The sequence below is a fragment of the Patagioenas fasciata genome, chromosome 3 (genome assembly GCF_037038585.1).
Source record: "Patagioenas fasciata isolate bPatFas1 chromosome 3, bPatFas1.hap1, whole genome shotgun sequence".
Classification (NCBI taxonomy): Eukaryota; Metazoa; Chordata; class Aves; order Columbiformes; family Columbidae; genus Patagioenas; species Patagioenas fasciata.
Genome location: NC_092522.1, coordinates 91,888,888 through 92,177,245, shown reverse-complemented (window position 1 = coordinate 92,177,245; position 288,358 = coordinate 91,888,888). Strand labels below are relative to the sequence as shown.

The 288,358-nt window shown below is 38.3% G+C and overlaps 2 protein-coding genes across 3 annotated transcripts; one reads left to right on the top strand and one right to left on the bottom strand.

The window, feature by feature from the left end:
• Window positions 1–112,618: 112,618 nt before the first annotated feature.
• HTR1B (5-hydroxytryptamine receptor 1B) lies at window positions 112,619–116,832 on the bottom strand. Its single transcript, XM_065835565.2, has 2 exons — window positions 114,864–116,832; window positions 112,619–113,756 (listed from the first exon to the last, which is right to left on the bottom strand). The coding sequence occupies exon 1, from the start codon at window positions 116,064–116,066 to the stop codon at window positions 114,927–114,929; it is 1,140 nt and encodes a 379-aa protein (XP_065691637.1). The 5' UTR covers window positions 116,067–116,832; the 3' UTR covers window positions 112,619–113,756; window positions 114,864–114,926.
• Window positions 116,833–136,456: 19,624 nt separating this feature from the next.
• Window positions 136,457–268,292, top strand: MEI4 (meiotic double-stranded break formation protein 4). 2 transcript variants are annotated; one of them, XM_071806845.1, is made up of 6 exons: window positions 136,457–136,834; window positions 159,049–159,158; window positions 203,944–204,192; window positions 215,786–216,345; window positions 229,921–230,052; window positions 264,602–268,292. In XM_071806845.1, exons 2-6 carry the CDS (start codon window positions 159,149–159,151, stop codon window positions 264,851–264,853), a joined length of 1,203 nt encoding a protein of 400 aa, XP_071662946.1. In that variant the 5' UTR covers window positions 136,457–136,834; window positions 159,049–159,148; the 3' UTR covers window positions 264,854–268,292. The 2 variants fall into 2 exon arrangements, with proteins under 2 accessions (XP_071662946.1, XP_065689234.2); XM_065833162.2 differs by lacking the exons at window positions 136,457–136,834; window positions 159,049–159,158 and adding an exon at window positions 194,081–194,165.
• The last annotated feature ends 20,066 nt before the right edge of the window (window positions 268,293–288,358 follow it).

Sequence of the window (288,358 nt, the reverse complement as noted above, 5' to 3'; positions counted from 1 at the left end):
AAAATTATCAGGAGTGTTCTGAGCCCTAGCAAGTATTTCTATGATGTTTGTTAGGATTTGGGGTTAAGCACGAAAGATAACAAATATTATGGTGATTTTTAATACAGCTTTATGAGTTTTAACTTTCTAGCCTGTGTGAAAACTAATTAAAAAAAAAAAAAGACCACCCATTATCCTTTGCAGATCCAAAATGTACATGACCTTCATTTTAAGGGAAGAAAAAACTTCCTACTGCTTGCTTTGTATATGTATTTATTTTTCTGTCTGTGCATGTATAGCTCTCAGAAAAATGTGCAGTCTAGACTGCAATTTCTCAGTCTAAGCATTAGGTACAATTTTAATTAAATCATCTCTTCTTTGATATTTATGGGATGGAAAGGTCAGAGATAGAAAACATAGAGTAGGAAAAAATATACTACATTACTAGAACATCTTTTGTTTGGTGTCTTCATCTTCCTTTTTACTTTATGTACCATGTCTTTCAGTTCTGCTGCAATGTTTTTCTTCTTGCCATGTGTTTTCATGTTCAATTGCTTTCACCAATGACCTAAAAGCTGTTAGGAATTTCAAGTGTTAGATGTTTTGTGGGTATAGCACACAGATCACCATAATAAAAATCTATGAAGAAAACAAACAAGGCTGACATGATCACACTGGTCGTATCTTAAGAGCATTTGAATCTACCTGTTAATGTGGGGTGGTTTTTGTCAAGAATTCATTTATGTGTGAAAATAGAAGAAAAATACTTGTTGCTATTGAATAGAAATAAAGATGTTTTTGAAGTAGATTTATGAGGACCAATTTTAGAATTGACTTTGATAACAGAAAGGATATGTCTGTACCAGCACAATGTCAAAGGTTCAAGGCAGCTGTGACTGAGCTGGTGAATCTAGGTTTGATCACTTCTGGCGAATTTAGGTAGAGTAGCTAAATGTGAAATTTGGGGTCCGTCCTCATCTCCCTTGATATTCTTTATTTAATCTAAAAAAAAAGGCTGTCTGTTTTCCATTAAAATACCTGGAGAATGCAGCTGCCCATGTAAGAAGGTCAGTGGTAGGACCATGGCATAGTACACCATTGCCTCAGCAGAGCTATGGAAGAAAGGCAGCTCAAGAAAACCACTTGCCACCATGATGCTGAAAAAACATTTTTTTAGTAGGTATATCTGCCCTCTCTTTTATAAGTAATATGAATATATTTAATATAAATAACTAGCATGTTATAGATAAATTATGAGAAGATCACAAACACTTGTTAAACATCTTATGAGTATTATTTTGATGAATTTCAGTTGTATAAATGTTGGTTACCTACTTTTCCAAGTGTTGCATTGCATTGATTTGTATAAATACGTTAATTTCTGTAAACTGTTACCCTTGTCTGAAACAAGTATCAGTTGCTTGATCCCTCACTTCTGTCTTTTTTAATTTCATATGCATGGAAAATCAGTGTGAAACATTATCAAGTTTTTATTTAAAACCAACTTCAGTTTTAATCTATGTTAGGCACCTTTTCTTAGTGATCATGTTACACACTTTTGTATTTTTCCCTAAAGTAATCTCTAATTGACAACTCACCCTTTCTTTCTCAATCAGCAGGTGCCATGGGAATGTTTATTCATACACCTTTGGGTTTTTTTATCAATATACTTTGCATTTCTTGCTTGACTAAGTATATCTGGTTTTGCTGAAAAAATTGTATATTCAGAAGAAAAAAAAAAGAAATCAGATATTAACTAAAAATTTCTAGCCAATTCATCACAATATTTGTTGTGGGATTTTTTTTCAATAAAAAATATTTAATTTCAATGCTTTGAAGGAAAATATTATTTTTTTTCCATAATTGTCCACAATGGAAAAAAAATCTTACAACAAAATATTTCAAATTAAGTGTCTTCAATTAAACTAATTTTTCCTGCCCATTCACCTTTAGCACTGCCCAAGTTTTGCATAAAACTTGTTCCAGTTCAGCACAAGCCACTCCTCTCTCTTCTGTTCAACCACCAAGCTGAAGCATCCTTTATTCTCTCAACTCTGACTGTTTGCAAATTCTAACTTTTTGTGTCAGCTTCTCTTCATTAGTTCATACATTTGAATTCCAACAGGGATCACTAGATCACTTTGTCTGAGCTAAATATACTACTAGCATACAATTTCACCTGGTTAAACTCTGTAGTAAGCCAAATAACTTGTAATGGGCTCAAGCTTATGTCCCAGAACAGGCACCAGTTTTGATGTCAGGATTTCAGCAACTGAAGAAATATTATCACTTTACTTGATAAGTCTGATAGTTAATCGCCACTGCAATTGAAAAAATTGCCTCATTACAAGTTTGAATATGTCTAGCTGTGAGCTCCAGCCATGGATTCTTGTTACGCCTTTCTCCACTAGATGAAAGATCCCATTGGTGTCCAACATTTCCATCAGTTCTGCAGTAAATGTGCGCTTTCAGGGCAATCTATGCCAGAATAATACAGTAATCCTCAAAGGACGTCACACTTGAGAACTGTTAGGCATTAAAGTTTAGATGCTCTCTTCACTATCCAGATTCTGCAAAGTCTGCTTAAAACGGACAACTTGGATGTACTGCTTGACATCTAGTTAGAAGCATTGTTTCTGAAAACATAAGTATTGATTTTTTAACCTTGTTTTGTAAGGAAGTCAGACTTTTTAATTCATACCGTTTGTCTCTCCTTTTCATCTTCTCCCTTCACTTCCCAGACAACTTAGTACCATACTGAATAATTCCAAACATGTGTGATAGTTCGGGAGAGATCACAAAGTTTTTGTGCTCCTTTAATTTCTCACAGAAGAGAGAAATTTGGTTCCTCTCTCTCTTTTCCTCAACCACTGGAGAAATAGCTGATTAAGATCTAAGTGGTTGAGAACTATCCATATGAGAGGCCTCTTCACCATCCAGCAACCCGGAGCTGTGGAAGCAGTTCAAACAATGATGATGAGAAAGGGTGGTTAGGGCATGGTGGGTGGAGGTGCTGCAGGAGGCAGGGGTCACAAGGGTAGATGCTGGAATTTCTGAATTGGGGCAGGTTGGAAGGGATTAGAGCGTCATAAAGGTTTCCTGGAGGAAACTCTTTTTCTTTAGTTTCTGGTTCAGATTATGACAACAGGATTGTAAAAAGTCAGGATTATAGCTCTGAATATGTCAAAAACCCCCGTGATATATTTGTCATTATCACAAGTAAGAGTATTTTAGTATATTTTGCAGCTTCTTGTTCTAAAAGGAGTATCAGAGAATTTATACATGTAGTTCATAGCCTTAAGATAAAGTTTTGATGTCTGCTTGGTATGCAACATGGTTGGAATGTTGGGGTTTTTTTTAATTTATCAGCTTTAAGCGTAGTTTAGTGGCAGAAAAATATCATCTGCCTTGTGCTGTCATCTTCAGAAACTATAGTTTAGGCCCCAGACATAACTTCACATATCAAAAAATCAGGCTTCTTGCTCTTATTTTTTACCTTTTATTGTAAATATATTTTCTTTTCTGTCAGACTTTTTTACAGGCCATAATATCTTTTCATAACTAAAACATGCAAAAATAAAATAACCTTTGAGAACTAATTAATGAAGATTTTAACTCTGTGGGTTAAAATATGTTTAAAATAATTAAGTGTCCCATTTACTGTCTGGAATTCCCACAGCTTCTTATTAAGGGTTTTCAGTAAAGGGTTAGCCAAAAAATTATACCATGGTATAAATAGGTGTCTGCTGAGTTCCTGACAGAAACTTGTTATGGCCTTGTTTTACTTCCAGTTCAAAACAAAGTTTTCTTTCTAAAAGTCTCTCTAATGCATACAGTTGTAAAATAACTGAACACTTTAGACATAAAGTTTATTTACTGAGGGATTTCACTTCTGTGGGAAAAGCATACTTCACAGCATCATCTGGCATGCATAAGAAAAAAGAAAAAAGACAAGTGTGGGAACTGAGAACTGGACTTCCGGCAGAATTTCTACATGGGTTTCAAGCACAAATCTTTTGCTTCAGAGAAGTATTCTTGAGGAATCTGAAGAGAGATAATTTCTGAAGTAGGTGCTTTTTTCCCTCTCTGCTTCTCTAGGACTCCCATCATTCATATCACATATTTTACAGTCTGACCCCTGAGAAAAAAAAAAAAAAGTAAACATTTTAAAACTATTTTTCAAGAGAATATTAAATAAATGTGAGAGGAAAATTAGGATTTTGGCCACTACTGTTGAAGTAATATATTTCTAAATCGTCAAAACCTGCAGATGATTACTGTAATTTTTAAGGAAACTCTAATAGAAAAAGCAACTCTCTATCCCTGATATTGTGCATAACACCATTCAGATATGCATATGTTTGAGACTACAGAACACTAAGCTGTACAGAAGGTTAGCTGAGATGTATTTTAAACTGGCTTCTGTTCTCCTTAATCAGTATTCATAGCAACATTAACTTCACTGAGAGCTGCATCAAACTCTAGAGTCTGGGTGCTACAGATCAACCTAAATACTTTTGAAAATAAATAGAAACATTTCTCTTGAAGTTATTGGTGATTGACCTAGTTCCTAATTCAAGTACATCCTAATTACAGAACGTCACTGGCACACCAAACACAGAATAATGTGTCCCATGTTAATCTTCATTACCCAGCTTTCCCATCCCTTGCAATAAAGAACAAATGGGCAAAACTTTAATATTCTATTTCTGAAGCAGACTCTTTCTAACCTGAGAACAAACAATTTCACAATTTTTAATAAGAGCTAAAATTGACCTTTTACTTTTCTAGACCACTTTGCCATCTTTTTGCAGTGTATTTAGCTCAGTCAGTACCCGTGTTTCCAAAGTACTTCATTCAAGCTTCTTAGTTGCATGGTAGAGCCAGACAATGTGACGGCTGATCTTGGAGCTTAGTTTAAAAGAGACATACAAAACAAAGAGTCCTTTAAAGATGATGACGAATGAAGTAATATCATTAAGCAGAAAACAAGAGATCAGTAAGGAAGACAGAGCTAATGTTGATAACAATGATATCTGGGCTGCAATGCAATTTTACTGCCTAAGCAGTCAGTTAAACACACCAGTGTATAAAGTATTTGTGAAGTTATGACAAGACTATGGGCAACAGAATGGAAGAAGAGGAGGGGTGTACGAGGTGAAATTGAGTACACGGTGTGCTAACAGAAACAGGACTGCATAGAAATGCTGAAACAAACCTGTGAACTGTGTGTTGCTCATAAGGAATAAAATGGTGAGCTAAGTATCGTATTTTTTTTATGCTTACTTAGCAACACAAAGCTGGAAGCAATTCCATGGTTAAAACAGAAAACCCCTGAACTGGAATAACTGGGGGAAGAATGAATAAAATGTATCTTGCAGCAGCAAGCAGCAGGACCCTGCTGTTGAACCACACCATCAGATCTGGCTATAGTACAGGCCAGTTTTACTGAAGAGAAATGCTATTAGAAATGTTATCCTTATGAGAAACACTAACTTCCAATGCACTTGTTGGACCATACACATAATTGCTAATACAAAGGTCTAACACTTTTGGATGTAACAAGTTTTTTCAGTTTTACATGACTTGAGCCACAAACTAGGAATAGGTGATCCTGTCTTAGACTTGCTTTAGGTAACTGACTCATGTATAATATTCTGACTACAGATAAAAAAGTTTGGATGAACTTATCACAAGTTGATTGTTTCATTTTGATGGAAATACAAACAGGAGGACTAGCTCTGCCCAGGTTTTGTTAAAATAGTAAAGTTTAACAAAACAAGTCCAAGAGAGCTCAGCATTTGAAGACAGAAAATGTCCAGTATTTCCCAAAGTTGAAGGTGCTTATACTAGTAAACATCTTTATGTCAGTCAAGGGAAGAGTTTGTAAGGGAGGGCTCCAGAGGAATAAAGGAAGTTATTAAAAACAGAGTGCACTTACAGAAAAAGAAAGCCTGTGAACTATGACAGAAAACCGCCCAAGGTGTGGAAGAACGTAGAGATAAAATGCGAATCATCAAAAGGCAGTTCACATCTGCTTCTCTGAGTAGTAACTCAAGAATATTCTCAGAAACTAGAGTGCTATTGGGATGAAACGATCACTATGTAGATACGTAACTCATAAAAAAGACAACAAAATAAGGACTAGAATTGGTGGTAAGCCTTCTCAGTGCAACAAAATATACAGACGGATGAAGTTATCTGGGGTATAAAAAATGATAACCTACTGTAGAGTCACAGAGGTGCATTGCGATACTGACTGTATGAGAGAAATAAAATGGCAAGTGGAACTCAGCATAGATATGTGCAAGATATGAAGAGAGATAAAAAAATACTACCTTTTAAACAGGTAATTGTGGCATCTGCTCTGTCACCATTCCAGAAAGATATTTTAGAATTATAATAGAATGTTCTTGTTCAAGATCTTACAGTAGCAGCCAAATCCAATGTATGTGTGTATTATCAACATGTGTATGTCTGGCCAGTAGCAAATTACTGACACATACAGCTATGGGACATGAGACTTATAACTTTCTCTTTCCTTATCTTTGGCCCTTTTCTCTAAACATTCCATAATAAGTTTTAAACAATCCTACAAGCACCTTCTAGAAGATCATCAGAAATTTCCCCTGAAATATTCCCTAATGTTTACGATAATAATGTTCGCCCTCCTTTTCAGTTATAAAGTTTAGGGCAATTCTCAAGGCTGTGCCCTTAATGGTCATCAATCAGTGACCAAAGAGCTCTGGTCTTCATTTTTGTCCCCTGTCCCTATATATTTTTTATCTGCCTAATTTATCACTTGTTATGTTTTATTTCTTTAATACTGAATTGTCCTCAAGCAGCTAATGAACCAGATGCTCCACCAGTCCACACACCCATACAGTTCTATGCAAACATCAACTCAGTAATCAACAGTGGTATAAAAAGGACAGATGGGGAGAGGCAAAGAGAGCAGAATGGAACATACCTATGCTTTGAACAATGTTTATGATTATCAAAATGAATAGGATTCACAGAAAATTCACCAGGATAAGTAAGTCTGTGGAGAAGTATAAGAGAAGGCCAGGTCTCTAGCCTGTAAAACAGCTGATGATAAACACCTAAAAATCATGGAGAAGTCAAAGAGGGAAACTGTTCATACTTAATAGGAGGCGGAATTGAATTACTGGGTGAAAGATTTTAATGAACAGAGGGAGGTACTAATTTACACCAGGCACTCTTAACCTGTAAGACTCATTGCTTCAACATACTGTGAATGCAAAGTTTGCATTCAAAAAGCAATTAGACAAAGACATAGAATAAAAAGTCAAGAGGAATAGCCTTTCATCTTGCTACAATGTACAAGTATCATTATATGCATTATATGCTTGCATTTGTCTTATTCTCTTTACATACATCTGATGCTAATTATTTTGAGACACATGATATTAGGCTAGGGTGATATTTTCTTCAATCTCTTATAGCTATTTTATGTAATTCTGTGGAAAATGAGGGTTCACTTGTCTAGACCGACACTGAAAAACACCTCGTTTGCAGCTTCCAAACCAATGCGTGCATCAAGTTAGTATCTTAGTAATCAAGATCAGTGTGTTACTGTCATAGGTACCTTCCAGAGTGACCCAAATACTTTAATATTCAAGACCACTGTAGTTTTGGTGTGGAATACTTTGTTATTGGTCATTCATCTGGAAAGCATACATAACTTGGGCCTGGAGAAGATAGAAGAAAATGAAAGTATTTTTTTTCAAAATCCAAAATAGTCAATTTAATTAAAATGGAATGCAAAGACCAACTGACTAAGAGAGAAGGGAATCATGCTGATTTTTCTTACTAAGCAAGCAAGATGAAATCCGAATGGATCCATCTTATGAATCCCTCCTGCTGTACGTTCTAGTATGCTGCTGTTTGACATACCATATTGTCAAGGACTGCATCCTTGCACACGCTGTAAACACTCTGACTTCCCTCACAGCAGTGAATATAGAATTTGTGAATTGCAATTCCTTCTTGGAGTTTTTGTGATGTTTAATTAAAATTTAAAAGAGTTGTTAACCCAGTGTAAAGCAAAACTATTTTTTCTTCTAAGCTCAGCATTTTTAACATGCTGAAACTTAAATTTCATTTGAAGCTTATAACTTGCTGCTGAAATATCTTTGGAAAACTACAGTACTATTTAATAGTCTGTAATTTTCATGTAAATTGCTTCAGCATTTCAGTTTTGAACTGAATTTGATTTAATTCAGTTGTTCTCTAAAATTCACTGAAATTATGTGCATTAACAGTAGCTGAGGATGTTGGCCATTGATTTAGAAGGCAAACCAGATGATTTGTGGTATGTAAAGAAGAGTGCCTAATTTGTGATAATATAAAGTGTCTGTTGACTATCATACTGAATTGTTTGCTGACTGTCCCTTATTAAAATCATCCTTTGGACAATCTGTCATTGAAAATGAACAATATCATCCCACCTTTGATGTTGCCCTGAAAGCCGGAGTGCCTTCAATCCTTCACATAAATCAGCAATAGATGAGACCTCTTTCCGAAATAAGCTTGTTTTCCTATCAACTCTGGTCAATATGAACAAAACAGAGACAGTAGTAACATGATCAGTACAATGATGTGAAGCATAATTCACTGAAAGCAGCAAATGCTGATTGCATGCATTAAGAAACTGGTAATTATACAGCTGACAAAAAAAAAGCAATAGGGAGAGCTTAAAAGGATCTCAAATCAAGCTTTCCTATTGCACCACAAGAGGTTTATAGTAATTTGCGGATGTTATTTTTCATCATCAAACATTTTATGTTTAGAGGTTATCTATCTCTTTTATTTTACTGATATTGTGTTTAAAAGGATATATCTCAGAAGTAAAGTGGCATCCAGACAATGAACACAGATTTGGAGGAAGAATACTGTGAATATATTCATGTCTACTTTAGTCACTGCTGCTTAATAGATCCTTTTAGTTTTTCATTCAAAGGTGCCTCCAATATTTGCAGTAAGTCAACACAAGACTTGTACACTGTGCGTACCGCAAAAACCCACGTCTGTGTTTATGGCTGCCCTTTGTGCAGGGAGAAATCACAGCTCTAATTGCACATAAGAAACTTGTAGAAAGACACGTGTAAAACAAATTGAAATATAAGAAGAGTATTAAAAAGAGTTCCTCTCTGGTAGCTGAGAATGGACTTTCTGGACATGTCATTATGAGTCTAGATGGACTCTGTCTAAAGCGAGGTAATATCCTGAAATGCCACATTGCAGCCAGCAAGAGTGCATCCAACACTTTCAAAATATGAAGTGGTTATTATTCATCATCCATTTTTTTTCTGTTTTGGACTGACAGCAACTGGGGGCATTTATGACAGAATGAAATTGTCAAAGATGCAGAATATCTTCTTGTCATGAATTGCTGCCTCAAGAAGTATTTGTGTGGATCAGATTTCCGCCCTGAAAAGCACAATCTAATCTCAAAGTTGAATCTAGCTTTGAAGATAGTACTGAGTTCAGTGGTAGACCAGATGACCTCTAAAAAATCAGGTGTCCAACCGAATTATTCTGTGACTTCATGATTTTTAAGTGAATGCTGTGAATACCCTTTATTGTTATTACTAGATTATGACTTGGGACAAATTAAAAATTTTGGTACAAGGATTTCTGTTATAGAGGTTAACTATCTCACGGTAGGCATAGAAGCATAACATATTTGAGGGTCAGCTTTCTTCTAGTTGTAATGTTAAAACAGTTGAAATCTATCTGTGTACCTAAAAAACAGACTTTGATAACTAAGAGGAGAAGAAATATGACTCCCAAGATATATTACCTAAAGGTTATGCCAAACTTGGTTAGGAACTCTGTCTCTCTATCGCTCTCTCTGATTCTCAGAATTTTCTTCTTGCAAGAAGAAGGCTAGTTAAATCACAGCACAAGCCTAGGATTTTCAGACAAAAGTTGGTATTTGTATTAATTTACTCTCAAATCTCAGCACAATAAGAACGGCTCTGAAAAAATACCTCTACACCTTTGCATTGAAGGCTTTTAGGGATATCTTTGTCTAGTCACTCTGTGACTTGAGACTTGAATTAGGGAGAGGAGACTCCTTTGTGAATTCTAACAGGATTTTCATGGTTCCTGACTAAGGTAGTAACTTATACTGAGCTGATCTGAAAAGAGAGACCACTGCCTATTTCACACAAGCCATTGAACTGCTTCTATACGACTATGACCTGATCTGGGATTGTAATTGGGATTGTAATTCTAAAAAAAACATGTAAAAACTTTGTGAGGTTAAGCAAATTTACAGTACGTTTCATTCTTTTCTGATTGAAATTAGTTGCTACCAGGGAGTAGGAATGATGTTCAAATGACAGAGCTCAGAAGAAGGAAGAGCCCCAAATTACCACTGGAATGGTAGTGGTTAGCGATAGGGATTTCTATTATTATTTTGGAAGGGTTTAGTAGGTATTGATACCAATCATGAAAATAATAATGAAGCCGGGTCACATTGACAAAACTGAGGCTTTGACTTCCACATACTTTGATATTTGAGTTAATTTCACAGCAGTTCATCCTCTTTTCCCATTATTCACTTTATAGTTCTCAACCCCTTGTTGTTGTACCTTCTTCACCTTGAAAAAAAATACAAGTTATTCTTTCTGCTTTCAGAATACCCCTTTGCATAACAAAAGACTATGCATCCCTTCTTGTTTCTTTGCACTATAGTAAACAGCCATTCCTCCTTGTTTTAGTTTCTGCTTTGTCTTTTGATATTTCTTATTATGTTTGGGATAGAGCTCATTATTAGTGATTTCAGACTAAGAGCCTTAATTATACTTATGATGTTTCTTCCAAATGTTCCTGAAAGTTTTATTCCTGTATTTTTGTACTGGGTTTTTTGGTTTTGTTATATTCTGGGGAGAGGGAAGGACAGTTTGGTGCATCTTCAATAAGACTTTGTGTTATCAAAAAGAATAAAAGTCTTTCCAAGAGGGATTATCAAGGGCAACAGGAATAACAATCAACCATTTAATAATAAATGTATTTCATGGTTATTCCATTATGTATCTCCTGATATAAAAGCTTAGCTTTAGTACACATTCAGTTTAATAGTTCGATTAATATTAGTGTCAATGAAATCTGAATTGTATGTTAAGATGTTAAATAGTAATAAAATTATTATATTATTAATAGCTTATATTATATAATAATATAATAATATGATTATATAATATTATATAATATTTAATATTATATAAGCTATATTATGTATTGTATATTACCTGTTATCTGTTATCTATTACATAAATAATCTTATGTTAACGTGTTAAATGTTTTCCTCAAATTTGACCCATATAGCTCAAATGCATCTCAATGAACTGCCTCTCAGTAATCCGCTCCTCAGTAATAAGATTCTATGATTTGCTTTAATGTGATAAGTTTATTTCTTTAGACATCACTCAGATGAAAGACCTTCTGAGGTTAATGCTCACTTCTGTTTTCCCATTCATTTTCTGATTAGCAAAGCCAGGAGGAATGTTAACTGCATAATGGCTGAATACTTGGGCACAGAAGTGTTACATCTCAGAAACACAAATAGTTAATTCAGCAATGACTATGTATTCTCTTCACAAATGTCTTCCTGTCATTCTCTCCTATTAAACACAAAGGACTGAAGAAAGCAAATTATTAGGGCTAGCTCATGATAATCACCTTATACAGTACTTCCCACTGGAGCACCTTAGGAAACCAGTAATTGAAATCAATGGGGCTTTTGAAGGTATAAGGAACTACTCAGGAGGAGCAAGAATTTCACAGGATATACTTTAGCTTCTCTGAAATGTCTCTGTTTCCTAGTAGCCCATCTGAATTATTTATTTGCTGAAAGGTTTCCTGCTTCTGAAACCATGAAGTATGTTTTGTTTTCTCTTGATGTCCTTAGTTACTGCCTTTCTAATTCTTATTGATTTTATAGCTTGAATATCCACCATTTACTCTTCTTAATCTTGGGATTTTTTTTTCACTTTACAAGAGTTGGATTCTGTTTTCTGAAGCTCCCTTTTTGACTTTCTAACCACTTGAAAATCAACCTTTATTCTGATTTTTATTTTCCTTTGAATTTCTACCTTCCTATTTAATTTATTTCTGTCTCTGTCTTTTGTGCTAAGTTTTGTTATCATTCCTCAGGACAGCTGTGTTCAGCGTTCATTAGTATCCTGGTCCTTGAATCTATTCCTGTTTGCTGATTGGAGTAACACTAATAAAGAAACTGCTTCATGAAATACTTTAACTGAACTTTTTCATCTTGCAAAAGAGAGGTATGTTTTTTTTTTATGTACTGACCTATTTTATTCTGTTTTGCATTGTCAGTAGCTGGAGCAGCAGTTGTTGGCCTGTCTTCAGATGCCCTTGTTTCAAATTTACCCTTAGTTCTTCTAACACACACGTTTCTTACGTGATTAATATGCAAGAGAACAGGTTTAGTTGTGTATCCTGATTACTACAAAGAGCATGGCACATGGATATTCATGACACAACATTTAGAGTTAGATCTTCAGTCTGAAAACAGAACTCTAGGAAGGTGAGATCTGAGGTTTTAGTCCTGTCCACTCTCAAACCAGGAACTGCAAACTTGGTGGGATAGGAGGGAAGAAGAATTCTCAATCTTGGAAGGGTCTCAGTTTCTCTGAAGTGAAGTCTGGGGGGAGAGTTACAAACATGACTGCATAACTGAAGAATTCCACTGCCATGGAAACCGTATGGATGGTAAAGCTGTAATCTTGCAAAAGGGGCAAGCAACCACTGAGCTTGTGTAAACAGTGTGTGGATCCCTAAGGCCTTATCTTTCCTTCTGGAGAAGATGCCCTGTGCCCTGAGAGACACTTGTGCCCTGTGCTAAAGAACAGCGTCCCAAGAACCATAATTTGTCTTCAGCTATGAATAGGTACCTGATGAAAGAGATGTTTTAGTATCGCTCTTATTAGCATGCTAATTTTAGAAAAATCATCTGCAGATTTTGTACAGCTGTCACAGATGGCAAAAAAAGTCTCTAGTTTTGCTTTCTTGATAATGAAAATGCTCCCCTAGCTGCAGTCTTCTCATGGCTTCTCTAAACCACCTGAAAAAGGCATCAGGAACAGTTTAACCATTTTATTTTTTTCCATACATAATTTTTCAAAGATGAATTCCGTCCCTCTTTTCAAGATACTTTAAAAACATAAGTTTTGACAAACACTTTCAAACTGAATATGAATGCAGAAAGAGCACTTTCTGACCAGGAAGCAATTGATTCTCAGGTATCTCAAAGTGTTTCACACTCCATACACTACAGTACTGCAGAAGCATCAGCCATCTCATGGTAAAAGATGCTGCTTAATCAAAGACTTATATTTATTTACATTTATTTTTCATCATATTGTTCATTACTTCCGCATTTCTTCCAGTTTTTCCTTGTCCTTGGTGGCTCTTCTTCCAAATTACCTAATTTAACTGCTGTAATTTCTTCTTCAAATTATGTTTCTTTAAAGAAAATGTTTATTCAGATGGTGCTCAGACGTCAGCTGATCTGCCTCTGCCTTCTTTGGACTGTGATCTGTCAGCACCAGCATATTCACTAGAAGTTCACCTGATTATTGGAGAACACTTCGTTTTATTGTGATAATGCCTCTCTAATTGCCCTTACCAGGACAGGGCACAGAGAATTCCCGCTCCACTTGTAACTCAGAGATCTTATTATCCTCTGCCCAGTCAAATGTAATTTTGTTTTCACTGCCTTTCTCAGGTCACATAAATGAGGCAGCAGGTTCTCCTTTTCATTATATTTGATGGTTTAACTTCTGCTGCTTGAAACAGATCATATGTTAAAACTGATTAAACCATCATTAGGCTCATGGGGAAGCTGCAGAAGAGGATAAAGACTCCCTTTGGTGTTTTAATACTTACAGGGGGTTTATAAGAAAGAAGCGGACAGATTTTTTTAGTAAGACCTGTAGCAATAGGACAAGGTGTAATGGTTTTAAATTAAAGGAGAGGAGATCCAGACGAGATATAAGGGAGACATTTTTTATAATGGGGGTGGTAAAACTCTGGAAAAGGTTGCCCAGAGAGGTGGCAGATGCGCCATTCCTGGAAACATTCAAGGTCAAATTGGACAGGGCTTTGAGCAACCTGATCTAGTTGAAGATGTCCCTGTTTAGTGCAGGGGGGTTGAACTAGATGACCTTTAAAGGTCCTTTCTAACCCAAACTATTCTCTGATTCTCTGATTCTGTTTTCTTTAATCTGTGTAAAGGGTGCCTAGCCCCACTACCTTTCTTAGCCACCAGGAGCCCAGGCAGCTGCCATGAACACCTCCACCATAAAATTGCTCATGCCAGTTTATTCTTCTGAAGAGGGAAGCAGCAAGGTCATGATGTTGGTTGCCGTAGAGCAGGAATGGGATGTACCACTGCCAAGGTGGTTGGGGAGAGGCAGGCAGGCAGAATCAGGTTTCATGGGAGAAGGAAGTTCCTGCAGAAAAAAAAAAAAAAATCTTTACTATTCAAATGGTATATACTTCAGCTCGTTTAGTGTATTTGAAGCCAGTAGAAGGTTCTTTAGAGTAAAAGGAAATAGCATGAGATTAATATGGATAAATTAGCTTACATCTTGTATTGTTCTGGTCCTGTTGTGGAGGAGAAAAAAAAAAAACTGATTTATTCTCCTCTCTCTTGAGACTTAGTTGTATCCTGCTGTATCAAACTTCCTCATATGTGAGGTGAAAATTTGATTCAACAGTAGTAACTGAAAACTATTGTGTGAATTTGGGAAGTATCTTCAATGTTACTCTGAAATTTTTAAATACCAGCAATTTAGGAGTCAGGTAGTGTTGTTCCTTTGGCTTCATGCACCCTACATTGTACTTCTAACATTTTAAAAGATAAGAGGATCACCCAGCATGAATGAACTTGGAAATATTTTAAAATTAACATGACATCAGCTTTCTAAATGTCAGCAGAGTGAAGAGAGTAAATTTCTTTCCACTTCTTTGGGAAATCATGAAAGATGGAATAGAACAGCCTAAGGAATGGTGACCCACTGCTCTGCATACTGAACACTTCAGAGGCACACTGTGTTGTATCACAATCCAGAAAGAGGAAGGAAACTTGTACGGTTTTGCAGCAAACGCACTTTGTAAAAATTGTACAGCAGAGGTAAAATATATCTCCAGTCCAGTGTGATACTTTATGCAGCAAAGGAAACTAATGAACTTCTATACTCAGTCCAGCATCAATTCCATCCCAAAATGGAGCAACACAAGTAAAGTGAAGCTTGCTATCTGATGATCTATGAGAAAGATCCCATAATCTTACACTGGGATTTACACTGAGATTCATTAACTATACATAGACTTTTCAAATAGTCATGTATTTGTAACAGTCACTGTCATCTTAAGTATTTGGAATCAATTATTTTAAATGAAGTAGAATTGATCATTTAGGGAGGGATGAAATATTATGTACAATAGCATCAAATTTGGTGGCTTTCCACATTGGTGGATAAGGGAAGAGCACCTAATGTCATCAACCAGGACTTGTGCAGTTTTTGATGCTGTCCTACACATCCTTGTCCCTAAATTGAAAAGACATGGATTTGATGGACGGACCACTCAGTGTATAAGGAATTGGATGGATGGTCACACTCAAAGAGTTGTGGTCAGACCACTGGCAAGTGGTGTTCCTCAGGGGTTGCTATTAGGACCTGAGATGTTTAACATTTTTGTTGACAACATGAACAGTGGGACTGAGTGAACCCTCAGCAAGTTTGACAATGACAGCAAGCTGTGTGGTGAGGTCAACACACTGGAGGAAACGGATGCCATCCAGAGGGACCTTGACAGGCTTGAGAGGTAGGCCCATGCAAATTTCATGAAGTTCAACAAGGACAAGTGCAAAATCTTGCACATGGATCTGGACAGTCCTAAGCATCAATACAAGCTGGGCAGAGAATGGATTGAGAGTAGCCCTGAGGAGAAGGACTTGGGGGTGTTACATGATGAGAAGATCAAGGTGACTTGGCAATGCTCTTGTGAGACTCCCATCTGGAGTACCATGTTCAGCTCTGGAACCCTCAACAGAAGAGAGCCATGGATGGACCTGTTGGAGCGAGTCTAGAGGAGGACCACAAAGATCATCAGAGGGCTGGAGCACCTCTGCTATGAAGACAGTCTGAGAGAGTTTGGTTTGTTCAGCCTGGAGAAGAAAAGGCTCTGGGGGCACCTTAGAGCAGCCTTCTAGTATGTACATAAAGGCAGCCTCCAAGAAAGCTGGAGAGGAACATTTTACAAGAGCACGTGGTGTCAGGACAACAGGCAATGGTTTTAAACTGAAAGAGGGTAGATTTAGATTAGATAGAAGGAAGAAATTCTTGACAATGAGGGTGGTGAGGCAATGGAACAGGCTTCCCAGAGAAGTTGCGGATTCCCCATCCCTGGAAGTCTTCAAGGCCAGGTTGGATGGGGCTTTGGGAAATCTAGTCTAGTGAAAGGTGTCTTCACCTATGGCAGAGGCATTGGAAATAGGTGATCTTTAAGGTTTCTTCCAGCTCAAACTATTCTATGATTCTATGATCAAACTTTTCTATAGAGTGTATTTTTCAAAGTCATGTTTATTACTCAGAAAAATCAAAGACATAAGATAGGATCAAAATAGCTGTACTTCAGAATGGCACAGAAGGAGGGCAGTGGGAAGAGAATTAAATATTCTGACCTACTTGAAGGCCCCTGGGCTCTCTTTATATTCTGATTGAATGCATCAGTACAACAATGTCACGTATCTGAAGACATATCAATGTTCATGCTTGTTGAGACTGATTTTCTGAAAAAATGTAAACATGTAGGGAAGTTAGAGTCACAGAAACACAGACTAATTTAGGATATCAGGCACTCATCTCTCAATCTCCTGCTCAAAGCAAGGCTTTGATGTTTTATCAGGTTACTGTTAGGTTAGATATCTAGAAGGGAAGATCTTAACTCCAAAAGGCAAAATTCTGGCCTGTTCATGCAGAAATCTTATCTATATAGATTTATGTCTGTTGTGAACAAGTATATGTATATGAAATGATCATGGAAATACTTTCTTTTGCACTGATTTCTATGAAAACATTACAGATGATTAATTAATTACTTTCAGTAGCAGCCAATATTCAGAAACCAGTAAATAAATGCAGACTTATGCTGTGATGTCTTGTAAATAACACATTTGCTAACTGTGTTACCATTTGTTAACTGCGGCATTTGTGGGCTTTAACCCTATTACAGTTGTATTACCTGTAAGCATAGTATTATTTTTCATATTTTTAATAATAATAGTAATAATAGTAATAGTAATAATAATAATAACAACAACAACAACTTCCATCAAATAAAGCAGGAATTAATAGCAGTATTTGGAAAAAAAAAGTCTATGGAAATTGCACTAAAACCTGTAGAACTAGGAGAAAAACTTTGCTTTTCTGTAAGTTTGGAACTCTCTAGGCTTTTATGGAAAGGATACAGTATACCATTAATTCCACAGTTGTTCTTTAGAGTTCTAAAGATAACTGTCCTTTCTTTAATTTTCCTGCATGATGAAAGTACAAGTGTGCTCATTTGGGTTGGTATAGAGTTAATTTTCTGCATAGTAGCTAGTAGGGGGCTGGGTTTTGGATTTGTGCTGGAAACAGTGTTGATAATACAGGGATGTTTTAGTTATTGGTTAGCAGTGCTCACACAGACAAGGCTTTTTTGACTTCTCACACCATCCCACCAGTGAGCAGACTGAGAGTACACAAAAGATTGGAAGGATTCACAACTGAGACAACCGACCACAACTCACCAAAGGGATATTCCATACTGTATGATGTCATGCTCGGTGTATAAAACTGGAGGAAGAAGAAGGAAGAGAGGGATGTTCACAGTGATGGCGTGTGACTTTCCAAGTAACCGTTACACATGAGGGAGCCTTGCTTTCTTGGAGATGACTGAACACCTGCCAGTCCATGGGAAGAAGTGAATGAATTCCTTGATTTGCTTTGCTTGTGTGTGGGGGTTTTGCTTTACCTATTAAACTATTCTCTCTCCCATCCCACCACAGGGCAGTGAGCAAGCAGCTGTGTGCTGCTTAGTTGCTGGATGGGGTTAAACCATGACAACAAGTCATTCACTATTCAGTTTTGGCCCTGTTGATCCTACAGAAATTGTTTTCTGCTTTCAGCTTTAGACTTTTTCTGATAGCTCAAGAAGAGATAATGAAATTGTTTAGGGTAAGAAGAAGACCATAAGCACGTAAATATTTTACAATGGTTGCATTTGATAAGATTATGTATTCTCTCTGCTAATGCACATGTAATTCCCTTTCCCAGCTATTCAAAATGCAGCTGTCAATATTGTCTTGATCTGGCCATAATATTTTTACACCCTGAATCCTTACATTGATCCCCCTGTTGTGTTGGTGACTGCTGGATCTTGTTAAGTTCTAGTGAATATCTTACTGACAAGCTGATTTTTTCCCAGCCATCTCAAGTCCCCAGTCTTTGGTGGTTTTCTGCAAATGGAAAACTCTCCTTTATGTGAGATACTGGCCTAAGTGAACCATCTACCCTCCTGTTTCCCTGAAAAATGTACTTGTCATAGGATGTTGCAGCATGAAAACTAGCCATAAGGAAGAGTAGATAAGAAAATCAGTCCTTACTTTTCTTTTACTACTTCTTTTTTTGCAAAGTGGAAGCTCTTTGGGAAGAGATTTGGGTCTATAATTTGTCACATTTTAAGAACTGTTTAGATTTTAATACAATAAATAAAGTAGTTACTTGCTATAGGATGCAAACTGGGCAAAAATTACTTTCGTGTTATTGGATTGGGGAATAAGGGATAAAGAGAATAAGGGAAAAAGGAAAGTTTAGAGTATTGCATCTGGGTAGGAACAACCCTAGGTTCCAGTATAAGTTGGGGAATGACCTATTAGAGAGCAGCGTAGGGGAAAGGGACCTGGGGGTCCTGGTGGACAGCAGGGTGACCATGAGCCAGCACTGTGCCCTTGTGGCCAGGAGGGCCAACGGCATCCTGGGGTGTATTAGAAGGGGGGTGGTTAGTAGGTCGAGAGAGGTTCTCCTTCCCCTCTACTCCGCCCTGGTGAGACCACACCTGGAACATTGTGTCCAGTTCTGGGCCCCTCAGTTCAAGAAGCACAGGGAACTGCTGGAGAGAGTCCAGTGCAGGGCAACCAAAATGATTAAGGGAGTGAAGCATCTCCCTTATGAGGAAAGGCTGAGGGAGGTGGATCTCTCTAGCTTGGAAAAGAGGAGACTGAGGGGTGACATTATTCATGTTTACAGATATATAAAGGGTGAGTGTCACAAGGATTAAGCCAGGCTCTTCTCGGTGACAGCCAATGGTAGGGCAAGGGGTAATGGGTTCAAACTGGAACACAAGAGGTTCCAATTAAATTTGAGAAGAAACTTCTTCTCAGTGAGGGTAACAGAACACTGGAATAGGCTGCCCAGGGGACTTGTGGAGTCTCCTACTCTGGAGGCATTCAAAACCCACCTGGACACCTTCCTATGTAGCCTCATCTAAGTGTTCCTGCTCTGGCAGGGGGATTGGACTAGATGATCTTTTGAAGTCCCTTCCAATCCCTAACACTCTATGATTCTGTGATTTAAAATTTGGTTTTGTGTTAAACAGTTTCCTCCTCAGAATAGAATATGAAGTTTCAAACAACTCCATTCTGCTATTATAAAAGCAGAAGATTTTTTTGTTTTGTTTGTTTGTTTGTTTGTTTGTTTGGTTGGTTGGTTGGTTGGTTGGTTTTTAATCAGGGAAATTCAACCTCTTGTCACCAAGTCAAGCATCTGGCACTTTGGCTTTTACAAGCAAGTTTTTTTCTGATAATAAACGTCTTCATTTGAGTCCTGCCATTCAATGCTACAAACAGTAATCACGTAGTTCAATCCCTGTTTTCTTTCCTTTTTTAGGAAAAAAAGACAAGGTACCAAGGTACAAGACTGTGTAGACAATGTACCAAGAAAACTGCCTGATTTAAGTTTTCCTAGAACAAGCGTCACTGCTTGCTTAACCAGTTAGCAGTGTTTAAGACTAATGAAATTTCCAGGGAGTTGACCCTGCAAGATATTCTTGACTGTATTTCTTTGATCAGGCCATTTACAAAAACAGCATACCAGTATGACATTCAACACTGCAACAAAGAACTGGGGCGTGAACTACGTAAGTCTATTTTCAGCTGTTGAAATACCACTTTTTCTTTTATTGGAAATCTTCCCAGCTAAATAATGATTGGGGAGTTAGTGTGCAGCAAACATTTGTGATACATAAACTTTCTCCAACTGTTGCCAAATCAAAAATGAATGCAATCACCAAGAAGCTTGCCACTCTTTAATTAGTTTCGCCAGAATGGCTAACTTGATTTCTGCATCTGCAATCTTGACTGTCCAATATGAAACAGTGAAAGTCACTGAATACTTGAACAGATGACCATCAAAGTCTCACCCCACAGCTAGAGCTGCCAAATCAGTGCAATGGTTCTGTTGGTGCTACTGCTAACAGCATTTTAGTGCTTCTTGCACCTCATATTTCATAGTTGCTGGGGACTGAAAGGACTGATAAGAACCAGGAGCTCCACCTCACAGCTCTCTTTGTGCCCTTTTCAACTTCCTGTATTCTGGAACCTTCCCACAAATGTCACATAGGCCTCAATAGGCTCCTTTCCTTCTCAGTCAGTAGGTTCTTGCATCCTTCACTCCCTTAGCTATCTCCAATGATCCTTCCACAGCAGACATTTTTTGTGCTACTCCATGCCTGTTTGTACCACTGCAAAAAAATCTGCCTTCAGAGAATTTGCAGGCATAGCCAGTCCTCCTTCTCTTCACCCAACATTACGAACATATGAAAGTCTGGATTTGAGGGCAGAGTTGAAACTATCTTTTACAACAAAGTGTTCATGCAATTTGTGTGCCAGATCCTATTTTCAATTTGCCTGATGTATAAACATTCCTTCTGATTTTGAAATTTATCAGATGGAACATTGGAACAGACCATGAATACTGTTTGGTTCCAGTTTCTTGACCAAGTGGATAATGCTGTGTTTTCTTCTGATGATGTGCAATATAATTCTATGGAGTGAAATACAGAAGACTTGATGGGGAAGTCACTTTATTTCATGGATGGGTCTGGGTGGAGAAAGTGTAACAAGGCATTACTTATCATTCGAATTTTAGCCAGATGCCAAAAAATATAATTGTGGTGCTACAGACTTTTAACTCCATACTATACAACTAAGAGTGAGATCTTGCATCTCTGACTCATTCAGCAGTCTTGTGAGCATGTGGGATGCTTTTGCCAAAAACTAGGTTTGCTTAAATATCCTGTAGGTATCATTTTGCCTGCAAGTCATGGAGAGGAGCAAAAGCTGAGGTATTTCTCCCACAAAAGTTCTGCAGCATTTTGTATCTTTCCTTATGGGAAATTAAAGGTAAAATATTTTGTTGGTATGAATACATCCAGTATTCAGTGAATACAGTAGGAGTTATGTATTTGATGTGCTTCCATATTGCATGTTATGCATTTCTGTATGGTATATAACAAAATGCAATGCAATCTGCATGTTAAAATTATTCTACTAAGCCTTGAGACACATGGAGGGACTTTAAATTAGCTTGGTGTATGTAGGCATTGTATTTCTGGCTATGTGACAGTGAAAAGACCGTGTATTTTGTGCAGTGACTCAGAAGACCTACATAACTTGTTGGTTTGATTTGGGTTTTTTTTGGTTGGTTTGTTGGGTTTGTTTGTTTGTGGGTTTTCTTGTTGTTTTTTCTGTTTTGTTTTGTTTTGGTGTGGTTTTTTTGAGTTTTGTTTTGTTTTGTTTTTTAATATGTACCTACAGTATCTTTTTTTGGAGTCATGTAAGGAATTTTATATAGTGTGAAGAGCTCTGATATAACTGATTGCCAAGTATCCTCTTTTTTTTCACTCTTTTCAGATTTTTTTGTTGTCATTGTTGAGAATTTTCACTAAATTGGAAAAATGCACCTACCAATAATATCAGCAGTGTGCTGTGGATCAAGGACATTTAAGTCAGTACTACAAACCATGATGTTCACAATTTCTTTGTTTCTCAATATTTGATTTTTGAAATCATAGTCATGCGTATTTTCTACTAGGTTCTTTTGATTTATTATCTGGCACCTTTTTCAAGCTTCAAGACACTTATTTTTTATTAAATAAAAGCAGAGTTTCTTAAGAAATCATGTGACTTCAGAGCAGGGACTTCACATAAAATATTTGCTTTTCTCAAGACTCACTGTAAATTTATGAGGGCCAGAAACATTTATTTTCCCTGTAAAAGGCTTCCTGTTATAGAAAAGGACAGAAAGTTGACAAAAATTAATATTTCTTACTTTACATGCGGATTCTTGTGTAAACAGATAATCATAGTAACTGGTAAGATAGGTGATACAAGAGTAACAATGATTGAATGGCCCAATAATGTTCTGTTTCTTTAAAGCAATTCCTATAATATCATCTAGGAGATGTTCATTGTGTCTTTGTTGGGGAAACACCTAAGAAGTGTCATCATCAATTTGCTCTATGACTATACAAAGAAATCAAGGCACTTGCTGAGACACCTAACAATTCATTTAGCATCCTGATTGAATAAGTGAGAACTTGACAGAGAAAAATTGATTTACTGAATGAGGCAGAAGTATAATTTAGTCCAGGACCCAAGGACTGGTTTTGATTTCTAACAGTTTGAAGCCCCAGCAGTTCCTGAACTTCAGACATCATATGGTATCCTTAGCTTTAAGACGTTTTTTCTTTCACAAATTCTTCAAAGACTTTTTGAACTCCTGGTAAATAGCAGCACCTCCAGCACACATAACTATGCACTATGAATAAGTATCAGAAATATGTCCTTTTGTTATTTTTGAACTTGCCAAATACTAATTATATTTCATACACTTTAGTGTCACTCATTACTCTTTTTTTACTCCTTCATTGTCTTTCTTTTCATGTTGAAGAGTCATTGTTGAGTATTTCACTGTTTCTCTCTATATTATCCTTTCAGCCCTTCTTGATATCATTTACAATTATACTGTACAAATTCTGCAATGCCTAGACCAGGACTGCAGAGAGTATTCAGGATGTTTTGGGTTTTATATAGTTTTAAGGTGTTTTTTTTCTCCTTTCCTCCCAACTTGCACTGCTGAGTGCTCATGAGCAGTAAGTTAACATTTTCATCAAACTACTTTAGCCCCAAGAGACTATTCGTGAGCAGTAACAGTTAGTGCAAAGTCTGTTCTTATGTACGGAAAATGAAGATTGTTTCTTCTCCATGCTAATTATTTATCTATACAGACTACAGTACTAGCATAGAAATAGAGTTGAGTTTCTCTTACAGACTTATTTTTAGTAAAGGATAAGTCAATCTTTAAAAAAAAAAAAAACAGTAATTCCCAATTATCCTGTTTTATTCCCCTATATTCTTCTTGCCAACAGGTAGTTTAGGGAGGAAAAGATTGTGCTTTGTGAAGTCTTGCAGGTGACAGGTAGAGTAACATTGTCCTCAGCTACAGTGTTATCTATGACAGAACTACCAAAATTCTAAAGATGGGTCTAACACACATATGCCATAACATAATGCACTCTAGTAAACTACTGAATGCTCTTGTGAGTAGTGTAGAAAAAATTATGTCATTGCCATCCATCAGAATTAACTCTTACAAGGAACTCATAAAGCATAAAAAAAGGGAATTATCAGGTTTCTATGAAATAATCATTCCTCCTGATCTTCAAGAGAGAGCTAGAAAACACCTCCAGAAAAACAAAGGAGAGCTTCAACTGCATGAGATACTGAAAATCCCAGACTGGAGAGGAATAGTATTCTTAAGGCACATCGTAAACTTACTCTGCTCCTGACAGCCCTTCCATTTACCACCGGTGATAAATAACCAAACCCGTCTTACTCTCTGATCTATAGGAGATAATCCCTTTCTCCCCCTTCCCTGCTCTTATTCTGCCCCCAGCCCCACCCCCTGCATTTTACAGCAACCTTCTCCCTTTGGTGGCTGAACCAACATTGTCTAGTTAAATTTAAAGCAGTTCTTCTCAGCTTATATTTGGCCATGAAATTTGTGGTTTCTGGGCATTTGTAATGCAAAGCTCACCTATTATTTTCTGAATAGACCAATAGTTCAGACCTTTTCCCACAGACCTTTGCCACACCAGAGTCTTGAAGGCAATGTGTTAATTATTCTTGTTCCAAATGAGTGATTTCTTCAGAAGGCACAAACCTCCTAAGTGCCCCATCTAGGTGCTTCTGTTTAAATTCAAAGTAAGGAGAACTGATCACTAAAGCCATGAAGATCATTAAGCAGATCAATTAGTCATACTAATTCATCGCACTGTATAATTTCAAGGGGGAAGCAGGGGGCTTATTCCTCATGTGTGTTTATGAAAAGTGATTGTAAAGGAAACATCCACCCATTTTGTTACTTGTGTTTTAATATAACATAGTTCATTCGTCTTCTTTCTGAAGGATTCCTCTTAGCTATGGCTGAGTTTTGCTTGCTTAAAGGGGCATTAACTTCTATATGAAGGGAACCTGCTTGCATGGATGCTTTATGCAGACTGAAAGAGAGAAAGAAAGGTTCATTTTTTTCAAGGATGTTTATTTCTATTTCTTCCTTTGCTTGACATATTTACATCTTAATGAAACACTGTGTTCAAAACAAATTACCCTTATCGCCAGCACACCTCTCCCTGCTACTATTACTATAGACTAATTTTGGCGTACACTATTAGAAGACATGCACAGAGTACTTGTGTTCCTTAGAATCAGTGCCAGAAGGCAGGAAATGTGCCTCTGAGACAAGTTTAGCTTCACAGCATTTTCAGTTTCACCAGCTATGATGACCTTTTGTTTACGTAATTTCACAAAGAAATCCAGCTTGGGGTGACATTTTCTGTCTGGGAATATTGAAATGTTTCCTGCATGGGCAGACATTTTGAAAGCAGAGGAATGGCTCATAACTACCAGAAGAAATCAGACAGAATAGCAGGCTCAAGGAGTGACTTTCCAATGCAAACTGGTGGTAAAACAGATTTAATTTTTAGCCCACATATCAAGCTTCAGGTCACTGTTAGTGATCTATGACAAAGATAGTCTTCTGCTACATTTTCAGTGTTAAGGCTGGCAGTGTAAAACAAAACTGTGCACTGCCAATAACATAGCAGAAGGGGTGGAAAAGAAAATTGCACACTTAAAAAACTGTTCATATTTGAGCAAGAACATTGGGATGATGAAAACATGACAAATAAAAACTGAAGCTGAAGTGGTTATATTGTAAGTTATCAGTTGTTCCTAAGATATTCTTCCAGATTGCTACCAAAAAAAATTAGCAAATGCAGCTCCACAACATACTATTTTAGTTATTTTTTTATTTCCTGGGTGTTAAGCTAAAATAAATCCCCGTGAGTGAAATATCTCAGAGAGGTTAGGGCTGAACTAAGGTACAGATCCACAGTGTGGAAAAGCTTGGTTGAAACAGTCACACTTAGAGTCAGTAATTGGAAACTACTGCAGAGTAGAAATAGTCACATGTCAAGAAAGAAGGTGTTGAGTAATGGAGTCCCTTGAAACATCTGAGCAAGAATGCATATTGTCAAATGTTTGGGCAGTTATGTGAAAGAAGTAGAGGAGCACAGAGTTCGCAATGCTACTGGAAGAAACAACACTGTTACACTAGTTAAGATACCTTGAAACTCTGGAGGCATCACGAGTGTGTAGCAGACAAGTAAATCAGGCCAGGTTAGCACTTCAGAATAAAACTTTGCTAGCTTGACATTCATTAACAGGGTACCTTGCCAAAAATAAATTCCCAGTTGTTAGCAATCATTAGCATTAGTTATTCACAGCAGTCAGCTCTCAAAAATCGTATCCTAAATTAGCTGTGAGTTTACAACACCAGGAACCTCACCTGGAGATTCTCAACTGACATTAGTTTTGACTTCTATCATTTCACAAGAGTCTTTTTTTCTTAAATGTATTTTCAGGGAAAATGGATATTTGTCTTTCTTTGTATTTAGTTGCTCCTTGGAGCTGGTTTTTTGTTTGCTTGGTTGTTTTTTTGTTTTGTTTTTGTTATTTTGTTTGTTTGTTTTTCCTCTCTTTTCTGGAGGCTGAAACATCTTAATGAATTACAAGAACCTTATTTGTGCTTCTGTGACATCTTGGAATAGGTTGTACAGTCTCTATTCTAAGAGATGTAGAAGCATCCAAAAGCATTAAACCTGGTCTGAACACAGAACTGGTTTTGCTGTGAGCAGGAAATTGGAATAGATGATGTCCAAAGGTCCCTTACAACCTGAATTATCCTATGATTATACATCTATGCAAAAAATGCAACATATAGCAAATGCTTTCTGGCAAAGTCATCATGTAAGGGCTGAATTTCTCAGAAGTGAAAAGACAGATATGTCTAATCAACTCAGTTTGCAACTAAATCGGTTCCTTGCCTCAAGATTTCCAGAAGAATGGAAATTATTATTAGTCAGGTGACAGCTATGTCACCTCTTTGTCAGAAACTTCTGTACTAGCTATACCTCAGTGTTTTTCGTAGCAGGTGTCAAAATACACAGATTCCAATTCTGTTGACTCACTATGGAAGTCCTCCATGCAAAGGATATTTATGGTTGGTTGAATGAATGAGGTAGGGAAATTTTATGCTCTGGTTTTGTGATTTTCGCAGTCTGAAAAATACATATTAAAATCTTCACATGGATAAACGCTGTTAAAAGCATAGCTCATCCTTCTGAGAGCTGATGGGATGGGGAGCACTGTAAGTAAACAATAGGCAGGAGATGCTTGTTCTTCAGAAGTTCCTGAATTGCATGGGATGGGATTGGATGAAGCTGAATCCCCAAGGACTAGCATCACCAGACCTTAATGACTCATCATTTCTCAGAGAGGAGGGTTTAGATCATTGAGTATTACATCCCATCCCAGGCCTCGTGCTGCTCATGAGAGGCACAGGAGACCCTCTTGAACTGTTTGAGAGTAACTTTTTTGGCACTACTACATTTGGCAATAGGAATTTCGTTGAGTTACATACTAAGTCAAACTCTGTGAAGGGGGTTTGCATGAGGACATGCCAGGTATGTTCACAGAAGGGCAGGAACTTTTTTTGCTTGTTGGGTTTTTTTCAGGCAGGTTTGTTTTGCATACTGTAGGTTGAAAGTTGCCACAAAAGAATATGCCATTCTCTTTTTACCAACTTCTGAAACTCTTTTTTTTTTTTTTGTCCTGGTATTCATCGCTTGCTTACTGTGTCTTCCTCCCTTTTCTTTCCTCTCAAACAAAAAACAAAATATCCCCAAACCATATCCTAAATGCCGAACAAATAGCAAAATTGTTAAATTTGTACATCCCTCACCCATAATCTGACAGTTTCCTATTTCTATTTACTTTTCCACTAATAGAAACCTCTTGCTGGAGTTTAATTTCCAGGAAGAAAACAGCACTTAACATTTGAAAGTACTCTTAGCTTCACACAATGCCAGAGGAGAGAGGTCTTGCTTTCAAGAGCTTGTGCTGGACAAAGGAGCCAGATGTGTTAAATGCAACATGTTATTACTTCCTCTGTTATCATATTTGTGTTTCCACTCCTCCACTCCTTTTGAGATTTATTGTAGTGAAAATATCAATACTTCAATTTTAAAACACTTCTACATACTTCATACATTTGAAAGTCATAGAAAGTGAGTGTCAGTAAGACAACCTCTAAATTACTGCCTGTGATTACGGACTAAGGGAATTTGCTTCAAAGATACATCTGGCTATCAGAAGGAAGGCCAAGGCTTTTTTTTTTTTTTTTTTGTGGTGGCTTTGTATCATTTGAGTTCCGGGCTTTGGAGAGGTGCCTGGCCATTGCCAGGTGAACTTCTTGGCCATGTTGCGGTTGGGGAAGATGAGGAATGCTGGTGCAAACTCCACTTATAGAGCTGGAAATAGAGAGGAATGGGACTATACACCTAGGGAAAGGAGTGCTCTGCATATCAGAAATGGTAGCAATGCAAGGATCTATCTGGAGGCAGAATATTTGCTTTCTTTGTTAAATGGATATGAAGGTGTGAAAACCCTGTTTCATATTTGTTTGGGAATATAGAAAAGTGCTAAGGAATCACCCTTCAAAATAGTTTGTCTTAAAAAGAGATTTGTGAGGTTTGGTTCTGATAGCAAGTATTTTGACGATTTATAAATTCCCTGTGATCTTAATGGTGCCATAAATATAGAAGCCATAAAATATGCAAATAAATGACTTTAACCAATTGAATAAAGTACCCCACATGTAAAGAGAATTTATGACCCGGTTAAGCTGTAAGTGAATATGTAAATTAAATAGCTTGTGTTACGAAAAGGTGCGCATAAGAAGTGATTACTTCTTGCTTTCTGCAATCTGCCACCTTTAACATCTCTCGGTTGTTGTAATTCCTCAAGCCAATATTAGGGGGATGAAAGCAATAGCAAACTGCTAGCAAGTTTTTGCTTTGTTAGACGTCTTTTTTTGAATCATTTAATAAGTAATGCTAATATTCTTGCTTGACTTCCATTCAAAAAAGGATTTTTCTGTAAAAGATTTAGTGTGACAGGTAAGGAAGGAAACTAGCAGAAATGATGAATGCCAGCTGAACTCAACATGAACTCAATTTAAAACGACAGTCAACAACGTAAGGGCTTCCCACAATGCAGGTGGATCATAAATCTTATGTCATCAAAGTAAATCAGGCCCATCTTACACCATCTCTCCTGACAAAAGAGAATAAATACTACAGACTGTAGTCTAAAAGAGCTTCTCTTAAAAGAAGAACAGTAGCATAGATAATGTCCCTTTGGGGAATTCAGGGATTGGATAGTGTCCCTGCTAAAGTGAAGCACGTTCCCACAGTTCAAAGTGGAAGAGCTATGCTGTGCTACAATATGCAAATTTAGCCAGTGTTTTTTGTGAAAAAGAGCTGTAATGGGAATATGTAGAAGCAGACATAAGCAGATTCATAGCAGCTCTGAACTTTCTTCATGTACTCTGATCAAACCTTTTGTATTTTGAACAACATATATAAAACCAATCTCCTAGCTCTCTTTGCTGTGTTCTCGATAAAACACTCAATCTCTGTGCACAAACTTGTTCCCTCAGCCCCCCCTACCATGTGAGCTTCCCCTGTGCCTCTGACTAACTCAGCTTTTCCTGCAGGCAGGGTTGGCTAAAAAGTCCTGTACACCTACTCTCACGCTCCCATCCATACTTAGGCCTGGCAGAAAATGTGAAGTTCTCCAAGAAGCATAAGGAGATGCTGAAACTTGCCTGGGAATGAGATTGCTGCCTTATGGCTTCAGTCAGAACATTTTTTGAGGGGGAGTGTATTGCAAGGGGGGTTGTGAGCGATGCCAATACTAGACATAGAAACAACATGAAAGGTAAAAGTCATGCTGCACTAATCAGTAATCCATTCAGCTTCATGAAACATCAAGAAGCTAAGTGGAGCTTATTGCCTAAAAGAGTCAGAAAGAGAGAGATAATTGAACAGTGCTGCAAGTGTCTGTGTCTGATTCAGACTGTGAGGCCACAGATTCCTTTTTTAAAACACGTACTGTTTATTTTCCTCAATGGCCTTGGCAATCCCAGAGGTCTCTTAAAACTAAATTGCTGGAAAAGAAACTAGTCTGATCACTGAATAAAGCATGTTTATGCTGGATTGCAGCTTATCTTCCCAGCAAAGAAAGCACCATTCTTCCTGGAGTACTTGGGTCCTTGCTCAGTGGGGACAAGAACAGCAGCACAGAGAGAGGCGGTGAGGGCTAGCTGTAATATTGTTTTGCATAAAGCAAATTTTATATCTGGAACTCTTCCAGTGCAAAATGTATTTTCCTGCAAATCAGAAAGGAATAAATATATTTAAATAGGGAGGAAGAAAAAGTGCAGAGAGAAAATTTAGATTTATTTCACTTACAGTACAGCAGAACTCCACTGTTTAGAATAAGTGTAGGGTGTTGGGAGGTTGTATTGTATCTCTTAGTCAACTGCCTTTAGCAGAAAAAGCCTATGAAGAAGTCTAATCTCATACATATATCTTAATTACTTTAAATCAGGCAGTGACTTTGTGCTTGAAATAAGATGTGTGCAGCTTATTCCTGAGTTATCAATGACAGTAATCTTTTTAACAGATGGAAACATTTAGTGAGTCCTGAAATAAATACATGATAAACCTTTCCCATTTATATATAAGTATTTGCTTAATGATGAGGCTCTGATACCAAAAAAAAAAAAAAAATCAGAACAAATTTGTTCCATTGGGAGTTCCAACCACAAAGAGAAAGACAACAAATTTAATGAAATTTCAAATCCTAAAACCTGTATTTTTGGTCGCTGGGGGAAACATAATCATGTTTGTTATTTAAATACTTCTTTGTTTGTTTACCTTCTGTCCCTGGATAGGGGTATGCCAAGACGTTCACAGCATATCCAAAAATCTGTAAATACCTAAATAGAGGTTTGGCTATTTAACATTAGATGCACACATTTTAGAAATTCAGTGATATTGTGTAGCAAAAATATTTTCAGAAGAGGGATTAGGATGTTTATGTTCTCACCTTCAATCTCCTACTTCACACTTGAGGGTTGCAGTGACTGCAAACTGCCTCCCTTGCTGATATGAGAAGCTAATCCCTAGTCCTTCTGGCTATTCATATATATATTAGATACTTTCTAAAATTGTTATTAAAAACATCTAAGGAAGGCTCAAGTTGATGAAGACATTACACATGCACATGTCTCTTCATTGGGACTCACAGTCTCTTCATAGGCACTCAATTCCCTGAAATACATTACCCAGTAAAACTCAGCAGACTCTTAGTTCAACCTGGGGCCAAAATCTGTCACTGACACTTAGATCACATGTCCACTGATTTCAAGAGGAAATCTGGCTATTGAACCATGACTTCTAAACTTGCCTTTCCTTTTGTCCACACCAATAATTGTAGCATCATCTTGTTTCATTTAATTGCAGACATAAAGACAATTAGCTCTCTGACTGCGTGATTGTACTGCCCAATCAGGATAATGTCTCTCTACTGCTATTAAGATTTATACCTAATAATGTGTGAAAAATTGCAGCTGAATTTATGTGACCACAAAATAATATACTTTTTAAAATTGCCTTTAGTGACTAGTCTGAATCATTTGGATGATATCCTTTATCATTCTGTTTCCCTCCAGCTCTTCACACTATTTATCTTTTCTCTTTGAATTTCATCAGGAACATCACCGTAATCTTTCTCCACTTTTCTAATGATAGTTAACACAGAAAGAATGCAAAATTCAATTTTGAATCTACCCTAATACAGTCCCCCTTTTTTTTTTTTTTTTTGGTACTTCTGCAGATAACTTCAGGCTTATGTTGGTCTTTCTCTTGTTAAAATACAGTTTCCAGGGCAAAAAGTGCACATATTAAATTCTCTACCTGTACTAAGCTATTAGCTTTCAGGAGAAAAATGTGTGTTGAACTACAGTAATAGAAGAATAGCACAATAATTAAGTGAGAATAATACATTAGTACTCCTACATTTATCTTCCAGACCATGCAGAACAATTATGTTTCCTAAATCACAGGGGACCAGGGACATACTATTAAAGGAATAATTCTTCTCTATTTGCTCCACCATCTCTTCGCAGCTATAATAATTTGTACATAGTACCTAGAGGTCTTTATTACACCTACAGGACTATTTTCATTCCAGGCCACTTAAATGGTAGCAATACTAATGCAAAAACACTTACTTTGTGTTGCTTGATAAGCACTTGTAATCTTGAGAGACACTTAGACGATAACATTTCTGCTTTTGGGCTGTCTTTTGACATCTCATCACAATTACTTCAAGATTAAAGCATATGGATATTACTACTTCAGTGTGCATGTTTCCTAAACTGCGTAGTCTAAGAGAAAGTGCGTAGTTCTGGTGAACGTTTAGCAATTACCTGAAATGTTTCTTATATAAAAACTAAAGAAATAGAGGTTATTCATGTGTATAATGGCTTGCAACAGTAACCTACTTTATAACCTCATATTCTATAGGAGAGTTCTTTTCACCACAGAGCCACAAAGGCAGTACTATATTGTTTCATATCTAAAAGAAATGACAAACATCACCCGTTCATTTGTCCTACTGTTAGATGATACTGAACAGTGTGAGGTACTCAGCTGTGTTACTTGTTACCTGTAGAGTAACCAGGATTTGAAATTCCAGTTTCTGCCTCTTTGAAAATAACAGTGTCAAAAGCAGCACTGCCTGCATGAGGGATCTGGATTTCTGCTTGTGTGGCAAAGACTCATCTCCATGTCTGGAGTAAGAGAAGAGCTACACCTTCTCTCTCATGCTGATATATCAGCGCGGTCCCCACAACAACCTAGACAGAAGACACAGCTGCAATGCTATTTTAAGAGTTACAGTTTAAAAGCAGTTGTCTTAGCTTTAATTCTGTTGTCTGCTGGCAAAGGAGTTGAGCCTCACTGATTGGATACTACTTAAATGAGGCTATTTCTAACACCTCAGATCAGAGACAAAAGCAATTTCTGATAGGAAGGATTCCAACTACTTTCAGGATTTAAATTCAAACCATAACCAGTTGCAAATCAAGCAGGTCAACAGGTCAGTATCCTTCCAGAGTACCTGTGTTCTGGTGCACAGCGAACTGCATTCAGGTTTTGATAGCACCTTGTTAAAAAGAAAGACAAGTTGCTGTAATGATTGAGTGTAAGTGGTCTTAAACTGACTTATTAATAAGTAAAATATATTATCTCATGCCACAGTTAACCAGTTTTAGGCTGTCCCATTTTTGCTTGGGGCTGGGGCATGCTAGGTGAACACAGGCATGGACTCGACTGATGGGCACAAATAGCTCAAAAATGTTGCCACTGTAACTCAAGAAGTATAATTCTGCATTTTAACCTTTTCTTCGATCTCTCTAGACCAAAGCATTGTTCAGACTGATTCTTTCAGTTTATCTCCATCTCTAGTTTCTTCTTAGTAGTTCTCAGAAGAGAAAAAAAATTATACAATGAGCAGAAACACTTATTTTCTCAGAGGGGAGCACATGAAATAAGACATCAATCCCTCCCTCTTTCTTTTCTTTACATGAGAGTTATTTCTCCACTTGTACATACCTATAGTGTTGAATGTTGCTGCAGGCAATGAGAGACGTGAGCCCTGATTTGTGATGCTCCACCCACAGACTGTACAGCAACACGCCGAAAGAAAGTCCTTCATCTTGTTCTTCACTATTCTCATGCTACAGCACACTGTCACCTCCTTTATAAGCCATGAAAGAGATCATGGAAAGAGAACAAAGCAGACTCTTGAAAGAATCTCTTCTCACTTTCTTGTGTTTCAAAGGATACACAATTTGTCTTCAAAATAAAGAAATCTAACTGCTGCTGCTCTCTGTAACATTTCTCCCCTGCCTCCCTCAGGAGGAGGAGAAGTAGAAACTAAAGCTCTAAATATTATTTTGATTGCAGTTTAAAACAGTTACAGTGTAATTAGTCCAAACTATCACTGTGAGAAAGCACATACATTAGTCAAATAACATCTGCCATTCAGTGCCTTAGCCTAAATATAAGCTGTGTATCTGAAAGATCTTCTGGCAATTTCAACGTAGTGTAATATCACCAGCACCGAAATATATAAACAAAAACAATTGCATGGCTGATATTTCTGCTGTGGTTACTTAGGATCTATGGATCATCTGAAACATTTTTGAGAATCAGGTATCTCTTAAACCCAACACTGGTAAGGCTCATACTATGGCTTAATGTTACACATCTTGGACATTACTTAAAATAGTTTGATTTCTTGTGTACTAAGGACGTCATATGAAGACTGAAATTTCTGCCATTTTTTCAGCTGATTTTCACATTCACTTTATGCTACTAATTCATAGATTTACTAATCATCAATTAATGAAAGCAAGTATCCCTTAGCTACATGAAACTTCCATTGACTGATTTTTTTTTTTCAAACCAGGAAATAATTAGGATGGAACTAAACCTTTTTATTATAATTATTATTAATTTTAAATCAAGCTGCATTATTGTCTAAATTCTTTTAAAGTATTATAATCCAAGAACCACCAATGAGTATTTCCCTGTTTCTAGCCTTATGGGAGGTATATTGTAGAAAATAGCCTGATGTCAGAATTTTGAAAACCCTCAGTGGAATCCATAATCTAGAAGATGATGGATCTCCATTTTCTGAAACAGAATGCTTAGAAAAACATTTCAGCTTAAGCATCTGAAAAGCGAGACATCACACTTGTTAACTGCATTTTTAATTCCCTTTCATCTACATGCAGGTAGCTGCCTGTATAATGCAAACTATGTCACATCACTGTACTTTAAAGCTGCAGTGCAGTGCCTGAGCCCCTGTGTGCTCCAGCCTCATTGCACAGTGCTAAGGCACATAGAGAAAGGACCATCCTTTTCTTTATTCTTGCACAGCTCCATGGTTGGACCTTGAGGTGCTATAGCAGCACAGGCTGTCAGCTAGACTGTGGTAAGTGTATTGCTTTCTTGCCCAGCAAATATTCCATACTGATATCCTTGAGGTCATCAGAGAATGGAACCAGGCAAAATATCTGGCTCCTCATGCTCCTAGTTTCTTCCTGGGGTGTCCTGGTGCAGCTGTAGGATGTTACGCATTTGGTATTACAATTTTGTAGCATAAAAAAATAGCTCTCCACTTTTTTTTTTTTTTGGGGGGGGGATGGGGGAAGGGGCAGGTGAAGAGGAATATATATTGATCAACTTACTGCCACTGTATCAATCTTTTTTATTCCATGCTGAAACACTGCATCTGAAATGAAATTAAGAAACTATGGAGACTATTCCTAGCACATCACTAATCTAAAGATTACCTTTCTGGTTCCTTTCATCTTTAAAGTGTGGATGGGTACAGCATTCTTCAGATTCTTAAGGTATGCCGGTCTACGATATATCCTAAATATACTGGTTTAGAACCATATTTTATCTCATATTGAATCCTCTATGTTTCTGTCTCAACCACTGATAAGAATGGGACTACTGCACTTGTAGTCAGAACCACTGTTTACTGAAGTATGAATATTTCTGCACAGTTATGACAAGATAGAACTTCCCTTCTGTGTATTATGCTATTTGTCTACTGAGTACACCTTCCTGCTGCCAGAGGGGAGAGCTGCAATATAAAGAAAGCACCTTCCGTAAATATCTGCTCCATGTTTATGTTTTTCACTTTTGGTGTTCTCCAGCTAGGAAGTTATGTAATATTTGGCGTATTATAACATTTTTATTTCCTATGAAACGTGGAAGTGACTTTACTGGCAAAGTTAGCTGACCCCAGTGCAGTAAATTTGATTTCATGACTGCTAATATATTTGAAGCCTAACCCATAATAGTGTCTATTACTTCAGTCTTGGGTTTCTACTGAGCAGAGGTTGTTAATAACACTGAGCCTGCGGAAGATTTGATGCATTTTTGTTGTGCATGACTGGAAAAGAACATATGGCCAACAAACTAATTTTCCTAGATTAACAGACAGAAAAGAGAGGTATTTCCACTGAACTGCTGCTTCCTTACTGATTTTCACCAGGAGTTCTATTCTGATACCTGTTTTAATACTATATTCTTTGTATATATTTCTGTTCATATTTTACCCACTATCTCCAATAAATCCTAAAATCTAATGTAAAATATTTCTCTCAAAATAGGTCTTCTATCTACTTCCCACTACCACTTCTCCAAGGTTCAGCCAATGACCTTTGTAAGCCATCTGCTAGGAATATGACAGCAACAAAGTCTGGGATCAGTCTTTAGGGTTCTTTGGCTTAAAGGTCCCCACAGAAAACTGAGTGATTCCCAATAGTGAAAAAACCATTTCCACTCTCCAGCAATGAGTTAAACAATGGGGTTTAAATACAGAGAGATTTAGCAGAATTACAGAAGTGAGTAACCCATCCTTTTGTGGAGATATCAGAGAGCAGAGAGCTTCCACTTTCCAGACCACCCCAGCAGCAAGAACAGGATGGTCCTCCTTCACATTCTGTGAGTGGCTAACAAAAAGTGTTTATAAAACTAAGTAAAGTAGAAACAGAGGTGGCCTTCAACAAAATGATGTAGACTGACTGTATCCACACTCCACAGCAGTGGTCTCTGAGTCTCTGCATTGACCCTGTATGGTGTTCTTATAGTCCACAAACACCAACACTACTTGCTGTATGTGATAAGACACTGGAACAGGTTACCCAGAGAAGTGGTGGATGCCCCATCCCTGAAAACGTTCCAGGCCAGCCTGGACAGGGCTCTGAGCAACATAAACTAGTTGAACATGTCCCTGCGCATTGGAGAGGGTTGGTCTAGATGACCTTTGAAGGTCCCTTCCAACCCAAACTATTCTATAATTCTATGATTCTACAATATTTGTGGTTTTTTTCAGTTCAAATAATGTTGGAACCATGTGCAGCCTGTCAAACTATTTTGTGGTAGTTTTTTTCATAGTGTAAAACTGGAGATATCGCAATTGCACTGGAGAACTGTGGAGAGATTCAAATCTATCTTTACTATACTATATTTGCAACAGTACTTGGCACACACTGTCCCACAAACTGGGCACAGAGGTTGCCTCAGAGTTTGCTAGTTTCCTAGTCGAAGTTATTCCTGCGAGTGTGCACTCAGTTAAGCAGTAGGGTGAATAAGGATGCTGTGTTCAAGCTTCCTCCACACCCTGTTTAATTTAGCTGTATAAATGTAGCCATGGCAGTCAGACTGCTGAATTGCTACCACCATAGTGTAGTCTCCTTGCATAGCTACACAACCTATTTAGCATTGCTACCATCAGTCTTTCTGCAGAGGTCACCCTGGGGTTCCTATGCTAAGTTGCTTATGCCTGTGGTGCACCATCTTCTGCTGACACTGTACCACTCTGCCACTGGCTTGCTGATAGTCTGCAGCTGCTCTGGGTGGTTCTTGTTTTTCAATCCAGTTGGATAATACAAGCAGTCCACACAGAAGCCATATCACAGAAATAAGATATATTTGACACAATTTCCTTCCAAAATGTCTGTTTCCCCAAATTGAGGTCATCCCATTGAGGCAGATTCCAGCATTTGTTTAATGCATAAACAGACCCTCGTTGTTTGTCTCAATTCAATTGCAGTTCTGTCTTTAAATGTAGTTTTCAATAGAAATGCATCAGAATGCTGCAAAACCTACACACTCACGAGTGTACCCTGATGCAAACACTTAGCTTGAGTCAGCTCCTGTGCTCTCCAGCAGACATCTACAGTCTTATTCACCCTCATTTTTCTCCCTCTGCCTTTCTAAGAAGAGTTGTTCTTTATGCTCTTTTTCCTCTCATCTACATGCCTCCAATTTTGTGTATCTTGCCAAATTTCCTTTAAAAAGTGCATACATCGTGTTTCCTATGAATACAAGTTTGCTCTGACCATAACACATTTTTGAGGAAGACACCAATTCAGCTGAAGACTGCATAAACTCCTATTGCCTTTCAAAACTTCGATCAAGTTAAACAAAAATATTTAAAACTTTTTATGATAACGAAGAGGTGACATATTTCTTATTCACACTTATTCAAAAATTTGTTGTATTGTTACTGGGCATCCTGATTTCTGCCCACAGCACAGATCCATGAGGATTGCTGGAAAGTCTCATCAAGTTCTGCTGATGAGTTTTCTTTTATGGCATCTGACTTCAGTAGGAGTGCTTGTGAAATCTGCATTACTTAAACACAAGCATTTGCAGGATCTGTGCCCTTAGAATGACTGCCTAAGTTAGCATGACACCCAACAAACTAAGAGTTTGCCAGCTTCTGCTACACACATTTTTGTTTTCCAATAGGTATGGAGATTTTTATCCCCAGATCTTAATGTTTAAAATGTCAGAAAAGAGAAAAACCAGAGGGAGTTACCCTCTGAGTACATGTGAATTTCCAGATAATAACAGAGGCTTGACATTTTTCATAATCATTGTACCTTGAACAGGCTTTAAACCTTTGAATGGCTCCATGCAGTGCAAAAATTATACCCCAGTCTTGTTCCTATGTTCCAAATTTTAGTTAAAATCATTTATATGGAGATCAGGGATCCCTATCATCAAAGTTGAATAGGCAAACTCTTCATCACGCACCATGTAAAAGAATATTAGAATCTAATTTTTATTGATTCAGAATTCCTTAGCAAATTGCTGGGTTAGGTTAAAGAGCAGGTTTTTTATTAAATCTGGATTTGTGCTAAATCAAGATCAAAAAGGATGTCATAGAATGCTTTAGAATTCCACATAATTTAGGAATATTTTAGCAGGGTCTCTATTGTACAATGACTCCCTATTATTCTGTATTTTAGGCTAAAAGAACCCTTATATTCATTTATTCACTACTAAAATAATTATTTTTACTAATTTGTTTTTCAAGGTGAGCTTCTAAAAGAAGTCTGTTGTATTACCATTGATATATAGTCACAGCATGATAGAGAAATTAGCAAGAATTGTTCTTGTCTTAAACAATTGAAAATGTTAGTAAATCACACACATTTTCAAGGATGAAGACTGCCTGCTAGGAGGTTCTTTTTCAGGAAAAAAAAAAAATCGAGTTTCTGGTAAATATTTTTTTTTTTTATGTTTTAGTGGGCATCTTTCCTTTCATCACTATATCATTGTCATTGTATAAGCAACATGAAACCAGTAAAGAGAGATCTGAGAATTGGAAAAGTCAGGAAAATATTCTTTGGGGATTTTTGAGTCAGAGGCTTCAGGATAACTAAAAACAGATGCAGACTTCATTAGACAGATTATAATTACGTTTGCACAAGTGCACAAAAAGACATGTCTGTTGGATCCCATGCTTCATCCCTGTGCCTGTATGAAAGATGGTCACTGTCTCTGTCCTAGCACCCCCAGAGCAAAAGTGGGAAAGAGATCATGGCCATCAATGCTGCTTGCTCTAATAGATGAAGGATGAGCTACAACTCTGTCTTAATTAGGACCAGCTGTTGGATTCAAGCTATCATGCACTCCTATCATCCAAGGTATGTGGAAGTTGCCACTTTCACTTCGACTTTCCCAGTGAGTCAGAGTATATCTGCCATCCTACATCGACGGCCAGAGTCAAAGTCACAGTAGACTGTGTGTTAAAGTCCTAGTGAAAACCCATGTAACTCTTTCACCAGCCACAGTGCCATAGCTTATGGGACATACTTTTAATAAAGATTTTTATTTTCAGACTCATATAATGCCCACTGAACAAGGTCAACAGAAATACTTGCACTTCTAGAAAGAGCACTGCTCATCACCATGTATCATGAAAATGAATCATCTTCAAGCTGCCTGCACTTACAGCTGTCTTGCTTAACTCATTGGATGGCGCATTGCCTGCTCATGTGTTGTTTAGACGTAGTATAGGGAATAGGTGTCAAAAAAGATGATTTTACAAGGATAATTTAAATAGAACAACAACTGTTAGCTTGTTAGCAATAATTTCCCTTTTGGTGACTGAACAAGAAAGCATTATTCCCCCATGAAGCTTTCCAACCTGCTGGCACCTGCTCCCTGCTGCAGCATCATGAAGTTGAGTCAGCCAGGCTCCCGGACTGCTGTCTCAGAGCTGGGGCCCATATTTGCAGGGATACCGGAACATCAAGAACATGTTTTCATCTAACTCAAAGTGTAATTCTTGCTTTGATATCAAAGACTAGGAAAGTACAGAAGAGGGAATGTTTCCTCACCAGTGTTTTTTTCTTTTTCCTCCTCTGTCTCTTGCTGGAGCTAATTCTCGCCAAAGTACTTCATCTTTTCAGCTGGACAAACTGTTCTGAACTTTTCTTATTAAATCTCTTGGATCTTTTGTAAGAGCCTTCTGGAAGAGGATTTCTGGATAAAAAGGCTAAGCATATCCATTGCCTTTGTTTTAATGCAGTCTGAATTTTTATGAGGGATACACTGATTGTCTCTTCTCAAAAGGATAAAATAATTGCAGGAATTTGAGTTTAATTAGCCTTCCTTGCCTATTTTTTTTTCCTTCTAAACTAAGTCAGAACTGTAAACACAAAAATAAACAATTCTTGCTCAGTTTCTCATCATAGTGTAACACAGTCCAAACCACTTCTCAACTCCCACTCAACATTCAGAAAACAGAGCATCTCACACAGAGCACCTGCCATCTTGCAGGATAGTGCCATATGTGATTATCTTAAAGATTTATGTAGCGATATAACTGCAAACTTAAGACAGAGAGCGATGTTTCCTCTTACCGGGAGCTCTGGTTAGCCACCAAATAAAAATTGTGTAGGTATCTCCATGTTCCCTTTCTTGTCTTGTCCATTTTTTCTTTTTTTTTTTTTTTTTAATAATAATTGGAAAAGCATAAGTAAGATCTGTCAGAAAAAGTAAGACTACAATAGGTATAGAAATGCTTGAGCAGGGGTATGGAATATTGCAGCTTTCTACTGATGTTGGTTTTTTTCACCTTTAAAAGCCAATTGTATGTCTTGAAAATGTCATTTCTTTAAGCATTTTAAACGTGCTGGTTTCAAAATCAAAATGTGGATTTTTATTGTCAGAAAATATGATTAAAAAATATTTTGCCCAATTAGTTTCCATTACAATTAACTAATAATAAAGTACTCAAGCATCTACATTTCTGATCAAATTTCACCTAACAGAATTATGCAAAGTATTAAAAAAGATCTAGAGAAATGGCAGCATGTAGTTGTTTCATAAACTGCAGGAGTAAATGTTCTAAACTATGTGTATTTTAAGAGCTGACTGTGCCCTACGGCATCTCTAGAATCTGTAGAGAGTGACTCTATGAGACACAGGAAAATTCATGACTTTTTTCCAATGCATCATTTGATTCCTCGTCTTTATGTTGGAGAAAAAAACCCAACCTGCTACATTTTTTGAACAGTCACTGCCACCAAAACTGACTTCTAAGGAGAATTCATTAATTTTTTTCCTCACATTTATTCTAAAGAATGTTCAAGAAATAATGATGCTATACTTAGTGGGGATAATAAGAATGAATAGTACTATTCATAATAATCTTCATATCTATCGTGCATTAGCATATGAACAATAGACATCTAATATTTTTGGCTGCTTTCTTTATTCTCTCTCCTATTTGTGTATGTGGCATGTCACTGTGTTGAGATTTTTACATCTCACCTGACTATGGTGATCAGCTAAATACTGGTATAAGTAATCTGACTTATTTTAGTAGTTCTGGAAATCAGATGTGCCATCCAACTGCCCAGCTGAATAATTCCTTGGAGTGCAGTTGTATAACCTGTAGAAGACTAACTAAATAAAACATTTTTAAAATAAAAGATAGGTACAGACTTTGCTGTAGTCCCAAAACTGCAGTAATTTATCAGCTGGAACTAGTATTAACAGGGACCTGAGTTGATTGATTGAAGAGTCAATATGCATCTTCAAATTTTAGAATAATTCTCCAGTGCTATTGATATTGGTGACAAATAAGAACTTCCCTGATGAGCCTGTGGCTGCTAATAACTACTATTTAATTCAACTAAAGTTATTGTTTGTAGAGTGTTCTGTTTCTAAATTTATACAGCTCAAGTGGATGTCCCAAGCACAAAGGAAGACCTGCTCAAACAACTCATGAGAAGTCACAGACGAGCAGCTGTGTGGATTACATAACTCAGGAAGAAGAAAATAATACAAATGGATGTTTGAGAGGATGGAAAAGCAATGTGGCTCCTGACCTGCAAATAGAACAACATTTTTTATTTTGATTACAATTTTGCCCATATTTGTCTTAACACTGCTTTTACTCTGCCTGAGACTAAGAGCATGGGCACTGTAAGATAAATAGAATTAACAAAATGGAAATCTGTAAACGACATCAGATGGTAGGTGGCAACATGAATCCAGTAATGCATATTACAGGGGAGGTGATAAAGGCAGCACACTTCTTCAATCTCATGCTTTCTCTTCCTGTTCGCAGGACACTCCCAAGTGATGTTCTCACACAAAGACATCTAACTCTTTCCAGCTGGCCTCTATTTTTCCTAGTGAATGAGGCAAGTAGGAGGAAAGAATATATCATTGCCCTGCATGGATTGTAATTTTTTCAGCAACCGCTCCTCCCCCATTTTACCTGATAAAATGTAGCTTCTTCAAGACTAAAACCTTTTATAAAAATATACCAGTTCAGAACAAGAGATTCCCCAGTACCCACAGGAAGGAAGTTGATTTTCAAAGGGGTGAATTTCAGAGGAGGTGAATTATCATTCCAAGAGTCCAGAGGCAGATTCCAAAGGGAGATTTATGTATTGCAGTGCTCACTGCTACAGCTGTTGGTGGCCTGCTGCCAGTCTGGAGTTTGAGCAGCTCTGGAAGTGACACTTGCATCAGTGGCTCAGGCACTTACACTTTCCATGTACTGAACACAGGGAGTTGGGGATGCTGAAGACATGGGAGAGTGCATTGCTTAAGCCGCTAAAGATACTGGAGGAGGCAGGTTTCCGAAGGCATGCAATTCTTCAGGACACAGGGATCTAGCTGAAGGGTCTTACCTTTTTTTCCTTAATGTTAAAATGTTCAAAATGCTATTTTTCAAAATCAATTGCACCTCCATAAGTATTCAGGAAGAGCGGAAGTACTCACCTTGCTTGCATTAGACTTTATGTAACATAAACCAGTTCCAAACAGATGACTAGCCAGATCTGTGGCAACACAAAACTACACTTCTCTGGTGGGTTGATCTTGGCTGGCCACCAGGTACCCACCAGTCTGGGGAGGGCAAGGACCATTCATTTGACCACCTGCTTCTCTGGCTGGTGAAAGACTGGGGGCTGTACGCCAATTTACGTTCTCTTGTGTTCCTTCAATCCACTCCACCAGGCTGCTGCATTCTCCTCTGCCAGCACGGCTGAGGCCTGGAAATGAGAAGGTGAGTCACCAGTGCCATGCATAGAAAAAGTGCAGTGAAGGACGGCTGTACCACAGAGTAAATCACTCCCTGGTGCTCCCCACAGACCTGTGCCCCAGCGCCCACAACACGTCAGCTCACCTTCTCATGTCTGCTCTTGCCTGGGCTTCCTTCCTTAGACAGCTAGGGGAATGGCCTGCATCTCATGTTAGTCTGGAGTTAGGTGACGGCTGAGGGCTTCTACCCAGGGACCAGAAGGGTAGGACACAACTGTTGAAGACATCTGTCCAAATGTCAGCAAGCTGTATCAATCAGACCCTGTGCTCTGAGGTGAAGGGGAAGTGAATGTGTGTTAGAAATTCATGGCCACCTCTGTCTGAAGTTTCTACATCAGCAGCTTGGCATTAAAAATCCAGTGGCTTAATTGGTGAATAGCCTGCCAGTCACATTTACAAAATGAACAGGAGGCACTTTTGAATTCTTGCATTCTTGAAACACTTATGATCCTTTTCTCGTATCTTTTAGCCTATCTCTCTCTTCTTACTTGAATAGAAGTGGGAAGAGGAAAAAGAGAACAGCAAGGGCTGGAGAACCTTTTTATAAATATACAGAGCATCATCTGTAGGTGGTGATATAAAAATTACAAGAAATGTTCCTCTCTGTTACTGTATATAGATATGCCTGGTTGGTCAAAGTCTGCCACTGCAAACACCAGGAATATAACCACATTTCTGAACGTCATTATCCTGCTTGCTCCAATAATCTCATTAGTAACTCTGCCTTTGAATTCCTTCAGTCTTTCTGAGTGTTTCTGGCTTTGTTGAGAATTAACTTATCAATTGCTGGCATTTGCAATCACTTGCTCATTCCAGCTAAAAATTGCATTGGAAAGGTATTGTCTGAGTTACTTTATCTGTACTTTAGTTCTTCCCTCTGCATGTCAGTCAGATGCCAGTCTGAATCGTGAGCTGTTTATTTGAAATGCAGCCACCTGGATTGTTTTGTTCTCACTGTTCTCCCTGGCTTTCCAGACCACTGTGAAATTTCCACTACGTGTTTCTAAATGTCAGGAATTATTGTCCTGCTTCGTTCTCTTTTGCGTCACCAGTTGGAGTGCCTTCAGTGACATTCCATTTTCAGGAATAAGTCAGAGATACAAACTCAGCCGTCCAAACAGCAATTCACTAGTACCTCAGGTACATATCAGAACAACTCTATTAGAGCATATTACCGGTGATGAAATATTTATCTACCAGTTCAAATAAAAGAAACTCTCTATCTTTTTCTGTTACTTTAGGAAAATCCAGGAGAATATAGGACTGTCTGGAAAGATATTTTTGCAATGAGGTATCGATTTTAAGGAAGTTTTTGCAATAGAAAGGTTTATGAGATCCAGGGCATCTTGGGTCACTTCTGACGACAGATAGGAATAGAGATCTGAAATGAAAAAGTTGTACTATTGATCTAAAAAAGATGGGATTGATAGTGTGCCATTTTTGAAACCAAAAAGATACTGGCGTTGTTCCAATGGGACTTACAAACCAATTTCAAAACCTTAAGAGCCTGTAAAATTACTAGATTTCCTGATACTAATGAGTTACATGTCAAGAAGGACTCATGCATTTATGAAGATTAGACTGTTTTTTCTTCATTTTTCGTAACAGAATATGGTCTCTGAAAAGGTGAATCCCCAAATGGCAAGAAGCAGTGGTGTCATCTCTATTACAAGTTTTTATAGGAAGGGGCTAGTGATGCATTATCCTCATTCTCAGGGCAATGGCAACTTGAAGACAGTTGAAGATTACTCCACCTACTGAAAGTATCCTGAAGTTCAAGGCCAGCTCTGAGCCTGGGCAAAACATGCTGCTTCCCAGGAGAACATGCTGCTGGGGTGGCATCATAACAGAGGCACTGCTGCCTATTTCTCCCATTTCTGAACCCTGGAAACCAAGGCTGGCTGTTGCTGCTGCTACCCCTGCAAAGGCATGGGTGAGAGTGTGTGCAAAATATGTTATTTTTGGAGGAGGATGGAGACATAGGATGTGAGCACACCCTTCCAACAACGGTAGTGATTGCTGTACCTACCTCCTTACATGTATCTGGAAAGAACAGGAGGTGCTGGAATTCTTGGGCATCTCCTGTTGCCTCTGGCCCCATCAGGTTTTCCTGCAGCAGGAGTAGGAGTATCACAGCTCTTTGTTTTGACCTTTAAGGTCATTGAGTCCAACCATAAACCTAACACTGCCAAGTCCACCACTAAACCATGTCACTGAGTAACACATCTACATGTCTTTTAAATACCCCCAGGGATGGCAACTCAACCACTTCTCTGGACAGCCTGTTCCAATGCTTGATAACCCTTTCAATACAGGAATTTTCCATAGTATCCAATCTAAATCTTCCCTGGTGCAACTTGAGACCATTTCTTCTTGTCCTATCACTTGTTATTTGGGAAAAGAGACAAACACCCTCTGTGCTAAAACCTCCTTTCAGGTAGTTGTAGAGAGTGGTAAGGTCTCCCCTCAGCCTCCTTTTCTCCAGGGTAAACATGCTCAATTCATTCAGCCGCTCCTCATAAGACTTGTGCTCTAGAGCATTCACCAGCTTCATTGTCCTTCTCTGAACTCTCTCCAGCACCTCAACGTCTTTCTTATGATGAGGGACCCAAAAACTGAACAGAATTTTCAAGGAGGAGCCTCACCAGTGCAGAGTATAGTGGCACAATCACTTCTCTGGTCCTGCTTGCCACACTATTCCTGATACAAGCCACAATGCTGTTGGCCTTTTTGACCACCTGGGCACACTGCTGAGTCATATTCAGCAATCTGTCAACCAATACCCTCAGCTCCTTTTCCACTGGGCAGCTTTCCAGCCACTCTTCCCCAAGCCTGTAGCATTGCACGGGGCAGGACCCTGCACTTGGCCTTGTTGAACCTCATACAGTTGGTCTCAGCCCATTGATCCAAATGTTCCAGATCCCTCTGTAAAGACTTTCTACCCTCCAGTAGATCAACACTCCCGCCCAACTTGGTGTTGTCTGCAAACTTAATGATGATGCACTGTATACCCTCATCTAGATCATTGATAAAGATACTAAACAGAACCAGGACCAATACTGAGCCCCGGGGAACACCACTTGTGACCAGCCGCCAACTGTATTTGACCCCATTCACCACAACTCTTTGGGCCCAGACATCCAGCTAGTTTTTTGACCCAGACAAGAGCATGCCCATCCGGGCTATGAGCTGCCACCTTCTCCAGGAGAATTTTGTGGAAAACAGTATCAAAGACTCTAACGAATTCTAAGTACCTAGCAGTACCTAGACTAAGATCTAATCGGGCTTTGGTTCCCTTAATGTTCTCCCTGCACAACCTCACAACACCTTTCTGGTCAGTTTGGGTCAGCTATCATTGCTGTGTCTCTTCTTCCAGCTTACAATAACTAAAACATTGGTGTGTTATCAACATTGCTTTGATCACAAATCTAAAACACAGTACCATATGGGCTGCTAGGGAGAAAATTAACTCCACCCCAGCCAGAGCCAGCATATATAGGAACAACGCTAGGAATTTTCAGGGAGATTTATTAAGGATAGTAAGCAGAAAAGAGTCGTTTAGGGCAAAAGCTTAAAATGCAGTTAAAATAAATTAAAACTTGATTTCGCATATGGTCTTAGATTCATGTTTCAATGTATTTTTCACTGCATATGGCAGTACTAAATGCATGGTTTTGTTCAGAATATCACAAAATCTTTTCTTAAAGCTTTTTTCTTTGTAAATTTTGAATGAACAGAAATATAATTTTATTGACATCAGGAACTGAGACTAGCAAGAACTACAATTTATGAGCTTAATTTTGTGTTCAAAATGTTAATGTTTTTGCATTCATGAATATTCATTTTGTTTCCCTTACTCATGTGGCAAAATTCATAACTTTTTCTTCTGTTTATTTTAAAAATGAAAAATATTCTCACTAATGAAAATCTATTTGTTTTTATTTTTGCATGTGGCTATATCCGATTTTTCTTTATATATTAGAGATTAATATGATAAAACAATTGGAGTACATATTTGTCCCACTTCTGAGGATTTTTGATCTGTGTTATTCTTGGGACTTATATCTTTCTCCAAAACACAGTAAGAAGTAGTCCAGACATACACTGTATTAAATAAATTAATAAATGTTTTGCATCAGACATTTAACATCACAGCAATCCATTAACTTGTCTTTTGAAATTCACCAATAACATCACTGACGTTCTTATTTAATATTTCCCTTTCCCAATAAATGTTTAAGATGGGTGCTGATAAAAGTTACTACTTTTCTCACATGAAAGAAAATGTGTTTAAAAATTTCCCAAGCCCTGAAGAGCCATTAGACCCCTTTATTTCAAGCCTGTGTAGGTGGCACTGCTCTCAAAGTAAGGCTTTTATTCTTCAAAAAGTGTTTTAACAGGAGCTGTCCTTGGGGACCACTTTAAGGCAATGAAATCAAGTTAAGACGTGACAGCATCTTATCTATGTATGGATGGGCACATCCCAGGGATGAGAACAATTCTTTCCAAGGGAAAGGCTGTTCAGCCTACCTTTTGAGGCACTCTCTTCTTCTAATCTTCTGGCAATACTCTAACTTTCTCCTTTAAGTAAATCTCACAAAGATTATTTCCCATAACAGAAATAAAACCGTATATTCCTTTGAAGTGGAGAAATGGTATGCAGGTAGGCAGCTTGCAGAAGCTGGCAATCTCCCTGATTGTGCTGCGCCTCAATCGAGAGATGCTGCAGGTTCAGGGACTGTCAGTACAACTTTTACTAGTAGCTTTAAATTGCTTAAGATCTCTTAAAATGCAATTGCAGAGGCTATTTATCTTCTGCTTGAGTGCACAATCTGGAAAAAAAAAAAAAAAAAAAAAGAAAAAGCATATAGCCTCTGCTGAAGACAGAGCTAAGCTCACACAGCTTCAAATCCTAACAATTCTGTATAACAGATTTAGTTAAACAAAACCGCCACTCAAGAGAATTTGTAAAAAATAAACCCATTTGAAAAAATTGGATCCTTCCAAAGACTTAAATGCAGAACAAAACTTTGCCTGAGTAACTCTCTGCTTTATCCAGGCCCTGAAATCTCATCCTGTGTAACTTCATATCTTACCATGATATAGCTTTGTAGAAAACCTTTGGGGAAAATCCAACCTTTTATCAGGTCTATAGGGGCTCATAGAAAATTTTCCTACTAATTTCACTTTTCCATCAACTTCAGCAGGGAAGATATTTTGCCTTTCTTCTTATATGCAATAAACAACTATTGTGAGGATGATTGACATACTTTGCAAATGAAGTTTCAGCTGTCTTACTTTGAGTATTAACAACACACATTTGTGTTGGTACTTGAGATCTAAGAAACTTTGTATTATTTGTCATACAGTCCAATGGAGTTACTTTTAGTCATCAGAAAAAAAATGACTTAGCTGTGAAAAGAATGTGTATTTTTAAAAATCTGATGGTATTTTAGAAAAGAAACAGACTGTAATGTTTTGATGCACACTGAGGACATTGTATTGAGAGAGAACTTCTTCATGCTTAAAAGCAAAGCCAAGATACAGAATATGCATCATGGAGCAAAACATGTTCATTTATTATGTAAATTCTTCAAATTTAAGGTGCTTCTTCAAAATGCCTATTAGAGAAAATGTGCCAGATGAGGAAGATAAGCAAAAGAGATCACTTCTTTTTTGTCATAGCACTGGGAGAAGATTTGTAAAAGTCAAAGACTGATGTTTCATTTTTTAGATGGGCCTGAGAAGGAGGAGTGAGGAAGGAAATGACACACAGATTTGTGCAAGTAGCAGTGTCGTTTTTGTCCTAATTACGGCTGTGTGAACGTTGGAAGAGCTGCCATACTGGGTTAAACCAATGGTTCATCCATCTCAGTGTCCAGCCACTAAAGGAAGTTTAATGACGGCCATAGGAGCAAAATAGTGTGAACCATCTCTTTTCTGTTTCTGGCAGTCACTGGTTACAACACACAGCTATGAGACCTAAAAGCGTGTCTCTTCTTTACACATGATGTAAAGGGATTTAAAATTACTAGATTCTGTATAAGCGTTGCTTTTCATATGAAGGCACCCAGTTCATTGGAATCACAAGTCTGGTGCTGATGGATTTGTTAAATTAGTTAAAAACCATCGCCCCAAATAAAACAGTTGAGTCTTTTTCTGGGAATGAGGTATACCAGTGAAATACTAATTATTATTGTTCTCTTCATCATTATATAATGAATTGCTGAACAATTAGATATCTTCTTCCTTTTTTTTTTTTTTAAATTGTTACCCCCCCATTTCCCCCCCACCCCCCCCCCCACCCCTCCTCAGTAAAAGCCTTCCAGGACTTTCCTCACCAGAGAAGCTGAGAATTTCAAATGTCTCTGTGAAAACAAAACTTTCTATATACTCCCTAATACAGGTTTATTTTATTTTCATTTTTATTCCATGCTTGTGCAAGACATAAAATCACTGAAGACTGTATGAATATACGTGAGCTAGTCCGGAATGCAGTTTTGCATATACAATACAATTGCCACATCAGCTTGTCACATTTCATTTATTATTACTAGGATTCACTACCTAAATTGTGGCAGTGCTTAGTCTGCAGAGGCATTCTGCAGACACAGGGCTGAGTAAAACTAAAAAAAAAAAAAAAAAAAAAGTGAGGGAAAAAATAAGCAGTTGTTTTATAAATATAGATTATGCCTAGCAAATATAAGTCTGGAACAACATTCATTTTGTTAGGAAATAAAGCAACACTTGACTTCAGAAACATGAATTTTAGCCCATCTACTCCAGTTTTTCCAGAATTACTTGGTATGACTTGAGGGCAACTTGTTGTCCAAATGAATGCTTTATTGTGTTATTTTCTATATACCTGTAGGACCTGTTTAGCGTATCTCATTTAAAATGTCACTTGCTGTCTCTTCTTTTACAGGTGTCAGTCAAGTTTGCGAGCTTACCTGGCTGCCAGTGCTTGTGGCCCTGTAAAACTGCTGTGGCTCCCACTGCTTCTGCAAAGTGGACTTGTGGTTTGCGATGACCACAAGCTTTTAGGCATATCTAACTAACAACCTTATCAGCCTCCAATCTGCAGGAACCTGGATGCCGTGCTGCTGTTCCTGCTTCTTAAAGTCAAAATCTTCTTTAACATATTCAAGTTAGCATCTTGAACTGTATATTATTTTACTTTAATTTTACAATTTATATACAGGCAAACACATGTTTCAAACACTATATTATCCCTTGGGTTGATTTTTTTTTTCCCCATAACAACTAGATTTTATTTCCCTAGATATTCTTCTCTAAATGTTTGTATTATAATCATGAAAATTACAGCCCTCTAACTATAGTGTGCCCACCAGGCACTTTGCATTAGATATTGACTTACTGAAGGCTCACAAAGTGACTTTCCTGAAACCTTGACAATGCATCAAAGCTTTAGTGATTTACGAAGAATTATCAGATCCTGAACTTTGTTAATTTATTGCAATCACCAATGGACTCAGAGAAAGAAAAGTATCTCAATAACTTGTAAAAAATGGAATGGGTCAATATTTTTCAAGATCTACATATTTACCTAGAGAATTATGTACATTTAACATCTCTCAGAAATCGAAAAATTACGATTTTTCTTAAGATACACCAAGATCTTTTCTGTATGATTTATAGTTTTTCTAGTTATCATAATTTACACTATTAATGGAATAGAATATTTTTCATGGAGTACTATTTTTGGAAATATTATTTATGGAATAGGAACAACTGGTGTGCAATTGTTTTTGCTCATTCATGGAATAGTGCCTTTCTGATTGGATTCCAAACTATGACACATTGTTTCATAATGATGCATTACATGGCCACGATAGTGACTTGCTGAAATTAGCTGCAAGACAGAGTACCTTATTTGCTCTAACATTTGGTTCACTGGCAGATTTATCATTTTGAGGCTAAGCCAGAGAGATACATGCAAATATTCTGTCATTCTTTAGTCGCTTCCCAAACTATCATTTTTGTATCTTGCTCTAAGGCTGATAGAGCAGTGCAGAAAAAACTAGGGAACTTTCTTGATAACAAGGTGACCATGAGCCAGCAATGTGCCTAAGCAGCAGAGAAAGCCACCTGCATCCTGGGCTGCATGAGGAGGGAAGTGTTGCCAGAAGATTGAGGAATTTGATCCTTCCCCTCTGATCAGCACCAGTGAAACATGTCTGGTGTGCTTGGTCAGGTTCTGGACTCTCCAATAGAAGAGAGACATTGATTAGAGCAAATCCAGTGAAGGACCACTAAAAGGATGAAGGGTTTGAAGAAGGAGGAGGTTGAGAGTGCTGGAACTGTTCAACTTCTGTGAAACTATGCCTCAATGGATCTGTTTGGGCACAATAGGAGAATGTACCCTTACACCAGGAGTGTCAAACTCATTTTCACTTGGGGCCACATCAGCCTCATGGTTGCCTTCAAAGGGCCAAATGTAATTTTAGGACTGTATAAATGTAACTACTCCTACATTTATCCAGTCCTAAAATTACATTTGGCCCTTTGAAGGCCCTAAATTTGGCCCTACATTTGGCCCTAAAATAAATGTAGGAGTAGTTACATTTATACAGTCCTAAAATAAATGTAGGAGTAGTTACATTTATACAGGTCAAAAATTACATTTGGCCCTTTAAAGGCAACCACGAGGCTGATGTGGCCCCAAGTGAAAATGAGTTTGACACCCCTGACTTACACTGATCCTTCTTTCTGCACCTCTCTCCTTTCTGTTCACCGTTCTGATCTTTCCAGAAATATTCGCTGAAGCTACAGAGACTAATGAATGTGGCGGAAGAAGTATTTTAGCAGGCACATTCCATGTACTATCTTGAGTATTACATCTAAAGAACAGACAACCTCTGATTCACTTCTCTGGGACAAGAAGCTGTTTTCTTCCAGTGTGAAAATGCTTTTTTACATAGAAATCATCTTCTTTGTGTCCATACCCTCATAAATTCCATGATATTCTTTCCAGCTTTCAGACATTTATCCATATACTTCAGCACATGGAATTCCTTTTGACTTCTGCTTAATGAACATATCATCAATGTTCTCTCAGAGCAAGCCTTCTGGGAAATCAGTAATTTGGAGTCTGAATTCACTCCCTGACCTTTTTTTTTATTGTCAACATAGAAATGGTCTCAACAAATGGAGCTTGTGTTGTAGTATCAGGAGCAGGATTTTTTTTTTAAGTAGTTCTTTCAATGTTCTCCTGTATTCAAAGAGACTACAGAATTTCCTGCTACTTCTTAAAGACCTGCATATTTGGGAATGGCATGTAACTCTTATAACCTTCAAATTAATTTCCTATTCAAGCTGGAAAGTGAAAGAGTCTCAGGTTGTTTCTCAGTTGGACACCAGTGGTCCAAATAAAGCATGGATGTTGACTGCTGTTGCAATTATAATTATTTTTTTTATCATTTATCAACATGAGGTTTATAATGGAGTATACATAGCAATGCAAAGAAATAATTCATGGAAAAGTAGCTACATCTGAATAAATGGAAAAAAAAGAGTAAAATATAGATCTAGTTCTAACAGCTATTCTAATAGCTATTCCTAATTTAAAGAGTATTGACAGTACTCAGTATTTATTTCAGCTGAATTTGATTTTCTTCTTTAAATTGCTCCACTGACTTTATAGATTGACTTTCGACCAAAACCTGAAACTGTGTCCACACATCTTATTTTATAGATTTTCCTTTCAAATTGTTGTCTCTGGACAGATTGAGTTGTTGATTGTTTGATGGACAAGCTATGCTTCTGATTTTTTTTTTTAAGTCATTTTCATTTCCTTTTTAGCATTTTGAAATGTCATCTGATAAAAAAGAAGAAATTAGTTGTCAACCAAGACTGATTTAAATGAAAAGGGAAAGGAAAATAAGCATTTAGCTAGTACACCTAGCTAAACTAAATTGCTTTATCATGTTGATTAGCTTCTTTGGAATTCACAGAGGAAAGAAATTAAGGAATTTTGTGGTTTATATTTGCAATGACAGCTTCATTTTGAAACATAAAGACAAAATTTGCAGCTCTCTTAGTCACATCTTCAAAATGAGTAGACCCTTTTTTTAGCTAAAAGTGGTGGTTATCTTCTTATACTCTCAGGTATGAAGCTCTGCTCTTGCAGTGCTACATCAGACTGCACCTTCCTACCAATAAATCAACCCTTGTACTGGAAATTGGGTAGTTAGAACTGTGATTACCTCATTACTGGATGTAGATGTTTGCTTCTTATCTTGAAAAGAGATATATTTGCTCACTCTGTGGTTTCAGTAGGACTGGAATGGAAAGTTCAGACTGCTTAGTTTCAGTAAGGCTGTCCAAATACTGAACCTTGAAGTTGTTTCTCCTCTGCTTAGAGCTCGGGCAAGCAAAGCACCTACAGTAAAATCACATCCCAGACTTCTGCTGTTGCATAAAGGGGTGAGTTCAGATAAGAGTGAGGAAATAACAGATAAGAAAAAAAGGATAAGAATTCTACAGGTTTTCATTTCCTTTCAACTTTTTTTTTTTTCTTATCCCAACTGTTGCTAAATTTAATATTCATTAAAACCCAACCTAGAGCAAGAGACTGAGAGATTTTCCTACACTGTATTTCTGGAGTCTTCAAAAACTGATCTGGACCAAGCACACTAGAAAAGAACTATAGTTTATATTGTTAGAGGGAGGATCAAGAATGCTTATACTGAAGAGAGTTCAAATCCTTATAAGGTCTTGTGAAAAAAACAAAAAAGTCCTAGTCTTCTGGAATTCTTTCAAAATATTCAGAGGGGTGATATTTACTTTAGAAGTAGAATGGAGGGAAGTAGGGGAGAAATTTCAGGCTCTGTGGATTATTGGGCTCCCACAAACAGTTTCTTTGTGAGTGTGTTTAAGTTGCTGGGTTATAGGCAGACCGGCAGATAATGCCTAAATTCTCAAAATCCTGACTGTGTCTGCCTCGTCAAGATCTCAGCACACCTCATTGCCAGTGTTCAGAAAAGGTGAGTTCAGATCAAGGCATGTAGAGAGATGAACTATCATGATGCTTAGGTCAATGGGGAGTCTAAGGGAGAGTAACAGAAGAGTTTGGATTATTTAACCAAGGAAAAAAAGACTGAAAAAGTATTATTTCTGTCCATAAAAGCACTGAGGAAGGCAGATAGATGGGAAGGGAAGGATAAGAGCTACTTAACTTAAGGATAGTTCTGGCACAAGTACATATATATGTATAAATGAACCATCAATAAACCTAGGCAGGAAGTTCAACTGTCATTCCTAATTATCAGAGTATTGCAATTCAGGAACAACCTGAATTCCAACCAGTTGGAAAATCTGGGCAAAAAACCTAACTGGTTTTAGACTGGAGTTTGATCACTTTATGAAAAGAATTATGCAATGTGGTTGCCTGCAGAGCTGACTTTAGGCTCTGGCCACAGAAGGAACGTACTTAGCAGAATTATTGATAGAAGATAGTGAGAAAAAAAATTGGCTCCAGAGCTTACAGGGTACTAAACCCCTATAGCATCCTGTCTTTTCTTTTGGCTTTTCATGGCCTTGAATACCAAAAGCTTCCTGACAAGCAGAAGCAACAAAGTAGGGCCTTAAATACCTCCTGCCAGCATTAATGCCTACACACATATAATCTCATTGTGGAACAAGATCAGATTAACTTGGCAAATTCGGAGACTCTTGACAAAGACTGAAGATATTCCTGTCCCCATCCCACATCACATGTACTTGCCATTACTCCAAACCAGTCTCATGCTGGGTACTGACTCAGACATCACCATGAGGAGTTTGTCACCATCATGACCTAATAACATGCCTTTCCAGTCTTTGATTTCTAAATACATAGGAAAAATCTTTATTCCCTGTGAATTTTTCTTCTATAGAGTAGAGATCATAAATCAAAGACCTATCTCACAAGTTTTTTGTTGAGAGAAGTGCCCTGATAGTACTAAAGCATTCCAGTATGGTAGTACTAGGAATGTGAGTAAAGTATGAATAGTGAAGGGTGCATTTTGATGGGTATTTCTTTTGGTAGGAGAGCCAGATTTTTCAAAACCTTGGTCCTTGGTTGCTAGCTCTTATTCACACGCTACTTCAGTTTGCACTGGCCTAGCTGCTGGGAGGCTGTACAATGAGACAAGTCAAGGGTTGAGCAGGCTTAGAAAGAACACGGAAAAATGTGGATGTGTTTTTTGAGCTGTTTCAGTCTATGGCTGCACAAGAAGCTAGAGTAGGAATAAGAGAAGGAAGAGAATGGAATATCTGTTTAAATTAGACTGATGCTTAAATAAATACTTGTTAAGCTACAGCTTGAGGTGTAATTGAACAGTTTGGATGGACAAATATCTAGGGGCTGAGGGAGCAGTAGAGCAGGACAGTCTGCAGAAAATTCCTTATTTATGGAGAAAAGTATGTGACAAAGTTTAGTTAAAACCTACTTTGGCAGCAAATGAAGCAAAATGGTGCTCTAAACAGTAAGTAAACAAGATGTTAATGAAATATTAAATCATTGCCAGAAAATAGGATACATTAGTGTACACAATATTTATGGCACAGATAAATTATGTATTCTTCTAGAGAAAAGACTGAAAAAGTAGCAACTGAAAGAGATGCTTTGAGGATTCCAGACACAGATAATGTCAGCAGAAACTGGATAGTATCTTGTGTATAGATAATTAGCATCCATGCATTTCACACAGAAGTGCATTTACTCTTAATCATATAACAAATGCATCTGACATTCAGTTTTAGCTATTTCTTCATCTGCATGAGAACTATTTACAAAGTATAGGTGGGTATTTTATGCAGAGGCTGACAATGACAGGAATTCCAGTATTGGTCTTGATATGAGCAAGACATAAAATGTCTTTAAAACATTTATTCAAGAAGACAGGGAACAGTTATCAGATTCACTGTCCCTTAAAAAGAACAATTCTGTAAATAATACTTCAAATCATCCTTTATAAAACAGTATCTTCTTTTAAGTAAACAGGTCTGTGAGTCTAACTGCATATAATTCTACAGCAGATACATAATTATAGTTATACATCCCATGATGACTTTGTGTGTGGTAAATGTCACATAGGAAATTAACAAAGAAATGGAATTATGTTAAAAATGAAGGGTAACTACAGCGTCTTAAAATCACTTTCCGAAATTGTGACTCCCTGGTCTGTACATCACAGGAGTTTGACAGCCCAGGTTATAACTTTTTGAAAAATTATTTCTAAGTCTCTGTTTTATGTAAGCTACATCCTCTTCTGGGCTCAGTAGCTTTGGCACATTTTGTCATCCTGAGTAATTTAGAGTTTGCCAGTTTTCTTTGCTTAAACTAGAGGCTGGGGGTTTTGATTAGGACTGCAGTAGTATATTAGGCTTTTTTTTTTGCACATTTTAAAATGACTTTTCATAACAAACACAGACGTGAAGTAGGTCTCTCGTAACTGTGGAAGCATTCCTCAGGACTAGTAAATCTTGTCAAATAGCTTCTGACAATCTGATACATTCTCAATAAGAAAGCAGCAACAGGCACTAGTACCCTAAGGGCCTTATGGTTTAGAAAATTTAGTGGCATTAAATAGTTTGGTGCACTCAACTCATACCACTAATTCTGGCTATGAGCAGTGAAAAATACTGAAAATTTATACATCTTAAGGCAATCAGTGCTTCGGAGAGTGAAAACCTTAAGCTAGGTAGCCAGGTCCCAAAGTGTAGTCCCTTCAGAAACAGTGCTATGCACAGTGAGGTACATTTTTGTAAGTGATATGTAGTCCACTGATAATAGGGCTTGCCTTCAAAAGCACAAGTTAGAAGTTAACATAAAGATGTTAACCCTTTCTAAGTGTGGTATCATTAATTTTCAAGTTCTTAACCAACCTTCCCAGACATTGCTGAGCTAAAGACTCTTAATAAAAGTGTAATAGAGTGAGGGATGTGCTGCACTGAGGAGGGAAGATAGTATACATAACCTTCCACTAATTCCTGGAAGGGGTGAACTATGATAGATTTGTGGAAGGATAAGAACTGCCTGAAAACATGGCAACATCTCTAATTGTAAATAAGGGCTACTCTCTGTCCCTGAGGCCACCTGGTACAACATGGGCCTGAATTTTCTTACATCTCAGAACAGTGTCAGTATCCATACTGTCTACAGGACACAGTCACTGAGTCATGCTAAACCTAAAACCATGCCTGGGAGGAACTCTAGCTGTGCTGAGGCAAAACCCTGGAGCATGCTAACAAATTCACAGTGCAAACAATCACATGCCAATGGTCAGGCAGATCCCCTGGTCCTGTTTGTTCATTGATACAGACTTAGACAAGGACTGCAGAGGAGCAGATTCGTAGAAATGACAGAATTACAGATAGTAAAGATGGCAGCTGAGGCAGCAAATGTATTCAGCTTTGGGTTGGGTAAATCACTTGCACACTGAGGTTCAGTTGATTAGCCATAGGTTTAAGGTTTGAAAAATAGGGTTCAAACCTTTGACGGTTGTTCAAGAAACCTTAGAAAAGTAGGTAAACTACAAATATTCAGATGTAGTCTCCTTTTTAGTGGGAATGATGGATTTTGTAAAGTGTTAATGACATTTAAAGTGTCAGATGACTTCTGCATTTTCTTTCTCAGCTTCTGCTGTATATCTGATGGGATGTATGTTGATAATTGGCAAATACCTTCTAAATGTAAGGTGATATACAAATATATCTGAATCACCAACCCACATACAATCTATCAACAGGATAGTGCTGTGTTGGATTGTTTTTCAAAACCTACTGCATTTCACAGATAGCAAATGATCATGACAGCTTAAGTACAAAAAAATGTTTGATCAAGGTTGTGGCCAGTTTCAAATTTGCCTTTGCTCCGAAATGTCTCTTTTCAAGTTAAAGTTTATATCCTTCTTATCATATTATTGTATATTACTGTAAATTACTATGAAGTCTGTGGAAAGACCAGTCTATAAATGGTATTTTGAAATCTTCACTCCAATAAACACAGGGTTCAGTGGAAGTGAGTCAGAGGAGATGCTATGCTAAAATGACCAGGTCATATGATGTTACTCAAGAATATGAACAGTCTTTGTAATAAATAATGGATATTCTACATGCAGTACTTGAGAGTAAATGTAAGAAACCTTAAACAATTTATTTTTACAGTAGTCAATGTTAAGTTGCATTTACAGCTGTACAGATCCTATTGAGCTTTATTACAACATTGTTACAAGGGCAGAATTCAAAGAAGATATTTTGGGAAAGTGTGTACACATACGCAGGCACGTCGCAAGAAGAGCCAGAGGCCGCAAATGCTTTGCAAAGAGCAAGTTTTATTTTAGTTACCTCTCTACTGGGGGATCTCCAAAGCCACACCTGAGCTCCCAGGCAGAGGTGACACCAGCGGGGACACAGGCGCTGGTCAGTTCAGCCCTGCTGGAAGATCACTGAGCCTGTTGAGCTCGCCTGTATCTCAAGGCTTCAGGCAGGCGCAGCCTCCCGCTCTTTCTCACAACAAAGCAGGAATCTCAGACATAATGATAAGGTGCCTAGAGTTTCTCACAGGCCTATGTTATCTAACAGAGGTTCTACTCATCAAGAACACAAGGTCAGTAAAACAATTAGTGTGATATATGTGCTTTTTCTACAGACAGATGCAAGTCACTTGAGCGTATTTACATTTAACTAATCTCCTTGCCAAATCTTCTGCCTTCTGTTGTCACAGTATAAGAAATTAATCTATACTGCTGAAACAGTTATTTTTCTTAAAAAAAAAAAAAAAAAAAAAAAAAAAGGGAGATCAGAGCACTCTAAGAGTTTACATGTTTATCTAAGAGTTTATTTGTTTAAATATTTACTAGTGATTAAAGTTGAATCCCAGAGTGGCATGAGCTTCTGCAATGGACTAAATCTTGAACTCTTGTGATAGTGAAGTGGGTGCTTGTGCCTTATATCAGAAAGAAATACAGACTTACATGTTTGACTAGCCAAAGAAAAGTTACATCTGGAACACGATCATTCAGACTTTTTTCCAGTGTCATGGGAATAAATTCACTTCCTATTCTTTCTTCGAATTACTGCCTTATTAGACAAGTTCAGATGTCTTCTCTCTTAAGGGCTTTAATTTGCAGCTGCTAAGAATGGATCATCAATGAATTGCATATAGCTTTCAAAAAGAACCTCTTCTGTTACCTGCGTCAATTCTAAATATGACTGACTGAGAGAAATAATCTTCCAGTACATTCACCTACTCATAAGCATGTGTTATGAGCTGTTTATTGAACAAAGTTCTTTGTATTGCTATGCTTCAGCTATTGAGAAGGACAACACTACTCAAACTGGCATAGCATCTGTTGGGTTGTGCAAAACCCTACATACTTTTATTTTTGTCATAGAGCTGCCTGTAAAATGTTGATTTTATTTGCATATAAAAACATGACAAGTGTTGTTTCATTAAGTGGTGAAGCTGTTGATTTGGATCGTTCTGCCTGTGTGAATTGTGCACGTGTGAACAGGTCAGTGAAGACATGCTAAATTAAAAAATAGATATTCTAAAATTATATATATAAAAATCACAAAAATGTAACATCTGAGGCCAGGTCTGATCAGATAAAGCACTATTTTCTGTTTTGACTAAGACAGAAGCCGGACTATTTTCATACCTTGCTACAGGAGCATCCAGTAACACTTCATTTAGAACCATCTAAGAAGTGAGGCCACTTCCATAGGTTGGGAGCAAATTCCTGGTAGATGCTGTCAGTAGCACATACCTGTTTGACCTGTTTGCTCTCTAGCTGCCCAGCACAAGAACAAGAGTGTAAGGAAGGTGATCTATTTTAACTTATAAATTGCAGTGAGCAGTCACAGCATGCTCTGAAACTTGGCTTCATAGGAACCCTTTTAAAAACTACTACTTTGAATGTCTTGAGTGTGGAAAGATGCAGTTTTCTTTCAAAACAGATTTCTTTCTGCTTATTATATTTTTAATGTAATTGCTAGTATCCAGTGAATAAAACGTGTATTGAGTCTTCTGAGGCTATTTTAGCAATATTTATATTTCAATTTTATCTGCAAAATAAATATTTCAATTTTGTATGCCAGGTTTTGGGTTGTTTCCAGTAAATAGTTTGGAAAGATACAGTAAGATTCATGAGCACCACTTTCAAGCTGTGAAAAATCATTGGTTTATAGAAGACTATAGTTACATTTTGCCAGGTATAAGTATGGAATTATTATCAACATCACAGAATTACATATTTTTTAAAATGTATTTTAAAATCAGTGCTGCCAAAGAATGTAGAACACTTATTTTTTTCCAAAACACTGAACTATTTGAAAAACTGCCACTGGAAGGCACAGTGCAAGTTTTACTGTGTACATATCTTTATCTCTTTCAAAATGAATTCTCATTTACATTTAAGAGAAAGTCATTAGTAGCAGTTTCTCGTACACAATATTTAAAATAATGTTATTTCTAAGAAAGTATGTGAAACCCAGCAAACGCATAAGCAAACTCAACATTTTGAAACAGATAAAACATGCATTTATTTTGGTACACAGATTGGTGATACTCCAGTACTTCAGAATGGAAGCCGACCGACTCCCATCTCATTTGTCGGAGGCTGAGCTTTTCAGGGGGATTCCTCTCCAAAAATCCTTGAAGAGAAATGAAACCTCTCAGTCTTCCTGAGCTATTGGCTGTTTGTCAAGCCCACAACCTCCCTTTCCCTCAGTGCTAAGCATCGTCATGTGACATTAAATGCTCTGACTGCGATACTGATCTGCAGTCTGATTTGCACAGTCTCGATCTGATCTCATTCTCACTGTGATTTCACAGTATCACAGTATCACAGTATCACAGTATGTTTGGGATTGGAAGGGACCTCAAAAGATCATCTAGTCCAATCCCCCTGCTGGAGCAGGAACGCCTAGGTGAGGTCGCACAGGAATGTGTCCAGGCGGGCTTTGAATGTCTCCAGGGAAGGAGACTCCACAACCTCCCTGGGTAGCCTGTTCCAGTGCTCTGTTACCCTCACTGAGAAGAAGTTCTTTCTCAAATTTAAGTGGAACCTCTTGTGTTCCAGCTTGATCCCATTGCCCCTTGTCCTATCATTGTTTGTCACTGAGAAGAGCCTGACTCCATCCTCATGGCACTCACCCTTTATACATTTATAAACATTAACAAGGTCACCCCTCAGTCTCCTCTTCTCCAAACTAAAGAGCCCCAGCTCCCTCAGCCTTTCTTCATAAGGGAGGTGCTCCACTCCCTTAATCATCTTTGTTGCCCTACGCTGGACCCTCTCCAGCAGTTCCCTGTCCTTCTTGAACTGAGGGGCCCAGAACTGGACACAATATTCCAGATGGGGTCTCACCAGGGCGGAGTAGAGGGGAAGGAGGACCTCTCTCGATCTACTGACCACCCCCCTTGTAATACACCCGAGGATGCCATTAGCCTTCCTGGCCACAAGGGCACAGTGCTGGCTCATGGTCATCCTGTTGTCCACCAGGACCCCCAGGTCCCTTTCCCCTACACTGCTCTCTAATAGGTCATTCCCCAACCTATACTGGAACTTGGGATTGTTCCTGCCCAGATGCAGGACTCTACACTTTCCCTTGTTAAATTCCATCAGATTATCCCCCGCCCAACTCTCCAGCCCGTCCAGGTCCCGCTGGATGGCAGCACAGCCTTCTGGCGTGTCAGCCACTCCTCCCAGCTTAGTGTCATCAGCAAACTTGCTGATGGTACACTCAATTCCCTCGTCTAAATCATTAATGAATATATTGAATAATATTGGCCCCAGTACTGACCCCTGAGGCACTCCACTAGATTTCATGCTGTTGTATCTCTTCTCTCTCAACGCCACTCGAGTGACTCCCATATCACACCAGATTATGCCACTACGTGAAACCAAATGGTTGGTCAGCTTCTGCTTAAAGTGATCATGCTGTGAATCTAGGATTGATCTAGTATAACCCTCTTTTAGATCTGCAAGTGTTCTGGTCATTAATGTATTTTTTTTCACACATGTACATATGTAAGATACCTAACAGTCAGTGCTGTAGTTGATTTTCTGTCCATTTTTTAATCATGTTTCTTTATTATGCTTACAACAGTTCCAAACAGCTAACCTGTAAGTATCACTGTCATCTTGTTAATCCTGCTTGTTCAATATTAATACTTTTTGAGATTTATCTGGTATTCTAGGACTTATTACAAATCAATACCAGAGATCTTTTTAAGTTACCAGAAGGTCTAACACTTTCAGGGATTTGGATGCTTCAGTCCTCCAGTCATCTTTGCAGCCTGGACTACTACCTCAGTAACTGAAGTCTCTCCAGTAGTTCCTAGTCTTTCTTGAACTGGGCACCCCAGAACTGGACACAGTAGTCCAAATGTGGCCTCACCAGGGCAGAGTAGAGGGGGACTTTGAGTGGCGGAGGAACACACAGGTCGACTCAATATGAGTGATAAAGCATAGTTCGATTTATTAGCCTGAATAGCATATACTTAGACAGTTCACAATAATTATGGCTTAAGCTCTAACAGCACATTTGCATGGTCCTCCTACTTGCAGTTGCTAGCTATGCTTATTCTACATTGTAGTGCTGTTGAAAGCTGTTTGTGAAACTCTGCCAAGGTCTCAGTGACCTTGCTGATTTTACTGAAACAGTCAGCGGTTCCCACCGCGGCCTAACCTTACTAATTGTGCTAAAGTCTTCAGAATGGACTCTGCTCGTACAACTGGTCCGCGGATCCATGTCCCCTATTTCCAAGCCATTCTCCAACAGGGGACGATCACCTCCTTCGACCTGCTGGCCACACTCTTCCTGATGCGCCCCAATATGCCATTGGCCTTCTGGGTTGCAAGGGTACATGGTCAACCTGTTGTCCACCAGGACTCCCAGGTCCTTCTCTGTGAAGCTGCTTTCCAGCAGGTCAACCCCTGACCTGTACTGGTGCCTGGCACAGAACCCTACACTTGCCTTCATAGAACTTCATTATCTTCCTCTCTGCCGAACTCTCCAGCCTGCACAGGTCTCTGGCAGCACAGTCTTCTGGTGTATCAACCTTTCCTCCCTGTTTTGTATCATCAGCAAACTTGCTGAGGGTGTACTCTGTCCCTTCATCCAGGTAATTGATGAATAGGTTGAACAAGACTGGACCCCTGGGCAACACCACTAGCTGCAGGCCTCCAACCAGACTTTGCACAGCTGATCACAACCCTCTAAGCTCTGCCATTCAGCCAGTTCTTAATTGATCTCACTGTACACTCTTCTAACCCACACTTCCTGAGCTTAACATTGTAGATGTCATGGGAGGTGGTGTCAAAAGCTTTGCTGAGGTCAAAGTAGACAACAACCACTGCTCTCTCCTCATCTATCCAGCTAGTCATGCCATCATAGATGGCTATCAGATTGGTCAAGAATTATTTCCCCTTGATGAATCCTTGTTGACTATTCCTGATAATCTTATTCTCCTCCACATGCTTAGAGCTGACATCGAGAATGAGCTGTCCCATCATCTTTCCAGGGATTGAAGTGAGGCTGACTGGTTTGTAGTTACCTTACGTGTTACCTTACATGGAGGTGTCACTTTAAGGTTAAGAATAAAGAGGGACACGGGCTGTTTCATAGTCCCTGAGTAACATTTAAAGGGAAAAAAAGTGCTGAGATTCTGATGGGAGTCCATAATGGGCCACCTGTCAAAGAAAGTACATGATGAGTCTTTTGTGAACAGAATTTTTCAAGCCCCAGTACTCAGTGCCATCAGCATACGTTGATTACAAAAAAAAATCCATGTTGGGAAAGGAATATAGCTTTACTCAAGCAGTTTGGATAAATTTTGAAAAGTTTTAGTGGAAATTTTTTTTACATAGAAGTTGGAAAAAGCAAAGAGAGTTGACATTTTCCAGATTTGATCCTCATAATTCAGTAGAGCCTAAAGGAAAAGTAACACTTAAAAACAACTGGGGCACTGCATGAGTGATCATGAAGCAGCAGAATTCATAGCAAACAGGAAGAACTGCAATGTGCTTCAGCAAAGCAGATTATGGAAATTCAGAGATTCTGTGGGGGACGATTCCAAGAGACAGTTAAGCATAGTAGGCCGTTCTTTAAAGGAACTATGTTAAATGCAAGTTTATGCAAAACTATGCAAATGAAACTATGCAAAATTGCAAGTTATGGCAGTGTAGAGAAAGGATAGAAGCCAAAGATCACTAACCAAGGAAAAGACTTTTAAGAAAGATAAATGGATGAGCATTTGAGGCCAGAGAGAAAATCAAAAGCAAAGAGTAAAAGTCTGTGATGCATAGGTGATGTTTCCTTCTGAACATGTTAGTTCTCTAACAGCTAGAGGAAGCTAAGTAAAGACATGGTCCACTTCTCCAAAGAGTGATGTCTATTGGCAAACAGTGCCTGGAAAGCCGGTAGGTTTTGGTCCTATTTTGTTTCACTCAAAAGGTCAGTTGTGATCAGATGGTATCACAAAACTGGCATCCACAACAAAAAGGGCAAGAACTCCCTTAAAGGTGAAAAAAGATATTCAAAGTAATGCAAATGAGATATTTTCTCATCAGCTAGTCCAAGGTGCCTAGAAAAGGGTAGAAAACTGCTTCTTTAAAAAAAAAAAAAATACAAGTCAAAATTACAAGCACAGCAGTCAGTTACAATTTCTGTAGAAAGAGGGAAACATAGCTAACATGCTGGTTGTGAACATTCGGAAAATAGTACATAAAGAGAAAGGGGTGGCCAATAAAAATCATGTCAAGTGAAAACAATCCAATTCTGCCATGCGATAATACTTCATGTGGCTTCAGAAATAACAGTCGATGTCACATCTTGATTTTAGTGAGTCTACAGACATGGTCTCCTCAAAAATTCTCATAAGTAAGCTATGAACATATGGTCTAGATGAAAATGTTGCAAGGGAAAGAAATCAAACTACAACAATACACTGAGTAGGTTTTTTTCATTAACCTGTCCTTATTCCAGAATTAGTTGATATTTTCTTCAATGACTTGGTGAATGGAAAACTGAAGGTGCTTATTACATTTGCAAATGATAGGAGGAAAGGCAGGTAGAGGATTAAAACTTGAAATACTTGTGATAATTTAGAAAAAAGATCTGAAAAAACACAGGATGTAATTCAATAAGAAAACTTGTGTGCATCTGTACGTAGACAACAATAACCATCTACTCAAGCACAGGCACAAGAGTGCCCATGTAGCTGTCTGGTTTTGGTTGGTTGGTTTTCTTTTTTCAGAAAAGGAGTGAGGAGCTTATGAAAGATAATGAGATGAATGGGAGTTGGTAAGGCCATGCAGCTGTGAAAAAACACTTGCCATCCTGCACTGGGGAGACAATCCTGGAGGAAAATAATCAGTTTCCACCTCCCCAGTCTCCCTGCCTGCCTTGGTATGACCCAATCTCTACTGCTTCTTGAAGTTTGGTACCAGGCACTGGTAAGCTCCTGTGACACCTCAGACTGTAGATATCTTCATGAGTGACCTTTACATTTAGCTTCTACTCCTTCTTGTCTACCAAAGTCCTGGATTTTTTTTTACTTGAAAACTGTTAGCTCAATGGAAAATATGCCATCCTATATTTATGCAATAGCTTATTACTGCCTAGGAGTTGTAGCACCTGTCCTGTTGAGTAGCAACAGCTCTAGAGTGTGTGACAAAACATCTATGTGACAGAGGGCTTTAGGATTTGATTCAGATTTGCTGAAAAGCACACAGCATTTTATAAAAAGTGTGTAATTTCACTTTCATAACTACCTAAAACATTTCATAGGGAGTTTACTCTTTTCCTATTTAAGACCTGCCCTTAAGCAGTTGCTTACCTTCACCCTCCATAGATATATTTATTATGACAAACTGCCCATCAGGTAGTGTCTGGAAACAGTTCCTTGCTGAAAGACTATTCCCAGGTATTTTAGTCCCCACGGCTGAATGTTATTTTCAGGGAGAGGATGGAAGAATTGATAATAGAGTGTTAAAAAGCAATTCAATAACAGATAGCTGAGCTGTCACTGGGGCAGACTGCTCCCAACTCCAGCAAAGCCTTTCACCAGGTAGATACCCTTAAAAATATGAGAGATTTTGAAGGATTCTGCCACTGTCATTTCCCATCTATATCATAGTAACAGAAGTAAGGTAAGCTTTCACAGTACTGCTGATATCTGTAGGTTAACTGCACCACACCAGACTGGCATATAGTCTGTTTATGAAACACAATGCAGTGAATATTTTCAGGAAAATTTTAAAGATATTTATGATTTACATTGGAATAATTTTTCATTTCCTTTCTTTCTCTCAAAAAGACAGTTTACTTACAGTGCAGCTAAACAAGCTGGTCTCTGAAGGGTATATATAGAAGTGTTATAATGATAGAAAGCATTTCTGATATGTGACCAAATCACTGTATAATGCATTACCTTATCCATCCTCAACCTCAAAAGTCAATGCTAAAGCCTGCTAAAGATATGGATCTGGCTTCTAATACTGAGGAACTAAGGCCTTACAAATGGATTTTGCATTAATAAATCACATTAAATCCTCCATTTCAGCTCCTCAAGCTGATGTAATGTCTTTGGGAAAAAGTGTATATTTGATAAGAAAATGGGAAATACATTTTCCGGCAAACTACTCTTCTACATTTGTCTTACTATTATAATTTTAAATCTAGAAGTATTTGAAAACTGTTTAAGAGATTAATTAATCAGAGATTACGGATTAGCGGGTAGATGAGATCAAGTGCTATTGGGAATCATTGTCATGGGACCCTGAAATTTAGGGTAATGTCAAATTTTATAGTCAGTATATCTAAAAGACATTTATAACCCAGTATTTCTAAAAGAAACAGATGATGTAACATCATTTTTTTTCTTGGTTTTGATGTTCTTTTTTGTACAAGGGGAATCAGAAGCATTCAGTAACTGTATGAAAGTCCTTGAGGAACTCCATCGATTTGTCACAACTGTGAAAATCTGCGTATTGTTGCAGCAGGTGATTGGAAGCAGCACACCCACCAAAACATTCGTGATGTCAAAGAATACACAGCCTACCGGGCTGATCACTCTGCAATGAAGTTCTTTTAATGAATAGGCTGCATAGGACCAACATGAAGATTTGTGCCACAGGCTTGAATCTTCTTTCCAAGTGTGTTTCTGTGTATACCTCAGACTAGAATAATTAATAGTTGGATATGATGTATGGGACCGAACTAACTTGTTAAGGAAAAAAACTACATCGAGATATTTTTGCATTTTTGACACAGGTTGCCAATAGTCAAAACAAATAAAAAATAACGTTATCATTCCAGTGATAATGAAAGTTACAATAACACTTTCATTCGTCAAGAGAGGTCTGACTACGTTTGTCCTTTAGATAAATAATAACTTGAGTTGCACATTTTATTAAATAGACAAGCATAATTGTTTTGTTCTCTGGTTTAAGAGGACAGATGGAGAGTAAAATAGGACAGGTGAAGGAGGTTTGAACACAAATTTGTAACAATAACTTAAAAGTTAAATTCCACCCTGTAAGTAATAAGTCATGTGATATAAATAAATAATAGTTCTGTGGCACATTTGAGCTAGATATTGGAAATAAAATAGCAATTAAATGGCTGGAAAGCAGCTGCTTGCCTGTCTATAAGACAGCTGTCTTTTTTCCTCAGCTCAGCAAGAACTTGCTACTACAGACAACTGTTGGGTTTCAGGGACCTGTTTTATTTTCCAGCATAAAATGTAAGTGCAATGTGACACAAAGCAATTTCCCATTTTAAATTGCTTAGAATTTTTTTTTCTTTATGTCTACTGCAGAAATCTCTGCTTACCTTTAGTAGGTGGGTTGGACTAGGCGATCTCCAGAGGTCCTTCCACCCCCCAAACATTCTGTGATTCTGCCACTCTTTTCTGTTGCCCTTCCTATTTGCCCCCAGTCTACTTGTCAGTCTGGTTTGACCATTATATTTGGCATAGATTCCCTGTCTTTAAAAGGGCCACTACTTTGTCTTAATAGTGCTATTATTATTTAACGCAGGCCAGGGAAAGATTGTGTTGAATGTTACTTTCTGAGTGCAATCCAGGCATCTGAATGCCGTGGAGTTAGGAGGCTGTAGCTACCACTGTGTGCATTGCACTGCCCGCCAGTGCCGTCTCCTGGTGCCCTCTGAGAGCCTTGAGTCACAGGCAATTTTCTTTAGAGCTTTGCTGATTTCTCACCCTCCTGAGGAATGCTGAAATATCAAGAAAGACAACACAGAGGCATTCACTTGTCTGAGAGACACACAGTACAACAAAGCTATACTTCACAAGCTAAAATTCTGGGGTTTGGGTTTGGTTTTTTTTTAGGTAATATAGGAAATACTATTTCCTTTCTAATATGAGATAAATGGAATTCACTTCTGTCTTTCTGAAAACCACTGATCTAGCTGAAAAGTCAAAAAACCTTCTAATTCTATTTTCTATTTCCCTTTTCCTGATTTCAAATGTTTCATGAAGCACCCACGGACAAAAAATGAAGTTGAACCTAAAGATGACTCTTTATTGCTTGTTTGCTCTGGAATGGCTGGTATATACAGGTTAGCATTTCTTATGGGATGATATACCAATATAATTTTCTTGTGAATTTTTGGGAGCAAGCTGAGGTATAATCTGGCATTCTGTTTATCCATGTAAAAAACAACCTAAGTATTTAATGTATGGAGGGTTTTTTTTCTTTCTTTCAAGACAAATTATGAAAAGAAATTTGTCACATACAATTCTAGTAACACAGAATGGACCATTTTGGGGTGGAGTAAGTAACAGCACTGTTGAATAATGAATAAATGTATGTGTGTGTGCACAAATCTGCATGTGTGTGCATGCATCTAAAATTGTACTTACAGAAGTGGAAACTCAATCACTGTTGTCTACCGATGCATTTTTTTCCCCCTAAGACAAGACCTTTTACCCTTGTTGTCCACTACTGGGTTACAAGGTTTGATTTATCTTCTGCAGGGATGAGCAATACCCTGGGCATGTATCAGAGAACATGCAACAAACTCACTTTTAGCAATACTAAAATGAAAACCATCACAGACCTTGGTAATTTCACTCCTAAGTTATCACTTTGAATTTTCCATTAAGTTATTATAGCAAATGAATTCACAGACTGAGATAACAGATTATATAAGGAGTTATTCAACTGCGTTATATTAGATTTAAAGGATCCCTTCAAAGTGAGAGAGAAGCTGTAGCTATAGCAGAAATAAGTTCCTCCTTTCACAGCATTTAATCTGAAGCATGTTTACTTTGGAAACTCTCCTTGGTTGTGATGCAATGGGAGGAGTTTTCACAGTGGGCAATTAATTTTAATGAAAACCATCACCCATTTGAGCTAAGAAAGTTCAAGTAGTTTTGAAGGAAGCATGCACCCCTTTGTCCTTTAAAAATACGTAATCTGATCTGGCAGGGCATATTTGTGGTCTCTCTGTGGTAGATTTTCTATTAAATTTATTTAAATAATCCTATTCTTGAGAAAATAAGCTAGATGAGTTGGTTTGAGACATTCATTAAAGCCTACTCCAAAACATGTTTTAAATGAAAAATGGCTTTGCTACTGAGAATGATTGGTATGTCAAGAATTTCATTTCAGGCAACATTTTTGTTATTAGAACAAGGTTCTGTTGTCTACACAGGGGTTTTGTTCAGAAAGATATAACGCAAGATAGGAAAAAATCATCCTCACAGTGTTCTTATCTACTATGCAATACTTCTATTGTAAGCACACATAATAACAATTCTAATATTTTTTTCATTTCCTTGGGTGCTGCTTCTTGCTCACATCTTATAATGGTCCTCATGAATTTACTGCTGCTTTTCTGGGGGCTAGAAAAATAATCAAAGAGCTTGTTTCTCAGTGAGCGGTGTACTTTTTATTGAAAATTTAGAATTGGATGCCTTAAAGGTGAACTTTTAAATCCCTTTTTGTATTTCCTGTGTAGCACAGAAAGACTATCACATTAAAACATGTTTACCTTGTTGTTTTCTGCATCATTAAAACTTGACAGATCCATTTCTCTCATGTTTCCTTTTGAAAGACTACCAGTTTCTGAAAACAGAGGAAGGAGAAAGGACTGAAGTAGGTCACAGCCTTTGATGACATCAACTTACCAGTCCTCTCAAACTGCCCTGGGAGCCTAATCATCCATAAAGGGGGAGGAAAATGAGAATCCAATTAAAACCAAAAGAAACAAAACAGACTGATCAGTTTGTTCAGTAGATTTCTGTGGCTTCTGTTTTATTTTGTTCTTGTTTATATCCTGTCCCACCCTTTCCCTTTGGAAACATTATTTCTCTTTTACACACTGAGAAACAAGTTTTAAAATTTTCTCAAATCAATACAACTCTGCTGTGCTCAACTGTGTGGGACCATGTGTTTCTCTGAGTAGCAGATACATGTTTCTCTCCATCTTGGAAGACATCTACCATACTTTATTACCACAGTGACTATTTTTACACAACCCTTGCTTCCTGTACCGCAACCACATTTCCAGAGACTGTTTGCATATGCCAGCAGCAGATAAAGTTAACACATTAAGCAACAGAGGCAGCTAAGGAATGTGAGTAATACACTGGATGGTGCTAGCTCTCTCATTTCTATTTGTGCTTGCTTTTTTTAGAAGTTATCCTTCGTCATCCTGAAAACAAAGAAACAAAAATCCAGTAACACTAAACCATAAAAAGAAAGTGTGATACTTGCTATTATATGCTACCTTTGACAATGGACTAGGGAGACAGTGATCAACAGTGATCATCACAAGTTCATCACAGCTATTGGAAGTGAAGTGCCACACTTCATCACCTGATCACATGAACTCCTTGAATCTACTATGAAACCATTACATGGTAGCCAACAGCAAGAAGTTATTTTCTTAATGCATTTTGCCTAGTCTTGTGTAGAGTGTACAAAGTACAGTGCAATCAATAGCAGGCAAAATACCTGGAACTTCTTGAAACCCAGCAATGGTTTGGACACCATTAGGTAAGGCATCCTAGAAGCAAAGGAATCAAAAGAATGATGAAACGGGAAGCTGGGATGACCTTACCACCCAGTGTCTCCTCTCGTGTCAATGTTAAACACAGCAGGGAAGGGAACAGAGACCAACTAGCAATTTTCTGCATGCCAGCTGAGTAAGCTGGATATTGCATCCTGGGGGAAGTCTGAGGGCATGTTTGAATACTCTTCTACCCTATCTCTAACCAACAGGATCCTGTAATTTCAAACCACTTCCCTACTTGCCTGTCTCTGAATGTCAATAGTAGGTGAAGCTGACACATGCAGCAGCTGAAGCATTTAAAGGGTATGCAATATTTCACTAGAAGTAATTTATTATCATCTATAGTTGTGCTTGATTATTTAAAGATCACCCCTCTTCTGCACATAATCAGTTTTTCTTGCTTCCATTTTTACTTTAACACCCACCAGACTAAAATAATGAAAGAGAAATTAAATATAGGGAAAGCAACAACTTTCATGAACCAAAGATCACAGAATCACTGCATGGTTGAGGTCAGAAGGGACCTCTGGAGATTACCTGGTCAAACTCCTTGCTTGAGCAGGATGACTTAGAACAGGTTGCCCAGGATCATGCCCAGATGACTTTTGAAGATTTCCAAGGATGGAGACTCCATAACCTCCCTGAGCACTCTGTGCCAGTGGTCAGTCACCTTCACAGTGAAAAAGTGTTTCCTGATGTTTAGATGAAATCTCTCATGTTTCAGGTTGTACCCATTACCCCTTGCCAATTAAAGAAGATGTAATTGTTGAAGTGAACTGAGTAGACATAAGCTACTTCATGTATTTCATTCTAGAGTCCAACTGAAGTATGTAACACATGAGAGTCTCTGGCAAAATTTTGGTTCTTTTCTGCGATAGAAATTAAACTGCACAACTAAACCTCCTCAGTACTATCAGACACTCACAGATGCAGCGTTTGGCATTGGACATGTCTTCAATTCAAAAGGTGTGAAATATTACCTTTGGTCAGCTCCACGAGTATCTTTCTTCTGGCATTTAGTCTTCAAACTCACAAATCTCAGCAGCAAGTACCACATAAATCTTGGAAACTGGGTAGTAGGTAGAACCTACTGCTTTTAATTCTCTTTCAACATTTGCTGCGCTGCAGTCATTTAAATTGCTGCTACAGCTACTTAAGTTTCCTCTCCAGCAATACTAGTTGCTTTGGGTTTATTATAATTGTTATTCATAATTTTTTTCTTCTCACTTGAATGTTGGAAGATAATGGCCATGTCACAGTGATGCAGCAATAACTGCAGGTGGCAGCCCTTGTGATGTCATGGCTGTGTCACTGCAGGTATAACACTGGTGGTGGCCATGTCACGGAGAGGGGTTGGTAAAATGGGAGGCCCAGGATAAGTATAAAAAAGACTACAACATCCCGGGCTGGCAGACAAACATCCAGGTGAGCAAGGGCTGAGAGGAGAGGACAGGGAGGTGAGGGCAGGGGCTGATGCCTACAGCAATGAGTGGTGGTTGCTCCTTCTTTGTTGTTTCTTCTCTCTATTACAGCTGGATGCCTAGACAGGGATGTGACCAAACCATGGCATGTACCTGTCCTCTCCCTCCTCTGCCACTCAGACGGAAAATGTTGCACCTTTCTGCAAGGACATTAACCTAAGGATAAGCAAACATACACAGTCCCAGGCTGTACACTACCATGGTCCTACTGGTACCTGGGAAGTCCCTGCAATCCTGCACAAAGGAAACTCCACATCACCCTCCCTCTCTGTACCCATCATGGTCTTACAAGGAGTTGGAGGGTCCCCAGAATCAAGCACAAATGGAGCTACTTGCCACCTACTTTCTCTGTGTGAAATTCATGTCAGTATAAAATTTCTGATTCATAAACCCATTTGCTGCTTCTGTTTCATGCTGTCTTTCTATGGGAAATCTTTTGCATGAGGACTGAATAAGCCTAAATATTTTAAATTTAAGGCTTCCATTTTCCCAATACTGGTAGTTCCCTCTGCCTTTATGCCTTTATGCAAGGAAAGGTTTATCAAGAGAACCATTGGGTGGTTTTCAGATGGTGTTAGGAAGATAATAATTGCCCTTTTAGGAAGAAAAAAGAATAATTTAATTTAGACAGACTAAAGGTGCTGTTGTCTTTTGTGCTTGTAGTCCTGTCCTGTTTCTCTGAAGTCAAAACAATGACAATCTCTACTTAAAAATAAAGAAAAAACATCTGCAAATGAAGAAAATTTAGCGCAACTTTTCTAGTGTCTTAGAGAGAATATCTATTAAAAAAAATTCTCAGGCTTCATCTTAGCAGACAGCACAGGATGCTAGGAGTGCTTTGATTGTGTTAGCATGGTACTCCCCTAGGTCTATTCATCCGTCTGAGGAGTACCACTAGCCCAGGGAAAGCAACCTATTAATACAACTGTACTTCTCCAGTGCCTGAGCTAGTCTGTTCAGACCTAGATTACATATTACACAATCCAGGCTTAGACTGGCTTTCTCTAGCTGTTAGAGAAGAGTAAGTGCAGGATAGCACAGACAGTCACATATTGAGTGTTGAAAACCCTTTGGCACAGGGTAAATAGGTAGGAAAAACAAATTCCACAAACGAGTAGTCCAGTTGCAGTCTGGGTGGTAATGCAAGTTTCTGTTGCAAGGACCTTCAACTAGATCAGGAGACATTTCCCGAACTGCTGTTCTGTTCAATTATTATATCCAGCTGAACCATGGTCCTGAGTGACCACTCCAGCATATGCATGATCTATGATTACTCAGTACCTTAAACTAAATAAAAAGCATATCCTAACTGGACGGATTGTCCACACAGGACATTAATCTGCACACTGAAGTTGTGTGCACACTAACAAAATGATTAATACAGATGGTTGCTGTCACAAAGGAAATTTTCATCCCAGTATTTTAGTTTTCAGCTTGTCTGTTGACACTCTCGTACTACTTTTAGTTTCTTCATATCTTATCCAAAATGTATCTTAGTCTTTCAGACACTGCCAAAAGTCAGGAAGTCAGTCTCTGTTCTCTAGAAGACTCTAGAAGATGTCTGGGTTTTTTTGTTTCATTCATCGGTTTTTGGTTTTTATTTTTTTCAGTCTTAAATTTGGCTAGTACTATGCACATGTCTCTAATTTCTGTTGAGCTTGATAATTTTATGTAGCAAGCTGTGTTATGGCCTAAGTTGTCTGTGACAACAAAGCCTAGGCCTCAGCTTAACAGTATTTACTACTCCTTACCCTGACTCCTGTGTGATATCTATCCACTTGAATATGAACATCTGAACAGAAAACTCACAGTAGTTAGTAGTCAAACCAGAAGGTGGGAAAATGGATCTCAACACTTCCTTTGCTTGACTGACTGAATAGAGCAACAAGACATCATGTTCAAAAATCGGTTGCCTGTCATCTTGCACTGTGTTTCACTTGCACTCCAGTCAGAGGAAATCTGCTCAGTTGCTGATTTTAAATTTGCTTTTGTTTTTGTTTTTTAATAATCCTATCTAAATTCAGATCTTCTTAGCTTGTACATGCATTTATGACATCTTCATCATGGTCAAACTTGTAGAAGAATAATCTTCCTCTTAACAAATTGGTTGATACATATTTGATGTAAACACCTGCACTAGATTGAAACGGCCATTGAAATGGTGATGTTCTTCAAAATATGCAAATATACTATGAGATGCTCTTTCCTGTATCCCTCTACCTGCAACATAGTCATGATGTCATGTTAAAGACAGGACATCAATAATAGCAGAGAATTCCCTTAATCTGTATGCTTAATGTAAATGGTATCACTAATGTTACTTTTTTCTTCTCCTGATTTACTTTAGCCTTGCCCTGAAACAACAAGAAGGTTACAGTCTCCATATCACTGGCATTTCGTTGAGGAGTCCCAGCTGGATCCTTCCCAGACCTTTTATTTTGACTGTCACATGACAGTCGATGTGGATGGTGCCCCACTGAGATTAAAATTACCTTTACTTATAGTGAATCACTCAGCGCCTCTATTTAACACGTAGAATTGTCATGAAAGGATATTAACTACGCAATATCCATATGCAGAATTTCAGAACATAATGTACCTCCTGCCAATTCTGAAAATGAAAAGAAAATTCGATACTTCTGTTTCCACTGTTTTACTAAGCTATATTAATATAGCAGCTATGTATGGTAGAAATCAGACATGAACAGATATACAGAAGAGTTTTATTTGTAGTTGCCTTTCAAAGGTAATCCTAGACAAAAGGGGTGAGATTTAGTAGCCAAAATTGTATTTACCATCATTTAAATATCCTAGGTCATTCTTCCTACCTCCTTGCTCCAGAAGGACAGAAGTCTCCCATAAGTTCTGTATTATCTGGTAAACCATGTGCAGGTATCTCAGATACTGCAGGATCTCTGAAATGCCACTAAATGCCTACGAATTCAACTCAAAGTGCCCCTTGTATTCTTGATACTGTATTACAACACAATTCAGTTTTAACTGAAATTTAAGATGAAATAATGTAATTGGTTATGTTTTAATCATAGAATCATGGAATTATTTGAGTTTGAAGGGACCTTAAAGATCATCTCGTTCCAGCCCTCTATGTCTTCGTTTTCTCTTTATATTTTGTTGTTTTAAGCTTCCTGAGAGACAGTACTTTAGCGGGAGAAAAAAAATGCTGTGTACATTGTGCACACTGGTGAGGCAGAAGAGACTGGTGCGTGAAGTGTACAGCGCTAGGGTGTTATACTGGTAGCACTTTCAGCAGACCACGCATTTGAATTCCTAACCTCTTGCAGTAACTACTGTTGAACTTTGTTTTGTTCAAGAAACTTTAGACCTCAGGACATATTTTAAAAGGCCTATTGAAAAGATTTTCAAGAAGTGTTACACATTATTAGTCATATCCTTTGAGATTTGCTCCCTTGAATTGAACTGCTTGGCTTTTTTCCCCAAGCAGCTAAAGGAGGACATAGGATCTTACTTGTTTATAGTGTACCCAACCTACTGACTTGGACTCACTGTCTTTACAAAATGACATTGTTACCAAACCATAAAGTCTTAATAATAAGCTCAAGGCTTCTGCCCATCCATCTGAATCAGCAAGCAATTACCTTTCCTTGACTTGCCCATAGTGGGTCAGTATTTGGAGGAAGAGCTCTCAGAATTCACAGCTGCTCAGAATTTGTTTAATTTTCTTTGATTTTGAAGCAGTTTCCTGTGGTTCTTGAGGAAGAATGAAATGAGGCACCTAACTGCAGTGTAGAATTCATTACCCACTCTTTCTACAGGCCACCACGAATTAGTCATGGAAGTTCAATGTCAAATCATCTGGGGATCTCAAAAAGCATCAAGAGTAAGAACAATTATCTGACCTGGAGAAATCAGTAAAATGTTTGCCAAATGAAGAACATATTACCTTAAATGAATTTCAACACTCTCGTCTGTAGACGGAAGTTTAGGTAGTACTAGGATGAGCATATAGTTACAAAACAATGATTTTCAATTTAATTTCAGACATTAGTATTTGAGGTTTTGCATAAATTGCCAAGAAAATAGCATTTTCCTACAGGATTTTTAAGTTACCCCTGAACTGTGGATAAGTAGCAATCACATCTAAAAGCAGTGGGGTGAAATAAGACCTTTTTAAAATTTATAATTATTTTATCAGTAAAGTGTTATCTCAGTCATCAATAAGTTCATATATAAGTTCTTTCCATGCAGCCAAGATGAATCCATTTTAAATAAAAACAAGGCTAAGAGCAGGAACATTTTTCTGAAAGCTTTTTTCTGTTTTATTGACCACTATACATTTCAAGATGTCCCAGATGTAGCAAAATAAGTACAAAGACAGGTGAGCTGCAAGAGGTTTATTGCCAGGTAACACTGAGCTGCTCACAGGAGATTAGACGTTGCTCACTGCTTTTGCATCTAGTGAGTTGTTTGCACTTTTTTTCTTTTTTTTTTTTCCCTAGAGAATTAAAGAAGCAAAGAAGAGTACTGGAACTGAACAGATGAAAATTCATTTGGGATTATCACGAACATCCCCCGGGATGTGACATGCAGTAATTACAAAAGGCTAAACAAATGGCTACATTTACGTGATTTCTGCGTTGTAGGGTTCTGTACTTTATAAGCTTTCTCTTTCTATGAGAATCTGATTTTCAGTTCATATACAAACACTAAAAGAGTAAACAGTAGCCACAGTTAAGCATGCAAATCTGTTTAAATTTTAATAACATTTTAGGATATCAAAGGAAATAACACTTCAGTAGTAAAGTTTGTCATGGCTTAAAATAAGAAAAAACTCTGCAATAGGATTTCCAATGTAATTGTTTTCAATCATCAGAATACACACAAATTTTTCGATTTGTAGAGCAGTGTCTTAAAATTAATGTTCTATGTAAGTAAAATTACTTTGTTACACTTTGCACACTTTCCTTCCTTATCCAAGAGTCTTTTGACATACACCTAATACCAGTTACATTTTCAAATGTCCCTTCTGCTTATTGCAGATAATTGGAAGCATCTGCTCCATTCTCAGAGTGTGCACTCCCATGCTTATAGCAGAAAACTGTGATCGCAGCATATTCAAACATCTCTTCATCTTCCCAGCTTCAACATTAATTTCTAGCTCTGATCATGTACTGGAATAAGGAGTTGGTTATTTTAAGTAGTCATTCCTTGATTTATGTCAATTTGAAGAAATTACAGAACTGCTGTAATTTTCAAGTCAATTCTTTCTCTGCATGCCACCTGTGAGCTAAAAAAGGGGTGCTTTCCAAAAGAGATTCAGTGGCTGGTGCTCAGTGACAGCTTCCTCAAAAATTCTTGAAATATTGTGAGTGTTGTAACTTGCACCAGCAGCAGTTCTGTGGTGCAAAAGATGCCACATGTCAGAGGTCTGGTTATGGAAATGATTGGTCTGGACATGCCATTCCTTTTTGTTTGTGGAGATCCTCTCAGGTTGACTGCCTTACAACAATGAAAGAAAATATATTCCTGCATGTTAAAAGGATCCAGTAGGCTTATTTCCAGTACTACCTTTTGCAGCTCTTGCTGCTTACAAGAACCAAGAGTCTGAGAGTGAGGACTGTCTCCATGGGCATGTTCTGTTTGTGCCAGGTTTAGTCACAGAGGTCAGGGTGAAATAGGGTCTGCAGTTCTGAAAGCAGAGGTTGGTATTCTGTCTATGGAGGAGACTGTATTTACCTATAGGTGGTAGTTCCCATTCGGAAGAGTTCAGACAGAAACTGTGCAGGTTGCTGGTCTGTGGCAGCATTGCATATAGAAGGCAGAGTTAAAGGAGCTTGGACTACCTTAACTCTTGATTTCCTGATTTTGATAAGTTTTGCAGACTTTGTTCTAACAGATTTCAACATCGCCCATATATATGTATCTTGAGTCTAACTTGATATTGTATTTTTGACATTGAGAATGATTAAGGTCTTTAATTTATGTGTACATTAGAAAATCAGGTGTCCAGCCATATGTAATAGTCAATGAGATCCAACCTACAAAGCCAATGAGGCCAGTGATTCAGCACACCCTGAGGCAGAGAACTCATTCCATGGGCCTCCTTCCACTGACTCTGAAGAGAGCTCAGATACCTGTCTCTGAAATAATACTGCCTATAAGTAGATAACTAGGACTGGTTGTCTTCTATTACAAATCAAACACCTCCAAGAATCTCTGATAAGGACCTGCTTTTGTAGAAGTTAATGAAGTTGTACATCAGTACTTGGGGTATTATTGTGAAAAGTGGGGAACACTGTGGGATTTCTAAATCCTTATTCCTACTCCTGGTCAATTACGAAGCAAAGAAGATGGAAATGCCTTTTCCTTTCTCTTTCTCATGATTCTGTTACAACGGGGTTCTAACATCCTCTCTTTCTCTTTAAAATCATTATCATTTTGAAGCTACTAGCACATAGAGTTGTTTTTCCTTGTCTGCTTATGTTTTGCAAGTCGAATTTGAAAGGGTAGCTGAAAACACAATGGTATTGTAGACTGAACTCCAATCAGACCCTTCTTCAGCAAACATGCAAGCCTAGCCTCCCATCCTTCTACATTCCTGGAGGTCCTCACTGCTTTCCCCATCACTTCCATGATGTCTGTCTCCCTTTAACATCTTTATTCAACATACACACTTCCACACTTCCCTTCATGAATATCACAACCTATCTTTGGGCCTCCTATGCCTTAAAATCTTTCCCTTGTAGCCAGCATTTGCTGACACAATTATTCCTTTTCTTGAAAACAGTGTGACTCCTCTGTGAACTTCTTCCCACAGACAACATTTCTGCAAAAAGTATTTGTTAAAATCTTCAACCAGTTGACAGATTGTAGCAAGCAAATCTCTTTGGAGATTTTTGCCAACAGTCATGCTCAGGTGCCTGGGGCTGGGCAAGAGCTGGGCTCCATGAATGTTATACATACCCAAGAACTGCCCAATTCATGTAAATCAGGCAGGGCAAAATGCTTTCTAGCAAGGAAAGATATATCTAAAGAGGCAGATGCCTACAGGTGCAATACATCCCTAGCTGTAAAGCTCTGTACTCCATCTGATATGTTCTGCTTCTTAGGAAGGTCTGACAATATATCGGCTTGGCTATCCAACGTCCATTAAAAGAAGGCATTTCTGTCAAAAGGAACTACATCAGTCTACACAGTGAATAAAAAGCTACATTTCATATTCTTTCTGTACTACCCAACTGTCCTGTTGTCCATCTGCAGCTCTTGCTTTCCTTGTTGGATATTCAATAAGATTTTCCCTGCAGAACTTACTCTGCTATTGGATGCTTTTTTGCTGAGTAGGGTAGCACTCAATTAAGGTACTTTAAAGTTCAGTGCACCAGACTCTCTAATGGCCTCTACAATCTGAATACAGAAGAAACGCTTAAGACAGGATACCAGACTTCTGGGACCTGGTATCAGATCCATTCAAAGATGATGGGGAAAAAGTGGAGAGTCAGAAGATCCAGAATTACAATCCTTATCTATCCCCAAGCCAGTTGATTACTCCTGATTTGTTTTTTATAGCTCTTGTCTTCAATAATGGTTGGCAAGATCAGACCACAGTTCATCAACTTGGTGTGAAGAAAATGTCAGCATAATCCAAACACAGCATTTAATAGCTAAATGGTTTTTTCTTGAGTAGAAACTGACACTTGTAAATTAATCATGCTGCAATAGTCTCACTCTAGGCTAACTCAACATACCAATTTAACTAATTTTCTTTGTTCTGAATGTGGAAACATTAAATCTAGGTCAATATTTTCAGTAAATTCAATAAATTATTCACTGAGTCAATTACTTTCTTGATATCTTTTGTACCACAAATTTTCTACCTCATGCCACAGAACCATTTTACCATTCAAGGAAAGAAAACATTCTTATCTGCAAAAGAACTGTACAGACATGCTTCTTAATTCTGAATTTAACATTGCTAGGTATAGCATAGCAGGAGGTAAGCAAAATTCACCTCATCACAAATTTGATATTCTTCAGACTGAGACATACTTTTGTTTATACCAGCTTATTCATGAAGTCAAGAAGGCAAAAATCCTCTATTAATGTAATAAAATTTGTAGTCCTAGAAGCCAGTGATTAACAATTTGTCTAACCTTGGCTGGAAACCGTAATATAGCTTCAGATCACGTGCCTGATCTTGTAAGTCAAAATGTGCTCATCATGATTTAGCAAATATTTTTTTTAATTTATTTTCATTTTGATTTTTCAGGTTACATGTAGGATTATCAAAATCACATCAAAGTAAAAACATAAAAGTAAAAATTAGTAATAAAAAATGCCTAATAGTTTCCTGTCTTTCTTACATTTACAGACTTTTGGCAGAAGTGAACTGTAAGAAAAAGCTGAATGAAAGATATGGACATCTGACATGCCAAGTTGAATAAGCAGTTTTAAAAATAAGGGCTGGGAAGATGAAAGAAAGGCAAGAATACAAGCAAGATGCAAAAAGATGGTTTGGAGGGCACACTGAGAAGCCTGCCAGTGTGGGGAGGGGCAGATTTAGACACAGTCATAAAAAATTCACAGAGCTCAACTGCAGCAGATCAAAAGCTAAAAGGAAATCTTCCAGTAAAATCCTATCAAAATTGACATGCTCAACATGCTGTTCTTTACAAAGCCAACTACAGCAGCTGTACTGGTAATGAATGACTTGAACCAAGATGCTGCCATAGAAGTTTCTGTTGTATTGGCCAGTTGATGCTCATCAGCTGTGGCAGGTGTTGTTGAAACTGGCAAAGACATCCTACTCTGTCTGTCAAATTTACCTTCCCTTCTCCCTTAAGTGTTCATTTTGCTTTTCATCACTGTCACAGCCATCCTCTGAAACAGGTTCTCTTCGTCAGTTGCTCTCTCAGTGAAAACTCGAGAGTGTCAGGCCTGCAGAACCACGCAGTCGGAACTACTGATCTCACTCACTTCCAAAAATTAATCCTTTCTCCCTTTCTGCAGCCTTGACCTGCTAATGGTGGTGGTGGGAGGAGTAAACTCTTAATGTTGCTTCACTGAGTTTGGATTTTAAATGTTCAGCATACCATTCATTAGAGCTGTAATCATTAATAGTTTGGGGACATTTGTTTTGTTTTGCTTTCCAAAGACATTGATGTCACCTATGTTGTTGTTTGGGTTTTTTTTACAGCTTTAGTTCTGATGAATAAGCAAATGCCAGTGTCACACTTGGACATGTTTAACCAGAACTTCTAATCTTAGAGTCAAACAAACCATTCTGAAGAGCCCTGCTTTTAATGGTTTTCCAGTAAAGAGGAGTCGAGTAATAACTATGCCCAAATAAAACTAGATGCTGCTGAAATCAGAATCTATGACTTTCTTAGTTCTGAGTCTTTTTCCCAAGCCATTCACTGTCAGACGTTCTTTAGTTACATAATACTTTACACAATAAATGCGAGCATTGTGCACTGTTGGCATATCTTAAATCTCTATTAGAAGAAGCTAATTAGACCATATTTTTCATGTACAGCATGAATATGCTCCATCTGAACCCAGATACATGGTGCTGAATGTTATGGTGGTTAACAGTGCTTCAATGCACAATTATACTTTTGGAATTTGAACTTCACTCATAACAACACTATGATATAAAGTGTTTTCCATTAACCCACTGAAGTTTTGGAACAGTGAACCATTAACTCAAAGTCATTTCCCTTCTGAAGATCTAAGGAGATGAGTACATACACAGATCCTAGCGTGGCCTCATTCTTGATTGTCACGCAAGTGCATCTGAAACGCAAACATTAATCTCTAAAACAAGTCAGCAGATGCATCATGTACCAGTTCTTTCTGAAGCGTGGACACACCATGAACCACACAGCTAATATTAAATAGAGTTTCAAGTACATTTGCAAAGCAGGCTGTTAGAAGCAGTTTGTTGCATTTAAATGGCATAAAAGGTTGAGTTTATTCTAAGCTCTATATGATGTTTGACATTTGGAATTTAATACAAAACAACAGGAATGATCTAGAAGTCATCTCTGGTACCTATTTTTAGCTGGCAGAAGTCCTTAACACACTGCAGCCTACATGACAGGGTCATTTCCTGTCACAGGACATTACCACGAATAAACAGAGAGATCGGGAAAGCCAGGGATGGGAAATCAAATCCCTGAAACACTTCTTTTTGAGAGCAGGACAGGAAGCAGTCAGAATAGACATGTATTTTTATTCTGAGTGTCTTGGTTCTAGGGAAAAAAGCAAGCGTAGCATGAGTTGCATTGGCAAGCAGTGAGTCATTGATACATTTCGTTGATAAAAATATGAAAAAAATATCCCTTAAGGAGGAAATAAACTGTTGAATTCAGAGCTTTACTCTCAGCTGGGGCAAAATTCTTCTTCTGGAACTCTGTTGTTGCACTTGATCATGTGAACCACTGTAAAAATTACTAATTTAAATACATAATGGAAATGATATAGTTGAGGAATGACAGCTAATCAACTTCATTTTCCCAATAGCCCCTTTTACTTTGTGGTGCCTGATTTGATGTTATTACTAAAGGCAGCATACAGTCTCCTGATTTCACAGAATCATTCTACTGCAAATATTTGCTGAATACTTTTATCTTTTAGAAACATAAAAAAGCTATAGGCAAGGTTCCCTGATGGCATAATGTGCATTTTAAAATGCCTCTTATGTGTCTCTCTTGGCATTACTTGAATCCCTACAGCACCCTGCTTCCCTAAGGTAATGCTTCCTACTCAAGCAGGTCAACTCTGGGCCTGTTAATGGTGAAAAGAGGAGACATCAGGACCCAGCCTACTCCCTAGTGCTGTGAGTTTTCACCAAGGAGCCCTGGTGAGGGAGAGGAGCCACTAGAAATGGTGTTTCCCAGAGAACCAGGGAAAGATGAAAACCAAATTGCACTGTTGACTCCCTGACATCCTCTTGGACCTTCATGTCACCCCTTCCTCCAGGTAGCTAAAAAGGGTGCAAGCTGGCTCTGTTACCACAATCTGGGGTCCCACTAGCATTTCATTAATCATATTTGGAGCTGTGAAATCCATACCAGCCCTTTAGATTATCCAATTTGACCTTTGTCAGACTATGGAACTAAAAGAAACCAAATGGCTACTGGCCCCCCTCAGACTGAGTTGGGTGGTATTTTCCTATGTGATTTCAGACCTAAGTGGTGCAGGATTTAGAATTTGACAAGAGGTTTATTTCCTCAAAGTGTGATTAATGTTCCTGCTTGAGTCTTACCTTACCACAGAAAAATAGTGAAAAAGTAACAGGAAGCAGGCAAAAAGAAAAATACATCCTGGAGAGAGAGGGAAGGACCAGAGAGGAAAGAGAAATGTCAATATAATCAGTGCTGCAGAAATTGAGCTGTTCCAAGCCTGTATCAGGGCAATTGGACATTCAGCGTGATCTGGGATTTGTCAGGAGTGCAGAGCCTAACCCATCATTCACTGAGAATACACTGTTCCTCCTACATTGACTGCATTTTTACAAAAGTCAGCATTTTCCTTGAGAAAACTTTTACAGGTGCTCTTGGGTATTGAATAATATCAGCCTTGCCAAAAGAGGAGCCTTAGGTTTTCTGTTATTCCCAGACTCTGACTCCTCAGAGTGTCATTTGTCATTTTTTTGTTGTTGTTGTTGTTAGAATGTGACTTTTGATTAGTGTTTTTATCCTCTTCTGTCCAGTTGCTTTTAAATTTGTCTCCTTCATATGGAAGCAAAAAGTTTTCACTCATTGTTTCAGCACAGCTCCCTTTATGTTTCACTTTCTATTTCAGCAGTGTGTTGTATTTAATAGGAGACATTTCCAAAAGGGCTGAATGAGGGTCAGACTTTCAAGTTTACAGTACTTAACAGCTGTGTATATTTCAACTGAATATCCATTCAGACAGCTATAAAGTTCCCTGTTTCACAGCACTTCGGCAGACTGAGTGTGGCCATGCAACACAAGGCACTGCTGCCTTACAGATTCCTGAAGCAAATCAGCAAGAGCAGGAGCAACGGTTTGAGGTTCCAAATCAGGATTTTTGTGTCACAGTGGGCATCATGATCTTGCCCCTCTCAAAGCAATTCAGGTCACTTTTGCAGAAATGTGGTGACATTGTCCTTTCCAAGTGGGGAACTTGAGTTACATCTTGACTTAAGGCTGACATAGAAGAGGCACCTTTTCTTCTCAGTTTGCTGCACCTTGTGAAAGAGTGTGATTTTTGTAACAATGTTCACTTTCCATTCTCTCATTCTGGTCTTGGAGTCTGAACAGCAGCTGTGGTCTTTAAACATGCCTGGCCAGCCATTTAGGCACAACCTCTCTTATATGTGACTGGAATATCCATTAAGGTCACTGTACTTCCCCAGGAGCCTAAATCTAGATGCCCAGTTCATAGATCTTGGCTACTTTTATTATTATTTTGCTTAAGACTGAAAATGAAAAATTTTGTTGGCAAATCAAAATCATCACCTTTAAAACAAAAAGAGATTTTGGGTCCCAAATTCAATGCCTGAATGAAGCTCAGCTTTGAGAAGTTTTCTTTGCCATTTCCTAAAAAATTTCCAAGTATTTCATATGTTTCCCAGTGGATGCTTAGTCCATGACAGATTTCTTATCACATATTCTGGTTTTCTCTGCGTTTTTGCTGCCACCCATGTAAAATGATCAACTTATTTTGCATATTGCATCCACAAATAAAAGCAAAAACTAAGCATTTTATAAATCATCCAACATTCCAACAATATGCTCATTTCTGACTTTAGATGACTCATTGTCATGTTAATTTGTTAGCTTCTTCATCTATTAAATGCAAAATGCTCTATAACAAGTGACCCATTTCATTTTCAGTTCTAATTCTGCCTTTTTTGGAGCCTACTAGTCTGATTTCTTTTTAGTCTGAGTGCCAAAGGTTAATATCTTACAATTAGATGTCTAAACAGTAGTGGGTCATAGTGACTGCTAAATGAGTAAACCAATTATAATTGTGCAGCTTTAAACATTTCTTCTACTAACTTTCCATAAATAAAAACTTTCCTCAAAGGTTTCAACATGGTTCCATTCTGAGCTAATATTAACTATAAAAGTTATTCCCGAATTCAAATAATTCTGAAGTTATGAGTAAAAAGATAATTACCATGCAAGTCTATAGAAATGTAAATTTTTAGGTATTTTGCTCAAATTAGAACACCTGATTATATACAGACACAAAATTTAAGCACAAAGCACATTGTTATATCAGATGTTCCTGCTGATTAGTACACCTTCATTAACACATATTGATGGAATGTGATCATTGATACCATTACAAAATATATATTTTAGCAGTTTTCAAGATCATTGGTGTCTGGCAAACTCTATAACTGCTTTAATATTTTGTAATAATAGCATTGCATTGATTTCTTCTAGATATTTTTCTCCTCTTTATTGAGCTTCTTTATCTACTATAGACAGGCTCTTTGCTATTTGTGTCCAATGCCTTTCACAACCTGTATGCCTTTCCTCTCATTCTGCACATTTGTTTTTCAGGTCTTCCCCCTCTCTTCCAAGAAGGCCAGCGTAAATAAACAATTTCTGAGGCTATAAAGCCTGTGTAAAACATCTGAATGACAAAGTAATGAACACTCTTTGTGACTGGAGTCAGCACAAGTATTTATTGCTAAGCAACAAAGACTGATGTCAACGAGTTTTGCCAAATGCAGATGGTGAGTAGGTTTGTTGAAAAAATGAAATCACTCTAACATAACTCTTTACAGCAGATTCTAATATAAGAGAAATAAAATGCACTCACCTGGTCAGAGTGAAGGGCTCCACAGAGAGGAATGATGTTAACTTAATAATAGTTTCTGCTGGCTTGACCTGTATTTTAGGGAAGTGCTGATATGTGACAGTATTCCTAATCTACCTCAGCAATATTTAAGGAAAAACATCTGCAAACCATCCCTGAAGTGTCTGCCTTCTCAAAAACTGCTATGCAGAATGTTATTGATATAGAAAGAATATAATATATCGTACCTCATTGATGGGGAGGGGGTGTCTGGAATATGCAAGTACAACCTTAATAGTCACTTCAGTCTCTTTCAGTGCAAACAACTTTTAGTTCTGTTCAGCAAATGCCTTTGTGTTCTTTCTCTGAATGGCTCACCACATGTGACTGGTAGGGTGAGACTGATGATTATGTCACTGCTAAGTTGAATGTGCGTCCCACAGGGAATGTCCACCAAACTCCTTTTATCCCTGTTTGAGACCAGATTGGCCACAGTGAAGAAAATGCTCATGTGTCTGTTATGAGTACACTGATGAAAACATGGTAATCTTTATGTATATCCTTTAGACAGAGCTCACTGTCAAAACTGGATGCACATTTTCCTTATTCCCAAAGAGAGCAAATGAAAGCAGACCTTAGTCTCAAGCCATGGTATGTCCTGCCTCTCTGCAGGGGTGCTATGCTTGATCTGAAGAACACGAAACCAAATGGCTCTCCGCACTTCAAGACTATGCTGGAGGCAAAGTGCTCAGGTTAAGTCAATCAAACTGCTAAAATATCTTGCTATAGCTCACCTTAGGTGCAACCTGCTCCAGGTAGCAGCTACTTCCTTCCCTGGAAGCCATCTCACCCACATACCTTGCTCACCTTCCCAGAAACAGCCTGCTTGTACTCAGCTTGGAAGATCAGTTCTGCTGCCTGATTCTCAGATGTCCCTCACCTTGTATGTATGGAGACTCAATGCTCAGCCTAGAATTCTTGCTCCTTGGCCCTGAACTAGATAATATGGAGAGATGGACACATTCCCATGATTTCAGCCTCCACAGCAAGTGAGTCACCCTTGCTGGCCTGTACCAATAGCTATGTTGGTGCAAGGCCTGGAACAGTCACCCACAGTAGAGTAAGTAGATTAAACCGTGGGACAATGGCAATAAAGTGAAAACACACGCACAGCCCTACATTTTGTTATAGAAAGTGGCTTAATTTGCTTCAAAGTAAAGATGTTGCACCTTCGTTCAACTCATTAAAAAAGTCTGTTGTCTCTGAATGAACAATGTAACAGGTATGAAAATTACTATCTTGGCAAAAGAAATATCAGCCAGAGCTCATGTGGGGCTCAGATGGGAAAAAATATTTTATATGAAGCTATTTTTATTTCTCTTAGTTGTGTTAGGCAACTAGCCATATCGTATCATAGCAGAAAGACATGAGTGGTTGCTTAGAATTGGGTAAATCACCTAATAAAAACATTCTTTGGTTTTGAGTAGTGATTTTAAGAAGTATTGTAAATTTTTGCCACTTGCTTCACTGTTTCAACATGTTGTTGGTGTTTCGGGCTTTGGGGGAGTTTGGATCTAGTCATTCAAGTTCAGTTTCACTGTTTGTAAATGTTCAACAACTAGTGAAAATAAATGAGTTTTCAGAGCTTGGGTTATTCACAGATTGTTCACTTTTGCTGTTCTCTGCTGGATATTTGCCTATGTGGTATGTTTCTGGTGACTGATCAGGCAAGCAAAATCCTAAACAGTAAAAATAGTGAACTGGTGAAAGTGGTAGTGACAAATACATACTAAGTAATACAGCTGAGTATTGATTTCTTGGGTTTTTTGGATTTGAAGAAATTTTCGGGAACACTAAGTCATTTAAATATTAAGGATATAGTGAGAAATATCAGCTGGACAATACAAAATTCATTTTAATTTCAGTTGTTTAATCACAAAATGCTTTATGAATTTCTTTGGACTGGGGGAAAACTGCTGATTTTTCAAACAGTCCTATTCACTGTGCTTTTACTCCTCATCACCAGGCATGTACACAAAGCCGCAAAATTCTGTTTTCTCCATCTCTAATGCACTGCTGAGATATCTAGCACTCATGTCACTTAGTCTTAAAAGCTATTAATGCACTTGGTAAAGATGAAAAGTGAAATATGAAATATTGTCAAGCCTGCTGAAAGCTATAGTCAGTCTTTTTTAATAAATGTTTTTCAGAAACCCAGTTTTGTCTATGATAAATGCACTTTTCCAAGTGTAGCACTGTAGATTTAGTACTTAGAAAGATCTGTTGACAGCAGCTGGATTCTGAACTCTTTATTTTTCTAGAAAACATCCAGAGTAAATGCAGAGATAGCATAAAGTTTCAAACCCATCAAAGTTCTTTGCCCTTGAACTGGACAGACCATCAGGAGATGTGAGAGGACACATTTCCACATCCATTCAGCTGTCAGCCTTTCTGCTGAGACTGGCAACAAGGACTTGTAGTGCAAATTATGATGGTAGGTATCAAATATTTAGCATTGTGGGCTTGGATCTTGAGTTCCCACACCCTACGTGAGTGGCTAGACTATAGAGTGTCCTTCGACCCAATAAGTAGGTGCTGGTTATTTTTACGGAAGTGAAAGACTCCACCAAGACAGGTCTGGAGACACCAACTGCACAGCCACCAACAGCCCTGGGCATCCCCACTTGGCTGTGGGGTGGCACACACTCACAACCCTGAAGTGGACAGAGCTTCCTCAGCCTGAACCTCCGCTTCCTAAATCCCAGACAAATTCTGCAGCCACAGTGCTCCTTGCAACGCATGGGTTTCTCACCCAATATGACCACTGTGCTCTCTGGTTTCAGCTCCAGCTAACCGTGAGAGGGCTGCAGGCAAAAGTGGCACCCAGATTGGGGTAAAATCTTTGCAACTGAGAACTTACAAAGTCTGTTGTCATTCACGGTGTCTCATAACGTCCCATTGAGTATACTTCTTCTCTAAAATAGTCTGCTGCTGCGAGCTGAGAGTACCTTACTCTACCTTTCTTCCCAGGGACATTCTCCTATAATTTGCAGCATGCATCTCATATATCTCAGTTGTAAGGGACATGAAATTCATACTCATACTTTGGAGAACATTATCTAGCATTTTACACACAGTCTGTCCCTTATTTTTTATTGTAGTGAGCTTGAATTAGAATATCAGAGGACCTTAACAACTTTATGAAATACAGAAATTTCCTGTAGTTGTGCTCTGAATTCTGAAATAATGGACATTGTTTCAATTTTATCATGGATTTTTAAAAGTCAAAGTCTTCAATCCTTGTGAAAAATTCCAAATTTAAATGATTACGTTATTTTTTTAATTAGACTTCAGCAATCAAAGGGTAAGTTGAGATTAATAACCAGTCTCAATTTACTAGTTTTTCTATGGTTATCCAAACCTAATATAAAATCAAGACCTTCTAAATTGCAACCATCTATAATGTTACTTGCAGTTTGAACTACACCATAGATTAGGCTACCCTTGTCTAGTCAGATCCCTTTTGTGTTTGTGTGATAATATTGCCCCACAGCTATGGATCTCTGATGAGATACTACAGCTCTCTCTCAACCAAAAATATGCAGAGCAAAAAGCCCTTTGAAAATCAAATCTTTCCCTCGGAATAAAGCAGAGTCCAGAAAATTCCACTGAGTGTGGAAAGAGTAAATTGCAGGGAATATCTTTCTTATGTATTAATTGAGAACAATGTTGGTATATTCTAGTAACCTAATAATAATCTAATATATTAGAAAACATTAAAATATTATGAGTTATTAAAGCCCTGATGCTGATTTGGTGTATGTATCTTTTGACTGCCAGCCAATACCTTGAAGATGGAGAAGTTTGAAAGCCTTGTTTTATTCTGATTCTTTTTGTCCAGTGTGTGACTTACCTGCTGTCACATTAAAAAAGGGGCTAAAATGCACTCTGAAGTGTTATCAAATGTGAGTACATGTCTCTTGGAGAAAACAGGCGAGATCATTTGAGACTACAACTGTTAGTTGTGCCTGTTTGTGGCCTCAGGAGTCTTCTGGTTAATCTGACTTCAAAACTCAAACTTTCAGCTTTGTCAAGACATGTCAAATGAAAGTGCATTTATTTGGCCCGTTGGATGTGCTGTATATTGAATTGTCTGGTGACTCACTAACAAATTCATATCTTGTCTTTTTAGAGAGATGAAGGAAAATAACAGGGCTCAAAGGAACTACCTTTCAGAACAAGCATGTTTTCTCAGTGTTTTCTTAGAGAAAGAAACAAAGAAAATTAAGTAGAAGCAGATGACATTTTATTTCAGAAAACCATCTCTTAGAATTATGTCATCCAAAACTCAATAACTCAGGTAACTTGTCTGCTACAGAATTTATGTTTGCTATTAGGCCCATGAGCTCCTGTATCTATTGCTGTGAAAGGCTTAAGAGAAATGAAGTCAGGATATCACACCAAAATCAACGATATCTAATAATCAGTCACAACAAATATTTTCCACTGTTTCTTATCGAAATCTTGTTTGACAGATATCTTCTTTGACACTCAAGTTAGCTTCTGGAGGAAATAAAAAAACATAAAAAGAAATGGACAGTAGTATTGATCTTCATGGTGATGAAAATTAGGATACCAAAATGCCAGATATACTGAAATGCCAAAATTTCGATTGAGTTTAAAAAACAAATTCTGGGGCTCTAAACTTTTTAATTCAGTCCTTTAAAAAGGTCAAGACAATTTTGCTGCTCTTTGAAAAAAAAAAGAAAAAGGACAAAAAAAGTCAATTGATCTTTTATACCTCCACAAGATTCAGCCTTTAAAAATATGCATCTTGCTTAATAATTAGGCAGCTGTAGCATATGTTTGTATGCTCACTTGCACAAAGGAGTTTAAAGTTGATCAGAGAGTGTGCGTGTATGACTTTTCCTGTTTTCTCTACTTTCTCAGCATGCAGGACTTGGTCCCTCTGACACTGGTGCATGGGGCCACCCTTGTTCCAAGAAGCAGAGAGGGAGAAGCCAGGCTTGCTGTCACAGGAGGGCAATTGCTGCTGAAGGAAGAAGGTCCCATGAAATCGCAGCCCTTCCCTGGTGGCAGCAGCCAGTTGGTTTTACAAAGCTTGAGGACAGATGGAAGGAGCAGAAGGGCCATGGCTGTTTGGCCACTCTGGCACTGCTTGCTCTGGCAATGGTCACTGTGAGCCCTGCTACCAAATGGAGACTCCAGGGACTCTGCTATATGGTTCTGCTAGTTCATGCAGAAATTGCTTCAGTATTTTGTGAAGAAGAGAAATATTCCACTTTCTTTAAGATTTCTATCATTGTGCTGCTTACATTGTAGAAGGTGCTAAGACTATAAAGAAATAAGCTAAAAAGGTTCAGCCCAGGAAAGATCCAGAGAAACTTGAGGTCATGGTAATTTGTTATGCAGAAACAGCATGAGTAAATACTGAGCACTGTACTGATGCACACAATTTGTTAAGGCACCATCTATTTTGTCCATCGATATTAGGAAATACCTGGAGAAAAAATCCAGAATCTTAGTATTTGTCTAATACTCTCAATTTCCCTCTGACAATACCATGCAAACAGAAGCAGTACTTAGATGATGATACAAAGCTCTTAAAAATGTCACTAAACTTGCAGGGGGAAAACAAAAGAAAAAAAAAAAGCTATTTTATTAACGATAACGATTAGCACTACTCAGTGTGATAGTTCCAGTAACACGTTTACTGAATTGCATGCCTGCTAATTCTGAAAAACACCTTCATATGAGACAGGAATAAAAGACATGACACAATGTACACAGTTTACACCACAGCTTTCACAAAGGACTAGCCGCTTCTATACTTGCCTCTAATTGTCTCAGCTAACAAAGCTTGGTAAGATGCTATAATGCTGCTTGCTGAGACCGGTTACAATTTACATAATGACTTAACCTTATTTCTGAATTTTTCACTGTTTATGGTGCCACAACAGTAACTAATTGTCTGCCTTCACAGAGTCACTGAAATATCAAAATATCTTTAGTCCACCACCACTCTCTGTCCTCCTTGTATGTAACTGTCCAATGAGAGATTGCTACATATGCTTAGTAGAAGCTTGTTGAGCTCACATCACCCCAAAGCGATTAACCACCATTGTGTCTGATTTCAGTCAAGACCCCATTTATCAAGGTTAGATAGTTGTGTTGGATGTGTTTGCAATATACTTAGTGTTAAAGAATATAAAATAAGTTTGAGATACATTTCACCACGGTAGAGTAAAAAAGGGAGGAGGAATAGGGAGAGTTTTCTTCACTCATAGAAGTGAAGAGTCAGCTAGTCAAGGAATTTAGCAAGAGACATTTGCATCTCTAAGGACCTGAAGTAAAAACACTTATTTTAATTGAGAAGAATGATCAGATGGTCTCTTAGATAATGAAGCAAAATAATAAGTTTCAGGAAGAAAGATCTGCCTGGTCTCCCTAGAAGAGAGCTCTGTGTTGGGTGACCTAGGTACCACTCTCATCCGCTTCAGAGCTGTGGGGATGTCCCCTCAGACTCAGATAGACTAAGTACCTTCTGAGGGCAGTGCAGAGAAGGTCATCAAAAAGGCAATAGCATTTACATGTCTAGGACAATGTAAAATCACGAGGTTTCTGTCTCTCCTGAAAAAAAAAGGAATCTTTAAAAAAAAAAAAAAAAAAAAAGTGGGATAACATATACTGCTGGGATGAGAAAAAAAAAACCCTTTCTGGAGCAACAGTAATCAGTCCCATTCCTCCTGTCCCCCAGGAGCAGGAGGACCAAGCATGGCGAAAAGCCAGATCTGTCTTACTATTGCTGCTCAGGATCCACCTAACTTCCACAGTGGAAGAAACCAGGCTTCTCTTCCTCAGCCTTGGAAAGTCAACATTTACATCTGCCTACTCAACTACTGAGCCTTGAGCTGGTGATTGAAGATGTATCAAGCATCCCTAGTTTCTCATTAAAAAGCCTAGTTTTGCAGATCTCACACCATTTATGCAGCTCTTGTCTGAATTTTCTTCAGTTCTTCAAGATGCTCTTGAAGTGCAGGCAGTCTTCCAGAAGATGCATCACTAATTCTGCAGACAGGGTCATTGCTGCCCCTCTGCCCCTCCTCTACCCATAAAACCAAAGAGCCTTTGCCTTCACCTTAGAAGAGGATTAACTCCTTTTTCTTTCATATCAGACAGGGCAATCATGTTTATTGTGGTAATTTGTTGCTACCTCACTTTCTTAAGTTTCACCTCCATCTAGGGTATGGATGTACTCTATTTGAAAAACCTTTCGTATTTATTTTGTTCTTCTGGTGAAGCTAATGCTGCTGATCCCTTCCACCAGGGAGACAAAGCAGCAGCTTGCAGAGGGGAGACCAGAGCAACGTAAAGGCTCTGCAACTTCAAAGTGGGGCTGGATGGCTCTGCAATACCTATACATGTTATGGATTTTGTTACTGAGTCCCTTAAAACAGCAACTCAGCCACTGTAGTGCTGCTGCTGACTAGAGTGTGGTCAGAATTGCATCCCATCCAAAAAATACACAACCATTTATAGTGGGGGTAAAAATAGGGACTGTTACAGGAATTCTCTTCATTTGTAGTTATATAAATAACTAAAAGAAGATGTCAGGAGGTGGAGCTTGAGAATGTGTAGCTTGGTTCGTCAGGTTAAGATAAATAAAGCATGTACACTACAAATAGTGCTGACTGTGGAGATCTTTGTGTCAGCTCCAGCGCTTCCTCTGAGAGGTGAAAGGCTCTTCAAAATATCTCAGGAGTCAAAAGCAGAGAAAAGGTAATAAAGCAGGTGCTGGGGGATGGATGGGACAGAGATGGTTAAAAGCAATTAGGAACTTCCCCACTATTCAGGAACTCAACAAAAGTTTCTTGGAGCACAGCAAAATTCTCAGTAGGAACTGTTCATTTCTACCTGGGAATGGATATTTGAAAAGTTGAATGGCTCTGTAAAGGTGACTTTTCACGGTCAGATGAATAAGAGGTATCTCCAAGGAGTGCCCTTATGTTCTGTCTTATCTTTACTTACTGTACTTTGTGCTCAGGTACTGTCTTCCCAAAACACTGCATGACAACCCCAGAAAAGCAGTTCTGAAGACTGTAGGAAGGATGTGCCTTTGCAGCTCTACTGACACATACTCAATTCAGCATCTGCAGATAGCTTTTTTCCTCCCCCCACAAGCTAATTATCCATGAATTCTAAATTTAATTACCATCAAATATTTTCAGATTCTGATTACCTCTCCTTCAAAACAGTTTAAATTAAAAATGAGCCTAAACACATACCCCTGGGGCCTGGGCAGGTGTCCCGGTACAGAGCTGGTTTAAGAATACTATTTCATTCCTGAGTGATTTAAGCTGACCCAGATGGCTTTCTGCTGAAACAGGCACTCACATCACCCATTGTGGCATCTTGACTTTAGGGCAGTCAGCTTTGCCTGAGGACAGTAGTTCCTACAGTGCTTCAAGAAGATCCCCAAGAGAAATGTCTCACTGAGTGCTCTGACACAAGTCATACTCTTTTCAAAATCAGCCAGCATTTAAATTAAATATCACCATTAAACAAACAAACAAACCAAACCAAACAAACAAACAAATCACAACAAAACAACAACAAAAACAAAATAAAACAAAAACAAAACAAAAATCAAACCCAACCAAACAAAAAACTAAAACCAAAAACAAACAAACAAACAAAAGCCCCAGTGAAAAGTCTTGTGTTCAGATCCAAGAACACAGGACCTGAGGGCCAGAAGCAGGCATAGGATCAGACAATCCAGTAATTCAAAAGCTGTATCTGTAAAATATTTGGACTGAAAGATAGGTTCCTAAACCCCAGTATTTTAATCCCTCTCAATCTGGTTTATAACTCTACTGTCTTTGTTAATTATGCTTTAAATATTACCAGTTTCAGCTATAAACTTGGTATGTTGCAACAGAACAGACAAACAGAAGATCTTGTTTATTTAATCAGAAACAGGATAGGGCCATTTACATCTCTGTAGAAGTGCTTCTGGAGGCACACAGAGGGAATTGGTTATTAAAAGGTAAAGAGATTGATTTAGGATGCCAGTTGCTCTTTGTAGTTCAGTTTGGGTCAGAATGAATGTAGCATATGGAGCTGATGCCCAGTTTCCAATTCACTTCATTGCTCCTCCTTATGTACTCACTGCACACTTGGATGTCAGACAGGATGCCAGATTGTCTTTAGAAATTGTGGTGAAGATGGTGCATAAGGAATGTTGCTCTCACCTCTGTGAACAGTCAGCCACAACAGTAGTTCAGCTTGCAGAGATCCCCAGGACTTTACAGAAATAGGCACTATGTGGTGCCCTTTTCACCTTGCTTGAGCCCCCTGATGCTGCGGTTCAGGTGATGGTGCTGTAAGTCTCTGTTACCAGTCCTAGGAGATGCAGTTGGCAGGCAATGCACATCCTCTGCAGGCAGATGCCACTGGCAGGCAATGCACATCATCCCCAAAGAGAAAGCATCCCAGTATGTTCACCTCTTCTGCAGGCAGAAGCTGCAAGAGGAACACCACCTTTTTGTATAGGCTACTGCTGTTCAGCCTCCAAGCTGCAGATCCCCAGAGCTGTGGTGGGTACTTCTAAGGGTTTCACCAAAAAAATGCTTAAGAGAGGCAAGTTTGTTGCCAATAGGTTTAAACTCAGTATACACATACTAGAAAATTTCTAGCATATTCACTCAAAAAAACCAAAAAACTGGTGACCTAGCTCTGACAGGGTAGTAGAGTGGCAAAGCTAGGAAAAAATTTCTCTCCGTGCAGAACAGGGCACAAGGCTGTCATTATAGATACCCAAATCCACAGTAGTACTGCCTTATGGTTCTGGTATCGTTTGAAGTCTCGTGCCTTTGATACTATGCTGTTACTATGATATGTCGATCACCCATTGCTAAAGCCACATCTAGATGATATCACTAGTGAAGCGATATTACAGAACTTGAGAGACTAAATATTTATTTTGAAAAAACAGTGAAATATCTTTGTAATTTTTTAAGTCTGAGGATACTCTGTTCAGATGACAGCACATGTGGATGTAAGGTAGATAATTTCTTGAGGTATGACACAGATTTCTGGTAGCCTTACTACTATGTATATTAGAATAGTATCTAGGATCTCACTTTAAGACTCATACACGCATAAGGAAATAAAACTTTGCCAAACAAGCATGTGTGCAACAGAGAGAAGACAGGTAAAAGAGAAGTGCTTTTGCATTCATGCTTTAGTCTCTTTCATCTTAGTAAAACTCACTCTTTACTCCAATATTTTCAACACTAGTGGTCCATCTTCCAGTGCTGTCTACAATAGCTAGATGTATTTCTCTTCCCTACAATTTAATTTGTGCCTTTTGTGCTCTCCTCAAAATCTTCTCAAGACAGCCTCTAATCATTCTCTTGGTCAAACGGCAAAACTAGTATTTAATCCATCCTATTATTGTCTTTTCAGCAGCAGCAGAATATTCTCACTTGGTGTCTGCAACTTGATCTTCTCCCAGTTAACCTTGTCCCTCTGCAATTGCTCCTGTAGCAGGGCTCTGAAGGTGTTTATTCAAATTCTCCATGGCCCAACAGCCAGCAGAAACTTTGCAGTCTTATTCTCTCTATGCTTTTTGTTCATAAATAAGCCATATTGGTAAAGTAAAAATAATCTTTCCTTTCTAGGTCAGTGACCAACAGATTTATTACCCATCCATAAATGTCTCTCATTTAATTCTAACTAAACTAATAGTCTGTTGCACTGACATCTCCTCTTGGTGCTCTGACTTAAGACTTTAAACTTAAGTGTAACATCTCTAAAACAAAATTTTGTCTTTCTTCCCATACCTGGAGCATTACTACTGTGGGAAATCATAGAATCATTTTGGTTGGAAGGGGCCCTCAAGATCATCAAGTCCAAAATGCCATGAAGATTTACTGTTGAAAATTGTCTTAGATTTGACCTCCTTAACTTTGTTTACCTTGCAATTGTCTCTGCATAACACTTCTTCACCACTGAAACTTATAACCACATCACTCACTATCTCATTACTTGCTTCCCACAATATTCTTTTCTCTGGCTTTGACAAATACCATCTTGCCTTGTTTCTAGACTGTCAGCTGCAAAGTTAGTTTTCTTAGCTCATTGTTTTGACTATGTCATTCTTCTCCTTGTATTCTGTAACAACAAACATAAGCTTCTCATAGTGCTTTCAAGACTTTCTGACTGATCTATCCTCTCTCGTTTACTGTATTTTCACAGTTGAAGGCCACATTCAAGTAAACAACCTTACCTCAGATCGCCACTGTCCACACACACCCCACCTAAATATGTAAATTTCAAATATCCAGTGATATATGTACCAACTGAATGTTAAAAACCAGCTTTCTTTCTTGGTCTTTTCTGCAGGCTGCACCGTGGAACCATCTTTTCCAACTCAGCTATAAGCCGTGTAATACCAGACTGCCAAAGCCAAAGGCTGTGAGAATGATTATTAATGAGTTATATGAATGCTTCAGTAGGCCAGTCACAGTATAAATTTGCTGATCTTATCTAAAAAAAAAAAAAAAAAAAAAGAACCAAAACCCAACACAACCTCATATTCCTGACATTTCCAAATATGGTACATATCTCCTTGTATTGTCCAAAGAAGAGTCAGACATATTCTTACCTGAGGAGCCTGCTTTGTACCATGTGAGTGAGAGTTTTACTATTCATCTCAATAGGACTATGATGGATTTATATGTTTAAAATTTGCTTTAAGGTTAAAATATATACCGTAGAATACAGTGCAAGTTGGGGCAGCCTTTCTGTTAGAATCGCAACTTCCGGACAGTGACAAGTGTTCTCTTGATCACATTTTACTGACATTTTCAATGACAGGTAATGGCCATCACATTCAGCTCCTTGGAGTATAGAGGTCCAGACCTCTCCCAGAGCCAGCAACCATGAGATTGTCCCACACTTTAAGTCTCCTCTTATTATTTGTCTTCACTGGAACAAATTCATTACAGTCATCAAAACTCCATACCCTTCCACCAGCTATCACTTTTCAGCATTTTCACCAGCACATGGTGTCTTTCCAGTGACACAAATCAAACCTTCCATTGATTCAGTGGGAGTAGCTGTTTCTCTAGATGATAAATACAAAATGAAATGGCGAATGCAAGCATGAGACAAAAAGATTAAATAATTCTATACTAGATGGAAAAAATAAGAAGAGCAACAGCTCAACTGCAAGAGGGTTTTTTATTAATAGGTATAGTTTTAGGTAAAATTAAAGTAAGGGAAGATTTAATTTAAGGACTGTACAAAGATTGAAAGAAAGAACTGACCAGAACCACATATAATCAAAGACAGATCAGAAAACAAACAAACAGACAAAACAAACAAACAAAAGTAAATTATAAGTATTGATACTAAAAAAAAAGAAAAAAGTATAAGCCATCTGTTCTTTTCACCTACTCAGATTTTGATTCATGAGCAGAGGTACATTCAGGCAAATGTTGTCACCCTTTCCTGTCTGTATCACTGAACCATGCTCTTCTAGAACATTAATTCTTCACTATAGATTTTTAGTCTTCCATAGATCTGCTAGGGTGTAGCAGCCAGCAAAACCTGAGTGCTATGGATGAATTCCAAACCAAAATGTTTTACTCACTGATAAAATATTTCTTCTTTAGATTTTGGTGTGTGTCTGTAGTCTGGCTGCAATATGCTGTTGTCCAAGTCATTATTTTCAGATTACATCCTGAATGTTTCTTCAAAATGTAATTTATTCTTTTTTCTTTACCAAAAGATAGAAAATGTCTTCTTTTTTATTTCCTTCACCCCCCATACTCTGCCCAGGTTGTTCCTAACACTGTTCTTCCACCAATGAGAAAGGAAAGCCCTTTTGGCTTCCTTCTGTGGCTCCAGATTCATAAGTTTGACTCTTCTCGAGAAGGCCCACGGTGCACCCAGCTGACAACAGGTATGTGGCCATGCAGGTTGTGCAGTCAGGGGAATCTAAATATGATTCTGACATAGCACTCTGTCGTCACTGCAAAAACTGGCACACCAGATAAACAACATTTCAATGGATAGACCTTTGACATTATATTACTCTGGTCCTTAAAATCTCCACTTGAAATTTGGTCCCCAGCTGGGCTAATTTCTGTTTATAAAGCACAGAAGAGGACTGGACACATCAAAAGATTTTGCAGGTATGATAAATAAGCTGTTGAAGAGAAAGAATACATACAGACATCAAAAGTGACATTATGACTCTTACTGTATTCCTCAAAGATGAGATCGTGTGCACAGTTAATCCCAAATGCACCATCATCCCAAAGTTATAGGTTATTGTTATGTCTGGTCTTAGTTAAAAGCCACTAAGGAGCCCACCTTAAGGAGTTATAGTCCCAGCTTTTTATTGCTGGTCAGAGAATTTCACTATTCATCACTGGTCTCAAGAAGACATTTCTTCCTCTCCTTAATCTTGTGATAAACTGCCATGGAACATCTATGGGGATTTATCCTACTGATCTTTAGATAAGAGAAACACAATGCACTGGATAATTCAGAGATTTTTTCAAGGTGTCTAGTGTGACAGTTTTAAGACTTGTAACAAGCTATGGTAAGGAATGTTTTGCTATATGTCAGGTGACTAGCCACATTTATTGCTAGACAAGATTACAGATTAAAAGAAAGTTATTTGAAAAACATAGATTTTCAGTTATGCAATAAATTTACAACAGATAAAATTACAATGGCATTATTAATATTACACATAACAATATATGTTCTCCCTGACTGAATTCAACAGCCGCTATGCTGTACCTCTTTTTCTCTTAGATTTAGTGAGAAATTTATGTGCTGCTATTAAGATGGGTTCATTTTGTCATGATGGCTCTTGTGTCTGCCACAGACCTCCCTTTCCCACACTCTTACCCACCTGGGCATGGAAGAGCACGAGATAAAGGCTGAGAACCCCTTTCTGACTCATCACAAAACATAATGTCTCATTCCTGAAAGAAAGCTTTCCTCCTCTTTGCTTGTGAGTGACGCCACACATGCTGAGAAACAAGGAATTACTTTACTCTTTCCCTACCCGTCTTCCCTAAGCTTCCATGGTGATTGCCACTGTATCTTGCAATTAGCACATTCAGCCTGCCTGTTAAACAACCATCTTAAAACACATACATAAACCAATGAATACAGGAAATACTATAGCTACAATTTGCTTTTAGATCTATTATTCTTATTCTGAATGAATAAAAATAACTAACAATTTGAGTAACACATATCAAGGATCATGTTTTTGATTGCATGGATTTTCTTCTACCATGTCAAGTTGTATTTGCATTGCTGTGTACAGTATCAAGGTTAACGTGTATATATCAAAAATAAGGATCAGTGGATGAAAAGGCTTCCTTCTCTAGACTATTCTATTGAAAAGGAGTACTCTCAGTGGATTCGTGATTCACTAAGGGTTTAGTCAAGCACAAAAATCCTGGTAAACCATCTTTGCTCACTGTCTAGACCAAGCGAAGAACTATGCCAGCTCAACACCCAAAGGAGAGTATGATTTCCAAAGCCAGACAGAACATATAACATTTCTGTCAGGAAATAAGGGAGTCAGGGCTCTTTCCTGGATGAGTTAGGGCTGAAGAAGTTGCTAGCAATGACAGGTATTTGTCTAACTCAGAAGAGCTAAACCTGACCGAAAAGTGCAGATCCATGCCTGAAAAGAGGGACTTGGCTCTTTTGGAGCCTGACTAGAGATGAGTGGATCCCAGGTCTCAGCACAGATGGTTGTGGGTCTTCTGGCTGAATTGTGCATGGTAAGGATGAATGTTAAAGCTAATCTAGGTGACAGGTAAGTGTGGAGTTCTTTTCTTGCACTTCTACATGCCTGTGTTTTTATAAAGCTTTTTCCACTCTGATATCTAATGTTGACATACGTATAAAAATACATCTGCTTATTTTAACTTGACTTAAAGGGTTTTAAAGGTAACTTTTTAATAACAACACATTTTATGCCTCCAATTCCAGCTCTCCTCAAAATCAGGATTCTGGTATGTTTAAGGGTGATTTGAGACCTAGCAACAGAGAAACTGTAGTTAAGAAAGCTCAGTTGTGTACAGCAATGTAGAGGAGAGCATGCACAGATCCTGGGAGTCCTGAGATCATATGTGGCACTCACACCTGAAGACCAGTGGCAGTGCTGTGGAGTTGCAAGCTGGAGGTCTAGGAGACTGCTCTACCTTGCAATGAAGCAGGACTGAACTTTACGCCACTTTGTTCAGTACAGATACAGATTTCTGCATAGTTGTGGTTTCTTATATCACCTGTGTTTTGCTGTTTCTCTGTCAGACTGTAGGTAAATCATCAGCTGCCCTCAGCATCATTTTGCACTGTATCCTGAAATATGGAAAAAAAAAAAAAAAGCAGCTCACAACAGAGAATTAGGTTTGAAGTAAACAGAAGAGGGATATGACAGGAACTGAACAGAGCACTGCGGGTTCTGAACCTTTAGGTCTGGCCTGCAACAAGACAGAAAACAACAACATTATCTGAAAGTCAAAAACATTAAAAATCCAGTCTGTTATCCCATATCACGTTTCCTGCAACTGTGGATGGGGTGGGAGGGTGCAACTGTCATCATTTTTGTTTCTGAAACACTAATCATATGAGTACTCTGATGAATTCCTACTCCCTTGGAAATCAGCTCTCCTAGGACTGACACTAATATGTTCTCAAAAGTGCAGGATGATAATAGTGTTTATTTCCCCAAAGGAAGAAGACTGGTATCATTGTCTTCCTTAACAGAGGGGATCTAAAGGCACAGAGCTACTCAGGGACATTTAGCAGGTCAAAAACAACCCAGCAGTTCTTCTACTCCCACATCATCCTGATAGTCCCTCTTGGGAAGCACACTGCTATGGGGCACCAGGGCATCTGAGGCACGTGGTAGTGCATGGGGTGATATGGATGTAGCACATGGGAGGAGCACTCAGAAATGCAGCTTTGGCAACCACTGGGGCTAGAAAAGCCTTGGTGTCCTTTTGAAGCTGAAGAGCAATAGAACATGGAGAGAAGAACAAAAATTATTTTCCCTGGGGCAGTAGGCCTCAGCAGTTATGTTGAGAGATTGCCTTTCACTGAATTTCAGAATTTCAAGGAAAAATGATCTTCTTGAAACATCTTCTTATACATAGTGAGGACAGGAAAATGATCTCCTAAACTGCTCACAGAGGTCAGACAATAAAAATCTTTTTATCTCTTTATTGTTTCTTTTGATCAAAACAACATGAAATAAGTGTCCAGACATCCAAACACATGGCTGGTGCTAAACATCAGCTGTCCTTCAGACAGGCACACTGCCCTGCCTCTGCCAGATGCTGACTAAATTAAGGAAAAAGCATTTTTCTCTACTTTCCTTATTCCTGGGCTACCTGCCAAGTCCTTTCCCGAATCCTTGTGCCTCTCTCTCAGGAAACAGGAGCTGGTTGTACCTCTTCCACAGGAGCAGTGGGAACCATCTCTCTCAGGTACCCCTGCTGTCCCCATATGGGCTGCCATGGCAGGGGGCAGAAGGACAGGACCTTCAGTCTCACTCTGGGTCCTAACTGCACTCCATCAGAACTTCCCAGGCTTATGTGGGGCTGCCTGGCTCTGTGGGCCAGATCCTGATCTCCAGCAGTGCTGGTCAGCAAACTGAGGTGGCTGGCCAAGCAGTCACATCATCACCTCAGTGGTGTGTAACATACAGCCCAAGCACAGTTGATTGACATGTATGACTGACTTTATTCCTGAAAGTCCACACCTTTCTGACCAGAAGCTGACTGAATTACAGCCGTAATATCACTGTTTACTGGCAGTCAGGGATCAAAAATCATTCCCAAATAGTGAGTCTTGCTCACTAATGGAGCACATGCTCCCTCAAAGGCAGTGATATTGCCTCCACTGCCTCCAACAGCCTTTTATGCATGACATGAAAGCGAAATTGCAGTAATCTCAGATATTAAAGGAAATCAATACTTGCCAACATGAACTGTGCAACTGTACTGAAAAACTGTAGTTCTTCACTAATCTCATAGACCAGAGAATAAGAAGTCTTAAGCTAAATGAGTCTTTTAGCCCTGAAAGTTTTCCTTGGGACTTAGAAGCGCTCACGTTGATAGATGTAGGTCCCTCAGATAAAGAGCTGCTGCCACATTCAGGCAATCTTTTAGAGAAGATATAATTTTTCTTGCCACTATCAACAGTTCTTTTTGATGTTCTTTTTCATAATTTTCAGTTTCATAAGTAAGTTTTTTAGGAGTACATGAGACAATTGGAAAGGGAAGGGCATGAATCCTGGGTTTGAAAAAGGTGGGTTTGAAAACTTCACCTTTTCAAACAACTGAAGAAAACAGTTGGGTTTACTTTAAAAGCATTAAAATTTTCACTTTTTTCTTATAAAACTAATCTGCAGCTATAGAAACCTAAATGTTGCTCCTCTGCTTAGGAACAACTGCTTCATTAAATGCAATGGGAAACACTGCATCATTCTTTCTACTGTCTTTTTAAAGGATGTATCTGCATTCTTATTCCTTAAGCAGGAGTATTGTCTCTAGCCAATTCAAGGATTTAATCCACATACATTACTCAGACAAAAATCCCATATGTAAAGGAAGTTGAAAGAATATTAAGAATGTCCTTCTATTAAACAAACTAGTAACCATGCAGCTTGGAAAAAGCATGGTAGAATCCCTTTAGGATCTTACCCCAAGCCTGATTAGAGGAACTCAATTATATCTGCTGACAAAACTCTCAGAATATTTTGTGTACTGCTGCTGAAGTGTGACTGCAACCTGTCATTCAGGCAGAAGTCAATTCACTGTTCCTATAGCAAAAGGTAAAACTCCCAGTACTACTAACTTGTATTTAATTGAAATAAATACCTAAATTTAAAAGACTAGTTGATCAAGAGTATCCTACAGGGTGCTGACATCCAGCTGTTTTCTGTGAGAGCTGAATTGTAGCAGAGTCAAGCTATGAACTAGCGACAAGGTCTGTGATTTAATTAAAGACAGATGAGATAAAATCTTTCCTTCATAAATGAAAGCTAATGACCTCTAATTGTGTAGAGATGAGGAAGAATACAGAGACTTGTGTGTGAGCCTTCTTTCTTTATAATAACCTGGAGTGCCCAGTTCTGGGAAATTGCAGAATGACTATTTTTTTCAAATATTCAGTTCTTCCTTAAGTGTAGAGACCCATTTAACAACCCAGAGCATCAGAAACTGGACCCTAGATTTTTAAAGCTCTCTACAACTACCTGAAACCAGGTTGTAGCCTGAAGGGTGTTGGTCTCTTCTCTCAAGCAGCAAGTGATAGGACAAGAGGAAATGGCCTCAAGTTGCACCAGAAGAGGTTTAGATTAGATATTAGGAAAAAAAATCTTCACAGAAAGGGTTGTCAGGCATTAGAACAGGTTGTCCAGGGAAGTGATTGAGTCACCATCCCTGAAGGTGTTTGAAAGATGTGTAGATGAGGTACTTAGGGACATGGTTTAGTGGTGGACTTGGAAGTTTTAGGTTAACGGTTAGACTCAATGATCCTGACTGTCTTTTACAACCAAAATGATTCTATGATTTTATCAGCTCCAGAAATCTCATTCCTTGGATGCCCACTCTGAAAGACTTCATATGACGCTTCCTTTGAGTGCAATATTTATTGTGCCTTTCAGTATCCATTTTTAGCTGAAACTTAACATATAATAGAGGAGTCATGGCTGGAAATCTAGCAGGATACTCAAGGGTCTTAATTCCTTTCCACCTAATGCAGAAGCAGGGCAGGCCGGACTGGGAAATCATCACTCCTCACTATAACTAGAGATAAGAAAAGTGTCAGAAGTGTTTCCTCAGGATTTTCTGGCACAGTGCAATCAGACTGAATAGAACTACATTTGGAAATGTGTTGTTTCTTATAATAATGGTTGTACTCTTAATGTGTCTTCTTTTCCCTGCCTTTCTCTTGAGTTATCCTAGCGTGGTACAAAGAGGAAGCCTCAAGCATCATCTCAGCTATCTAAGTAGCTAAAGTGCAGGACTGCTTCTGTCCAAAAGAGGCTTCAGACACACCCCAGTGATACTCTTTGTTTTCCTGAATGTTTTCTATCTCTACTATACAATTTCTGAGACAGGTTTGATCTTCTCATAGTATGCAGGATAGAGGACACAGGAATTTACAAGGTGAAACAATTCTGTCTTCTGCCTTGTTTTCTATAAGCAACCTTTTGTCTGCACTTTTGACTGTGGTGGTTTTCACAGAACAGTGTCCCCAGTGTGTCTAAAAGAAACATTTTTTGTGATTTTATTATGCATTCATAGACAGGATTACTTTTTCCCATGTTACATTTTTTTTGCCCTTCTCAGCATCACTTGTCTTCGCTCACTGATTTTCCAGCCTCTCTAGTGAAAACGTTGAATAGTTAATGTCTCAAATACATCTGTGGGACTTGGCTGTTTTCCACAAGAAGGACAGTGCTTCTCCCTAAGGTTCCTGTGAGGCCCCAAATCATGGACTTTAAAGATCACCTCTTACTCTCATTTGAAAACAAGGAAGTTATTGGTTTCTTGATTTAGTTGTATGTAAATATACTGCTCAGAAGTATATTTAAGCATGTGAGCACATGGCTCAGGCACCAATATTTGTCCAGTGTCTTACTGGTAATCCCATAGCACAAGTATATAAATGAAAGAGACTGATTAACTTATCCTGATGACTCCTCCAATCATCTTTTCCATGAGTGTGGAATTCATTGAAGTTCAGAAAGCTTGACCAAAGGCACTTCAGATCTAGCAGTCTGATTTGCAAGATCTAAACTTGGGATATGCAAGATTTAGCTCTGACCTGACACACAAGGTCCTGAAACAGAGGATAGCTCTGAAATACTTGTTTGTGACCTGTAGAAGATTGGTTAGTGGCCATCTAAATAATCATGCTTTGCCTGTGGTGTCTATACATCCATTCAGCATGAAGACTTCACAATGGATCTTTTTTCTGCTCTTGCCATATTTTGGCGGGTAGTTTCTAACATTCTAATTAGTTTAACCTGTATTAGGTATTTAGTCTTCTAACATCTGGAACAGTGGCTGCCAGTTATTTCCTTTTTCATTTTTTTCTGAAAGAGATAAAATGTCAGGTTACATGTTAAAAAGCTCATTTGCACCCCTACTAAGGATCGATGAGACACCAGCAGGTTGGGTAAGCCAAATAATACTCTATCTTCTCCTAGCTCCTTCCAGACCCATCAAAGGGGCCATAGGGCCATCAAAGACCCATCTCCACAAGCCCAGAAGAGCACAGGGCACGATGGCAGTTGCTTCTGGGGGACAAAATTTAGGATTCAGAGGAAGGTATAACCTGTCTGAGTCCTTCCCAGAGTTGTCCCAGGGGAGCCTCAGTTCCTGTAGCCAGGCATGAAATCCATCATGATGAGTCAACAGGAGCACCTTTTGGATGGGGGGAGATTACTACCTAGGGACATGGAGTCACATTATGAGATGCAAGGGAAGACTATTTGGGGATGGCATAAGACTTACAGTGGGTTGTTTAGTGTAGGAACCAAAAATGGGGAAAGGGAGAGCTGCAGGTTATTTGGGGAGGAACAAGCGTAGGAACAAATGACATGATGGAGTTATAAGGGGGTAAAAGGTCCTGATCCTGTATAAACAAGGGCTGGTTGTTATGGTTGTCTGGTCATACCCTGTGCCTGATCAGTGAAGTCTGTCATATCTTCTTATTAAACTCTGTTTCTAACTTCTTTTCCTGGGTGAGAGTCTCTAATTTATGTGCATGTGTATGGTTGGACATCTAAGAATCCATAACTGCAGTGGGATCATGGGTGGCAGGGGCTGTGTATCTGTAGCACAAAAACTGGACAGATCAGCATGAGTGAGTGCGCGATCACTCACAAAGATCAAGCCAGAGCAGCTGGAGAGCAGGGGAAGTGCCCTGGGAGCCATTTGTGTGTGTGCTCATGTGTATGTGCACAGGCATGTCTCTAAGGGTGAGACTGCAGGAGGAGTTGGATACTAGAGGGACATGGGGAGTCCCAGACAGTTGCCAGAGCTGCGTGTGTGTCCGTGCATGTGTGCATGTGTGTGTGGGGTGGGGAGTGAGGGACCAGGGAAGAGCAAGAACCCAGAGCGAGCTGCTGGATGGACTGGGTATCCAAGGCTAGCTATAGTGGTGTCCTTAATGGATGTGCATGCATGCATGTGCGCATAAATATGCATGTGTGTGTGCATGCGATGGTCTGTACCAGCAGCTGGAGCTGAGCTACAGCATTGGGGGCTCATATGTCCAGGTGCCAGCAACTGTGGACACTGGGATCCAATGTCTGAGCCCAGCTGCTGAAAGGATCCACATATGTGTATATATATATATACATATATACATATATACATATATATTCTTACTAGTGGACTTCCATCCCAATTAGCCAAAGAGGTGACCACTGGTACTGTTTGTGTTTGTGCGAGCACTGGCTGTGCTTGTCTGCACTGATCTGTGTGGTTGCCAATCTGTTCGTATGTGTTGCACACATGTACCTGGGAATACATGTTAAGCCTCACTACTGGTTGGACCTGGCAAATGTAACTGTGCAGCCTCATATATACCAGGCTACTGGATTTGGTTTCCCTAACACAGTCCTCCCAGCAGCCAGATTGCAGCCATGTGGCCATGTTGTGTCAGGGCTGCCCTGAGTCAGGGCCACCCAGCCCCAGGGGAGAGATGGTCCATGGGGCCCCTGGGCACATGGGTTCCTTCATCATCTCTTACCCATAAACTACTCCTGAAACTCTCCTCATCTTTTTCTCCTTGCCAGATCCTTTGCATCTTTCTGGACTCAATTAAATGCAGATTTTTGGTATGTCACTTGTGAGTCAGAGAGATGTATACCAGTACGAGTGTAGCCCTGATGATATCCTTCTGCTGCCCAACCACCTGGCTGGTTTGAATGCCTGCACTGGTTTATGGTCTGGCTTATGTCATACCTGTATCTTTCAGTTCTACAGCAGAGTTTTCTAAGAACCGAGTTCAGACAAGGACAGCCTTCTCCTGTAAATAAGAAACAGGAACCTTGCTTGTTTTTGCACTAATTCTTTTAAATGTACTGATCCTAATATTCCTTTGGAAAACAATGTTTCTCATTATTTCAGCGACTGGATTTCAGAGGGCTGGGTGCAAATGAGATTCGTGTTTTAAACACAGTGCATGGGTAGAAAATGGCACAAAGTAATTGACATTTGAAACCTACAGGGAAAAGAGTGAATGATCTTGGGAAGTATGTGTCTTAATATAAGAGCAGGTATGAATGTATTAATAAACATTAATTTGAACATGCCTGGGAATATCAAGATTCTTAGGAATCATATTATGAAACCAATATTAGTTAGGATAGTGACAAACCTAAGGTATCTGTATGGAAGGAAATAACAGAAATAATTTCTATTTTTCTGAATTCTGGAAAATGTATTATTTTTCCCCATTCTACCCTAAACATGTTCCTGAAATCTAAAGTAAGCTCATTAATGCCTAAATTTTCCAGATCTTGCTTTTATTTCTGATATTCTAGTTTTTGTCTCAGATTCATATACAGAAAGAAATGCCAAAAAAGGGGTAATTTTACATAATCAGCCCCTATCCCTGTCTTTCATTTTTTTTATGACCAGTCTAAAAGACAGAACATATGACTACTCAGTGAAAGCCCTGCGGCCATGAACTCTGTCTGTTTTGTAGCTGTCAAAGCATTATTTGTATAAAGGCAATAAAAAGTCTTGTTCCTTTATAAGGCTGACTGCAAGGAGTTTGATCTCTGAGAAGAACAGCAAAGATTTTCTTCCTCCAGCTTTTGAAAATGACTCAGTAAGAGATTTTGATCTCTATATTGTAAATTTGATATCCTGTGGATCTCCTTTTCACCTCACCTATCGAGTGGCCTGTTATATTACATCTTCCCAGCTTAATACGTGATTGATTAAAAAGCTTCATTTTCTGCTTGCATTTCTTTCTATATGATCATTCTAGGCTTAAATATTTCATGCTCATTATTATTATCAGCCAGACTCACTGCTGTGTGAGTGTTCACTTAAATGGTATATGTGTTTTGGTTTAGGTACTAATTGCTGAAATATGTAAAAAAAATCCTCTTTTTTGTCAAAGTAATATGAACCACAAACCTTTCTGTCCTGATGCAGAGGTTATTAAGTATATATCTCAAGTATGTGTGGTTCCTCTAAGGACAAAAAAGGTTCCTAACATATGAAAAGAAGTTAGTATCTACTTCATTGAATAAACATACTCCTGTAATTTTCCTAGATCTCTCTGGGTGTGTGTCTTCTCTCTGAAATTGTTTGTTCACCTGTCTGCTGGGGTCCTGAGGCCTGAGAGTAGTAACCCTGATTTTTCTTCCTTACACCCATGTCAAGGCTTGGAGTCTTGCTCTCTTTCTTTGCTTCAGGTCCTCTTACACTTTCAACTTGAATGGGATTTCAGCATATGAATACAGAACTGCCCTCAGCCATGCTCCTCAGCCCTCCTTGCTGTTGCAAATCATAATACTTGTTCTCCAGTGTTAATACTACGTGTTTTTTCACTTTATTCCCTGAGAGAATTGCTTTAAACTGATCTGGATTTTTACGTAAATGTACTTACTTCTGACAATACCCAGTCCTTTCTGACCAAGAGAGCATGGGAGCAGCAGCTGTGAGACAGAAAGTCATGGCACTGCTCTGCTAATGGAAGGCAGATTGGCTTTTTGCAGGCAGGGGCAAAGTGTGGTAATCAGCTGCTCCAAATGGCCCTGCTGGAGGTTGAAGGCCAGGCCAGCTTCCTCAAACACTGTGGCAGTGAATATGGACATTTAATGTCCAGGGAATTACTTGAAATCCCTTTTGTCTCATGGAGTCTTGGCACATCAGTCAAGGCATTTTCTTATGCATGCAGAAGAGGTGGAACTTTGTAGCCTGCTACATTGCTGTATGAAGGTTCATTGCAAGGGATTTTCTCTCTCAGTTTCTATGTTATGCATCCATGTTTTATTAATTGGAAGAGTGAGAAATGCCTCAACAAAAACTGAGGAATACTAGGAAAACGGTGCAGCTATGGGGGTGCAAACAGCTGTTCCTGTATCTGCCGCTACTGTTGAACAGTCATATGTCTCAGAGGGCTTGCAGTCAGCAACAGTATCATGCAAACATCCATTCCCATGAATCATGGGAAGCATGAGGTTTGCAAATGTGTGATCAACTTCAAATCTCAGACCCCCACAGAGATTTTTCTCAACAACAGCATGTGACAATGTTTGAACCCAATGCAACTAATAAATAGGTAAGAGGAAGGCATGCTGCTTCAGTAATGAAAGACTGAAACAACATGGGCTTAAGCACTTCTGGAGTTTACCTGCAAGGTCATGAAGAGGCTCCTACAACAACATAATGCTGAGAGGCAGGTTCTTCTGAGCCCCTTCCACGGGCGTACAGACATGGGATGGCCTGAAAGGACAGCCTCTCTACTGAAAATGTCAGATGCTCCATCTCCCAGGGTCAGAACATAGTGACCAGGCACAGCAAGGGAGTGGAAAAGCAGGAAGGCAACATCCTCAGACCTCTCCAGAGAAGATCGAAACTTTAGTGCTGCTCCCTGAACCCTAACATCTTTCAAAACCTGGTTTCAGTCAGGACACACTCCATCAGTCACAAAGGAGTGAAGCTCCCATGGGCCAGACTTCCTGTTCTAAAACACACTACTTGAATCTCGGAACATGTTTTACATATTTATATTTCCCAGCACTGAGTGATGATTACACTACATTTCTTCTCTTTCACAGCAAACAGATGTGTGTCCTTACTCTACCTATCTCCCTGTGGGGACAGTTTTCTGAACTAGATGAGGTTGCTCGGCTGGCACAAGGCCTTCAACTAGCAGGTATCTCAGCAGAGCTCTGGTTACCTTCTCCTCTGCCCACAAGTCACTCACCGCAGCTTTCACATCATCTTCCCAACAGCAAGCGTGGTTATCTGAAATGTTTGTTCAGCAGCAAGTTCAGAGCTTCGGTATAAACTTGGAAGAATAATTTCTTGATGAATTAGCTTCACTGCTTCTCAGCAAAATCCTCACAACAGGAAGCTGTGAGTATTTGCTGCCAGTTGCTGAAGATGAACGCATACTCCAGTGGTGTGAGCACCGGGAAAGTCCAGCTCCTGAACCTCGTGCTCTTCAAGTCGCGTAACTTTGTAAAACTGACAGAAGACTCAACTTTCTGTGGAAATGCTGAAAATTTTCATTTTATAGTTTCATTTTCCATTTTTAGACAGATAAGAAGCCTAGTGATTTTACTAAGAATTGGAGATAAACAAAATTCATTCCACAAGAAAATTATAAACGAGAATAGGTTAAGTGTTGTTTGATGCTATCTTTCTTGGGTTTTTTACTTCATGTATGGAAAAAAATAAATTTAAAAGGAATATAAGCACTTCAATAAGGTAGCATCTTAGAAAATTCCTTTTATCATATTTGACTTTAATAATTTAGGAGGGTAATTTCTAGAAGTACTGTATAGTAGTCCTTTTTTAGAGGTGTGCAATTTTGAGGCATGTCTTCTGGATTTCTGCAAATTACTGAAAATGTTCATTTTCCACTACTGTAATTTTTATCTTGCAGACTTCTTTCATGCCCATGACCATATCTTCCTCTTTACAGTTAATGAAAGTTTCAGAGGCACAGAGGGTGAAGTTCTTTCTTTACTATTCAATTAGGTAAATAAAACTTTATTACTTGAATGAGTCTCTGAAGAATAACAGGTAGATAAATCATGTAAGATTTTTCCAGTCTTTATAACAGCCCCCACCTAGAATACACACATACCATTTTAAAAAAGAATTGATTGCAATATCCACTAAGTGCTAAAATAAGTTCTGTTTGATTTTAATGGAGTAAGAAAAGTATTTGTAAAAAAAAAAAAAAAAAAAAACCTTAAAAATTTAATCTGGGGTTATATAAAAATAGTAAGAATTATACCTAACAGTACTGGTTAGGATGAAAGCAAAGCTGCCTGTTAAAAACCTGACCAGTGATCGAAGATGGCAATTTTAGCCTTCACAACTGCTTTCTTGAGTGACTCATCAAATCAGCATTACCTAAAAAGTCAATATTGAGAAACCAGGTAAATTAATAAATATCCCTTGCAATCACACAATTGCTACCAAACACTCTTGAGAACACAGTAAAGCGTTTTATTGTTTATGCTCATTTTCATTTACACATAGGAGGAACAATTAATGCAGTTCTATCACAGCAGGTGGACCATATCCTGAAACTCTTTGACTGCTGAATATGCGTAGACCTGTCTTAAGGTCTGATCAGGAAAAAAAAAAAAAAAAAAAAGAAAAATAAATAGGAGAGAAGTAGAGAGGAGAGTAGTTTCACTAACATCTGTTAATTCATGATTCATGGGTATTTATTTTGCAGGTGATATAGCTCCTCTGAAAGAGCAGACCGCTTCACTTCTTTACAAAATACACTAAATAATGTAATTACTTCGAGAATTCTAAATTTCTCAGTGGTTCATGCAGTAAGGGTGTGCAACAGACACAAAATGGAAAACATGGTTACAACATCAAACTGCTACTTCTATTCCCAGTTAGTTTACAGAAAAGGTCATTGGACTTCTTGATTCCTGCTCTTGAGTTATGGAGTAGAAGCAAGAAGTATTTACTTTATAAAGGCAACTATGAGGACAGACTATAGATATGCAGTGCAGTTGAACAGGTCTACAACTCGTTTCTACAGCATTTGCTTTTTTTATTGTTCTGGAATACAGACATAACTTTTGCACACTGTCACTTCTCACACATGTTCAGCTGAAGGAGTCAGTTACAGAATTTACTGCAATGCTCCTATTTTAAACGCTGATTTTTTTTTCTCCTCTTGGCCTCATAAGTGAAGGGAGCAAATCTTTCCACTGAAAGAAAGAAATTACAGGTGTGCAGAAGTACAACTATGCTACCAACACAGACAGAGACAACTGTGCTCTTGTGCACACCCCTACAACTGGCCGGAGAACAAATTAAGAAGTTAAGCCTGCAAAATAAATGGAGTTTACTCTCAAACTTTTTCTTCAGTCCGGATGAATTATAGACCTTGATTCGAGGCTGCCCTCTTTTTTTTTATATTTTTTTGCAACTGATCTGTGTGACTATTGGAACAGCATCTCTGCCAGAGTCATTACGCTGAAATGCAGAGCTGAGCAGTTTGGTGGCAGTATGTATTGACGTTTTTGCAGCATCATGAGTCTGGGAACTGGGCTTGGGGAAGTTTCAAGCAGTAGGTCTTTACAATAGCAACTTGATTCTGCAGACAAAAAGCAAAAGATTGGCAGAATTATTAAAGTGTCACAATAAAGGCAAGTACGTATTCTGCAGAATGTGGCGCTGAGTTTAGCGATTAGCTGGCTGCTACTTTTGTCAGAGGCACAGAAAGGCACAGCGTTTCAGTGTGAGAAGAGAAACATCAAGGTGTTGAGCCTTTCACGGTAGCTGAAAGGCAGCTTTTCTCACAGGATGACTGCTCCCAGCAGGAGCAGCCAGAAACATAAGGAGGCCAGAAAGTAGGCTGAACTTTACCAGCAGCCTTAATCTGCGACCTGTCACACCTTCATTCATTTCAAAACAAAAACAAAACAAAAAACCACAAACAAACAAAACAAAAAACAAACAAACAAACAAAACAAAACAAAAAAACAACGTTGGCACCGGGACTTCATCGGACTCCCTGCCGAGGGGTTTGTATCCCCGGCTGCCTGGCGATGCCTCCAGCTGCCGGCGGCGGCCGGGAGTTGGCACCGGGGAACACCGCCCCGGCGGGGGGGCTGCCCGGCCCGGCCCGGCCCGGCCCTGTCCTGTCCTGTCCTGTCCTGCCCCGGCCTGGCTCGGCCCGCCCCTCCCCGGGGAGCTCGGCAGCCGGGATGGAAAGCAAATGCCGTTTAGCACTAATTGGTCTAAACACGGGCATTAGCATACGAAATGGCGGCAGATTGGTGTAATAGCTGGAATAAAGAGCAGATTGCCGTGAGTCACTCCCTGTGAGCTGGGAGGGGGGGCCGAGGAGGGAACGACACACACCCACTGTGAAATGTCAGGAGCGTGCAGCATCGCCGCTGTTCGCCGCCACTTGCAAAGGGGCTGAACACCAGCCAGGGGAGTGCCGGGCTGTCCCGACCCGCAGCACAGCACGGCACGGCTCGGCACAGCTGGGATCGCAGGGAGCCTTGCACGGCGCTCCCGCTTCCCGCCCGTGGGGCTCGCCCCCACGCCTCAGAGAGGGTTAGAAAGCAGCCAGTCCTGCCCGAGATGGGATGAAAAAGCTATTGGTGGGGTCATACTTCCTCCCCTCATTCCCAATCCCTCCCCACTCCCCGGCCTTCCCGCCCCAAGCATCGCCGCTCGCCACGGCACCTACCTGTGGCGTCGGGCACGGGCGTGCATGGGGGCAGCCGCGGAGAACACATCGCATTCAAAATTTTCAGCTTGTGCATCGGAAACGTATGAGTTTGTGGAAAGCTTGTTTGAAGTCTTCGTTAGACATAGTATAGATGATGGGGTTGATGAGGGAGTTGAGATATCCAAGCCACGTGAAAAAGTCAAAGATGGCCATGTGGAACCAGCAAGCGTCCTTGCAAATAGGCAACACCAGGCTGAGGATGAAAAAGGGCAGCCAACAGACGATGAAGGCTCCTAAAATAATCCCTAAAGTCTTTGTAGCTTTCCGTTCTCTAGCGGCCGTGAGCTTCTTTTTTTCCAGCAGGGCATCCGAGACCTTTACCTTCACCTGGTTCATGTACACGGGAGAGCTCGTTTCGCTAGATCCCTCGGGGGCCTTGGAGTTTATGGACGTGACGGAGGAGGACGACCCCGGGGAGTCTGTGATTAACTGAGCCCGCGTTAGTCTTTTACCTGCTTTCTTTGGCGTCTGCTTCAAAATCCGCGATCTGGCTTCCACGTAGATCCTCCCGTAGAGGGCTATCAGCAGCAGCGTCGGGAAGTAGAAGGCTCCCACCGTGGAGTACACAGTGTAGAGGACGTGGTCCGTGTTCACCACACAGTGAGAGACTTCCTCGGCCTTCGCCTGCCGCCAAAACAAAGGGGGCATGGAGATGCAGATAGAGAAGACCCACACCAGAGCTATCATGCCCGCCGCCCGCTTGGGAGTCCGTTTCGTGGAGTACTCGACGGCGTCGGTGATCGCCCAGTAGCGGTCCAGGGCGATGACACAGAGGTGCAGGATGGACGCCGTGCAACAGGTGATGTCCGAGGACAGCCAGATATCGCAGACTACCTGGCCCAGCGTCCACTTGCCAGTCACAGTGTACATGGTGCTGATAGGCATGACAAGGATGGAGACGAGGAGGTCGGTGACGGCCAGCGAGGCGATAAGATAGTTGGCCGGCGTGTGGAGTTTCCTCGTCTGGTAGACCGTGGCAATGACAAAGGCGTTGGAGAGCACCGTGGCCAGGGTGACGAGCGCCAGGACGACGGTGAGCACGATCTTCCAGGAGAGAGGGGTGGCATCTTGGTAGATCCCTTCCTGGGCAGTGCAGTTTCGGCCATGGTAAGAGTCGTTGGCGGGGAGCAGCGGCGCCTGACAGGGGCCGGCAGGCTCCATCCCTCCGCGGCCGCTGCCCCCGCAGACGGCGGGGTGCGGCGCGGCACGGCGGGGTTGCTACCCCGGCAGGACCCCGTCGGCACCGGTGAAGGGCTGCAGCATCCCTGCGCCGGCACCACCTCCCGCCCGCCCGCCCTTCCGGGAGCACCGAGCGGGCTCCGCGCGGAACCTCACTCCCCGCGGGCGAGGGAGCAGAGCAAACTGGGGGCCAGGTGTGCCCGCTGGCCCCGCCAGCTCATTGCCCCGCCGCCTCCCCGCGGAGCACGGCGAGCCCCGAGCATGGGGCTCCCACCCCGGCCGCCCCTAGGTGCAGCCCCGGCGCCCGCGGCCCCGCACCACGTCTCGACGGGCGCAGCGGCGGCGCCGCATGCCCGCGGGCGGCGGCCTCGCCCTCCGGGCTGCGGGCGCGACGGCGCGGCCGCAGCGGCGGGGGCTGCGAGGGGAGCGGAGCCGCCCCGCTGGACCCTGCCTTCACACGCAGCCCGCCGCAGTAAGTTTGCAGCCGCCGCCGCGGGAAGAGCAGGAGGAGTAGGAGGGTCCGCGAGAGGCAGGGGGGGAGACCACCTCCCATGGCGCCCCGCCGCGGGCCATGCTGTCGGCGCCCGGCCTCAGCCCAGAGCCGGCAGCCGCGGACACGGGCCGCTGTGAGGGAGCGGCGAGCAGTCGCCGCGCCTTATATAGCTGGCGGCACGGCGCGGCTCCGCCGGCACCGAGGAACCGATGCCGTTCCCGGGCGGGCTGCCCGCCTGCCTGCGGAGGAGGAGCCGCTGCCTCCCTCGGCCCTGCCTCCCTCCCGCACCCACCCGCCGTCCGACGGGGGGGCCTTGCCCGCCCCGGCCCCGCGCACCGCCCTATTGCCAGCCCCCGCCGCTGCCCTCGAAAGCGTCGGGAGGAGCCCGGGCTCATTCCCCGCCCCTGCCCCACCGCAGCGCGGATGGGGAGCAGCCCCCCTCAATCCCCTCAGCCCGACACGGGGTGTCACGGGGCTGAGGGTTGCGATTCCCCTTGGCCCTCATCCTTTCTCGCACTGTCCCCGCTGCGCTGCGGGGCTGGGTGATGCCTGTCTCCCCACGGACCCCGCCGGTCGTGCAGGGTGGCTGCCCCGCTGTCCCGTCCCACACCGGCGTTTCAGGTGCCGCTTGGTGCCGGAGCTGGGCGTGCGGGAAGGTCTTGGGTGGTCAGAATGGTGCGGGGCAGGAGCGCAGCAGGGGTCGAGCAGGTAGGTCGGGTCCGTCAGCCTCTCCCGGCGGGCAAGGGGCTCTGCAGCGCAGCGCGGCCGGTCGCGCTGCTGCAGGGGCTGCACATCCCATCGGATCACATCGCCTGCCTTACGCATAAACTTTCAGAAATCCAGCGTCTCCCGGGCTCACGCTTTTTTACCACTTTGTGTGTGTGTGTGTGTGTGTGTGTGTGTGTGTGTAAACGCACATCCGTGGTTGAACAGCCCTTACGTGCCCTGCAGGACCCTTCAGGAGGTGCACTCGGAGCAGATGGCTGCCAAAGCCCCGCAGCTCCTGCCGGCGTTTATTCTCTGCAACCGCAGGAAACTTTTGCACACAAAGGGAGATGCGAGCTTGTTTTTTAGCTAAATTAGGGTAATTCCAAGCTCACTGAAATGTCTCTGCTCCAGCCCTTAAGTAAATCTCCCAAAGATGCCACGACAATCCCAGCAAAGAGGATGCAAGGGTTTAAGTTTGGAGGCATGTTTGTGCACACCTGCATATCCTGTTACCTGCCTAAGCTCCCTGCGAACTCTCAGCACTTGTCTCTTGGATATCTCCTCCTGGCTGGTTTCCTCTGTGGTGGAGAGGCAAATCGTTTCCCTGTGCCCCCAGCCTTGCTGTGCCATGCTCAGCACCACTCAGGGACAGGCAGTGCATTGTTCTGCTTGGGACGTCGAGCTTATGGGCAGGGTGAAACCTCAGCACCCTGTTGGTCATCCTTGAGCAAGAGGGACTAGCACAGCTGAGAGGATGCAGATCAAGGAAAGACCACAAGAGGAGGCTGGAGAGGATGCATTGTGTCTCAGAGGGGTGAGGAAACTCCAGGAAGAGAAGCACTGAACTGAGAGCCAGGGCTGCTCAGCCAGAGCCCTGCAGAGACAACTTTTTCCCTCCCTATTTCAGTACTAGGCAAGGTACCCTGATCTTGGGATGCGCTAAGCATCCAGAGGTCTCCTGAGTTCAAAAAATAGGCGACAGTGCTTGAGATTTTGTAAAATAAGTTCCAAATCTGCTCTTTAGTTGGGCTCTCTTGGGACATAAGATAGGGATGGGATTGCCCTGGATTAATCAAAGCATGGTAGTCAAAGTCACCAAACTGATAGGTAGATAAAATGTCAATTAGCATTTCCGTTTTCCCAAAATGGCTTGGGACAGGGTTTGGTCTGTTTCCATGTTTTTGTTTTGTGATGCCTCCTTGTGCTCAGTGGAGCCTGGTAATTGGCTCGAACCTCTAGGCTTTACTGCATTAAAAATAATAATATGAGTCTATCTACATTCTTCTTGTCTCTCTGATGGGCAGAGATTTTGTAATCCTGGGTTTTAACACAGTGTGCTATTGCTCCCACTTCTGCTTGACATTTCTTGCTGAATTTAGTTGTGCTTAAGTTGGCAGCTGCCCTCAAGCCTCCGTAGCTTAACATTCTTCCCAGATAGGGCTATGTATCTGAGACTGATTTAAATTTAAAACACCAATAATAACAAGAACAAAAGGTAGTCTCTTCATTCAGCTCTGGAACAGTTTTCCTCTTGTGGAAAGTCTCTTGTGATAAAATTATAGAACCTCCCATGGTAATGTTCTATCCCTAATCACTGCCATCAGTCATGTCGCATAATGCAGATAAGTACTATGTGAACAGGCAATGAGTTCTGGTCACCCTGCTAATGTCACTGTTTCCCCTTATTATAAAATGTTTGTGTTCTGCACACAGATTTTGCTGTTGCCCTTCTCTATTAATTCTGGATTATTATCCATCAGTAATCATCATTCATTGCTTCCCTGTTTGTCTTGGCAAGAAGAGGCTTTTGTCCTTCCTTGTTTGTTTTCTTCTGTTGTGCTCACTTGTTTCTTACTCAGTTATATAGTATGGCTCCCTGTGATCAGGAAAACATGCCAGATCTAGCTATGATGACTTCACTTGACTTCCCACAAGGATCACTTGGTTCTCCTGAGTAGGTTCAGTAAGCATTCTCCATGCTTCTCTCCAGGGCCTCAGGCTTGGGATAGGAATAGCTGCAGCAAGAAAGTAAAGACAGCTTCCTATCTCATGGACCTGGTGCTGTGCATCACTGCTGATGGGGTATGCAAAAGATACTGTAGCTGCTGCTTTCTTCAGGTTGTGCATGCTGGTTCCCAGGATTTGTGTCAAAGCAAGGGGGACTCAGACTTTCAAAAGCTACTCTTCCTCTCTGGCCAGCCAGACTACACACAGCTGCGTGTTGTGGCTGGGCTCCCACAGGGCAAGGCTTGATGAAAGCGGGAACCAGATTCTACCTAGATCACCAATAAGTACTGGAGTCCTGCAGTGCAAGTCAGAAACATATTGTAAATCATACGTATCGTCACATGGATGATATATCTCACTGCTATGCTGTCAACCCTGAAGCTTGCATTTCGCTGTTTACCTTCCCCTCTCCTAATTGCATCTGAAAAGATGCTTATGGGAAGATATCCTATTTCCTGAAGCTTTTGGCTTCTGTGCAGAGGCAGGCATAAAATTAATTTATTTCTGCTGGCATAAGACTGTTAATACTTCTTATATCCAGATTTTGATGTACTAAAATACTCAAATATAGAAATGGCAATGAAAACTCAGCCTATTACTGGTTTATTCCATCACAAACTGCCCATGTATGGCATAAATGTCATCAATGACTTATAAATAAATTAGAGAGAAGACAGACAAAGATAAACAAACCTAAGTACCAGAAAGGAAAAGTCCTCATCCTGCAGTCAAATCTGTCCTGGCCACAGATAATGTTGTGTGGGTATTGGTTTTTGGATCTTTTAAGTATATTTGAAGACCGGGCTCAGTGCACAATATAAACTTCACCTCTGCCCTTGATTCAGGTGGCAAGTTGTGTGGAATGCCATCTGTAGCCTCTTGAACTGTGATGAGATTCATCCTCATATTTTAAATAATGAAATTCCGAGTCCTTCTGTTAGCAAAGATAACCTTCACTATGTAAATCAACACAGTGGTATTTTGTTGAGTTTGCCAACAGACAAATAATGCTAATATATGTGTGAAGTTTCTCAATGTTAACTTTGAAATATAGCTCAGGCCATTTAAATGCCAACACTTTTAAGTCACTAGTCAAAATAAAAACACCCAGCTTGAGTTACTGAAATTTAATTATGAGGAACAGCAGGGCCTGGTTTTGATTTTGACTCTAAGGACCCAGGAAAAGAAACAAGAACATGGGCTCAATAGGCACACTTATACACTGGGTTTCTCAACCCAAGGGAATAAAGCCAGGTGGAGCTATCTTCGGATTCTTCATACTGCTCAGGCACAGTTGCTGAAAAAAACACTCAAATACCCTCTGAAGAATATTCATTTACCCTTCAAGTAGGCCACTGAGGTCAAACATAAAGAAACTCCAGTTCTCCGTTACACTGTCTCTACCATTTCATCTTCAGACACTGCTCCCATCCTGGCACATTTCAGTTCATGGAGGTAGCAGTTGAGGTTGGTGACTGTTCCTCATTCATCTACAAGGGGTTTGCTCTTCAATGATGTTCCTGGAGATACTCCACAGGAAACCACTTCAGTCCTGCCCCATCTCTTCTCCTTCCACACCCCGTTATTATCCTGCTTCCTAACAAAGCAGCAGAAATGACTGCATGGGTGAAAAGGGTGGTTGCCTCCTCATTATTGTGGTTTCCATCTTAGGCTGCCTCTAATTCACACTAGAATGAGTGCAAATGCCTGTTTTGCTGCCAGAGGGTCTGGCAGTTCAGTCTGTCTTCAGTTGTACACCTGAAAGGGTTTTAACCTGGTGAGATCTGTCTGCAATGAAATACCTGCAGATCCACTGGGGAAAGAACAGTAGGAAGTAGCCATGACAAAGGTACAGCTATTTATCAAGACTGAAAGTCAATGGCATAACCTTTAATTCCTGTTTATCACATAAGAAAAAAAAAAAAATAAGAGAGAGAAGAGCACCTCTTCAGACAAAGGACCCAGTGGTTAGATTCTGTAGGGATTCAAATGAAAAAAGTCTCATGTTCTGTGCTCAGACCTGGCAGAAGATAAATCCTTCACTTTCAGATATGGACATCTATCAGGTTTAAAGCTTTTGCCCGGTTCAGTATGTTCAGATCTTTTTTCCTGCTTTAGGGGATGAAATCTGTAATGGTTTACTTTCAGGATCCAGAGATTATTTCAAATCGGTTGCAAATATCAGGTTTTCAGAAATGAAACATTGAATTCTGTGTTTAAAAATAAAGTCCGTACACATTTTAAAGCAACAAGCTACTACTGCAGAAAGCTTGGTGGAAACTTGTGCAATGCAGTGAATCACAGCAAAGAAGTAAAATTGCTGAAAATTAAGAATCAAATCTTTTCCTTGTGAAAGCAGCACATCAACATTGATTTAAGGGGAGCTACAAAGATTTCTTCCTACTAAGGATCTGGTTCTTCTGCATGGCTAATTAATAGTTATCTAGGAAATAAGGTAACATATGCTAAGCCCACTGCCACTATTTATAAACACGCTCTAGTCTTCTTTGTTCCCTGAGGTAATCAGAAGCTAGGAGCTTTTGCTGGCATGCAGATTTGGGCTGCTAATTTAATAAAACACATTACCCATTAATTTGAGTCCTTTTAGGATGTCAGTGTTTACTAGTCGACAGTTTCTTCTGCAGTATGAGACTTAATTGCAAAATTTAGTTGTCTGTTCTGCTTGGCAAGAGGCTTGGAGAGAGACGTGTACAACATGTTGAAAATTCTGGAAAGGAAGAAATTTTGGAGGCCACAAAGATCTTGTAGGCCTACTTTCATCAGCAGAGCAGGCCAGCAAGACTAAAGCAGTAGCGAATGGCTACAGCATCATCCCAATTCCAGAGCTTTCCAAGGTCAGGAGCCCCTTTGAGGGATTCGGGATATGTGCAGTTACTCTCAGCAGCACTTTGCAAGGTGGTGCAGAGCTGAGGATCTCATTCTGGTGACAAGTGTGAGTTTCTGCAAACCAATTAGATCTGACATATTCTGGTCTTGGAGTGAGGCTGTTATGAAACTGTTGGTCTAGATGGAGCAAAGTGTGAAATTCACTCTACCAAAGGATAATCCAGCCAGCAAAGGCCATCAGCATTGCCACTACTCTATGTGCAGCTCTTGGAGGAATAAAGTGAAGACTCTGAGAAGCCAAAGGCTCAGAAGAGGAAGATATATAACACTGTGTCATTTTAAGCTTCTGCCAAATAGGAGCCAGTGACATGTCCCACTGGCTGGAAGCAGGACTGTATCTCATCTGACTTTGAGAAAAGTAACCAAGTAAAATCGCTAAGCCAGACAGCAGCCTGGACCAGCATCACCTCAATGATTTGAGGAACCTATAGCTTAATGCTACCTAAGGATGTGGCCTGTTATTATTTTCCAACCTTTTAATTATCCAAAGATTGTTTAACTGACAGGTCTTATAGAAGCCTGTAAAACTGCATTTCTTCATGTCTAGTGAATATGCATGTTTAATGGGGAAGGGAATGCTTAACTGGAACACACATATGTGATCTCTATTTAGAAAGATGTGTTATTTTTCTTTACAATAAGAAGTCAGTCTTAAAGGACTGAGGTATCAGATAGAACATGCTCAGATAGGCTGCCCAGAGAGGTTGTAGAGTCTTCTCTAGAGACATACAGGACTCACCTGGACACATTCGTGTGTGATCTACTCTGGGTGAACTTACTTTAGCAGGTGGGTTGGACTAGATGATCTCCAGAGGTCCCTTCCAATCCAAGGCACTCTGTGATTCTGTGAGATAGAGGTTTTGAGCTGATCTTAAAAAAACTTGTGTCTGGTTGAAGCCTTTAAAATGTTAATGGATTTTGAAAAATTAAGAAGTAGCCTTGACCTTATTTACAAGATCATCTCCATTTTTGAGGAAGTAGAATCTGATTATTTTGTAACTTTTATATTTCAGGTGCAAATTTCATGGGTTTCCTTTTCCTTCCTTGGGAAAACCTTGCTACTAACCTTACATAGAAAAAGCTATAAAAGGTAGGTTTTATCTGTCTGTTTACATCTATGTGTTAGTTTATCTGTTATACATTTGTTTTTCTGTCTACCTCTTTATTCTTTTGCCTGTCTGTCTGCCTCTTTATTCTTGTAAAGAGCACCAATTCAGTGCAACTATTGGAATTGAAGGGTAATGTATGTTTTTATAGTCTCTTAAGATAACATTCATTGCGTTTCTATGTTAAGGATTTCTAAACATGAGTCCATATGCTGATAAATGTAACCTGATCCATTATCTGTATGACTGATTCTTTCCCTGACCAGTGCCTTCTGGGATGTCATGGCCCAGTTGCCATAGCACATCCCTTCCTCAATGGTGACTCTCCTTATAGTCCTACCTCTGTGCTCCAGGAAATCTGCAAAGGCATGCTGAGTATACAGTTCACCTCTTCAAGGGGGGTGAAGTTCACACCTTTAAGAGAAAGTCAAGGCTTCCAAAGCCAAGCAGTCTTCTTACCAAGCAGGAGAAAAATATACATTGGAAAAAAAAAAAAAAAAGAAGGAAGGAGCAACCTGAAACTCTCTGTGTGTTTTTCCGTCATTTGCCTTTCTCATCTCTTATGATTTTTCATCTTAGTTGTGAATCTTCTCCTCCCCACTTCCAAGCTTCCTTCTCTGTGTCTTGCTCCTGCAGCTGAGCACACCTCTGTGTGGGAGCCCAACCTTCTATTCCCCTACCCTGCTCACACTCTGGTCACCAAGAAGGAGAACATCCTTCCATATCTCTCCAAGACTCACTATCTGAGCTACCCCTACTTAACAGTGGAGCTAGGGAGGTTTAGCAGCTAAAATTACTGGCCAGGTTTCTATCATGTTTCTGTAATTTTTTTCTAGCCTTGGAAGTTGCAACATACCTACCCAAATGCTACCCCACATTTCCACAGTCTGCTGTTGTGGTCGTGACCCCCTTTTCTCCTCATCCCTTCTTTGTTCATCCCTTTCCTTATCTCATTTCTCCACTAATACCTCACTAACAAGCAGATTTTCTATACATGACTTTCAAAGCCTTTGGAAGTTTACCTGCTTCTCATCACATAATCAGGTCAGTTACTGCCTCCCACTAACTTCACATGGTGGTCCTTCCCAGAGTCTTATTTTATTGCAGTCTTACTGCTTTTCCAAGCTTCAGAGAAGCTTCCTTTAGCAGGCGAAGATATCCTCATGGTCTTACCTAAAAAACCCCCTTTGTTGTGATGCTTACAAAACACACTTGACAAGAGTCAGGCTGTTGATGAAGCTATGACTGCTACATATTATTCTTCCTGGTAGTATTCTGTTTGCTGATGTTCTCCCACCTGTGTGCTTCTGCTAACGCTAATCTTGGACTGCAATTCTTTAGAACAGAGACTACATATGTTCTCTGAGTGCTCGCAGAGCCTTGAAAATAGCTTTGAGGGTCCTGGGCTTTGAGTGGCTTGCTATAAGTTGCTTTTATATCAATAATAACTGTTAACAACATCTTCTGTTGTTTTTCTTCTGTATAGCTCATAAATCACTGTCAGTGATCCAGGAACAACACAAGGAATACTCTTAGTAACAAATGACAGATATGACTGATCCACATAAAATGACATGATCAGTGCGACAGAGTTCAAAATAAGATCAACCAGAACTTACAAAATATAAAAATTCCTCATTTTCTGTTTGAGAAAAGCTGGAATGTTTTACTATTTGGAAAAGAAAAGAAGAGCTGTCCCTCATTTTGTTTATGCAACTAGCCAGAAATAAAAGGAAGTAAAAGAGCAGACTATTAAAATGTAATTTGCACCCAGTTGTTCACTTCTATTGCAGCTCTGAATTCTGACCTGTAGAGATAAAAGGGAAAAAAACAAAACCAAAACCAAAACAAAACAAAAACCAAACCAAACAAAAAAAATTACAAAAACAACAAGAAGAAAAATACAAAAAACACGAACAAACAAAGGCAAAACAAACAAACAGAAACCAAAACAAACCGACCAACCGAACAACAACAAAAAAACCCCCCAAACCTGCTAGAAAATATATTCCCAAAGACTGGGGTTTTGGGAAGCAGACATCAAAATTACCCTTTGCGTTCTGCACTTGCTTCTTATCTGTCCTAAGAGATCAAGTTCTCCAAAGTCTTCCCACATGATAACTCCTCACTTAAAGTTTGATTGGAAGAACTGGGGATTTCATCCTAAGTGATCCTACCTAACACTTTGCCTAAAGTGGTTATACTTAAAATAAAACTTTAGGCACCTTGACATGGCAGACAGTCTCTGCCATCAGTGATCTTCCAGGCATCTTCCTTTCAGCTTTGGCTGTGGTGTGGATATTGACATTTATTCTAGGAAATCTCTTTCATTATGGGCATGTTCCTTGCCTCAGCAAGGCTGAGTTTCGTACTGGTTAAGTACTATATATAACACCAGATGTCTGTCACACCAGACTCCTGCCTTCCACTGTGCTGGCCTTTGGATCAGTGGTGACACATCCAGTAATGCAGATTGCTTTTCTATTTGATTCAATATGAATCTGGTAAGATCTCAGCAGTGCTCATTTCCTCATCAGGGACAGTTTGTCAGTTCCTGCAAAAAGAGATTTTTAGTTTCATGTTCTCAAAGAGAGCTGTAAGATTTTAGTAGTTCCCTATTAAAAAGCCAGTGTTTGGTAGCATTGTTGTCTTTGTCATTTTGATTGCCATTAAGTACACAAAGTCCTCTGAGACATTGTCTCATCATGAAACTTGGGTTAGTCAGATGTTGACAGCCTAATATTATCTGGCTGAAACAGTATGAGTAGAGATAGACCTGGAAACTCATGATCGTGCATGCTCCCTTTCTTGTATTTTTTACATGAAAATTATTAGAGCTTGTTTAGACATCCTCCTTTCCTTGGTGGAGGGAGTCCTTTAATCTTGTTTTGGAGATTTAAGCATACTTAAAAGTCTCCTTCTGTCTTCTTGGTACTTCACTCCTTTTTCTGGACCCTATTCTGTTTTCATTTACAAGGGTCAGACTACTGCTTTTCAACCCCTTTGACTTTCAGTGATGTATCAGCATTTTCCATTGAATTACCTCACAGATTTACTAAAGACTCAAAAGTAGAGAAATGAAGAAACTAATTACTTGGATGTATAATCATAATTATGCTTAATGTGACCTTGAAAATGGATGACTGAATGAAATGGGTCTATGGCTCTTTTGGTGAAGGTTCTACATTTTAATATATTTGAAACTTAAAGGGCGTATTTTTACTCTCTGTAATTTGAAGAACACTTGTGGGCATTGCCAGATGCAAGGAAAGCACTAAAAGATTTTGAGGATATTTATTCAACTGTTTTAGATAATTTAAGTCTCTGCATCTTGACAATAGTAGATTATACAAGCAGTAACTTCGCTAAATTATACAATATTCAGATGGATGTGATTTGCAAATGGATATATCTCAGTAGGAAAGGTTTGTGTGGGTTATTCTGAAAGTCAGGAATGTGAAAGTGTGGAAACTGAACAGCAAATGATCTCAGGGACGAAAACCCAATTTTGAGAAAATAAGGACCAAACCTCACTATCATTTAAGTAGTATAAGACTATAAATTTGCAGTTAAATTCCACCTGTGTTACTTACATACTGGATAGCATTTTTTGAATATTTGAAACTTGTTAAAGAATTCAAGCATCCACCTATTGCAAGCAAGAAAAAAGTTCAATATAATGGCATTATCTTAACAATATTTTTAGGTTGGAATCAAACTCAGCTTGGCATGATGTGGAACGAGATGGTTAGGAACTGATGTAACTAATGTGAAAAATACAAAAGACTGATACTGGAGCTCATACATAACCAGGCTAGTGGAAATTACACTTGAACAGGTTTAGATAAAGACAAAGAACTTGATGAACATATGTAACATTTATCCATAACCACAATTCATACACAGGAGAAAGAATATGTTCAGGTATTGCTATGATACCATCCTTCCCTATTTATCTACAATCAAAGATGAAAGAGTAGAGGGGCTGCTAGGTGCTTAAGTTCCTTCACTCTGATAATATGAAGGGAACTGTAGCTAAACATTGTCATAACTATATACTAGAAATCAAAAGCATAAGTAAACATGATTCTTCCGGGAGGGAATCCATCTCTTGATTATAAAATATTCAGAGATCGATGCAGATGATATTACTGAAGTAAGCATTAAATTTAATTCACTGAGAAGTGAACAATCATAGTGGCAGAGAGTCCTGGGAATCACAGAATCGCAGAATGTTAGGGATTGGAAGGATAATGCTAATACAGGGGGATGATGCAACAGAACAGCAGACTGAGTGTACCTACAACTGGTTCTAAGAAACAGGAACTGTCTGTATACAGAAACAATATAAAAGTTGGGGAAATATATCTACCTGTTTGAGGCTTCTTGCAATCCATGGTCAAGTAATAGATTTTTAAAGACTCAAAGAGTATTAGGGGTTTCTACCATAACCACGGGCCTCACAATTTCACCAACCCTACTCTGACTCAAGAGTTTGTGACTGGAGTTATAATCACGACATTGAGGAGGGAAACAGGCAAAATATTTTATCAGCCCAGCTGACATGGCTGGAAGAAAAGCAGACAAATCCTCAGTCATTCTCTCATATCCCTTTTTAAACTACTCCACTGGTAAATTGCTTCCTCTGATAAAAAATTCCATCGGCTTTTCAACACGAACTTGGATGACTTCAGTGTTCAGCAGTTGGTCCTTGCATGTTTTTCTCTGTTCAGTTAAAGAGTACCTGGTATCAAATGACTTCTGCCAATATACTTCTCTGTAGCCTGTAATCAAATAGCTGGCAATCAACCTTCCTTCTTAATCTCTTTCCACAGGTAAAACAGACTTGCTGTCTTCCACTCTTTACACCCCCATTTCTTCGTTTTGTGAAATTTAACTTTGTGATATAATTACTGTTCTTCCTATACCACTCTTGTAAGTTGTTTGCCCTTCATTACTTGAAGTTAGTGTAAAAAGACTGAAAGATATAGACAGATATCAGATATATATGATATATACCATCATATATAGATTTTAGTATACATTGATACATATATAATTGGATTATATATGAAATATAATACGTATACATGTATATACATGTATGTGTATATACGGGTATGTGTGATATAAATAAATATATGTGAAAAGCAATCACAAAAAGGAAGGTAAGAATCTATTGTTCATCATTATGGTAGTTAGTATAAGTAATAATGGGATATTGCAGTCAGGAAGTTTCTTACAGCACATTTGGAAAAATATTTAGTTTACCTTGAGAACAGTGAAGCTCTCAATACTTTGAGGAGAAACACAAAACAGAACTAATATAAAATCAGAGGTACACACTTTATTTTAAAATACGGATATGTAATGTAGCTGTTCACTAGTAATTTGCAGATGTACTCTACCATTTCATAAACTAACCAATAGAAGTAAGGTAGGAGGCAATTTGAAAGAGGAGCTGCTTCTGCCTCTGCTGTGTCAGTGAGGCAAAGCCACAGGCTGCACTGACCCAGCGCTGGCACACATCTGCTCCCCAGGGGAGGTCAGGCAGGGTGACTTCCAGAGGATCCATCTCCAGCCAGCATTTCTATGGCTCTTCACTTTATACATCAAGACTTCTGGACATAGCAACAAGGAATTAATAAATAGTAATGACCGAATTTTAGAAAAGTAGCTTTAGCTATCAAAGCAATTAAGATTTTTTTTTTTGTGGTCTTAAGATAGGCTTGCCACTTTAAGTATTGTATACAGGCGGGAGTAGGGAAAATCACCATTTGGGTTAAAATCCCAGCAGGATTTGGGTCCTGCCTTGTTCTGTCACTGGTCAGCACCATGTGTTAAGAAAATAAGGGCGACCTGATTCTGACAGTGTCCTGTTTGACTTTCAGAATGAATTGCTGTAAAATCACAGAAATCAGAGAAAATAGGGACCAGACTAATGAAGTAAGAGGTATGAGGGATTGCCATGAACTCCATGGGGAGTTCCTTTTCCCCATAGCAGGCCTCCTGGTGCTGTGCTTTGTATTGGTAGCTAGAAGCATATCGGTAACACACCAGTGTTTTGGCCACTGCTGATCAGTGCTGGCACAGCATCAAGGTTCTCTCTCCAACATTCTCCCCTTACCAGTAGGCTCAAGGTGGGCAAGATCTTGGGAGGGGACACAGGCAGGACAGCTGACCCAAACTGACCAAAGGGACAGTCCGTACCATTTGATGTCTGTTCAGCAATAAAAGTCAAGAGAAAGGAGGGCGTGGTCATTTGTTATTACAATGTTTGTCTTCCGAAGACACCGCTGAAGTCCTATTTCCTGGGAAGTGGCTGGACATTGCCTGCTGATGGGAAGTAGACAATAAACATTTTCTTTTCCTTTGCTTCCACACATGGCTTTTGCTTTGCTTTATTGCCTTTTTCTTGATCCATGAGCTTTTTCCAACTTTTCTCCCCCCACCCTCATCCTGCTGAGGAGGGGGATGATAGAGTGTCTTGGCGGGCACCTGGCATCCAATCAAGGTCAGCACACCACAGCTAGAAAGCAAAACTGATGGACTAAAGCAAATCTGTTTAGATTATGGATCAAAGCAAAGTTTTGCTTTAGTATGTATGAGAGCAAAGTGTTTCAATTCTGTTAGTCTTATTGTTGTTCCTATTAGTTATCCCGTACAGCTCGATAAAGATTGCTTACGTGCCAGGCACACCCTGTGGATCCTATGATCTTCATAAGAATTTTCATTTAGCTGGAACACTCAGTGGCTTCTTTTCTAACTTTTGTTTCAAGCTAATAGACTATTTGTATGACAGGACAGCTCTTACTAATCTAAGGATTTAATAAGAGGTTCAATTGCAGAAGCATTTTTCTGAAAAGCAGAAGGATATTTATTCAGTCCTCAAATAGCCATGAGGAATGTTAAATGAAGAGGCTTGCAGTGTGAGATTAATATTGGGTTTAAAGGACACCTGACCACTTCAGGAGAAGTGGGTTTGTAACAATCAGAGAGATGAAGTAAAGAATAGAGAATTACTTCATTTGTTGCAGACAAGTCAGAAATTCAAGTCTTCAGTAAGCTTGGAAATTAGCCTGTAGTAACACATTTGAGTTCAACTTATCTCTGATGGGTGATGTGACTGTATGGTACAAAGCACATTTTTGTGGTGTGGGAGTCTCATCAAAATCCCAAACCTGTTCACCTTGCCTGGTCCCTCATTAGTGAGAACAAAAGACTCACACTCTTTCTCTGATAAAAGGAATTTGGGGGTCAACATTCAGCCATCAACACATGCGGAGAGCCTGGTCTGTGCTGGTGAGTGCTGTCAAAAGCATTACAGCCTGTGCCAGGGCAGAACAGAGGATTTGGTGCTACACGTGTCTCCCTGCTGCAGCAAAAAGCAAGGAGGCTGCCTTAGCCTAGTTGTCTCTGCAACTAAATATTTGCAGCATATGTTATGTTTTCCCTCTAAAAATTTCTCTTTTGTCAGGATGGTATAAAGAACCCTACTGTAAATGAGATTCAAACCCATATTACACACTACAGTAATGCTAAATTGTTACAGAAAGAAGTGCTACTGTTCAACACTGTGTTAATAAAATGGTGAGACATCTTGAAAGCACTGTGGGGAAAGGATGCCAAAGCAATTGATTAGGAAACAAGGAAAATTGAAAATACATGTTTTTTAATGTACCGATGTTAAATATGGGCAGCAGGCTCTGCCTGAAGCTGGAGAAAAATCAGATTTATTCCTTATTAAGGAAAAGGATATACTCTTTATTTGTTGTCACCTAGGTTGGCACCAGAACAGTCATTTAATGTATCATAATTAGGCTTTCCTAGATCTAAACTGGAAAGGAAAGTAAAGCTGCAGAACCTCACTAATGTGGGCCACAGAAACCTAATATTTTACCCTGCATAAGTTCTCAAGAGTTTGTTTTGTTTGTCAATTGTCATTCTGTTCTCCATTGCTTTTGCAATTTCAGTTGCAAAATCCAGCCTTGTTTTTATTTAATGTAATACTTTTATGTGGCCATGGCAATCATGGACCTAGGCATGGGGGAGATATTATAGTGGAATATGCTTCTTATCTAGGTCTTCCTGTATAACCAGTCAAACATAGGAAGCACTTGAGATTTATCTAGCCTATAATATAATAACAGAGTTACTTGTAAAACAGTGAATGGAAATAAAGGCACTACTTACTGTGGTTTGGTGGGGTTTTTTTGTTGTTTCTTTTTTTTTTTTTTTTTTTTTTTTACACCAGGAAGTTCAATGATAAAGCCAGCTCCAATAAGACAGTGGCAGCTCTGAGGATCTGGATCTGGATATTCCTATTCATTTGAAACAGAAAATATTTAAAATCTTTGTGATAATCTTAAAAATCAGAACTCCTCTTATAAGGAAAATTGTTGGCATTACAAGTCAATGCTTTCCTTAATCAAACTATTTTTTTTTTCTTTTGGAAGTTTTTTTAAAGAAAGTGGAACTGGCACACATCTCAGATGTCCAGTGTTTTGTCACTGTGTGCTGTCTTGGGATCCTTGTCTCTCAGAGCAGAAAACTGAGCAGATTTCTTACCGTGTGATCAGGAACTTCCACAAATCTTCACCCTGTTCTCCTTCATCTCCTCCATTTAACCATGTGCTGTTTTGCTGAAAACTCCTCTCTCTCCCAATTGTTGCACCTACAGTTTCCTCTGAGCTACGATCTCCTTGGTTCGCCTGTCGGCTGTACCTTTTATTGTTTCCTCACTGGCTCTTTTGCAGTCACTATATTGCTTTTATGAAAGGCCTCCTTGGCATATGCCTACAATGATCTTGAACTTTGCATGGTCTCCTGTCACTGTATCATTTCTCTCCCTGTTCTTACATCCACACACTCAGAAATCAATCAGCACTGATTATCTGCTACATCTACAGGGGGTTCAGAGCTGCAGTTTTGAAAGAAAAATTGTGGAGGAATTCAGACTTCAAAAGGGGTCTCATTCTGTTGGATCAATTTGGACTCAGAACGTTGGAGTAACTTGCTGTTCTTCAAAATGAATGCTCTCACTAGTCGATAGCTGAATAACTCAGACCTTGCAGAACATGTTTGATTTCAAAACAGTAAAATGCCTGCTTTGTCCTCTCTGGGAAAAAGAAAAAAAAAAAAAAAACAACAACAACAACAAAAACCAGGTGGTATCAACAAAAGCAAGGGAGGGCTGTTGTTATTTTAATTTTTGTTATTGCTGGCAAATAAAGCACTGGAGAGATCTAAAGGTTTGTGTTCACAATCTGGCATATGCAAATAATGCAGATGCTATCGCAGAATATTATTTAAATGCCTAATCAGCCTATAGCCACAAAATAACAAGATGTTAAGCCAAGGCATCTTTGGGGTCACATTGATTTATTTAAGTTGATACATTTCATATGATCACAGCAAGCAAACAGAATTGATTTAGAGGTACTATTTATGGAGATCAGCTCACCAGGAGCTGTAACCATTCAGTCTCCTGGAAGACTGTCTCACACTGTATTACTAACGCGCAATGCAGACTAACAGACTTTGTGATTATTTACCCTGTTCGTGGCACCAACAGATCAGTACCACTATGCCTTTCTGGTAAACTTTATGATCCTGTTTCTTTGCTCACTGGCAGCGAATCACAGAAGAGTTCCTTTTTGTGGGGAGTCCAGCTTGACTGAGGAGAAATCAAAGTGCAGGGGGTGAGAACCGAGGAAAGCAAAGTCTGCAAAGAGTGGAAATTAAAGTCTGGAGAAGGTGAAAGCAGAGCTGGTGTTTTCAGCACATGCTTAATGCTTAGAAATTCACACATCATCAACAGGAGACATATTTAAAAAGCAAAGAAAACTTTTAGTGCTTCATTCTCTCAGATAATTTTGGAAACTTCTTGAAATTTTTGGAAATCGGGTTGTCATTAAAACACACAAATTTTAAAAAAAATATTTTACAAACAACAGAAAAGGTGTGCCTGGTATACTGTGTTGCATTGTCTTTGAAACCTAGCCATATGGGAGATACTATAATGGGATGTGCTGGTTGTTTAGCTTGGGGAAAGGACAATGTAGGCTTGTTCTTTTAAGTTGTGTGCTACAGCAGAAAATGTTATAACATCCAATAGAAGCATTAAAAAAAACCCCATGCATTCTTTGAATTGCAGTTTGCAAAAACAACAGTTGGTGGCACTTTGAAACAATTTTTATTTCTAAATGTGCATTTGCTGATTGTAAGTGTATAGAGGACTACATTAAATTATTAAATCACTAGTCTACAGTGATTCAAATTATGGTAACAATACAGAACTTATCAACTGTCTTCTACACAGTGCACAGGCAGCTTAGATAAACTGAATCTGAAGATCTGCATTTGTAAAAAAAAAAAAAAAGGGAAGGTGCTCAGGGAGATTAATTCTTCTTAAAAATGTCAGAGAAAAATTACCAATAGAGACAGTAATGACAAAGGCAGTAGGGGAAATCACTGCAAACTGCGTAGTTTACTCCATTCCACAGAGGGATCAAGGCCTGCAGTGGACTCGCATGTTTCTGTGGACAGTTTGCCTTTACCAAGTTGGCATTTTGAACTTTTTTCTTCTGTTGTGGCACTGATGTGCATGGCATGTAACATGCATATAGATTTCTTTTTTAACCAGCACCCACCGGGCAAACAGACATTTCCCAGGATTTTAATCCCCAAGAAATGTGAGGGAGAAGAACAGAGAGAGACTGCCACAGCCATTCCAGAAGAATCAAGCCTTTATCCATGGTGTTCCTATCAACCGAGTGCAATTACATCACCTGCACAGGAACTGCAGCATCTCTGATACCACTGAGAGAAACCTGGACATTACTGGAGAAAACTGATGGTTTGAAAGATACTCTCTATGTTATCATATACTTTGATTGAATACATGACATTTAAAGTAGCTGGCAAGCAAAACCTCTTTCCTTAGAGATTACATACGATCCTTTCTCCCACAGGCCAGTTTCTTTCCGGCCATTTCCATTCCAAAAGGGACACCTCACCACTTGGTCACAGAGAGAGTCCTGAATACCAGGACAACTTGCTGCATTAGCTGCGGCCATTTGTTCAAAGGACTGGAACATCAGACCACAGCTGGTGCTTGGCAATCTTCAGAGCTTGGCCAAAGGAACTTCAGAGCCTTCTGTTGTGTATCTAATTCTTGCATATAGGAAACAAGAAGTATCTGTCAACAGAGGATAATAAATCTGGAACCACTGCTGGGCTCTGCTCCTCCCCATCATCCTCTGGATCTGTTGCAAATGATTCCTGTTTGCTGTGTTGGCCATGATTATGTTGGTCTTGACAGTATAATCCATAAGTGATTTTATTTAGCTTTCTAAATGACATGTTTTGCAGTTATTAATAGTTCTTTATATTGGACAATTTGGGTTCTGTAGCAAAATGTTTCCCTCGGGTTCAGACAAACGTTGCATGATGCATTTACAAATGCAGTCTTGCCTGGGAATATTTTTCTGCTTTCCCATTTGATTCCACAGGGCTGTTTGCACTGAGGGGAGAGCTTGACATACCGCGTATGATAAGGCAAACCTCCTTGTTGTGAACAGTAATGCTGTCTGGCATTCCAGATTTTCCATAATGTGCTGCTAGATTTGGTGTGACTGTGAGCTAAATACCGATGTGAAGTGTGCTGGCTTTCACATACTTGCCATGTACCTCAGCATTTGCAACATTCTTGCTTCAGCTACATTCACATGACCCTTAGCCAGCCCAGCAATGCCTACAGGAATCCTGCCTTAGTCACTTTATGAAGGCTTGATACCCCTGCACACCCCCACCCTGCACCAGAATCCCTCTCTCAGTCTGCAAGCACAGCTTCTGCTTCACTTTGGGGTGATGTTTTGGGGCTTTTCAAGACAATTCTCTCTAGTGCCTAATTCAGCAATTTGTACCTGCACTCACAAGAGTTAGTTTGCTGACATTGATGTTGTTCTCTCGTATGCCTGAGTTTGTGCTTGCAGAGGGCTCAGAAATCCTTTGTTTAGGCATTTTGTATACTTGTCTGGATGGTGAATCAATTTTCACTCACTGGTGCTTCCAGTTCAAGTGTGGATTCACACCTATTTCCTACATGACTTTTACCTTGCCTGCATATAGACTTATGACCCTCTGTTTGTATCATCTGCCAGCCAAGGTAGTCATTTCTGGCTCTGCAGGTACTATCCTTCATTACATTTCTGACCTGCAGACTTGATTGTTCCTATCATACTAGATATAATTCTTTTGATCACATCCTATCTCTGAGCAGCTCTATCGCTTGTACAACTGACTACCTGCTCCCAGTGTGGCTGGCAATGTTCTTACTTCACTTGGAATGTGGGGGCTGCAAACTAGGACTCCCCAGCTCTGATCTGCCCTTTTGGTTTTTTTGATTTCTTTTGGTGTTTTGTTGTTTGGGTTTTTTTTTTCTTTTCAATGTATCATCATTCTAGTCTCACAGTCATATTTGTAACTGTCATTACCCACAGTCTCTGACCTGCCAACCACTCCCATAGACTGGTTCTTTTGAATAATTTAGCCTGGTATTAATGCAGGCTCTGAAGTACCTGTTCTGAGTAGGTGTATATCACTGTCTCTTCCAGTGTCCTCTTGCAGCTCTGGTCTTGGACCCAATTTCTCTCCCACTCCCAGGTCAAGTTTTGTGATCCCTCAACAGTATGCTCTGCTTCAGTGGGTCCTCATCCTCAGAAGAGCATAAGGTGGACCATATTCCAAATGAATGAAAGTATCTGATATTTTCCGCTATCTCTTTTTACTCTCTGAGGAAGAGAGGTAATTCATTTTAGTGGGCTTCATCATTCCCTGAAAACACCAGAGCACCCTGTGCTGTCAATGAAGAGAAAGAGATGCCTGTTGGGTGGATGAGAATGTCCTCTGTAGCATCTGAAAAGCACATCTCTCCACTGACTATAAAGCTCCCTTTATAGGCAATATATGTCATTATATTAAGCGGACTGCATCACTCTCACCCTCCTTTATTACTGCTTTCTCTTTGTCCCTTCCCTTCCTCTCATTACTTCCTCCCTAGGCCAGGTGCCAAAAATGCTGGCGAGGCAGTATCATATCAGCTTAAATTGTCAAACTGGCTTCCACCTCTTTCATTTCAGAGAGCACTGCAATTGAAATTCCTCTTATTTTAGGCTGTGGTAGTATTTTAAACTCAGAACTATGTAAAGAATTGGCAATAACACTGAATGCTTAGCTGCAAAGGGGTGGTTACAGACCAAGTGAGGAAATGTTTGCATAAATCCTATGTAGGCAGATTCTCACCTAGAAAAAGCCTGTGTTTCTGCCAAAATATTCAGAATCTCTCTGGCATCCACTACAAGAAAATTGTCAGACTTGATTGGTCCAGCAGGGAAAGACTTTTTCTTTCATTTCGGTGTGCTTGGTGCCAGCGTACTTCCCTGACAGTGAAGTGAGGGTGACTGGATGAGCTCATTGACCGTGGAGATGCCTACACAGGGAATTTCTTCCCTTGTTCTTCAGCAGAGGTGAGTGGAAGCCTGTAGTTACTCCTGAGGAGGATGAGTTGTCAGGGAGCTCTGTTTTTATAAAGTCACCAGGTTGCATGTGCTGGTGCTGCTTAAGTATTGCAGGTGGCAGGATGGGCAAGTCCAGGCTCTGCTCTGGAGCCTGAGCTCTGAGATGAGAAACCTGGGAGGTGTCCCATCTGGGGAACCTCAGCTTGAACTATGTCTTGTGCCTGTGTCTCTTCTTTCATCAACAAGGCTAAAAATCGGGGATTTCAGGGATGCAGGAGGTCCAAATTCCTGTTTAACACTTTGGTAACTAGGTGATAAATAAAACGTGACTCTCTATTTACTAAACCAGGGAAACTTGATTAACTTGCTGTTCTCGACTGTTGTGCCAATTTTGTAGAGCATTAGGGCACAATAGCAAGAGAGGGGAGAGAATAGAGATTATGCCATTTCTATAAGGACCTGGCTGGGCATGTGGCTTGCTTCCAGGCATTTGAACGTTTGAGTGATGGGGCTGCAGTGGGAGATTTGCTTGGTTTTGTTCTGAAGATAGACAATTAAAATGAGAGTAGGACTCCAGTGCTTCAGCCCTTGAATTGTTTTCATTTGTCAGTTGTTATCAAGTAATCAAGAATAATCATGAACAGGGAGCTTAAGGATGAGGATAAAGGGAAATGCTGACTGGTCACAAAGATGGCACTAGTTTGCCTCAGGTAACCTGAGTGATGGTTTGCAATCTGAAGTATTGGCAAGGGGGAAAACGAGGCACAGTGTTATCCGGAGAGGCTAAGGGAGGTGTTTTGGGAAAGCTGATTGTGGAGTTGCTGACCTTAACAAAGAAAGATTTCTTATACCATCCTAAATGCATAAATTAAATTTTAAAGGAGGGAGAGGGGAAATAAAATGTGGTATCTTCTCATTTTTTTTTAATGGAGAAATGCTGCACAACATGTCTTCTAAGCAGAATAGCAAGTGTCAATAAACACCGGGGATGAGAGAAAAAACAGAATTATCCCTTGGGAGATGGAGTGTATTGGGCAGTTGAGCATCTTCTGCACAGGAAACCTCTTGCGTAGAATCAGTATTGGTTGGTTTGTTTGGCTTCAGTATGAAAGCATTTTCTTAACAGTCACATTTTTCTGCAGAATTGATGCTTAAATTTTTCAGCTATCTCCTTAACTGCTGAGTTCTCTGTCTGAAAATATCTATTTGAACTCCTTGTTGCATCCTCCCAGCAACCTGTTCTGACATACATCTTCCTGCCCAGGTGATACCAAAGGTCTGTTTGACTTTGTGGAACTAAGAATGAAATATAGAGTTATTTTTCCATTTTAACATTAATTCAGCTGCCAAGGACAGCATCTTCATTACCCCAGTTTAGCATGCATGCTAAATCCATTATTTATAGGCAAATTTCTGCCTATGACTATCTGTATGTCATTGGCATAAATTTGACTACATGCTCATTCAGAAATAGGTTGTCATTACATAACCTCACCTAACCAGCTGCAATACTATCAGTGTGTGCAGGCAGCACAGCTTGAAAATAAATGAAAACATCTATATGGAACATTTATTTTGGGGTAACACTATATGTTACATTTGTGCATCTGAAAATACTAAAATTTGACTTACTAGATGATGTATTTTTATCATTCTCTGCTTGGGAGCTGGTCTTAGTTGTCTGTTAATGATAGGCAAACAAGCCACTAATGATGTACAGGTAGAATAACATAAAGAAATAATATCTGTCTCCTATAGGTGCTTACTCATTTAAAAGCTAGAAAAGCTTATTCCAAAACAGGAAACTGTATTTGTAATGTGTAGACCTAGCCTTAGAAAGTGCACTCATGGGTCCTGTTGCCTCATCTGCAAAGTGTTTCCTACCTGAGGGAGAAGTGGCCCTATCACTGAGGGTTGCTCATGCAAGTAAAGGGTTGCATGTTATCCAATTGTCTTTATCCAAAAACCAAAACAAGCAAACAAACAAGTTATTTTCATGGAAGAAGACTTCAAAAAACCAAAGAAACAACAAACAAAACAAAAACAAAAAATAAAAAAAACCCAGGTATGTTATGTGTTAAACCTCTTCAGGTCAAAAGGTTGCCAAAAAAATAAAAAAGCTTTTGAAGTCTCCGAACAGGCACAGGCTTTTGCAGACACTGGCAGATTTTTTATTTCACTTGTCTTCCTGGGTGACACAGTCACTCAAAAGTGGGATCAATGACTTTGATCGATTCCTCACCCCATTTTGTGAAAGGTCATATATCATTGTCTGCCTGCACTAGGGTAATTTGCAAACAGATGTTCCTTGTACTGGAGTTCTGTCCAGAGAAGTCAGGGCAGGAAGGGAATGCCACTCTGCTGGGAAGGCACAAAATAAAATAGTCCACACTACCACTGAAATAGGAACAAGCTGTGAGAGCAGCAAAATGCAGGCAGCAAAGGCCTGTGAGGGAAGGGGTAAGTAATGGCAGAGGAATGGCAGAGTAAGGCAGTGCCTTTGAGTTGTTGTTCCCTGAGGCTAAGAAATGTCTGTAAAGGGCAGCTCATTAGAAGACTGCAGCTGTTTCTAGCACCCGAAGCATTTTTAAGAGAGTTGGTGCCTGAGTATTTCTGCAAATCTCCCCATAGCATGACTGCGGGAATCACAAGCTACTGACTACTCCTGAAAACTTGGATTTTGCTTAGCTGTTGACATGGAAGCTAAAACCCATCCAAAGGTCTGTGTGTTGGTGTGGCTGCTTGCAGGGTGAGATAGTGTGTGTTCCTCCTGCGTGCCCATTACCAGACCCTATTATGTCCTAGATGTGGGAATTAGTGATGTCATCAAAGGTTAATAGCTAAAGAAATAATTTCATTTGTAAGTACCCACAACTGACAAGCTGTTAATCACAACGCAGGAGACCTTGCCAGCTTGCATTTTTGAAGATGCAAGGAAATATTGTTATTGCCTGGCATTTGTTTTACAGTACTGTCTAATGGGAGTGAGTGCCTTGCAATTTCATATAATGCCCAAATATGAAATATAGCAGTGCCTGTTTTGAAGTGTTACTCTGTATACTTTTCCAATAAATGGCATACATTTATTATACTCTATACACACAGAAAGCTCTGATCTTTGATTAGGTTATTAAATTGACTCACGCTGAAAGGAAAACAAAATATTTATTTGTAAGTGAAGATAAAAATTAAATTAAATTGAGTTTCACAGAATGAGATGGATTGCAAGGGCTGTGAAGTCAGAGCTCAAAAGGAAACATTGCATCCTAAATATTTTATTAATAATTATAATTGCTTCAAGTATAGCATAACTGGGCTACTGGTATTTGCTGTTTTGCTTTAGGAACACATTTAGTTTCTCAAGTGTCTACCAGCAAATATCATTTGCAGTGAAGTCAACATGAGAATAGCATGAGGAAGGAATCAAAAATAATACAAATCCTTTCATCGAGTGCCATGAAATGTTTATTAGCTGTTTCAGCCACTGTGCAAGTACATTCATCTGACTGTCACTGGGGTGTAGATACACCACAGGATAGATAATGAAACTGTTTGGGTTGCCCTGTTTCCAAATTCCTTAGCAAACATTTATTTTCTAAAACTCGAGAAATCTTCTGTGATGCACCTTCTGTGATGGTACCGTGATCAAAATTCAGAATGTACAGTTATGAATTATTGACAATTCTTGACTATTCTGGATATTAAAATATACTTCAAGCATACATGTGACCAATTTTATTTAATTAGTGTGAGATGCTGTCCAAGGAACAACTCTTCTGCACAGATTGCAACTCTTATATCTTTCTTTACAGTATTCATTGTGAGTAAATAGGGGCATGCTATGCTGAAAATAAAGAATAATGGTGTCAAATCCATCAGCTGAATCCTTGGCTCACAGGCATAACTGTACTCCAATGATAACATAAGATGAGCTGGACTTATTTCTACTCAAAACTTACAAATAAAAAAATAGATGTAAAAGAAAGCAGATATTGGAAACAGGTTTGAGGGTTTGTACAGCTTTTTCTAACTGAGGACTGCACCATTAAAATAATCCAAATAACTCTAATTCAAATAATATTCATATTTTTGAGACCAAAAACACTGGTAGAACTAAGTCTTCTGCAATACAAATTTTACATTAAATGCTAATCTGAGAAAATGGTACTAGATGGTACTAGACTATAATAGATTGTGATTCCTGTATTCACATAGAGTACCATTTCCTTCCTAAATGAAAATTCATTGGATTCACTCAGTTGTTTGACAAGCAAAGTACTTCTTAATGCAATAACATCCCACCTGACCAACACTGTGAAGATCCTGACCTGCCTGAAGATGAAACCGTACCAGGTTTGCTCCTCCAGAGAAACTTGTCTCACCGTTCATGTGTTCTGCCACCACTAAAGATGTTATTACCACATAAACACACAAACCAGACCTCGACAATATTCAGCTGGTTGAAAAGAAGAAAATAGTCAGTGACTGTAGTGATGAAATGCACGTTTTTTTGTTAAGAAATGACCTGACCTCATCTTATGCCAAATAGTTCATATTTTTATGTAACACCAAAGAGGTCTTGAAATTCCACATTATCCTCAAAAGTACAGGTTCTTTACAATTAAGCTATTATTCAAGCCCTTATCAAACTTTTTGATTTCAAAATAAATGAATGGAAGCCTGAATCTACATCCCAGTCCTAGTCCAAGATGCCAACTCAAGTGAACATTTTGAATCTTTTATTTTGTCAATATGCACCTTCTAAAATGTGAAGATCAATTTTGCAAATAAGAATCCAGTTGTCTCCAAAACTGAATAAGTAATCTCAAACTGACGTTTGAATAACTCATCAATTTTAAAATCCCCTAAGCAAATTTACCACAAAAATAATATAATATATTTCTTGAGAGAATTCTTCATCATTACACCAACGTGCTATTCAAGGGGATTTTGTTTGAGAAGGTTAGAGGCAGCAACTTTTTATTTAATCATGAAAAATTTATTGCAATGTTAACTACAAAAAGCCCACTCCTACTCCATAACCATTAAAATGCAGGAAGTCACCTATTCAATAATGCAGAATTGTTGTGTATTAAAAATTTAAATCTATAAATATTAATAGAACACGGGTCAGTCTCTTAACCAGCAGAGGCAGTTGTACACACAGCTATTGTTGTGAGCCTTAGGGGCTGTGCATTTGTTATGGCATAGAGCAAAACAGACATGATAAAAGGCAGTTGTCTGATAAAGGAAATTTTGATCCTTTTTTCAGATGAAGGATAAAGACAAGAAATCCTGTATTAATCCAGGAGTCCGTGGTTGTCCTTTGAGAAGGAAACACTCCTATTTCCATCTAACAAGTCAATGTGCTAGAGTCAGCTTTACAAGGGCATGGCATGAAGGTATTTATAAGTAATCGCAGCCAAAGTTAGCTTCTGCAGCCTTGCTCCTTTACACTATTTTGACAGTATGAAGAGATCAGAAACGTCCCTTGGTCTTAAAAGCCACAGCCAGCATATGCAAATGTGTCTATATCAACAGAGAGGTGATTGACATGCAGGAGATAAGAAGCAAACTCCTGGGTTATTGCAGTCCAGGTGTTTGCCATCCCCAGGAATGGGGAAGCTGAGCGAGTTGTGAAGGAGGGGGCTTTGAGTGATACTCATCAGCATAAAGCAAACCTGAAGTACTGGAAAGCTACAGCTCGCTCCTCAGCAGCGATTCCTCTTAGATGTGTCAGCAGTTTTTGGATTCAGGTAGCATCAGCCTTATTTCTGGCCAGGAAAAAAACAGACTTTTCATTGTAGTAAAGACACGTGGCCCTTTGCAGCTTGAAACAAATTCACATCCCTTGAGCATTTGTCAGCTAGTTAGCTATATCTGTGAGTGGTGGCCTACATGAAATACATGCATGTGACTTGACAGATGAGAGGAGCTTGGACAGTGTGCATAGCACAGGTCCATCAGGGCTGTGTCTAGAGAAATGTGTTTCCTTCTTCACTCACTGCTCTCCCACTTAGCTGCACTGGGAAACCACTGGAACATTGCCCTGCTGTTATACAGTTTTATTTATGGATGATGGATGATTAATGGTGATTACAAATGCCATTAAATATTTGAAGCAGAGGCAGAAACAGGTGTCTCCTGTGTGCAGCTGAAGGGCCAGTAATGGGTGCCTGCTTGTCCTTTCCAGCTCCCTGGGGCAGGTCTGCTGCCAGATGGTGCAGAGGGGCTGTGTGTGCTTGCTTCATGAGAATACAAGTGCAAAAATAGGAGCACCTTGCTGCAGACTTTAGTGGTTGCCTTATCTGAGAAACGTTTCCTGGGTAGCAAATATCTGCCTCTCTTTCTCAGAAAGTCCACCAAAAGAATCGCCTCTGGGTGAAAATGTTGAAAGAAGATGAAGGAAAGGATTAAGGCAGCTTTGCCACAACCATAGGAAGCCTTCAGAGGATCTGAGGGTCTACCCACTTAAAAAAAAAAAAAAATGAAGGAGTCTCAGATAGGTTCGTTTCTGCATTTTTTTTTCTTTTACTTTTTCTTACAGGCTGTCAGCACTTCCACCAATCCCCATCAGGTAGAGCAGTAAGAAACTGCAGGCCAGAGCATAGGAATAATTCTGCAACACACTACAGAGAAGGCTGATCTCACATATAGAATCATAGAATCATTTCAGTTGGAAGAGACCCTCAGGATCATTGAGCCTAACCATAACCTAACTCTAGCACTAAACCATGTCTCTAAGAACCTTATCTAAATCGGTTTTAAACACCTCCAGGCATGGTGACTCCACCACTTCCCTGGACAGCCTGTTCGAATGCCTGACAACCCTTTCCGCAAAGAATTTTTTCTTAATACCCAATCTAAACCTGGTGCAACTTGAGGTCATTTTCTTTTGTCCTATCACTTGCTACTTGTGAGAAGCGACCAACACCCTCCATGCTACAACCTCCTTTCAGGTAGTTGTAGATAGTGATAAGGTCTCCCCTCAGCCTCCTTTTCTCCAGGCTAAACAGCCCCAGCTCCCTCAACCACTCCTCATCAGACTTGTGCTCCAGGTCGCTCACCAGCTTCATTGCCCTCCTACATTTGGCCCAGCCATCCAGCCAGTTCTTTATCCATCGCAGAGTACACCCATCCAGGCCATGAGCTGCCAGCCTCTCCAGGAGAATGCTGTGGGATACAGTGCCCTTTGGCACAATCAGGAAAGCACACACGTTTTCACCATTTCTCAGAATGATGGTGTTGAACAGCTTCCCAAACTGCTAGACAGGGTGCTTCTCTAGCCCTGCTCCTTGATGAAGCCATCAGCACCTGGAATCAGAGGCCTCATGCCATGGCTCCTCTGGGACCTCTGAGAAACACACCAGGCAGAGTCATCTCATCCATATTCAGCAATATTCATTGTGCTGAGACTGTTCTCCAGGCTTTGAGAAGCACTCTCTGATTTTTGCTCTGATGGAATTTGCTGAACTGGCTTGAAACAAGACTGGTCCACTTAATATGTTTAGTGATAACCCTAAAAAGCTGTGTGGAGTTTTCTCAGTGCTGTTTTCCTGGTTTGTGCCTTTAAAAAAAAACAAAACAAAACAAAACAAAACACAAACCTATGTGTCTTGTTCCTTATTAGTGCCTACAGTTGGTGTATTGTACAGAGTAATTTCTCCACATCTGCTGAAACGTCAGAGTTCATTGGAGAAATAGTCAAGGAAAAAGTCTCTTTGTTTGCTTTGGTTGGTTGGGTTTTTTTTATTCTTACAAGGTCCAAGCCTGGTGCGTGAACAGTTAGAAACTAGCCCATACAGGAAGAAAGTCAGAACACCAGGGTGTCTTCAGGAAAGTCATTACAGATTCCTCAACTAGTTGTGCAGATAAGCAGCAAATAATGTTGACAGTGAACATTTAGATTTGACTCCCATTCATGGAAAAGCTTTCATCCCAAAATGAGGAGCCCATGATCCATCTGTGTACTCCAAAGCATGATTTGATGTTAGGGCTTAATTCAATTTCAGACTAATGGGAGCCATAAATAGTTTCACAAGGCCCGTAGAATGAGGAAAATACAAACTAAATGGAGACAACGTTCAGTTAATGAAATGTTTTGAAATTAGAAACACTGGTTTGAAATTAAATGTTTCTTAGACAATCTGGGCCTGTTTAGAAAGCCTCTATTTACTTACCCAAGTTTGAAAGTGAAAACTATAGGCGTGTGTTTACCCTAAACGTTTTGTCTGCATTTCTAAGGGCTTTTGATATGCCACTTTGTGGAGTGGGCCCTGCTTTAAATGACGTGATTGTTCTGCAAATGATGAATGGCTTCTCTCAACATAGTGGAAAACACATATGCCCCGTCTGCATATCCAACTGTATTTCAGAATATAAGCCACAGCCAGTGACAGATCTTTGGTCTCCCAAAATTTTACCACTCTCAGAATGACCATTTTTATCCCACTGTGATATTTATCTCACTTTTGATTTTAATTTTTTTAGTTCTGCAACACCAAAGCCAAACATATCACAGAATGAGTTGACCTTACTTGGACCTTACCAGGACAAGGAAATCAGGATGTAGCAGTAGGTAATAATTTTTAAGCACAAGGTTAAATAGCCTGAGGTTAGAGAGGAAACGCTCAGCAAAACACTTCTAATTGATTTGACATAGACAATCACACTGTTTTCATCTGTAACCAGAGCCGGGGCAATAAAAGTTATTAAAAAAAAAAAAAAAACCACCACAAAAACACCACAGAAAAAACTGTTCTTTTGTATGTTTTAGCAGCCCCAGGTTCCTCCCACGAGTCCTGCAGGACTTCTCAGTTGGTTCCACTTCACTAATTGTTTTCACTCACTCTGGGTCATACAGTCTCACATAGCTGCACATGATTAACGCCACTGCCATTTTTTACTTCTTTATCATCTCTTTAATTCACTGCTAGACTTTTTGTTCTTTGATCCATTAATTGGATCCTTTCTTTTTTCTCAATTTACAGCCTGCTATTTTAGAAACACTGAATGTGGCCACTCCACATGCCCAGTTCCTTGCTCTTGCCTTCTTTATTATTTGTTTCCTTCCTTCTGCTGCTGCTTATGGCATGCTGTGGTTTTTACAGCTTAAGTAGTTTGTCATACACCTATTTGTGGACAATTATCATTAAACCCTACCAATCTGTGTGTCCTCACAGAAGGAGTGTGGGCCTGGCAGTGAGGAGGATGTGGCTTTCTGTTCATGGATGCCGCTTTATATGTCAGTGCCAGAGATTCCCTCATCTCCAGAAAGCAGACATGTATGTTTAGTGTTGTCTCTTCTAGAGGCACTCTGGGAGAATTATTTGGAGAACCAAATAACCTTACTAGCAAAACCAGTGGGATTGCTCCATGGCAAAATGTGACCCAGTGGCTGTGTAGCATTTCAGAAGTCCACATTTTTGCATCCTCTCTTAGTATTTCACCATTCAGAGGAATACAGGGCATCTAACAAATAGCATACTATGAGTCTGTTGGGGCTAGTTGATGGCTTACATGCTGAAAGTACAAAACTTGTGATAGATCTGAGGAGGTTTACTCTTTTCTTCCTTACAGAGGCTTCTGCCTAATTGAGCAATTTTGTCTTCTAGCTAAGGACAAGCAAGTTTCTTAGAGTATGCCCCCACCAAACTATGGCTGAACACAAAGAACATTTAGCAGAAGTTGCAGCTCAGTCTCCACATCTACATAGACTCATTAGCAAGAGCCACACATTATATTGACACTTCTGTGTGACTTTTGCTTCTGAGCTGGCATGGTCTCTCCTCAGCATCTGTCCTGTGTTTGAAGAGTAGCTGGGCATAGTTAAACCATGCCTTTGTTTTAACAAGCTCCAGTTGTGTATTTCATTAGAAAGCAAAATCTTCATAAAAAAGACTGGATTTACAGTGACAAAAAATGCAAAATGAACACACATTATGCATTAGATAGGGTTATAAATACTGAGACATTTTATTTGGAAGAAGACAAGAGAATAATGTGTTTATGTACATGCACTAGATATAAAGGCATAAATGCTGAAACTTTTGCATTTGAACATGCATCGTAACAACCAAGTAGAGATTGGGTATGAGGAACAACAGTAGGCTTGCTGTATAATAGCTTTTATTTGCAATTTATCCACGGTTTTTGGTAGCATTCACAGTGATTTACAGGATTCCATTTACATGCTTATTACAATCTCCAGTATTTGCTGTAAGCACTGAAAGTTGACTGGAAACTATTAACACCTATTTATCAGAGTGTTATGTGCAGAAGTCTTGAGACTCAGACTGTATCTAATGCTTTTGGAAGAGTTTTGTAGAGACAAAAATCTGTCTTGTGTTTCAGCACTAATGAAGGACAGAAGGAGGGAAGTTGAGTTGCTATAGCATCTATATATATAGCAGTTCCTTAAGCAATATTCAGAGTTAATTCAAACAAGAGAGAAGTGAATTCTTCTCTTTGTTTTTTACCATGAATAGAAGAGTTGATTGTGTAAGATGCAGCTACTGAGGCATAATAAGAGAGGATGGCTGAAATGTATCCCAAACTGGAATTTGACCAGCACTGTTGGTAATACATGAGAAGGAAAGAAAGAATCCAAGTTGCCACCTATCTGGAAAGGCATTTTATAATGGTTAAATACAAAGCCCTCTGAACAGTTCAGGCATCAGAAACAGTCCTGAGGAGCCAACAAGAAAAACAAAAAAAGAGATGTCACAGAAGAGAAAGTAATGCAAAGCCTGACACAACCAGATTGCTCCTTCCCTTTGATATCTGAAAGTAACATTCCAGTCATGGATCTGTAGTGCCAGGGAGAGATGAGACTTTTCAAAAAAAACATGCAGATTCTCAAATATATTTATTTTTTAATACCTTGGACAGAGACAAAGTAGTATGGTGTTTCTGTAGCCAAACCTTAGAATTTTGTCATGTCATACATACAATATAGTATTTTATTTTGTCTAAATAATAATATAAATTTACAAATTAGATAAACTGTTACAATTAAATGGTGGGTTTTCTACGCCAGTGAATGTATACTCTTGCAACAATGCTGATGATCTTCAGTTCGATAACTGAGTAGACATTAGAACAAGACTTTGTCCATCATAGAAATCATTTCTACTCTTCTCTCAGGGGGAAATCCAGACTGTTGTACACAAGAGTACAAGAAACTATATATTTTGTACTGGCTTCCAGAACTGGCTGGGTCATGCCTCTACTAAGCAGGGCACTGTTTGATCTTCAGTATAGCTGGAATATATTTTGCTATTAAGCTATGTGGGACTAACATTATGCTTCCTGGGTTTACTGTAAAACACCCATGTAACAGACTAAGAAAGTTTAGTTCAACCTGATGCAACACTGACACATTGCCCAGCTCTCAGCTGTACTACTGAAATTGTGGCATCATAGCTGTCAGTGTGGTCTGACATAATCTGTGAAAGTATTGTAAATGCCTTCTCTTTCTGTGTGTTACCATGGACAAATTTAATGGTTAATTGCATGTTGGATTTTATACCTCTGGCATATCATATAATTCTATTACTCCAGTTCAGCCACAAATACACTTAAAAATAAGTTTCTGGGTTTTATCATAGATTAAAATGTCACTGTGAACAGTTCTACTATTGTCTCAATTAGATCTTATAAATGTATTCTTGTTAGCCAATTAAATAATTCTGTTTTATAAGAGATTGCATTAATAACAATTGGCACACATTAATTCAAATTTTTAGGAAGGTATTACCATGAATAAAACCCATCAGGAACACGTCTCCCTGCTGTTCTCTTCATGATTCTGTAATTTAAATGACAACTTATCTCAAAATTCAGGACAAAAGGGCTTGACTGAAGACATTTTAAGCTGATAGAAAGTCTAACCTATTTCAAAATGCTTCAAACTAGCCTTGCTAGTCACCACTAATATTATCAAAGTTTCATAGAAAATTAGAGCAGGAAAGTCCTTCATGGGGTCATTTAGTAACTTAGACAGAATCAGGAGCTGTTCAGTGACTGCAAATCACATCTTAGGAAATATAGTTCCTTATGTTGAAGAATTACTCATTTGAAATATGTTTTTACATTCCTTTTTTATTCTGCAGAAACACATCTTTCCTCATTGTTCATTCATTCATATTATTGAACACTGGAACAGGCTGCCCAGGGAGGCTGTGGAGTCTCCTACTCTGGAGACATTCAAAACCCGCCTGGACTCCTTCCTGTGTAACCTCATCTAAGTGTTCCTGCTTCGGCAGGGGGATTGGACTAGATGATCTTTCGAGGTCCCTTTCAATCCCTAACATTCTGTGATTCTGTGATTCCACTTCCCTGACTACACAGTGGATGCAATATTTTTTCAGATGCCAGGTTGTTCCAGTCAAAACTGTTTTTTCCCTTCTAGCTGGCTGTAATCTTTAAGGGTACCCCAGAGTCACCGCAGATCTCTGCTTTTCTGAGCATTCTTTATCCCCCAAGCTGAATCCAGCCTGTGAACAGCCTGTTTTGCTTGCCTATGCCCATTATGAGGAGCCCTTCCACTTAACAGACGTACTACTGAGGAAAAACAAGAACAGCAACAACACCAAACCCAAACAAACAAACAAACCCCAAAACAAAACAACCCCCCAAACAAAACAGAATTATGCTGAACAGAATTATGCTGACCAGTTAAAAAATGGCAGATTTGAGTACTTAATGATTCCTCTTGTTTTTTCCTGTGTAATTTTATTCTTTGTTGGTTAATCTACCTTGGAGTTTAAACATACGGTAAAAACATACTGTAAAGCAGACTGGCTTCCAACTGTACATTGTCATTTATCTCCCTCTTGCTACTCCACTGACATGTTTACCTGCCTCTGAAGTATCACTGCTAGCTCTCTTGATTTTTGTTAAACTTACATAAGTACTCTGCTTATTGCACTACTATTCCTTGCTCTGGAGTGCATTTTCATGCCCTAGATGCTGCTGCTGCAGATGTTTGTTGCTTTGGACATCTCTGACTTTGTAAAATTCCACTGACCCTTTCACACATCAGTCAGGGGTAGAATCAAGAGGAGTGACTGATCAAGCATTGAGATCATTCTGTAGTATGAGAGGACATGCTGTTCCGGCTTGCAGAAGTGTGTGAAGAGCCATGTTCATACTTAATTTAAAAACTACTCATTGCTAATCCTAAATTAAGCTGGTAAAGAATTCCTAGTGGTACAGAAACCAGAGACTCTTGCATTGAAAAACCTCAACTCAGGGTGTAAAAGACACGATATATGGCAGTGCCACTCTCCTCTTATGAAATCTTTTGCCCAGCATAGGTGGCAGTTTCTCTGCTTGTGCTGGATTTATTGCTAGCCAGGAATCCATGAGAAAGACTGTGGTGGCAACCGCTAATTGCACAGTGGTTTCACATGGTCAGGTTTTGATGGACAGTGTGCACACAAGTCTTACACTTCATCTTCCACTCTGACTAAAGCTTCCTCACAGTCAAGCCCAGTTGGAATGGGTTTTGTGTCCTCTGCATTAAATTTTAGAGTTTATCTGTGGAAACTTAGGGTGATGTGTGATTAACCATAGTGCTTCGATTTTGTTGGAAAGTTCTCCTTTTATGCAGAACTCCTTACACTGGAAGGAAGATCTTGGCTACCATTTAGTCACTATTTATTCTAGCATCCTGAGTTACACTTCTGCTGTTTCTTCTGCCTATTCTTGGTCTTAATCCACCAAATTCAAGACTTCATGGAGATAAGATATTTGCCTTTGTAAAATGTTCAGAAAAAAATTACTGCAGTTTTTTACTATCTAAATCCTAAATGTGCATGTTTTGCTGATACTTCAGAAAATCTACATACACATTCCAGCTACAATAATGATCAGAGGGTTGGAACACCTCTCCTGTGAAGTAAGGCTGAGAGACTCAAGGTTGTTCAGTCTGAAGAAAGGAAGGCTCCAAGGAGACCTTATTGCAGTCTTTCAGTTCTTAAAGAGGGCTTATAAGAAAGATGGAGAGAGATGTTTACCAGGGCTAGTAGTGATAGGACAAGAGGTAACATTTTAAAATAAAAGAGAGCAGATTTAAATTAGACGTAAGAAATTTTTTACTATGAGGGTAGTAAGATATTGAAAGAGGTTGCCCAGAGAAGCTGTGGATGCTTCACTACTTGAAAGTGTTCAAGGTCAGGCGGATGGGGATTTGAGCAACCTCATCTAGTGAAAGATGTCCCTGCTCATGGGACAGTGTGTTGGACTAGATAACCTTTAAAGGTCCCATCTAATCAAACCATTCTATGATTCTATTACTCTAATTTACTGTTTTAGAGTTGCATAGCATTGAAGATACATTTTTGACTTATACTACATTTGTTGACATTGCTACTAGGTTCTAAATAATTGACTTGAGTTTCCAACTATAGCCTCATCTGCAGTATATAGTTGAATCAAAATGTAAGTATATGCAGCCTGCTAACTAGTCATGTTGTGAACTGAAAAGCAGCATGTTCAGGAAAGGATAACCAGCATTTTGTCACTCTGAAATTTTTAATGAAAATATCTGAGTAAGCATTTAGCAGTAATAAAGATGCCACTTTTATTAGTGCATGGAAGCGAAGGGTTTTGGAGGTTAAGATTATTTTTAGAGGGGGGCAAGCTAGGTGCTGTGGCAGATAATGGTTGCCTGGTAACACATATAGGATTGCAAGATAGCAGGGTGATTGTTGCAGGATTATTTCATCAGTAATACATTGGGGAAAACAAACAAACAAACAAACATACAAACAAACAAAACACAAGCACAGACAAAAACAACCACCCAACCAAAAACACTCCAGCAAACTGTTTTTTGGCAAGTTCTGTTTTTCAGTGTCTTTTGAGCAATTAAATGATAACAAACTTTCAGAAATATATGTTCTAGAAATGCAAGACCAGAGTAGAAGCTTCTTAGTCATGGTTTGTGTTGAATCAATAAGAAAGCAAGTTTTGCCTTTGGGCTTGGATTAGATTTATTTGCATTTGCCTTGCATGTCAGTTTACGAATACACAACAAGCTTGGATGCTCCTGTGTGCTCTTCTGCCTTAATACATATTTGTTGATTTTTTTTTGTAATATCTTTGGACCTGCTCCTAAGAGTGTAACTTATACTGAAAGCAAAACTACTTTAATAAGATCACTTGTATACAGCTACTATCTCTCCTCACTAAGAGTGGCAGAATTAGGTTCTACATAAACGTAGACTGGTGAGCTTTTCTAAGCATGTGTACTAAATCTATATTTAGGTATTCAGTTACTGAAAAAGTATCCTAATTTGCACAGGCATTGAGTACTCACAGTGAACACTGTTTGCCATGGGCATTTTTGATCCTCAGAATGTCTTGCTTTAGGCAGCATTCAACAATTTTGGCATCAAAATATGCTTAAACTTGTTGGTTGGCAAATATAGTTGTAATTGCTGTATTCTTAAGACCACTTTTTTTCTCTGAACATGTCCTAACTTTCTGCCAAAAACGCTTCTCCAGACAAAATGGGGACAGCTACATAAGTCACTTTACAAGTGGTTTCTCAGAGGTTCAGTCTCTTCCTTTGAAGTCCTTAAACTTTCCCAAAATCTTTTCTTTCACTGTCACGGACCAGGAACTCACACTACATCACATCGTTTGTTGCTAAGTTCCTGTAAAGCTCTGGTATAAGCAGGAGCTGACAGTGATTGATGATGAATCACACTGGCCTTTGAGTTTTTTATGTAGTAAAATTAATCTTCCTGGGTTTTGCATACTTGGAATTGTCCTGTGACTCCATAGCTGTGACCTGTGCTGAAGCACAGTACAACGAATTATAAAGGACCTTGTCCTTGAACTTGGTTGGGTAAATTCTCTTGTAACTCCATGGACTCTCTTCGTAAGGAACAGAGGGACAACTGGGGAGCACACCCACTAGTGCAATTTACCCCAATCACCAAAAGTCTCAGCCAGCAAAAGAAAGGTGTTCTGCCCTAAGTCTTCTAATTCTTCTGATTTTGTTGAGGTGGTGTGGGGTGTGTGGAGACTGTGGAGTTTTCTGATCTGTCCTCTTGTTCGATAAATGCTTGTGTCTCTCTTGATTTCACTGGAAGATGTTTATGTCTTCACTAGTTTGCTGTATCTGCTAGGCAGACTTTTAACATCAGATGTGGAATGTAAATACAGACTTTTGTGGAAAGGGAAAGGAATAAAATGGGAAAATCTCTGCTACCAGCTTTTTTCTCTCACCCCAGTCCTACTTCTTTTTCTTCTGTGTAGGTGGTAACCTGCATTCTCCTTGGGAAACAGAACCTCTTCACACTCATTCTTTACTCACACAACAAATCTTCATCCCTCACACACCTCTCATGTTTGTGCCATGTTTTTAATCTATATGAAACTGCAGCTTTTAATGGACAATATTTTCTCAGTATGAATAGCTAAATATGAAGGATCTACCTTCATTATAAAAATGAAACAATTAAAATATTGCTCCCTCCAGCTATCATCACTCCACCAGTCCAGCTTTTCTGTAGTGGAAGTTTTGCTAACAAAGTCTCTACTTTCTAAATGTGCTTTGTTTGTGGTTTTGTTCATTTGTTTGTTTGTTTTAGCAGCATCCTTTAAGGTCTCATTTCTAACATTATTTCATAATTAAAATAGATAGGAGAATCTCCTCTCTACTGTCTCCACTAAAAATAAAAAGGAAGGTTTTCTCCTGAGTATTCTGATTCTTTTAATTACCCTCTCAAATTTAATTTAGTTTTGTTGTTGTTGCTGAAAGTAATTTTGCTTGCCAGCAATTAAAGATAGTGTGTTGTACAACAAACTGTTCCAAACACTGGGGGAAACCTCAGGAAAATAGTTTCCATGGTGTTTGGTCAGACCTGCATAACTGCTGCTTAGTGAGGAAAGTAAGATAAGGGTACCCAAGAACATAAAACCAGAGGGCACTTGATGTCCTGGGTTTCAAACTGCCTGTTGAGCCACAGTGGCCAAATCTTCCAGCCAGCTTGCTGATCTGTTTTGTCACAGCAGGGATGGAGTATTTTATCAAGGTGAATTTGTTCAAGATTCTTAGTCTGAAGGCCAGGTTATTATATGATTCTCTTTTCTTTTAACTTTGGCAGTTATGATGAATAAAAGATGCTGAAAGCATGATTTATGAAGGGGTAGATCTACAGAACTCCCTCCTTCAAAGCCCACCTTTCTTCTCTCAGCTTACTGCTCACATGCAGCAGGGTTTCACTGTTCCCTGAAAAAAAAAAGCCCTGAGCCTCAAAGCTGCACTGAGTCACCCAGAAATTGGGTGCTGAGTACTGGCCATCGTGGAGCTGTAGCTCAGGGAGCCACAGCTGAAACTACTGACATGTGGCAACTCCTTAAAGCTAGAAATATTATTTCTTGCTTTTGCTGCTCAGGGGAATAAGGAAAGAGGGAAATCTCTCTGCAGGGTAATCTGTATGTGGGACACACTCACAAAACTACATAAGAACTGAAGAGTTCTGGTTTTATTTGAATGAACTTAGAATATGGACATCAAGCTTTATTCAGACAGTGAAGCCTTGTGTTTAGGAGTTCCCACAAGACAACCTGGCACTCACCTCCAAAATGAAGTCAGCCTTCTGCTCCTCAAAAAAAATTATCCTGAAGTGACTGGAGTCATGTTTTGCTCCTGCCTTTATCATGAGCAAAATCTGACAGATCTGGAGGCCTTCCCCACGTTTGTATGGGCCCATACAATGCCTGAGATCACTGATTCCGTCTGGGAGCTTCAGAAGGCCACAGCTCACCCTTGTCCTCAGACCCTCTGCATCTGTGTCCCACAGAAAGGCAAATGCCACATGCACCACACCAATGGGGCAGTGAATCCAAGAGACAGGGGATGGATAGTTCAGTCCTGTTATGCCCTGTGCTCCAGTGGGAATAAAACCCCACATTTTTAGTGGCTTGCAGTAAATGGCTCCTTATGGGCACACTTGGCTCTGCTGTTTCATCACCCTCTCTAAGCAAAACCACCTCCAGCAGCACTGCCCAAGTGTTATACAGCCCTGACTCTTCCCAGGCTCTTCCCCATGTAGCTGTGGTTTTAGCTATTGCATTACACTGATTTATCAGTCCCTGTTAACTCCATCCCCTGTAGATACAGTCCTGCATTTCACTGTCACACTAGGAAAAAATCTTTAATGTGTTAAGCCAACTTCTGCCCACAAGTGCTCCATTAATTCCATCAAATCTATTTTGGTCTTACTTCTGCCATCAGTTCTGCCACATTTTGTGCCAGCTCATACCAATAAGCTAAATTATTAAGGCTTAGAGCCTTACTCAAATAGTATGGGCATTTTCTGAGCAGCACAGGACAAAGGTTAGCAGCAGAACGAAGCAGTGGGAAATGAAGCACAGAAGGGATATAGCATAAAGATGTCACCAGTTTGCTAGCCAGTCCTAGCATTAATGTACTTACTATATTTTCCATGTCATTTACGCCATCCTCTTCCCAGTTAATTTTGTAATCTGAATCTGAGGACTCAGGATGGGGATAACTGCTCTTCTGGAAAAGGAGAGTCTGTTTTAACTATTTGAGAACTAAAGCAGAAACAGTGTAAATGAGGAGAGGGGAGGCTGGGAAATTTTGTATGGGAAAAGGAATGTTTCATTGACTTTATTTGCACTATAAAATGAGTGCAAAATGAGCAAGATTTGTCTAAGCAGCTTTAGTTTAGAATGATCCAAAATATCTTCACAAATATAGTGGAGTTTGTTTTTAGGGGAAGCTTCATTTTCCACTGAAGAATTATATCATGCTTGGGTCAGAAAATAAGGACTAAAGCCTGGATTTGTCCCTCCTAAATTCTAGTGTTGAGATACCATAGCATAGCAATCAAAGACAAGACTAGGAATCTTTGGTGTGGCTTTCCAGCTCATGACAACCAGGGTAGGGACCCTAACCCCACCCACCTTCTCCCACATCTCTTGCATTTGATTCATTCCCCTTCATGCAAGGAATAGGACCATCTATATAAAAAAAGAGCTCCCCTCACCTCATCCTGACCTTTGTGCTAGCTGAGGAGGGAACAAGCAAGAAGGGGTTGAGTGAAACAAACAATGAGGGTTGTTTTTAATGGGTAAGTGTGAGGATAAACTAAACTGGAGTGGGTTGGAAGATATCAGGAAGTTTTATGGAGAAAAATTAAAAAGGAAAGTGGTCCTGTATATTTTTCAAGAGTTTGTCAGCTGGTCACACTCTCTATGGGATGCTGGAAGAGACATGAACTAGGGGCAGGATATAGTGTGTGTGTCAATATTAGGGATATGGGGGACACAGGATCTAGCAAAAATATAAAAGATCAGCTCTTTGCAGAAGTGGTGGAGTGCAACTGGGTTCCTGCCATGATACTTCTGCATTGTTCCAGTTTGGTTTCTTCACCCTCCTCACCTTCAAGGAACTTCCCAAATAAGTGGCTACTTCATAAACAAGTCCTAATGGGGACTCATCACATTTTACACTTGACGTTGTTCCTGCATGGTGCTTACTACTATAGGGACAACAATTAAGTGTACTTCAGATGGAAAAATGTCACCATATATATGAAACAATTCTGATTTCCTTACGAGCCTGGATTCAATATTCATAGATCCTCACATTGTTTTCCTTATTTAAAAAATATTTCCTTATATTAAAAAATATTAAAAAAAAAATATTCCTCCTCCTCCAAAATCTGTGTCAGAAGCATGAAGAACAGAAGTATATTGGTTTGTAAGATTAAATTCCTTTAATCTTCCTAAATGCTAGTCTTCGCTTTGATAAGTCAAGGTAGGTTAGGAGGTCTTTGTAAAGCATGGAGTTTCACTTCTCATCTTTCTTAGGACAGACTTTTCAGTCTCTTCCTAATCTTTCTTGTAACTCCCATCTGCACCCTTAGAAAGACTATGTTTTGAGACAGGCTAACCTGAGGACAGAATTCCTAGCAGAGCAGATGTATTTTGATTAATAAATGGGCTTATGATCTTTTTCTTTTTATTCCACCAGCCTTTTGTAGACTAACATTTGCTTTCTGATTTTCATCTCTTTTGAGCAGTGATCCTTAGAGAGCTGTGATTAGAAATTTAGGACTGCATCCAGATTTACCGTAGCATTGAATTTCATATTGCCACCTAACTACATTGCCTATTTCCCCTTGTTAATCCTTCTAGTTTTGCTTGGATTTGCTTGACCTATACAATTTTTCTGTCTTGCTGTTTATCACCCTCCCCAGAACACTGCTACACATATATAACTGCACAAACCTTATGAATATGTTTGCTGTACCTCAGTAGTCACCTTTTTTTTTTTAATGTTAGCCAGTTTCTAGTCCATAGCAACAAATTGTCTGTCACCTGAATCATGCTGAATTTCTTTATCCATTCAATGTCAGGGATTTTGTCAAAGGCAGTTTGAAAATCTAAATAAATAATGTCAATTAGTTTACCTTCCCTTATAAAATACTCTCCTGGAATTTTGAAAGACTGCTAAACAGGTAAAAATATATGATCTCCTTTCTAGCATACATAGCCTCACTGAGCCCTATGGCGATGAGGCTTTAGAGGACTTATAATTATGGTTATGATTATCTCCATAATGAATTCTCAAGTACAAATTCAAGAGATTATAATTTTTCAAATAAAAATATATTTATCAGACATGGACATTGTATTAAGAGAGAATACATGCTTTTGAAAATTCAATGCTTTTATTTCTCAATAGAAAAAATGTAGGCATTGTGGAAACTTACTGCACTCAGAGGATAAGCTTCTCCTCTGTGTGTCATTTGTGCAGTCATTAGAAGTGGAGGCCACATGGTGTTATGTTGATCTTTTAGAACAAGATATCCATATGGGAGATCTCAGTACTACTGATGTTTTCAGTTACAGCAATCTTGTTTGGCAGAAAAATACCACTGACATTTAGGTGAGATTTTCTTTGGGATCCCAACATTGTTACATGGGCCTCTCTTTTTCTTAATTTATCAGCACAGTGGCATACATCAAACACCCTGTAAAACAATGACTCTTTATGCTTTAATATTGATTTGGCATTAAAGAACTTTAAGATTTAAACATAGTTTCATTAGTGATTATAAGCCATCAGTTTGAGCCATCTTCAAGACTAAGAGAATGGGTTGTCTGATTAAACAAAAATCATATTGTTAAGTAGCGAATTAAAAATTTAGATCACACTTGTCCTTCAGTTTCCCTCTAGAATCCTATGTCATTTTCAGAAGGTGTAGCGATTATCTGTATTCCTTATTCAGCCGGTCAAAATGTGTAATCGCAGTATGCTCATCTCTATAGGTCTCTGCTGTGTTTCTGTGCAATCACCATTTTTTCCCATTTTGAATTGCCAGAGCATCTTATTACAAAGAGCTCTATTCCAACACAGAATGAGAAATGAATGATTTTCTGCACATCATTTCCCTTCATTTCAAATGGGATAAGCTTTCCTCAGCTTTGCAAAGGATCTGGAGATTCCAGACAGAAGCATAGTCTTTGAGAGGGTGATTCAACCCTCTTGAGATAAAAGCATGAAGACAGATAACATTAATTGCCTTCAGAAGAACCTATGTCTCCCCATTGACTGTAGAAAGCAAACAATACATCTACATTCCCCAGTGCGGTGCTACACAGATACCTGATCTTAGTCTACATGCAAAAGCATGGTGGCCCCTCCATCCTCATGAATCAGTTCTTCTGTAAAAGCTCCAAAATGGCTGATCACAGGATCTGAAGGAGCACCTCTGCTCTACCCTGGTATTCAGAGGTGCCTAGTGACCCTTCCGTGATAATACACTGCATTAAGCAGATGTGCCATAAAAGCCTAGGCAGATGTCAGATGTAGATGGCAAGTCCATGCTCAAAAGCAGCCAGGAATGTAGATGTTTTTGGGTTTTGACAGCACCCACAGAAACATGAGGGTCTCCCATAAAGCCTGGGTGATATGCTCATGCCAGAAAGCCTATAGGAGAACTTCCAGCTTTAAAAATATTAAAACAGAGAATCAAGGAGAGAATAAAATTTCTCTAGCAATTTAAGGATTTTGATGTTTTAATTGATTATACAGATTATTTTTAAGTCTATGTATTCATTTACCTCCTTTTTTTTTTAATGAAATCCTTTCCACTTGAATGTGTAGATTTTCTCTGTATACATAGAAAGACAATTTAAATAAACTTTCATTTTTTTCATTCTAACAGAGTACCACTCTGAATAAATATTTCTTTTATTCAGAAGACTTCCTGAAGAAAAGCAGTTTTTCATGATGGAAGGCCACTAGAAGAAAATCCAGTAAAGAACATGACTTTTAGTAAGTTAAGACTGCTACTTGTTTATTAAATGCTATTGCCATCATGGATCTCCTGACAGGATTAAGTGCAACAAAAGTGGAATCTTCTCTAATCTATCTATCTCCATGTGCCATTTTACTCAATTACAATGTGCTCTCCTTGTTTTCTCCCTAAAGCATAGGTTAGCTGTTAGCTCAAGCCAATACTGGATATAGTCTAAACATGACTAATGCATTTAACCAGATGGCTGTACAGATAGCTCTTTTTCAATTATTTTTTCAATATTTTCTTCCTGGATCTCTTATCTATATTTATCTTGAGGTTTTAGATCCATATGTCCATTTTATATACCTTTTAATTACTTGGACTTGCTACACAACATTTTTGTTTTGAATGACTCCACAAAACAGTGAAATAACCAAATTGTTACAATTCATGGTCATTTTAATACTCTAATGTCTTTTACATAATCTATTTAAAAGTAGCTCTGGTACCTTATCCAACTAATGCTTCATCCTCTGAGATATTCCAAAGATATTCTCAGAAAACACAAAAAGGTTTGTTCATTTATTGAGTAAGATGTTAATGAAGACTCTGTTCTGCATCTATCACATTCCTGCTTTTAGATATGGAAATATCATCATCAGATGGCAAATTTAAGTGAGCTTGTTTCTATATAGAAACATCATCATTTTCCTTTATAATGGAAATCTCTGTGAATGAATACTTGATTTTGCAAGTAATTTTGGTGACTGCACAAATCTGTTCCCAATTTGGGACTACATTTTCCACTCAGATGTTTAAATTTGCTTAGTCAATGTTGGGTTTTTTTGTAAATTAAAACATAGTGCATGCACAACATCTCACTAAGGATGTCTGTACACAATGATATTGACTCTAGTCTGTGTACTGAACAAGAGTTACAAATAATTGCTGAAGTAATGAAGAAAACATTTTTAATATGTGTAATTGCAGCTTTTATTGTAATAAACTATTTGCAGCTAAGTGCCCTGAACTGGCCACATTGATTCAATGTGCCTTCCTGGATGTAGCATGTGGTGAGTACTTCATGGATACCTCTCTGTCTTTGAGACTTTTGTTCAGTGCCTCCTTCCATGAGCAGAATATTGGCACTCATCATTGTTCTCATCACCTTCAAGCTGCCAGTATAAACATCGGTATACATCTAAATTATTTTTCTCAGTTCAGGCAATTTTCTTTGTGCTATTTTGAATACAATTGAAATTGTTTCTCCTTTGGAACTGAGAGCTCTTAAACTTTTTCCTTAATTTGCTGCTATAAAAATAATATCAACTAAAAAGTCAAAATTTATCATGCTGACATAAAAGATGCTAAATACTTTGAACACAGTTTAAATAAAGTCTTTAAACTTCTGAAAGTCTTTATCAGAAGAGAGACAGAGAAAAAAAAAGCCTCATACAGAGAAAAAGCTAATTAATATTGGCAATGGATTCACAAAGAGGAATCAACATTCCTCTCGTATAGTCAAATAAATGATACTTTTCTATTCACTTCATCAGAAAACTGTCATCTTGCCAAACGGTATAGCTCTGTGGTCCAAATACCAGATTCTAAAACTAAATAAAAACAGATTGTGGCACATGTGCTGGATAGTTTGTTCTCAGATTGTCTGTAATGTGATGTACCTTTCAGCAGAGTGAGGGGCTCAGGTTGGTGCCTCCAGAGGGCTGGGAGATGGTCACCGGTCCCAGGGAAGGAAAAAGTGTCTGAGAGTGAGAGTCATGGCAAGAACACAGGAGCTGTACCCCATGGAGACAGTACCGAAAGAAGCAGGAACCTAACTCATGCATAACTCAGCCCCCACGGTGGTAGACAGAAACTTTTTAGGGATCAGAGGGAGCTGGCTGCAAATCAAAAGCTACTGTGATCACCGTAACCAAGCAGAAAGTAAGAACTTGCCTATAAGCATATGATAGATGGAGATTTGCTTATATACAATTTAATTTCTGCTCTGTTTTATTTAGTGACTCTCAGTTTTCTCTCTTTAAAAGGTTAATTATTTTGGTTTATATTTTAATAAAATCTGGCTATAAGTTGAAAGAACTTTTTAGTATTCTGGTCTCCACCCTAAGGCAAGGCTCAAGACATGCACCTCAGAGCTTTACCTTGCTCTCCTCTCACACCATTGCACACACATCCTTTGCTTAACAGTATGCAGCATTTTAATTTATCAGAATTGGCTGCAAATTATTACTTACATCCTGTAAGGGTTCAAAGGGTTTCAAAATTTGTGCTGCATCAGAGAAAAGAAATATTGACACTTTTTACACAGAAGTAAAATTTCACGGCATCTCAATCTTTTGTTTTGTTTTGTCATTCTAAGCTAAACAACACTTTTTGACGTTTCCAGGTAGGGAGTTCACTGTGAGCGTAATTGAAGCCTTTAGTTTAATCTTCCTCCAGTTTACTCCGAATTTTGAACTGCTGCACTGACTTCTGAAGAGCTGGTCTTTGTGCCTCCACTCGATTTTAACTCCACTTGCGAAACCTAGCTGTCTCGATGCTGTGTAATCCAGCCTCAAACTAAATGCTCCATCTCCTAGTGGCAAGCTGAAATATTTTAGCCTCTGCTTTGAGGTTTGGTGGTTGTAATTAGGTTGGTGTCACGGAGGCACCTCGGAGCTAGTTTAAGGGACAAGAGGGTCCAAAACAACTTTTATTAAACTGGTGAGAAACAGGGTTTTAGCACTCCAAAAGTGACTTAAATACAGGTTCGGATATCAGTTGAGGAAAATTATTAAGGGGCAGCAACTAATACAACAGGTGGTCCACAGAGTGCATGCACATGGCTTCACCAAAACAATGCCAGAACCGTCTCTGGGTCTGTGAAGAGTACACACTTGCCTGAACACGGTGCAGGATTATTCTTAAAGAGATACACGTACTCGTAGTGAGTACAGAAAGTTAGCACACTCGCGATTCTGCGAGGGTAAATTTATAATACACTCGCAATCCTGCGAGGGTTAATTTACTTACACATGCAAATGTGCACGGAATATTACACGTGCTTATGTAGAAGCACGGGAGGAAAATACACTCGCGATTGTGCGAGGAAATAATTTATACACGTGCTCGTATTGAGCATGGAAAGTTACACATGCAAATGTGCACGGAAAGTTACTCGTGCTTGTATTAAGCACGGAAAGTTACACGTGCTTATGTGCCTTTAAGTGGTCAGGTACTTCAATTAAAGTAATCTGTATCTGTGATAGGTTTACAATAATCTCATTCTTTGTCTAGTCTAATTTGAAAGCCCAGAGGTAACCGCTGAAAACTGCAGTAAACAAGATTTGACTATGTGACCTTGTGCCTTGATCTAGATTACTTGTGTTATGGTTTCTGAAACCCTAATTGTTTAACAGCTACCCTGTAATAAGCACCCAGTAAACAATAACTCTGCCTCAATCTACCTATTTTTGTATTGAAGAAGGTGAGAGTTGTGGAGATACCAAATGAAAACTAAAAAACAGTAAAGCAAATACACCACTAGATAAGAAATAGCAAACCAATTGTCACACTACCCAGATGATTTGTCCTGTTTAGATAGCAACTCCTAACTGCTGCAGACATCTAATTTAAATGCAGAATAACTGCTTGCAGAACCATACTATGTATTGCTAGTTAAGAACTGTTTTCATAGTTTTACAAAAAAGACTCCTTTATATTTCTTATTCCAAAGGAATGAATCTGTCATCTTGAAAACAATTTTTCTGTTCTTTTTTTTTGATCTAGTGCTAAGAATTTTAATATACTTAATCTTTACTTGATTTATTCATCTGCTTGATTAAACAGTGATTCCGCATGTAGCTGTATAAGGGCTGGGCTTTCTTTTGGTTTTTCTTTATGAACTTGCCATCTTTCATGCTTAATATTTATCAAAAGTAGTCATCTTAGTTAGGACTGTATTCAATTATAGAGCTGTTGTGTTTCACTTCCCCATTTGTGTAAGGTGATTTAATTCAGAATGTTATTTGGCTTGTCCATTTTAATGCAAAACAGTATTTCCAAATAACTTTCTTCTTTTCTTATCTATAATTTGCTTTCTCATGGCCATTTCTGACTGCTTCAAAATTTAATTATTTGACTTCCCATGGTCTGACTCTCCCTTCAGCATAAGAACAGGATAACTTGGACAATATACCTAAGTATTTTGAAGTTCCTGGTATCGCTGATACTAGTTTCCTTTCCTCCAAGCTCAGCTTTCCTCTACCTCCCTCTTTTACCATCACTTTAGCAATCTTCTTTTCTTTGGACATCTTGCAGAGCAAGCACCTTTGTGGTTCTCTTATCCTATTTTTTATCCTATTTCTCCACTCTGGAAGACTTCCAATAGTACAGCTCTGACTGTAGCAGTGCAGTTGTCGTGATACTTAAAGAGCACAGAAATTGCTTTTTAGCTCTTTACACGTTTAAACAAGTTGTACTTCTTTGTAGACTTTTTGAAGTACAAGGAAACTTTTCCAGGTTCTGCAAGTCATTACACAAAGGGACAGAGCTCACAGGCCTCTGCACCATAAGCAGGTAGCCCATATGCCAGTGGCAGGTTACATCTGGGGACAGAAAAATGCTAATTGCTAGGCATAAATTTCTGTACTTCAGGAGCTATAATCTTAGAAGTGCTTGAGCTCCCAGACCTTCTGATAGCTGCAAATAAAGGTTTTTGGCACTGCTTCTAATATCCAACCCTGAAAAGGGGTAATTTTCAGAAGCACAAAGGAAAATACGTGCATACAGGTGCTGTAACTTAAATAGTGAGAGTATGAGCATCATTGTGCCTGTTTAAAATGATAATTTAGGCTGAAGCAATCAAATGTATGCACTGGTGAATTGTTAAACCAGCCCTGGCACATTTTTCCCCAAGTAAACTAGTACCCTCCCGAGCAGCTCCATGGCACACGCTGGCCTGTGCCAGAGTCCGTTCACAACAGGCAGTTTGGAAGTGGCCACCCCATTCTGGAGACTGAGAAAAATGAACAGTATGGGCACAGCCAGTCAAAGCCAGCTGGGCTGGGGATTAGTGAGTGGACCTTAGGACTGGTACTTTTACTGGTATAGACATAACCATTTTGTCTATTGAGTGCTTGGGTATGCATTGCAAAACTCCAGATGGACAAAACCTTCAGGGAGGGGTGGGGGAGTAGAGTATGACAGACTCATCTAATGCAATTTAGCTCTTTCATGGTGGAAGAACCTGAAATGGGCATGAGGGACAGAGCTTAAAAGCCAGGCCTTATGCAAAGTTGCAGTCCATATACAGGTAGCAATTAGGATCTGCATGAAGGAGAAGGGAGTGGACAGTCCCAGTATTTGCGCAATGAGCACTAGGAACCTAGGGGACAATTCACCACAGATGGTTCAGAAAACATCTGTAGGACTAACCAGAGGAAGAAGTCTAGGGTTAACTGCTGGCTTGTAATAGGGCTAGCACTGCAAATTCTCTTGATGCATAAGATGTTTACTCTAAGAGGAAAAAAAACCTTTATGGACCACTGTAAACAGAGGTTCAACAAGATTCACCTGCAAACAGAGATAGCAAAGTTAACTAACAAGATGTGTCATACTGGATAACTATATGAAGTAAACAGGGAAGCACTATCATTTTAGGCATTTGTCATGGTTTAACACTGGCCAGCAACTAAGCACCACGCAGCTGTTTGCTCACTACCTGCCAGTGGGATGGGGAAGAGAATTGAATAGTAAAAGTGAGAAAACTCATGGGTTGAGATAAAGATGGTTTAATAGGCAAAGCAAAATCCACACACGCAAGTAAAGCAAAACAAAGAATTCATTCACTACTTCTTACTGGCAGGTAGGTGTTCAGCCATATCCAGGAAAGCAGGGCTCCATCACACGTAACAGTCACTTGAGAAGACAAATGCCATCACTCTGAACATTCCCCTCTTCCTTTTTCTTCCCCCAGTTTTACACACTGAACATGACATCATATGAGATGGAATATCACTTTGGTCAGTTGGGGTCAGCTGTCTCCAGTGTGTCCCTTCCCAGCTTCTTGTGCACTTCGAGCCTACTCGCTGGTGAGGTGGTATGAGACACAGAAAGGGCCTCAACTCTATGTGAGCACTGCTCAGCAGTAACTAAAACATGCCTGCATTATCAACACTGTTTCCAGAACAAATCCATAACATGGCCCCATACTAGCTACTATGAAGAAAATTAACTCTGTCGCAGCCAAAACCAGCACAGCATTACACCTTCTACGTGGTCATTTCACCTCTGTAACACTTTGCACGTGTGCAGAACAGGATTTGCTTTCAGTTTAGCACAATAGACCTTATGGCCATGATTCCCCACTCTCTTTCATTTCCGGTATCCTGCATTCTTGGAAATATGTGTAAAATACTGCTGATCAGTCTCAGTTTTTAAAAGTCATCTGCTTCTTTCCTGTAGAACAACAAAAAGCATAATGAAATTACAATCACCAGTGGAAAATAGGCATATGCTGTCCAGGAAAGATAAGATTAAATTGGTGGGGCTAAGAATCACCATGGTAGTAAGCAGCAGTGAAATACAGATTAGATGGATGAAAACAGAAATATCAGCTGTGTTCTGGAAGGATTGCAAAAGAGATTTTACTGGAGCAGTCCTTGAAGTACTGCCACAGATCCTGAGATCTCTAGTTTTTTCTAGCAATTTCTAGTAAATTCTTGTTACTGGGATTACAATTTTCCAGGTATATGCTGAAGGACATGTATAAATAATAATGATAAAGCCCAGTTACTACTACATAGCCAGTTATATGTTAATAACAAGCTTGATGGAATAACAAATATAACTGGGATATAGGTTTCTCCACCATGATGAGCTGAGTTGCTGATTGAGTCAATAATAAATTTATCCTGAAAAGAAGGTTTCTAAACATCAGAGCAACAACATTTTCGAGCAGCTTTTCTAATTGCAGCACAAAATGAATTTGGTTAAACAGCATGATCACAACCCAGATTAAATGATAGGATTGACCAAAATGGCAGAACTCTGATGCTTTCGTATGGCCTAATAATGGGAAACATTATACAAGGTTTTGGGTAATAGAGGTATAGATCCTATATCTCTAGATAAGTTTCTGAATTCAGTGCACGCTGAAAACAATATTTGCTGTTGCTGATATTTTTCTTGCCTCACTTAATGATTAGTTTCTATGTCTGTCCTTTGCTAACAAGAGTTTGTGAACTTGATTATATGTTGTTTTGCCACTGTTTAGGTACTTAACGACATCTTAGTCCTTAAATATATAGTAATTCTTTTAATAATATAAATAAAACATTTTATTATTTCAGCAGATTAGGTAACATTTTAGTTATATTGTTACATTTCAGTTTGGCATATTGATGTGTAATGTCTATTCCCTGCTCCTCTTAGGGTTTTATTGGTTGCTATAGTTACTGGCCACTGTTTCTCACATGTCATTTATGTAAGCTAAATTCTCAGTGACCCTAAATCTGTTATCATACTGTTGCGGTTTAACCCAGCAGGCAGCTAAACACCACAACAGCCACTCACTCACTCTGCCTTCTCCACTGGGATGGGGAAGAGAATCAGAAAAAAAAAAAAGGTAAACATCATGGATTAAGATAATGACAGTTTAACAGGGCAGAAAGGGAAATAACAATAACAATAATAACAACAACAACAACAACATAGATAAAACAAGTTATGCACAATGCAATTGCTTACTCCTGTCATCTGATACTCAGCCAGTTCCTGAGCAGTGGTTCCCTTTCCCAGTTTCCCCCAAAACATATATTGAGCATGATGTCATATGGTATGGAATATTCCTTTGTCTGACTTGGGTCCAATCTGTTCTGGCTGTGCTCCCTCCCAGCTTCTTGTGCACCTGGCACTGCATGAGAAGCTGAAAAGACCTTGACTATTTAACAATAATTAAAACATCAGTGTATTATCAACATTATTCTCATTCTAAATCCAAAACACAGCACTATACCAGCTAGTAGGAAGAAAATTATCCCAGCCAAAACCAAGACACAAACACACCTTGTTGTTTCTGTTCTGTGGGATGGCAAAGTGCCAACTTGTTATGAGGAAGAATTCCAAATAAATTAATATAGCTTGTCTGCAGGACAGTCTGGACTTGCAGGGCTGAATCCCCGCCTTGCACTGCCATATATTTTAAATCCACATTAACAATACCTCAACAAGGTCTTGTGCATGCTGTAACACAGTCTATCTTGATATTTATTATTTAATCTATTAAAACATTTGGCTCTCTTCACAGACAGTTGGGGGACCAATTAAAAGTCCAGAAAAACTACACAAAGTTTCTCATGTAATTAGACGTTTCAGGGCGTGCTATTAAGGACCATCTGTTCTCCTGGTTGACTGAGTATGACTGAGAAATTAGATGTTTCCTTTTGTACTTGAGGTTCCGTCTGTCTTGATTCTATATTTGATTACGCTGTATGGGGGTGTGGGCTGAATTTATTTATAATAGTCTTAATTTGTATAGACAGTTAAGTATGGTTTATTGGGTAGGATGTCAAACCATTTAGCATTTGAAATTTCATTTATAGTTTTAGTGCAAATAACTCTCTTGAACATTTTTCTAGGAGAATCTCCATTGTTTTTCTCTTGCTTACGTTTCCCCATCATTTGTTTTTTTTCCCTTTTTACTAGTGATCCAGTTTTACCATGGAGTAAATGGTTACAACTACAGAGAAATCACTGACATTTCATGCGTCTTGAATTTGGCTAGTAAAGCCTAGCAGATCTGAGCAGTACAACGAAACGTATGCTGTAAAGTTGTGAGAACTGGTTTACTGTCTCCGCTGTGACATCTGTGTGGTCCCACTGAAGGCAACTTAGAATATGTCAGACTGCTGCACAACATGGAGATACCCAAATTAACTTTTAATTTAGGTACTTCTGCTATTGCCAGCCATGATGTGTCAATACCATTAAGAGGAAGGTTCAGTCCCTTTGCATCAGTTCAGCTGTTTGTCTACACTTTGCCCCTTAAGTGCCTTTAAATTCTAACAGAGCAATGACATGCAGCAATACTTTCTTGTAACATTTTTAACAACTGATTGCTTCTGTTAGATTTTTGCACTAGCACATGCACATTTAAAACCTAAACCTGGCTCTAAATAATACTTTCACATCTTGTATAAATTCATGCAAATAAGATCAAAGGTCTCATATGCTCTGCATATAGCAAAGTATTCAGAAATCTGACCAATCTGTACCATCTGGTCATTCTGCTTTGATTATGGCACTGTGTTTCATTATATCTACCGTGCTTTGATCTTTCAACTACTTTGTGTACAGAAGCAGAACAGTTATAGCAATATTCAAACAACACATTTATTCATTCATTTGTTCATTCACTCAAATGTAATATTGTATAAATAATTAAATCTGAAATATGAGTTTATAAAACACTCTCGCTGCACTCTTAGCACTGCTAAGGTAACTGCTCTCACATCACCCTTCGGCATGTAATCCCTGGCACTTGTGCAGTAGGCATGATTGTCAAAATCCACAAACAGTTTAAAAACACTATTTGAATATAACTGTGGGCACTTGGAGTAGGATCACCTCACCAAAATTTAGACTAAGTTAGTTATCAAGGAGTGAGTTAGTTACCTCTGGCTCCCTTTAGTGTCAGCAGAGAATAACAGGAATTTCCAATTTCCAATTATTTTCCCTAACTAAGGGAAGTTATGTAATTAGGCAGCTGATTTGAGGTGAAATGAATCAACTAGGAGCCCACATCCCTCATCATTAAGAAGAGCTTGACCCTGACGTCTCTAATTTCTAGTCCCCAAAGTTAACTTCATCCCCCCTAACGTGTGATTCCCTGGCCTGCAGTGGGATTGACTCAGCATTTTTCAGCTATAAGTATCCTCTCTCTTGAGGATAAAGGGCATGCATTTTTCTTAAAAGAAAAAATAAGTGCAGCCACCATGACAGTGAAGCTACGGCTGTTCATGTTGCACACCATAGTGAACATGATAATACAGCCTCTGGAATTTATTATCTATTGTGAAGGAGATGTGGATGCTGTTGGGTGTAATAGGAAAAATAATCTAACTTCCTTTCTAAAGAATTGTCCCTGAAATACAGTGTGTGGGGGGGTTGTTTTGTGGTTTTTTGTTTGTTTTTGTTGTTTGTGGGTTTAGTTTGGTTTAGTTTGGTTTTTGTTTGCTGGTTTGCGGTTTATTTGTTTGGGATTTTTTGTTTGGTTGGGTTTTGGGGTTTTCGTTGGTTTTGGTTTTGTTGTTTAATTTAAAGTGAATGAAGTAAGGACCACAACAAGTACTAAACTTTGACAGATGTTCTGCTTTGGTGAGATGTGAAACTATGTTAAGTTTAACCCAAATAACATAGAGATGGATTGAGCACGTCAGAACTTTTTGTTACAATGCTTTTGCAGACTGAAATATTTATTTGTATTTTTTTGCTTTAGGAATTACTTTGTTTCAAAATTGTAATTATTCTACAATCAGAAAACTGGAAAACTGAGCTTTGATGGATGATTTTTTTTCTACAATGTTTCTTCTATAAAGTATCTGAAAGTATAAAAATTTGAAGAGAAATGAAATCATCCAAGAACTGGAATTTTCAGTCTCATATGAGGTCTACATAAAGGGTCATCTTGCAAAGTGGTGGGGTTTTTTTCATCTTAGCAATGGTAATGTTGGCTGTCTGCTCCCTTGATAATAACGTACATCACAGTTTTCACAGTTTTCATAAAATGGAGGCTGGTATAAGTCACTGCAGATTACATAATTACTAGATAGTAAAAATACTGGGTTTATAGATGGTTTTATATAATTTTGTATGTGTTTTAAGGCCTGTATCTTCCAGGTGCTACAGTGGTGGTTGTGCTTTCTCAAAGTTCAATAATCATCAGGAATCATTAGCGTGTTCCTTAACATTTTTCTCCATTTTCTTGCCTCATAACAATACACATTCTATTACAGAGGAACTGAAAAACCTGATGTACATTAAAACCAAGGTCTGAAAAATGGTTATACTATGAGGAGAATGGTGAATTCTTCAGCCCTCTTGGCTTTTCAAGGCCATGGCAAAAATATCTGGGATCTTCAGACTCCTCCCCAGTCTCAGCAAACTTGTTTATAAATACCTATGAGGGACATGTTTTCTTATAATTGGGATTAGTGGCCAGACATTCAATAAAATCTCTGATATTCGGTAGCGAGTGTAATTTTCCATTCCAGTACTTTACCTAGAGACACGATGGATCCTTTGTCTCTCAGCATCTAAATTAAGATCAGGTTTTTATTTTATGTAAAAATTCCTGGGTGATATCTGCTGTTTCCCGTGCTACAGAGGAAGGTTACAGGAGATCATCACAGCTTGATCTGGCTGCAAGAATCCATGAAAACCTGAGAGCTGTTTTCAGTGGCTACCCTGTAGATAAGAGGGAATTGCACTTGAACCCATTTGTCCCCATGTAGCAGACTCCCAAAACCCTGTGTCCCATGTGCTTTAGCCTGTGAAGCCCCAAGCAGCCCGGTGCACTTCTCTATGGAGATGGGTCTGGGCTGAAGCAGCAGTAGGCAAACGGTGGGGGAGCAGTTGTCCAAAAGACATTTGGGGAGCTTGTGCATCAGTGGGGCTAGTAGCTTGTTTTGTTTAAACATTGTTTTAATAGAGAAACAAATGAGAATGGATATGTGAAAGCTCTCCCAATTAGGCAGAATATTTTAGTCTCTGTGTTTGAGCTTTATTTTAATCAAGGACATAAAAAATGCAGAAAGAGTTTGTCATACATTCTGAACATTAGGGATATTTTAACAAGCAGAAAGAAGGATAAGTGAGAGCTTTGCAAACTAATATAGGCCTAGAAAATAAGATTTTATGACCTTTTAATCACTGGCTTTCTTGATATATAGACGAAGATCGTTTATTTTCACAGTGCTTCAGTTTCCTACAGTGGGGATAAAAACACTACTTGAAATAAACCTTGTAGGGAGAAATGTTAAATACTGGCAATTGCTTACAGGTTTCAATCAGAGAACCATGCCAGCTATTTACTTTTTGCAAGTAAATGATATACGTAAACACAGCCTCTGAAAGTAAAATAGGTCATGAAATCATGACAAACTAAGGTATTCAACTCAGACTCTGACCAGAGGGTACCAGAGGACTTGTGGTATTTTATGAGACATCTGTACCATGAGCTAAAAAAAAAACAATTGGACATTAAAGAGCCTTTGACAATCTTCAGAGGAAAAAATGAGTTATCACCTTTAAATCTGAGATTACAGATAATTACATTTTGTTTCCATAATCTCCCTGTAGTTCCAATTAGGGATGCTATTTCACACTTCCTCACCCAAAGTGTGGCACAGTGCCGCTATGTATTATTGCACAGCTGCCTTACTTGAACCCAGAGGTGGCTGTTTATTGGTGGTGGATGAAACAAGCCACTCAGATTCCTTGACTACATCGCAGAGTTATTGTGACTAGCTTAATTAGATAATGCTCAAGAACTGTTTTGAGATATTCAGATTAAAAGCATTATGTAAGACCAAATTAATTATGAGCATTAACACAATCTTGATGTAGAGAGTAATTCGAATAACGGATAAAATAATAACATGATCTTTGTGAATCATGTACAGAGTGCTTTGCTTCTCCATATAAAATATCTCCCACATAATTTAAAATGTTTCTGAGGAGCAGAGCAGGGCAGTGCTGTTCAGAAGTGGCAGGAATATGCGCTGCCAGATGTGAGTCATCACTGAACTCCAGCACTCGTTTCTTTGTTCACATTTCAAGCACAAGACACCCTGTTCCCTACAACAGAGTTGCCTGCAGATGCCTTGATAGAACGTGAAATTAGAAACCTGACAGACAAGGGGGGGTTGTCTGGTTTTGTTCTGAGGTTTAGGGGATTATCTTCATTCCCTGTGCAGATCTGTTGTGACACAGCACAACCATCCTTGACCGTGGGTGAAATTCTAGTATTTCTGAAATCAAGGAAATGTTCCCATTGACTTCACTGGAGCCAGATTTTCCACTACGTATGTGTTTCAGTGTTCTTTCAGGTAAGGAAACATGGAAACGCTGGAGATCATGCAAATTTACGTAGTCAATTTCTGTACAAAACCAGAAAAATCAGTCTGAACCAAACTGACTGATCTGTCTTGACAGTTGGTTGGCCATCATGGGCTTCCACTGCAGATTTTTGCTTAGCAAGCTTTATGTATTGTGTGGATACCTAGAAAGTTTGTTATCAGATTTATTTTAATGAAATCTGAATGCATGAAGATCAGATTTCTAAGTGTAAACTTTTTCTGTTGCTAGGGTAGATTCTTATAATTAAATACAAGTAACTACAGTATATTTAAGATATCTGCTCTAGGTTGAACTGAGTTGCTCCCTAGATCTGCACTGACTTGAAGAGGAGTCTGCATTAACCAGTTATTTTTATTCACATTAATTTTATAATTTCATATTTACTTTTTGCTAGGTACTTTATGGTTTTAGTGAAATAGGGCTGGAATATTGAATTATTTAACACTACTGAGCTAGTTACCACAGAAAGGTGAGCACAGAATTGTATTTTAACTTTAGAAGCAGTATATCTCTGCAAACTTCTCGCTTTGATTACTACCTAATGAAATACTTGAACTGAACAACCATTTTCTTTTCAGATCTCAAACAAATATCTCTAATGACTACTCTTCACACAAACTCCACTTATAAAATGAGATTTCCACATGCTGACTTCCTTGTTATGTAAAACTTGAGCTGACTGACTAAAGCCAAGCATATAAATGACATTCTGAACATTTAGTTCTAGCCCTTTTGTTTACTTCTGTGCATCATTATAATGAGAGATACATGTTTTTGCGTATCAGGGATTATAATTACTCATGTCCTCAGAGCAGCTCACCAGAGTATAATTATTGCTCATATATTGGGTCAAGGTATGAATTTTACTAGAAAGTCTAACATGATCATGACTCTTACATTTTAATTAGTTCCCCTCCTGGTAGCACTCAACAGATCACCTATGCTTATCCTAATTTTTCAATACAAAGATATTAAACTCCTGCATCTGTATCCTCTCATACCTGAGAATGAAGCTCACCTTACTCACAAAGACACAGAGCTGTCTGAATTGCCAGCTGGTACAGGGATGGGGATGGCACACAGGACAGCTGGCCGCATGTGCAGCACAGCCAATGTCACAGAAATGTCCAGAGCCACAGAGCCACAACAGAGATGACATTCTCTTTTTTGAGAGGATTCAAGCAAGGTCTTGGGGCAAGCTACATATCTGCCACAGCTGGAGAGGTTTATTCAGGCTGGAGCTGACATATCCACTGCTCGTGAGCCACATGTAAATCAAGAATTGGTTTGATGTTGCCCCTGAGGACTCCTTGAAGACAGGGGTAAAGCAGGGATGGCTAGAGGGCCTGCACAATATGCTGTCTGTAGGTGCTGTGCATGCCCATCTATTTCCAGGTGGAACCTGGTCCAGAATTCAAAAACAGTTTAAGAGCAGGAAAATGATGGACTGTCCCTCTCTCACCTAGAGAACGGGCACAGAGGAAGGAGAGTGTTGCCTGCTCCTTTGCCATTACACTGGCCTTTGCACCACTGAAACTTCTGATTTCTTATACTTTTTGTCTGGTGCACAGTTTAATTTCCTGAGAACTCTCATATCTGGTACTCAGACTTCGCCTGGGCTGAATTACTCTGAGTTTGTGTGATTTTCCTCTCAAGGAGTTCTGCCCATCTCCTCAGAGCCATATTGCACAGAACATATGCCTGAGATTATTTTGGGAACTACATCCCTAGCTACAATGCTGGTCAAGATTTCTCCATGAAGCCCTGGTAAGGTATGTGAGCCCAGGCAGAGATAGCCATCCTTCTCTCCATCCCATGACTGAGTGAAGAGAGCTTCCGCCTTCCCCTCTATACACTTGTTTGAGATCTTTCACTGTGTCACTGTTTATAACTTCCTGCATTTACTCCAGAAAAACTGCTCATCTTGAAGATAAAGAACAGCGGGATTTCTTACACGTCATTCTTTTTCCTGAATATGGTTTATATTTTGTCACAACTATTTAAGTATCAGAAGCCAGGTGCCATACATGACCATTAGGAGCTTTGCTGATTGTGACATCTCATTTTTTTTATTGAAGTGAAAGAAGGATTAAAATTCAACCCAGGACCAGAAACCTTACCAGAGTTATACAGACTTGCAATTTTAATGACTTAAAAGTACCACTTATGTCATACCTCAATTTGGTCCAAAATGACTCATTACAGAACAATAATATCTTTTCAGAAATTTGTCTCCATTACAGAAATGCTGGAAGCTGGAAGAGGAGACCAAAATATTACTCATTCTGTTTTAAAATCTCTTAGTAGTAAATATTCACAAACAAGCATAAATTAAGAAAGTCATTCTGTATATTTCAAATTCATTTTGCCTTTTTCTTTTATGAGAATTATGTCTTACTTTTAAGTGTTTTTTCAAAATTGTTTCAAAAGAGATGATTCTGTACAGTTTGCATATGCTTGATAGATATCTTTGGAATTAGTTCCCTTCTGTATCCTTTTAGTTACAGAATAAAGACTGCTTAAACTTTTATTGAGGCAACTCAAGCAATTTCCTTACAACAAATTGAATGAAAACCACAGCATTAAATGAAGATTTAAAGATAACAAAAAAGCCTTTTCATGAGAGTACAACTCTTGAATAATAACTTCAGCTCTGACAGTGAATTCTTATTTAATGAAATCCTAGTGAACAGTACTTGATACCAAATATGTCAGGATTTTTCCATGTGAGAAAATGAACTTTGGTCCTAATGTGTGCTCTGGGAGCAAAAGGCACTGGGAAGATATTATAGCAGAGCATTTCAAACTTAATTTGCTGAGTTGTCTTTGAAGGTAGTTTGAGTGCTGATAACAGCAATTTCTCATTTTCTGTCAGACCATGCATGTGAACAGGAAAAAATGCATCATGTCCTTTCCTTCCCCACCCACCGGTTATGTTAATTCATACTGATGCATAATTTGTCTCTGTAGCTCTCTGCCCAGCATCACTAACTGCGATCCAGCTGCATCTCTTCACCCACCTGCCATGTTCACCCCAAGCCATTTTTTAGCCATCACAGCAGCCCCACACTCAGCCAGCAAGCCGGAGCCTGGCCATGCGCTGCTGATCGTTCACGCTGGAAGTGCAGGTCCTCCCACGTTCTGACACCTTGGCTGGTGAGCCACCCTCACTCAGCACCGCCTGCCCCCTCCATCCACATGCTCAGGTCAGCACCTTTCCTGCTGCTGCTCTGAGGTACCACCGTGCTGTCAGCCAGACCTGCAGACCAGGAGGGCAAGGTCTGCAGTAATGCGTTAAGCTGCTGAGGCTGCAGTTCCTCTCGCCCAATGCCAGCTCTTGAGAGGTCGGAGATCTAGAGACTGGTCTGTTCTCTTCCCAGCTAATGGAAGGAGACAGGAACAGCTGGGCTCAGAGGTGAAGCTCCAGGTGGACCTCACTGCTCTCTAAAGGTGTTTGTCCTCCACCTACAGGGACATCAGTTGGCTGACACTAACTGCATGTGGCATTGCCACGTCTCAAGAGTTCACAGAGGCAGAGCTTGACCTTAATGTGCATCAAAATCATTTTAGTGTAAGCAGAACTTTTCTCAGCAAGCAAATTGCTCTACATAAGGAAAGGTCTGCACATGGTCCTCCCAGCATCTGGTCATATTATTTCAAATTTATTTTGCAGATTGTAAGATGGAAGAGCAATACAAACAAAAAGCGTTCTCCATGATGAAATATTGTCATTAGAAACTAATGAAATAACTTGCTAAACCATTATACACTAGTTTGCCAATAGCCCAAGCCCAGATGGAGCTGACTCAAAGGACTATAAATACTGATTATTGAAAATTAATAAAACAAACTGACATTATCTGAGCAAAATTAAAGGTGGAACCAAGAAAAGTAGGAGCAGATTATTTGCAGTTCTCATGGATTATTGCTGGATGTATATTTATGTCTGCAAGTACAAAAGGGAAATTGAAACTGATACTACTCATAAATCAGCACATTCAAAGTAATATTACATAAGGAAGTTCATTGAGTATTGATTCACTTAAAAGCCATAGAGCACAGAAGAACAGTGCTCTCATTAAATGAAGAGCTTCATGATAAGTGAACCACTAAGTCCATCTCATTCAGAATCTGCACAAAAGTTATAATCAGCAGGACAAAAAACATCAGCTATGTCAGTTAGTGTTCACTATGAAGTCTTGTTTAGTGCCAAATTAAACTTTCTAAAACTCTTTTCTAAAACTCATCTCACTATTATTTGATTCTTTATGTTAAAGATGTATGTGAATAGAATGTCATATCAAAGTCATATCCTTAATTTGCAAATAAGAAATAATTGAAATTTGATTAAATACATTTAATCAAATGGTAAGTCTGTTACCAGAATGTGATTGTGAAGACCTTTCATTATAGTGGGTGAGTTTAAGCTCCTTTTTTTTTTTCAGGAAACAAGTTACTCTCTTGCTTTCTAGCACTAGCATGTACCTTTTACAAATACTTTCTGTACCTTATTTTTGTGATGGAGGTATTTTGATTGATATCACAATTTCAAAAGTCAGTGAAAAATTTTGTTTCACTGAAGTGGAAGCCTTGATCAGGCATTGCTTTTTCTTCTCAAATCTGAAATAAGTATAGAAGTATGTCTCCTAGTATGTTAGGTCGACTAACCTTCTGCACATGAACAAAGAACTGAGGAGTGAAGGGAGAAAATAAGGGCTTTCTCTAGATCAGGAGGGGAGGGGGAAAATAAACAACTCCATAGTTTCTCCTTAAAATCCTTAGCAGATCAATTCTGCCTCCCCCTTTGTGTTTTGTAGATGGACTCGCAAGGTCCTCTCCTAATGTCGACCGTAAGCAAAAGGGAAAAGGGACAAGATCCTCATGATCTCCCACTTTCAGATGAAGTATTCACGTGAATGGAATGTTATACTCTGTTGGTCAGTTTCTTGATCACCTGTTTCTTGTTGCCCCTCTCACAAGAGCTGTTATCCATTGTTATCATAACTTCACATTCCATTGCTACATTTACCAAAACATGTATCTGGTTCTCCAGGAAAATGCAACTGTTATGAAAGCTTTAGCTGACAGGCAAATTCACTAAAAGAGAAACTTGATTTTTAACAAAACCAGGACACACTGAAATGAGGAAAAATGGCTCTCCAGGTCAAATACTTCCATATCCTTGTACTGTCTTCTGAGGCAACACGATTATATTGATTCCAGTTGCAAGAAGATTATTGCTGTAAAAATGTTCAACTGACAAAGATTTCAGAATATACATTATCAATTTGTATAAGAGTCAAATCTTTGTCGGCAAAATCTCCCTGGGATTTGCCTGATCCTGTGAACTGCAGTTTCAAGCTCTAGCTTAGCAAACTCATATGAGGCATATGCAACTCTAAGTAGACCATCAGTCCAATGCATCAGAATAAGAGTTTTCAATATGTTGCAAAACTCATGCCTAATTGTTTCTGTTCTAGTAATTTTTCTGTATTTTTATTACAGAAACGACTTGTCATTTGATACAAAATTCATTTCTTACATTGCATGTGTGCCAGAATATGCAAAATGAATTGTCTGAGTGTGCACACACATATTCACACACATGTGCTCTAATTTGTACACAACATCAGACCCCTAACATCTACAGTGAAAACTAAAATGAGACTGTTTGACATAAGAACATGTAAATTCCCATAGTGAACTGAAAAGGTGATACAGCTCTCCTATCTATCATTAATTAGTTTTTAATTGTTGTAGGTGAATACTAGATTTAAACCAAAGTCTTGGAGGTATTAATATCCATAGTTACATACCACTTCAGTAAACAGGCAGCTTCATCAGTTCAGACTTCAATTACTTGTGAGGAAAAAATCAAAGAATCTGAAGATTTTCTTTTATCTGCTTATAAACATTTTGAGATCAGAGGCAAGAATCAAGGTACAGTAATATTACTGATTGATACAAACAAATTAAATATCAATGAAGAAAGTTATTGAAATGTCCAAAAGTCCCCAGAATTCTTGGAAAATTGGATTTCTTCTAAAAGATTTTTTTTTCCTCAATTAACTGACTTGGTAGTGCCCAATAAAACTGGAAAGCTATTAAGATAAGTTAGTAATAAGCTAAGTGATTAAAGTTAATAACTATAAAAAAAGTATCTGCTTTTTTGTTTGTCAGCTTCTTGGCAGCCCATTGTAACCAACAGTCCTGGTGTCTGATTAGGAAAACTCTTGGCTCTAGGTAGACTGTTAGACAAGAAATTCCAACATCAAAATAACAACTTATTTCCATGTAGCTTCAAATTTTCATTTTGTTTCCTTGAATTGTATGAGGAGATGGAATTTTATTCTCTTACATACCAACCAGGAGCTAGGAAAATTTAGTAACAACAACCGCCTGGATAGATGGTTACATATGACATATTAAGTATTGCAGTAGGATGTGATATGGTCCATATTGCACATAACATAAATCATTGAACACTGTAATGTTAAAGGTTCTTCAATAATTTATGCCATTTACTGGCCAGTCCACAAGTCAGTGTTTCACAATTAATATTATACACTTATGTGCTGTTGAACAATGTCAGTGGTCAGTTCCCTTCTTTTTTGACCACCTGAGTTTGTGGTTGCCATTAGCAATATCATTTAATGCTTTATTGAACTCCTATTTACCTGTTTTCTCACTATGTAGATATATATTTCTGTTCTCTGTAGCCAAGTACCCACAAAATAATATAAATACTATTCTCTTTAAAATATAGTGTCATTATGAATACTTGCTTAAGCACACAAAAATTGCTTGGATGGAGGCCAGTAAATATGGAGTTATGCCAATCTCAAATGCTATTGTCAAAGTCTTCTCATTTTTCTGCTTAGGTTTGTACACTCATCGAGTTTTATGATTGTATCGTTCATAAAGAATACTGGGATCACATCCTGACTTTGACATTTCTGCTGGTTTTGCAACAGTATACACTCCATTCCATCAGCTTAGGAAAATAGGAAGGGAAAAGAAAGGGAATTGTATTTTCTGTTCATCACTGTTCAGCATACAAAATGCTACTCTGAGCTACTTGAAGTTCTCCCTGAAAATTTTAGCACTAAATGGTTATTGAAATACACACAGAACAGAAAGGAGAAATCTATTAACTCAATTAAAAAGTAAAGACAGGTGTCAAGCACAACAAATCCCACAAATAACTACATATTCCCTTAACATCATCCTGTCCTATAAGGTAGCTGTGAAAAGAGATTGCCTCTTTGTTGGAAGAAATACCATGCCAAATGCTATTACTGCACCCTCTCATTTTAAAAGAAGTTGCACAATGTGAAAATGTTTTATTCCTATAATTTATCAAACATTTTATTTTTCAATATGCCTCTTTGTATGTGTTAAGAGATTTGTTTTCATGAAATAAATACAAAGAAAGAGGGCTATAGGAATAAAAGATGGAATTCAAGGCAAAAATAAACTGTCTACAGTCATGTGTCTCTCTGTAAAAATGCCAAATATCACTCACACTGGGATAACTTGTTTACTTGTGTGACAAAGGGTATAGAATAGGTATTAGGTTACTTGGAATTTATATCAGCTTTCATTGGTGATGCCCAGGCTTATCTGGTCCTTGAAGCAAGAAGGCCATCCAGAGATGAGCTGCAGTTCCATCCACATCTATGCATCCCCTGACCTGGTCACTCATGTCACATGAAGTCTCTGAGGATATGACTGACATGATGTGGCTTGTCTTGCTTGTTTAGAGAGGTAGGACAGGAACAGCAAGTCTTACCTGAGGCTGGTGCAAGCAGAGTTTGTCTCTTATACCACGATTCCCCTGCAACAGCCACTGGTTCGAAACCTGCAATTAGACTCACCCTAAATGAGAAATCACTTTATATTACATCCACGAGAAATGTCATTGTAGTGTCAAGTCTTGTCCGTGAAGAGAGAATGGATAAACAGAGACATTTTTCTGGTGCGCATTCCTCTTTTATTAATAATATCAGTAATCAAAATCACTTGTCTTCTTAGGCAGGCTGGGGAATACAAGCAACAGCGACTGTTCATTAGCTCATTTACACAAGTACTTTTGCTAAATGGTCATATATTCTTGTATCCTCACTGCTCGAACAAGAAGAGATTGCTGGAGCTCAAAAGAAACAAAGACAAGCCCAGAGGGACTGCAGATATTTATTTAATCACAGGACAATTTACCTGCTTTTCTTAAGCTATTTTCTCACTTGAATTCTAATACATCCATAACCAGAAATAAGCAATTCACCAGAGTTTCAGATTTGGACATCAAACCAAGCCTGTTTTATCTGATTAAGTACATTGAAATGAAAATTCTGCAATCTCTGGCACATTGAAAGATAAAGATCCTCTTCTCCCATGCCCTTACCCACAAACTTACACCTTGTCTCCAGGAACACATCACATAAGAAACTTATCAGTTATCAAAACTTTTATCGCTAAGACTGGGATTAGAGAGAACATAGAAACATGTTTCAAAATTAATGTAGTAAAGAAATATGATAGTAATAAAGGCAGCCTTATGCTTCCTTTAAATATTTCCTCATTTTAGTTATTGGTTTGCAATATCGTTATCTCATTAGAGCCTAAGCTACAAAAAAAGGCTTCAGGATAATAGATCTTGCCTTAGGCACCAGAGTAGAAGGGAATGGGACAATTTAATATTTTAAAGTCAGTGGAACTGTGCGTGGGCAGTAAGGACGAAGGGCTTATCTATAGATTTACTGTGAAACAATTACACTCCTGCAAGCTCTAAATCCCTCTCCTCCTCACAATTAAAGGCATAGATAACTTCTTAATGTACGGCAGCTGACAGTTCAGATGATGGAAAGCCAATATCTATCAGTGTCTGTTTACTTCTTATTCTGTATGTCGAAAATCAGCCATATGCAGAATCCACTTGGGACAAAAAGAGTTTGACTAGAAGTGTAGAGATAATTTCCAGTATGAAACAGTTTCATCCATCCACTCTCTCTATTAAGACAGGACTCGACGTTTCATTTGCAGGGCAGAGGAAGAGTTATCAAAAGAGGAAACAATGAGTTCAATGAGAAAGGGAAAACTTTTCAGGCAGAATTTCAAGCTCCTAAATGACCACCTGAAAGCCTCTGCATGGCTTGTTGATGTTTCTTTTGTTTGCTTGTTAGTCCTTGGAAAGGCAATTGTCAGAAAACTTGACCTGAACTAGCAAAGATTTTGTTCATAGGGAGAGCAGGGCGAAAGGAAAGGGTGTGGGATATTAACAGGTAAAATAAATAAAATCCTGAAGTCTTTCTTCCATTTGTGCTTTAGAGTTTATACAAAACTCTACCTAAACCTGACAGAAGCTTTAGCACCTCAGGAACTCCAGAATTTGGCCTGTTGTGTTTAGCTGTGAAGTTCTTACCTCTATCTGTTAAACAGAGCTACTGTACTTGTACGGCTAAATTCAGTTTATTACACTAGTAAAATTTATCCAGTTCACCAACAAAGGTCGCTTTTAATGCATGTTACTGTTCTCTTCCAGCACAGAAAGCTATGAAACAGATCCAAAGCATCCTGTGGTTCTCACTGAACTGTCTGGAGGCAGAGAGGCTCGTCCACACATTGGAGGATCACAGGAGTAGGGTATTACTGCCTGGAGGAGTCAACCTACATGACACTTGGATTGTCAGTTTAAGCACTTTTCTAATTGTTCTGTGTCCTTGTTTTTCCCATTAATCTCTTACCTTAAAGGAAGTAAAAGGAAGACTGACTTTGCCAATAGGAATCCAAATGAGAAGCTTGTATTGCCTCCAAAATATCAGTAAAAACATACCAATTTTCATATTACTTCTCAGATTTCTGAATGCTCCTTCCATCCCTTCTCTGTCAATTTCACAGGGCATTCCTGGCTGATCCTTGTTATGAAGATTTTGCAAGGAATTTGTTTAAGGGAAGTTTAATGAAGATGGCTAGCAATATCTTGCCCATGCTATTACTAACTATAGAGCAACTGATGAGATCTAAAACTTGTCCTCCATCTGCCAACATTTGTGGGTCTAAACCCAGACAAAAATGAAGTCAAAACCACTCTGTATCACTGGTGTTCCTTCAGGATTTCAGTCTCAGAGAGACTGATAGCAGCCTAGGGCAAAGAAGTAACATAGCAGGTGCTGATCAACAGTGAAATTACTTTCTTCTTTTTTATTCATTGATCTATGATTGAAGTGATTGAAGATCACCTTCCTAGAAAATGGTATCAAAAAAGCAGGCTCAGCTATTTTTCACCTCACTGGTTATTTGGGTGTATGTCTTTGCAGCATTTTTTCTTTTTTAAGAAAAGACCCTTGCTTTGATCTTAAAAATGCATATTTATATATATTTTTTTTTTATTAGCTCAATCATACCAATGCAGCATATTTTTGTGCTTAAACATGTTGTGTAGAGACTTGCATCAAGAAAACAAATGTAGGAAACAATTATTTTGCAAATATAATAGGCTCAGGCAGGATCTCTCAGCAAAGCAATTTTTTTAATAATGGTATTGCAACATCAGGTGTTCTACCTCAAGGTAGGCACACCTAATAGGGCAAAAAGCCCCTGCTTATATCCCCCCAAAATCCCGGCCACAATTTCCCTCCCCATTCCCCACTGATTGGGTACTTCAGGGTTTACAGACTACCCCGACACATACAAAGCCCTTTCTCTTATCAATATGGATTCCTGGTACTTTGGCTACACTTCCCCCTAAATTAACTTGTAAATACAGGTATATACAGGTATCAGTATCTATTCCGGGAAGAGACTGTGTTTTACATTAAGAATTCATAGTCTGATGTCTCTCAGTACTTTCCCCTAAATTAACTTGTAAATACAGGTATCAGTATGTATACAGGCGTCAGTATATATTCCGGGAAGAGACTGTGTTTTACGCTAACGATTCATAATTCGATGTCTCTCGGTCCTTCCCCCTACTGGGATCAGGCACCAGGTCCTCAGTTATGTGAAAACAACAGTTCTTCATTAAACGTTCCTTACACTAATAAAAGGAATTGTAATAATTCTTGATTCTTGTTTCCAGTTCCTACACAGAAAGTTTCGACATCATTACTTTCTATCCAGTTTCTGAGTCTTGGTGTTAGTTTCAGTTGTTATTATTATTAGTAAATAGTTAAACAAGAAGACACTTAATTATGAGGCTTTCAGGGTTTGTTTTTGTTTGTTTGGGTTTGGTTTTTGGTTTTTTGTTTGTTTGTTTTTCATATTAGACATCAGAAGAAGATGACCTGTTTGAAAAGATGTAAAAAATACTTTAAAATGAGATGCTACCAGATATTTTTAACATCTGTCAGAATAAAGGTGTAATTACCTCTGTAACTTCTGTAGCAATCTAACTTTTCTCATATTTACAACTGGGGTATTAGAGAGTTGGCTACTAAGCAGCATATTGCTTCCTTTTTTTCTTTTAACTCCTTGACATTTTTAGGGGATTTTTCAATGTGCTCTCACCAAAAAGCAGCATCTAATCACTGTGCAAGACACTTTAGCTTCTAGGACATAATCCTAGAAATTAAAAGTCAATGCTACCCATTAGCCTCTATCATATGGGGAAAAAAGTGAAGAAGATGGAATAATTTCCAATTTACAGGTTTTCCCTGTGAGTTTTGTGGATGCTCAGAATTATTTTAAGAGCTTTTCATTTCATTGTTTTAAACAGAAATACAAATCCACATTTTAATCTTTTTTTTTTTTTTTAGCTTGAACTGTTTTAGTCACTTAACAATCCATCGTTCACAATTTTCTGATATTAATAACTCAACATTTCCTTTCAAGGATCTGCTTTGAAAACTTGCTGTCTAAGCCCTTGTAAAAGTTTGATTTGAGATGCATTTATTATTTTATAGTGAAGAACCTGTCAGATTTTCAATTATAAAGTTTTATTTTCAAGGACATTTATACCATCTTTGAATTCCTTCAGGGATATCTGAATGACCCTTTTAGGTTTTCATATATCTGACAGGATTTCGTGAGGTTTTTGTGAGCTACTTAGAGATTTAATGGGGGCTTTCTTAGCCTCATGGTGCAAGTTTACCGCATATAACTCCTAAAACTGTAATTTAAGCATGGAAAATCAGTATGGGATAATATTTTACACAGTACTCTATAGCAACTTTTTCAGTTACAGATGATGTAATAGTATCTTTATTTGGGTGTTGCCTTACAAAACGCAAGTACTTTATCCTGCAAATGTGCGAAGAATTTAGGACTGTGGAACAGCAGTTTGGACACATGCTAAAACTTACTCTATTTCAAATATAATCAATTTATCTAAGCATTCAGTTTTTGAAAACTGAGTTAATGTCTCTGTTGCACTAGTGTCTTGGGAAAATACAGAGAGTGATGTTGCATATAGCCAAAGCATGACTTACAGCTGTGAATTCACCAGAAAAAAAAAAGGAGGAAAAAAAACCCACTGCATAATATCAACCCATTGAAATAAATCCTCCAGGAAAGGAGTGAAGTAAGGTCCTGTAAAATGTAGACTACAACTAATGAGCTTTGAGGGCAATATAAAGGGAAAGTAGCTACTTTTGAAAGGCATATTAGCGGAAACCAACTTCCCCTTGATGCCTCCATATTCTTTTTTGCTTCAAGTTCTCTGTCAACTTTGCTAAACTCTTCTCTTATGCTTTACTGAAGAGTTTCTTCATCTCACCATGTAAATTTAAACAATTTTGCTATCTTTTCCAATTGACATATTTCAGCTGCTAACAGAGTGTCTAATGGCTAACAGGTGACCTGTTTCCTATGGAAGATTAGTTGAAGTAATCTTGAATATGATTAGTAACATTTGAAATGAGTTCTGGTTAAAAACCATTACCTGGAAGAGTAAACACTATCTGTATAATTTGCATTTTTGCTTTGAATATAACAATTAAGAAAATGGATGATCTTGGAAATAAACATGCACTGAAGAAGGCTAAACAAATGAACATCTCTCAAAGCAAACAGGTTAAACAGAGTTGGCAAGATTTCCGTCCAAATCAGTTGCTAATTAATATCTTCATTAATCACATAGGTCAAATAGGATAACTGTCTTTATTAGATAGAGTCCTAGTAAAGCAGCTTGAGCTGAAAGTTTAGTTTTACACTCTGTGGTTGATTCACCGTATCACTCTGTTCACTAGAGTTTAAACAATGGCACTGTCTTACCATAAAGATGTTGAGAAAAATAGAAGGATGCTCAGCTATGACAGTAATGAAGGACTCAATAGTGTCTACGAGCTTAAAAGAAACACACTATGGAGAAAACATGCCAGTGAGCAAGCTCTAAATAATATTCTAACAGTCTCTCCCCTGCTGCTGTAGGAGAGAGAAAACTGGGCTAGATGAGCCCTTGGTCTCATTCACTGCAGCACTTATGTTTTCAACCGATGTATGCTTCCATCCCTGGTGTTACTTGCTGCTTGACATATCAGGTATGGAGTCCCAAGTGAAATTGTATTGACTGACAGTCTAAGGAATGATCCATGGGACACTGGGATCATCTCTTTGGCTTGCTATTGACTTTTAACTGAGCTAAACTCCTTGAGCATTGAGACAGTCTATCTGATCCATTTTCCACAAATGAAATAAAAATAGTGAGGGCAAGTCGATCTTTGTGAATATTGGCAGAACAATTTCTAGCCCTGAAAACAAGCACAGAAGTAATTACCTCTGAGGAGGAGAGGGATTCTTAGCTTATGAGGAAACATCAGTGGCAACATCGGTTTCTTTGAACTTTGTCAGTACTTCAAAACTCTGAGCAGTCTGGAGCATTTAAAGCATTATTTCTTGAATACACTTAATAGTAAGAAATAGTGTTCTGAGAACTACCTAAATAAATATTTCAAAAGAGGAAACAAAGAGGAAAATGTATTTTGTTTACTTTTTATGGCATCTCCCCTGCAATGGCCATAGTCATGGTTGAGAGGTATTTCTATTATGACATTTAGAGGTCTAACAACATGATCTGTTGTGTTAATATTCCTCATGTTTATTCACTATTCAAATATAAACCACTATGAAAGTGTGGTAAAGATCCAGTCTGGCTGGTTCTGAGTTATGGAAAATGAGCAAACACCCTTCTGCATGATTTGAAAAATGTTTAGGTTGCCCTTTTACACTCCAATTCACATAACTTTTAGCTTGACAGATACCTGTCTTTCGCATGTTTGAAGAAATGTGTTTTTAAAATCATCAAGTTATGCATCTTAAAATTGCCTACCTCCATCACAACTGTGTCACATTGCATATTTATTAAAGGCTACATTTTCCCTAGAGAGAAATATGTGCATATGTGCATGACTCTCAATGAAGTCATGCACGTATCTGTGTGTAAAATGTGGCAATAAAGCATGAATAAAATAGCAGAGTTGAAGAAGTAAGGAAAATTGTAAGAGCTATTGGAAAATAACTCCACTCCAAATGCAAGGTGCATGGGAATACAGGGAGGATTATCTCCATAAATACATATCTTCCTCCAGTTTCATGTGAGGATCTCACAGATCAGAGCAAAACTTATGATTGAACTTCAGTTTAACTTTCTTATAGACCTTAAGGACATTACATATATAGTACATGTATCAAGTATTATATGTATTTCACAGCACTCAGATTTCTTTATTCTCAGATATGAATTATCCAAGCAGCCTACATAAGAATTTCACTCTGCTGACTTGCCACTTTTTCTTTCATTGTTCCTCAAATCCCTGAGAACTCGAGTTATACAACCATTCAGTCTTATAGTGAAGAGCAAAAACTGTTTATTGATTTTACATATCATAACTGAAAAATCAAATAATGAATTATTTTTACATAAGTCTGGAATTTAGTTAGAAGTAAATGAAATAGAATTTAGTTAGAACTAAATTAAATTCAGCTCATTTTATGAACTACACTTACATAGTGTTTTCATGGATTTAAATGAACCATCCTCACCTCTGATGAGTGTCTTAGTGATTTCATAAGTCATGACAACTCAGTGAAGTTCCAAAATCACATATATCATAAAATTTAAATTCACCTTCATCACATCTAATTCCTGCCAATCATTTGTTTTCTTATCTTTACTTGAGAAACACAGTTGGCAATCCTGTTTGCTTTGTTTTGTTTGGTTTGGTTTCTTTTTTTGTATTTTCTTCTTATGTTTTTCCCTCATTCACCAGAAACATGATTAAAGACAGCATACACACTTTGGCAGATGGGTGATTGGCTCTGAAATCCTCCTATGGAATGGATATTTGTGGAGACTTATGGGCATGTGCGATTTTCTCCCCTTAAAATATGCACAGCCCAGCCTTTGTGGTTCTAATCCACAACCTGAGGCCCACATACAGACCTTCAGATTTCTGGACAGCTGCATCAGGACAGAACTTGTATGGATTTTATTTGAATTTAAAATTTGTCTCATTCCAGTCATGCCATGCAAGTTTTAAATGGCATCTACATTTGTATCTACTGATGCTCACATTCGTATAGAACCACCATTTTATTTCAGGCATGGGAACCATGGTAATGTGACCCTCTTGTGCTGTAAGCAGATGCTCTTCTCTGCAGCAACGGCTCAGCTGCTGGAAGAAACAATTTATGTCAGATCCACTGCCCGTCCCTGATGGGCTCCAGGAGCCCCAGGAAGCACAGGATGAGTTTCAAAGTAGATACAGGATTGATTGCAGCTCCCTTGATCTGTTAAAATTATGTTCAACCCTTCAGAGGTAAAGCTCAGTAACCACTGAACTAGGACATGTCATGGCATTTTTCCAAGAGAGGGAAAGTTGTGTGTGGAGGAGACAAAGTGTTTTATCTTTGGAAGCCAGTTGCTGTGGTTGAAACATATTAGACAGATAATAAAAAGTACTTTCTGTGCCTCTTTACCAGTTTCACTTCATCATTTGTATCTATCTGTGTGTCTGTCTATCTATCTATCTATCTATCCATCTAAATGTGTAAGTATATATTTACGTGTGTATACCTCTATATATGACCTATTCTATTGATACTACATATTGCACTAGAAATTCACTTTTTCTAGTCTAATCTATTTAAATTTTTCTGAGGAGTGTTTTTTTCATTTGCTGATCTTTCTATATTGCTAGATAGAAAGAATTCTGGGCTCCAAGAATCTACATTTTTAATAATTTAACCTGAAGCCTACATTCCACACCAGGAAAAATGATTGAACTAACGGTTTAAGCTTGTTAAACTCAGTGGGATTCATTTACAATTAGAGCAAACTGACAAAACTCTTTTTAAGTGAATGAAATGGTGACAAGTTACATGGCTGAGCAGATGGCCCTCCCTCTCCTCACCTACGAGAGCAGTACAGTCCAGTCCTTGTGAGGGGATATATTACCCTGGTTTTGAAGTCTAAACCGGACTCACTCTATAAGAATAGGCCTGTTAATCACTAGTTATGTGTGCACATTTTTGTGCAGGTGAGTGTGTGTAAACAATATAAGCTTCCCCTAAATGAGAAAATGCCTACATTGTCCTTTGTGAAACAAAGGAAGAAGAAAACTTTAGTGCCTGGTCAATCAGTGTGGATTCCCTAATACACAGGGCTTCCTTGTGCTTCACACCACCTGTGTGGTGGAGCCAGACCAGTATTACACAGTGTATGACCTGGATCTCCTCTAGGTCTCAAGAAGGGCCACAATATAGCACAGGTATGGCTGTTAGGTCCAGAAAATAACTTCTGTGTTGCTACGCAGTATAAAGACTGGGGATACTTTTTAGCAGGAGACTTCTCAGCACTACTGGGAGGATTCTGATACAGTTAATGGGAAGAGTGACAGAGGCAGACACCAAGCGAGGAGCTTGTTGAGGGAGTCAAAATTGCCAAAATTCTTATCCATGTGTAAGACCACCAGACCATATGCAATTTCCTCCAGTGTAGATTAGAGCATGTATGTTCACATACAGGTCACAACCTCCAAGACCTTTCATGATTTAAGTTCTGGAATAGTCACATTTTTCACAAAACACAGATAGTAACTACTTTAATCAGCTTCTGCCCAATAACTCAGTGGCCAGCGGGCTCCCCCATAACGTGGCACACACACTCCAGTCACTTTTGAGTCAGTGTTCAAGCCCACCTCTCTCACCCTGCAGCCCTATTTACCAGATTATAGGCTATCTTCAGGCGGTTGTGGAGAAGGTAGGGGCAGAGCACTCTGTTTTGCTTTTGTTTTGGTTTGGTTTGAATGTCTAGTCAGTCCTACATCGTACTTGAAGTAGGACTGTTATCAAGGCCAACATTGCTATTACAGGTCTTCCATCAAAGGAATGAATCTTTGGCCTAGACAGCATATTACATGATGCATATGACCCCTTACATAAAGGTAATTTGGTTTCTCACCTGAAACTTGGGCAAATTCCAGTTTTTGCTGCAGAAAAATCAAGATTACCTGGAACAGAGATCAAAACTGGAGCCCTCATCTTCCTGCCAGATGATTGCTCTTTCACCAGAGTAAAGCTTCCTGTAGCCTAAAGAATATTTAATTATTCTATTCAAAGTGGAACACTTTTAGCAAAAGGAACTGAGACAAACCTCTTCCAGAACACCTCTGTGATTGCTGGCTGCAAAGCTCCTGTGGAAAAGAAGGTGCAAATTCCCTCTAGAAAAAAGAATTTACTCTGTGTCCTTCAAGGTCTGCACAAGGTACTGGTTAGACAGGTGAGATGCTGGGAGCATTAGCACAACCACTGTGTCTTTAGTGGGTTAACATCTTGCATTTTGTGTGTGTGAAGCATGACTGAGTATGATCCAAGAGGTAAAGCCCCTTTCATCAGAACTTATGCCAGACCCATTTGAGTCAATAGAAAGAAATGGGCATTGCAACCCATGATTCAGTTGATACCCAATGTTTGCAAAGAGGAATGCTAATAAAAATGCCTCAGGATTAAATGAGAATAATGTCAATATTTTAATGCACTCAATTTTCTATATTATGAGGCAGTTAGGGAGGACTGCTCAGATGCTCTTTGATTCTAGCCCCGTGTGTAGAAGTGCAATCTGAATTTTGTAAATCCTAGGATAGCTCTTTGGCAGCAATTACCTCTTCCTTTCTCTGATTATTTGCTAACATGCTTTTACTCATTTTCTTACCTGGTGGTGTGGGAAACTCTTAGTACTCTTTTCCAGATTGTGAAATTATTTGAAGGAAAGGTTTTCTCTTTCTTTAGAAAAGAATGTATAGAAAAGAATGGAATCTGTCTTCATAAACTTTATGTAAGTGATAACATTTTAAAAAAGCACTGTAAAGTGTCTGTTCATAACAGACCATACGGTCATAACTGATGGTATGTTGCCTTTAACAGTAGCAAGTTTTGCTTGTTTCCCTGTTCTCCTCATATTAGGTCTAACTTTTTTATTGCTTTTGTAGAGCGAGGTTTTCATTGCATCAGATGCTGACATGTTATCTTTTTTTCCTGACGGTAAGGCTTTTTTTTCTGAACAGTCACAAAGAAGTCATTGCATAACTCCCTGAACATCCTAAATCAGATGATTTGTTTAGAATTGCAGATTATGATCAAAGAGACTACTTGAGCCATATTTCTGCATTCAGAATTACAAATGAAATAGAGCCATCACTAACACATTATAATCTATTTTGAAAAGAGCATCATGCTGAGTAATGAAGAATCCTGATGCCAAAGTTTTTATTTTTAATAAAATATGGCATTGTGACACAGAAGGATGAAGACTCAAATGAGAAGACATTGACGTTTCTGCTCATGATTTTCACACACTCTTCTCAAGACTGTGTAACTCTTGCTGCACATCAGCTAAACAAAACTGCAAACTATAACAGCTGAGACGGTGTATTTCTCGTGTTTTCAGACACTTCCAGCTCTTGTGTAAATTGAGATGCATTAAAATATAAAGATGTCTGAGGAATTCTGACAGACTGTAGTTCTCCAAATGAAAAGGTCTTTCTGTGTTTGCTCAATTTTTTTGTTGATACTATTGGCATCCAAGAGCAGGGCCCACATGGCTGACAGCAATGCAATCCATTTACCTTTAATGATTGAAGCCTGTGTTTTTGGAGTTTGTTCCGAGTTGACCACTGACTTGTCTGTAATTATTCAGCATGTGAATTTGTTAAATACTGAGAATTCATGACCTCTAATGTGATTAAACACCTGCATTGCTTTTATGTTGAATTATTAATAAAAGCAGCTAATTATTTTGTATGACCTTTTACCATGAATATACCCTTTGACTGTTTTTGAGATCAAAAGGCATCTTCAGAAACAGAGATCAAAAGAATTCATCTGCAACTAGTAGAATCAGCTTCCTTCGTGATCTACAAACTGCTTATTTCAAATCAAAGCTTGATTTTACTCTTGGTTCACTTGAGATTACATACATCGCTAATTATCCTGCATTTGGACATCAAAATGGGAATTGTATCTTATTTTTTATTTATTGGATATAACATTAATTTGTACATATGCATGAATACATGTGCACACATGTTTTTAATTTCTGAAAAGGTAATGTTAGATTAGGTAATCACTGGGAATATCCAGCATATAAAATTAATACAAGTTCTATAATCTATTTTTGAAAAGTGTTCTTCAACAGAACAGAATCACAGCTCTCAGTGAATTTGCAGTTGATTATGCCCATATTTTGCTGCTTTTGGATGAATAATAAAGTCTGTAGAGATGCTCTGTTAAGGCAGGCGGAGAAATCAGCTTTTTTCCACCCTGAAAATATTAGGATGCTTCAATTTATTTTAAAGGCAAACATAACTGTAAAAAGGTGTACCTTGGTGGGTATTCTGAAAGTTGCATACAATAAGTTTATAAGTTTGAGACACATTCTCTTTAACTACTAGTGGAGCTAGTGCTCCAAATTGGTGAAAAACCAAACCAAACCAAACCAAACCAAACCAAACCAAACCAAACCAAACCAAACCAAACACCGACCAACCAAACACAACACACAAAAAAAATAACAATAAAAACAACAACATGCTGTGCTGTGCATCTGAAACTAAATTAGTGAAGCTCTTAGATGTTTCAGTACAAAATATTCAAGTGAAAAACACCCATCCAGGCAGCTGTTTAATGGCAGAAGGTCTCAGGATTGTCAGGTGCCTCTCAGTAAGCCTACAACTGAGAGTAGGGCTGGTACTCTCACAGAAAGCAGAGCCAATTTCTTTTTTAGTACAGTAATGTTAATAATGTTGTCTCTGCCTAATTCTGCTTCTTAGATTCAGATCTCTGTATATAAACCCCAGGTTTTGAAGTAAACACACTGATGTCTCTGAATCTTTTATTTCAGTCGCAGTTGAAAAGATAACGTGAAAATGTGGACATTCCAATCTACATAATGATTGTCCACTTTACAAAGCATCTGCATCACTTTTATGCACAAAAGATGCATAGAAAACGGTAAACAAAGCCTAGCTGCTGATATGTCCCCATAATTAAAGGCTGGAGAATGTTTTCTTATTTTTCCCCTGGGTTTCACCGAGAAGTAAGCAGTGCTGTCAGAATGAAAATAGTCTCTAAATTATCCAGTCTAATTTATTTTTATCATTTGAAGTCTAAAATGAAAGTTCCAATGTGTTAACAGTTTTCTGTAGTTGGGATGGTAAATTTATTTTTCAAATTAAAAAAAAATAAGGACATTAGCTCAGAAGTCCACCACCATGTTTATTGATTAAAAAGTTAGGGTTTTTTAAAAAATTAATTTGACATGTTAAAAGATAGCGATTTAGATTATCCAAGAACAAAAAATAGAGATGAGAATTTTAAAAGCATATATTGTTTGTCACATCTGAGTACTTCTATGTTTAGAAAGATCTGTTCTTGTCTACTTAAGAATTTGATGTATTGTGATAAACCTGTATGCATGGAATCCATCTGACTTCATTACTCATTTCTTCTCTCTCGTCCTGCCCTCCCTCCTGACCCTCCTCAACTGAAGAGATTCCATTTCTGGCCAACAAAGTCTTAACACAGCCTTCACAGCACAGTTTGTGTAAATAATGTAATTTGACATAGAAAAAGAATTTCTTAACCAGTGAGCTTTCATCACTGTGTTTCAGCTAAAAGGCAGCTTTTATTTCCAATCTACTCTTAAATAGTTTTGAGGTTTTATGATCTTAATCGCTCTCAGGATATCCGAACACAAGGAATGTTTAAGGAGATCAAAATCAATTGACAAAATCGCTCGAGACCTTCATGCAATTTATTTATAGTAGTAAAAACTACATGGACTTGAGACCCTCTATGCATGTACAAATGTGGTGGATGCTTTTAGGTGACAGTGAGCTCTTGATGGAAGCGTTACCTCGACCCCGCGCAGCCCCACGCGTGCTCTGCACCTGACACAGCTTATCTTTTCCATTAATAATACGAGGTATTATTAATGTGCTCCCCTCCCTTCTGGCCTTGCTAACTCAGACACGTCCTGCAGGGCTCCCCTACTCCCCGTTCCTTTGCCTTCCAGACTACGGTGGTCCCTGCCTTCGCAGCAAGGTGGCCGCCATCATTCTCTCTCACCCCGCAACTGGCCTCAGGAAAGGCCCACAGCATGAGCCAGTGGGCTCCAGCAACACCCGCACGAGACACCCCTGTTTGGTCGCGATAAACACGAGTGGGGCGAGAGGCGCCTTCACCGAACGCCTCCCACCAGAGCGCCTGTGCGCTGCGGCCGAGCCCACGCCACGGGCGTGCAGGACTCAGCGCGGCGCGCAGCTCCGATCCCGCCCGCCGGGCGCTGCCACTCAACCGCGGGCGGAGCCGCCGCCAGCCCGGGGCAGCGTGGGGCCCAAGCGAGGGCGGGTGGACGCTGCCCCTCGCCATGGAGCGGGGGAGCCGCCCCTCTGGCGGGGCTGCCGCTGCAGGTGCGTTGGGGCCTGAGGCCCTCAGGCCTTCCCGGGGAGGCTGTAAGGGAGGCTGGGTGAGGGCTCCGGGCAGGAGGGAGGCAGTGGCCTGGGGAGGTTCTCCTGCTCGCCGCCCTGGCGCGGTGTCGGTGAGCAGAAGCCTCCGGCCGCGGGTGTCACTGCGTTTGGGGACACCCTTCGTGCTTGTAACCCCACGTGTTTGGCGGGAGGCCTGAGGGTTGTCAGGGACAGCATAGGTGGGTGCATGGAGAGCAGCGGGCTGTGTCAGGCCGCCGAGGCTGGTTCTGCATGCAGGAGGCCTCACCTGGGCAGTCCCGGGTCTTCCAGGAGTGGTTTCCTGCAGAAGGGTTCGGCTTACTTGTTTTATTTGGAAGGAAATGACAGCCTTCATGTGGAAGTTGCATCTCTTACTTTGTATTATTAATGGAAAAGATAAGTTATTAATTACTTATCTCTACATGAATTCAGATGCTTGGTTTTCTCTTCTAATACATTGCAACTCTGAAGTTTTACGCATTTCGCTCAAATCACAAGAATGCTGCATTGTTGCTAAATTGTATGGGATAGGTGCTGGATTTCAATTAATGTTTTTAGTGCTCTGCTTGTTAAAATAAGGTTGCATTAAATATACAGTTACAATGGAAAAGAGTTACCAAAGACCACCTCAAACTGTTTATTTCTAATGTCAGGGAATTGAAATTATCGTTTCTGAGCACCCTGTCCTTAGGAATTTAGAAATCATGGTGATCAGTCTCCTACGTTTTTCTCAATTACTGACTGAAGAAAGTAATGATTAATTTTGACTTATTTCCCAGTTACTATCTTGATTTGAATAAACTAGCAATTGAGCTTAATAAAAGTGTAAAAAAAAAAAAGATACTTGTACATGGACTTGGCTGTGAATATTCACTGTCTTTTACAACTTCCAGTGCTTCATAAATTAATATTTAGGCATTATATATTTAATTGTGGTTATAGTTATGTTATGATTGCCTCTTTTGGAACTTTGCTTTGAAATTCTTCATTTGAAAACTAGTGCAGTCATTGTCATAGGTCAAACTTGGGAGATACAGCTGCTTTCATGTTGCAACTTGGCAGTATATAAAGACAGGGTTTTTTTTCCACAGTCCAAAAGGCTAGATGTAAATTTACACTTTATGTAATTATTATTATTATTATTATTATTATTATTATTATTATTAGCACAAATGAAACTTTGTAAATGACTAAGGGTCTGACTGTCATGGCCTGGCTCATAAAACTAATGAGAACTATATCCTCAGTTTCCAAACCAAATGGATTTACACCCAGCTGATTAAATGATCGCTGTTTTGTTTGGTAGGGGAAGAAGTCTGTGCCAACATAAGAACAGATAAATTTACACCATCGAGTTATACTTTAATTTCTGAACAGCAATATTTATAGAATAAATTCCCTTTTGTGCAAATATATGCATGTCTTTAGTAGTAAGAATACTAAAGAGAAACACGGTAGTCGTAATGGTAGTGTGTGCCAGATTCATTAGATATTGTAAGTGACACAGGAAAAATAAACTTTTGGAGGAGAAAAAAGAGTGCAAATAGAAGAACTCAGGGTTTGTAAGGAGGACATATACAAAATTTAAAATGACCAGTAATCTCAGGCTTACATTAGGGTTTTTTACTTGACCTGTTCTAATGGGAATAGAGTAGAAGTGAATCCTTTTATCTCTTTAAGGCTCCTGTGGTGCATAAGCTGTCCTTGCTGTCAATACTTTGTAATGTTTCCTTAAGAAGACCGACAGAACTGAATTCTCAAGTGACTTGAGATTCTTGTATGTTAAATCTGATATGGTATTTCTTTTCTGGATATGTCAGTACAACATGTTAGAAAAAAGGATTGATGTCAAATGATTCTGTTCAGAGAGCAAAATGCCAGAGCTGTCCAAACCTGGAGCTAATCTAAGCATAGAGTTATGAAGTATTGATGTACGTGTGGTATCTTAAATTGGGAGGAAATAATTTCCTTACGTCATCTCACTGAAGAGTGATGCACAGTAACTTTATGAAAGGCCAAACTCATTGTTTTATGTTCATTTAATTCTGTACATACTTGATGCTTCACATGTGTTTTACTTTGGACCTATTTGCTATTTTATTTGGACATGGGCAACGTTTAAGTGCTTACAAGGTTATTCTCACTAAATTTTTCCATGATTTGGGGGTTTTCTTCTAGAAAGCTCATTTTTTTTTTTCAGAGATTTAAAAAAAAAAAAAAAAAATCTAGGATTACAAACTTCTTTTAAAAGGTACTCATTTTAGCCATGCAAAATTTCTCATGTTGGTTATGCGCTTGAAAGGTTTTTTGAAGGTCTCAGCTTAAACTGTCTGTGGAGCACCAACTCGTCTCACTGAAGGCAGCTGTTCTCAGTACATGTGTGTGCATATGATCTAGCCATCGTCACTCTCTCTGTAGTTCAGGGAGGTAAAAATGTGTTTCTCGGTCATCACTTAATCTGATCACAAGGTAGATGTATAAATCACTTTTTAACGTTAGAAATCTCTGTTTCTGCCCATTGATCAAAAAGGAAGCCTAGACAACTAGTTTGGCTGTAGCCTCCTAGACTGCAGATTTCTGTACTCAAGAGGAGATAAATCTTACCTCTAAAATGTTACTCAAATCCCGAGGGATTATGCTTGCTTATGTTCTTAAGTGCTGTGAAATTGTTATAATTGGGGAATGTTAAAAGGCTCTAAAATTTTTTTCAATTTGTTGATGTTATTTGGTTTTGGAGAATTTATATGACTTGATTTTAGAAGCTAAAATTATTTAAAAGTTAAATTGTTTGAAGAAATAAATCGTGTTACATTCAAATCAAGTTTCCTTGTGTTTTTGGCATAATGTATTTTAAATATTTATTATTTTCAGTATCACTTCAGTATCTTGAGTCCATATAAAAAAATATACTGGAGGAATTTTTTAGGTTTGTGGTAGTAAAACCAAGTTTTTCCCTCAGAAAGTATGTCCACATTACATAACTTTATGTATTCTGTGTATATGTTGTTTAAAAATGACACTGTAGAGTAGCCTTGGTGTAATATACATTTTTACAATAAAAATTCCTTAATTGGAACACAAGACATACTTTAGTTCATCTTGATTACACGGCTGTCCCATTATCATTATTTATTATATATACAAAAGGCAGTATTATGTTAGGCATACCAATTAAATCAGGTTTATTTTATTGTTGCTTAATGTTGTGGCCTTATGTGTCTGCAACTCAGCTCAGTTCCAGTAGAGCACTCACAGCATTTTGTATTTCATTTTGTGCTCTGTTATAATGAGTCAGTGTCTTGGTTGCTATTGTTTAATACAGAATGAGGTTACAAAGATGTGGGTAATTTTTTGCCTCAATCTGCAGTATGTAATTGACAGACTAGTTAAAGTAAAAATCAGGGCAACAAAACACTTTTCTCCTAATAAGTTTGTGCCTTTAAAGACAGACCATGCACTTAAATTTAGAAGGAAAACCATTTTTTGGTTATTCATCGTACACTATTATTTAGGACTGTCTGAAGATTTTTAGCTGTGTAGTGGTGGTGAGTGGCAATTTGTTTCTGTTCTGACAAATCTTTTTATATTTCCCATCTATTTCAAAAGTGAAGGAAACTGAGCCGTTGAATGGCCTGGAAGTTAAATGAATTACAGTCTATTTTGTGTCTTAATTAATTTTTAAAATGTTCAATCTTAAATGATAATGAACTGAATAACAAATAAATGTCCTGTTGTAATCAATAAGGTTTTGTGTATGACATTTGCAGAGGTTTCTTCCGTTATTAGCCATGAATTTCGTAGGCAAACTTAGAGATCATGCCGAAGGTATGCAATTCTGTGACATAAATGGGTATTACTCAAACGCTGAATTATTTCAAGCAAGTTTGGGTTTTGGTTTTATTTTGAGGTGCCTTATAATTTTAAATCACAATAGAACTTCACCCCTTTCCCCCTGCCGCTCTGTGACTTCCCTGTTTCCAAGGTGTCAGAAAACAGCATGTAGCACTCAGAAAGGTGAATTATCTAAAGTTATTCACCTCCCTTACCCATAAACACCTCTAAAAGACTTCTTAAATGCTCTAGAGCTGAGGATTCACCTGCGTAAACTCATCTCTTGATGGCTGGGTGCCGCACATGAGAAATACAGAGCTGGCTAAGAGACACCAATGGTCGTGAGCCCAGGAGCTGGGGTGGGCTCAGCCCAAGATCACTGTGGTTTTTTCCTCAGGTAGAATTTTGATCTGACTGCAGACTTAACTGTACCACTTTCTGAAATACTGTTTGAGAGACCGGTTCGTCTCGTTCACGTACACTAATACAGAGAATAATGAAGACATCATCCCTGCACTTCTGTTAAAGACAGAAAATTACTGTTATCCCTGTCAGCCTGTTGTTGCCACTAGTTCAATTCTGGCATGAGGTAGAAAAACCCAAATAGCATCCAGGAGTATTTTTTCCTCTTGAGACTTAATTTGGTGTTGTGTGCAGCACTGAAGGCAACTGGTGTGCATTCTGGGGCTGAGCTGTTCGGTTGTGTGTAGTTAACAGTGGAAAAAAAAATAAACAGTGAAGAGATAAAAGGTGGAAAAGCATCTTTTGACAGCTAAGAGAATGCTAGGGGCGGAAGGGGTGCTTTTATGCCAGTAGTGGGCTCAGCAAATTGTCTTTGCTTCTTGAAGATGTTTGACCTTGACTTCCAGACTTTGACAATGTGATATCAGTGTGAAAGTGGGTACCACTAACTAGCAAGATGCATAAGCAGCCCTTTTGTGAGGTTGCAGATTTTCTGGAAATAGAAGATTTTATAGCTTGCTAAAGGGACTGTGATGAATGGTTTAAGTTTAGATGCATATTTCGTGGCTTTCATGGATGTTTTCAGTTTTTAATAACAATGAATGATTTGAATGAATTGTTTAGGTTTTTTAAACAATAATGTGAAAGCTTTGACCTTTGGGGTTGAATGTATGAAGTTTCTGACTCAGAAGAAAATAAAAAAGGTGATCATCTGAAAATAGTGGTGTTTCTTTCTAATTAGTGGGAGTTATTTCCTCTTCACATGTTGCAGAAAGCCTGAAAAATAAGGCGAGACTAACCAGAAAGGTATCTTGCTATACTTAATGGTGTAATACGAGCTGCTGCATCAAATGCAGTTGCAAAACAGTGGGCTGGCAGGTTGGTAGAGTAGGGTAATGTTTATGAATCACATTTACCCCAGTTCCTTCTGTTATTCCATTTCCTGTTTAAGGTCCTCAAATGATCTTATATCACCTCTTAGTTCCCCTTGGTTGTCTAACACAGAGCAGTACAGGGCAGTTCATGACTTATTTTATAATTATTTCAGCAACTGAATGATTACTCAGCAGCTTTCCATGGCCGGGACCTTGGTGGGGCCGTGGGTCTCTAGTGCCCTCTCCCTGGATGAGTGTTAGAAGGCTGGAGAGAGGTGAGGAGTCTCTTTCTCATGTTGGAAACCTGGAGACCCTGTCCTGTTTGACAGCGATTTTGGCCGATCCTGTCCTCTGAGTGCCCTTCCAGTACCAGACTGTGGATTGAGGAGGTTGCACAGGACACTTGTCACTGGATAGTGTCTGTTGTTAGGTTGCTGCACTGAAAGCCCAGAAGCAGGGCTTTCAAGGGGTTACTGGTACCCTTAACACTGAGTAAACGCACAAATGGAACTGTGTTAGTAAGTAGTTATTCTTGCTGAATAACTTCAGTACCAGATGTGTTTTCATGGATAAATCTTGATCCTTCCAGTTCCTGTCGCACTTTATATTGGCATTAGCAGCAAGGGTCAAACTAGTGACTTCTTTCTGCTCTTGTCCTGATACTATTCCTAATCAAGGAAAATTTCTGGTTTAGTTCGAAACCTCTTTCCACCTAACCACTGGTGTCATTTCTGTGCTGATATGAGCAAAAATGTTATTGATAAAACTGTGTAACTGCCAATATGCTTTTAGTGGAATGTATTTGCATTTGGTGGTCTTGGGTACAGCACTTCCTGACAGCAACACATTGTTGTGCAGTTTTTACTAATGCACAGTTGGCCATCATCCCCATATTTCTAGCAACATCATCCAGTGTGTTATTTTCTAGGAGACTTTTTACAGTGGTTTCTGAGAGAGCAGTTGTCCTTTTAGGGAACTGTGAAAAACTTGTATCAGCTCTTAAAACTTCTGCTTTTCATTCCACAAACTTCTCTTTTCATGATCATAAAAGAAGAAAAGAGAAGAGACATGGTGATAGTGATGGTAATAGAAAGCTGGTGAAAGAGGAGTATATTTTCTTTAAAAACTTTATGGAATCCACTGTTTCTGGAAATACATGCAGGTATATCACCATTTGTCATTAATTACCTGGTTTTAAAGAAGATATTGAGATTCCAAGAGAATTACTTGTCCAAAACATTCTCTGATTGTGTCCTGTTCCTCAGTAGAACCACCTTTGTGATCTGTGCTACTTTTTTTTTTTTTTTTTCTAATTTTAACAGCATGTCTACAAGTTATTATTCCAGAAAAGGAGTGATTCTTTTTCTGCAGAGTATGTCATTAAACTCCTTCAGTGTAAAGCACTATTACTGTAGAAGTGAGTCTATACAAGATGTTAAAGAGAAAAAGGCCTCCCTCAAAATCCAAGTTTCATTACCCAACTGTGTGCTAAGTGTTGAAGTGGGATGCTATTTAAGATTTTGATTTAAAGCAAAATTAGGTAAGATACCATGGTTTATGTGATCTATTAGGGATACATCTCCTGTAGGGAATAATATTTTGTCATGTTTTGTTGGAGCAATAAAGGACTCAGCATTCCAATTCAATGTGAATCACGCAAAACCATTTATTACAGAAACAAGTCTTCTTATATACGCAACTATTCTCTAATCACGCGTCCATGCTCCAAGCATGGATTCGCTAAATGAGTATCATGGGCACTCCGCACGCTGGAGCCCCACCGATGATAGGTCCGACAATTCACGCCATGCTGAGGCCCTGTTAATGAAGAAACGCCCCTCTTTCTCACAGCAGATTCTGTTCTCAGCTTCTTGAAGTGGCCTTGAGATTCCTTTGGGCCTGACTAATTCAACAACATATCTCCATCTAACGAAACCCCTCCACAATGTTGAGAGTGAAAGAACCTTTTGCTTCTCTGTGTAGTATTATCAGCATGTACACTAAGGTTTTTGCTCTGGTTAAAATACAGTAGTCCCATTTAAAACAAAGTAGAAAAGTTGCTCTCTTTAGTTTGGTAATAAGTGGTGAAAAAACACTATTAAAGCAGCATTTCACACTTCTAAATTTCCTCGAGCTGTAGAAATTGAATTTCAACTATTCCCATTCCAGTTCCTTGTAATGCTTGTCTACTTATTAGATTATTTTTATTAGGGATTTTTTGACTCTAAATAATTTGATTTAAAGTTGTGAGCCGAGATGTGTAAAATCACAGTGATCAAACAGCTAACTTTGACTTTTCTGTGTAGTAGTATGTCACATTAGTAGAGAAAAAACACAGCATGATAGAAAAGAAGGCATTGATGGTGGCTCTTTAACAATAAAAGGCACCTGAGCATTTGTGAAATGCTGAAATTAAATACCGTCTCCTGACATATGCTGGAATATTGGTCCTTCTGCAACTTCTCTGAATGTAGTTTAAAAGAAAATGCTTGTACTGACAAAGCATTTTATGAAGCACAAAGCAAATCTTTATTTACCTTATTATGAAGGAGGTGAATCAGAAAGCTTTTGCAAAGTAGTCTCTGGAGGTACCAAAATAAAAAATTAGCAGTGAAAGCCATTTGTAAGACATGTTTCTGCCTGCTTTAATTTGTGGCTCTGTGCTGCAAAGGCACTTCCAAAGAATGAAACTTGACAGATATTGTTTGAGTGATACCTGGGTGAAACTTTTAGTAAGAAGATGAGGTAAGTTGGGGAGCACCTTTCAGGTTCAAAGCCGAAGATTTTTTTGGATACTTTACTGTTACTACTTATTTTTCTTTCAGTGTGGTTCCATCTATTTCCCTTTATTCACAGCTTTGAAGGCAGTTCAATTACTTGCATGGTTCTGTATTTGTAAAACATTTCCTTTGATGTGCAAGACAAACAAGAGTCTTGCATTAGTTTGTTGTCCCACAGAGATGCTGATCCTTTGAGGTTGAGAGAATTAACTTCTGCTTTTTCATTGGAATTCTTTGATATGAATAGAAAAGTTGTACAAAATAAATTTTTACAAGTAAAAAATTTCACAAAAACGACCATTTATGTAATGTAGAACTGCTTTAAGCAGTGGATATAGATAGTATAGTTCAGTTTCTAAAGGCTTACTCTTTCATTGGATTTAGGACTGCACTGGTGGCTTAGACTAGGTGCTTTTACCCTGACACAAGGAAGGAATGTAGTGTTTCAAGTGGAGAGCAGTAGCTCAAAGCACAGCTGTAGGGAGGTGAATGCCTTGTGTTCTGTACATTTCAAAGTGTAAGTGACCGGTGTGTCTGAATGGACCCTATGCAAGGAATGTGCAAAAATTGTTTGTGCGTTTCAGAAGTATTTGAAAGGTGAAAGAAATATTTTAAAGGCAGATCTTGCTGTATGTGCCTCAGTGGATAAATAAATGTGTCATGATTTATGACATACTGTCCAAAACTGGGGAGAACTGAAGGTAGAAATCAGCTCAGTGACAGCAAGTGATGTGGTGAAAACATAAAACAAAATACCTTGTTCAGACTCACCACAACTTAATATAGTGCTTAGCCTGCAGTTTTCTTGATTAACAAGAAAAAACAGTATGATGAACAATTTTTAGATCTCAAGGCTAAGAAGGCCAGATGTCAAGGCATAGGAAGTGATGTTTTTGTTTCGTTTCAGGTCTTTTTGTTATTATTATTTTTCTGGAAGTAATATTTTTTGAAGTAAAGAAATATAGTGAACTACTAAATGGAAGTGGTGTGGAATTATGAAAAAAACCGTATGCTAATTAGGCTGGATATTATTAGGTATTTTTAATTTCATGTTTTCTGTTCCTAGGTTCTGTACTGTTACCCATGACATAATCATCTAGATAAATCTTTTCTTCTTCTGGCTCCTATAATGCCTTTTAGCCAGTCCTAACTCTTTGTAACAGAGCTGATAAAACTGTCTTTTTCGGTTACCTTACTAGCCACTTGTATCCCTCTGAAGCTGTCTGCATAGACCTTTCTGCAGGCTTGAGCCTTAATGTAGACTTAGAACTGCAAGTGCAGCAATGCCAGGTATCTGAAACAAGAAACTAACAAGTTTTATCTTTTGAGCACTTGGACTTTTTGGTACATTTTGAAGAAATTGTACGTGTTGTGTTTATGTATAAATAACCCCATATACATTCTTCAGTCATGGGTTTAGGATTTTTTTGTGGGGTAGAGTAGTCAGGGTTTGGTTTTTTTTTGAGGTTACTATTTTTAGTGTTTTCATCTTTGTTTTAGTGGAGATAAGATTTGCTTTTAAATTTTTGCTAGGATAAGCCTATTTGAAATGCTTGCTATTTCCACAATTATTCTCAAACACTGCCTGTTATAGCTGAAGTGCAGGTCATGTATGTTTTATTCTCACATTGTACACAGATGCTTATATTTCTACTCTTGATTATCTAGGCATGCACTAGAAATAAAATAATTGGTCTCATTGAATAGTTTTCAAGACCAAGAAAATACTGTGCATAATTAGCTTAATAGGGTCTTAGTTACTTTTTTTTGTTTTCTGTTTTTCTAATATAACAGAAATCAAAGGTGGAAGAGAAAATCAAGTTTGGTATTTGAAAATATCAAAACTAGCATTGGCTTTTGCAATTATCCACTCGAAACCACCAGGGAAGAGTTGCAAAGAATACACTGAGCACCTTGCCAAAACTGTATCTGAACGAGATTTTGGATGGAAATCGAAAGTTGAAGTGCTGGAAGCTGAAGTTCTTCGATTACGTCAGGAACTTCTTTTGAACAAGGTCTGTCCAAGATTCTGCTTGGAAAATGGTAAGCTTCTGAAACAATTTCTGACTATGTCGCGGTAGCAAGGAAGCAGCTTATACATTGCCTGCACCATTTCTTGTACCTGAATACAGGAGTCTTCAGTGTACAGCTTTCTATTTTTCCCAAAGCCCTGAATACATTTGCAATGGAATTGAGTTTGAGAATTTGATGCTTACTCAAAAGTTACATTTTTAACCTTCAGAATCAATATGTATCATATGGAATAATTCCACACAAAATTGCTGACACAAAATGTTACTCTGTAACCTCAGGGATATTAGTTTGTAGGAATATTGATGTACCGTATTTATATTTGGAATATATCTTAAAGACATACTGAATTTTTTTTTTTTTACCACTTTGAAGATGCTTCAAATCAGAATTTAAGCCTAATTTGTTGAAAGCATGAATTCCTAATGTGTATAGGAGAAAGGCTGGGCAAGCAAAGGACTGCATGGCTGCTATTTCTGTTAATGTATTTAAACTGCGAGTCCTGTGGATGTTTACTACGACATATGATAAAATACTGTGAGTGTGATATTCTAGGATTCAGGAAGACTGTTAGTTAAAGAATATGGAAGAAAAAAAGTTATCTCAAACAGCACTGTTTCTCCCACTTGCTCATGTTGAGTAAAATCATTCTCTGAGAGATCGATGGCACAGGATGAGCTTGGAAATCAGGCAGTAGAGGATGCCTCTGGGGAGATAGTTCCCCTGGGAGATGGAGGTCAAAATGCTCTGAGCTGAAGGAGAGAGACAGCTCACTGTTGAGGAGAGCTGTAAAATCTAAAGGTATAGCTAGTTGCTTTATGACTTGAGATTTTTAGAAGATTCCCTGACAGAGAACTTGATGAAGCTTTACTGAAATGCTTTTGTACTGAAACGGTGGCTGGTAGCTTCTTTATTGCCTTGTGAAAAGTTTTCTGGGTCCTAACTTTGACTGAGAGGGGGAATGTATTAAATTTTAGCTAAAAGCCCTAAATATTTTTTTTAAATGGACCTTTCTCTCTAGAGAAATTATTTCATGACTATTCATACTTAGTTATCGTTTGTGTGTCTATTCTCTGTGACCTATTCCAAATGTGAAGTTTAAGAGAAAAAGTTTTGAGCTGCTGTTTGCAACAGGTGTCTTAATGTTGTGAAGAACTGATTGCATATGATGCATATGATGAGGAGACATCTAATGTCTAGAGAGGATGTTCTAGTTCTGGATTAAGCAGAACATATGAAGATGCTAGAAAGGAAATTAATTCATCTGCCACTTCTATATTCCAAGTCTAACTTTTATCACAAGCTGTGGAACTGAGCAATATTGGTATCTCACTTGCCAAAGTAAACTCTTTTAGTTGTGAGACAGGCAGAGGAAAGCACCTGTCCCTGGTGAATAACACCTCTTCCAAAGGATGCTAATTTTCATTGCCCTAGTAACAGTGAGGTCTCTTCACTGACCTAAAATGATAGATCCAGTCTAATTTTAGATGTCTTACAGCTGCACTAAATTTTCCGTCATTTCTTCATTATCTGTATAGGGAAATAGCACACTTACTCTACAATTTGTGGTTCCCTTGACCCATTGCAGTGTTCACTGATATGGATATGGTGAACCATCCACAAAAGACATCCCTCTCCATTCTACAACAATAGGATGACTGGCTTAAAAAAAAAAATCCATGATTCACAAATCGCTAACCTGTTCTTCATAGATTTATTTTTTGGGGCCTCAGCAACCTGTTCAAGCATACTTTGGATAGTTGACCAAGTCTCATTTCAGTGAAGCCAAACTTTAATTTCAGTCTGTGTTTAGCTAATGGAATCATAAATAGTAGAGATGAGTATGTGATATTTGCAATCCTTCTATATACCTTCAGTTTCTCCAGAGTACAAAATCAACACCCTACTAATTTGAAGGACTGCTGTGTAGCTGCTTTTCTGTTCCAATATTTGTTTATGGTAATGATTGCACTGTTGATAAATCTGCTAGAAAGCCTTTTGACGTATTAAATATCTATGGGAGATCACATCAGCCCCATTTGCATCATATGCTGTCCAAGAGGCGCAGGGCATAGTCTTCCCCTTCAGTTTCTCTTAACTCCTTGGGTGTAAGAGAGCAAAAATGTATGGAAAATCTCAACAATATTGTAATTTCTATTTCTTCATACCAGTTTCCTTAACATTGAAAGGACACTTTCGAGCTCTAACTTTGAGTTGGCCATTTTTTGTGCCATTTCTTTCTTTGGGCTGTTTTTATTTGTTTTTTAAACCTTGGTATGACATGTGAACTCTTCTGATAATGGATTTGAACCGTATATTATTTTGTAAAGATGTTCTTCATCAGACAGATGTAATTGCTGAGTGAGCATTTGTGACTACAGTTACATTGGAGACAAATGCTCAGTCTCTTGATTTTGAGTAAGGAAAGATCATTACTGATACCTGGCAGTATGTCTGTTGGTGAGATCTGTGCACTCTTCTGGTGATCCAGTTGATGATACATGTATTAAAAGCAGAAAACCCGTATTTGACATTTAAAGGAAGATGGTCATAGAAGCAAGGCCTGCCTGAAACAGGGGCCACTCTACCACTGACATCTTCTGCTCTGGGAAAAAGAAAAAATCCTTTCTTGTGTGTTGTGCCAGTTTTGAGATTTTCTTTCAAGTCCATAGATATTAAAAGCTAAAGGGTGGCAGTTCCTGAGGTAGGAAGGCACAAGGAGCTTGAATCTAAGTTCAGAGGAAAAGTGATATAAGTAGTGATACATCCTGTTCACCTGAAAACTCCTATAGATTCATCAAGCCATTATTATGCTTTGTTATTGATTGTATATTGCCCAAGTTTAGTACCTAATATCACACCAGAGAAGTTCCCTTTAGAGCTGAGGATAACTAGGATGGTTCTTAGGGCTGAATAATTTACAAATATTGTGTATCATTTTCTTCCCTTAACTTGTTTCTCCAGCTTCATTTTTGGAGTTGATGTTCTGCTTAAAACAATGCAACCTCTTATAAGAATTCAAACCCTCAGCTTCTCTTTGGCTTTTTTGTATTCTGCTTAGCAACTCTATAGTTGCAAGAATACCAGGGTTTCACAAAATCCATCACTGGAAAAATCTCATGCAGCAAGGATACTGCATTTAGGTCTGCTGATGCCTATTGGGAGCTGAAGTGCTCAAGTCCTTCAGCCAAGGTTCACTTTGCAGCTGCATCTTCCCTGCCCTGCACTCACAATGTGAGAGCTTCCCTCTCCCATCTGCTGTTTGTAATAGTAATAATAATAGTAGGTCTTTCAGAAGCTTCAGGAATTAATAGAGACTGCCCATGGAGTTTTATTTCTCTGTTGTGAGAAATTTGGTGGCTCTTTGAAGCTGTGATGCCTGTTTTCCTTTTCCATGTAAAGTTGCACACAGTATAGATGCACATGAAGGAGAAAGAAGTATTGATTTTTACAGATAGCTAATGAAAATTATTTTTGTCCTACCTGACTAGTTCATTGTCCACAGAGACCCTAAAAAAGTTTGGGTTTTCCCACTAGGAGAAGGAGCGTGCTTTGCTACAGGTAAACTCTTTGATGGTATGGGTTGTTACAGTTTAACGTGCTGTTTATAAAATTGCTGTGGTATATATTCATTGACTGTACTGTGTCTGGAAATTCCTTATTTGACTTAAAGTGCAGCTGTCTTTCTGAATACAAGGGCACTAGTATTCCTTTTCCCTGCTGGTGCTTTTGGCTGTATGTCAGCCATCCAGGGAGGAGGAAAAGCACGTATTTTTGTAGTTGTCTGTTCATTATTTTTCAACTTGCCAGTATTGTCCTGGCAACTATCCTCATGGGTAGGAAAAAAAAAAATAATATTAGTCAGAGTTTCTTGCCTTTCTTTGATTCAGACTGAAATTTCACAGAGAGGAGGAGAGAAACTTGTTATTCCAAGAATAACAATACAAAATATTTGAGCATTCTGTTATCAGTTTGCTTCGGAGCTACATGAAAATGCAAAGGATCTTACAGAGTATTGATGAATTGGTAGATTCACGGATTGAAGCACCTGTCCTCTAAGACAAATTCCTCAGCTATTATCAGCTCATCGAATCAACAATCATATTGTTCCTTGGCAGCTTCTGTTAAAGAGATCTGAAAAGCCTGCAGCTGTTACTCCAACCTAAGAAGGCATCAATGGAATACTCTACCCTTTTTTGCCAAGTTGTGTTTTAGGAATGAGAATTTCAAGGATAGATGTTTATTGCCTTGGCTGCTTTAGACTCGTCCTCTTGAAGGGTTTCAAATCAGTTGTTGAGGGTATATTTTTAGCTGAGCTTCTGTTGAATATGTATTCTCTCTTCCCTAGCTTCACCTTGAATCTTGGTTTGTATTAGAATATTCCCTTCTTATGCAGCGGATAGGAATTTACTGAACTGTTTGTTCCTCTAATTAAAAAAAAAAGCAAAACCAAACAGATTATTCTCTCCCCACCCCCCTGCTTTTTTAGACTTGGTTTATTCTTCCTTTATAGATGATTTACAGTAGAACTACCATAGTGTGTCTGTGCGTTTAGGGAGATGCTGAACTCTGGAGTCAGAATGTAATTAACATGAATGTCTGATTTTTATAACTCTGTCCTGAGGCTGTGTTGACTTTTCAGGATACTGTTCCCTAAATTCTACTTCCTGTGTCAAGACATTTGAAGCAACTTGTATCTCTCTAGGGAGTAAGAGCCAGAGACAAAAATAATTTTGTGTGACCTGCTTCACTTCTTAACTTAGCATGTTTCTTGAGGCGTTTAGTTGTACATGTGGAAAAGGGGAGCAATTTCCTTTGTAGATTAGTATGAATGAAGACACTTTGAGCTTCCAGGAAGAAGAAAGGAGATGAGACTTGCTGTGAAACCAGAATCGTATAGAATTGGAACCAACCAGCTTATCAGCTGAAGTGAAACTGATTATAAATGATACACAACTCCAGGTTACCAGCAGCCTTGTTTTGGGCCACAGAATTCAGCCACCTCTTCTTTTTCCAATTCCCTTTAAGTCATGGCTTGGGTGTTTCTTGCTCTGCCAGGAGAGGCAGAAACACTGGGTGCTGAGCTTAAAGCCCCAGCATTTCCTTGGTTACCAAAGGAAGGGGATCAGATAAGTCCTGCTTCAATGAGAGCAGGAAGAGTGCTAGCCAGTCAAAATCTTTTCTGAATAATTTGATTTCAAACCTCTGAAAGAGCAAAACTTTCCACCATGGTTTAAATAACCTAACTTGTGATGTTTCCTCTGCCTCCTTACATTAAAAAGAGCAGTGGGAAAACATAATTGATAAGATTTTTTATTTTTTTAAGCTCATTTTCAGGGAGAAACCAATCACATTATTTCAGAAAGATCAGGTCAAAACGTGTGTATTTCCTAGTGAATGTGTTATCTGGAGCCTTTTAAAGGAGCCTTTCTTGTTAATGGTGGCAGCAGCAGTCCAAATCAGACTGAATAATAATGATAAAAACATACTAGTCTATTAGGACAAATTACTTCCCTCCACCGAAAGAAGACGAAATGGTGTGAAATGTTTATAGCTGCCCTCAATGGCACTTAGCAAAGATTTCAGTTCCTACAGCATGGTAGTAAGGTAGAGGAATATAGACTAGAATTTCCGAGTTACTGTGGTATGTTTATGTAAAAGCAATTCCTTCAGGTCAATATGTTTGAGTGAGCTGCTTTTATAGTTTGTTGTGTCCTGTCACCACTTTTTGCACCTTGGTATTTGGCAGGAAACAAGGAATGCAAAAGAAGGGCAGTTGCAGGGGAGCATCTTCTGGCTTTTCTACCTTCTCTTTTCCAAGGTGAGAGGATTCCCCATTGGGCAGCAGTCAACACTTTCTCTGGTGTCGCCATGGAAAACAGATCTGATTATTCTTGTCTGGTGCTTAGGGATGTGATATTTCTGCATAGAGAGATTCTTTCTCCCTCCCTCTGCCCCCCCATCCCCCTCCAAAAAAGTGCCCTTCTCTCCATACAGATCCATAAGGGCAGCCTAGTCTAGCTGTCATCTCAGCATCTTCTTTAAGGCATGATGGTGTCAGATGGTACTTCAAAAATGAACTGTCATTTGACATCTTAAGTGTACTAGTGTACTCCCATGCTTCCACCACTGGCGCTAATGCAAGTAGGCAGCATTCTTAGTAGTGTCTTGCAACAGAAAAAGTTACTTGTTTGTTTCTTTTTTAGGAGGGGAGCAGGGAATTGAGAACAGATACGTGAGATGACAAAAACAGGGTTAAAATATATTTAGCACAGATATATGGGAATACGGCTCTTGGAATATGATGATGAGATAAATCTGTTCCCCATAATTGTAGTGACACAATGGAGAACTTTATGAAAGCTGAAGCCTTTTCAGGATAATTAAATAAGTTAATTTGCAATCTGGAAAAAGCACCAGCTGGAGCGTAATGATTCATTGAAATCTCAGAGTACAACTCCTTCCATGGAAAACAGGTCTGTTTTGGTTGTGGAAACTTTCTGCCTTTGAAAGCAGATGCTGTCTGTCTGATCAAATGGCATTGCTACAGCTGTTCTAAGCACAGATTCGGGGCAAAGGGACCCGAGAAGCATCCTGTTTTCTTCCAGATTTCTGTATAAGAAACCCATTCAGAGGCAAAACCAAGCCAATTGTCCCAGTAACAGAAGCGGTTTGTTTTTATAAATTCCTGGTATAGATCTAGTTCCTGATAAGACACGTAGTTTTTAGGAATAAGGTTCGTAAAAGCCAGTGAAATTCATAATTTAGTGTAGATTCCTTTCTTCCGGGTAACAGAATGATAGTTTTGGGGAAAACTGAATGTATATGGTAAAAACTAGTTAAGAAATGTAGCCATGGCAATTAGGATCCTCTTGCCTCTAAGTCTACTGTAGTAGGATAAGAATCAGGCAGACTCACAGAATGGTTAGGGTTGGAGGTCATCTTGTCCAACCCTCTTACCAAGCAGGGCGACCTAGAATCACTTGTGCAGGACATTAATTCACTTTGTATATTGAAATATCTCCTATCTGGCTTAGAACTCAAATTTCAGTCATCTCATTGAGATGGTCTATATTGTGAAGTATAGGTTAGGTCTTTTGTCATTAAAGCTGCTTGAGAAGCACTGACTGACCCAAATCTTTGTTCATCACTTGATGATCGATCCTTCCATATCTTTGCTGCAAGTATTCTTCATTTGACTTGAACTACAGAAGATTTATGCTGTCTTCTACAGGATGTCTATATCCTCAAAATCCTTCACACTTTTTATTTAATTTTAAATGTTTAGATTATGTAAGCAAAACCCCTAACAAATTGATGTATATGCTTCTAGGCCTTGTGAAAAACATTTTCATTCCTGACATTGAACAATTAATTTGAGAATTTTAGATACTCAGTCCTGCATTCATTTCTGTGAATTTGTTCCTGAACGGGACAAAGTATGTCAGCATGAAACACCTAAGCTTTAAACAGAAGAGCTTTCTTTTCCATGGAAATGCAGATGTATGGGATACGCAGTTTCTAAAACGTCTTCATTTGGAGAATCCTGGGAGCTTTTTATTGTTTTTTCATTATTATTTCAAAATGCTCAAATATGTGAGATAATATTTCTTTGGTCTGATATATACAGAAGTCTGCATCATTTCCAGATCAGGACAACAATGGTGTGCTAAACAGATAGAAGTTCATAAGGGAGGAGAGAATTATTTTTTTCAACCAGCCAGCTTGGTTAGTGATGAAAACAGAAGAATAGAGACAGTCTTGCACAATAAGCCTATGAAGAAAAGGTAAAGAAAACAGTCAATATGAATAAGGAGATAATATTTTATTTTATTTTTTTTTTAAGATGAGAATAGACTTTATTCTTCGTTAATGGAAATTGCACTTGTAACAAACTGTCAAGGTTTGAAAGGTTTAACAAAACCAGGACACCAACCAATCAATGAAGATTTAATGAAGAATAACAAAGAGTCCTGAAAAATGCAGAAGTGGAGAAGTGAACACAGTAGGAAAAATATTAATAACTTCATATATGGTTTCATCTCCTTTTAGAAGTTATTGACTGAACACCTACTTAGAAAGCAGAACCGCAGTATCATCAGGTTTCTCAGGTTGTGATTATTGTTAGTCTTATTTTTAATTGTCTTCTTTTTTTTTTTTTTTAAGAAGTGGAACTGAGCCTATCAATTCTGAGTTTTAAGAGAGCTTTACATGTTTAAGAGCATTGTTTCTGATTTTCATGGGGTAATCCATGCATGTGCTCACAAAGTGAGAGAATGTAAACAATGTCTAGTGCTTGAAACTGAAGTAATTTTTGATTTGCAGAACTCAAACCATCTCTTCACTTGGTTTCTTACGCCTGGCACCTTCATGCCTATTTTCTGTTTTACAGTCCCTATTGGTAGTGTAATTTCGAGTATATTAAGTTTTTCAAAAGACTTGAAGGCCATCTTTTTTATTCCACAGCAATTTCATTGACTGAGGACCCTTCAGTTTTTAAATTTTGAACTACATATAGTGTGTGACCTTCCTCATTCACTCTCCCATCTGTAGCAGCTTGGCAGCACAGGTATCTGCGAAAGCATCTTCCACCGCCCCTGCTCCTGCTATATGAATATTACAAATACTGCCTCTCTTACTCTGCACTGGGTAGGGCCAGGAGCTGGGTTACTCATCTCTTCACAGCTCTGAAAATTCTTATGACCATACCTGCTGGCAACAGGCACTTGGGAGACAGAAGGTGTTTTCCTGTCCTAATGAAGTAACTGGCTCTTCTTTCTCCCTTTCATGTCCCTGAACTAAATCTTCATGTCCCTTGAAAGACTACTGGTTTTCAGGACAGTTTTTGCAGTAGTGGATATGTGTCAGTTCTTCAGCCCTTGCACCCCAAAGCTCTTGTGGTGACTGTATCTTGCTTTGTTTAGGGAGCACACAATTCTGATTTTCAGCTTAGGATCTTAATGTAGGAAGAAGCTAAAGTCCTAAAAAGGAATTAAGAGTTTAAATATTTCGTGAATCTGATGTGACATATTTCAGAAGGCTGTAAAATTGCTCATGACTTGGTATTTCATTACCTAAATAAAGGCATTGTAAGATTTTGTGATTAGCTCATCATGTGCACTAAATTTTTATATTTCTTGTTCCAGTATATTTAGAGTCAAATGTTCTTGAAATTACTGTTTAAAGATTATCATTATTGTGAGGCAGGCTTAAGGCTGTTCGTTTTTTTTGTTTTTTTTTTTTTAATTTTAACTCAATAACCATTATGACTGCTTTCTTATTTAAACAGTAAGTACAAAGTCATTAGTTTAAATTATTTCAATAAATAAATGATAAGCTGTTTCTAGACACTTTGAGGGAAATAATGAGTATTTCCTAGTGGCTCATTTATTTATTTTTTAAAAAGATTACTTCCGCATTCTCCAGAAATTACTAGAACATGAAAATGACAACATTTTTAAAGCCTTTTGTGTTATTCGTTGAACTGGAAATACACTGCTGTTGGGGACTTACTGTAACAGGGTTTTCTGGAAGCTCATAATGGGACAGATATCTCAGTGGGTAGGAACCTAAGCATAAATGCAATATTGTCTGCTGCTGTGGGAGTGTTTCATTGTATATGCTACCTCTTTTATTTGCTGGGAGTCTTAAGTTTGGTTCCTATGGATATTTCTGTATTTCCTTCTCTTCTTCCTTTCACCTCCGCTTTTTTTTTTTTTTTTTCTCTTCAAGAAAGGAATCAGTGACCATACATATGGGGTGTTTTGTATGTAATTCTTGCTTTGCTTCTTTTGACTCCTGGCATTACATTCTCATGAGCAATTTTCATATTGCCGCATCATGTTAAAAACAGGAACAAAATATCCACCTAGTGAAATTCACAGTAGATGGATTCCCTGGAAGGGCTTCTTTTCCTTGAACAGTACCAAAAATGACTTTCAATTTTTTTACTTCTGGCACATCTTTTGCTCGAAACCCTAAGGAGAGAATGCATGAAAGACTGATGCTTGTTTTTGTTAGTGACACCATGGGAACTGTGCTTTGCTTCGTTGCTTGCTTTCCAAGTTTGGGTATTCAGGGCATTTGGGAGCAGTGTTAAGATCTGAAATGCTAGGCTGGCCTTACAAGCCCTGCTTTTCCTATCTTCTGGAAATGTCAGTTGATTTCCTTACAGTTAGCCGTTGCATTGTGAGTCTGTTGATACCAATCCTGTTCAATTTTGAGTGTATCTGAATGTTAAAGGCTTTATATTCAACAGTTAATAAATAAACCACATTTCCAGTTTTGGTCTCAGTAGTAGCACCCTCATTGGATGATCTGGTGTGTTTTCTGAGACTGAAGTAATGGTCAAAATTCAATTTGAAATTGTAGTTTTAATGAAGTCTGTATAAATTTATTTGAGTAGTATTTCATTAGTGTACACAATTCTGTAGACTGCTGCCTAGTGATGTTTTCTGTGTTAAAAATGCTTTTTTAACTTACCGTGAAATACCACATTTATTTCTCATCAGGCCAAGCCATCTGTAAAATATTTTTCTTAATTTCAGAATACAAACAGAAAAGTATGATATTGCTTTGGATCCTTGTGGAAAACGTGAACAGTATATGCATGTTTTTCAGGTGTGAGAAGAGAAGCAGTTTGTGGCTGTGCCTCAGTGAGCAGGGCACAGCCAGGAGTTGGTCAGATGGGATTCTAGCCTTGCCTTGTGGCACTGAGATGTTTACACATGTTGGTCTTCGACTTCACTGCTCTAATGTGTCTTTCTTGTTTTGACTGCAACCTTTTGTCATAGGTAGCATGTAGCACAGAGGGAGTCTGTTGTCACCTAGTACTGCATAGAGGTGCTGACTTAAATGTATCTAATGCGTGACATAGGATGAAAGGCATTCTACAGTGGTGTACAAAAAATAATTTATTATTGTGAATGCAATGCATACCTTCTGTAATGTAGCTTGTGTCTTTGAAGAAGATGTCATGAGAGATACGTGGTGACTATATAAATTTTTGATTCTGAATGTTTTTCTTTGTTAAATAATAAAAAGCTCAAGTGTAATGTTCTGTTTGACTTTGACTCTGTTAGAATTCCTTCTGTGATCTGGGGAGAAAGACTAAAAGTGAAGGAGGAGATCATATTTGATTCATGTATAGAAATAGACCTCTACTGTCTTCTGAAAGCAGTCTGAGTTCTTGAGAGTGAAAGTGGTGAAAATATTTGGAGGGCCAGAAATGGACAGGTGCTTCCTTCCCTGGGAATTAATGAGAGTATAGATGTCCACTTAAATTGTTTGTGTGATGTCCACTTAAATTATGCATGTGAAAACTTACAACCATCAGGAAATCTAAACTTAAAATTGCTGTTCATATTACTATAAGCATAAAACATATTGTTCAGATAGACAGTACCTTCTGAAAGCTTTGTCTTCAATTTAAGGATGTCACCTTCTTCCACAGCTAAATTCTAGTCATGGGAAGTTCTTGGGGAGCAAGCATATGTATTTATTACATGATTTTTGTGTGGAAGCAGGAGGAGAAAGGGAATACAACACTTCCTATAAGTGTGTATTTAAGTATTACACGAATGTAACTTTCACATTTGTGTTTCAGGAAAACCAGATGCCTCTGCTGAAGCTCTTCTGGATCAAGAATGTGTAAACCCTGTGAGTTACTCAAGCCAGCTAGAAGACTCTGGATGTGATGTGTCTAATGACTATGCATTTGATTCTTTAGGCACAGCTTCTGATTTTCACCAATCTGAGCAAAATGTCGATACTTCTAAACCTTGGTTGGAAATGGTTCCTCCACTGAATCTTTGCTGTACTAGCAAGAAGGAATTTCTGACTGCTCCAGTGCAGTTTTTGCAACATCTACTTGAAATAAGAAGACTATCAGAAGGAGGAATTCTTCAAGCAGACTTCACAGAGCTGGAGAATGATTATTTCACTGTATGCAATTCATTGTCTCAGTTGCTTGATGGACTGACTGTTTTTTACAACAGTCCTAAACTTCCAGTTTCAAATTTTATTACAGAAGCGGTTTCTGTTTTGATCAGTTTGGTGACTGATACTAAATTATCTAATCATGTTTTGAAGAAATGTTTCAAGAAGCTGGAAGAATTTAAGAAAAGCCTAATTCAAATTATTTTAAGAAACAGCAGTGTCAATAGGGTAAGTGTAAAACTTTTTCCATCTTTCCTATACCATTTTAATATACCATAAAATTCTCCTGTTTTAACGCACTTTTTGAATATTAGTTTGTCTTACTGCATTTTGAAGAGTATTTCTCATATATTTGTGTGATTTATTTTTTATTTTTTGTGAAATGGACAATAAATTCTCTAAAATGGAGTGGTGTCAAATTCATTTCACTAGGGTGCACATTGACCTCGTGGTTGCCTTCAAAGGGCTGAATGTAATTTTAGGACTGTATAAATATAGAAGCAGTTACGTTTATACAGTCCTGAAATGATATCTAGCCCTTTGAAGGCAACCATGAGGCTGATGTGGCCCCCACTGACAATGAATTTGACACCCCTGCTCTACAGCATTTGAAAAAGTTCTTGCTCATGCATTCAACTTCTTCTAGTCTATTCCTGAGTACAGGACTTCTAAAAACTGTTAAAAAGCAGATTAAAACAACTTTATAGAAAATATGAGAGAAAAACACATCATTTCTCTTGCTCTATGAAGATATAGTATAGATGTTGACAAAACAATGACTGTACTTTTTTTTTTTTTAATTCTTTCTTGTGCACTTAGATTAAATAGCTTGGTTTGCTTAAGATAATCTGTCACTCACTAGACATTTGAAAATTTGTATTTTAACAATAAATCAGCAAATGAGTGAAAAATTCAGAAATGGCATGTCCCTGGCACAAACAACAGATAGGACTGAGCTGCATTTTGTCTGTGTTCATCATTTTGCGTGGTTCCAGTTATCGTCTTGTTAGTTTCCTCATTCAACTGAAATATCCCTACTCTGTCTTCACAAGACTTCCCATATGTTATGAAGTCCATTGCCTATGTAAAGATTTTCGGGTTTCATTCTGTCTTTTAGAGTAACATGGAACAAGTATGATGGTGAAATTGTTTGAATCTTGGATGTACCAAATTAGTGTCCACACCCCACTACCATTATAGTAAATGAGGATTGTATCCCTGTAAAATCCATGGAGCCTAAAGAATGCTGACCAGGTACTAGGTCCCTGTTTTAGGATGAGCTCTAGAATTGCCTGGACATCCTAGAGATCCTAGACATCTGCTACACCTGTGGGCAGATGTACCTATTTTTCTCTTACTTTAAAATGAATTCCGCTCACTATATAGCAAGTATTTGCCCCAAAATGTAAATATCAAACAAATACTATTACCAAACTGAGGGGCATGGAGTGGGGTGGATATGCCTATATTTTGGTTAGATGTAGGAAAACAAGAGCATTCAGAAGGAAACTTTCCTATACTGTAGCTTTCCAGGATTAGAACCTTGTATCTCTAATACCAGCATGCTTTTTATTTCAGTGTCACCATGGTATGGTACTTAATTTTTAATTAGAGGTGTCCCTGGCCAGTGTTTGGAAAGGATGTGAGTATACCTATCATTTTGTGTGGTATTAGGAATAGAAAGTCATGCAGGTGTGATGCCTTTTTTCTGTGTGTGTGATTACAAGGTACAGAACAAGAAAACTTGAGCAGGCATTCAGTAGGGACTTATTCATAGCTGATGTTCAGTGTTTCCAGTTCTTCCCCTCCTCTACCTGAACTGGAAGTTAAGAAGTAATTATAATAAAGTTAATTGTAGGAGCATGACCAAGAGGCTATCCAGAGAGGGACTGCTGGTTGATTGCAGTAACCTGGGGAAAGAACAAAAAGAAAAGTAAAGCTTAAGTGAGAGATGTCACATCTTAAATGATAGAAAATATCTTCATAGGTCTGGGACGTTTTGAGTCTGCAAAGTGGTTTTAGAAGTCATTCAGGAAGGATGGAGTATGTCCACATAATTTACAGGTGGCATATTTTCTCTGAATAACTTCATTGAAACAGATGGCATTTTATGCGGGTTTATATCTTCCTTCCACCAAAATATTAATGATGTTTCTTATCAGCAGCCTTTACTTCAATCAAACAGATTCAAAGAGTTTAAAAATAGTATAAAGCAATTATTAAGGAAAAATTGTGATAGTCTCCAGATTTCTAGGAAAAAAGGGCAAATGCTGTGTGTAGTAATTGCAAAGAGTTATCAAAAATTCTTTTCAGAGTTTTGGTTTTCTTTAAATTGAATTGAATATGGAAATAAATATGTAGAATTCAGAATTAGTAGTGGAAATTGTATAACTAATTCTTCATGTGCTGTGTACCAGTATATCTCCCAGGGACACATTATGCTTCAGTTTTAATCATCACTGTTTACTCAAGTGGTGATTGAAATATCAAGATTATAGGTTTAAAATAAAATTACCATTAATTACAAGGCTGTCATCTGGAAGGAGTGGCAAACTGTATGAATTTTGCTTCCACGAGGATGCTTAAATGCCTGCAGTATAAAAACATTAGGAATTTTGTTGTATCTAACCTTGCTAACTGTCAAAAAGCATTCATACAGCCAACCACCAATGTGGCTTTAGTGTTTGACACAACTTTCCCTTTGCCATCCTCACCTATAAAACTGTCAGGAGCTGTCAAGGAGAACAAAGGGCTGTGAGAAACACCTTCAAAAACTGAACAAAGAGAGAAATGGCTGTGGATTACACTTAATGCCTTGTCTTCAAAAGCAATCCCAGTGTTTTGCAGAGCAAATTAAATAACTTAAAAAACCTTTGAGAATTGGAAAAGAGATAATTCACTCTGCATTAGCTGTAAAGAAAGAAAAACAGCAGCAAAATTACTTGCTGTAACTGCTGAATCCCTTTGTTTGAGATGTTTCTAATTATAAAGCCCTGGAAGTCGTAGAAACCAGCAAAGGCATGTACAGTGAGTGTCTGGAGCCTGCCTGGAAACCCACTGAGGTGAACTTGAGCTGGCTGTAGCTTCGTAGTATGTGGAGTTAGATTTAAAAGCCAAATCCCTATAACAGAAATTAAGATACTTCATACACGTCTTATTTACATCTGTTATATATATAGCTATGCAAGACTTTGAAACAATTGTTGTTAAGGAATTCAGAGTCTCATTTGTTACTTTGGAGAGAGAAGAAAAATGCTTTTACATCTGGCTTCTTTCTGTGTGGTTCAGCTATATTCAAAGCTGTCATGGCCAAATACAGTCACAGGGTGCTGCATTGCAGAGGATTTATGTGATGTGATCCCCAGTGGTGTCACATTAGTTTAGCAGCATTGTTGACAGAAGTTCAGTTCACTGCTTGTACTTCTTTTATGTGCAGCTGATACTGTTGTTTGGAACATGACTAATGTATCAGTTGTGTGCCAAAAGATCCTGGCCTTGACCCTGGGTTCTGTACAGAGACCTGTTTCTGTTTCTTGGACCTCTTGTTTTAAGTAGATAAACACCAAACCAGAAGACAATGCCTTCAGAATTCTCTTGTTTTAAGTAGATAAACACCAAACCAGAAGACAATGCCTTCAGAATTCTAGAGTAAAGGCGAGCTATGTAGGGTTCTCAGGAGAGGCTGCTTTCTTGTGCCTTGTTCGTGTTCAACAACTACCTGGTCCATCTGTCCCACCTCACTCGTAATCTCTTTCAAACAAGACCCAGAAGGAAAAGAGCTGTGTTTCAGTGAACTGTGGTTGGTTGCTTCTTCTCATGCTGTGTTTAAAACATCAATACTCACTTCGAAGATGCTGTCAAGAGTCATTAATTGCCTGCTCCTTTCAAACAAAGAAGAAAAAAATGTTACATGCTGTTTCCTTCCTTTTTTTTTTTTTCTTTTTTTTCTTTTTTTTTTTAAACCCTTGTCCCCTTTGGAAACTGGCTACCCTACCTTTATGGTTGTTTTGAAGTTGTTTTAAGAGTATCTGGATGGATACTGGGACATGGCCATAGTGTCTAAGAACTTTTCTTATCCTGTTTGAGACTTTACTGCCCGTTTTCATTTTTCTCTGTCTTATGTTCCATATAAAAATCTTTATGTAGAATTTTGCAAAGTTTTGAATATTACTGATGATATATTCAGTAGAAGAGCAAATGAATGAATTCTAAGTAGTAGTTAAATACCTTTACTGGATGTTTGTGTGAGAAAGGATTCACAGTTCTTGAAAATATCAAGTTGAAATGTAGTACAGTGAAAAGCAGAAAGAGAGAAATGTTTGAATCTCATTGGCAGTTACATAATGAAAAGTATGGAAGTGTGTTTGTGCAATTGAGAAAGTACACATTCTTGAGAACCAGGGTTTTGAATCTTTTCTTATCTAGGATACAATGAATTTGATTCATTAATGACTGCAAAATGCCTGGAGGAGAGTAATCATAAACTATACTCTGATGCTTTTAATACATGCAACAGTGTATATTTAAAATATGCTCCAACAACTAGTTGTGGATGACAATAAATTCTCTCAGCCTGGTGTAGTTTGCAGTATCCTTTGTCAGCAACTGCCAGGACAGTACTTACCTTAGTTTATGAGAGTCTTGCTTGCTTAGGGACACAGAAGATTTAATAATAGTTATTCATGTCACTGGTGGCTCCCAAGTAAAAAACTAGTGGGCTTCTATTTTCCTAAATTAATTGAGCCCCGAGAGGAATATCACAGCTCTATTTTCACTAGCCAAATAATTTTACTTACCTAGTGGAAGAGGAGTTCATTTGTATGAATATCAAAATATGTTGCCAGAATTTTATGGTCTAGTAAGAGTCAATATTTGAGTCACTTGATTGTTGAATTAAATTTTCTCAGCCATCTATTTTTTCTATGTAGAGAGCCATTTAAGTCAAATTATAATCAAAATCCATTGTCTTGTAAATCACTGCAGTCTAAAGCAATAACCAAATTGACCGACTTTCATTTACTTCAATAAAGTGGATCATTGGAGTAACTAGACAGGAATGAATGAAAGAAGATTTTTGTCTACCTCTTAGGCTGTTGTCCACCTTCCCTCCTCAGCCAGCCTCAGCTGACATGTCATACACTAAAGCTACAATTATTGACACATTACAGGATGATGTTAGCAGGGTGTTTGTTTTTTTTTTTTTTTTACTGTTAGGGCAAAAAAGTTCTATTCATGGTTTCCAACCTGCCTGTTTTGTCAAACCATCTCTTTTCCTAATAGTAAATACTGTCATTGCCTGTTTTTATCCAAGTAATGAACTAGTATTCAGGGTATTACATATTATTCCCACTAGGAGGAGAATAAAATGATGGAATAGGTAGACCTTTGCTGTTCTGTTGATATACAAATTGAATATATATCGAGGCCCTTAATGCAAGAATACATGAAGTGTTGTTGAATACGATAGGAAATACATACCAAAAGCTGTTTGTTTGTTTCCTCTGCCTGTAGTCTCTCTCCAGTGAATGTTTTCTGTCAAAGCTCTCTAAACTTTCTGTAGCATCACATTAGCAGTGTCATTTAGTGTCTTTGGCATCTCTCTGATATTTGCAGCTGAGACCACGTGAAACAGCCACATCAGAACCCATCCCTCAGTCCTTCACTAATCATGCCTGTGTAAAAGTATTAAAATTTTATCTAGGCCTTGTTTTCTGTTGTTCTAGCTGTATTATTGAACAAAAGGACGTAGAATTGTTCTATTTTTTGGTCTTGAGTGTAATGTAGTCGGTGGTTATTCAAAGAGATGACATGACCACCTTAGTTTCGTCACCTTGCTTCCATCACATCATTACTTACTCCAGCTCTTTAGTTCCATTCTGATCACTTCCAGATTGAGGTCTGTGCAGTTCTTGCTGTAAGGATGAACTTTCTCTTCACAGAGAAATTCAGTTTGTTGCTTTTAACAGAAATTTTATTTTTTTTAGTAGTTGTTGTCGTTTGTTTGTGGTTTTTGTCTTGGAGAGAAAATTACCTTTTATATCCTCTAAGTTTTGAAGGTTGCTGTATATCCCAAGGGTTATTTGATAGGAGCCTTCAAGCATTGCTTTAAATGTGTGTACATACTTTAATAATGACAAGCTTAGGGTTTCTCTGTTTTTTTGCGTGTTTACTAGTGAACCTTTTCTCATAGCTTAAATTTGTCATGGTTTTCTAGGAAATGTTTTTGTATGCCCAAATAGAGCATGTGTTTGTGTTATGGCGATAGGATAGAAATGAAAAGTAAGCTCTGTAGAGCCTGTTGTCTACAGCCATTTCCAAAAGAACTTGAGTGTTCTTTGCCTAACTTTTTTTGTGCTAAACTCCTGCAGTGAAAACCACAGCCCTCCACTAGGTAGCTCTGTTACTCCTAGGTAATACCTTCCAGATACTTGGCATCTTTACATGGTATTCAAAGTAGCTCTCACATTGTGGGCAGAGGGAAGAGTGAGGAATTGGGAAATAAGCATCTGAAATCCATTTTCATTTGCAGGGACTGTCTTTAAATCTGAAACACTTAAATGAGACATTGATTTACATCCCTGAATTTCTTTAAGGATGACCAGCTCGCTTTTTGGTTTAAAAAAACCCTAAAAGCTAAAGAATACCTGTTTTCAGTAATTTATTCAGGGACTTTTTCTGATTGGAATCCATAACTCTTCTACTCTGGGTGAGCTCACACTTGTTTAGTGTCTTCTGCATCCATTAACGTGGCTTGGTGACTCAGCATCCATGGGCAGATAGGCCGTTCTTCACTCTTCTAGGCTTCTGACCAGGACTAGTTCAGAAGGAGGAATCAAGACTAACATGAATCTGAGTCTCACAGATATGGGCAACTTTGTATCTAGAGCTGCTTCTTCATAAGTAATAGAATATTTACAGTAGGTATTGTAAAAATGGGCAATGGTAGCACTCAGGGTTGTCTCAGAGTGGCAGCTGTTGTGAGTGCTCTTTGTTTAACTGGGACTGATACTGTCTTCCTGTTGACTGTATTTACTGGATTTGGCCTACTTCATGGATCCCAAGAAGATGCAGAAGTTCAAATACTGCTTGAAGTAAGTGTATTAGTGAAAACTCTGGTACCAGTGGAATCCCGAGTGTCTTAAGTAGTTACCTGGATTTCTTGATACATCAGTTTCTTGTACTTAGCCTTTAGATAAACTGATGACTTGTGTGTTAGTGTGTCATCAAGGAAAGTGTTGCCTTTTCTGTAAAGATGATTAAAGTAAGGTGACACAAGCAAGATTCTTGGGTTTTTTGTATGGAAATGGATGTTGTCATTTTGAGGTAGATGCTAAATTGAATGTGTAGTGATTTGCAGTCCTGAATTCTTCTAAGGATATCCAGATTGTCATGTAATTTTAGGTTGGGGTTTTGTTTGGTTGGTTTGCCTTTTTTTTTTTTTTTTTTTTTTTAATAAAAATACAGAAACTCACAACTGGATCTGTTATAGGTATTTCATCTAATCAACTAGGTGTCATTGTTTTATATCTATTATCCAACTCAAGATAGTGTTAGATATTCCAAATGGGAAAGACAAGATAAGTCTTCATCCTATGAAAGTGGAATAAAAAGAGGTGAAATTATGAGTTTAGAATCAAAGACTTAGAAATTCTGCAGTTAGGGTAACACTAAAGTAGCATGCTGTTATGTTTAAAAGTGAAGGTTAAGAGGAAGTTAGCTTGGTAGCAGTTTAACGCAATAACATACAAAGCTTTAGAAAAAAGTTAAAAGAAAATAATAATTAAGGATTTAGAGATAATTTATATAAAATGCAATGTGAGTTTACCAGAGGTGAATTGTGGCAGAACAGCACAAGAGCATTCTTTTTAAAATGAACTGTGTTTGCAGGTGGGAGATTTAGTAGCTTTTATCTATCTGGTGTTCAGTAAAGCATTTGTTACGGAACTGATACTAGAGAAATATTAATGAAACTGAAAAATATGTTCCTTAATGCTTTAATCTTTTGTAATTGGATAAGAAAGCAGCACTTCTTAAAAAAAAAAAAAAAGTTACAATTGATGGGCTTCTTAACTGAGTTTTAAGAACTTTACATATCTAACGTCATTGTTTCTGATTTTCAAGTGCTAATCCATGTGTGTGCTCACAAAGAAAGAGAATATAAACAATGTCTAATACTTGAAACTGAAGTTAAGACAAGTGAAGAGATTATTTGAATTCTGCAAAGAAAAAAATTACCAAAATACTTTAATATAAAAAGCAGCTTACAGCAGTGAAGCTAACTGATGGGCCTAGTGGAGAACATCAGGTTTAGAGGAGTGAATAGAAGCATGAACAAGATTATGAAAGGGTAAGGGCAGAGCAAGGGCTGAGATGAGGTTTACAGGGCAAAGAATTGGAATAATATGTATAAAATCCCAAGGTTTAAAGATAGGAGAAATAGTGCAGCATTAACAGGAAGAGAGATAAATAACAACCATCAAATTAACAAAGGAAGTGACATAACAGTATGATAAGGGATACTAATATTCTCTGTATAAAAGTGGAACTTTTTGACATCAATTGACATTGAGTTAGTAGTGGAAGTCGACTTGGACTAAATGAGCAAGGGGCAAGGGTGATGTGAATTCAAAGGCAAAAATACTGTTTTGTTTTTAACACCTCACAGTTTGAGGATACCTGTATAATTATTTGCCTTACTCCTGAATTGCCAAATATGCCAGTCACTTTTGGAAGAGTGCTGTTACTTGGCATTAAATTTGTAAGCTAATGAAACAGAAAGTAAGGTGCAGTTTTTGTAATTGCAGCATGTAGTGTGGATCATGCAACTCTTGAGAGAATTTTAGGGACATGGTTTACTGGTGGATTTGGCAGTGCTAGGTTAACAGTTAGACTCTGTGATCTTAAAGGTCTTTTCCAACCTAAATGATTCTGTGAATTAAACTCACAAGTTTTACATAACTGTTACTGAAGAAAAATCTAACACATTCTGATAGATGAGTTCTAAACAAATAATTCATAAATAAAGATTTTTATCCTGGTTTCCTAGGGAAACAAGGCTCATAGGAGCGTATTGTTTGCTTTGCTTATCAGTCTTTTCATCTACTATTGACTTATGAAACTGGTAGCTGGTTTGAAATCACTTGAAAAAAAAAGAGGTGGAGGGTCAAAAATACCTTCCACTTAAAACCGGTGGCTGTGTGGAGAAGAGAGCAAATTAGTATGCTTGAAGCAATCAGAACGTTGGCATTGTGTATTCATTTTGGCAACAGCCAGATAGACTGTCCACAAATCTTTGCCAGCTGTTGGCACTACATTGCTCACTCTTGCTCTGCGTTCTGAGGAACATGGAAAGAGAACAGAAACTGGGGTTTGGGATGAGTTAATGCATCTCCAAAACAGTGAACGAGGCTCCATTATTTTCTTATTCCTGATCCTGTGATTTTTACAATCTAATTTTCTGCATTTAACTGAGAATCCCTGAAGAGCATAGATTTATTTCACCTATACTATTAAGGAAACCCAAGGGATTAAAATATTTGTTCTTTTTTTTTTTTTTTTTTTTTTTTGTCGTTTGAAAGACCTGAGAGCTGAAGTTATGTTTTTATTTTTAATGAAACTGCCTACTATTTGAACTACAATCAGTTTGAATGTTTCCAGAGTTAAATTAGCAATACATGAGCAGTGTTCTTTTGTTTGCTATTTACAAATTGATTCCTTACAAGCTATGAATTTGTTCTGTATGTATTTAATGCATGCAGTCTGAGTGTTATTTTAACCTTTTAACCTTAATTGTTATCTCCTTATTTTCTTAAAAGATACTAAGAGGTCCACCAAAATATTATATTAGATGCATATTCTTAATAAATCAGTTAGCAGTACCCTAAGTACAGTCATTACAAAATCCCTATTTACTTCCTTAGTAGAGGCTCAGTCTTTAAATTTCAAGATCACCTGTTATCTACTCCTATAAAATTCCAACTAGAAAATGGTAACTCTTGCCAAACCAGAAAGGATACAAAAAGTTTGTGAAAGATTTTACTTAAATCTCAGCTGCTAGCATTAATAACTAAAAAAAAAAAAAAAAGTTTCACTGTCTAAAGATCATGTAAGCAAAAAGCAAATAGAGCCTTAAAAAGAACAATCGTAATCATGTTTGTGTGTAAATAATCATGTTTGTGTGTAAATGAATACATTTAATGTGCTCTTTGGGAGAGGCAGCATTGAAAAACTACTTTCTTGCATCTAATGCAGGCTGAAATCCTATGTAATTTCTGTCTCTGAATTGTTGAATCAGTGAGTTTTGCCTGTGTAATTGACCAATGTCTAATGAAATTTCATTAGTTTGTAAAGATGTTAAGCATGTTACATACAACTCTTTTTTTCATTGTAATATAAGATTTGTTCACAATTCTCATAGTAGAACTCAATGGAGGGTAGAAGTGTTAATGGAAAAGGATTAGGCAAAATATATCTAATCTGTACAGATGTATTTCTAATTGTTATCTAAAATCTTCTCAAGGTGGAGTGGATTTAACTTTGTTTAATGTAATCTGTTCAAAGGGCATCTGCAGAGTCATCATGTACTAATTTCCACTGTTTTGTTACCAGAAAAAAAAAAGTTGGTTTTCTTTGAAGGCCAAAAGAGGTCATTCATGAATGGAGAAGTCAGGTTACAAAGGGCATTGTCTATTTTGCCTTCTTTTTTCTTTTTTCTCTCTTTGCTTCTATTGGTAGCTGCGGGTATTATTTATAGAATACTTGAGACTTCCAGGACATAACAGGTAAATCATACTAGTCAAGAAAATTAGGAAATTGTCTACTAAAACACCATCAAAGTGGATTTCCATAGACTTAAGTGTCTTACTGTATAAATTTAAATTTGAATTATGACTAACACTTGTTTTACTTCTGCTTACGTTAAGAATGTAATATATTATGTAGGTGTTGGCTTTTGTTTGGTTGTTGGTTTTTTGTTGTTTGTTTTTTTTTTTTTTTAAACCCGTATGTACTCAAGCCATTACATGCAACTGTTGGTCAGAAAGGATTGTGGAAGGCTATTTGATATTTTGGAAGCTGCCCAGTGCAGTGGATCGCAGGAACAACCCATCCACTTTTCCTTTGTGGAGAGGCACAAAAGGCTGGGGAAGACATGGGACAGGAGTAGTTGCTAAAGCAAAAAAAGCACTCTCCTATGTGAAACATGCTAAATAGTTTGTATTCAGTTTTGTTTCATATTGAAGTGAAACTGATTTCTCAAGCATGTTATTTGTAACAGAAGTGTGAGGTGAAGAGGAACAAGGAGCCGTCATAGCCACAGAATACCAGCTGGCTGCTGGCTACACTGTGTGCATGAATATTGATTCATTTAAGATTGAAGTATCTGCACTAAGCAGAGTTCATTGTTGTGACTTCAGACAGCATAAATTTAAACGGGAATCTCTCACATCCATGTGAGTGCTGTAACTCAGCAAACAGGAATTCAAGGGTCTCCTGACTGCCTCACATTTTGAGGAAGAAAAACCAAAACACTAGTCGAGGTTGTCTAGTTCACTTGCTTGCCAAAGGCAAATGAGCAAGTGTACTTAATGTTATGCTCTGAAAATATAGAACTAAGAAATATGTATCCATCCTTAATTTATAAAAATAAGTAAAAATGAGTGGGGACTTTAACGAACAAATATAATATTTTTTTATCTTTGTTTAAACCTTGAATGAAGTTTTAAAAACAGTTGTACCCTTCTAGAACATGTGTGCTGTCAAGACAGAGCGGTCTGGGTGTTGCAAACTTCATTTATGTCATACAGTTTTAGTAGTTACAATGGAAGATCTTTCGAAATTGTAAATGTCTAGATTATTTTTAGGGCAAAGGGTCATTGTTTTGTTTGGAAGGTCATACATTTCCAGTACATGGCAGTCTGATTTTAATTCATATGGCCTCAAAGCATATGTAGGTGCATGTGTTACATTATCCTTTCATATCATTTTAATTGTTCAGAAACCTGTTTTTATCTCACCTTTCACATTTCATCTTTATGGAATCTTTGGTGTATACATTTATGGATGATTTTTACCTCACAGATTTTCAAATCTGTATGTGTACAATTTATGAATTTTCTTTAATATGAAGAGTTTCCTTTGTATCTCTGACTGTAGATTTGATTCTGAGCATGAGACTTGTCTGCCTTTGACAGTTTTCTTTTTATGTTTGTTTTGGGTTTATGTGCTGAAGAGAGATGCTTAACAGCCAAGATTTATTCAAGTTTGTTATCACTCTGAATGGGAGATTGTGTCATATTGGGCAGCTGATAGCCAAGCTCCTCAGCTGTAAGGGGCTGGTAAATAGGTGTTGCATCAACTAGGAGGGGATTTTGGCCATATGATCAGGCAGACAAGCAGTAACTATAAATGGGAAGCTACCTAATTAACACCTTTTACAGCCAGAGTTTTTAGTTTACCTCACTGTCTGCACATAGCCCAAAAATTTGCCAGTAAAGATTTTACAGGACACAGTGTTGAAAACCAGGGTAAAGTCAAGGTAAATGATACTCACTGCTTTCCCCTCACCCAGTCATTTCACTGTAGAAGGCTGTCAGGTTGGTTGAGTAGTTTCCCCTTAATAAATCCATGCTGACTACTACCAGATAGCATTCCTGCTTTTTGTGTGTTTACAAATGGTTTGCTGCAGCATTTACCCTATGCAACTTGCAGACGGTGGGCAAGTATTTTTACTTGTGTGTGTGTGCGTGTGTGAACTGGCTAGAGAAATAAACTAGATTGTTAATAGGATGCGATGGTCTGCATTTGAGCAGTTAAGACATGGTATTTATTCTTAGAAATACAAATTGGGGTCAGAGTATCCTTTTGTCAGTCAAAAATACTCATCTACAAAGAGATACTGAATTTTAATATTGTAGGGGGTATACATTTATATAAAAATATATATTATAGTTGTTATATTTAATGCATGTTACTTTTTTCTTTGAAACAACTCTGATATTTTTATATATAAAAATGATAATTTCTTCTAGTACTGTTTTATGAAAGAATGTTGTGTTTACTCTGTAGAGCAATGTGTTTCATTACATAATGGCTATACATTTATATTTCAGGGAACATAGAAAACAGTTTGTTACTGTGTTGTGTGGGGTTTTTTTTTAATAGAAAGGACTGTGGGAAAAATAATGTATTACTAATATCATTCTCATGTAAGTTCACAACACTCCTCCTGTGGTTCAAGAGAAATGCCTTGGTTACAGCTTGTTAAACAACAACATGAAAGTCAATTGTTTGAATTGGAGTGTATCTTCTATCAGTTAGCATTTAATCAAGTTTCTTCCTGATAACTCTATTGACAGAAAACTCCAGTTTAGCTCTTAGCTTGCTCATGCATTTGAATTTCAAAGAATTCATTTGTTCACTTGTCTACCTGTGACAAACAGAATTAATGTACATGCAGGGTAGTCCTCCACTTTCTGTGACAGCAAATGGGAATGATGACAGCTAATGCTGAAAAGCCGCCTCCTGGGGAATTCACACTCTTGGAGGAATTTGTTCATATGACAGTTTCCTGTAGTGCTAATCTTTTGAGGAGGCAAAGTTTCTAGGTAATGGATGTGGGTTTCTCATATATCTCATATGTATGTCATTACTAGAGTTTTAAGCTCTCTAAAATTTTGAGTTTTACTTTTTTTTTTTCAGTAAAACTTTAATATGTAAATCCCATTTTTGTTTAAGGTAATTGTTTTGGATAAAAAAGACAGAGATGTATTTTCAAAGTTTTAATTTATTGTTATTTCTCTTTAGTTTCAGGCACTGCATGCTGTATCGCACACGCTGGTTTTACTGGGAAAGAACAACATACTAAGAAATTCTTTAATATCTCTTCTACTATCAGAAGTACGTCAATTTGCTGAGCAGCTCTTGCAAGCTCACCAGGTACTGTCATCTTTTCTTTTGGAGAAAGGCCAAAGCATGGTATTGGGTATCTGTTCGGACTGCTGGAGAGGGAACATGTGATTTCCAACCCAAGTTTATAATATGTTTGAATTATAGTCAGAAAAGGTTTCATAAAAGCTGGTTTTGAACAACATAGACAATGAGCTGTGTCTTATTTTAAGTCACCAGTAGCTTACCAGAGTTACTGATGGCAGTCAAAAGTGAACAGACTTTAAACAAACGTAAGGATAGGGAAGTGTGTAATAAAAATAAAATCAAAACAAAACACAATTCGATTTTAAGTATAAACGAATTGCTTGTTTTTAACATTATTTAATCTCACCTGTTTCAACAGAATTAGTCATCCCTCCTTTCAGCAGAGTTTTTACCAGTGGCAACGCAGAATTCTCCCGAGCTCCACACTGATGAAAGGCTTACACTGAGCATTGCACTTTGCTGAGTTAGTTGCTACAGTACTACTTAACCTTGCCATACTGTAAATAAGTATTGCTTTCATATTTGGTACATAGAATTTACTTCTAAAAATTTCAAAAGGAAGTTTGACTCTTCTTTAGCTCCGCTTTATGTTGGAAAGAATCGTATATTTGATTTTAAGATAATAGTAAGCGAGACTACAAAGCTGTGTAACTTGCAGTTGAGAAGATGGAAGGAAATTAGTGTCTTGTGATTTTGATCGTAAAAAATTAACTACACGAGTGCTTTTGATTTTTCTAATGGCAAATTATTTTATTACTGGCTGTGTAATTCATATATGTATGGGAAGATAGTAAAAAATTCTGTTCATATATTAATATGGAGAAGTTTGTAATTTAGTCTCTGAACAATTCTTATACCATAGCTGCTGATATAATAAATTGTTTAAATGCCAGTCTCACTAAGGCGGCTTAATATCCCTAGTTGATGTGTGCATTGTTTGTTTGTTTGTTTTCAAACCTCTGGGAAAGCTGCTTGATTTCCTTACCACCTCCTCCCACTGTCAAGAAATGGAATTCTTCTATTGTACTTCCTGGAGCAACTGAAGAAAGTTGTACTGAGCACTGAAAGGAAGGTATCTGCGCAGTGGGAGGAAATGGGAGGCAGTTTCCAGAGGGACAGAAATTTGTACTTTATTGGAGGGGAAAAAAAAATATCTTGTGAATTTATTCTGTTTTTTCATACTTAATATATGTGACCTGAAATTTGGGATGGTAAAATGCACTTGTTATTTGACTCTTTCAGCTTCAGGATCAAATCCTTCTCCAGGTTAAGTCTTTGTAACCTGCAGCCCTCCCTCTCTCTAGTTTTAATTACCTTGCATTTGTGCTTGCTGCAAATCTTAGCCATTGTCAGTACATCCACAGTACTGATTTTCAGACTTTCTACTACCAAGAGCCTCAAAATACCTCCCACCTTTACAAGTGAGGAAATCTATGTTTATTATTGTTCAACAGGAAGCATAGAAAAATTTTCTGACGAACACTTAAGCTTCACTTTCACCCTTTTTCTTTAAACACCCTTTTCTGTTCACCCAGCAAAATAATTTAATTCACTCATGTTCCAGAATTTAGAGCCATGTTTCCATCAGGAGAGTTTCCTGCTCTCCTTCTGCTTCCTCCCACTAAGTTGTCAGTTTGCCTTCTGCTACTGAAATGTGGTAGACCCTTTTTTCTTTTTTTTTCCTCCTCTTTTTTTTAACTGAAATAGTAATTTATTTATTTATATTTTCCTCACCCAGCATTGTAAGCACTTCTTGAAAATTAATGTATCTTGATCAAGCAACCACAAACCTTGGCCTGAAACAGGACTTTCATATAATCTTACCAAAGCTTATGGGGTTTATTTTTTGAGTCTTTTTAGAACATTTTGCATTTAAGTGACCATCACAAGTGAGGTTCAGGCACTTAGATGGATACTCCAATGACTCAGTAGTCTTGAAAAGTTCAGCCTCCAACACAGTGTTGGCCTTTTTCTGGTAATAGTGAAAGGTTCAAGGTGGCTGAATTTGAAGCCACAGAAGCTGTGTGTGTATCTGTTGCTGACATTTTGTAGGACTATAAGATTTTGGAAAGCTGCAGTTTGTGTGGGGAAAGTAGTCGAAATTCTGGTTTGCTTAACTTGCTGCGCAGTCAATGTTTTGAAAGTCTATGCATTCTTGCATTTAGTCCAATAGATGTATTATGTTCATTTACAAACCCTTATGCATTCCGTATGTGATAATTATTTCTGTAAATGCTGCTTAACAAAAACCTTTCTACTTATCACAGTAGGACACTATAAACACTAGTATTTTTGACAACCTGATTTACGGACCTGCTTCTCAATGTTTCTGACTTTGTTCAGCATTACTTTTGCTGGGCATGATTCCAAAAAGAGTTAATTTTTTTTTTTCTTGTTTTGTAATCAAGACTAACGATATGATATCAGTTTGAAATATGCCAAATGACAGGTGTAAAAAAATTCTTCATAAATTAGAATTTGTGAAAGGATAATACTTTGCATAATCAGACGTCATTAGCTGACAAGTATCCTAATCCTGTTTTGTTACTTAAGCAAAATTGCTGTTAATTGCAAAGGCGTTTCATGTCTTCCAGTTAAGACAATTGAATTAGGGACTATGAATTTTAGTAATGATCAGAGATGCGCAATACCTGTTTTATTTTTGTCTTGTTTTTTGTTTCTTGTTGCTGTTGTTAGATAGGAGAAATAAAGAAATCATCTGGGCTATGAATTCAGGTTAGCTTGCAATTAAATTTTAAATATTTGGTGAAAAACAAATTGAAAAAATAGCTTACTCATCCAAGCAAATTTATGGGGGTTTTTTGTATAATTTATTTTTTTTTAAAGATGAACATGTTTTCCAACACTGACTTGGACTGAATACAAAATTCCTTTTAATTTTTCTAGATTAATCATCTAGGTATCTCAACATTTCTGTTTTAACTTCCTCATTAAGACTCGAGCTCAGCTACAAATACTTTGTAAAATGTTTGCATTCCACAATATGCAACTCTGTATTCAATAATTACTTTTACAGGAAGTGTGTTCAGCTCAGGTTATGTAGGTTTGTGGATATGTCCTTTGATAAATATGGAAAATTTTTTACTTTAAAATTCTGACTGATTTTAGTGAGTTTGTTTCTGTGTCCTCTTGGAACAACCTTATCTGTCTATGGCCCACAGTTTTAAAAAACTATCTGTGCTCCTAGCTTTACAAATTAAAAAAATAGGTTGACTGTAGGAGAGTGCATCTTATGAACTGCATCGGAAAAATAGATACTCCTTCTCTGATTTTTATATTCTTCACTAATTGACTATCATTAATCTTATAATATATTTCACATTAAGTTATCATATTAATAATAAAATTTTGTTTAATATTTGGACAAATATTCCCATATGTCAATATAGAAAATAAAAATAAGTAAGGAACATGTAAAATAGTATAGTTATCCTGATTTTTTTTCCGCAGTTAAGATTAATTTCATGGGAGTAAACTCTCAAGCAAATTAGTAGTTTACTTTAATTCGAGTACTTCATCATGTGCTTAAAGTGAAGCTCCAGCCTAGGTCCCCTGAAGGGTCACAAGTCCTGCCAGCAAGCCTACTCCAGCCTGGGCTCCCCTCTTCACCGAGCCAAAGCCTCCTTTGGGCTTCTTTGTGGAAGCAAATGAAGGACTGAAATATTCCTGTGCCTGGACACTGGAGAACCTTTTTTTTTTTTTTTTTTTTTTTTCCTGGCAGGCCTGGAAATTAGAGAGATTGTGAATGTCAGAGTGCACTAGCTCGTTGGTAATCAATCCATCAGCAAAATTGAGTTTGCCTGGAGTTATGTTCAGCTAGATAACAGAAGTTTTTAAAGTGCTAAGAACTGAGCTTTTAATGTCAGGGTTTGTCTTCATAAGCCATTCTCCATGCAGACATTCTGTATCCAGTGGATGCTCTGGTCAGGTGTGGTACTCACCATATGCTTTATTCCAAATGCTAGTGTGACTGATGTGGAGAATTCTTCAGAGAAGCTCCTCTTTCCAAGCAGTCTACTTCATTTATGCAATATCTCTAATATCTTCAACCATAATGTTTATATGTGTTGTAATAGAGTTTTTATATTTATTAGGAAAAAAAAAAAAAAAGAAAAAAGCTATTCTGCTTTTCCCAGATATGGTAGAAAATGCCTAAAATCATTAATTGTCAAAAAAAAAAAACAGCTGAGAATATTATGGAACTAGAAAAGGTATATGCATTTTGCAGTCCACTGTTGTTCAAGATACTAAAATGGCTATCCAACACATTTGGCTATAAAAACTATAAAAGGTCTACTGTTGAATTTACTAATGCATCAGATTACCAATACTTCACCCAGGTAAAAGAAAAAAGATTGATGATATGTAGACCTCATGAAAATAAACTTATATCAGCATATCTGTTCTTCCTTTTTAAGATGCCATTTATTTCCTTATTATGCTGGTAAGTACAGATTGTAACATATTTCAAATAGCGAACGGTTGAAGATACTGCATAATAGTGCTCTGGGTAAATGGAAGATTAATTTTTATTTCATGTGACTGCTGATGCTACTGGTAACAGAGGAAACAGTGGCTGGATAGGATAATCAGTGGATCTGCATTTTGTCTCATAGATGTAGACCTAGTTTGGAGATACAAACTTGTAAAAACATTAAATTTTACCCTGTAAACAGGAGTGAAAGAATCAGTCGAGATTCAGTGTATGTTGGGAGTGTGCCATACATCTTTGAAGTGTATACCTGCTTTTGCTGTTTATGTCATTCCCTATTACAGATGAGATTTTAAGATGCATATGCCAGAGCTGGAAAATGACAAATGGTTCATGTGGTTTCTCTCTTTCCTCTCGTACTGTCATAAAATGGTAGCAAGGAGAAAGGAGTTTAGAAGCTTTCTTACAGAACTAAAAGGTAGCAGGGCTTTGACTGCACTTAAGTGCTTGACAAAATTGAGGATGACAATCAGAAAACCTCAGGTGTCCTTGGGAATACAAACAGCAAGTATTGTTTACATGAGGAGAACTCTATATTACTGTTGACTACGGAATTATTACTCTTAAAATTGGTGAATCATCTTGTTAATGGAAACATAATACTGAAAGAGGAAAAGTACTTAATTACAGAAATCAGATTATATCATACTTGAACAAGTAAATAAGTAATATTCCTGGAAATATTTTTGTCTTGAATCGTGCACGAAATGCAGCCTTAAAAAAAAAAAAAAAAGGCTATTTGAATTCTTGATACAATAAAAAACAAGTGCAGTGAAAGCTGCTTTAACTTCCTTATTCTCAGTGTTAATTCTGTCCTTTTGCTATTGCTTTTTTTACAGCTCAGTTAATCCTTTTGCATGCTTGAAAGCAGAATGAGAATAAGGGAAAAGTATCTGATTTTTGCGGCTTATGTAGTATACCTGGAAGACCATTTGATTATTTCTTAATCTGTGTCTCCAAATAGGTAGTTTTAATGCTTCTGTTAACTTCCTTTCTTCACAGTGCATTCTTGCTTACTGACTGTGATTTGCAAAATGTAATGATGTTACAGAAAGTTAAGCACTGCTTCTTCAGTGCTTTTGGATATTGGAGTTGTATATGTGAATTAGCATATATACCACATGTGCTCTTAAAAGTTCAATTTACAGGCAAGGTAACATTTTGTTACAAATATATCCTCTGATTTTCTTTCTTCTTTTGGAGAATTGTTTAAAGCCTTCATTACGATGTACTTTTAGTACAGCTTCACTAACTGCTTTTTGGGATACAATATAAATGTACAGTTCCTGTGTCAATAGCTTTGCAGTTTATTTGATGCTTTGGTATTTAATAACTTGATAAAGTGGAAAAGTGAAGAGTTGTAGCCCCAGAATTTCTAACTAGAGATTACTGATATAATGGATTTCTGTTTGGAAGAGTAATTATAGTTGATAATTAAAACTGACTTTAAATAAGAGCCTAGTTAAGTATAAAAAATGTAAATGCAAACTGTGGAATTATAGTGAATACTGCTGAAATCATCACTTCATCTTTCTTTCACAATATCCTTCTCATTTTACAGGACACTTTAATATCTTTGGATTTCTTAGCTTCCCACTCACCTGCCCCTCTCTAAGCCTGTGGGACAGTCCTGTACAAAATTACTTAGAACATCAGCTTGCCCCACTGGAACCTCGTTTATTGGTTTGGGGTTTTTTTGCTAAAAATACCTTTGAAGCTGTGTTTATCTACCTATAGAGCTTATGCATAACTGTCACAGTACAAGGAAGATTAACTGATGTTTGTTCAGTGCTTTCTAAAATGTTAAAGTACTTTTAAAAACTCATTATCTAGCTCACTGTGAGATGTTATAACCATTAAGCACATGCACAGTGCCATATCTTCTGCAGCATGCTGTGGTATGCCATCAAGCATAGAAAAACTGCTGCTGTTCTCGGCATGTTCTTCTTTGGTAAGCCATGCTTTTCCTTATGAGCTACAGTGAATGCCACCACACCCAGAAAGTAGCTGCTGTCCCATGTTGTGTGTGCAGATGATGTACAAGTGATTAATAGAGTAGGTTTATGTCTGTGATGAAAGGGTTGGCTACCTGGAGTTTGTTTTGTAGCTAAGGTTGGGATTATGGTTTGCATGGCTGAGATCTGCAGTGGGTTAAATCTGGTTTCATAGCTTATCTTAAATTTAGCTTAGATTTTGGGTGACAGCACTTATGTGGCTAGTTAAGGCTTGATCTAACAGGGCAGCAAACTACTATTAATGCTGTGTCCGGAGGGGGAGGCAGATTTCAGGACTAATGTCAGCAGCACCTCCTGTTCATTGTTAGATTGACAGAAAGCGAGCAGCAGCTGAGCATGTTTGGATCTGAGTGTTAGTGACATGAGTTGCTGAATTGGTGTTAAGGCAGAGACCAAAGCTAGGATTTGTGCAGCAGAGGATGTTTTGCTAAAGTTGGAGGTATTCCAGAAAGAAAAGTTGAAGTATGCTTGGGCAGGATATGATTTATATGACTTGATTAGATTTAGGATTAAGACATTGTTGGTTGCAGTCTTGTTGCCTGTATTTCATCCAAGTCCAAGATACCTTTGCTGGGCTGAACCACAGTTGTAAACACATGTGCACATATACACAGTCACAGAATAATTTGTGGCAGCACAATCTGTATTACGTATCTTGTGGAATTATTTCTTTCCTGCTGAAGTATACATTTGAAACACATGTAGCACTGGCATTACAAAATTAAACACAGGAACTAATGTAATTGAATCCACTCCAGTTTAACTTCCTATTATGTAAGAATGGATTCCTTTCACTTGATTCTAACAATGATACACATAGGGAGAAATAAATTGAGTTAAAGGCATACAGCAATAAAATAGGAAATATAGAAGGAAAAAAAAAAAAGTGTGTGTGCATTTCTGCTTTTTTGTAAACAACGGCATCCCAGGCTGCGTGATTACAGTGCAGCCTTTGAAGATTTAGGTTGCATATTTTGAATTTCCTGGCATCTGTCAATCCCTGAACTGAGTTGGTAAAGCACAATTAAACCTTTAGGTGTATTGTCTTAAAAAAAGGTTGTGCTGACCAGATGAGAGGGATCACCTGCCTCAGTTTGCTGGCAACAACACTTCCCCTCAGGCAGCCAAGGATACAGTTGGCCACCTTTCCACAAGGACTCAGCATTGATTTCTGTTCAGCTTGCTGTCTTTCAGGGCCCCCAGATTCTTCTCCGCCCAGTTGCCTTGCAACTGTCAGCCACAAACCTGTACTGTGCATGGGGTTATTCCTCCCCAGGGGTAAGATTTTGCATCTCCATTTGTGGCAACTCAAGATTCCTTTTGGCCAGTTTTTCCAGCCTGTTAAGGTCCATCTGAATGGTAGCACAAACATGTGGTGTGTCCATCACTCCTCCTGTTTTTGTATCATCTCCAAACTTGCTGAGTTTAGAGATGATAGGAAACTCTCATTGTCCAGGCTGTTCGTGAAGTTGTTCAACGGTACTGGTGCCAGTGTCAGCCCCTGGGGTGCCCTGTCAGTGAGTTGCCTCCAGATGGATTTTATACCTCTGATCACAACACTCTGAGACCAGCAGTTCAGACAGGTATCAGTTCACCTCACTGTCCACTTACCAAGCCTGTAAATCTATGGTGAGTACTCTCAATCACCATTTTGTCCATTATATGCCTGGAAATGGCTTCGAGGATTATTTGCTTCATCACCTGCCCAGCAATCAAGGTGAGGCCAACAGGCCTGTATTCCCCTGTGTGCTCCTTCTTGAAGACAGAGTGACTTCTATTATCTTCCAGTCCTCAGGAAACTCTCCTGATTGTCATGACTGTCCAACGATAATTGGGTGTCCTGACCATGACATTTGCCAGCTTCCTCAGCAATCACAGATGCATGCTGCCAGGTCCCGTGGACTTCTGTGTATCCAGTTTCTTTAACCTGATTTTTCTCCATTGCTTGTAAGTGTTCCTTATGCCAGACTTTCCCACTGGTCTCAGGGACATGGGTTTCGTCAAGACTGGTTTTACCAGTAAAGATCAAGGCAAGGAGAGCACTGTGTCTTTTGTCATCAGTTTCCTTGCCTTTCCTTGGATGTGTAGAATAGTTGGGAAGCTTGACAAACCTTTGTGTACGCTCATGTTAGAGATCATACATTCCTTCTGCTGCTGGGGCAGGTATAGTACTGCTGGTTTAGCAATGCAGAGGGAATGGGGAAACCACCAAGGATTACTGGGTCTTGTTTTACATCTAGAGCAGTTCTTGACACTTAGCAAGAGTGTCATCAGCATGGTGGTTCCTCCACTGTGATTAACCTCACTTCTGTGTCCATCCAGATATCACGAATTCTCATTGTCAAGTCTTTTCTGTCTGGTACCATTGTATTACTGCTAGATCATTGATGTTATCACACCTCCCTTCCAGTCACCTCAACCTCATCACAGGTGTCTTGCTTTTACTTCTGTCAGCCCTGGTTACCTATCAATTCCTGTCTGTCTTTCACAGACTTTTAGCTGAGGAGCCGGGAGGAGGCAGCACCAGACATCTGGGGCTAAAGGAGACAAGGAGCTTTTAAGATTGAAGACTCTTTCTCATTTAAAACTAAGAAGTAATTCTAGGTATTTACTGTTGGTTTGGTTTTTGGTTTTTTTTTTCACAAAAGTAAATGGTGTATGATTCCAGTTGGCATTTCCAAAATGGACAGCAAAATTTGAGTAGTGCTTTGAGCTTCTATCAAGTAAATGTATTGTTGAAAGATGGTATTTTACCGTCTGGTGAAAACAGAATAAATTTTCAGATATATCCTGTGAAAAGAATACTTACCTGTCTCAGTAACAAGACAAAAGAAACAACTTTCACACAACAAAATTCACCCACATTGTAGATCAGGTAGATGTTGAATATTAGTGGTTTCTGTCGTAAGAGCTTATTTTCATTTGTTTGTAAATTTTGGCAAATGTCAACCACACAGACTGAAACCTTTTTCTGTAGATGTCTGCCTCACCATTTTTGTATGTACTTTTCATTTTATTTTTGTTTCTGTGAGTTCATGTGTACAAGTTTAAAGAGAAGGGCATAATGTCCACAGCTTTCACAGAAGCCAGTGGGAGCTGTGCTTTGAATTATGCAGTTCTGTGTAATGCGGACGTTGTAAGATCATATCCTAGTCAGCCAAGATTGGTATGAGTGGCTACTTTGATTGTTAAAAAATTCTTTTGTAAAAGGATGAAAGCAAAACCTTTCTCAAGAAGTGATTGTGAACTTAAACTGATATTGGTAGTATGAATAGAATTACAGCCATGGTTGTCATTAAAAAAAAAAAAAAGTAGTAATAATTCTGTATTCAGAGCAGCGACTGAATGCTACACATTTTAAGTCCAGGCATATAACAAGGATAGATAAAGTACTGAATACTTTTTCTTCTAATTCAGCATCATCCATCCTCTACAATAACAGAAGCAAGTACCCTTACAAAAAAAAAAAAACAACACACCCACAACCATATAGGAAGTGATCACATAATTAAAACTGTAGGCATAAGATTGTCAAATTATGCTTATAATGTCATTGTATTAATTTAAAATTACCATTCCTAATAAAAAGCAGGTGGCTAGTAGTACATTAAGAAACTATATAAAATAAATGAGACAATTAATATGCAATATTAAAGAACATAGTCTGAATCATACACCTGAATTTCCTCAGTGTTTCCTGATTCTGCTAATGAATCCTTTGACAGCCTTTGCAGTATGTCCCGCTAGTTCATTCTACACGGTGGTTACTCAAGAGTTGTTCAGCACTACTTAGCTTAGAGGAAGGTGTGCTTTGATTAGTGTATGAGTTTAATGAATCAGCAGTTTACATCTATAAAATGAATTAATTATATGAAAGACAGTTCCTTCTAAACTATGCCAGTCTGTTTTTCTGGAGTGTAGATGCCACTGTAGAAAAAGTGGAGGAAATTAACGTTAAGGAAAAGTATAGAGCTGCTAAGACTTTCCTCGTGCATGGTTTAAGACGAATGAAAAGGACGAGGGTTTCTGCTCCCATAATGTTTTTAGAAGGACACATGGAGATTAAACTTCATACAGAATTCTCTTTTTTACGTAACAGTATTGTTATTTGCTATATGGCATCTTTAAAATGTAGTCATCTTATCTATATATTTGCTATACTAATCATCTTTAAAATGTAACTTTTGAAATTATGGAAGACTTAATATTTTGTCAAAATTTGTCCATTTTCCTTAAATAGTGTTGCCAAAAAGACCAAACTGTAAAAGGTGCTTCATGATGGGGAGTGTGGAATGTTGACCAACATTCATTACAATTATGCTATTATATAACTAGGCATGTTGTGCTATATAGAACCAGTAGATCAAAATTTCAAGAATATATAATGTCTACTAGAAATAATTTTTATTGGTAATTTTTGTTTTGTTTTTGTTTTTAAAGTTTTTGATCTATTTAAAACAACAGCAAATCATACTACAGGGCATTTTCATGTCTGGTAGGGAATTTGCATGGGATTCTTTGTGTGCGTGCTCAATATGTTTTAAGATATTGTTTACAAAATTTGAGTTTCCATAAAATAATATAGAAAAGAGAGGAGTGAGAGGGAAGAGCGGTTGTAATAGCTTTCTGAAACATGAAAAGTTGTTGTGCAAGGAGTAGTCCTTCTGACTCCTGGAGTGAACAAGAATAAATGTATTTGGTGATCAATGTTACGTATCAAACTTCTTTTAATTAAGATATTCAGGTGTGTTCACGATGAACATATTTTGGGCTGACCGACCTAAAGTCTCAGGGTGAGCACTGAGACTAGAACACTTAATGAACTTTTTCAGCCATAAATCTACTCTCCTATTTATATATTCTATTAACATCGATAATTACGTTCAAGGGAGGGAGAAGGAGACAAAACTCCACTGCAGTTTTGTTCTGCTTCTGAGTTTTGGAAGAAATTGAAGTGCTATTTTAATTAAATGTGCAGATGCTAGTTTTGTGGGGATTGGCATAATGAGGATTTAATAATTAATGCTGGTAGGTCAGGAAAGAGGTTTTACAGAAAATTTACAAAATTCAACTCATTTTAGAAAATTACTAACACGTTCCACAGTCAGGATTTCAAAGTGCAGAAGGTTAAAACTCTCTTCTTCAGGAAGTAATAAAAATTCAGGATGTAGATTAGATGTGTCCTGGCAGGGATTTCTAGCGGGTATATTTTTTGCGCAGAAGTGACTGGTTTGCGTCAGAGGAAGTCTCTTGGGGTTTTCGCATTTGGAGTCCTGTGAATTCTATATTTCTTAGGCAGATTACTTTTGATGTCCCTGCTTATAGTCAGTATTCACTGTAACACCTGTGTATAATATATTTTATCTATAAAGATGGAGAAAATGATAATTTTAAGAGAGGTCTTGAAAACTGGGAGAAAAATGCAGCTGAAGACTGGACTGCACCATTGATCAAGACCTTACACGGTCCTTGTGCTTCATTACAGTGGCGCTGTGCATTTGTATAAGGATCTGAATAATGAGTTGCTTACAGCTGTATTCACTTGAATAGCATTTCAAATAATATGTATCGTTCTGGGTTGTTTTATGCTAATGACAAAATTAATAATATTCAAGAGTCCTTTTGCTCATTTTTAAATATTTCTATTTATCATAAGAGCTGTTCTTCAAAATGTATTTTAGCATACATTTCAATTTTAGAACATACATCTTAACTTCCCTGCAAACAATTTTAAATGCATTTGAAAGTAAAATTATGTTATTGATTCATAGATTCTGAGGTCAGATGAAGTCATTTAGTTCAAGCTCCTTTCTGTACAGGCAATAAATTTTTCCAGAAGTACTGAAAGCTGTTATTGATTCTCTTCATTTTTTACAATGATTCTTCTCTTCCTTCTTTAATAATAGCTTGTGATTTTTTGCCCTCTATCTGAGCTTTATTGCCTAGAATTAAGTAATAGTTTAAGAAAAAAAAAAGTCCTGATCAAGGCTGATAGAATAAAATGAAATGGTAGTACAGCTGCATGAAGTTCTATAGTGCTATACGTAAAAATATGTAGTAAGCTAGGTAAGTTATGAATGAAGAGTATGTAATTGTTCAAGCAACTGGTTTCATGTTGAATCAACCTGAATTGATAATATTATCTAAATATTGCGGGTTTTTGTTATTAATTATGTATTTATTAAAATATTTGAGAAAAAAAATCCATCTGGTGGAAACAACATTTTTACTAGAACTCATTTGAAAGAAACATTACAAAGGCCTAGAATACTCCGAAATTTTAATTATCTGTTAAGATAGTTAGGAGTTATCCAGTCTTGAATGTGTTGTGGTCTGATAGCATTCTGTGTGCTGCTAGTCCTGTTTTAACTCAAAAAACACATCCAGAGCCTGTTGGAATGGCTAGAGGACTCAATTTTTCAGTCAAATTGCATTAAACCTTTGGACATAGAATATGCTAGTATTATACGGGTGCTGAGTTTCGGTACTTTTTGGGTACTTTTAAAGTAATTGAAGAAGTATTTAAGTCAAGAATTGAGATTTTGTTTACACAAGTGTAATTGAGTTTCCTATTATCTAGAATTTATAATTTTTTCTTCTACTTCACACAATCCATATTTTGTATTCAGTAATTTTTATTGTGGCATGTAAGACATGGTTTGATCAAATTTTGTTGTTTGTGAAACGTGAGCTCTTAAATAATGCTACTTGCACTTATCAGTGATGTCTGCCATGCTTGTCTCTCCTACATGATGCTCTGAAATATGGTTCTCTACATCTGTCTATTTATTGAAAGGGAGTAAGTACCATATTTAGCAGACCTGAAGTACTGTATTTGCATTTTCAAACTTATGGGCCACTTCTGTTATGATTCCTGTAAAAAGTCAACAGTTACAGTAATACATATTCAGGAACAAATACAAATGTCTGGTTTGAAGAGAGAAGAACAAACCTTAATAGTGTAAGTTGTCTCTACTATTTTGCAGTAATTTTCATGTCATCTGTATTTGCTTTCTTTGATTCCTCTTGTTTGAACAGTTTTAAATTGCAGCATAAGAAATTCAAAGAAGAAATTGAGTGGAGATTTTTAGGGATTATCAGGTTATAAAAAATAAGGTATTTGAGACTGGTCCAGCAATTCAGATTTATTTCTTCTTAACAGTGTTGGAATGGGGAAGAAAATTTATGGTGTTAATGCAACACCCCAAAAGATGTAGCCAAAATAAGCTGTACTAACCATAGCAAAGATGAAAAATACGTGTCATACTTACCATGGCAAATCTTTTTTTCTTTCTGGTGACAGGCAAAGCAACTAGTGGGGGGGTCTTGTTTTTCTGTATGAGCTTGGCACTTCATGAGTCTTGGGTCCTGTGGGACAGCACAGAACTTTTTTCTGTGTTGAGGCATATTGATTTAATTGCTCTTGTGGTATATTAATGGTCTGCAAGAGCAGCAATGAAAAAATTTCTTATCAAATTGTGACTGTTTCTATCACTGGCAAATGAAAAACTATTTTTTATTCAGAAACCTGAATAGTTAAATGTAAAAGCATTGCATCTGAAAACCAAACTCAGATATAGGCAGCCAGTTGCAGTTGACATATTTCTAACAAGACCTTGAGGGCTTTGTTGCTGTAGGGAAATACTGCAATTAATGTGAAATCTAGTAAGTGCACGTCTCTCCTCTAAGTTAATAAATAAAACATAGATGGGTTTTATTAGCTGCCAATTGTATTCAGAAACACAGGCAGTGAACTGTGATACTTAAAATAAATTGGCATCTTACAAATACTATTTGAGAAATAATTATAGTCCCTGAAATGATTAGCCATAATAATAAATTTTACTTTTCCCCTTCTTCATGTTATTTTAAAATTAACTAACTATAAAAATTAAACTATGATTTTGTGATTTAATCAAGTATCTGTTGGTGCCAAGATCTTTGTGGTGTAGAGGAAAGGTCTCCTTCCTTTGATATGCTTTATTTGCAGTCCAAACTATTAAATATTATGTTTGTATTGAACATAACACTTTTTGAACAGGAAACTTTGTGTTCTGTAATATTCAGCATGAACATAGGAGACAGAACTGTGCTCCAGTTAATTAATAACTGTACAAGCGTAAAGGAAATTCCATAGCAGACAGGCCCTATTGCCTTTCTGGCAAATGAAATATCCTGTTGAAATAGATCTTCTAAGCAGTGATCTAGGCCTTAATATACATGTTTGATATTTTAATATGGGTCTTGACGTATATTAATTGTGAGAAATACTACAAAGGTTCTCTGGAAAGAACTTGATACCTTCTGTTAATAAAGTATTAGGCTGTTGCAGATGATGTTCCGGTCACAATATCATATAGAATAGAAATGTCCTTTTCTTCTTCCACTTTAGAATTGGAGGAGAAACCACTATTTCTGGTTTATTTCCGTAACTACTTTGCATAACTACTAATTTTCTGTGGTTTTACTTTTTTCCTAACACGTTTTAAAGTTATTACTTTTTTTCTTTAATTCTACTACCTATATTCTGTGATCCCTTTAGCTTTTGTCATCATTTACTTGTGTTATAGTTTTTTACCTTACCTTACCTTCGGTGCCATTAATTGCCTCTTTTTCTGTTCCCTTCATATAGATTATTTAATGTTTAATCAGTGCTTTCACATTTTCTTCTAATGGGTTCATTTTTACATCAGCATACTTTGTAATGTTGATACTTGAAAAATTCAGCTTACAAGGAAAAATAATGACATTCGTAGTTTATCATCTTTAAGATAAAGCTGTGTATCTTTCTGAAAGACAATTAAATTTGTTTTCTGGGGAAAACTACGTGATTTTTTTCTTTGAACTTTCAAATCAAGCAGTGTGGTCTTTGTGGTCCCCTCTAGATTTAAAATTGAAGGCTCTGTAAAATCATCATACTACATTATTTAATACTTTCAGATATATGATCACCAAGAACTTGGAATTCTTTTTTCAGGGTGGGCTGGTGAGTCACTGTCACTGTCCATTTGGCGTTTTGCTGTCAGCCAGGTTTTGCTACCTTTCTCACAGCTTTTTGCAGCTCTGTCAACTTTGCATTTTTAATAAATGTTCCCTGTCATTTCACTGCATGATTTGCTCTAAGACTGTTGATTTTCCTAGTTTCAGAGCTTCTTAGTTTTGATTATGTTTACAGCTAAACTACTATTAATCTTATGGTTTTAAAATATTTATAATTTTATCTTGTATGATTCTCGATTTAAAAAAACAACATAAATTCTTTGAACTGTAAGACTAAGTGCTAATTTACAGAGGGCCACAACTGAAAAAAAAACAAAACAAAACACAATTTGTGCCGAGTTCCCAGTGTGAAATCTTTTAGCAAGCTCCTGGTACAGTGCTGGGAAAGAGGTGAATATTTCAGCAATTGGATACAATTGGATGGGAGACAGCTATTCTAAGAAGTAGGAAAAGTTAAATACATTGTTTTTTCTTTTTTTTTTTTTTTTGTGCAACTTACCTGTAGCGTTGCAATTTATAAACCCAAAGCGGTTTCCTTAGTTTAAGCACCTGAATCTTTTATTTCAAGTTGGAAATGGGAAGGAAATTTGCATATGTCCTTTTAAATGAAGTCAGTGTGTACCATTGCTTCTGCTATTCCATTTTCTTACAGGGAATTACTTTCTTAGGAAATTATAGATATGTACAGCCTAATCAGTGATTTAGACTAACAGATTGCAGTGTTCTTCACAGCTTACTAAATTCTCTATTATACTACTTGAAATACCGCTTATATAATATTCACATTTGATTAACAAGCACATCAAAAACAGTTTGGGACTAAACAAGGAATGTGATTCATAGAAAACACTTGTCTCTTGTGTCACTTTCCACAACACTTGGACAACATACAAGGATTAGCAGCATAGTGTGACTCTAGTCTGACACATTATGTTTTTCCAGTCTTGCTAAATCATGGTTTCCACATCAAAGCTACATTTAAGTATTACCCTTATGCTAAGCTTCTTATAGGTCATTTATGTTTGTATTACATTTACTCATCTTTCCTTTTGTTTGCTTACACACACCGTTAACATCCAGAGTTCCTGCTGACAATAGACTATCAGATTTGCATTAGTCTTTTAAGCATCTGTGTCACTATATTCTAGTGTTGCTACTGTCGTGCTACATCTTCCTAAAGCAATTCTGAACACGATTGTCTGTAGCAAATACTGCAGCTACTGGCATAATCACTGTAGTTGAATTACTAAACTTTTTCAAAGAGACTTGCACAGAGTCAAAATAAACCTAAAAAATGTACCTGTGTTCCTCTGGAATTTTTCCCCCCAGTCAGTGACTGTCGTCTCAAAGGTTTGTAATATAAAATGCAAGGGGAGCATTCCAAATGAACAAGTCATTGACTGCTATTCAAAACTGCTTACAAACATGAATATTATAAAAACTAGTAGAATGGCAATTGCAGTCTCTGTAGAATATTAACGTGCTACTTTGCATTAAGTCGGCCTTTGTTATGAGTTCATTTTATAGGTGGGCCAGTATAGATTGTTTTCAATATGGAATATGACATGCAGTGGTATTAAGAAAATCTAGTTGCACATATTGCCATCTCTTAATATGCAATTAAGTACAGTTTTAAATCCTAAGATTAATCATACTGCATGCAAGAGCAGCAAATTAAAAACCACTCTGAGTAGTTTGTCATTATTCTTTCATCAAGTAGTGTAGCAAGCTGGTGCTACCTATTGTAGATCTAAATTTTGAAGATTGCAGTTAGTGTAATTTTTATTCATAATTGTAAGGAATGATTATTTTGTTTAACCCTTAAGAGTGAGTTCTTTAAATTCTATTTCACACCATTTATCAAATACAGAAAATAGATTCTTAGCTATTGTTTCCATGCAGAGCAACTGTTCTAAAATATTATTAGGATTATGAGATAAACTGGTCAAGATATAGATGATGAGTTGTAGCAGATTTGGTCATGTCATAATGTCTTCTCAGAAAACAGATAACAGAATAGAAAGGGTTTGGATGAAACCAACAGATGTAGAAACTTGTGAGAGAAAGATTGTGATTTAAAGAGGAAACAAATCAAGATTACAACAGAACTATAAACCAGTATATGATGCAAAGAAGATAAACTAAGTATTTTTCTACCCTTTATCATTATGGAAGAACTAGATGGCATTGAAATTTGAAGGTAAAAAAAACTTGCCTCTGAGAAAGACACATTTGTTCAAAGGTAATATCTAGTATATTTTCTTCCCTGATCTTCAGATCCTGCGTGGAAACTTTCTAGCTGCCCTCTCTGTGTGGGATATTCCATGAAAATTCTTGTCATGTGAGCTAATTCTCTGCCATATTTTTTCTTCTCTGCTTTATCCTTTTGCTTTGGACTATTGCTCCCATTTCAGATGTGTTTTTCTCTGAGGCAGTAATTTTCAGCCAATACTTTGTACTTCTCTGAAGATCCACATCTGATGGATCCTAAAGGGTGAGTAAGAAGAGTAGATTGGGGAAATACAGTGATTCTAACCTTTATCTTGTTCTCAGAAATTGTCATTAGAACATACTGCAATTTATACAAGGAGTCCTAAATGTGCTAAAAAATTCAAAAACTGCAATTGCTTCTTGAAAACCCTCACTCAGTGTTTTTGGGTGTTTCCAAAGCTGTTTTAGTTTTTTAGAAGGAAAATGGGGCACCTGGTAGCAAGGATGGGAAGACCAGACATGAGTAGAATAACCTTCAAAGAGCAGTTACTTTTAGGAACAATGCATGTGGATTACTTCCATAAAAATATTTTAAGAGTTACCCACCTGATCTGTTACTTTTTTCTGGTACAAATGTGGTGAAAAAAAGCATTGGTTCAGGAAGAATGTTCTGTTGTCTATCTGACTCTACCTACAATTACAGTCTTGCTAATAGTTGAATATATTTCTCCTTTTTGTCTATTGTGCACTTTTGATTGACGGTAAGGCTGTGTTTTATGTCAAGCAGTATGAAGTTCAAAGAGAACTGTGAAATAAAAGATGTTTGTCCCAAACAATGATGATTGCCAACTGATGAGTGAAGAACACAGAAAGCTGACTTTCCAAGTTCTACTAGCTTTTATCAACATTAGGAAGAAATTCACAAAGCTTTGTGCAATTGCTACTGTTAGTGACTTTGTCAGTTAGCTCTAATACAGCCAAAGAAAAGCAGCAAAAGCCATTGACTTTATCCAGAAGGAAGTCTTCAATCTCATGTTTCAACACCTGCAGAAGATGCATATACTCTGTCTGGCATCACTACCATTCTTGGTATTCCAAGGTCATAGTGTATCAGGAGAATTACCCTTGGAACTGCTTCAGTTCTTTCATCCCATCTCAGTTTAGATCAGCTGGCTTGGGAATTTGGCAGAATATAGAAGTTGCTTTGTCTTCAGACTTGTGATGCTCCTCATGATGCCACAACTGACTTGCTTTTGTGAATTCTGCCCTCTCACAAGGATGGGGATTCTGCCTCTTACTCTCTCAAACATCCTTCCTCTTTTCAGTTGTTTGCTAAGTGTGTGCATGGGAGAAGCAGCACCCTTCAAATACTCCTTAGAGACTCGGCTAAAACTGCAACTCGGCCTTCCAAAAAGTTAGTTGTCATCTTCATGAAAATCATAAGAGGGATTATCTCACAGTCGAACATGTGTATACTCTGTTTGCTTCTGGGAGGAGTCTACATTTTTTTTCCCAGTTTGATCCTTGAGGTCTTTGAGCCAGTCATTCAGTTTGGGTGATTTGATCATAAGATCCCTATACATCCTTTTGGAGAATACAGCTGTTGTCATCAGATGTTGGCCAGAATATTTCTCTGTTAATAAGGCCATTTTAGATCTGGCAAAGTCATTATAAAATTCTCCAGTTTCAGCCTATCTAATGAATAGATAAATTAAAAACAAACAAACAAACAAAAAACAAAACAAAACCAACAACAGCAGAAACCAAACATGAATTGGTTGACTTTTCATGTGGTTCGGATTGGGGAGGGGGGTACTTCTGTTACTGAATGTGAACTAGGTGATGGATGAAAATATAAAACAGTAAAGTTATGAAGATAGCACCTGGAAGCATGACAGTGGAATTACAAAGAAGTTACACTTATTTGCATCGTCAGTTTCTCCAGCTAGTTATCAAGCTGCCTATAAAAATTCTAAGTTCTGCATAAAATACACAATATTAAGGAAGAGAGATCATCCCATAACAAAACCAAATGGGAAATTAAGTGTTTGCAGACTGCAAACCTTAAAAACTTTTCTAAAACAATGGCTGATATAGTATAGGAGAACCCGAATTTGATTTAAATGAGTTAAATTCGATAGCAGAAACAGTCACAGCATGAGTTCCTTATTGGCTAATTTGCTGTCATCAGGGAGACTTGAAGGAATGTATTGTATGGCTGCCTTAAAGCCATTAAACTGTAGCAGTGCTCTTGTTCTTATTTGTTCATAGTCTGCGAATTGCTGTATTATCCTAGAAGTTTTCCCTCTAGTGTAGTGTACATGTTCTCTACAGTAGCACTGATAGCAATGGAACGTACAAAAGCTCAGATTCAGGATAGTGACATTATTCTAATACGGTAAGTTTGAGCATTAAAATGAGTCTTCTTTTCTTTTGCAGATGATGTCTTTCACTGGTTAATAATGTTATTATTACTATGCCAGATAGGTTGGACCTTCTAATAACTAGAAACTGGCTGGGAGTCAGTTACAGCATAACAAAGAAGATCTCTGCACCTTAATTTTGATAGGATTTGATTTTGTTACTTCCCTTTTCTTTTAATGAGTCAGTCTGTAATGATTTCCTGTCATTTTTTTGTTAGTTATTTCCTGCACTCATCTGAAATTATTTTGAAGATCTAAGTGGCCTGTGTATTCAGTATGATTTGTTAATAAGATATTTTAATCTCTTTCACAGTGGTTTTAATCCTACCTAGCAAATTAGGCAATTATGTTAAATTGCATTAGGTATACAGCATTATATCTGTTTAAAGTAGCAAAGAGAAAAGAGGAATACTGTTGTGCTTACTAATGCCACCTAAAGACAGGCTGTTATGTTCTTGCATGTATTGCCTACTGATAATTATTACATAGAATTAGCTGATTGGAAATAGCCTTGTGCATATTATGGAGTAGCAGATATTTTTCTTTATTACCTCTGGTCCACAATTAGGAAGATACTTGATTTCTTGTTCCAGAGTATTTAATAAAAAAAATAAAAAATTTAAAAAAAAAGAAACAAACAAACAAAAACAAGCAAACAAATCTGTCTCAAACCGAAAGTCTAGCCGTTCTCTGAAATGTTGGAATTTTTCTAGTCTTTGTAGGACAAATTTTTAATAAATATCATACTATATCTAACACCGCATACTGATTGCACAGAAAATCTGACATTAGCATTGCATTTTGCATACTGTATGCTCATTTAGTAATCGGCAAGTACTGTGACACCTGCAGAGAAACAGAATCATCTCTGAGAATCTGTTCTGAATGTCATTTTCCTTAGTCCTTTTAGTACAGTGCTACTTGTTTTACACAAAAGGTCATGTGCTGTCTTAATGGTGGTGTGGATTAGGGACTGTTTTCTGTAACCTTCTTAAAACTGTATTAAGCTCTGAAATTGTTTAGGTAAGTATAATATTCTAATCACATAGATTCTATAGAAGCAGCTTGCAGTGTTTTAAATTCTGCTATTCCAGTCCCCTTCAAAACGCCCATAGTTTTGTAAAGAATGTAAAGAGATTTGTATCTTTTCCTTTGGTTTGCAGATTTGATTATTTTCTACTCTTTGATTTTTCTTATTATTTATCTATTTTTTCCTGAGACCATGTTCTTGTGGGAAGCCCAAATCAAATTTTAAAAGTTGTCTTTTGTTCAGATTCAGAATTCAGAGACATTAAGAGCAAAATAATTTGTGGTGACTGATGAAATCAACCTCCTGTGTATTTGAGATTCTTGTGGTTTCACTCATGACCCAGAATATGATCATGCCACTGGGACACTTTATCTTACCTTCTGTTTTCCTGCAATGAGTGAGGGGAAAAATGAAGAGAAAGAAGGATGGAAGGAGGGGACAGCAGGGAAAATGAATGGGAGAGCAGGTTGTAACTGCTAAGGAAGACTAAGGAGAGGTTTTCAGATATAACTCACCTAATATTATGTCTGGTTCAGGCCATTAGAGGATGTAATGACCTTAGTTGAAAAGTGGATTTCAACTCTTTCTACAAAATTCAGTTCCATCAAGTGCAAGTATGTTCTTGACTTCCAGTGATATCGCAGACTGACACATTGTTCTGTTGCTCCAGTTGTCTGCTATTCACTGCCTGGTTTGTGTTTTCTGATACCATGACATTATTTTTATGCAGCTATCATACCGTGTTCCTGTGAATTACAATCTGTTTCTGGAAACTTTAGTTTACTGTCATCAGGGTCCCATATGGGTCCCTGCAGGTATATTAATGTCAGCATTGTGTAAGAGGTCTACAAGACACCTCAGTCATTTGCCTAAAACACTGTATTTTAGGTTTCTCGATGCAAATGCTGTTTCATTGGGCTTTTTTCAGATCTTTTTGACTTTGAATGTACTTTGAACTCCAATCAGGCTGTTGTTTCTAATTGTTTCTTGAATTGATGTTTCTGCTTCAAACTTAGTTGCTTTAAACTTCTTTGACATCTCTGTAGTTCGGGTGCAATAGTCTCCTTTCAGGAGAACTCAGTGCAATAGAGTGCACTTCTGGTCATTTTTAGCTTTGTTGTTCTTAGGTCTTTGGCTTAGCACAACCATTTGATAAAATTATCTGTACTTTGGTAGGGTACCCAGCTCTTACATATCCAACTCAACTGCAGAACATTATCTTTCCAACAGATTCTATGAAGGTTAAATGAGTCTGTACTTCTCCACTACTTGTCAATTCTAGGTAGTCTTACTGAGCTGTGTTGAAGGTTTAGCATAAGAAATGGTACCAAAGAATGAAAAATCATGTGCTTCTCTTCCTAAATTTTCTTCAGCTTTCTTCTAGGTCATTTCAAACCCTGACATTTCCAGATTCATCATTGCTCTATGTCATCTTGGTAGCACAAGTAATGAGACCTGTTGTAAATGACTGCGTGCTTGCTGAAAATTGTGGTGCTATACATCCAAATTCTAGCTTACTTATGCACTCTCCAAAATCTTTTCCTACAGTTAAGACTGGTTGTGCCATTGCCAGCTGACACACTTGAGATTTTCAGAACAATCCAGATGCCAAGTTTGGCCATGCACAGACTGTGACTTGCATAACAGTGGACTTTGCCCAAACTACTTGAGTGGGAGTCAGGCTATCCCAGATTTAAGTATAGGAAGCCGTTGGACTTGTGTTTGCTTGGTATGACCTAGTATGTTTCACCAAATAAAAATGCTCAGATCACAGATCTTTCTTCAATAATTCTTCCATGATCAGATGATCATAGCTTTTAGTACTATAAGCATTTTCCTTTACATAATCCTTCCTGTATAGTTCTAACTTTTCTGCTTCAAAAGTGAAAGAAAATCTAGTTGGCTTCTGATGGTAAGTTTATAGTTTAATGCCTTTCAAGTTTACTTTGCTTTTTTGTGTTTTTCCAGGGTGCTGCAATTTTCACACAAACTGCAGATTATTTTTGGTTTCAAAAGGATCTTTCTAAATGTACCTGTCTTTAGAGTATCTCCTGGCATGATGGATTTTAGAGAGCCAATCTTGATCTGTGTTTCACTGCTTTCCAGCACTGATTTCATTGTGACACTCACAAGCTCTAAACTGCTGCTCTGATGCTCTTAAAAACCTGTGCTACTGTGCTGCTGTAGCATTTGAAGGAAAGAAAAAAGAAAAAAAAAAGTGAAAATGTCTAGAAAACTACTGGTTTGGGGTTTTCCAGAAGAGTATAATGGAAAATAAATGGAGGAGTAAAATTTCAAAGAGAAGCTGTATTTTCTCACAGTCATACTCATTGAGTTTCTGTAAAGCCTAAAAAGATTGTAGGAAGCAATCTGTTCCATTTTCTGTTTTGTCATGTTTTAGTCAAAGGACTAATTGCTTCTAAAATCAAGCTTTACAGCATGTATATAAACTTTTAGATACACTGTGATGTACTTATGACTTCAGTGTGTGCTGATTTTGTCTGGGACAGAGTTAATTCTCTTCATAGTAGCTAGTATGGGGCTATGTTTTGGATTTGTGCTGGAAACAGTGTTGATAACACAGGGATGTTTTAGTTATTGCTGAGCAGTGCTTACACTGAGTCAAGGCCTGTTCTGCACCTCACAACACCCCACCAGTGAGAAGGCTGGGGGTGCACAAGAAACTGGAAGGAGACAGATGAGACAGCTGACCCCAACTGACGCCAGGGATGTTTCTTACCGTATACCGTCACACTCAGCATATAAAACTGGGTGAAGAATGAAAGGGAGGACATTGAGAGTAATGGAGTTTGTCTTCCCAAGTAACCATTATGTGTGATGGAAGCCGGCTTTCCTGGAGATGGCTGCATGGGAAGCAGTGAATGAATTCTTTGGTTTGCTTTGCTTGCATGTGTGACTTTTGCTTTACTTTTTAAACTGCTTTTATCTCAACCCACCTGTTTTCTCACTTTGACTCTCGTGATTCTTGCCCCTATCCCATTCTAGGGGGAGTACGTGAGCAGCTGTGTGATGCTTAGTTGCCTGCTGGGGTTAAACCATGACACGTAATTTATATTTTGTGTGATTTTCAATTAAGTATTTTGCTTCTGTAATTTCTCACATATTTAAGCTGAATAAACAACATTATCATGTTCTTAAATTCTTTTAAGCCACTCAAGATTTCTTCTACATACATAGTCCACATAGTTTTAAATTAATTAAATAAGAAAGTAGCACTACTTGTCTATCCTGTCTAATTTTTACGAAATTGATATGTTTTAGGCAGATGTTAGAGTAATGGAAACACCATATTTTGCTGTCTTGTTTCATAGTAATATCTAAGGGAAATATCCATTTTAGGCAACTGGCTTGTGGCAACATTAGGAAAATATTTATATTGCATATTAACATAAAGATTTTTTCTGTACAATAAAATGTAATTTTTTTTCCAAAACAAGAGGAAGGATAAGTAGATAAAAACAACACTACTTCCTAAACCAAAGGCAATGGTTGGTTTGGTTGAACATTGCCTTGAACGATTATACAATATTCAGCCTCTATGGAAGAGGAAAAAGAAGGAAACCTGTCTTCCTTAGCATTATCCTTTCTTTTTTATGAAAAGTATACAGGGACTTTGATTTATTGGGTGAAAGTGATTCAGAAAGCAGATGTTACTTTTTTTCTTACAAATCTTAGGCTTGTGTTCCAACAAGCTTTGTCCTTTTCCTCACACAGGACAGTGCCTGGGATCACTCCTCTTGCTCTTTTTTAGATATTTTTATTTTGTCTTATTTTTCATGGATTTTCTCTTTTCTTTTGCAGCGGATAAACACAAGCTTTGAGTACATAATGTGTTTTCAGTTAGTCCAAAACTCCGTAGATTTCTCTGTGATTCTGAACCTGGAGTGGTGGATTCTCTGGCTTTGTGGGAAGGACTGAAGTCTCTGAAACTGAAGTAGTTTGTGCTGTGTATAGAGCCATTGGTTGCTGGCTTCCAGATCTGAAAACAAGCTTTACTTTGCCTGGGAAAGGGACGGGCATTTTCTTCTCTGAAGGAATGTAATGGTCATAGTGGGAAGGGCAGCAAAGTAGACTTGGAGATAGAAGACAAGAATGGCCATGCTGTTGGACCAGAGGTCAAATATTCTGCTTCTGACAGTTGTTAAAACAGAGGTTCAGGGATGAGTTTGGAGAAGTTTCCAGGAATGTTCCCCCAGTCTCCAGCAATTTGGTGTAAGGTGGAAGGTGATATTTCACATGTGTGTCAGTGGATTTCCCTATCATAGGGCTGTTTCCTTTCACCCCATGCACGTGTTCAGCTTTCACAGTATCCTGTGGCAAGCAGTTTAAATCCATGTTGTATGATAACCTATTGCTTTGGTTTGATTTCAGAGCAGCCATCTGCCACCTGCTAGTTTTGTTTGATGCGTTCAATCTCTAGTATTGGAAGAGATGATTTTAGTAAATCAAGCTGAATGTGAGGCAAGGTTATCATACTTTTAGGGAAAAAAAAATGCCTATGAGTTGAAAAGCATATTCAAAAGCTTCTTTTAAAAAATGAATTAATCATGATTAAGTACTAATAAAGATGTATCTTGCATTACTGTCAGGATTGTGGGTTTTTTACAGCCATTTAAGTAAAACGAGGGCTGTTTATTTTCAGTACTTCTGTGTGTTTTCTGAAGATATGGAAACTTCTGTCAATAAGTCATTTGAAACTAATATAGCTGTATTTTTCAGCAATCCATTGCTTTCCGATGCGATTTTAATTAATAGACTTTTTATTGTTGTTGTTACTCAAAACTTAATTTTAATAACTTAGTGTCATTCTTTAGCTATAAAAATGTTATATGTGTGATGTTTACTTTCAAGATTCACTTAGATTACTAGAATTGCTGTATACTTTATGACATTTCTTATGTCAGCAAACAACGTCTATTGTTGTAATGATACAGTTATTGTATATGGTATTCCTACACTTGCTTGTGGTAAACGAAAGAAACACACATCAGACAATGAAATGATGTTATGAATGTGTTACCTCTCGCCTTTTTACCAAAACCAGAAGGTTGATGTGTGTAAGACTGACCCAGGGAACTGAGTGGAAACCCTGAAGGACAGACAAGTCTGCCTGTGAACAGAACCAAGTTCTGTCTAGGAAGGCCCATTCAAACATCAGCTACAATCAAAGCACCGTAGGGTTTTTGGTCAGGAGGGCCTTCCTTACCACTTTTAAGGGCACTTGAAAAAAAGAATATGAGAGCTCCTTTCTGTCCTACTCCTTGCTTTTCTTATGGGCAGCAGCTACTAAATGGGGAAAATGATGGGTTGACAAGTTTATATTCTTCCTCCTTTTTTGACTTTTTCTGATGTGTTAGAATAACTTCGATGTGATACTTGACCTTCTAGTTATAAAATCTGGATGTTAATGTGCTGGGGCCTTAGTCTCTGTCATTGTCTCAGTTTCCACTAGTAATTAGCAGCTTATTGATGACCACTTCTGTATTATCATCCATCTCCTGTCCTTTGAATCCCTGAAAACTAAACAGAACATGGATAGAGAAATAGAACTCCCAAAAGTACTCTGAAGATGGGGTGGAAAGTGAGGCAGAACAATGTGGTACAGTCTGTTGTCAGGTTTTAATGGCTAATTGGAGTCAAAAGTCATTGTGAATTGTATTTAAGACACCATTTTGGAGGGAAGCACACATCTGAGGGAGCTAAAACCAGGGGAATTTGCTTCAGAGTTGAATTGACAAGCCTCTTTCGTCTCCCACAGTTCTGTTTTCCTGAGTTTACAGGAATGGAGACAACAGAAAAAAAAACAACAAACAAACACTTTCTCTACTACTTAAGTGTTCAAAACTGAAAAAGATCTGTTAAATTGTTAATTATTTTTGTTTGTCTCTTTCTCTGTTTTCCCTGATGCTGAATTTGCATGCCACTGTCTGGTCTAGAACTTTACTCTTTTTTTAATTAGAAATATGCTTAAGTAGCCCATTTGATTTGAAAGGACCATAGTATGATACTTTCATAATCTTTATTTCAGATGTTTTTCGGGGGAGGGGCGTGGAGAGAAGGACTTCAGCTTGTAAAGACTTGATTTTTTTTTTTTTTTTTTTAATTGTAGAATAGATTTCAAAAATAACATATATGACAATAGTGATAGTTGAAAATTATGCTTCATAGATTGGAGTAAAATATGCTTATAAATTCCCATTATTCCAAGAAGGTTCATACATTAATTTTTCAGTTGTTCTCTCCAAATGAGATTTCTTAGTGGCTCATATTTTCGCTCTTTTTAACAGGATAACAGGGAGTAGAATTTATTTTTTAAAGCTTTCTGTGTCTTTGTTATGTTATTTTTGAGGCAGTTGTTATGATTCTTACTCCAAAATGGAAGCTTGAATGCTCTACTGCTGGTATATTTAATTTCTTACAATATACTGTGGGAATCATATTGCTAGAGAAGAGTAATATTGCTTAAGATGACTTGGGAATTTCTTGTAATTCCATGTGTCATATTAAGGGCTCCTAACAGATGACCCTGCTAAATAATATGTGGAAGAGACACGATGCACAGGTGTCTCAGGGATAAGCATCTCCCCCTTGGGTGACAGAATTTAAAGTGCTCATTCTCTTCACTATCAAAAGTATTTTCCAGGGTATGCCGAATTATCACGTCTTGGCAGACATCATTTTCACAAGATTCTTACTGTTGCTTCTGGAAGCTCCCTGGCGTGAGACTGCCCAGGACATCCAAAGTGCTGTTGACCAAACATTGCTCAGAACTGTGGTCACTGCACATGCTGGAGCTGCAGATTCGTTTGTTGTTAGAGTTTAATGATGGTCCCTCCTCTGGAACTTAACTTTCAGAAATGTTAGTAGTTCCTTGCCCCTTTCTGCAGGCGTGCTTGGTCTTGATATGTTTGCAGAATCGTTGAATTTTAGGGAGCTGCTTGAGAAGAAAGTGATAGCATGAATAAAGATGACACAACTAGATTTTTCTGATCCCATTGAATAAAAGATCAAAATACCTTGAAAGGTTTTTTTTTTTTTTGTGGGGTGGTATAAATTTAAATAAGGAGTTGTAAGTGGTGTGAATTTTGCTTTAGATACTGAAAGGGGCTGTAAATCAGTTTGAACTTTCTTGGCAGGTGAATATTGATGTGGTTAATGAGGATTATGATAATTGGGAGGAATGTTAGGGGAATATGGATTTCAAAATCACAAAACAAAAAGCAATTAAAGAGAAATGCTAATCAGCTAAAAGCTGAATCCTGAGTCATGGCAATTTGTAAGCTAATTACCTTTTAACTTAATGGTATTAAAATCAGAACAAAACGATTTCCACTAAAGTATTTCATGCATGCCTGCCTTAAATATTTTAGAGATGCTTATCAGCATGTTATTTAAACACTAAACAGCAATTAGAGATAACATCTTTTATCCTACTGTGTGGTTTCTTAAGCAATGGATATTGTTGGGTTTGTAAATTTTAATGATCCACACAGAGGTTATTTCCACACTTAGGAAACATCCAGTTAAAAGACTTTCCTTGTTGCTTTGATGTAAAATGCCTGTTATCCAACTCTACAAGACACACTCTAAAAAGATATTTGTATTGTATTTAGGACATGAACAACAGCAACGAGTAGACTGGATAGGGATTTCTCAAAGGAAAAATGAAGGGGCAAAAACAAGAGTGCCTGTGAGAATTAATCTTCTTTGTTCATAAAAAGAGAGGATGTATTACCACCTGAGGAAACAATTCAGTCATCTTGAAATATACTTCCTTTAGCCTCTGACTCAGATTGGACACACAGAGTACAACAGAGTTTATTTTACTGAAAACATAGGGGTTTTTTTAGCATTACTTTAGCAAACATACAGAATTTACTAAGTTCTGATCCCTTGTTGGTGGAGTTTCCAGCCAATCACTTCTTTCTTAGTTTTCATTATGATGAATTAGAAATGTTTTTCTAAAAAGTGATGCTATCAAATATCTTTCCATTTATAGACTTGATATATCTTCTAGAGATGTCAAATTTCTCCCTTTCTAAAAAGCATGGGTATATAAACACTCATCTTTCAAGTTTGTTTGATTCAAATAATATATATATCAGTATTTTATATAGCATATATGTGTTATGTATAATTATTTGTTGCAATATACATTTAAACTTTTTATCTTCATAGGATTAAAAAGCCTAAACAGTTGTTAACTGAATTGTAGGGAGGAAAGCTTTTTGTCATTAATCAAACACAATGGGTGCTTCTAGATTAATTTTAATTATTTTAATTTTGTCAGAAATTTCAGCATATCAACATTCCATTGTAAACAAAAAAGCAGATTTCCCCAGTTAGAGCTGCTTCTGCCTTATTCCAGAAAGCATACAGGTGTTGCTGATGCTTCGTCTGTAGCCTGCAGAAACATCTGAGTTTCATGGGAACAAATACTAGTTGCCACGAACGTACTCTCATCTTAAGGTGTATTTGCACTAGTAAAGGATTGTCTCCATTCTGTAGGTTCTTTGAGACATAAAAGAAATAGAAGTTTTTTGCCTCTACTTAGAAGCAAACATCTGTCTTTTGCATGTGAAATTTCCAGCCTAAACAAAGTACAGCACTAGAAATACACATTGTAGCTAGTAAATGGCTTAAGAATTGTAGAGAATTTCTTCAAAGCTAATATTTATTCTCCTGTTCTTGTTTTATATTGCTGTTGTTGAGAGCATTTGAATAAGTGATACAAATGTGCACACACCACTAAGATATGAAAACAAAACTACTCTTAAGTGCAAAATTGCACTAAGTGCAAAAAGTTGCACTTAGAACATCACGTGAGTTTTTTTTCTCAATCTGGTTACTTCAATTCTGTGTTTTCAGATCCTTAATTTTTGTCCATAATCGCTGAAGACTCCAACTCTAAATCTGTCCGCTAAGACAGCAGTGGCTTGGGAATTTGTCCAGGGCTGTCTGATCTGTTGCTTTGCAGAGAGTCGGTATAATGAAGTCCCAGGGACCTGGCACACAGGTGGCTTTTTAGCACTCTGTCATTGCTGCCTACATTTCTGAGCAGTTTCCTCTAACATATTAGTACTGATTTTTATGACAGCATTGTAAAGGAGACAGAGAACTTCTTCTCTTCTTTCAGATTAAGTAGTAAATATGTGAGCTATTCCAGGTGGTCGTACTGTAATGCAGGAGAAGCTTGGAAAATTCATTTCAGTGAAAAGCTTTGCCACTTCCTGCATTCTGGAGATGTAAATATGTAACTTCTGATTAGCAGATCATCAAATCCAGCCAGATCCTTGTCCCTTTGTTTTTCCATCTTGTGTAAACCTCGATCTTGTATCATTAATCATTCTTTTAAAAGCATTTAACTTTGAGGAGTTTGTTTGGATTGAGAAATCATAATAGGAAAATAATCTCAAAAAATAAATTTGAAACTGAGGTGTCTGCAAAATGCATCTTACTGCTAAGAAACATATCTCCAAATACTTGGTGAGAAAGAATCGTCAAGAATCATAGAACCACAGAATAGTTTGGGTTGGAAGGGACCTTCGAAGGTCATCTAGTCGAACCCCCTGCAATGAGCAGGGACATCTTCAACCAGATCACGTTGCTCAGAGCCCCATCCAGCCTGGCCTGGAATGTCTCCAGGGATGGGAATCTACCACCTCTTGGTAACCTGTGCCAGTGTTTCAACATCCTTGTTGTAAAAAATTTCTTCCTCATGTAGCCTGAATCTTCCCTCCTTTAGTTTAAAACCTTTACACCTTATCTTGTCATAATATGCCCAGCTAAAAAGTCTGTCCCCATCTTTCTTACAGGCTCCTTTTAAGTACTGAAACTGTGATAAGATCTCCCTGCAGCCTTCTCTTCTCCAGGTAGAACAACCCCAATTCTCTCAGCCTGTCCTCATAGGACGGGCTGTTCCAGCCCTATGATCTTTTTCCAGACCCTCTCCAACAGGCAAGGACTGATCCCACAAAAAAATAATGTCCAAAACATGTGTTGCACACCCATCTGATCGGTAAAAAGGGTGATTATCTTAGAATTCTTTCTGTAAAACAGAGTTAGTGTTAAAGTCATTTAAAGCTGGTACTAGTCTATTCTGGAATTATAGTCTACACACTGGTGAGCAAGATGAATAGGTCTGTTATCTGACTGCACCATTAGGTAACAGTAAAGGTATTTCTCCAGAAATTTTGTGTCATAAATTTGCATTGCTAGTAATTGCATCAATTAGTCTACAAAAGACATCTAAGAAAAGAAATGGAGACATGATGTGTTCAGATTATTAAATGGGTTGGAAAGGTTAAAAAGCCTTAAGTTACAAAATGTTCTAGACTGATTTTTGTTTTCCTGGTTTTATAAAACAATATTTCAGAGTGCATTTGTCCCCTGAAAAGTGGTTACCTCAAAAAAATACTTCCTCCTTGCCATCAGACTTACCCTTTCTGTTCAAAGTCAGTTCTTTGTGGCTAAAATAATTTTCCTTTAGTGCAGTAGTATTTGCAGAGGAAAGGGAATTAGTTAGCTTGTGGTCTCTATTATCCATAATCAATTCAATAGTTTACTAAGTTGCAATTAGTGGCACTTTTCAAGACCTACTGAAAGTAACACAGTTGCTTAACTGCTTGGAAGAGCCTGAGGTTAGGGGGATTAGTGAAGTGGCATAATTTGCCTTTATAAAACATTTTCTATTGATTCCTCATGCAAAACGAAGATCTGAGTGAATTTACAAGGTCAACACTTAGGAATCAAACAAAGGTTTTTGCTTGTAGCATTATACTTCTAATACAAAAATTACAGGAACTAAAAGCATAAAACTTCAATTTATGTTTCTTCATACTCATTTTTCTGGGCACAATCATGCTTAATCACGGTGAAGAGTTTCAAGACATGGTACTTCTGAGGATTTAGTTTAGAATGGGATGAATTACATCCTGAAAGACCCTGGGAGCTTCTCAGTCACCAAAACTCAGATATCTAATATCGCACTGGATTACAGATGCTGTCTCTTGTGTAAAGCTCTACTCATGCATGTACCCTTGGACATACAAAATATATATACATAGCTACATTCAAGCAATTGAGTCCCATCCCCTACTTCCCTCTGTTGACTAAAACAGAAACCAGGGATAACAATCTAAGCGTGTTGATGCTTGGTCAGATGACTCCTTCATTGAAAGATGATTAAGGGAGTGGAGCATCTCCCTTATGAAGAAAGGCTGAGGGAGCTGGATCTCTTTAGCTTGGAGAAGAGGAGACTGAGGGTTGACCTTATTAATGTTTACAAATATATAAAGGGTGAATGTCATGAGGATGGAGCCAGGCTCTTATCAGTGACAACCAACGGTAGGACAAGGGGTAATGGATTCAAATTGGAACACAAGAGGTTCCACTTAAATTTGAGAAAAAACTTCTTCTCAGTGAGGGTAACAGAACACTGGAACAGGCTGCTCAGGGAGGTTGTGGAGTCTCCTTCTCTGGAGACATTCAAAACCCACCTGGACACCTTCCTGTGTAACCTCATCTAAGTGTTCCTGCTCCAGTAGGCGGATTGGACTAGATGATCTCTTGAGGTCCCTTCCATTCCCTAACATTCTGTGATTCTGTGAAAGACTCAAGAGCAGACTTTGTTGGCCTTTAGAATCATCTATTCCCTAGAAATTCAGGTAACCATTAATACTAGTTTTTTTCCCAACTTAGCTATAATTTAGTCAAATAAGCAAAATAAATACATTTGTCTCACCAGCATTCACTAATAGTCAAAATAATCAGTGTATAGGCATGGTTGTCCTAGAGTCAGATACTTGGTATTTGAAGAACCAGACTGTCTTGCTAACCTCAGCTTTAGAATAAGGTTTTCCCTAATTGTACAATATCGTTTAATTTGACTTATTAAGTATTTGCATGCTTTTAATTGTCCTTTCATATTTTTTGCTGTCTGTTGTGATATGAATGTCTATCAAATTCTTGGCAGCAGCTTTTGAACTGCAGGTTTTTCTTACCAGATTTCAGAGAGATGGAACTAGATCATGCAAGACTATGGACCATATTTGTCAGCAATCAACCTAATTTTCAAGATGTCTAGAAAACTCAGCAAAATGACTTTGCTACGTTGAGGCTTTGCAATAGGATGGCTGTGGTGTCCCTGAGGTGGGAGGTTACTTAAAAGACATTGCCCTGGGGAGCCTCAACACAGATTTTAGGTTTAAGATCTTCTGGCTTACTAAGGCAAAGTGAGCAGTCCCTGAGCAGCTGATAATAGCAGCCTTACCTGAGGAAGGTAAACTGCTGTCTTTTTGTTAGATTCTAGTGGAATCAAAATGACTTACAATGTAAAAACAACTATGATGTAATAATATCAATCCTTGGAAATCTAGTGGTATAAGGTTTAGGGTGGGTAAAGTGATGTGATACTGATTCATAGACCCATGTCAAAGCCAAGACCCATCTGGCTTTGTACTGCAGGCATAAACACTTGTTTAGGCTCACTAGAGGTATTAGTCCATTTCCTAAAAGATATATTTAATTTTCTAGCAGCTATGATTTTACCTTTCAATTGTGATCATCTAGCTACTGTAATTGCAGCCTTTTTCAAAACAAGGTAATCTCATGATATTGGTAGATTTTGCTGTTAAGGAAGACACAGAATTTTTGATCTTATCAGTTATTCCCTATGTATGGCAGAGGTTCTGAAAGCTTTGGTTTGAAATTGTAGTTTCCAAACACAGAACATGTAAATTTATATTAGATAAAGCGGTAAGGCTTTTAATGCATTTCTAATTTGGTTGCTGATCTTATTTCACAAAATGACTCTTCCACTTTTTAACTGACTCAGATATGTGGTACTGGCTCGTGTATTTTCTATGGAGATTGATAACTTGGACTTGTTATTTGCTTTCTAGAGATGTCACTTGAATAGATTACTGTCTGAGAGTAAAAAAAAAAATTTTTTTACTTGTTTATTTTATTTCTCAGAAAACAGAAACCCACTGATTTAAATTATATGCCTAAAACAGACAAGGCTGTTGTTGTTATTGATCTGTAGATCATTGTTGTATGTCACAGTCTATGGATAATTAGGTAGAAAAAAACCCTCTGACTCATCAACAGGAGGTTATGTTGACTTTTCATTTGGTAGTATGATGGAGAGTTAGTTATTTGGCTGTTATCACGAAAAGGAAAATGTTTCTTAGAAGTAATCATGGTGAGCATATAGCCATTCTGATTATATAACCACTACTATGGAGTTTAATGTTATTTTGTAGCATGTCATCTGGGATGGTGAGCTGCAGAAACAGTTTCACACTGTGCTTACCTGTCAATTTTTCTTTATTCCCAGATCCAGGCCATGTACGACATTACCCAGTATGAGAATATTTTTCCTTTGTGTATGATGCTGGAACAACTTCTTCAAAATGAGACAGAAGAAAGTAACATTTCAAGCTCAGACTACGATGGAGAAGAAAAAGTCAAATTTCTGAGGAACCTTGATCAAATTATTCTTCACCTCTCAGATGAATTCCCTTTATTTTCTTTATATTTATGGAGAGTGAGTGTTCTTTTGAACTCAGCTCAAATACAAATTGATTAAAACAAGCAGCCTACTTTTTAGCAGCATATTTGTTGTGGGATTGCATTGGAAAATTTTTGAGCCAGGCAGGAAGATTGTTATTATTGGAAAACTTTTACTTTAAACTACTATGCTATACAGCAGTTTCAGCGATAATGCAATTTGTATAGGAAAAAAATGTAATAATCCAGGTGCCATTTTGAATAAATCCTGTTTCTCATAATGTAAACCAATATGTTGGTGCTTGCATACACAGTGAAAATGGCAACAATGAAAGTTGTTTCAGGTACTGTTTAAAATTAATGCCATGAATTTTGAAGTCAAGATGTGTGTAGAGCTTCCAAGTTAGGAAACTAATGTCTGTCTTTTAAGAGCTGTATAGCTTCTGTGTGCTTTAGAGACAATGGCTGGTGGGCAGAAATAAAACGTTTATTTTTAAACTTGGTAACTTATCACTACAAATTCTTATAGGACAGACTGAACTCTTGATTAAACCAGAAACTATTGTTACCTGAGCAAAATAAAGTCTGTTGCTCAGTTTTACAATGAATGTAAGGAAGTTGTATACTGCTTGGCTTTACTTGTGTATGCTCAAGGGTAAGCAGAGTAGGCCGAGTAGGCCTAATTTAGTCTGAGTTGACTAATGGTTTTGAAGATCGAATCTGAATAAATTTAACTCCTTTAATGAGTACTTTAAACCCCGTTCAAAATTAATGAATATTGATAAAATCCCCTTTGTATATTTGATTTTTAAATTTTTATTTCTACGCGATGGAATTATATTTGTATAATAATTAAAGCAACATATTTTAACAGAAATATTAAACATAAAAGGCCTTTAAAATGTGAGTCCAATAATACCTTAACTAATCCACAGTCTTTGATAAATTTAGAGGGTAACTATTATGATGAATGGCATTTTTTCTAATAGATAAACATAATTTGAGTTTTATTGTGTCTTCTAGTAGTGCATATCCACCATAAGTATTAAATATTTTTGGCATTAGTGCTTTTCCTTCCTCTTGCATTTGTTTCATCACATCAATTTTTGTCAGAAAAATTCTCTGAAACACAACTTTTTTTAATACTGTAAATAATTTGTTCATTTGAATGCATTTATTTCAGATAAACATTTGTTTTTCTATATATGTAAAATATATTAATATTTACAAAACAAGTTACTTTGATGTTGAATTGGCTCTCCAAACAGTGATTATTATACTTGTTTACACACTGGCCACTGTTCTGTTTCTTAAACTTTGTATTTGATATGTCATATGGTAACATTTGTTTAATGCCTTCTTATAGCAAACTTTCTTTCAACAGAAATTTCTGATTTGCAGAACAAGTGTTCCTGAGTATTCACATTAGAAAATCAGATAGGTTTAGCCAAATGAAAGAAAGTTAAATAAGTATGTAATTTTGGTAGCCACTGAGGAACTACTGTGCCCTTTTTGCTACTGCTTTCCTTATTTTTTGTTTCTTTAACGTAGAGTATCAGTTCTTCCACCTCCCTCTGCAGCACTGAAAGCATGATTACGAAAAAAGAAGCAAGGAAAGGAATAAACAAAACTGATTGGTATCTAATTGATAATTTTCATATTTAAAAACAAAAATTATTTCGGAAGTGTTTTTTTAAAGAAAAGGCACAAAAACACAGGAGGATACTGAAATCTGCATAATGGCAAAATTGTGTGTTGTTTCACCACTCCTGTTCTAAAGAGAAGTTTCAAGACTAGATTGCACACCACTGCGTATTTGCTGATCTATTGGCAAAAAATATTTTTGTTATTAGTAAAGCAACTCAGGCACAAAAAGGACACATATTTTCTTCTTTGCAAATTGTAGCGTTTTCTCACCAGTAAGCTCTATAGGCTGCTGGAAGAGCGATGGGTGTTTTGGGAAACACGTGCCTCCTTGATAAGTTTTGAAGTAACTGCTGACTTGAGATATGACTTTTGAAGTCTTGTTCACAGCATACAGAGAGAGGGAGGTTGTGTCCAGAGATAGTACTTATACTCTGACAGAGATTTGAAACAGTTTGTTAGGCAGCCTTGAAAGTTCAGAGACAGAGAGAGTTCCCTTACTGATGCCATTGTGGCAATTTAGACACACACTAACTAGCCTCTCTGCAAAAATGCTCTTAACTGGTCACCTGGGCTCTCCTTATCCGCTTCAGTGCAAAATTAAATAGTGCAGCTGAACCATGTTAGTGACCATATCTCAGATTTGGTGGGAGCAATAACCTCTGCAACCAGAATAGTTACTAGATAGATCACTGTCTTGTGTTTCTTGAAGAGATTTTTTCACCATGATAGGACTCACCTCAAGATGAAGATGTGAAGAGGTAGACACGTGCATTTAGATGTCTCCGTGCAGCTGGGATGTCTAAACTATGAAACACAAAGTACCCTCATGTTTTGGGCAGGATCTACATCTGTTGACCCAAAGCACTGCAAATCTTCTCTAAGTCCTGTGTCACATATTTTCTCTTTGTGTAGATGCCTCTGATAGCCTGGAGCATCTATAGTGGCACTGTGACCAAATGTGTCTGCTTAGGCAACTGAATCAAGTGGTGATGACAGCAGGAACTTGGGTAGCTCACTGACAAAAACATGCATTTAAGTTTCTTAACATGAGAACTAAATCCCATCCTTGTGATAGCTTCTCTGTTTTTAGGAGTAGGAAATCCTAGGTGTAAGTTCATGGTCTTCAGACAATTTCTGCCCTTGTCCAGTGACTGTTAGATATAACTTGAGTAAACATCTGTGTCTTCAGTTTTGAAAGAAAAGATGACTGAGCCAGTCTCTGGAGTTACCTGTTACAGGTGAGGATTTGTGACCCAGTTGGAAGAAATCTTCCTGCAGCTTGGACTTCAACTAAATCTTAAAGTACTTACTAAATACGTGTGTTGACATCCGGCTTTTACATATGTGGCCTCCAGAGACGAGTCCCAAATGCAGAGAAAGTGTCAGAAGAATAATCTCAAAGTCCCATGTGCTGACCTTAGCACGTCATAGACCTACAGAATAGGAAACACTAAAACAACACTTGGTCTGACGTATTGTTACTCCCTGGAGTGTTTCACCTCAGTCTTAGAAGTGACAGTTCCAGCGTCTGTCTTTTGTCTTGCTGATTTCCTTTAATATATGTACTTTAGAATTTGGCAAAATGCTAATGTTCTGCAAATGCAAATTGTTCATATGTATATATGCACACATATATGGTTGAATTATATATTTATACTGTTAAATTAGTAGTACTTATTAATTAGTAGCATAATAGCAGTTTATGATTTTGTATTTTGTTACTCTGCCACCTTCTTAGCTTCCCAGGTGACTGTTTTGTACCTGTCTCCATATGTTTTACAAATAATTTTATGGTAGAATGTTTCTTTTTATGAGAGTAGAAAAATTATGAGATGAGGAAAATAAATTTTTGTTCTAATGCTGCAGTGACTGTTCTATTCACTAAAGGATCTTACATGGGTGGAATTTTGAAGGGAACTGTCTCAGAATATTTTTGTAAACTTAATTTGGAATATTTTTATAATCTGTTTGTGATTTACTGATTTTTTTTTTTTTGAGGTAGTTATGCTTGTATATGTTGGTAAATGTGGAAGTGAAATTTTACCATGTTTCAGACCTGTAACCTTCAATTTTTTATTTGTTATCCATGCATTGTTAGCTGAGACAAAGTGACCCTTCATAGTTTACTGTGGCGCAACATTTAGCTGTCATGCACATGATCATAGCAGAATTTAGGTTGGAGGGGACCTCAGGAGGTCTCCAGTTCAACCTCCTGCTCAAACCAAGGTTAGCTGTGGGGTCAAACCAAGTTGTCTGTTGTTGGTTCAATATTCAGTCAGGTATTGAAAACTTTCAGTGACAGAGACCTCAACAACTTCTCTGGATAACCTGCTCTTCTCCTTGACTGTCTTCATGGTGAAAAAGTTTTCCTTATATACAGTCTGAACCTCTCTTGTTTCATTGTATCCTCAGTGCCTTTAGTCGTCCCACCACCAGGAGCCTGGCTTTGTCCCCTTGGTACCTTCCCCATAGGCACCAGAAGCTGCTCTTGGGTCCCCTGAAACCATCTGTTTCCCAGGCTGAACAAGCCCAACTCATTCAACCTACCTCACAGTGCAGATGCCCCAACCCCAGCCATCTTGGTGGCCCCTGTTGAACATACTCTGGTTTATCGACACCTTTTTATTGCAGGCCCAAAAATGACAGCGGTAGCCTAGATGCAGGATAACAAGGGCTGAGTAGAGGGGAGTGATCCCTCCCCTAGGCCAGTGCTCCTGCCAACACAGCCCAGGATGCTGTGGGCCCTCACTGCTGTCAGAGCCACCGCAGGCTCACATTCAGCTTGCGGTCTATCAGGGCCCCCCAGGGCTTTGCCCACAGAGCTGCTCCCCAGCTAGGCGCTCCCAGCCTGCATCACTGCAAGGGGGTCTTCCTTCCCAGGCCAAACACTTTGCACTTGTCCTTCCTGAATTTCATTGTCTCTGTCAGCCCATTCTTCCAGCCTGCATCAGTCCCTCTAATGACAGCCTTGCCTTCAAGCATATTGACCAGGACCCCCAGTTTGGTGTCAGGACGCATCCCAGGATAGCTGCCTGGGATTACTCCACTTGTGACAGGCACCTAGGAAAAGTACAACCCATTACCAACTACAGTGTGAGCTTCACCAGCAAATCACTTTTACCCACATGAGTTTTCATCCGTCCAGACACATCCTATCCTTGCTTTGCAAGGACATTGGCCAATTCTGTCAGCACCCATCATTGTAGACCACCTGATTCCAGGGACATATATGGCCTGAAGTCTTGAAAAGAAAAACTCGAACTTGATCTCCAGCTATTCCTAATAGTTACTCTGTAACACCTTCACTAAGCAGAAAGGCCTAGGAGACCTAGTTTAAGATTCAGGCAAAGCAAGCATCAAATTCTTCATCCTTAGCTGTGTCTGCCATCACTAAAAGTTTCATGCTTTGTAAATCCTTAATTTGATTGAAAGCCACCTGTGTAATACCATGATATAAATCACTTCGAAAGCCATCAGTAATGTAATTATCTTTGCATTTCCAAAAATTTAGGTTTGAAATTTCAGAATTAAAATCAGATTTATATGAAATTATTTTATCTGAAATTCAGTTCAGCTTAGCCTGTTTTAAGAAATCCATGGTCTTAAGGATGATGAATATATGTTCATATTTTATTGATCTAGACAAGGCAATTTAGTCTTTAGATCTCTTGTTGGTAAGGGAACAGAGCACTTAGAATGACTGTTTCATCAAACAAAAAAAAAAATCTTACAGCTTCTGCTTTTTTATTAGTCCCACAATGCATTAGTATGTCTGACCTGCAGGGACAACTAGGTGGACCGAAACAAAATTACCTTCTTGGAGGTGGATAGCCCTACTCATAACTTTTTTTTATACCACAGAAGTGCAGGATGTTCTCCAAAACTCCAGATTGCAAGGGAATGCTGCATTTCTCCTGGTCTGTGAGGTAAAATAGTAGTGACTTCTGAGTAAGGGTATGAAAACCACAGTATTTACATGCAGAATCTGTTGTAGCTCTTGCACAGTAGTACTTCCGTATCTTCAGCATCCTGCAACAAGGGGAGAAGCAGCTCAACCTAAAAAAATGGGCTGGGGAGAAGTATGAGGAGGCAGGAACCTTTGCCACTGCTGGGGGTGAGAGGAGTGTGGGAAGATCGTATGCCTGGGTGACAAAATGAGACGTAACATGTGGAGAGATCATAGACTGGAATCATAGAATCATATCATGATCTATGATTCCGTGCTATGATTCTATACCCCTTAAAATTCTCTTCTGTACCTTAGTGTCCCTATGCAGATTTTAGTGATAGGCTCTTAGTACTACAGTCAGGTGATAATCAAAGTTCTGCATTAACATTAGCATCTTACTCTGCTTCAGTTTCATTGTGAGAAAGGGGCAAGCTTAAAATATTTTTAAATATTCATAATGCTAAGCACAAAACCAGGAAAAGCAAAGGATGAAATTTTAGGATTTCCTTCAGTTTTTGTTTTCATTTGCTGAGCAGCTTTCCGTATATGTACATTTCCCTTTAGAGTTCAGGGGCATTTTGCCCAACTACATACTTGTAACTTTCCTGCTTTGTGCTTTTTTCTTCTGTCACATGCCAGAAAGGGTCTTTTTCTGTTCTGCAGTTCTTAATTGCCTTGATTTGAGTTTTTGCAGCTTCATCCAGATGGTGTGCCTCACTTAGATCTCCTTTAAATCACCTCCTCCTTATATATCACAGTATCACAGTATGTTTGGGATTGGAAGGGACCTCAAAAGATCATCTAGTCCAATCCCCCTGCTGGAGCAGGAACGCCTAGGTGAGGTCGCACAGGAATGTGTCCAGGCGGGCTTTGAATGTCTCCAGGGAAGGAGACTCCACAACCTCCCTGGGTAGCCTGTTCCAGTGCTCTGTTACCCTCACTGAGAAGAAGTTCTTTCTCAAATTTAAGTGGAACCTCTTGTGTTCCAGCTTGATCCCGTTGCCCCTTGTCCTATCATTGTTTGCCACTGAGAAGAGCCTGACTCCATCCTCATGGCACTCACCCTTTATATATTTATAAACATTAATAAGGTCACCCCTCAGTCTCCTCTTCTCCAAACTAAAGAGCCCCAGCTCCCTCAGCCTTTCTTCATAAGGGAGATGCTCCACTCCCTTAATCATCTTTGTTGCCCTACGCTGGACCCTCTCCAGCAGTTCCCTGTCCTTCTTGAACTGAGGGGCCCAGAACTGAACACAATATTCTAGATGGGGTCTCACCAGGGCGGAGTAGAGGGGAAGGAGGACCTCTCTCGATCTACTGACCACCCCCCTTGTAATACACCCCAGGATGCCATTGGCCTTCCTGGCCACAAGGGCACAGTGCTGGCTCATGATCATCCTGTTGTCCACCAGGATCCCCAGGTCCCTTTCCCCTACACTGCTCTCTAATAGGTCATGCCCCAACCTATACTGGAACTTGGGATTGTTCCTGCCCAGATGCAGGACTCTACACTTTCCCTTGTTAAATTCCATCAGGTTATCCCCCGCCCAACTCTCCAGCCTGTCCAGGTCCCGCTGGATGGCGGCACAGCCTTCTGGCGTGTCAGCCACTCCTCCCAGCTTAGTGTCATCAGCAAACTTGCTGATAGTACACTCAATTCCCTCGTCTAAATCATTAATGAATATATTGAATAATATTGGCCCCAGTACTGACCCCTGAGGCACTCCACTAGATACTGGCCTCCAACTGGACTCCGCACCATTGACCACCACTCTCTGGCTTCTCTCTTTAAGCCAGTTTGCAACCCACCTCACTACTCTATTGTCGAGACCACACCTCCTCAATTTAGCTGTGAGGATGCTGTGAGGGACTGTGTCAAAGGCTTTACTGAAGTCAAGGTAGACCACATCCACCGCTCTGCCATCATCCATCCACCTTGTTACATTCTCATAAAAGGCTATGAGGTTGGTCAAGCATGACTTACCCTTGGTAAAGCCATGCTGACTGCCCCTAATGACCCTCTTATCCCTGATGTGCCTTGAGATGGCACCAAGGATAAGCTGTTCCATTACTTTCCCAGGGACAGAGGTGAGGCTGACCGGTCTATAATTACCCGGGTCCTCCTTCTTGCCCTTTTTAAAGACTGGAGTGACATTTGCTTTCCTCCAATCCTCGGGCACCTCTCCCGTTTCCCAAGACTTGGCAAAAATGATGGATAGCGGTCTAGCAATGACTTCAGCCAGCTCCCTCAGCACCCGCGGATGCATCCCATCTGGACCCATGGATTTATGGACGTCCAGACTACTTAATTGTTCCCTAACCCAGTCCTCATCGACTAAAGCAAACTCCTCCATTAACCTGGCTTCATCCGGGGTCTCAGGGGTACAGGGTTCCCCAGGACATCCTCCAGCGGAGTAGACAGAGACAAAGGCGGCATTCAGCAATTCTGCCTTCTCTGTGTCTTCTGCCACCAGGGCACCCACCTCATTCATCAGTGGGCCTACATTGCCTCTGGTATTAGTTTTATCTGCTATGTATTTGAAAAAGTTCTTCTTGCTGTCCTTGACCCCTCTCGCCAGCTGTAATTCTAAGGAGGCCTTGGCTACCCTAGCTGCCTTCCTGCATCCTCATATATATTGTTTTACCCTCCTTAATTGTGTTTCCTTTTAGTTTTTCCTTTTTTCTTATAAGTAAAGCTACTTAGTCTGCACCTGTTTCTTTAATTGAACAAGCAAAGTTAGGTTTCATCCTTGCTTTAATTAAGTGATTCCTTCAACATGGTTTCTTCTAAACTTGCTGATTTCAAATTCATGTTATATTCTTCGGGATTATGCCCATTAAATAGTTACACTAAAGAGAGGCTCATCCTTGAGAAGAACACTGTTTGCATACCACCTCCTTACTAGGCTTGAGTTCATGTTTGAGACAATTCTTATATATTATACTTGAGCAAACAATCTCTGCCATCCAGGAAAATCCTTCAGTGAACAGAAATAGCTCCAAGACAAGGTCTTTGTTTGGGGTTGTTCAAAAGGGCTTCTTTCTGACTCCTGAAGTTGCCAGAGATACAAGTGACTTGATGAAGGTCAGTCCTGGAATATTACAGAATACAACTCTTCAGCTTGTGAGGCTTCCTGAGCAGCACACCAGCCTTTTCCCCATCACAACAGCCTGAGAAACTGTGCACTGCAGATTTGAGCACTGATGGTGGTTACTCCAAGAAGTTTTGGTGATTTCTCCTGTCAGCTGCTATGTCTAGTGTTTCCTCTGTCAAAGCACAGTTTTTTGCTGTCTTCGTTATTGAATTTAGTTATGTTCTTTGAATACCTTCTTTCCCACTTATGAAGACTGAAATTTGACTCTGTCCTCAAGAGTATCTGTCCCCAGCATTATGGCACCCACAAATTTTGTAAATATACTCTCTGATACATTCAGCCATGTTTGTACAGCCAGAAGAATATTATGAAGGAAAAACTCTGAAGAAAACAACAGAAATTGGAACTCCTGTAAATGACTATTATGTACTGAAAGAAGATAAAACATTGAAAACAAGGGTATGATTACAAGTTAAATACAGAGCCTAATCTGTTTTCATTTGACATAAATGAACTCCATTGATTTAGTGAAGCATTTACTTCATGTTTCTGATGAATGCAAGTAAAAACTGTATCAGCCGGGTTTTCTATTATTTTTTGACATAAAGAATTGACAAGAAGGGTTTGCATCCTCAAAAGACTTTAAACACACTTGTGTACTGGTCCTTTTGTTACCTGAGGAAGTTACCAGGGCATTTCTGACCTTCACAGCCCTTCACTGTGTCTTCCTCTGGCAAGTTGTTACTTTTGGCCACTGGGTATTCTGGGCATTTTCTTTCACACCACAGATGAGGAAATATGCCTTGAGCCAGTAAAAGAAAGAATTAATCTTGCAGCTTACTATCTTTCTTAGAGACTGCCTACTTTGAACCCCTTTTTTTGGGGAGAGAGGGAAGAAAGGAAGGAAAGGATTAATTCTTTCCACAGGGGGACTCTCAGTACCGGTTCTCAGGCTCTGAGTTTTACAGAACACCAGGATGCTTCACTGGTACTCATTACTCATCTGGTAATAAGCCAAATCAAAATCAAGGTTCTTCAGGCCTTGCAGGTAATGGGGAGTCTTTCAGCTAAATTTTCAATTTATTTTAGTTGCCTTTCATAAAAACGGTTCCAATTCCACATTGACCTTACTCTGAGGCTGTATTATCCTCAGAATACAAGGGAAAAAAAAAAAAAAAAAAAAAGATAAATGAGAAAATCAAGGAAACAAAAAGACAAACTCTGATGAGACCTCCCAAAAAGTGCGAACTCCATTGAAATTCTCTAAAAGCCTTCAACAGTGTGTCATCCTTTTAATGGTCCAGGCAGCAGGACCAAATCATACCTTGCAAGGTGCTTGCATTAGGCTGGAGCTACCAGTAGCGGTGGGAAAATCATTCACAGAGCGCAGTGCCGTGTTTTCAGCAGCACAGACCTCTGGTGTGTGCTGCTCTAACTGGTTTGGATCACCAGGGCTGGCACTAGAGCGCTTGGCAGGGCAGTTCGCTACAGGTCTTCGTAAAAACACTAAGCATAGCCTGCTTCCGAAGTACAGGGCCAGTTGCAGTTTTTCATGTGTTTTTGTAAAAGATTTAAAAGAACACCTTGTAACTGGGCAATGGAGATTACTAAAATCCCATTTGGTGTCAATTTTTCCTTTTAATTATCACTTACCCTTGAAGGCAAACAAACAAGCCTTTTATTTCAAAGGAGACCTTGTTTTTCTCTTTTTGTGTTTTTGCAAAAGGCTCTCCTGAGTAAAGAGAATTTATAAAAAAATATGTAACACTTCAAATGTCAGTCTACAACCGTTAGAATGTAAGAGAATAGATTCTTTTGCAGGTTTTTGGTGCAACGTTTTGCTCTACTATCCAGAAATTAGATTGTACTGTTTGATCCTTTAAAAGTCTACTTGTGTATTAGAAGCTAATAGAAGCACAAAGAAAGCCTGCTCCATGTGGTTACCACTTGACTCCAAATTCCTTGTTGTACTAATGTATTGTTGCAGACATTTCTGTGTGATATTAATGTGTGCTCTTGAGCAACCTACGCTACTTTGGTTTTTTTCCTCCTGATGATTATATAAACCAAAATTGACATCCAAAACTGTAAAAAGTAAACTGACTATGGACTTTAGAATTCTGTTTGGCATTTCTAGCATTTTGCTTCAAATGAGAAAGAAAATCTGCTTAAAATAATTTATGCTGTAGTATGAAAATCACTTAAGGCAATAATTGAAACACCTAAGTTAAAGAAATACAAGCCAGTCAGGTATATCACTGGAATTATTTTTGACACTTTCTGTTTTTTCACTCATTAGTTTCTAGTAAAGTTGAAAAGGGTACTAGAGGCATATTACACTCAAGTCATTTCACTGCCAAGTTAATGATCCTGTTCCACATAAAGTGCCCTTGTGGTTATTTTGAAATAAACTAAGGGTTTTCATTTTTAAGAGGGGAAAATGTTGGCAGCTGAAAGGCTTTGTTGCATTCTGTGACCAGACTGCACACAGATATCACATCTACCCTAACTAGTAACACCTTCCCTCATGTCTTCAGCTTTGGTTAGGGAGACCATATATAGTGGAAGTTTATCCACACCTGTTTGGCAATTAACGAGAAGGGTGAAGTACTGAAATTGTGTGATCACCTTTAAAATGACATATTCCTGAGGTTTTCTTACCTTATTGTATTTCTGCAAGACTTTTCACCTTTATTTTGGTTGCTGCAAGGACACAGACATAACTTAGAGATTTTACATTCTTTACTCAGGGTAACTTAGGGTTTTTTTTGTTCCTGCTTCTGGTTCATTATTTTATTTTAGCTTCAGGATGCATGGATTAACAGAAAAGCAGAGGCATGAGCCCTAAGCTCCCATAGCACTCCTACCCTGAAGAGGAGAAAAGACAAAAGCCTTATAGATGACACTGATGAAGAAGACTGCATAGTTTTCCTCTTTTGTTCTGTATTTCTTCTGGATGGATTATTTTAAAATGTAATACATTTTGAAGAAAATGCTTATCATAACCAAACCATCAAATCTACTTTTAGACTCAGTGACAGAATTCATGTCAGCAACAGTTTAAAGGAAGATCAGAAATTATAAGTAAGTGAGCAAATATCTTACTGTTTTCCAGACTGATGAATGCCAGATCATTTTACACATTGCCTTGGTGATGTGGTACAAAGTGTTGATAAACAGGAATATGTCCATTTAATATTCCGTGTCCCTGGTCAGACCTTATATTTTTCATTTGCTTTCATTTAACCCTCCTGACTGTCCCTTATGATTCAGTCTTCCCAGGCAGCATTATTCGTGTTGATAACCCATGAGCTGATTTGACAATAACTTTCCGACAATATGATTATGCTTGGAGAGTAGTAATTCCAGCTGTGACTGTACCTGTTCTGCTTTGTATGATTGCAGCCTTCCTCCTGCATGTTGCAGCTCCTTGTGCAAAAACGCCATGCATTGTGCTGGATGCATTAGGCACTGAAGTCCACTAGCACTACTGGGTTTTTTTTCTGCATTAATATTTAGATATTAATCATTTTCTTTTTCAGTGGAAGAAGTGGCTAAACTCCTCTAACTGGTCTCTGATCACACTGAAATAAGTGTTTCAGCTAAAATGGGTCAGTCTAGCACAAATGTGCTCTTTATAGTAGCTCATTTCAACTGAGATGGGTTTTGGGTTTGAACAAGAGCAGTTCAGTAGGCCATCATGATCCCAGGAAAAGGCAATCATGAGCAGCTGGAAGTAATTTTGAGAAGCGACCTTTTCAGTTAGTTCAGCTATGATCAGGCAAAAGGGAAGTGTTTCTGCAGCCCTACTGATTCCTGGGTTCTCCTTTCGTCTCTGTGCACTCATTTTCTCTCTCTTTTTCCCCCTTCCTCATCTTCTTCATGTGGTAGATACCTATGTAGCTTTCTCTCTTCACCACATTGGTGCAAATAATTATCCTAAGCCGATGTGACCTGTAGGCCTTCTCAGAAAATGCATTTGCAAGTACCTTGCTTTGAAAGGTGGCCCCAGAAGGCAGTAGTAAGGTTGTTCATTCTTTCTTCTTACACAGCATCTGGGTGGGTACCTCACCCAAGTGTGGAAAATCAATGATCCTTGCTCAAACTTTCAAAGAAAGGTTTTTGGACAACTGTTTTCAGAAAATATATAATCTATGGCTCCCAAGGACTTTCCTATCATTTTGCATAAAGCATTACATTTAAGACACATCCTTCTTGTCACTCTCTCACTGACTAACAGTGAGTAGGACCTTGCTAAGCATGTTGGCTTTAGACAACTCCCTGCCTGCTGTGCTGCCTGCTGCGGCTCCTGTTCTGAGATGTGTGAGATGTGTGCCACCCTGGTGAGGCCCAATACTCAAAGGTTGCATCTGTACTACCCACACTACCAGTGGCCTTCCTCTGGCCATCAAGCCAACTTAAATTCTTGTTGTCTTCTAACTCGGGTTGCCATGTCCAAAGTAGCTCCCGAGGGATGGTCCCTGGCTTATGCCAGTGCCCAGACTGAGCTGTAGGAAATCACATGGGGAGTGTTAGACAACCAGTGCTAAGGGGGTAGCAAAGACCAATTCTGGCATTTTAGCAGTAGGTGATTTAATTTCTCTGCCCTGGCACACTGGCTCTCTGATGCAGGCAAAATCCTCAGGTTTCTAAGGTCGTGCAGATGTCATTTACTCAAGTTGCAGCACAGGTGAGCCCAGGGGAAACTTCCAAGGGAAAATTTAAATTACAGTCAGTATAAGGTCCCCAAGATAAAGGAGAATGAGGCAGTCTTGGGAAGGGGATCATCAAAGCTAGGGGTGCTGTTATGCATTCAGATTCCATCTCCAGCACCTGTTTAAATCTTTGATAGCACCACTGATCTTATACTTCCATCAACTCCAGTGTTTAGCATCCTGAAGGAAATAGTAACTGTGAGTGGGAGCAGCTGACAGTAAGTGAATTAAGACTCAGGGAGGGGAAATAACTCAGAAAAAGAAGCAAATCTTATTTTGACCTTCAAAAGTACAGCTGTAGTGGGAATAGGACTTCCAAGTACACTATGGAAAAAAGAAACTTTTATAAAAAATGTTGTGATAATTTAAAATGTTACAATAGAAGATAACTGTTTTTCAATAAAGACTGTCTCCTGAAACAGCTACAGCTGAAATACTGAAGAGAGTGAGCTGAAAGGGAAGATGGATTCACTCCGTCATGTACAAGAAATTCAGAAGATAAATAAACATAATACGAAAAAAGTAAGTAGTAAAAGTAAACTTTACTTTTTCAGTTTCAATAAGCTAATTAGCAATTATTTTAGAACTGTGATTATTGTGAATGTTATGTTACTGGAGATTTTAAAACGTTTTAAAGATTAACCTTTACAGTGCTGATATCTTAGCATGAAATCAGAAGAGGGATATTGTCATTTACAAATGTTGAGAGGAAGGCGAATTCATTAGAGTTAGTAGTCTATATTTCTTTTAATGGAGCTATTGTATTTTGTACTTCTATTAGAACTTTGTTATCAGTCATTCGATTTCTATTTTCATCTGTTTTTTACAAGACTTTTTTTTTGTTCAAAAGCCACTAACTTCATAAGATTCTTATTATTTAAAAACAAGCAGGTTTTAAACTTACATTTTACTTTCTAAAAACTGGGGCCAGCTGCACCCAGTACCCACTTTTACACATTGAAGGCTTCAGGTTACTTGAAGTTTAGGGACAATCCTCCTCTAATACAGAAAGTCTATAACTTATGAATACAAATGTATGAACACACTAAATTGACTTGTGAATAATTTCAAAGAAAATATGTAAAGCATGAGAATAATATGGAGTAGATTGAAAGTGCTAACATATCAAAATTTGCTTTAAATCAGAGTTGTAATGAAATTCTGAGAATATATTCTGCACAAAATATAAACTCTGAAACTTTGCAGATTCCTTTTTCTTTCCTGCTTGAATCCTACATCAGAATTTCATTTTTACATTATATATTTGATTTATTTATGTTTTTAAATATATAAGCATATATGTTTTTACATATACTTCATATTTTTCCTTATATTTTTACTTGCATAATTACTTCTATTTTAGACTTATTTCTTTAACATGCCATAATTTTGTACATAAATTATGCAAACATACATTGCTATTGATATGCCATAGCAACTGAAACTTCTATTATTTGAATTGTTACTTTATATTTGTTTTAAATCTTACAAACAGCTGTTGTTCAGTTCTGCTTGAAATGTGTTGTCATTTTCTCTTTGTCTCCAGTTTGAAACTTGAGGGGTTTCTATTGTTGCTGTGTCCTAAGGGAGGCAGAGAACAGCAAAAAAGGATCTAAGTCTGATTTTTCAATACTACTTATTACTGATCTTGTGTCTACAAATCTTTATTCTTACAGTTTGCATAGTTTACTTGAATTACTAGACTTCCTATTATCTCTTGGATCTGTTTTGGTTTAGCATTTGTATATATCCAGCTAAAACTCTGTCGGTGTTTCTTACATCCCAGTCAACGTGTGTCATTCAGAGAATTATATTCAACTTAAATATAGAGCAAATTGTTTCAGTACTTTGTGTTCAAAAAAAGCTTTAGACTGTAAGTGGCTCAATAAAGTACTAATAATTAAGGATTTCATTCATTAAGTACAGCTCAAAGTTTTTTAGACACATCAACAACTAAGTCTATAGAAACAAATGTTATTCATTAATGAATTGGATCCTGTTAATTTACAACTCTCTGAATATATAAGCTTTAATTATATCAGAATATAATCCTCTGATGGAACAAAGTTTCTCTCTTTCTAAAAGCTATCTCTAATGCCTCACCAATTTCTATTTCCTACTCAATAAATTATGGCCTAATTAATGTAGAGAAACAGATTTCACTTTCTAAAATGTTAATCTTTTCATATTTCTAGTTTCAGCAGCAATCTGTCTAAAAATGATGCTGCTCTGCCCCAAAATTGTCACTTCATTTACTGTTATAAAATGCCGAGGTAATAAGGGGTGTGCAAACTGCTGTAACTGTGCAAGTATGTGTGTTTACTTATTGTTTCAATCTAAATGTTATTTGGAGAAAGGGCTCATCAGCAAACAAAAAAAAATAATTTACTGCCTTTTTTTTTTTTATAACTCTTTCACATTGAATTCTTTCCAGTACAGTAGGATAGATCTCTCACCTAGATCCAAGCTCAAGGTTTTTACTCTTCTGCAGTCTGGATGAGGCAAGATCTTGAACCTGTCTCTGTCACTTTGTCTGCCTTAGCTTACAAATCAGCTGCCTCTCTGCCTCTCACAGCCCCAGTATTCTTGCTGTGATTGTGATCTAATTAAACTAGTATATTATATCTGATTAAAACTTCTACCCAAAACCTTTCCCAGCAAAATTTATTTTCTTTTAATTAAGCCTTCCCTGAAATAAGGGCTTATCTTTCAGGTGAATATTTTTCTACCAAAAAGATGCTGTCTTGGAAGTTCCCAGTCAGCTCTATATAGTTGTTTGAAGGGGGAATGGTTTGCTACTGTAAATCATGCACAACACTTAAAGATAATATGTGGAGCAGTTTAAATAGCTACTAAGATTTTATGGTGTGCAGTTATGTTTCTTCCATCAGAACATCATTAGGAGGAAACTTGTTTACCCTTGCAAGTAGAGCTTGTTAAACATAAAGAAAAATGCAATTGGCAAGCAATGAAGGGCAGATTAAGGGACAAATGAGATGTCCATGGAGTTGTTTATGAGTGGGGCTTTTTTGTGGGCTCAGCTTTTGTTTTTCTGGCCTTCTCTGGAAAAAAAAAAAAAAGTAAGAGCTCAGAAAACCTATTGAAGCCCATATAGGTGGCTGACAGTTTTAAATGCGACTTCATGCATAAGTAGTAAATATAGTAGGTTATAGTTAAGTAAAAAAGTAGTACGTGCTAAATTTGTGTATGCAGTGCTTTGTGACATTTCCTTGCTTTCTCAGACTTTTAGTCAACCTTCAGAAGGTGTCTGTATGGTTTTTAGAGCTTTAGGAAAAATCTAGTTGGAAAGGACCTCAAAAGGTCCAGTTCAACCTCTTGCTCAAAGCAGAATCAAGCAGGAGGACAAATCAGGCTGCTTGGTGATTGATCGAGTTGAGTTTTGAAAAATTCCAAGGGCAGAGACTGCATGACCTTTCTGGGCAGCATGCTCTGCTGTTTGTTTGACCTCATGCTGAAAACATGTCTCCTTACTTGGTCTTAATCTCTTATGTTTCTGCTTATACCTGTTGTCTCTCATCTTCTTTCTTTGTATATTTGTGGAGAGCCTGCCTCTGGCCCCCTGGTAATCTCCCTGTAGGCACTGGGGAGTGTTGTTAGGCCCGCTCCAAAGCCAACTCTTCTCCAGGGTGAACAACTTTCACCTCACTGGACAGGTGCTCCAACCCTGACCATCTTGGTGGCCTCCACAACTCCAGTTTATAAATGTTTTTTCTGCACTAGGTGGGAGCATTATGTGATGCAGTGGCTTTGGCGCAGTCTTAAAAGCTTGAGTAACAGACACAACTACACAACTTTACTCAGAAAGCTCATTCATTCTTCTCAATTATATCGTCATATCTTACTAGACTATGTTACAGGTGAACATGGCATTTACAGAATAATAAAAAGATAAGTTTCTACTATAAATAATTCTCAATTTAAATGAAGTTTAACACAGCAGTAAGCCAGAGTTAGAAGAGCAATAATAACAGTAGCTGTCATAATAATAAAATAGTTTATTGCAGATTTTTAAACTTAGAAATTATTTGAGTTTAGGAGTTAATGTCCGGAGGGAAAATATGATGGATTAATCCATGTTCAGAATAGAAAAAAAAAAAAAATCTGATTTTCTGATATTAAAGTCATATACAGTGGAATTTTAAGTTCTGTGAGGTGGACACTCCAGAATCATTGAATTTCTGGATATGCATATGCCAAACTGTTACAGATAGTTTGTTTGCAAGGTTTGTTCACAAGGTTTGTTCGCATTCATGGTATTTATAGGTTTTTCTCAAATACTCCTGTCTTTAATGCTCTATGGAAGACCATGATGCAAAAATGTATGGTGATTCTCATTTCCTTTTGACAGCAGCGGCTCAGGATAGATGAAATTTTTTATATCAGCACTTGTGTTCTTGTCAGTATAGCCTCCCTTTCATCACTTACCGGTTTGCTTTGCCCATGAAAGTTTTGTTACCTTATTTTTTTGTGTGTCACATTGTCATCAACAATCAATCTCCATCTATAGTGGCTGAACATAGTCACCATGTTATGTGTTCGTTTTCCCAAAGAACATCTTGGAAAAATTAGACTAAACTCAAAAAATTGCTGTGCAAGCAGGTCCTGAAGCTGTCCTCTGAAAAGTGCTAAAGGCTTGAAGTCTTCAGCTCCTTTTCTGGAATGTGTCGTATATTTGGGCACAAGCAAAGTTCCAGATCCTGATAGCCCCTGAGAGGTCAATCCCTTTAATGACCTTTTACCAGAAGATCACGATCACTTCTGTTACTCTGGGTAGTCCAATAGCAAGTGCTTTTTAGACACGCTCCCATTGGTTCATGAATACCACGGCCTGAGGCTGCATTATGTATGTTTTCTTTTGCTGTATCACAGCCTTCGCCCTTCTGGGATTTTTCTCATTACGTAAGGGAGTCTGAGAGCACATTTTTCAAGCCCCTGGAAAATGTCAACAATTTTAAAGTGTCGTTCTACTTTTGATAGCATCACCAGGATTGGAGAAAATATTTGAGTTCTGTCATTCGTAATCTGTCTTCAAGACATAGTAGATATGGGTTCCCTGAAGTTTCTGAGATTTATTTAATTCAGAGAACTAGTCTGTGTTCTGCCAAGAATGTCATATCCCAAAAGTGGACTCATTCTTTGACACTTCAAAAGGGGTTTGGTTTTCACCACAGGAAACAGTCCCCAAGGTTGTTTCCACAGGTAGCCTGGAAACCTAAATATATTATTATCTCCTGCTAGAGACTCTTAAACTGGATAAATAAGTTGTGTCAAGGTCCAATATGAGACCACCAGAATGGAGACTATCCTCAGGGCTGTCTGGAATTCAATACACACTCTGTCTCCATCAAGACATTATAGGTGGTCATTATACAGGCATCAGTAGTGTTTCTGTTACTGACACATACTAATCTGCTGCCTCCAACCTCGTGCATTATAGTATCTCAGTGCCTTGGGTAACCAGTAAGCACAGGCTAGTTTGTGCCTGTACTTCCTGGGGTTCTTTTGGTTCGACTCTGAGCCCTATATGTCAGGGACAAGTTTTTAGTCATCCACAGTGTGTCCCCCACTACAGGCAATGACTCAAAGGTATAAAAAAATATTATTAAGCATATTTATGTTCTTATGCACTTCTGTGCTTTTCCTTACAGACACTTTAAAGTTAAAAACTGAATTGTGCTTGAGTGAGTCATTAGTGCACTCACAGTGGGGCCGCACGCATCTCTGAGGACTGCACCACTGGTAATGAATCTCTTGAGCCTGATTTAGGGAGCAATGATTTTGGTAGACTAATAGAAGGCAGTTTGAGCGAGGTTATAATTTAAGGTGCCAATCCCTGAACAATAATCAGAGTAAATTGCTCAGTAAATTTACTACCCACCTCTATGAAGCTGTCTGGTGCTATTTCAGACAGTGTATCCCTGGGTCCTGTTCAAGCAGTCATGTCTATTTTTTGATGGAACCTCTTTCCTAGTAGCATGTAGACTGTTAGAAAGTTGGCCAGCCTCCATCTCAGCTTCTGAATCATGTCTTGAACTGGTCTTTAGGCTGGTGCCTTCTTTTCTTATTTTCTTGGACTTTGCTTGTGCTTGACCATGTAGCTCCTGTGTTCTCTGCCTCTACTGGTTCCACTCCTGGCTTGACCTCGAAGTCTTCCTCCCATTTGTGCCTAATAATGCCTGTCAAGAACAACATTGCTCAACTAGGGTCTCAGACATCAAACATCTACTTGTCCTGAACACTCCCTCCACTCCCTTTTTCATTTATTTGAAATTTATTTTAGCCTGTTATTTAAATCAGTTAAGATGAAAAATATGTTGCTGGATTTGTTAATTTTTCGATAGCTACCTCTATTTTAAAGTCAACTGTTAATTTTGGTGAGAGAAAAACTCAGTCACAGTGGGACTTTAGGATTTGAATGAAGGTAAACTACTTTAATCTCATTATTTCTCTGCAATCAGCAAAATCTACTGCACTGCCCTTTTGGGTTAACAGCCTGAGTCAAAGAGCTGCATTAAGAATGAACAGTCAGATTTTTCAGCTGTTAAGTCAAGGCCATAGTGGCAGACAGGGCATTAGTTATTGGATAGGAAGAAGATGGATGGACAGGTTTTTGACTTTTGTGTTTTCTGAAGTAATGGATTTTATACATCTTCTGCTAAAATCTCTATGAATGAGTGGGGTTTTTTTGGTTTGTTTTTTTTTTTTCATATGTCAGGCTCATGTACTAATTCAGTCAGGCTCCGTACTAATTCAGTCACTTTAATTTCAAAATTCAGGAGCAAATTGTCAGTCTTTGATTTGGTATATTGTTTATTTTTAATTAGCTGAACAATTTACAGTAATTTAGCCTCAGTTATTGTTATTCACCTTTTTTAATCATAATCCCCACACAGAGAATTGATCTTTCAAATTACATCATTAACTCCAAGATTGTCAGTAACTTGGCAAATAACTTCACTTACTTAAGCTGTTTTTCTGAATTACTACTTTTGTCCCCTCAAATGAGCTATACAGTCAGTAATGAGAAACAAATAAGAAATAATCATGTGTTTTGAGTGGAAGATGGTTAAATACAAAGCAGAGAGAGCATGGCTCTGTGTCAGTCAGGATCTTCCAGTGTCCTCTGAGTGACCTGTGATAATGTGTGGGGGTCTTGAGGAATCTGTGGAAGTAAGACACTTAACATTTGAACTGTCCTTCAAATTTAGCAAGAAAGCCATTGCCTATGAATATCCTGGTCTCAACCTATCTAAACATAATCTAAACACCGAAAGAAAGTTATTGTGAAAAGGCGTTTATCATATGATAGATTCAAACTGCTTTAACATATCACGGCTCTGTGGCTTTCAGCTGATTAGCTCAATTTTTAACACATTGTTCCCAAATTTATAACCTCCCTTGTTGTACTCATTTTGGTACATTATTCCATTTTGACGATGCTTTCCAACTTTGTGCCTGTTGTCCACTGATTTCATTATCATCTTTCATTATCTGTGGAAAATACTTGTATTCTTAAATAATCATAGAATAGTTTGGATTGGAAGGGACCTTTAAATGTTATCAAGTCCAGTCCCCAAATAAGACTGATCTAGAGAGCAAGCTTCAATGGAAATCCTTTTAGTCTGAAGTAATTTTCTTCTGCCCAGCTGTTGGTGGCTTATTTGGGTTGCACATAGCTATGCCTCTTTTACTACATGTAGCTCGAAAAAAGATAATGCTGTTCCTAATTACCATTTTGCAATGGTGCCATTTTGGAAAGGGCTGTTGTCAATAGATGTGGTCTTACTTCAAAGAAACATCATGGGAGTCCAAACTGATAAATACACTAACTACATTTTTCTTGCCATTATGCAAGCATATTTGCTTGTTTATGCTCTTCGAGAAACTCTGAACTATACGCGTTTTACCTCTAAGAAAACAAATTAATTTGGACACCTGGCCTGACGCAATATTGAGCATTGAAACAATTCCATCACATGTGACCAGTTTACTGGAAACATTCAGGTAAAATGTTCTGATTTATTGCCTTTCCATGATAGATTTACTGAATGCATAAAAATACAGCGAGATGAAATAGGATTTTCATGAAATTATGCATGCAATAGAATTTTAGTATGAATGAGAGATCACAGTTTGAATTTTATTTTAGTGTGTGCCTTGATCCTTTACTCTTGTATCAATTGTATAGTCTTTTTCAGCCTTGGTATTTTCTTGATAATATTTCAATTATGCTCCAAGATGAAAAAATATGGGAATCTAAAGTACTGGGAGTTTTTGTAGGTGTTTTCTTTGGTTGGTTGTAACCTGCTACATGTGTACACATATGCAGACACGTCACAAGAAGAGCCAGAGGCCACAAATGCCTTGCAAAGAACAAGTTTTATTTTAGTTACCTCTCTACTGGGGGATCCCCAAAGCCACACCTGAGCTCCCAGGCAGAGGTGACACCAGCGGGGACTCAGGCACTGGTCAGTTCAGCCCTGCTGGAAGATCACTGAGCCTGCTGAGCTCGCCTGTATCTCAAGGCTTCAGGCAGGCGCAGCCTCCCGCTCTTTCTCACAACAAAGCAGGAATGTCAGACATAGTGATAAGGTGCCTAGAGTTTCTCACAGGCCTATGTTATCTAACACAGAGGTTCTACTCAGCGGGCACACAAGGTCAGTAAAACAATTAGTGTGATGTATGTGCTTTTTCTACAGACAGGTGCAAGTCACTTGAGCGTATTTACATTTAACTGATCTCCTCACCAAATCTTCCGCTATATCCTCATGCAGCATGTAATTAAAACAGTATTAACAATGTATTTCATGTTCTGTGTGAAATAATAAATGAGAAATATATCTTGTCTTCTCTTATCATCTGGTGACGATGTATTTTAAGCAGAACTCTGATCATGAAGGCTAAGAAGGGGCAACCCTGCCTTTCTCACTACCAGTCAGCAAGGTGTGCATAAAGAGGAAACGCATCACTGCAACTTGTCAAGGCCCTCAGAAAATACAAAAGAATATTAATAGTAGAGACCACAAATGCCCATCTAATTGAAAACAAAGACCTTCAATAGGCTGAGACAAAAAATCATGCCCTGGGAAAGGAAGGAGTGTATTCGTACAGGGTATTCTGTAAAAATAAGTATGGTTATTTACTTGGAGGCAATAACTAAGTGTTCCCTGGAGATGCTGTAAGGCATTAAGTTTCTCTAATGGTGTGATAGTTGAGGGATTTGGAATAATTTTTACATAAACACACAATATAACTTCAAAAGCTTGCAACAGATCACATGATTTAAACCGTATTTAAATTGCATAAATTTGCTCATACTAAACTAGGTTTGAAATTACTTTATTTGGTTAAACTCACAAAACAAAGATCATTTATTTTTTTTCCCTTCAGGTACCAAAATAAACATCTGAATTTCAAAATAGGATCTAAATGTAGATTTAAAGATTATTGATGTAGCAGTGATAATCAGCCTATGTGTTTATTCCTAAATTCTAAGTCTCCCTTTTTTGTCATTGCTGGGGATCAGATCCTCTGCTGGCTTGATAATATTGAAATAGGTTCTGAAAATTCAGTCTGAAGTAAGAAAAACCTCTTTCAAAAACTTTTTTCTTCCTAGTCCTAGAAAAATACACCTATCAACAACATCTTACTACTCAACCTTTTATGCAGTAAACCTAGGGAAAATGGTAATCTTCAAAAGGTTTGGGTAATTTTTGATTCCAAACATTTCCATCATGTGCCACTTGGGATGTGTTGTGATTATTGGAGCACAACTTGTCCGCATTGAAAGACTGACGTATTTTATTTAGCAGATTTTGATAGGAACAAGCTTAATGGCAGAAATCACAAGGTTTTGTAGAAAAAATAGGCTTTTCTAATTGTTCCATAAAATATTACTCATGAAGTGCTTTAGAATACTTGTCAAAATGGTGTTAGCATTTTACAAGGAAACCATTGTGTTGGTGAATTCATTGAAATAAGAAACAAAAGCACAAAATCTTTAGATTGCACTTCACGTAAATGTGAATGTTAAAAATAATTGAAAACAAAAATATTGATTAAGCTTTTATTCATGTTCCCTGCAAAAGCCACAGTTTTTGTGACTAGTGTCACAAATTGCAGCAGCCTACAAGTTCAGAATTGGACAGACTCATACC

Excerpts from the sequence above, each read along its gene's own strand:
- HTR1B (XM_065835565.2), bottom strand. The coding sequence starts at position 116,066 with ATGGAGCCTGCCGGCCCCTGTCAGGCGCCGCTGCTCCCCGCCAACGAC.
- MEI4 (XM_065833162.2), top strand. The coding sequence starts at position 194,123 with ATGGAGCGGGGGAGCCGCCCCTCTGGCGGGGCTGCCGCTGCAG. Across the intron at positions 216,346-229,920 it reads GAAACAGCAGTGTCAATAGG|TTTCAGGCACTGCATGCTGT; the intron begins GTAAGTGTAAAA and ends ATTTCTCTTTAG. Across the intron at positions 230,053-264,601 it reads AGCTCTTGCAAGCTCACCAG|ATCCAGGCCATGTACGACAT; the intron begins GTACTGTCATCT and ends CTTTATTCCCAG.